The sequence below is a fragment of the Drosophila subobscura genome, chromosome A (genome assembly GCF_008121235.1).
Source record: "Drosophila subobscura isolate 14011-0131.10 chromosome A, UCBerk_Dsub_1.0, whole genome shotgun sequence".
Taxonomy (NCBI): Eukaryota; Metazoa; Arthropoda; class Insecta; order Diptera; family Drosophilidae; genus Drosophila; species Drosophila subobscura.
Genome location: NC_048530.1, coordinates 21,716,738 through 21,960,219, shown reverse-complemented (window position 1 = coordinate 21,960,219; position 243,482 = coordinate 21,716,738). Strand labels below are relative to the sequence as shown.

The following is a 243,482-nucleotide window of genomic DNA, read 5'->3' as shown; positions in this document are numbered from 1 at the left end:
ATCACAGTTGTGATTTTTTTTTATTACCTTCTGTGAAGAATAAAAATTAGCTGGATTTATTTAAATCTACCCAAACCGATACAGTCAACTTGGCGACTACGGTTGGATTCAAAATATATTCCACATTGTCATTAAAGTTATTTGTTAGTCTACTTTGACCATTTTTTGGTTGTGAGTAGAGGCACAGCCTGTCATAACGACAAACAAATTACCTCCATCGGGTCAAAGTAGTAAGACAAATAATAAAAAAATGGCATCATCAAGCATCAATGTTATGCTGGACAGGCAATTGGCCACGGGCGAAGAAATCCAAAACATCGTAAGGAATTACAAAAAGGATGCCTCTGAAAGGAAACAGAAGGCTGAATATTTTCAAACACGACTTGAGAGGTTAATGAATCTCTGGAAAACATTTTCAATTGAAGACACAAACATTCAAGAGATAATTCATGGCTCAAAATATGAGCACAATTATTTCACAAATAAATATTTTGAAAATATAAAAGAATTGGTCAACAAATACAACGACGAGTGGACCAAACAATTGTCTTCCTTGGAAATGCAGATAGATTCTGGATCAATTACCTCTATGGAAATTGAGTCTGAAATAGAACCCATGATCCGAGAGCAGAGGGTGCTGCTTGAAAGTCTACAGCGCATCATGAACAGAATGACAACTGAGACGCGAAAGGATTTCAAACCAATAATAATAAAATATTGGGATGAGATTAGAGCGATTCATGTCAGAATATATTCAAAATGCAATGATCCTGTGAAAATGGGATATAACATTAATAGTTATATTGCAGCTGAAGATGCAGTATTAACAATACAAACAATGACTGAATCAGACCCTGTTCAGCCATCACTCCATGCTCCACATATGCATAATGCATTACCCCTGCCAAAGGTTGCAATCCCCAAATTCGATGGAGACTACCTAAAGTGGCAACAATTTCATGACATTTTTAGGAAAATGATTCATGAAGCATCTGTACCCGTCATTCAAAAGATGTGGTATTTAAAAACCAATGTTACGGGAGAGGCAGAAAATGTAATACGCCACCTTTCGTTAACAGAAGGAAATTACATGACAGCATGGAATATGTTACAAGAGCGCTTTAGCAACAAGAGAGTGCTCAGTAACACATTGATCCAAAAATTATTGGATCAACCAAGCATATCAAGTGATGCCAAATCAATTAAGGCATTACACGATAACGTAAAAGAAACTTTAGCAGCGCTAAAAAACATCGACATAGAAACGGATAAATGGGATCCGTTGCTTCTATGTTTTCTGACGAAGAAATTAGATCGTCAAACTCATACGTTGTATGAGCAATCGATACAGAATACGAAGGAACTACAGCCTTTGAGCGAATTCATGAAATTCCTCGAGCAAAGGTTTCTTACGTTGGAAGCCATTGGATGGGAAAAACCAAAGAAACCCATCACATGTGCCTCAGCAGGAGCTGAAAATCAGTATGTCTGCCATTTTTGTGAAAAACCAAATCACGCGATCTATAAATGCACACAGTTTTTAAAGAAAACATCTGCAGATAGATTAAATTGGGTTCAAAAGAACCAACTGTGCGTTAAATGCTTCAAACGCGATCACACAGCAAAAAATTGCCAAAGAAGAGATTGTTTCAAATGCAACAAAGGGCACAACACTCTTCTTCATTTGGAAACTAAGTCCGAAGCCAAAATTGCAGCATCAGCAAATTGTGTACAAAATAATTATGTACTATTGGCTACCGCTCGAGTTCATATACAAGGCAACAATGGACAAATTGCTGAGTTCAGAGCATTGCTTGACTCAGGCTCACAAGTCAATGTAATCTCAGAAAGAGCATTGAAAATATTAGATCTGAAAGTGGAAAAATCAGATCTACAAATAAATGGAATTGGCGGACGAACACAAACTTCAAAAGCAAGAGTCAATGTTATGCTCAAATCAAGACATAACAAATTCAGTTCAAGACTAGAAGCAATTGTACTGCCACACATAGTCTCAGATCAGCCAGCACAGTCAATTAATACGACTCGTTGGAAGCTACCGGAAAACATAACGTTAGCTGATCCCAATTTCGACAAAGTTGGAAAAATAGACATTCTGTTGGGAGCAGAACACTACTTTGATATCATGCAAGACAAGCAGGTATCGATTGGAAGAGGATTGCCTAAACTACAAAAAACCAAATTGGGATGGATTGTGGCTGGAAAGCTAAAAGACGCTTCAAAAAATCCGAGCACATGTGCAGTATTGACGGAAGAAGAAAAAGTCGATCAACAGATCGCAAAATTTTGGGAACTGGACTCATTTCCAAATAACAGAACATATTTTTCTCCACTAGAAAAACGATGTGAGCAGAATTTCTTACAAAATGTTCAGATGGCATCAGACAATAAACTCATCGTCCGATTGCCTTTTTTGGAAGACCCTTCATCCCTGGGGCAGAGTCGTGATCTAGCGACACGACGATTTTTTTGCCTAGAAAAGCGACTCGCTCGAGATCCGGAAACCAAGGCAAGCTACGTCTCATTTATGAAAGAATATGAGGCTCTTGGTCATATGAAGGAAATGCAGACAAAAGAAATAGCAAGATCACGCTATTTCATCCCACACCATTGTGTCGTAAAACCTGACAGCTCTACAACGAAATTGAGAGTGGTTTTTGATGCGTCTGCAGTTACCGCGTCCGGAAAATCGCTCAACGACCTGATGCATAAAGGTCCAACTGTGCAAAACTCAATATTTTCAATATTGCTTCGGTTCAGGATGCACAGATATGTGTTTACTGCAGACATCGAAAAAATGTATCGTCAGATCTGGATCAATCCCGAGGACCAGTACTATCAGACAATAGTATGGCGCAATGATCCATCAGAAGATCTACGATACTATAGACTAAAACAGTGACTTATGGAACAAAAGCGGCTCCATATTTAGCCACAAAAGGTCTACAATATCTCGCCCAAAGAGACAGAAAGGAATACCCGTTTGGAGCTGCTGCGTTGGAAAATGATTTTTATGTGGATGATTGCTTAACAGGAGCAGATTCCATACCAGAGGCCCTCCAGAGACAACAAGAGCTGAACAAACTACTGCATAATTCAGGGTTCAACTTAAGAAAATGGTGCACGAACAACGCTCACGTACTTCAAGGAATTCCAACGGAAGACATCACTTCAAGGTACGTACAATTGGATGATACTGCTTATGAAGAGTACAGCATAAAAACCCTGGGAATCACTTGGATGCCCAAATCTGACCAGTTCTGTGGAAGAACAGAAATTGCCACCAAGGATGTAATATCTAGAAGAGATGTCGTATCAGAGATCTTTAGGATTTTCGATCCACTTGGACTCTTCTCACCGGTGGTAATGAAGGCAAAGATCTTCATGCAACATCTCACAAAGGAAGGATTTGACTACAAAGAGGCGCTTCCAGTTCATCTCCAGGAGGAATGGAAAAGGTACAGGGAGGAGTTAAAAATATTAAACACCATAAAAGTACCACGTCACATATACCAAGGAAAATTTCCGATAGCATCAGAAATACACACGTTTGTTGACGCATCAGAGAAAGCCTTTGGAGCTGCCGTATATATCCGAGCACTGCACAAGGATAAACGAGTAACAATTCAATTGTTATGTGCCAAATCACATTTAGCTCCTATAAATGCTTTAACATTACCTCGTCTGGAACTAAAGGCGGCTGTATTGGGTGCACAACTGACAGCTAAGGTAAAAGAAGATTTATCCATGGAGAACGCCACAACCTTTTTGTGGTCTGATTCAAGGATTGTTTTGTCATGGATTAATTGTACAACATCCATTCGAGACAAATTCGTAGCTACAAGAATAGCTACAATTCATGAACTAACGATTCAAAGGCATTGGAGGCATGTTTCATCTGAAAATAATGCAGCGGATGCATTGTCTAGAGGAATGACGGCGATTAAATTCGCGGAAAATAGTATGTGGTTTTATGGCCCACTATTTCTTCATGGCCCACCATCTACATGGCCACCAGCATTTGTGGCGACAAAAGACGAAAGTATTAGTGCAAATCCCCAAAAAATGAGTCAGTCATCAATTATGACCATCACTCAGGAGGATGACATTATATACAAAATAAAGCACAACAACTCATACAACAAACTATTAAGAATAATTGCTTACATGATGCGTTTCCGAGGAAGGAAAACGTACACAAGCAATACCATTCAATTCAATGAGATGAAAGAAGCTCAGAAAATTGTCATTCGTAACATACAACAGAATGACTTCAAAGAGGACATACGTTACTTAACAAGACATAAGGAAACGCAAAGGGAAGTTCGATTAACTCGCTTACCCCGTTTATGGATCAGGAAGGAATCTTACGAGTAGGTGGTCGACTGGAAGCAGCAAATATTTCATTTGACGCCAAACACCCAATGCTCCTACCTTACAACGATCCAATTGTCAAGTTGATCCTTGCTAAAATACACAAGGACAACATGCATTGTGGCCCCCAGGCATTGCTGACAGCATCACGACAACAATTCTGGATACTAAAAGGAAAAAACATGGCCAGAAGCATTGTGCAGAACTGTGTGAAATGCACAAGAGCCAAGCCCAAACTGCTAGAGCAGATTATGGGAAATCTGCCACCTCTTCGAGTCACCCAAGCAAGGCCATTCCTCAATTCTGGAGTTGATTACTGTGGACCATTTAAAATCCACTATAAAATACGAGGAAAGAAGCCAAATATAGCTTACATAGCCATATTCTGTTGTTTCGCGACTAAAGCAGTACATTTAGAGCTAGTCAGCGATCTCACCACAGAAGCATTTTTAGCGGCACTCCGACGGTTCACTTCTCGTCGAGGAAAATGTCAAGTGCTCCATTGCGACAATGCTACGAATTTCGTAGGAGCCAGGAACAAACTTCAAGAATTAGAAGAGGCCATATTCTCAGAAAAGGCAAAGGAACAAATTGTACAGGAGTGCAACAATAAAGGAGTACAGTTCAAATTTATACCTCCTCGTGCACCACACTTCGGCGGTTTATGGGAAGCCGCAGTAAAATCTGCAAAACATCTGCTGTTAAAAAATGTGACGACGGCAAATTTAACATATGAGGAATTAGAAACGGTTATAGTCGAAATAGAAGCCATATTAAATTCTCGACCACTGACACCGTTATCTGACAACCCAAACGACATAACAGCGTTAACACCAGGGCACTTTCTGATAGGAGAGCCGTTAACCGCACAAGCTGACAGTGAGCCATCCCAGCAACCGAAGACGCTAGGTAATCGATGGCAAGCAGTGTCCAAATTAAAACACTCATTCTGGACGCAATGGTCCAACGAATACCTCCAACAACTACAGCAGCGTCAAAAGTGGAGGAAATCGTCAGCAAACATTAAAGAAGGAACATTGGTAATACTAAAGGAGGACAATACACCGGTATTACAATGGCCACTTGGAAGAATCACTCAATTGTTTCATGGCAAGGACAATTTCGTACGAGTGGTTGAAGTAAAAACATCCAAGGGAATCTACAAACGTGAGATTCAACATGTTGCTCCACTGTTCAATGAAGAGGAACCCACACATAAACATCCGATAGATGATCCATCTGAAAATGAAGAGTCATCTGAAGATAGACAGCCTAGAAAAAGGACACAGCCGAATAGACTGTCGCTAACCATGACAATGTTAGTCATATTGTTACTTTTACCGTTGGCAATGGCGCAGTCAATCAACATAACCCAGTTTGGTTCAAACCCGGGTATATACTTCGAAAAGGTAGGAACCAGCCAACTTGCGACAACTGACTGGACCATAATTGTCTATTACAACCTAAAGCCCTATTGGAAAGACATGAACACATTCACCATGGGTACTTCAAAAATTGGACATCTATGCAAGCAACTTCAACAAGTAGACGCATGCACCAGTATGTATCAACATTTCAAACACATAGAAGAGGACCTGCAAGCTGAAAATGCGCTAATAGCAAGGACACGGAAACAAAGAGCTCCGCTGGACATCATTGGAAACATCGCAAGCAGTCTGTTTGGCGTATTAGACTCAACATATGCCCGTGAAATGTCGGAAACGATAGCAAAGGTTAAGGATAACGAGAACCACTTATTAACCCTGCTCAAAAATCAGACATCATTGATTGACTCTACAATTAATGTAATTAAAAGGGATGAAATCTCAAACTCCAAAAGACTAAGTCGAGTTGAGGACTTTATCACCGAATCAAAGGGAAGAGCTGATCACTTCATCGCTTTTCAATGGTATATAACATTGTCAACTCAATTGACGCTATTATCTGCAAATCTACAACGAATGCAAACGGAAATTATCAACGTCTTGACAGATATCCGACACAACACAATAAGCCCTGTGTTAATTTCACCACGACAACTAAAGGAACAACTTGAGCAGATACGAGATCACTTAAAGCCAGGACAAGTGCTCCCAGTAACTCCCGAAAATATGCTAATGGTGTATCAGATGATGAAAGCTGAAGGCACGATTATAGATGATCATGCAATCATCAGAGTTACGTTTCCATTAGTTTCAGCATACGAACTGGAAATCTACAAGCTGACACCTATCCCATCACTAACTGAAAATGGGATAAGTATGTTCGAAGTCAAGACACCATACATCGCAATCAACAGTCACCGAGACGAATTCGTTGAACTGTCAGAGAGTGATCTAAACAATTGCCATCCAAGAGCAAACAACGATTTTGTATGCTATAATAAACAAACAATGTTCTCAGTTGAAACAAGTTGTGAATTACAAATGTTCCATAACAAAACGGATCCATCATGCAACTTAATCAAAACAAAAAAATCATTTATATGGTTGAGTATGCATGGTAAAATCAAGGGATATTTTCAACAAAATCATCATTGAAATTATCAGCAGTATGTGCAGATGGAATATCGGATATCAAACTACAAAATTCAGGATTATTGATCGCAAAACCTGGATGCATCATTCGAAATTCCTTGATGACCGTAACAAGTCAAAGCACAATGGAGACGACATGGCATTCGTCATACGCTCGGTTCGGAGAAAATGACATCAACAAAACATCAACTGAACGTCCGACAGATACAGTTTCAACAAAAGAAGAAAATTTAAATTACAAGGAGCTGTATCAAATGAAAACAAGGCTGTTACCACCGGATAGTTTCAAGTTACCCCACAACCTTGAAAATATCAGTCATCACCATATTGCCATATACATTGCAATGATCTTCATAATGATTATTGTAATAATTCATTTGGTCAAGAAATGGCACAAAGCCAAGAAAACCTCGCAGCGAATGCAACAGCCTAGCACATCAGCGAATGGAGACAACACATCAAGTCAGCCGTTTACAATCAACATTAATGATGGTTGAACATACCATGGTCAACGGCCGGGAGGATGTACGATTTAGATTTAAACATCAAACCGTATGGTTAGACCTAAATTTTATCTTTGTTATTAGGTATTAAGAATTCTTAGCAACCTAAATAAATATTCTCAGACTAACACAAGAAATATGAGATATGCACCGCTGACCCAAATAAATATTCAAGTGCATGCACATGCATGCACATAATCATGTTACACAGTCATAAATTACATACAAGATGATCTGCAGTTGGAAAAAGGTCACACCATCTGCAGGAGATTAGTTTTACGACAGTGATAAAAATATCTTAGACCTGACCCACGGACCTTTGCACCCGGACCCATGCAGTGAAGGTCATAAATAAATATTTCCATACCCACTTATTATTAGATCTAATTACACAAGCCTATGATCCTAAGTAAACAAGTGTACTACCAGAAATTGTATATAAACCTCACAGTTTACCAAATAAAATCAGTACGAAAGAAAACTCTGACGTATTCACATCTCCGAAGCCCAATTTGTTCAAGTACCGATTGCGGCGACCTTTTGTTACTGGTACATGAACCGGTGGCATACACATTTCTATTTCAGCATACGATTGTCATATTGACAATCACCAGAACCAAGTGAATCTACATCAACAGATTCATTTGTTTCGTACAGGCCGAAAAGTACAAGAACATTTTAGGCAATGGAAGAGGAGGAGACAAAGCATAAATCTAGACAAGAAAGATTTTGAATGAACAAAAAGAGGTTCACTAAACAGAAAAACTTACAGGGGAAACTTGAATGAAATGAGAAAATCGTGGCCTTTGGCAGTTGCAAAAATGTTTGAAAAAGAGTTAAATCGGAATGGTAATCATGGGTGGAGTCGCTGGGCGTCTGATGATGTCAACATTCTGGGGCCATGGACCCATGGATAAAGATACAAAACTTGATTGTTTGTTGATGGGCGGCAAGTCATCGTGGCAGCGGCTCTCTCTCTCTCTCTCTCTCTGTAGTGGCTAGACGAGAACGGATGCCGCTAATGTGGGCAATAAATCAAAACGAGAACGAATCATCGGCGACCTTCATCAATCAGATCAATCAGGAGCAATCAGCGTTTGCTCATAACATAACAGGTTGACAGGACATCGAATCAGCGGCAGGCAGTCAACATTAAGCGGACACTTTTCCAGCTGATGGCCACACAGAGAGGAGCAAAAGCAAGAGCAGAGCAAAGCGGTGACTGATGGCGATGGTCTGCAGGATGTGTGTGTGTGTGTGTGTGTGTGTGTGTGGGAGGAGCAGTACTGTACTCAAGTCTAATTAAGTTTTCATGGCCCCTGCTTACGTTGTTCAGATGCGAGTCTGTTGGCCGGTGGCTCTGAATGAATGAATGGTCAACTTGATTAATTTGCGGCAGCTAGACAAGCATTAATAATCCGGTTAAAGTGTGTGCCACACACACAAAGGCACGGACACACAACTGCAAACACACTTAAGCACCGCTTGTGGCAACACACCAGCAAATAAATATAACGAGCGCAGCAGTAAACACAAACTTAGTATAAAAGTCAAAACAAAGCCACAAACTGTTGCCACACACACAGCGGGAGAGAGAGAGAGAGAGCAGCAGAGACTCTTGCGACTGTTGCGACTCCTGCGATACCCTCAGATACCTTTAGCTAAGCCAGTTTTGGCTGGCAGCAACCCATGCAACCCTACAGAAACACGACATGCCCGTTAAACCGGGCGTCGCTTCCATCTGGAGTCGGGTGCAGGGCCACTGAAGATGGAGACATCTTATGCGTTATCGCCTCCGCAGCGCCACAAAGTGTGCCCCACTCGACGTGGCCTAGGGAAACAAAATCATAGGAACAGGGTTGGTCTGGCTATGAAAACGCAATTGGTTTTTGGTCTTCTACGTATCTCGAGCGCCATTTGCGTGGTGTCCGCGTGATGTACGAGCGATAAACGGCGGCGGCACACCGCCCACTGCTTGTCTAGGACCAATCCACTGCTTGGGTGGCTGTGCAGAGCAAACGATGAGGCAGAGCAGTGTGTGAGGTCGGGTTCATAAGTAAGTCAATAAGTCACTTGGTTAATGACAACGCCAGCAGCAGCCGGCAGCCGCAGCGCCCAAAAGCATCCACAAGCAGTGCCATGGGGAAATTATCTCTTCTGCGCTCTCCTCTCTCACATGTCAGCATCTCGCTCACTGCTTGCTTAAAAACATGCTGCAGCATGTTTCGGATGCTTGCAACATGCTGCGGAGAACATTGAGTCTGGGCAGCGTGCTGCGTATTACAAAACCAAATTTGGACATAATTTCGTTGGCGGATTTTTAATGGTTTAAGGCAGGGCTCGGCACCCATACAATCAACGAGCCGTTTTTGCGTTTGTGTGTGAAGACAGCACGCAAAACGGAACATTTCACTATATTGGTATTGGTACGAATCACTGTTGTACGCGTGTACGTGAGGGCAGCGCAGCAGAAGCGCATTTTTCCGCACCCCAGGGATAGTGCCGTGCCGAGCCCTGGTTTAAGGCTACCATATGGGATAGTGTCAATGCCATTGCATGGTGGCTGGAGCTCCATTAAAAAATATATATTTTGATGTTACTTACCACACAACAGCCCGCAAGCCACCTTTTAACAAATGTAAGGTAGATCCTCAACGTGAACGCCATCAGCCACGCTGTTCTCCTCTCCCTGCGTTCGTAGTCACTTCAAATTGGAACATTTCTTACATAACAACGAAGTATTAAGCGCCATTTAGGATTTCTTATAACAATTTGTCTTTGTTTACGTTCTTCGTCTTCGGCGTGCTCTTGTCGATATATCAGCTATCGATATGCACTAAAAGAAATTAATCGGGCACGAGCTCAATGGATCGAACGGAGGCTGGGTGCTGCAAAACAACTCTTTTTGCATGCAGCCCTGGTATATTGTATAGATTTTTTCTACATATATTTGTAATTGTAATATATATTCTGTAGATTGCCACACGGAAATGCACTGAAAGGACAACAGAACAGATCACCATTGGAGGCTTCAACAGTCGCCAGACACAGATCCGGCAGAGATTCAAGTTGCCGGAGCTGTAGGCACGCGCGAACTTCCCTGGCAGGCACCACGTTCTGGACGAAGATCCAACGGCCGCTGCAACATTGTATGGGAGAGATTGCACGCTTTTTCATCAGACACACATGGCACAGATCCCTATCTTTCTGCTTCCCAGCCAACAAATGTGCAGTGATGTTGTTCTCGGTGAGCCTACGCGTGCAACAAGGCGGAATCAACGCCGCTGCTCTCCAAGATTGTATAGTTTTACACTTGAACATCAGATTATGTTGTAATCACTTGCGACTTGTTGCTTTAAACATTATGTCTTCAAAATAAAAATACAAACTTCAGTATATTGGGGCGTGGACCATGCGACAGGTGGTCACGAGTAACGGATGATCTTCACCATTTGACCAGGATGAAGGCCGTAGTATCTCGCCACTGGATTGCTGGTCAGCAAGCGCGGCATCATTTCTGGCTTTAGCCTGTATCGAGTGATCAGCTTAAGTTTCTCCCCCAGTTGGCCATCAGCTCAAACTCCAGAAACTGTTCCACAGTGTGACTGCTGTCCATGGGTTGAAACCGTCCAATACCACAAGAAGAGTTCGATGAGTTTCCATCTCCATCTTCGGCCCGTCGGAGAAGATCAGCAATATTGTATCCGGAGCGTTCCGGCTTCTGCGGGCTTGGCGTATAGCCGAAGATCTCTATGAATTGCTCCATCGTCTGGTCCAGCTCATGCTCCAACACCAAAAAGCCACAGTCGTGCCGCACTTTTCGGCACATCTTCTCCAGCCACTAGCACTTGAATTGAATATGACGGAATTCGTTAGAAAGTTTGATTTATTGATTTATCCAGCTCGATCCAGCTTGAAGATCTGAGAGATTTCTATCTGCCGCCTGTTCATCATCCGTTTGCCAATTCCTATGCCGATCTGTCCTGGCGCCCTTTTAACGCGTTACCCTGTGGAAATGTTCATAAAAGTAGCAACTACCAATTACAAATGTAATTAAGAAGCAAAACAGAAAACCAGGGCTGCATGCAAACAGTGTTGTTCTTCAACACCAACGTCCCTGGTGCGAATATTCCTTAGATTGGTAAACTGAATTTATCTAAATTGTCTGCTTGGCCTCGCGGAATTTTAGCCTATTCAGACTTTTTATTGATTTGGATACTTTCAAAGCATTTTACGTGGTACACATGTATTCTACTTGAATAACATGCTAGATACATAGAGTCTCGAGCCCTGGCTTGAACCGATAACCCGATAGTCTGCAGTCTGGATCAAGTGAACCGCATGGTGCAAAGTTTGTAATTGCTGATTTGTTTAATTTAGTTCAATTAAGTAAGCGAGCACGGAGGTGTTGAGTTTTATTAGAGATCCACTAGCACAAGGTTTGTTTTATACATTTTCATCTATGGTTCAATTTTTAATTCATTCTTTGGACCATTTCAAATAGAAAAATGGATAAAACACGAGAAGGCTTCTACATAATGCGTGACTGCGAATTGGAAAATATTCAGAACAGTTCCATTGAAATCGACCACGTGACACGTAGAATGTTAATGGACCTTTCGCGTTTTGGGAGACCAGAGGGCCAAGAACACCCAAATGTCCAAGCAGAACCCAACAGCCACGAAGAACCAATTGTCCAAGAAGAGCCCAACAGCCACGAAGAACCAAATGGTACAGGAAAACCAAGTGGCAAAGATGAACAAAAATAATGGATACCAAACAATAATTTAATTAAAGCTGGTATTCAAACCTAGTTGCAAGCAATGTTACTTCAATTTAACCAAGTTAATTTAAAAGAGGGTTCGGGTTCCTAATCTTCGTTTTCTATTGCACTCAATTGTTCGAGTGGGCTGTGATTTTGCCTAGATCCTGCTGTATAAATAGTGAGACACTGTGGATATCGTCGAGGATACCAGCGTGGATGTGGACAACATATTGCTTATTTAGCACCTGGGACCATACACCGAAATGGAAGTACGGGAGTCCATCACCGGCACGTGCTGGAGTGTGGAAAGATCACCAGATTCGGCTGCCTGCGGTATTTCCAGGCACCATTTATACCCACACTGCCCTTAAAGCCACTACTGTGACGGCAGCGTTTGTCAGCGCGTTTTGCAGAGAATGGCAACAGGTTTTTGGTTGTTGTATTCACATTGCTTTACCAAGTATTTATGTAAATGCGCATCAATAGGAGTTCTTTAACCAGGGTATGGCTCAACCATGGATGCTACAATAGATTTTGGGAAACCAAATATTCCATACAAATCGAGTGTGTTGTCAAATCTATTTGGCTTACATTTCAGTCCTTCCTCAACGTTCATATTTCATGGGAAATTCAGCTGCCGGGAATTTCTCTCTTCAAGCTGAATCTGCTTTTGGGTGCGATGGGAAATTATCCCTGAAATGTAACTAGCAGTCTAGAGTTGAGTTGGAGGTGAGGAAAAAATGTACGTGTGATTCATGAGAGTTTGAATGGGAGTTATTAAGAGTAGTCTTGAATATTTCGTTTTGTATTTTTTCGTGTCACTGCCTCGACCCGTGGAAGATATGTACATCAGATTGTAGATCAGAAAATTGTATTCCTTTTCCTTGTTTGTATCAGTTCAAAGCATTCACTTTCCCCCACGCTTTTCAGTCAGCTTTCCAATGGGCAATGCGCCGTGCAGTCAATTTGATGAATTTTTCACAAATTCCATCTTAACGTCAAATTGGGCGACATTTTCTTTATGTTTTTTTCTTCTGCTTTTCTATTCTTTCTTTTGGAGTAAGGCAGCGGTAGCTGCGGCAAAAAGCGCAGTTGACTCTGCCACTGCCCCAAAGTGTCTGCCATTCTCGCACATCCCCGTTGCTCGCCCTTTCTGTCCTGTCCCTAGCCCTCTCCCTCCCGTGATTGATGCATTGCGCTTGTAAATTTGATGGCGGCTTGTGGGCAACAGAAGAGGCTGCCTGCACCAGGGGGGGCTGGGGATGGGACCGCGCCACCCTTCCTTTGCCATTATGGAAACTCAAACAGCCTGTCAGAGTGGGAGGGGTGGTGGTGGTGGTGGTGGTGGCGTGCGGCATGGGGCATGGGGCATGGGGCATGCAAAGTGCGCGAAATTGACTTTGCTTCTGCGGGGGCCGCTGACAGTGGCATTGGGGCTGCTGGAAAGGGAGGGGGACGGGGTGCGTGGGGGATGATGAATGGAAAATGTGTGGAAAATTGTTAAGGCAAAACACCAAAAGGGGATGGGGCGTTAGGTAGTGTTTGGGGCCGGGCAAGAAAATTGTGGAAATCTTAGTTGAAATTATTATAAATTAATGGGTATCCTTGTGACCCACATTTCCACGAATATTTCGGCAAAAGGGGGAATCACAGGGGGCGACAAAATGGTAGAGAGAGCGTGGGTGGGGTTGGGCCAGGCGACTGACCAGAGAGCGAGGAGGGGAATGGATGATGCAACGGATGCAGCAGTCTGTGGTCTTCTCTCTGCCGTTCAGCAGCCATTGTGCGAATGAGAATAATGAAAGTTTTTCCAAAGGCTTCACACACACGCACACACACACAAAGGACATCCCCTAAGCAGGGATGATCTTGGGAGCGTCCCCGCACCGTTCGCCGGTTTGACAGTTGCATTTTTAATGCTGGACATAATTAAGTTTGGTTTGGACTGGTGCCAGGACACACTCCCCCCACCCTGCCTGCACCAGGTGTATGCTTACCACAAGGATCTATGCTGTATACGTATCTATCCACCAGGGGGAGGAGTAGGGGGACAACTCTTGGCCAACTCAAACAAAGAACAATGTCGCGTGTCCTTGATTGCCTACTTATCAATGCGCAGCTTCATTACCACACAACGCCCCATATTGATTTGAGTGCCTACTATTCAAATTATCTAAAATGAACTCAAATATCTGTGCAAAAGTAAAACCATTTATTTGGTTGTGAGAATTTGCGAAATTTTCGGAGTCGAACTTTGGTTAAGTTGGAAATTACTTTATTTACAAGAGTCGCGCACTGTCGCTGCAATGGGAAGGGAATAGAGGAGAGAAAGAAGAGACAGAAGAATGATCGAGGCCGAAACCGCCTACGCAAACCCACCCCGACCCGCACGCCATTGAACCGTTACTACTTCGCCTTCTAGTCAGCAGAAATGCATGAAGAAACACCATAGGGAGGTCTCGTCGGCGGCAACGTTCCTCGTCTTATTTCCTAAAATTTGCTTGTCGACGCGGAAGGTTGGGCGCTCACTCCATTGTCGTTTCACTCACTCTTACAGCGAGAGCTCTTTCACTCGCACTTATTGACAGCATTGTTCCGCTCCCTTATTTTTGCCGACTAGACCTCCTTATATAATTTCTTCATGCAGAAATGCATGTACACATAAATGCATACACATATGTATGTATGTACATATGTACATACAGATCGCAGCCAGAGAAAAATACATATGTACATACATATCTGAATGGAATGCAGCAAGTGAAGTTTAAAAGAACAAATACACAAAAAACATTTCCATTTAAAAATAAGTTTAAGTGTTTCCAGACGGTGTTCCGTTATGCGTTTAGTTACTTTCAAAGTTACCTTACATTCCGCGCCACAGCTGCAGTGGGAGTGCCAAACAAGAGAGCCGCCTCCACGATCATTGTGCGTGCAAAAACGTAACGGTAAACGATTGAGAGAGAGAGAGAGATGCAGAATTAAGTGCATGGCGCAATGCATGCAAGTAGGTACTTCCATAGGAGGAAAGAGCGAGGGTTAGTAGTGGGACCTGCAAAAATACTTTGTTGGAGAGACAGAGAGAGAGAGAGTGAAATGGAGCAATGGTAGCTGGACCTTCCGCACGTTGCACGGCATAGATCTAGACACTGTGCCACACGCTAGGCGCTAGTCAAAGCAACACAAGGCGAAGCGTCACTGACCTAACGCACACGTGAGGCAGGCACAGGCAGCAGCAGTAGCAGCAGCAGCGGCGTCACTAAAATAGCACGAAAAGGAGCCCCCGCAGCGGAAATTTCCCTCTCGGCAGAAACGCCGCCAAGAGTGAGACGATGACAGTGGCGGCGACGACGACGACGACAACAACGAAGACATGGAAGACGAAGGCGCGCCGCTGGAGCCGACCGACCGAATGGATGATGTTGCGGCAACAAGCACCCAGCCAGCCAGCCAGCCAGCCAGCCAGCCAGCCATTCGTGGCCCGAGCGGAGGCTCTAACCGTGTGGCGCTCGTATGGCCTCGTGCCGGGCGGCCTCCTCGTGCTCCACGAGCCCGAATGCTTGGCTGCAGTGGCGTCCCAGTGCCGACTGTCTCGGCGGGCACCCAGCTTCCAGCGACAGCGACAGCTCATCTGCTTCTGCTGCTGTTTCTGGTTCAGTCTTTGCGCGACTTTCATCTGCTGCGGTCTACAGGCGAAAGCGAGGCGACGGCCGAACGCAACGCGCTAAAAGGGCGAGAACTTTTGTCGAGAATTTTTCGCGGAGAGAGAGTGCCATAAATAATATTTCCAAAAAAATCACATCCATTTATTGTTTGTTTTTTTTTTTGCGTAAAATAATCGTGCAATCGAGTGTGTACCAAACCACCCGCGTGGTTTTGTTTTCTTATGCGGTCTTTTTTTTGGGTTTGTCTCGAGATCCGCGTGTGAAAATCAGTGGAAAACTTGCAGTGCTTAAGCCTAGGAAACTGGGAAGTTGTGGAAAAATTAGTTGCGAGTTCTAGGAGAAAACGGAGAAGAAAATCCAAAGAAAAAAGACAAAAATAAAGAAAAACTAAACCACAGAAATGCAGAAACCCCAGAGCTTAGAGCAGTGAAAACGTATGCATAGATCAGAACCCAGCAAAAAAAAAGAGTGAAGCAGTAGATCAAAACATAGAGAAAGCAGTGCATAGCGCAGATCAAAATCAAAGCTGTAAGCAGTGTAAATCGTAGATAAAAACATATAAGAAAGCAGTGAAAATCACAGCAGAAACTCCAGAGAGAGAGAGAGTAAGCACACACATTATAAAACAGTGAAAATCCGAAGAAAATCGTCTGAAACGTAGAGGGCAGAAGCCGCTAGGCAGAAGGCAGTGTAAAATCAGTGCTGCTGCTGCAATATCACGCGAGACAACGGCAGCCCCCAAAACACGTGCCACGCACGCCGCCTGCCACGTTCTTCTTCTCGGGTGAGTGTGCCACTGAAACCGCAGGAATACGGAGTCCCAGTCCCAGTCCCGGTCCCAAAAAGAAGAAAACCCCTTCTCGATTAGGAGATCCCATCTCCCGGGTGACCCTACCCAGGAACCTTCTCAAGCCTCTAAAAACTTTTGTGCCGACGAATAGTTCGTTACGACAGCCGCACAATTGATTGATTGATTGATTGATGATGACCTTTCGCAAAGTAAAACTTTAAACATAAACAAACAGAAACACACACAGAAATTTTGAAATTGAAATTATAAAAAGAAAACAAAAAATGTATGGGAATTGGCGCTGGCCCGGGGATGCCTTCCTTCTATTCGAATGAGTGGTGCCCTTTGCTTCAGGGCATTCAATGATCCTTCATTGCCTTAAGGTCAGATCTTTCACCAAGAGCCTGAACATGTTCTCTTGCGTTCCTGAGCGTTTTTTGTTGCCTCCATCCTGTTGCTGTACCCGTGCTCCGGGGGAAAAGGATCTGCCATCAATTCTATGTATGGGTCGCAGGCCAGGTTTTCCACTGTTCATTGCGTTCTGTTTTGTTTGCGTGTAAAAACTAATATTTATAATATTTACAATCGAAAATTCAGTGCATCTGTGCCACTGGACCAAGGGTTGTCTGTGTGTTTTTGCAGTGTGCTCCGTGGTTCTGTGGACTCTGTTTGCTGATAGCTTTCAATAAAAATGCGTTTAATTATAGATAAATATTAAAGAAACAAAAATAAGGGAAAGGGTGTCTGTTTACACGCCTTTTTTTCTGGCAGTGATGTTCGGACACCATTTTCCGGGGATTTTTCTGGTAAATTAGATGCATTTTTGGAGCCGGTTTTGGTTTTCGCTTTTTTTGGCACTGCGCTTAAGTATTTTAGTGGAAAATATCTGTGGATTATGGCACTTTGATTATGAGTGAACGGAAGCTACTGCTGCAGAGAGTATGTTCCGTGCCCCAAAATGTTGCGGCAAACATGTGTTTGTTGAGCAAAACGGAATTGATTTCGGGGCTTCCTTTGGCGCATCCACGAGAAGGTGTAGCCTGCGTCATGCAAGAAGTGAGGAAAATTCTGTGAATATTCTGGGGTGGGAAAATTCAGGCAAACAAAGCTGTAAGCTGAAGCTCTGCCTGAATAAATAAGCACACTCCGACACTCCGACACTCGACTCCTGCTACCCAAAAAAAAAGAGAGAAATGAGAATGACTTCAAATACAAATGGAAATGGTGCAGCCCCTGCACCCTGCCTCACTGCCTCTCTCGGCAAATGCATTTGCCAACACAGAATCCTCTCCTGTGTGGCCCGGTGTGGTACTGTACTCCTCCTACCCTTCCCTTCCCTTTCCTTTCCTTCCCTTCTCACCACCGTCAAAAGCCAAAGCGGAAATGGACAGTAAATAAGTGTTTACAATTTTTTGTTGTTGCTGCCGCTGCCGCCTTCTGTTGCATCTTCTCTCGCTGCTGTTGCTGCTGTTGCTGCTGCTGCTTTTGGGGCACATAAATTTGGCGGAAATTGCGCTGTGCCTGAAGCATGCCACAGCCCCCAAAGCGCCCTACTCCCACTCCTCACTTTTCTAAAGAAATCTCAGTGCGAGACAGTGGCAGGCAGGGGCGCCAAAAAGGGTTCATGGTACAGGGTATCTGATGGAGCTTACAAATGGAGCTCATTCTGTGTGGGAAAGTGGGGGAGAGATCCAGGGAATAAAATCCCCATAACCCTTGCACATGTCTGTAAGTGAAATGGCCCCCTCCGCACCCCTCTATGGCAGGGGTTCCCCTCCCTGTTGCAAGTTGCAAAAAATGAAGAAAATAATAATAAATTGTGATAAGAACATGTTGTAAACATCACAATATTTGAGTTTAATTCTTACTCGCTTTTTCTTCCTGCCCCTCCCACTCACTCCCTCCCTGCCTCCTCTTCCCGTGATAGAAAGGGTTATGGCGTGGGGTTCGGGGCGTGCGGGAGGGATTGTCTTAAAGCCACTTCCGAAGAATGTAGAATGCTGAGGGAGGGAAGGACCTGCTGCTGCTGCTGCATTCTTAAATATATTTTTGTGCTTTTCATTAGCGAAAAAAAAACAACAAGTAAACAGAATGCGGCACTTGAAGGAGAGGCAGCGGTGGCACAGTGGCAGCAGGACAAGTACTGCAATTACTGCATAAAGTACTTTCCACTGCCACTGCCAGTGCCACTGCCACTGATGTGGATGTTGCAACGTCTCTCTGCGCTAATTTAAGGCAATTATTCGTGCCACCCATGCCTCATTGCACAGTGGGGCATATCCTGGAGGCAAAAGGAAGCCAAAGCAGGGAGAAGTCGACGCCTGCTGCGATTAGATTAAAGTGGCAGGCAGTTCCATCGTTTGTATGGCAATCCGCAGCTTAGAGCGGTAGTATCTCAGGGGATAGACAGGAATCGGCTCTTGCTGGAGTAACAAATAACTGAAAGATTTACCATGCAAGCCGGATTCATTTGATCATTGATCGCTGCCATTGTACGGCGGGTGGCTGCCATGTCCCCGCCAGCCAGGTCTCTGGCTGCTTCTCTTTTTCCTCGTCCACCGTCCGCCCGCCGCTCCTCTATGGCTCTTTCCCCTACGCCACTCTACTCTTCATATTCCTCTTCTAGAACTACTTCAATATCTTCATCATGGGGCGCTTCTCTTCCATTCATTCATTCCTTGTTTGGTTTTTGGCCTGGCGTTGGCATTGCCTCTCCTGCCCCTTCTCCCGCTCTCCCCTCTTGAGTCTTGCTGCCTCTCCCATATTTCTCCCACTACCACATTCCTCTCATATTTTTAAAGCATTTATTTGTACACTCTACTAACAATTTCTAATTTATCTGTAGCTGTATCTGTAACTGGCACTACAAAAGGGAATCGTTCCATCAAATATTTCAGTGGAAGGTGAAGAAGTTTTGTTCTCTCAGGGAGTGCAAAAGGAAATCTCAGGCAAAATCAAAAGAAAATCTTTGGATCTTTCTTTTGCCTATCCATGAATGAATGAATCGGTGAGTGAATGCTCAAGGCTTAGTCATTCATTCATTCAGTCATTCGCTATATCCGTTTCCGGGAGCCTTCTCAGGTTCCCTACTACCGCCCCCATGTACACCATCCCTCGTGGCCATTTAATGCACTTATTCATTAAAATAAAGAAGAGAAGCGAAAAAAAATAACACACAGAAGAGCGGGAGGAAAGAGACAGGAGAGAGCGAGAGGAGGAGGAGGAGGAGCAGGATGAAGCAGTGGCAAGCACAAGAATGGGCTGGGAATGAATGGAATAAAAAATGTAAACATGCACAAGTGCAATGCAAATTAAAGCAGACAGCAAAGTGGCTGCCTGCCGCATGCAACAGCAGCAGCAGCAGCAGCAGCAGCAGCAGCAGAAGCAAAGTTAGATGATGCCACCATAAGGGACGGGGGCATGAAGGCAAGAGACTCCACTCATGCCACAGCCGCCACTGGGCGAAGAGAGGCAATTCATTAGCTTTAATTTAGGTAAATGTCCTTGGTCCTTGTGGCATTGCCTCTTGTGGTTTGAACGTCGCAAATGCAACTAAAATGTTGCGGTTACCATCGTTTTCCATTCCACATGCCCCCCCACACACACACACACACACACACGCATCTGTGGCTCCTCTCTGTGTGTCTGTCTGTTTGTGTGTGTGTGCGTGGAAGGGGCATACCTCCCCTTCGCTTAATATTTAAGGCTCTTCTGTGTACTCTTGCTGCTGCTGCTGCTGCTGGGAAGGGGACGGAGACCCTTGCCTTTACAGCTGTCTCACAAAATTTGCTTCTGCGGTGGAATTTTGATGAGTGTGTGTCCTGTGCCCTGTGTCTTGGGCATAACCGATTCACCTCCTGCCATACTGCCATACTCTTTGTGGGAGAGCTTAGCCAAACGCTCAACGAAAACTAATGTAAAATCGTGTGTGTGTTAATTGCATTCAAAGCGATTCAATTACGATGTGTGGCATTTGGAATAGGGCTTTCCACTTATTCATGAGTGATAAAGGAATGGATTTTGGTTTCCATGTGATGAATGATCGAAAGAACCCAATTTTAGACGTTCTTCCAAATATCGGTAAATTTTGTAAATTTTTGTAGTCGATGATGGTTGAAAAATCCTTGAAATCCCTTCCTTATTGGATGCAAAGGATGCAAATCGTGTGCCATTTTCTTAACAGATTGGGCTTGAGGCAAAATTGAGGCATGCATTTTTTGGATTTCAAGCAATTTTCATAGGAAGAAACAATAAACTTTTCACTCAAGATAAGTTGGGCAGAGTGGAGAGGAAGGAGCGACACACACACAGACTGGTTGCAACATCCGCAATGGGGCAACACGTCCACTCTCTCGCCCTGACATTGGCATTCGGTTCTGTCATCAACGGTGGGCAGCAGTTGCTGGCTGCTGCTGAAAGGATGGGGGGGAAATAAATCATTTCGAGTGCAACAACAGAGCAGAGCAAAAGAGCCTCTGTCCATCTGCTGCTGGGCCGCCTGCCTATGCCTAATTAGATAATGTCAGATGCATGAGGCATATGTATGTACATGCACATACAAACAGACCACGCAAGGGGGTAGTGGGAGGGATGGCGGGGGCACTCTTGACCCCAATTAAATTTAAATTATTTGAGTGCTGCTTAAGTAAAACTAATTGTATTGGCCGCCGGGCAGGAAGCGCCGGAGGCAGAGGCACAACAGGACGAGGAGGCACTTGGCTTCATTCGCAGATCCGCACCCCTTTACGTACATAAGTGATTCGTATTGTCTCAAGTGTGATACAAGCAAACACGCACCATGAATATTTATATATGTACATACATATGTATGTACATTGTACAACCATGCATACATATGGATGTAGGTAAATGTGTAAGCACAACTTTTGCATACCCTCTCCGTTAAGAAATGAATTGCTTACGATATGTTTAGGTGCTGCAAAAACAAAGGGTACGAATGTGCAGGTAGAAATTACTTGACCTACGAAAGCGCGAGGAAGGCAGTGTGTAGTTGTTGTTGTCGTTGGGGTTGCTGAGATGGAGAGTGGAGTGGACGGAGAGAATGAGCAAGAGAGCGCGTAATGGAGAGAGCGGGTTGGGGGAGCGGGAGTGCAGATCAGCAGATAAGACAATTGCGCTGAAGCACTGCGACGCTCTCGAGACGAAATGCAAAACAAAACTAGCAACAGCAAATGCAAGAACAGTTATAGCCGTCAGCCATCTCTTTCACACGCACTTACGGTTTACTCGTCTGGACATGAAATCATTCCATTTGCTTTTGTTTCGCTGTTTGTTTCGTTTGAGTTGAGTTGAGTCTTAATTCAATTTGTCAAATAGACAGCTTCGTTTTGGTCTCCCTTTATGTTTTTGTTCTTTGTCTGGTCTGGGCTATTAATGCGTCTCTGGATGCTCATTAATGCATTGTACAATGGACAGACACACACAAGAGAAAGGGGGAAGAGCGACAGAGACGTGTTCGTGCATGCATTTTGAAAATGAAATGAACCCCAAGAACCGAGGCCGCCCCCCTAAATGCCTGTTGTCGATTCCCAAAACGATTTCAATGCCAGCAATTGACGGAAGTGAAGGCAGCAGCAGCAGCAGCAGCAATTTGGAGCATTTTGTTGGACTTCTCACTGGGAAATGTTTCGGACAGCAGCAGTTGATGGAGGGTGTGGCAGCAGGAATGGGAGTGAGTGAATCGGAAAAGTAGCTTACAAAAATACACAGATAGAACTCTATTTTTGGGGAATTAGAAATCTTTTCGCACTGAAATATCCATTGATAAATTTAAAGATTAAATATTGAACAGTGGCTCTGGTACTTTGATAAGCTCTGAAAACTAAAATTAAAACTCATTTAAGCGTATATTTTGGAATATTTATTATTTAGGATTCATTTCCATAGGACCAGCATCAGAATCAAAGAAATTATAAAAATGTTAGACCTGTTTTCCACATTCTCGAGTTTTCCTTTTTCCTTTCTCCATTTTCTCTCTCTCTCTCTCTCTCTCTTGAAAATCCCATTGTGTGCGCTTATGGCCAAAAAACGAGTCGGCAACAAATCTGAATGGCTCTGACCTTGGCCTAGGCATTTGAATGCTGCCCCATCCCAGGCACAATCCCTGCCTTATGCCCCATGCCCCATGCCCATGGCAGCCCGTCCTACTCTGGGGGGAGTTGCAGAAACAAATTGCGGCAACTGTTGTGGCCATTCAAGGCCATCAAATTAGTGCTGCTAATTAATTATAAATGCCGTTCGAGTAACATATTTGTGTGGGCCCAGGCCCAGGCCCAGGCCCAGGCCCGTGCCCAGAGTCACGGCCAGTCGTCCCTTGTCCCTTTTCTAGAGTGTCTTTAATAAATTTATAGTGGATGATGCCCCAGCAATTAGTGGCACGATGCTCGAAAGATGGCGATGCATGGAAACGAAACGAAACGAAAGGAAAGGAAAGTTTGTGCCTTGAGCCGCCGCCTGGGGCAGGGTGGGCAAAGTAGGGTAATCCTGGTGCCTGGCAAACATTTGTTGCTTGATTACTTTTAAATTATTTTGTGGCATAATTTCAGACTCCGTTTGGGAACAGGGAAAACCATAGAAAGCCCCTGTGTGTGGACACGTGCCCCACCATGCCCCTAAAAAAGGATATAAATACATATATGCATGCGGCCTTATCCTTCCCTTTGAGACGTGGGGCATGTCGCATTATGATATGCTTAAACAGCACAAAACTGTTTCATAATTTATGGCCAAGACACACTGCCAAAGGAGGGAGGAAGGCAAGAGGAGCATATGCCACTAATGGATAATGGGAGGGCAGCGTCCATCAGATCAAAAGATACTCGAGTATACTCGCATTTGAATGAAATGAATACAAATATGAAATGCCAAAGACAGCAACTTTCTTTTCCTTTTTCCAAGAGAGATCAATCTTTGCAGCAAAAACAACACACAGCACAGGACACACACTCATGCCACATATTGCACACAGCAGATGAAAGATGTTTCCTTACATTTTGTACTTCATTTAGATACATGTGTATCCCCATCCGCACCATTCGCCCATTCCGCCATTCCACCATGTGTCCTCTGTGTGCTGTGTGTCCTGTTTATGTGTGCAAATTAATGAGCTCTTTGTGGGGCTTAAAATAATATAATAGCTACAAATATAACAAACAACAAACTTCACATGGAAAAAATACACACAGGAAAAAAAGGGAAAGCAAAAGAGGAAACAGGGAAAGGGAGAACGGAAAAACAACGGACAGACGGCCCCAAAAAAAGGGTTTTTCATTTGGCCAACAGAATAAGGGACACAAGACAAAGCAGCACAAAGACAGAGACTGAGCTCAGTGAGAGGACATGTGGCCGGGGCAGGGGCAGGGGTCCTACACAAAAAAAGGGACACGGACACATGTCGTATACGTCATATGCGCTAATCAGCGACCCGGACCCCAGGAACCCGGATCTCAGACGCAAACCTGGAAACAGAATTCTCGCATCCTTCATTGATGTTGACCCCTCCCGTCCCGTCCCGTCTCGTCCCTCCCTCCACACTCTACCGCTGGCTGCTGCTGCAACGTCCTTTTGGATGCTAACTAAAGCCTTCCTTTTCGGCTAGTTTTCCATATCACCCGTGGGACAGTGGGCCTCGTCAACTAAGGGGCCACAAAAAATGCAAAAGGAATTCTTGTGATTTTCATCTATAAAGCACTACGTTTGGTATTCGAGTTGCCGGTTGGGCATAATTTACATCAACAACATTATATTTATTATTAAATTTATTCTTTTATTCAGCGATAAGGTTTTGAGTTGTTGTTGATATTTAATCGATTTGTTATCATCTCCAATTTGTATTGCATTCTTAGCTCTCATTTACTCTAGATGCCACCCACTGTAGCCCCTGTGTGTAGGGGAGTGTAGTCCATGCTAAGGGCCAATCCCGATTCGGGATTCTCATCTCAACCCGTTCACGCGCTGAGCCGTTCGTCGCTCCTCTGTCATGCCAGTCGCCGTTGAGGCTGGGCCTGTTCTCTCTCTCTCCTCGTGTGTGTGTCCTTTTTTTCTTGTTCTATTTTATGGGAAACCCACATAAGAAGGATGTCAACATAATTTAAACATCAAAAAAGTTTCTTTTTGTTTTGCTCCCATTTTATAAATTTTTTTTTATGTTTTGCTGCGTTTACGTCTTTTGGGTTACGTGGACTTCATCATGTACCTTTCTCTCTCGGTCTCTCGCTCTCTCTGTGTGTCTGCTTGCCACAAAATTTGGTGCTTTCCCCCCGTATGCCCTGCCCTGCCCTGCCGTGTACGTGTGTGTGTGTGTGTGTCTGGAAGATTGCGTCCCAGACACGTAAGCCCCGAAGGCCATGCCGAAGATGGGAGTCTCCTCTTTTCCATCGAAATGATGTATGACCGGAAGCGGAAGTGCGCGCACACGGCCACACCCGCCTACTTTCACGCCCACTTACGCAATTTCACAGTTGGCATACACGCATTTGCATGTGTGTGTGTGCGAGTGAGTGTCTTTCTCTCTCACTCTCACTCTGTGTGTGATGAGATTATTTACTTTTTGATAATGCGCCAGCCGCTGCCTCCTGAATGTGGGGGAGTGGGAGTGGCGGCATCGTCCGAGAGGTCGAACGACGCACAAAGCGGAGAACGTGGACCCTGAGGGACAGAGAGATTTTATTATTTTTAATTTTATTACATTGCTCTATTATTTCATTATTATACGACTGTAATTATGTGTGCAATCTGGCTTTGTCCATGGCCCAGCGCCCAGGACCCAGAACACCCTTTCGCCCACTCGTGTGTGGACCCTAGGATCCGGAACTCAGGGGCTCTGGGGAGAATTGAATGCAATTTAATCGCGCGGTTTCACATTTAATTTTATGGTAGCGTCTATCTCTGTGTGGATTGTGCAAGCCACATGCTACGATTGGTGGCCGATAAGCAGCAGGCGGTAACCGATGGCAAGCCGATAAGTGAAAGTCCTTAAAGTTCCATTCGGTAAATAGATTTTTTGTGAAAATATTGACAGACTTTTATAGTTTATGCATTACCGGATTATTTGCCTAACCATAATGATTCTTTTGGATTATGTAACGATTAAATTTCGATAGAATTTCTATGAAAGATGCAAAAAACTCAAATAGTGCAGCGATAAAATTCTATCCCCCACTTTTCCATTTATGTTTTTTATTTTTTTATAATTGTTGCTTTAAAAATAATCGCTGTAGATTATAACTTTAATAATCGCTTAGCCTCCAAAAATTAAATGTTAATTTTTGTGGTAACCGGACAATGGCAATCGCAAACCCCAAAGCCCTCGAACCGCTTCCACCCATTTACATACATACATAAGCCCATACATATTGTCATACATACATATGTGGAGGGGGTGCAAACTGTAAATAATTAGCCGATAACGGTTTATAAACAAACAATGGCACAATTCAACAATAATAGCAGCAGCAGCAGATAGAGAAACACAGAGAGAGAGAGAGAGAGAGAAGGAGAGAGCGGGAACGAGAGAAAGCAAGTGAGAACGCGGAACATGTCTATTACGAGTGTGTGTTATCGAAATGCAGCACTGCCCCAGGCCATGGGAGAAGCTGTGCCGTCCGTGGGCGGGCGGGGCTGCTCATCAACATTGACAAAGCGGCTTTAATTCGAGAGCTCTGCCCTGTCCTGCCCCGAAGAGTGTGCAATATGTTGGTTTGCATTTGTTCTGCAAATAATTGCAAAATTGATTCACGAATGCGAAGGGGAGTGCATTCTCGATGTCGCCCCAAAAATGTCAGAGTTATTACACACGAAAAATGCTACATGGCATTTACTTCCCATATAAATAGATATTTAAACATCGTTCAGCGCAATGTCGATGGGCCCTTAAACGGCAATGGAATTCAGGTCAGAAATGTTGCGACTGTGCGAGGCCCATTACCTCAGAGAATTTACTTTTTTCAATAACTATTTCACCGATAAGTTGTGAGCGGAAGTGCTTCGAAAGACTGTTGGTAGTCGTCATAAAATTTGGGGATAATTGATCGATAAAGCGTCCTCGAATTCATACACATATGGACAATAATTGTATGAAGTCCAGACATTTTTCCATCGAGCCCAGTATACCCCCTTAATGGTAGCGGAGTACTTATACAAATCGAAGGAGGGTGGTGGGGGGCGTTTGCAGAAGTCCCACAATCGCAGCCAAATTATAAAATATTTATTGCGCACAGCAAAGAGAAAAACCCTGGTAAATCGGTGGACGATAATGCCATATAATTGACAGGCGATTTATGGGGACATTTGTAAATAAGCAAAGGCAACATTTGTTTATTGCTTATTTTCATATTGTTTCAATTATTAATTTTCCATTTTCCAGCTATTTGCATGGCACTTGCTTTGATTTCTAGGACCGCTTATTTTTCTGTGGGTAGATTCACAAGTAATTACTTCATTTACGAGTCTTTTCATTTGCTGTGAATGGGAGTGAATGAATACGAAATTTAATGCACGGCAACATTGATTCTTTGCGAGTCTTTTGAATGCATTCGTTTGTGTATTCATTTGTGTTGCACTAACCAAAACATTCTGCAAGTGCAAGAAAATGTAATCACCGAATGGCAGGCAGCATCCGGAACGCAACGCAGCGGCACACAAATCAAATCAAATCAAAGTTTTAGCACTCCACTCCTGATGGAGGTATGGGGCAAACACTCAGCCCAAGAGTGCCTCCGCTTCTGGCACTTTCTTAGATTATTTTTTCGTTAAAAGTGAAGGCTTAGACTACAGAGACGAAGCCATTGATACCCTAAGAAATCGATCGTTTTGTGGAATTTGTTGAAGGAGGACTTTTAGGTATGGGAAAGCATTTCCTTCTCTCCAAAGGGGCGGGGCATTCGAGCAGCAGCATCAGCAGCAGTGGAAGACAAATTCCCCTGCAATCAAAGTGATTAAATTATTGAATGGCCTAAGCAGAGAGTTTGCAGAATTCCCGCCGCTTCTGCCATTTTGCTTGAATGGGTGAGTGTCTGGATGAGTGTCCTCTGAATGTGTATCGATGATGCAACAACATTTCCGTCACAAAACGCTGAAATGACACGTCGAAATGAGCTTAAGAGGAGGGATGCCTGATGCCTGATGCCTGACGCCTGTCATGCCTGTCCCCAGACGACCTGCCAGGAGGTGGTTGGCTGCTTGGGATGAATGGTTTGCTGTGTCATTGACTCGCATGCCGCCTCGTGGCATGCAACGGCAAATATGTGTGTCAACTGGGAGTCGTCGATGCACTTTCCTTTTGCCTTTTGCCTTTGTCTTCCCCACAGACACCACACGATGCATGTGTATGTACATACATGTATCTATGTATATGTATCTTGTACTCGGATATATTGTTTTTTGTGTGTGAAATTCCTTGCATAATTTCACAGAGAGTGGCATGAGGCATTGCCCATCCAAGCACCCATCGAATAAGCAACTTGAAAATGTGTATTTCGCAGTTTAAAGGCGCAAACGAGACGGCAACGAGAGAGAGACTCACAGCCACAGCCACAGCCACGCAGACAGGAAGCAACGTCGGTCCACGTTGGTGCCACTTTGCGACTGACTTCGAGTGGTGCTCTCTGCCACAACAATTTTCACCAATAAGTATGCCACAAACACACATGCACACAAGAGGCAGATGCATGCACACAGACAAGAGGAGCTTTGACTTTTTTCCTCTTCCGTATTTCTATACACTATTCAATGACCAGCAGCAGGGAAATTTTAAACCAAACTATTGATACACATCAATTGGAATGATCGTTCGGATATACATAAGCGCATGAAATGGCATTACATACAATACATACAAGTACATGCAAAGTACATGAATCTTGCTGAGACTCGTCACGCGCATTAATGTTCAAAACAAAAATAGCAAGCTGTCCATTTAGTAAATTCAATTAAAGCTCAACTCAAAAGAAAGAAACAACGAAAACAAAAGCAAGTCAATAACAGAGGAGTGAGCCGTAAGTGATTGCGAGTGCGTGTGAAAGAGATGGCTGACGGCTATAACTGTTCTTGCATTTGTTGTTTTGCATTTCGTCTCGAGAGCGTCGCAGTGCTTCAGCGCAATTGTCTTATCTGCTGATCTGCACTCCCGCTCCCCCAACCCGCTCTCTCCATTACGCGCTCTCTTGCTCATTCTCTCCGTCCACTCCACTCTCCAGCTCAGCAGCCCCAACGACAACAACAACTACACACACGCTTTCGCAGGGCCGACGAGATATAATTTTGGACTTTGATGTTCTCTTTCAGCTTCTCTTTCACTTGCATTCCTTTTGGAAGCTCATTGGAAAGGGTATACAAAAGTTGCTTGATTCTTGAAATGAAATTTGTAGAGCTTTTTTGTTGTTGTTCATATTTGTTTGTGGTTATTGCCGCTGCTGCTGTTGCGTCTCTTTGGCGCCTTGGCAAATGACAGTAAGTGCTTCCAAATGTCTTTTTGGGCCCGAAAATTTCTAACAAGAAAACTATTATGCCCTCCCGTTCTGCCGCACACACCCACACACATGTCAACGCCCTGCTCTGCCACTTGCCCCATCTTGCTTCGGTTGCTGAAGTGATTTTTGCAGGCCCTTTGCATGTTTCGCAGATTTTTAGATTTGGGAATTTAAAATGTTTCTCACTCTTTTGGGGGCTTTCTCTCTGCTCTTCTTCTGCGGCTTTCTTCGTTTTGTTTTCCCTGGCTTTTCTGGTGTTATTTCTTGTCGATTGTTTTATTTGTGTGTGCCTCCGTTAGCATCTTTTGCTCCTTAATGATGGTTCGTTCCAGAGCCATGGCGCCTGTTCTTTGCAGCTGTCGCTGCCACTTTTCAATGCATTTTCATTTATTATGCAAATTGACGTTTCCCGTTACCTCTCTCTCTCACTCTCTCTGATGGGAAAATGAAAATATTTGCCCAAGCAGTTTGTATTTCGCCTCCGCTCTCCTCTCCCCCCAGTCTTCTCTTCACTCTACTTTTTTTGGCAAACTATGTAATTTGACATTGAAATTATGTGTAAAGTATATTTTCTTTCGCCTCTGTTTCTCTCCTTTCAAGACAGCAAATTATGATAAAAAGATCCATTCCCGCGATAAAAAAAAAACACAGGAGAAAAGAAAAAGCAAAATGTAGGAAAAGTTGAGAGAAAAGCAAAAGAAAATTCAGCGCATTGCGCGAATCTGTCAATGGCCAGGCGGCGACTAAGATGAATTGCTGGATGATGGTCATGGTTTGGTTTTAGATACCCCCAAACGCCAGGATAAGGGGCGGGGCAGGGAGATGCACCTATAAGTTGTTGGCTGATGAAGGACTTTGGCAGGCAAGCAAGAGAGAAAGAATGGCAAAATGAAAGGCTTCTCTTGTGGGATGATTGAAGCTGATTGAAACTGATTTGAATTTGAATTTCCAGATTTTTCTAGCATGAGGAACTAGCTGAAAACCAGAAATAAATTAGTTTATTTCTAAGAAAATGTTGCGGAAAACCATTCGATTATATTTCATAATTTTATAAACAAAAAACATCATTGCGAATCGCATATACATAAAACTTTTATCCACCTAGTCTAATTCTAAAAGCGAAAATAGACAAAAAGCTAGGAGTGCACAACCACAGCTGTTCCTTTTTCTGCTTTAAGCCCTGAAAAAAATTGAGCAAACTGTTGAACAAATGACAGCATGAATATCAGTATGGATATATGTATGTACATATGTACATACTTATGTACATATAAATGTACATACGTACTCGTCTGTGTGTTCCCTTTAATCGAATGATAAATGATTGCCATTTCCTCTAGTAATATTCGCAATTAACTCACACTTTCATCCACGAATAAACACACCCACGAAGTGCGTACACTGAAATGAATATCAATTCGGAATCCAGATTTTTCCACTTCAAAGAAGGGTTTAATGACTATAAAACGATTCCGGCTTAGTAACCCCAAAATCAGAATAAAAACATAATAATTGTTTTTTAATTTAAATTAAATTTAGGCGTATCTTCCTTGACAATAGAATGCCTCTCTAAGGGTATTCAAAGCTTTGCTGTTGAGCCCATAATTTTTGTTTCTATTTTTCCCTGTTTTACATTCGAAATTTTCCCAGTGAAAGCCTCACCAACATATGTGCTTGCCCCTTCCAAAAAAATCGACATTATGTCAAACAATATTTTGATTTATGGCCTCTCCCTTTCCCCACACCACCAAAGTTTTGGAAATTCCCCGCCATTGCCTTGCGTTTTCCACCGTGTGGAAAAATCAAATTTTCAATGATTTGCCTCCAGGTCACGTGAAACGGGGCTGGGCCCATGTTTATGATCCGCCATCAATTTAATGGCTCGCGAATCAATAAAAATAATAAAAATCAACGACCAAAGCTGCACGGACCTGTGTGGTAGGCGGTAGAGGGGTTCGGGAACAAGTGCACATTGGCTGCACAGAAATAGAATATTTGCTGGAGAAAATTAAATCATTTTCCTTGGAGCCGGCTGCAGACAGACAGACACTGAAACGGTCACAGAAATAGGCGACATGGAGGGGATCTTGCCACAATACATATTCCATTTTTAGAAGCATCACAGAGTGCGACGAGTGCGACGAGTGGGAGAGTTACAGTGAATGCAATTTGGATTGATCCGTGAGTTAAATCCGTGCTTAAATCTAATTTGCATATAATATGGTTAGCTCTTCCACTGACATACATGTGTCTGTACATCTCAAGGATTACCCAATCAGTCGATGCAAATAACTATCTATCCATCCATCGATGACGAGCCAATGCCCCCGCACCACACTCTCAGGCACTCATCGAAACGAATAAGACAATTCATTCGTCTGAGATAATCGAATGGCGGCAATCTGTGTGTCTGTCGGTGTATGTGTGTGTGTGTGTGTGTGTGCCTGCCCTCAAAGTTATTTACAGTTGTCTATCCCCGCAGACAGACGGAGCAAACAGGCTGATTTCTATGCCAAAAACTTTCTAGAATAATGAACCCCATCGCCGTGGAGTGGAAAAAGGGGAACGATGCTACTCCGAGGAGATGGCTACTTGGGTCTCTCTCCTCGGATTGACTCTCGTGCGAAAGGGGGACCAAAGGCGCACATTTTCCACTGGGGTACTTATTTTGTTTTGGATTGAAATAAAGAAAAGTAAAGATGGAATGGGAATGGAAATGGAAATGGGAGGAAGAAAAAGATACTTTTGCGTTTGTATTTCTAAGAGAAAGTTAGCTAAAAATTAAAGCTGAGATTTAAATGTTTATTAATACAGGAAAAAAAACGGCTTTGAAACGGTTATCAGTACAATAATTATAACTATGTTTAAGTAATTGAAATGGCATCAAAGAAAGTGCAAAATGCATTCAGCTTGCGCCGGTAATGAATTGAAGAGAAGCCAAACAAATGCCCGTGGAAAACTTAGACATGAATCTCCGGATAAAACAGAGTTTTATTAAAGCCAAGAAGAAGTTCTGTCACGAAGGAATCGTAGCAGCTGTGCCTCCTCATCTTTTGAGGAGACATACAAACAGATGTACATAGATTATCCTCGAACTCGTAGATATTCTTGCAGTGATGATGCTCTGTCCCCTGTCCCCTGGCCCTGTGTTACATTTACATTATGAATATGTTCATTACCATTTCATTGCCGTCTGCTGACTCGCATTTCCATGGCAGCATCAGCACCAGAACCAGCACCAGCACCAGCATCACCATTTCCATTTCCATTCCATGGATGGCCCCGGGGAGGCCACTCGCACTCACTCAGTCACTCACCCGATTCACCTTTTTGAGGCCGCCCCTCCGCTTCGTTTCGCACTTGGTGGCAGTGTGCCGTGCCCCACGTTGCCATTAAATGCAAATCTTGAAATTACATGTGTATTTATTTGCCACACGAGGGAGCTACCGCACGGAGATAGAGCGGTGGTGGTGGAGCAGAATCGCAACCAAATGCAAGTTGCAGTTGCAGTTGCATTTGCCACGCAGAAAGCGCAGACAGTCGTCGACATTTTGGAATGTAATTTTAGCCCCGGGAATAAACTGCAAAACTTTTCATATGCGACAAGTGTAAAAACGCAAAAAGAACGAACAAAATGAAGGCAACGGAGAAGCGAAATGCGAAAGAAAACCTGACATCAGGTAACGACATCTGAATGCCCTTTCAATGCAGTAACTGAAGGGTGCTGCTGCTGCAGGAAAATATATTCTCTAATTAATATTTGCTTTTAAAACATTTTGCTTAACTTTTTGATTGTATTTCGAGAGGAAAATAGTTCCAAGCAGAACGATGTGCACCTTGGAAGAACGAGTGAATTGATGTCACTTTTATCAGCTGAAAACCATCGGCACATATACCCTCTGCTTGAAGGGTATTGAAAGAAAAGAAAGAAACTTTTCGCATGGCAGACGTTTCTTATGGAAACACACATGGAATACATATCCAGAGAGAGGCAATGCAATGCAATGCAACAGTTTGCGGCGCATATGCCAAAAAGCACCCACATGCCGTCCGTCCGCCCGCTCACCCACTGCCACTTCTCTCATTCCGCATGCATGGGGACGCATGGAGCGAGACGCATGGCCAAACAGGGGGCAGGGGCAGGGGCAGGAGCAGGAGCGTATCACTGGAATTCTAATTTGCAGGCGAAATTGAACGGAAATGGCAATTTTCAAAGTGAAATGGCAAACGATGTTGCAACTGAAATTGCGACTTGTTGACAGTAAAGCTAAAAACAGCGAACGCTGTCGCATGTGTGTGTGTGTGTGTGTGTGTGTGCTGCATTGGGGGTACATCTAGGGGGCGTGTCTAATAATCTGGAAGATCTGAAGGCAGGTAGGGATTAGAGCGACAAATGCACCCAAAGAATAATTACATTCCACAAGCCGAAAAAACAAAAACCAACAACTCAATAAACAAGAAAACACAAACCCGAAATACAGTAACTAAAGTTGCCACAGAGTGTGGCATGGCATGGAGTAACCGGAGTAGCTGTGGCACAGTACTCTCTGCCGAGTGGCCATCAGGCATTTTTACAACTCATTTAACAAGGCGTTGGCCCCTCAAAGCATTAACCACAAGGACGATGATGATGATGACAATGAGCGAGCGGCGAGCGGCGAGCGGCATTCCGACAGCAGCTTGTCGTCCGGCGTCTGTGTACCCTGGAAACATTGCCTCCAAGTGTGTGCTGAAAGGTTGAATGAGTTGAGTGAAAATAATAATTGGATTGAATGGGGAAAATACTCATTGTGGCCATCTGTGGATGATAAATATATATGAATTGTATCCAAAACTTTGTTCGTACTTTTCTGACTTTTTTGTATGCAATTTCAATAGTTTTTAATGGATATTATTTAGTGGATTAAAAGTTGCATCCAACAATAGCTGAAACCAAAATACTCTCTGCAAAAGGTATTCGTTTGTTTCGTTTTATTTGACTTTGATTTTTCAAGTCCCTGTGGACTCCATGGATAACCACGAAGAAGCAGTCCGACTCCCACCATCCACTATCCATTGCGATTATCCCATGGAGTCGTTTGCCCTTGAAAAGTTTCCATCCCCCAATGAAAAAATAATCCATTTCACATCCCAGCGAGGGTATCGGCCGGCCCAGGACACCCTCCCATTGCCCGTCCAGCCGCTAAGAGAGTCATCTTGTCTCAAACAATTTGCATATTCGACTTCATTAAGCTTTCGCTTTCGCATTCGCCCAGTACCAGTCCCTTATCATACTCCCTCAGCCACTGCCCCCCAACCCCTCGTTCCACTTATTCTCATTTTTTCGGTTGCGTATCTTCTTGGCCACTTCATCGTGTTGGTCAGTGGCGGCGGCCATTTATCACGCCGGAGATGGAGACAGCGAGACGCCCCCAACCGTAAAGCCAAACCCCAAAATGAACCGCAAGCCGCTGTCGTGGGGGAATGCGGCGCGTGGGGGAGGGTCCTTGGATCTCCAGGCGTTCTAATCTGCGTCTTGTTGGCAACAGATTGAAATTTATTACGCATAAATCTAGGCATTCATTTGCACCTGCTCCAGCCCCGCAGCCGCTTGGGCTGCTCCTGGGGAACGCCTTGAAATGCAAACTATTTCCACCGCTGCGTCCTTGGAGGAGAAGCAACAGTTTGAGAGGGGGGGGAAAGGCGAAGGCGTCGGTGCGTGCTGCTACGCACAGGTGACAATTGGAGGACCCCAAGGACGTGCCACAATGCGGCAATGTGATTGCCCCGACTGCCCTGCCCCACACAGCACCACGTTGTCCACTTGAATGGCTTTCCCTGTGCGTGTGCCTTTCCACTCCGCCTTTTCTTTGCCTTCTTTACGCCTTCCTCTATTGATTACTTCCACAAGAAAGGGCGGGTGGGGGCGAATGGATTTTCATTAAATTTCGCTTAGGTCGAAGGTTGCTTTAAGGAACGAGACGAGACGCTGCTGCTGCCTTTGATATCGGAGAACGTGCTGCAACTGCCTAAACACTCCCTGCCCCTGCCACACACAGAACAATTCGGAATTTTCAAGTTCTTTTGCCCGCCCTGGCAATATGAGCAGCGAGAAAGCAGCGGGAAAGCGGGAAAGCGGGAAAGGCATCGTCTCTTCTGATAAACACAATCGATGGATGATAGGACTAGGGCACACACATCCTTTAGACATTCCACAGCGTCGGCTCTGAGTCAGCATTAAGGAGCAGAGAGAGGGACAATCAGACAGACAGTCAGACAAAATGGATTCCCAAAGGACTCCTCGCATATTATAGCAACATAAAAATACAAATACAAGAAAAAAAAAGAAAGAAATCGAAAAGTAAAATCATCAGAAAATCACATAAACACTTCGATTTGTATGCGAACACGAGCATGAGAGGTGCCAGAAGCGGCACACAGTCTGCGCCACAAGTTGATGGACTGAAAAGAAGACGGTAATTGTTAGCAGATGAATTATTATTATTGTTTGTAAAGGGTAAACCCATACAGGATTGCACTTTCAGCTGCCAAAAACGGATTGTTGGGGCATTTGGAGGAATATTTGTAAAGATAATATACAAAAATTAAGTAAAAATAATTATTTTCAGCAATTGTGAAGAGATCTTCATTTTGGAAAGTTGGTCTAAGACCAAATCCAAGTGCAATGCTCAAACAAATTAAAACACAATTTGTTGTATTGTTTATCCTAACGAAAGGGTTTCCACGATGTGCTCTCAATATTTCTTCATGTTTCTATCTCCGGAGACTACGACAAATCATTGCTATTTGCCATCACTTTATATGTAGTTCCCTTACTCGCACTTTCCCCTCTTTCTTTGTCTATCAGTCACTATTTTTTATTTTTCTTTGCGGAGTCCTTTGTTTCTTGTCTCCTTTGCACTTTGTTTTTTGTTGCATCTTTTGTCTGTTGTCTGCTGCCCGTTTTTGCTTCACTCTGACTCTTTGCCTTTGCATGAATGACTGATGACACTGGATGAATGACTAATGACAAAGGTGGTAGGCGACCTTAACAGATAGAGTAGTGCTGGTAGCCGTCCAACAGCTGTGCCACTAAATATTTCTGGCTAAATGAGACGTTTACCCAAACCATGGAGCAAAACCTCAGGAGTAAGCTGAATATCGTCGGGTCGGAGCAGGAGTTCAGGATTTACGACTCAAAAGTTTTCTGTTAAGGAATCCACAGAGGAGCAGGATCTCTTGGATCAGAGTTTTAGTGGCTCTTAATATTTTCATATCTTGAATGTTCTGCGTTAGCATGGTCCACGCTCTACCCACATGAGTGTACCCATTCGTATACCCTGCCTGTCTCTTGATCCATGAACAATACTCGTATGCTGTGGAGACCCTGCTTGAGTGACATCCATTTTCTCTCAGTGTGCGGCCTTTAAAGGCGCTGGAAGTGTGCGAGTGTTTTATTTTGGGTTAAGAATTGGTGTTGTTTCTGTGTTATTATGTTTTATTTCACTCTGCTCTCCGCTCCCCGCTCTCTGTTCTCCTCGTCTCCTGCTTGTTGTGCATCCTCCTTCTAGTTTCGCTGCTTCGCTTCTGTTGCTCCTCTGCTGCTCCTCTGCTCTGGGAATTTGCCAGTTTCCCTTTGTTTCTGTTCTCCCCTCCCTCGCTCTTTGTTTTCTGTTTTGCGCGTTCTCCTAACGGATTTTTCGAGTACCCTGCACTTGAGGGCGAACAGCCGCTAAGGGTGTATTGGCACAGCCAATCGTTTGGGAATGTTTGAGAGTTCCAAATATTTTGGATTACAAAATCATTCCATAACTATTGTAACCACTTTTGCGGTTTCTGGAATTTTGAAGAGATGCATGAGACTTCCACTCAATGTTTGGGTACCCATCGGAGGGTATAGGGAGTAGGTTATCTTGTAGTCGCGTGCCTGTGGCCTTTATCCTTTTTGCTTGTTTCTGCTCTAATGGTGCTCAAGCATGTGCGGAGCATGTTGGCTGCTGCTGTTGTTGCAGGGGCACTGCCACTGGCTGCTGTGTGACCTTCGTTACGTGTTTGGCAAGTTCATTTTTAGCGGGCGCAAAGCTAACACACAGCCACACAGACAGACAAACTGACTGACTGAGATCCTGAGAGCCAGCAGAGACAGCAGTATGTGTTTGCTGAAGTAGTAGTTGCAAGTGATGTGCCACACCCACACTGTTGGCGCCGCCACTGCCACTGCCACAGTGGCCCCCATTCACGGGGTGCTCTGAAGACCCGTGAGCGTGTGCGTGTTCGTGTTCGTTTGGCTGTGGCACACGCGTTCGTTGTTGCCCCATTATATGCTTTAGAATATGAACTTGGCTTACTCTTGGCTCTTGTTTCCTCCTCCTCATCTCCTCCTCTCCTCATCTTGTTCCTTTTGTGCTAGCGAGTCCTCTTTACCACTTTTCCACTTCGACACGAAACGGCATGTCCCTGTCTGCCTCAGTGGAAAAGTTGCTCCAAACAACATACAGAACACATCCTTCTCCGCTCCTCCACATCGCCCCCTCTGGCCTATTCTCCACGCTGGCTGTGTGTATACTTATCTGTCCGACTGTCTTCTGTCTTCCACGGAACAACCTAATTTGGGGCAGTGTCTTGCGCCGTTTCTTCATTTTTCATGCATGCTAATGTGTAATATTTTGACAGGCAGCAGTCCCCGCATTCGCCGTGCCCCGGAATACCCCTAACTCTTAACCCCACTGCGCGCTCAGCCCCTACCCCTGATGTCAGACAGGCTGTCTAGGCTGTCTAACAGCTGCGCATTATGTCCCTCTGTTGTGGCATTTCCCTTTGCCCTTTCCCTCATCCTCCAACGTTTCTGTTTATGCAAATATATTGGGGGCTTATGCTCCATACTTAAGTCAAATTTATGGAGGATAACTTTTTGGACTTCTATTCGAGGCGTAGTTGACCAACAGAACATCAAAACATCCGAACAGGCACGACAAATGTTTATTGATTCGGTCAGTCGGTCACGCGCCGCTGGTTGGGCCGGGGGCACAGGATGGCACAGGGGGATTGTGTTTCGATTAGAGCAGAGATTTTACGCTCAGCGGTTAACCCTAAGCTCCTAAGCCTGGAAACCCAACCCACAGGAGCAACAGTGCGTTTCATGATGGTAAAAACATTTAGGCTAACAGAATGAGTAACGAAGATGCCGCATGGAGGATCATTTTCGCTCTCATTCGAGTTACTTTCGTTACTCGCAAACTGCATTCAATTTTGCCTTCAATTTCTGAACTTTTTAATGTCCCAGCAAGCATCCGTCGAGCAGTGAATTCGCAAGTGCTTATTCTGCCACAATTGGCACATAATTCATTAATTAGCGAATGGGTGGAAAGTACTCTTTAATTTGAGAAAATAAATCACTTTAAGGTGGAGCACCCGGAGCAGCCAGATAGCGATATGTGCCCCACTTTTCCTTTAGTTTTCAGTGCGTAAAGTTTCGCGCAAGCTGCTGCTGTTGCTGCAGCAGGAAATTTCCATAGTTTTACAGTGAAATTTGCTTAATCCGGAGAGAGAGAGACAGAGATCCCCGCAGGCGGCTGCAGGCAAAGTCTTCAGACACCAGCCGGAATGCACTGCAGGAGTGTGACTGACTGACTGACTGACTGGCTGACTGACAGAAATATGTCGCGTTGGATTGTGTAAGTCTTTCGGCTTAAACCACCGCCACAGCGCTCCACACTCTCTCTCTGGCATTCGTCTCCAGCGATTTGTCATCGAGGGTTCGACAAGGCCGCAGCACAGAGACAGATAGATGGAGCGAAAGAGAGACCCAAATTCAATCGTATTGCCTGGATGTCTCCTCTTGTGTATGCACGGCACTCCAGGCTTCTGTTTTTCCCTTTACGTATTCCCGTTTTCCATTTTCATTTTCATTTGCAGCCGCCGAACGAACCTCCAAAGGCAACCGCAATGCCACAATGGAAGGGTGAGCGGCGGGAAGGGGCAGCACTGACTGTGGCAGCACCTTTTGTGCAACGTCTGAAGTCGTATTTGCCCCTATGAAAATTCAAATAAAAGTCAAATTTATTTGATAATCCAGTCTTAGACCCATCGATTTATTGCTAGAATTGTTTGATAAGTCTGTGGCACAGATTATTAGTTGATAGACTTCTCGGTTCTCTGGTTCTCGACTTCTTATATTTCTCGATAGTTTAGGAATGTCAAAGGACTTTTTCCTTATTCCAGGGAAGTTTGATTTACTTTGATTAATCGAATCGAATCGATTCGATTCGCGCCTCCACCTTCTTCGAAACAAAAAAAAAAAGGAGTGAAGAAAAAAAAACATTAAGCCGAGATTATGCAAATCAAAGACGGCCTTGCGGTTGGTGCCTCCCACAAGCGGCAAATGCATGCACCACCACCACTGACTGACTGACTGACTGACTGACTGACTGACTGACACCCTTCCACGCCCCCAATGGGAGCCGTCGTCAACAACGACATTGACTTGCTCTGCTCATGCATATGCATGCGTGGGTCCTCGTATTCGTATTTGTTTATGCGTCGCTCTCCCGCCATCTTGTTTGATCAAACGCAAACACATTTGTATATTTATGAGTAGTACCCCGCACCCCGCGCCCCTTACCCCTTACCCCATACCACGAGCCAGTTGGATTAACCGCAGGATCCCTGCCAATGGATGCAGCAGCAGCACTCTGCAACGACTCCATGCAGAATGCATCCATATGCATGGAATGGAAGTGGAAGCCATCAGCAAAAGACCTTCACGCACACACAACCATATAACTAAAGTTGCATAAATATGCATGCGATGCACTGAGAGAATAAATGTGGCTCCCAATGACATGGAGAAAATCGATTTGCAGAGGAGAAAACGAATGGAGGCACCGGTGTATCGATACTAGGATTACGAGTACAAAAAGCCAGCATTGCAGACAGTCTCCGTTCATCAGCCTAAAGTTATACTTCGGTCAACTGACAGTTGCATAAACTTTTCACAGTGCATTCCATTTTTGCAGCCCAAATTTATGCGCAAGTGGAATACGAATGCAATTTTATTGAATTTGATTAGAAACGCATCAAAGGTGCTGCTGCTGGTGCTGCTTCTGTGGCTTTAGCTGCAATTTCCACTGCCAGACGATGCCAGAAGGATCATGTGAAGGTCGCGAAGGCAGTTCCTTCAGTATGTCGCTGCTGCTGACTGCAAGGCCTCGCCTTCGAGTAGCCTTCGGAGTCGCCTTTGAATATGCATTGAGGTTAAGCTATTGCGGCTTTGTTTGTCGCATTTCCACAAATCTTCGGCTGTCAAAAGTGTTGAGTGATTGAATGCAAATTGCATTTTCCCGAAAACTGTCAAACTGTTTTCCTGTCTCCATTTTCACTTTGGAGGCATTTGAGGGCTGGCTTTAATGTAACTTTTTCGATCAGTTACATTTATTCGAGCTATTTTAACGAGTACCACAAAGCAGTCTCAATAAACTAATGAAAGTTGAAAGTTATTTGATGAGTCAAAAGTTTACCAAAAAGATTTACCCAACTTTTGATGCGTTGCCATAAACATCGATGGCCACTTAATGTTTAATTTCGATACAATTAGATCAAACTTTATGGGTTTATTTCATGGATATTTTATTGTCAGACCTTGACGAAAGTCCGAATACATTTCGATGACTTCTGCTGCTAAATGGTCCGCTCAGATCTTTCTAGATGAATGAATAACTACTCACTCGCAAAGGATCGCAATGGCTCGATTGATTCGAGTGGAATTCCATTGAATTCCTGAAAAGCACACACCATGGACGTGTTTACACATACGACAGGGGTGTGTCCAACAAATTGTTGCAACATCTATTCAAATGAGACGCAGCGCCCAGCACTGCCATGCCCTGCCCTGTCCTGCCCTAATGAGACTTTAATTGAGTATCGCCCCCTTTCTGTGAACTCTTGATCTACTTTGTTGGTTTTCGACTTTCGCTTCGTTCTTCTGTTGATGTTGCGGCGGTGGCGGCTGTTGCAACAAACTTATCTGCATGTTGCCGCATTCACAGGAGGAGGCGCCACAACTGCCACTCGTCCTGCTGCTTCCTGTCCTGCCTCTGCTGTTGCTGCCGTGTGTTTATGCAGAGCATATTGTTGCTCATTATCTGCGCAAGGATTAACATGTTATCCTTGGCACGCGCGCGAGCCGCTTCCCATTACCGCCACTGCCTCTCCCTCTCCCTCTCTCTCTCTCTTGCATTGTGCTTTCACCTCTGTCTTTATTTTTACTCATTTCTTTTTTTAGCTTTTCTTTCGTGCTGCTGATGGCTTTTTTTTGCATACCCTATTAATCCAAGATGGCATTACGGATGTAATCGCATCTTTGCACATTTGAGAAAGCATTTCTTATATTTCTGATCATTCGTGGGATCTCGTCTTTCAATACAAATTGAATCTGTTGAGAGATTCGACAGCATTAATTAAGTTAAATTAAAGTTAAAGTGCAGGAATGAGCCAGTCACTTGAGTGATACAAAATGAATGAATGACACACAAAATTAATGCTTTCCCTTCCTTTCAATCATACCCATCGTATGCATCTTTCAAAGATTTTTGAAATGCAAATTTTTAAGGGGAATCTTTACATGCGACTCCTAGTCCTTAGGGTTCCGCTTCTACTTTTTCTTCGCTTTTGTTCCTGTTGATTTTTGCATGTTGTTTGCTTTGGTTATTCTCTGTTTTTCCTCTGTTCTTTTCTGTTGTGTTGTTTTTTTTTTGGTGGATTTTTGTGTGTGCTAAGTACTCGGGGCATTCCATTTCATTCCATGCCCATTCCAGTCCCATCGTGGCCATTCCGAGCGGCTCTTTTGGCGGCTTTCGGGCGCCTTTGCAGCAGGACTCGCGCCCCACCAAATGCGTAAGAATTATTATCGCATTTTGACTCTCTCTCTCTGTCTGTCTGTCTGTGTGTCTCCGTCGCTTTTGGCGGATTTGCAAAGTTGCCTCGTGCCCTGCGCCCTATGGCGGGGCTCCGCTTTCATCCTTCATCCTGGGACACCGGTATCCTGTCTGTTCTGGCGTATTGCTTACAAATTGTGCGTCGCCTTGTTTTGTGATGCAATTTTTACCGTTTGAAGCAGCGCTCATACGCCACGTTGCACACGGATAAATGCGGCATCCTCTTTGATGGCGTCTCTGCCGTTTCTAATGTGTTTATTTCATTGAAAAAGTCAACCGCCGAAAGAACCCCCAAAGAAGTTGCCTGGAAAAACTCATTATGTTTCATTTCGGTTCTTTTTCCAGGAAAAGACTCTCTCCATCTTTTTTTCTCTGTGTGTTCTGTGTATATTTTCTTTCAATTTCATACACAATATCGTCTAAAATGATTCGTTGTACACAGGAATCGTAAGAGTAATAATTTTTATATATATGAAATAAATATTATTATCCGATTTTTTATGGTACAAAAATGATTCTTACATTTTCGTAGACTTTTTAATAGTAAAATACAATTGATAATATTTCTGTTTTCAATTTATTTTGATGAATTTTTATTTGTTTTTAGATTCTGACAACAAATTGAACCTTAAGTCAGAGATTTCATCAGAGACACTAACATCGCTCAAATGCACGTCTCTGGTCTACCTTTTGCACAATCTTCCATAATTTTATTTTATTCCCTTGAAAGATTTCAGGAAGTTAGAATCAACACCTTTCCATGCCACAAATGACTCGAGATAAAGGGTGTCCTTTGTGTCTAGACCATCCCCAGAGAATATTATTCCCTGCTTTAAATTCTCTTTTTTTGTTGTTGTTCTTTGTTTGTTGCTGGGTTAAGCGGCCCTTGGCTCTTGGGCTCAATGTATTTACCTTTTGCAGGTGCCAGAGGCACCACTCCAACCCCCTTGCGCGGCGTGGCTTTGTTTTTTGACTTGAAATTTCGTGTGGTTTTTCGCTGGTATTTTATTTTTTGCTCTGTGTGAAGCTTGACAAAGAAAGGCAACGAAATAATAAAACAGAGAGCCGCTGAGCAAAGGGGGGAGAGCCCCACAAAGCGTTCGGGGATTGATTGAATTGCGAATTTTTAAGCATTTTCGCCGCAGTCCAAAAACCTGCAGAGGCAGAAGGAAAAACCCATGGAAAACCCCATGAAATATTAGAAACGGCAGAGCACTATAAATATTTCACGGAAAATATTTCTGAGGAATGTCTTTTAAAGAATAGTTGCTTCCATTGAGAAGAACTTTTCCTATTCCCCACTGAAGGAGAATCTTCAACAAATTTCCTCAAGAAGGAACTTTAAAGATGGAGTTTAAAATTTTGGTAGATGTTCATGTTGCAAGGCTACGTTGGTGACTTATTGGTGACTCTGAGATGTTTGGTGGTGGCTCTGACGGCGAGTGCCAGCAGCCGTGTCAACCGAACAAACACAAGGGAAAAGAAAATAGCTTCAACTTGTGGAGGAAACTCCTTGGGAAAATGATTCATCCTTTGATGGGCAATCGAGTGGTCCTTACATGAACAGTTCGGAGTTGGCTGGTCTAACTTTTCTAACCTCATGTTCGTGTTGAAGATGTTCTTCATTTTCTTATTGTTCCTCTTTTCTGTTATTTTTTCAGTGTGTCCGAACCAGAGGAGCCCAAAGGGAGGAGCGTGAGTGCCCGAACGGAGTGTCTGAGGTAATTGAATAAACGATCCACAATCATGAGTCAATGTGTGAGTGTAGGTGAGTGTACTCGAACACTCGAACCGAGCACTCCCATACTCGCTTTTCGAGTGCAGTGCACTGTCCTCCAGTGTTGCAGGGGCAGGCAGCGGCACCTATCAGTTTTCACAGTAAGAAAATGCCAAAGAAACGCAAAGAAAAGTGTCATCAAAAAGAGAAACAAAAGAGTGTGAAGAGACGGAGAGACGGAGAGAGAGGGAGAGAAGAGGACAGAAAGGACTCTTGTGCATATTGAATTAAGCGACGAAGTGCAAGGAGCAAGGAGCGAAAGTTTTGCGGCTTTTTAAACTGTTTACCGTGTATCCTGTAGTGGAGTGGAGCTACAGCTATTAAAGAATAAGTGAATGAGTGTTTGAATGAATGTGCGAGTGAGTGAATGTGTGTGAGTGTGTGTGTGTGTGAGGGCCATTATTTTGTTATAACAATGGCAAAAGTTTCGTGGCAATGCCCACAACCACAATGGAGCTCCACGGCAGCTTCAAGTGCACCCCAAACCGAACACTTAACACAATCAATACACACGCCCACACGCACACACGCACACCCTATCCCTACCCCCTGCCACTCCCTACAGAGTAGAGGGAAAATGAGTTAATGGAAATTCTTAGCAAGTATTGTGATTTGACAGCTGCGTGTAAACTTGTGCGCACAAAAGGCGACTGGCGACTGGCAACTGGCAACTGGCGACTGCGGAAGACGATGCCAAGGCGATGATGATGATGGCAGGCAGCAGGCAGCAGGACAGCAAGGGGATCGGGGGGAAGTGTTAAAGCATCGACTAACTGCACAAAAGGCCTCGCCCAAGTTCCCCCAGCCAACCAGCACCCTCAAAAACTGACAGTTTAAAGGAGCATTCTGCAGCAGGAGCTCCCTCCGAAAGGAGAAAACTTCAAAACTCAACTTCAAACAGAAGACCAAGACCAAAAAAAGAGGGAAACGAACAAACAACCAACCAAAAATGAAGGAAAACCAAGGGTGCAGATACCCTAATAACGTATGACTCGTTGAAGAGTTCTCCAGTGAGGCAGACACATGTGTTTCCAACTCTTTAGAAGTGCAACTTGATGGGTTACCTGACAAAATACTTTAGATAAAACACTCGTTCAATTACCTTTACCGAAAATACAGCCAACAAATATAAAATAAAATATTAGAAATATTTATTCTTGGATTAATAACCATAAAAACATGAGGAAAAATATTTCGAAAAATTAAATAATATTTTGAACTAAATTCTGAAGGGGAAAGGGTGTAGAAAACGCAACAAAAATGTGTGTGCTTGAGATTTTGCATGTGTGTGTGCGTGCGTGTGGCTGATGCCTCTCTGCTTTCAAAGGAGCTTCTTTCAAAGGTCCTCTCTGTTTGTCAGGGGATGCGTGTGATATGCGTGTGTGGGCGTGTGGGTGTCTAAGCAAAAGAAAAATAAAAGAAAATCGCCAGAAATGTTGCGAGTAATCCCCAATGCCCAAGCGAATCATTATCCATTTGCCATTTTCCATTTGTGGTTGCTGCTACTGCCACCACTGGGGATTCGTTCATTCATTCATTCGATCAGTCAGTTATTCGGTTGTTCCTGCACTTAAATCTTCCTTAACCTTCCTTTACATTTTTCCGCTCCTTCTATTTACTTTCGGGCTTGTGGCATGTGCTGGAAATGTGTTGAATTGCATGAAAAGCAGCCAAGAATCCATGCAAACATTCCTCCAGACCACAAGCATCAGCCACAACTGTTGAATGCTTGCACCTGGAGTGAGTGCATTCACTTTTACTGCTGCAATACCCAACACTTACACTCACTCGAGCGAGTGCATTCATTATGGATTCTAATTCGGATTCGGATTCAGATGCACTTCACCCTCGTTCCCCGCAGAAGGAAAGACTATTCCGCGAGTGACCCCAAATGATTTCCAGGATCATTGGGGGACTGTTGCACCCCGCACACAGCGGGGACTATTTGCAACGCAGCTGCCTCTTGCCTCTTGCCTCTTGCCACTTGCCACTTGAGGCGGAGTCTAGCTTCCATCTTGCCGACTGTCTCTATGACATTCCTCCTACTCCTTCGACTTCTTTGAGATGACGATGACAATGAAGTGCCGCCACCACTGTCTTTGCTGGCACACAGCGGGTGGGGGTCGTGTCAGTCGCGTGAGGTGAACCGACAGCAGCAGTGAAGAGGAGAAGAGAGGAGAGGAGTGGAGAGGAGTGGAGAGGAGAGGAGGGGAGAGCGTCTTTCATATTTAAACTGACAGTTTATTGTGCTTTTCATTACAATTTTTGTTTGTTTGTTAGTTTTATTTTTGCAAACACAGAACTCCATCGCCAAGAGCCAGGGCCAGAGCCAGAGCCAGATCCAGAGCTAGAGACATCCAAACAATGCAGCACCCGCCCCTCTCCCTCGTCCGTCCCTCTCTCCCATCTGGCGGGGGCAGTGGGCGGCTTGAGCGCACTCAAGCATGGAGTCAAGCTGCAGCAGCAGTCGCGTCTCCCGTGCCACAGTCCATGGCCCCGTTGCGGCATTTTAGCCAAACGGAAGTCATAAAAGACGCGCCAGCGTCCGTCCTGCTCATCCTGAAGCTCCTTCTGTTGCTGCTGCTTGTCCTTGCCTCTGCTCTTCTGGTGACAAGGGCAACACCAACACCAATAGCAAAAGCAATAGCAATAGCAATAACAATAAGTATAAGTATAACAACAACCATAACAATCTACAACAATGCGACGGACGATAATTTCTCGTTAAAAAGCAAATGCCCAAAACGGAAGCCAAGGCAAAAAGCGTGCGGATTGAGGGACGGCACGGGACAGAGCACAACAGGACAGCGTTTTAATAACGCTCCAATAATTTAGATAAATTCATTTCGCACGCGTCTAATTGAGTGGCAGTTGGAGATGGGGCGGCGACTCTTGGAACACTCTCAAAGCTGAGCTGAGCGGAGCTCTCCTCTCTGTGTGTGTCTTTGGGGACACAGCTGCAGTCTGCTTTGGTCTGCCATTCGCCATTCGGTCCGAACTATAATTTAGTTTCATTTCAAGTATTTCGTTTTCGTTTTGGTTGACTTTTATGGCACATGGCGGACCATCCGAGTGGCCATCCAGCGAATCCGAACTCCAACTCGAACTCGAATCATTAATCAAAAGTCAAAAGCCTATAAAAGACACGCTGCCGCTCAAAGGATGAATCGAATGAAATGAATGCCGAACAGAGAATGAGTGGAGGCTCCAGCGGATGGGGATGGCGATGGCGATGGTCTGGTCTTTAATCAGGAAAAGTGCACTGCAAATTGCAAGCGAATAAATATGGGAAAGAGTCTGATTCAGATTAAAAATTCAGCGAATGCTAAAAGCTTATACATTTGCATCAGGAAACTCTCTTCGATCTGAAATATATTCTAAAATGATTCCCATTGAGCTATCTGTAATTTATAGACCCGTCTGGATAACTTCTTTTGTTATGCGATCTCGTACTTGTTCAAACTTCATTGCCATAATCCGCATTGGCCGGATTCACATTCCATAAAACTAAAGGAGTTGGAATTCCTTAGCCAGTGGGAAGAGATTTCAAATGAATAAACCCAATTACCAGCCATTTGCTGTGTGTGGCACACAACCCACAAAAATGTAACTCATTTTAAGTGCCACGAAGTGGCAAGTGGCAAGTGGCAAGTGGCAAGAGTTCTCCTTCGTGCTCTCGTTAGGGGAATAGGGATTGGGATTGGGAATGGGAATACCTGTGTGCGCAGCAGCAGTATCGAATGGATTCAACGCTGAACTCATTTGCAACGTTGTCGTTCCACTGACACTCCTGCCACATCTCCTGTGCTGGCTTGTTAGCAGATCCTGGTCGGTCTTGGGCCTTGGGGGGTGGCGGTGGCGGTGGCGGTGGCGCCTCCCGGTTGCATAGTTTGTAGTCATCAACGGACCGCTGCGGACCGGACAGTCTGTCGCACAGCGTTGCCCATAAAAGTAAAATAAAGTGCAATATAATAACAATAACTGTAACAATAACAGTAATAACAAGGCACCACCAGGATGTGGGGTGGTGCCGGGAAAGAGCGCGGCAGGGAGGCTAGAACGTGGCTGAGTCGAAATAATTAAATGGCATCCACAAACAACGGCAACACAATGGTGTGGCGCATGCAACGCAAAATAGAACAACGAAATGGCAGAAAATAAAAGAAAACGAATGAAATTGCTAAACAGTAGCTATTATATGGGCATGTGACTATAGGACAGTGTTAGGCATACACACAGACAAAAGAAATGATAACGAAAGTAAACGAACAGTCTAGGGTCTAGGATGTCCTTTTACAGAGAAAAAAAACCATAAAAAACGAAAAGAGATAAACGTCCCATAAATTAAATAGTGCCGCAGATTCATTTGAAAGGGACGGGATGAAACACTTGCTTGAGGGATGTTTGACCAGATTCATTTGAAAGGGGCTGGATGAAACACTTGCTTGAGGGATGTTTGAATCGTTGTAGGGACCCAAATCACATAAGCAGGGAGAGAGGGATAGTTGTTTGATGCTTGTAGGTAACCAATCATATAAGCAGAGAGAGATGGATAGTTGTTTGATGGTTGCTGTCCAGGATTATTGATCATGGATTTTTGACAAAGTTAGTTCACATTTTGTCCGCTAGGGGCGCCACAAAAGTAGTAGGGATTTAGGGGTTGGTACCCAAGGTAAAATTCTCACCAGGGGCGCCACATCGGAAAAGTGGTTCATGAACGCGATATTCGAGTAAATTGACACAAGGGGCTCCACATCGGTGAAAGTGGTTTATGATCTCGATATTCGAGTGCATTCTCACTACTTGGCGCTAGTGTTGCCTGCTATGGGATATTCTGCTTAGCAAGGATCGTTACTACCATTAACATTCCTATTAAGAAATAAATTCTTATAGGATCTGTTACTTACATGATCATGCTAAAATACATACTTTTAGGATATTTATTAACATTACATTGTGAATATATGTAAATGCTTTCTGGATCTAATATTTAGCCAAGCATATGGAAATATTGCATGGTAAGAGCTCACAACAAGGATGGAGTCATAAAGGATGAGAAGACAAAAATTAATTAATTCGACTTATAGTAAATATACTACACTCCTATATCGAATGCTACTTTGTGGCGAGTCTAAACCAATCCCCTAAATCCCTACTACTTTTGTGGCGCCCCTAGCGGACAAAATGTGAACTAACTTTGTCAAAAATCCATGATCAATAATCCTGGACAGCAACCATCAAACAACTATCCATCTCTCTCTGCTTATATGATTGGTTCCCTGCAAGCATCAAACAACTATCCCTCTCTCTCTGCTTATGTGATTTGGTTCCCTACAACGATTCAAACATCCCTCAAGCAAGTGTTTCATCCAGCCCCTTTCAAATGAATCTGGTCAAACATCCCTCAAGCAAGTGTTTCATCCCGTCCCTTTCAAATGAATCTGCGGCACTATTTAATTTATGGGACGTTTATCTCTTTTGGTTTTTATGGTTTTTCTCTGTAAAAGGACCTCCTAGCCCCTAGACTGTTCGTTTACTTTCGTTATCATTTCTTTTGTCTGTGTGTATGCCTAACACTGTCCTATAGTCACATGCCCATATAATAGCTACTCACAGCTACAAGCCTTATCATAAACTATTGGATTCTAAACTGAGATGGACGACCTCGAAATTATTTTTATAAACTCGCAACCTGAGGCAACTATAGATCTGGACACCCAGCCCGACTCCGTGGACCTTTCGCAGATATTCGGAATTAAAACGCAAGAATATGTAATGCAATGGAACGTCTTAAGTGATATTGTATGGGATGATAGTCTCGATGACCTAATGACTGCTGCTCCGATTGACGAAATTCAAACATTCAACTTCCCGGATGATGACAGTATATTCGATTTGGTCGATGATAATGACGAAGGGGCAAAAACGATTCGAGGAACTTCTTCGCGACGAAGATAATGCCGATTTAATAGCTGCGGTAGAAAGAGCCGAAACGAAATTTTAATAATATTCTTATTTATGTTTAATACAATTAATTTATGTATTTTTCTACAAATAATATATAATAAATACAATATAAATTTAAAACAATATTTATTTTCAATGGATAGTTTTTTTTACTTTGATTGGTGCAAATTTCACTCTAACAAAGAGACTCATAGGATTCGTTTCCAACATGGTTTTTCTAATAGAGGATTCCAAAAAAAGAAGAAGTAGATTTTAGGTAGAATGCAGGCACTATTGAATGTATTTATTGGTTGAATTTCACATCATATTAAAACATCGTGAAAAGTCAAGTGAAATGGACATATTTATTTTATTTCTTAATATTTAATTTATTGTGTAATTGTTTTAAATATTCGTTATGCTTTAATAAAACATGCATATTGAGGTCAAATCTCAGCCAAAACTTTATAGCGCCGGGACATAAGTAACATTGGTAAAATGATGATTTTGATTTTTGATAACTGAAGTTATGAACTTTTAATACGTGATGTTTTAGTCCATTGCGGGACCTAAAACTTCTTTTCATATAACACAACTCACAATGAAATTCACTCATTTCGAATAGAAAATGAACTAAAGTATCTTAAGTGTTAGATGTTCTTATATAGGGTTTCGAGTTATGTATGAGCATATGTAAAACCCTAGCACACGGCCCATTTTTATATATATGTATATAATGTTTTCATTTCAATGGTTTATGTACATACGTTTACATGTACATATGTATGTACGTATATAAAGACAGGAAATATAATATTTGAAATCCTATTCTCACATCTGGCTTTTACATGTATGTATGTACAACTATATACCTAGCGCAACAACCAATCAGCATAGATCTCATTTTAGAAAGAAAAGACGAATGAGAGTATATAAGATCATGTATTCATGATTAAATAATTTAGTATAAAACATTGTGTAGTTTGAATAGTTTCATTTTATAATGGTATGTAAGAATTTTGTTTATTTTGATATATAAAAGGATAATCAAATCTTCGTGAAACATGTACATGCATAGGCGTTCCTAGATTCACTTAACGAGATAAAACCTGCGATTGGATACACCAAGGTTGAAGATCTATGCATAGGATTTGTGTACAAGATCAATGGATGTAAACTTAAAAAAAACATCATTTGGAACAAAGGTAGTCCTCTATTTAAGTAATAAGGACAATGAACCGCTTTGGATATTTTTACCTAAAAGTTATGTAACCAAATTTTCTACAAAAACACCCTTTAAGATGCTAAAGGAGCATGGAATTTCACATCTTATATATAAAGGAAAAGAGATGACTAGATATAGCACTCCTCATTTCCAATTTTTATGTAAAGAATAAATAAAGAATTAAGGGATTGCCTCTCTTATGCATAAGAGAAAAGAGACAACTAGATATTCATGTAAATAAAAAAATTAGACAACAGGTTAAAACATAAATACATTTGCGAGTTAGAAAGAGATAAATGGAGTAAAGGCATGGATATAAAAGAACCGCGCTCCTTGAACGATCATCAGTATCAGTTACAAGAAGCCAGCTGAATCATGCACGCCCATCAAATAAAACTTTTTCTTATTCAATTCGAAGAGATGATTTTCGATGAGCATTTAAAAATCCTGGAAAACCTCATGCTTATTTTGGAGGATCTGGAGGAAAAGGAGCTCCAATACTCCAAGTTCGGGTTTCACTATAAGCTGTGCCCCTGGAGCGACGACGATGCTACCGATGGACCTGATACATGCCTTTGTCATACGTTACCGGCAAAGAAAGCCCAAGCTATAGACCTTATGCTTAAATATTATAGATTAAATAACAGAATGAATCCCACTCCAAAAAAATAAAATATTTACTTGAAAATATAATGCGTTGTTTTTTTTTTTTTACTTTTAAGCTAATTTTTAAACATTTTCATTATTAGCTTATCATTATAATTTAAATCATTTTTCTTAAAAAAAAAATTTAAGGTTTTCTTTTTGCTTTTAAAAATTCCATATAGGATACAGTAATGACCACATGTACTTGAAAAATATCCTTGAAGTAGTTGTTTATTGAATGTAAACTTTAATGAATTATTCCTTAATAATTTTAAAAATTCTTTCTTCTGAGGATATTGACCATAGGAGTCAAAAAATTCAGCTGAATGCTTACTATCAAAGTAAAATGCAACCCAATGCGTTCCTGGACGGTTTGAAGAATCTGTGTTAGCTATTATTAAAGCAGGATATTTAGAAATTACTTTTGGGAGCCTATCAGAGGGATAAACGCCTTTAAAAATTGTTTTTGTTTTTGAATGCTTGGAGAGCAAATTATCGATTTGCAATGTATTCATTTTTACAGAAGAACACGTATATTTCGATGTTTATCAATATCAATCATTGAGTCATATTCACAGTACACCAGACAAGTAACTGCTTCTGTAAGAGGCTCAGAAAAACGTCCTTCAATTCGGATGGATCCTTGAGAAATCAAATTTGAGCATACAGTTGAATTATGATGATCTGCAGTTAAGTCAAATGCTAATATAAAACTGTTTTTATCAAACATTTCCTTTGTGATTTGCAAGCCTCGATCATAATGTCTTATGCCACTTGATCTGAATAACATATTATATCCTCTAGAGCTTTGAGCATTTTTCGAATTCGAGAAATCAAATTCAAGTGCCTGCGATGGTACTTGCACACCATTTACCATTAGATTAAAGCGTTGAATTTTAAAATGATCAAAGTTGAATGGATTTAATGTCCGATTTCCTGAATATGATTTGTTTTTTACCATGCAAAAAGCTAAGAAATTAGGAAGCTGTCCAATAACTGCGTTGTCAATTGATAGCGTATTATTTCCTGGATATATTGTAAATGATTTTACTTGAACTTTGCTGTATGGATAAATGGCATTTTTAGTTTGTAAAACATGATGATGGGCCAATAAAATGCTTGGATTAATAGTTATGTGGTTCATGAAAAGTTGCGCTTCCAATATCTTAAGACTTGACTCAGTATCAGTTTCCATCAAATAAAATGCTGTTTTTTCAATGTTAAAAGTTATCCTCAAATCAACATTATTTATGAGTAATTTTGGCTGATTAAATATATCTCCATGAACTTTTCCGAACAGTTCAACCTTATTACTGTTTTGAAATATATTTTTGAGCAGAATGTTCCCATCGGTGTTAACATATTGACCAGATATTAATTTTCCATAATTAGGATAATACCCTTGAGTAGCTAAGTGACTTTCACTGGCATCACTGCCATAGTTTAAAATCGTTTGCAAATACGATCTATAATGATAGTTATTATCGCTCTGAGAAACCAATATATTATTTAAGTAGACTGATGAACTTCTGAACATTGAATGCAAAATATTATTAACTACTCCAACATTGTTTCCTTCAATGACACCATTATCATTTTTTTTTTTCTGTACAACAAGTCTTAAGTAAACACTTGACAGGTCTCTATATGTTTCACCATTTCCTAAGCACACGAATTCAATTGAAGAAGCACTGTCCAACGATGCTATGGGGTTGTATGAAACTTCTTCAGTTCTCAGAATAGAACTTTGTGTGGGATGTGGTTCAAACAGATCCAATTCGCTTTTCATACATTCTATATGGGTGGTCATTTTGATTTCGAAAAAATATCTTTTATGTTTAATTTCTTGGATGATTTTTTCTTTATTGATCTCGACTGCGTATGTTTGCGTCCTTGTTTAGATGATAAATGAGCTCGTTTTTTCCTAGACCTTCCCTTTTTATTCTTTTTACCTTCACCATTTTGGAATCGTGTAAATTTATTTATTGCTTTATTTGATAGATTTTGCAGTGCAATTTTGCTTTGTTCTTGGATAATGTTTCTTAAAGGTTTTCGACCAAACTCATTTATTACAGCCTTTCCAGTTTCAGAGGCTTGATTTTTAATAGCGTTTATCCCAGAAAGGAATAGTGGTTTTATATAATTAAAAAGACCACTAAAGAAATTTCCAATTCCTCTACCTTGTTGGATAACTCTGGGTGTCACATATAGACTTCCTATATGATTTAACCCACCACCGCATTGATTTAAATAATATTGTTGATAAGATCTCGTCATGATGACTATTTCTACTCTGAACTAATTAAGATTTGTACTGTTTTATTTATAGCATTTCGATTCGTTTTCTGAAGTGTAGAGTAATAAATATTGGAACTGTTGAAGATTCAAATGGTACTTTATATCCTTTGGAATCAGTAATTAATATTGAAATTTCCTTTGGTGACCATATTTCAATAGGATAATATTCAATATTTTTGAATTGTATGAGTTGCTCTTTTCCATTGAAATATAATACTCGAAGACATCGGGGTCTCTTGTTTCCAACACATCTTGGCTTAATAATGTCAGTGTAAACAAAAAATTAATCCATTTTCAAAAACTTCAGACTCAATTGATTCATTTTCATATCTAAATGTTTCCCCATTTACTAAGCTAATAACGAATTCTGTTGTTTCTGCAGACATAATCGATGAATTATTATGATTGTCTGGTGCACATTTATTAAGATATAAGTCTGTGATTCCAACTTCCCATTCGTCATTCATGTTTTCAGGAATATTTACAATGTTTGTAAATGCACACTTAACGTTATCATTAAAGACATTTAATGAATCATTACTGAGTAATGTAACGAAAAACTGTGTTGTAAATGTCATTTTGGTTTTATGTTCTTCTCCGTTTATTAATTGTAGGAAACCCAATTAATTTTTTTTTTTCCAATTTGCAAAGGTTCTCTGTTTCTAACAGATCTACTCAACTTTTCCCGTCCGCTTACGTATTTCAAGTCTTGTAATGGTTTTTGTTCACTTTTATCCCTCTTAAGTTTTGCTCTTAGTTTTTGCTGCTTATCGGTAAGCTTTACTTTAGACACTGCTTGTATTTTTGATACTTGAGTGTCTACAAAATGGGAGTATCTAAAAATGATGTGTCCTTTACTTTACGTTTATTATGCGTTGACTTAAAAGTTTTTTTTCAGGCATTAAATCTTCATCGTCGCTGAGATTAGGTAAATCATGGGACTCATTATCTATTGAGAGTTCCTTTTTTGGATTAACATTATTTTTATTGTAAAGAATATCAGTTGTTGGCATTACATCAAACCCGACTGAGTCGTCTTGTGTTTGTGTTCCAGTGGTTTTAGATGATGGATGTGATGTTTTTAGACTAGGTCGTACATCCATTGTCTTATTTCTTTTTTTATTTTGATAGTAACACAATTCTTGACGTATTTTGATCCATTTATTATAGTCACTAGTTTTCTTATCATTTAAAATAGGTAAAAATGTTATATTTATTAAATCGTTTTCATTTCCACCTTTTATTAGTTTTTTTGATAAGCATTCGGACGCATTAAAATTACTTTGCTTAATTGATGCGTATTTCTAAGCATTGTTTAATATTTTTCCAAAAATCCCCGAGAGCAATGAACTGATTAGAATTGGTAAAAATCCTCCCTTTTGGATTAGAACTTTTCTCTTGGAATTGATTGAACGTTTTGGACATGAAATATAACGTAATGCATTTTTATACTTTTGAGAGCATATAGTTGAGATTTTGATATCTTATGATTTCCTTGTAATGTGTTCAACACTATTTCCACTAATGCTTTCACCAACTCAATATCACAATTACCTATAATTGCATTTCGAAGTTTGTGGTTGGCCCTTTTGAGCACATACAATAAATGTTTGTTCGCTTTCAATCGATTTAGATTCTTTTTGTAAACCATTTTCATCAGCAAAGCAAATGGTGTACACAGAATTAAAAATATCTGTTCGAAATCTCAGGAGATCATTTATTCCCTGAGTAAGGTCAATAAGTAAATAACCATGTGGCTCATCTGTGACCTCCTTATATATTCTAAATAGCTCCTGAGAGTTCTCAGGATAAATTTGTCTTGCCAAGCATTGAAATTGCAGTTTATCTCTGGGGTTTTGAATGCAACGATGTATTTTGTGTTTAGAGAAATATCTCGCGTATGTGATGATTTATGAAAGATGTTTTGTGTAACTACTATTACAGATAAGTTCCTGTGGTGAGATCCTCTCGTGAAAAGCTCGCATACATTTTTATTAAATGCCCCCATCATCAAGTCATCTAATATTAAAAGAATGGGTTCATTCGCTTCATTTTCAATTTGTTCAGGAATTCCTTTATAGTATTCGATGTTATTGAAATTTGGCTTAGCGTGTTCCTCACCATAACACCACAGTATTCGATCAATTGAAATACTTAGCATTTCATTCCTATTGTTTATTAAATTTTCTAAAAACGTTGTCTTTCCAGACCCTGAAGGACCACAAATTAGCATTGTAAAAGGATGTATAAATTGTTTAAACATAGCTGATGTTTTTTTAATAAGTTTTATTTATTGAAAATTTATATAATATTTTCTATCCTTTAAAACAATTTATTTAGGTTTCTCCTGATCGTTTTTTTTGTGACAGTTCTTTTCGTAATGAGTATCAGAACCGCAATAATTGCAGTAAACAAGTTCTGTGTATCCTCTGTTGCGTTGATCACTTCCAAACATACGCTTAAAGAAGTCCATTTTAAACAACTACTTTATGCAAGCGCTTATTCCATACTGGGATTTTATATTCTATACATATGTTTCACCATTACAGTATACATCATAGTTTGAATTTTCCAAGAAAACAAAAAGCTTGAATACATTATTTAGTGCACATCTAAGAGGAACTTTTTGTGAATTCTACAGTTGGTATAATAATTTGGAAATAAGGTCAGACTTTTTCCTATATCAATATCAATAATGGTATTTGTTAAATACTTAGACAAGAACTTCTTCTTAATTCCACCACGTACTATTACGGTGCTAAATCTGTTAAGTGGTGATAGTATTTCACCTAAACTTAAATACGATATTTCACCATCTGACCAGTCCAATCCATTTATGGTCTGACGGTGCATGTTCTGCTGTTTAATCATTTCATGATCCAATTCATTTAGATGATATGGTGGTTTGAAATGAAAGAAGTTTGGCGTTACTGATCCGGTTTGCATAAACGCCAATTCTTTAATAAAAAGTTGTTTATTATTCCCAAAGAGATATTGAAAATCAACTATCACGCTTGAATTCCTGTCGATCGAGTTCATGTCGGCTTAAGATTTTTAAGAAACTGAATGAATCAGTGATATCTTTCCCCTTTATATACCACCCAATTCCGCAAGAGTTCTTAGTTTAAAAAAAATCATTCAACCCTAATGGACACGCTGCAATCAAAAAGAATTAGGTCCACCAGAAAGAAGCAAGACCACGAAGTCATTTTCGGGCTCGAATATTATGTAGTACATAATTTAAAACTAAAATGCGGCTTTTCAACTACACGAAAATTCACACCAATGATCTGGATGCAACAAAGCAAAAACAATTTCATTGGACTGGACAAAGATGAATGGATGCAGTTGATTACCTACAAGGAGTATATTCAATTAAAACTTGATCAGTATGATTTCTTGATGCCTGATACAATTATAGATCATCCCCTATTGACCACTATTAAATGTAATTTTAGATTCAGAAAATCCGATAAGCAGTATGTTTTTATAATAAATCAGTTTGGAAATAAGATTGAATTTGATAGCGAGTCCTGGAGATCATTTTTTTAAGATTAGGTATATTTTTACAACATTTTTATGTTGGAATACGATACTTAAACAACAAATTACATTCCTGTACTATAATAATATTATTCCTAAATGTGCTGCTTTTACAAAAATTTGATATTCAACTCTCTGACTTGGATGGTACTTATGATAAAAATGTTCAAATAGATTTAACGCGTTTATGCTTAAAAAAAAAAAAAAAAATGTATATTCAAATAAAACGCGATGTTCTTGAGTATAATCAATCACTTTTGAATACGCAATCATCCAGAAACAATAATAAAAAATAAAATAAAAATGAGTAAACAACAAGTTGTGAATGAAATACATAAGCCTGCCAGAAAAAAACTTTATCCGACGTAAATTCGTTCAGATGGGCATTAATGCTACTTGGCAAATCGACTTAATTGAAATGATACCCTATTGTAAGGAAAACAAAGGATTTAGATATTTGCTAACCGTGATTGATACATTCTCAAAGTATGCATATGCAGCTCCCGTTAAGTCGAAAACAGCATTAGATGTGCTATCAGCAATGAAAAAAAAAAAATATTAAAACTATCTAACCATAAACCTAAAAAATATTCAATCTGATCAAGGAAAGGAGTTTTTAATGCTTCCTTCACTGAGCTTATGAAAACAAATAACATAAACCATTACCATACATATACACACCTAAAAGCATCTATTTGCGAGCGTTTTAATAGAACATTAAAAAAAATCGTATGTGGAAAAATGTTTAGTATGCAGGGAAATCATACCTGGATTCATAACTTGAAAGATCTAGTAAATGATTACAATAATTCATATCATCGAACCATAATGAATGCTGTAGATGTCAACAAGCAAAATGAGGAGTTTATATTGAAAACAGCTTTATAATATTTGCAAGGTTTTCCCTAAACACAAGTTTTCTATTGGTGATCCTCTTAGAATAAGTAAATATAAGGGTATTTTTACAAAGGGATATAAACCTAACTGGACAACCGAGGTTTTAAAATTTCAAATGTAAAGTCTACCAGTCCAGCAACATATGAACTGGAAGACTATATGGGGGAAATGATTAAAGGATCATTTTATGAACAATAACTTCAAAAAGTGAAAGATGAAAATGCTTCCTTAGTGGAAAAAATAATCCGACGAAAGAAGGATCAAGTTTTTGTTAAATGGTTAGGGTTTGATGAAACACATAATTCCTGGATAGATAAAAAAGTATATTAAAATAATTGAATAGAAAGAAAACATTTTCTTATCTCGTTTTATTTATTTTTTTTTAATATTCAAAATAGTTTACATAATATTTATAAATATTTATAATTTCAATTTTTCTATAATATATGCTCATTATTACTAGGATCTATAATATTTACAATTTCAAAGTGATTATGTGCTAACGTTGAAATATTATCGGATAATATAAATCTTTTGTCATCCTTATAATTTAGACTTATCTTATTTACAATTTCAGTGTAAATTTTATGACCTCTACTTCTGATTACTCTCTGCTGTCCATAATATGTTTTTATGTTTAATGCATTCAATATACTGAGCATGTGATAATCTTTTAACTACCGACTTTTTTACTCCTTTAATCTTTTTGACGTTATGGTCAGTGCTATTATCTTTAGCAACTAAATAAGAGTATGCTTTCGCTTTTAACCCTGCAAATGAGGTCATTATTCGACCCGCATTTTCGTCTTTCATTAATCCTAGTTCTTTGTTATTGGCCCGATTTATCCCGAAAATGTTTGACTCTTGGTAATTTGAGGTATCAAAGCGACTAGGATTGTCTTTAATTAATTGATAAAAAATCTTCTTTGATGATATAATAAATGAATCTGTATCCATGTAGAGTATTTTTGATGATGGGCATTTTATAGAATGAAAATTATAGAAATAGTCATACATTAACCATTTTGAAAGTTCTAGTACACAAACTCCAATGTATATGGGTTTATCATAGAAAATTCTTGATTTAGTGGACTCAATGGCAGCTAAATTTTCACCAAAGATTTCAACACTGTGAAAATTATGTCTAGCTATGCGTTGTCTAAACCCTGCGGAATTTTGTCTTGAATTATAATGTTTAATTAATGCGACCTCACGTCGCTTTTCTACATTCTCCATCGTTTTACCGTAGACAGCATTAACCATTAATTTATAAAAGTTTATCTCAAACTCATTCTTAGCTACTTTTCTATGGGATGTATTTAGATCAATATAGGGTTTAAGCCAACATGATTGCTTAAAAGATAATACTCGCGATATTTTTTCTAAAAATCATCCCTTGTTCTATGCATAACTGTAACTGTTTTATATGTAATATATAATTCTTTTTATCAGATAAGTCCGCTATCAATTTTGATTGTTTTCCGCCTGGAGGAATCTTGTTTTCGGGGCAGAATGGTAAACTATTATGTTTATTGTGTATAGAATCAGGATATTTCAGATCTACTTCTAAGATGTATCCTACATCCCCGCAAGCAGATATACTTAGAGCGTTGAAAGATTGAATTTCATCGTTACTTAGAAATTTGAAATTGGAATACGGAAGTGGCTGACTCATTGCCCAACCATATAAATTGTTAGCATCAATGTACGCTAGATAGTTTATAGGTTCACTAGCCCTGAATCTTTCATTTAAATATTTATTATTTGCCGTAGCTAACCGTTGAGTGCATTGAGTTAACCCTCCGCGTACTGAAGTTTTCAAAAAGTTATATATATCAGGATCACTAACTAGCTCCAATTCTATCTTTGTATATTTAAGCATTGCATCCCATGAAACAGAAGGAGCAGTAACATAATTTATTGGGTCTAACTTATATATTCGTGAGCAAATACTCCTAAAGTTTTCAAACACATCAGCAAGAATTAAAACATCGCTTTCTAAAGTATAATTTCAAATAATCTCGAATACTGCAGCAATTAAATGTTCTCCAAACCTTCTGAGCAAAATTATAGTCTTCTAAACTACACTCCCTCATCACTCAGTGAAAAAAAAAAAATTCTCTCGAAGGTAGTTGGGGTTCATCAAATTTGTTAAAGCTATCTAAATATTCATATGGAAATACTCCTTTTCGCCTTAGCATATCAAATTTTTCCCCTTGATACTTGTTTTTAAAATTTTAAAATTTGATGGATCCATATAACTAGCAAGTTTTTCTAAGCTCGAATTTAAAAATCTATTTGAATCTATGTATCTTATTTTATAATGTTGATGATTTGAAAAATCAATCTCAACAATTTGAGTTAGCGCAATGTATAACTCTTTGTTACACGGTATGGGCTTAAGTTCATCTTTTATTGATGTTACAAATAAATGAATATCATAACGAGACAAGTTATGAAAAACTACCGGAAAAAAAAGGATCGCTTAGTTTAAATGTTTGCTTACAAACCTTATGAATAGGACCTACATATTGGCCTGTGAATTGGTTAAAAAACTTCTCCCGGTCGTCAGTCGAAATGGGCTCATCACAGGCATAGCACTCTCCATGTTCCTGATAGTCCTCATCCCAAATGTTGAACTCGTAGATTGGTTTTTTAGCGGATAACCAGTACTTCTCATAAAGTCCCATGGTTTTCGATCGAAGCACTTGGCAGAATTGATCGATACAATCTGGTCCTGAAATAGCGTAAATCTTAATGTTTTAACTGTTTTACTACCTTTTAGATTATGATAATATTTACCTTCATATGTCCACATCTCATTTAAATGATGATTATAGTTATGTACAACATAAAATGACACTGCACATGCCGTATGCTTCTGAGCCATAGTGGTAGATGATTTTAAGGGATCATTCAGATTCCTATGAAAACTTTCCAATACAGCTTCGATATCAGCATAAATGACCACAGGGGGAGATAGTTTTTGATGAAACTTTTTAAAAACCGTTTTGGTATTTGGAGTAGGATATTGTGCAGCAACTTTTCCGCACTCTTTATTGTCATGGGTGGTATTTGTGGTAGTATAAAATTGTAAACAATTTTCAAAAAATATGCAGAGCAATGGGATTTATTATGTTGAGAATAGCATAATTTTTCATGCACGTTATATAGGCATAATGCATCATTTGCAAAGAGTCATTATTAATTCCTAATAGGTTGATGTGATGTCCTCGAATTCCTTTAGTCCTCACTGTTGGTCCTACTACGTTCTTTCCATTGTCATCGATTTCATACACATTTATGCTAATATTAGGATTGGATAATTCAAATCTCTTTATTCCTTTGTTTGTGATTGGAAACTCAATCCCAGAAAAATCCAGTCTCAATTCCGTCATAGCAAATGATGTCTTGTCTGATGTCTATCATTCGATAATATGAAGGGTTTGTTAACTTATCTCGCGCTTTTTTTTTTGGTTTGCAGTTGAGAATGTAGTGCTCAAGTGCCGCCTATATGCAAATGATGCTAAAATTGACCACTTGAAGCAATAATCATCTTCATTTTTAACATTTATTAATGCATTTCGAGATTTTATTTTATTGGGAGCTGGTATAAATCTATTTACAGCGATATGCTCCAATTTAATTATTGTCAGCTCAAAATATTCAAATTTTTTATTGCCCAACCTGAATCCTTCTCCTGGAATTCACTACTTAGAGTGATTAAAAGGTCAACGGCCTCATTTAGATGTTCATCAATCTCATCATTTGCATATATAGACTTATATGATGTCACGAAATGCTTCATCGTTTCCGATAAGGTTTCATCATCTGTTTGTTTGACATACAGTCCATATACTTTTAGATTGAACTTAGCCGACCCGTACTCACTCATACAGTAACGCACTAATTTGGTTAAGTCCGCTTTGCAATCATTATAAAAATTCTTTTAAATCGAGCCGGTCACTTTTATCAGAGCGAACACGATATGATTTTAACGGAAATCGTGACTCTGTTGAAATTACGATAACATTTTCATTATCTTCGAGTTGCGCTGCTGTTGCATTCTTATGTTTCTCTGACATTATATGACGCATTTCCCTGGACGTTGGGTAACTTTCACCGCAAGTTGTACAGGTGATAGTGGGTTTTTCAATAGAAGTCTCCAATCTACGACGTTTTGATGCGCCTGACGTTGATGCTTCTTGATCGCTTGACCCTTTGGTCATAAGTACTTCAAAAAGCATTTAAACGGTTCGAGCATTCCTCATAATGAGCATACCATTCTTTTAATTTAAAGGACTTAGAGCATTGATCACACACAATTTTAGATTCCATTTTAGTTTTTTTTATTTTATTTTTTTGTATCACTAACCACTTGCAACCACTTTCACTATTAGAATAGGACTAAGGGATTTGTGCATCCATGAGGTTCTATTTATCTGGCACTCACTTGACCGTTGAATGAACAAAGGTTCTGTTATCTTTTCCAAACCTGTTTCAAAAACCTCCCCGGCATTCTACCTAAAATCTACTTCTTCTTTTTGTGGAATCCCTATTAGAAAAACCATGTTGGAAACGAATCCTATGAGTCTCTTTGTTAGAGTGAAATTTGCACCAATCAAAGTAAAAAAAAAAAACTATCCATTGAAAATAAATATTGTTTTAAATTTATATTGTATTTATTATATATTATTTGTAGAAAAATACATAAATTAATTGTATTAAACATAAATAAGAATATTATTAAAATTTCGTTTCGGTCTTTCTACCGCAGCTATTAAACGGCATTATCTTCGTCGCGAAGAAGTTCCTCGAATTTTTTGCCCCCTTCGTCATTATCATCGACCAAATCGAATATACTGTCATCATCCGGGAAGTTGAATGTTTGAATTTCGTCAATCAGAGCAGCAGTCATTAGGTCATCGAGACTATCATCCCATACAATATCACTTAAGACGTTCCCTTGCATTATATATTCTTGCGTTTTAATTTCGAATATCTATAATAATGGTCCAACGGATCCGGGCTTGGTGATCTGATAGATATGGTCATTCCTCAGGGAATGAGTTTTAAAAAAATAATTTCTTCGTCCATCTCAGTTTTGGGAATCCAGGTTTTTATGATTTGCGGAGGCGGAAGGGGAGTAGCTATTTATGGGCATGTGACTATGTAACAGTGTTAGGCATACACACAGAAGAAATGATGCAAAAAACGAACAGTCTAGGGTCTAGGATGTCTGAGTTTTTACAGAAAAAAAAACCATAAAAACGAAAACAGATAAACGTCGGATAAATTAAATAGTGCGGACAGATTCAGAAGAGGGACAGGATGAAACTCGGCTATTGATGAGGGATGTTTGAATATATTCATTTGAAATGGGCTGGATGAAACGTTTCTTGTTTTAAATTTATATTGTATTTATTATATATTATTTGTAGAAAAATACATAAATTAATTGTATTAAACATAAATAAGAATATTATTAAAATTTCGTTTCGGCTCTTTCTACCGCAGCTATTAAATCGGCATTATCTTCGTCGCGAAGAAGTTCCTCGAATCGTTTTTGCCCCCTTCGTCATTATCATCGACCAAATCGAATATACTGTCATCATCCGGGAAGTTGAATGTTTGAATTTCGTCAATCGGAGCAGCAGTCATTAGGTCATCGAGACTATCATCCCATACAATATCACTTAAGACGTTCCCTTGCATTATATATTCGAATATGCGTTCATTTAATTCCGAATATCTGCGAAAGGTCCACGGAGTCGGGCTGGGTGTCCAGATCTATAGCTGCCTCAGGTTGCGAGTTTATAAAAATAATTTCGAGGTCGTCCATCTCAGTTTAGAATCCAATAGTTTATGATAAGGCTTGTAGCTGTGAGTAGCTATTATATGGGCATGTGACTATAGGACAGTGTTAGGCATACACACAGACAAAAGAAATGATAACGAAAGTAAACGAACAGTCTAGGGTCTAGGATGTCCTTTTACAGAAAAAAACCATAAAAAACGAAAAGAGATAAACGTCCCATAAATTAAATAGTGCCGCAGATTCATTTGAAAGGGACGGGATGAAACACTTGCTTGAGGGATGTTTGACCAGATTCATTTGAAAGGGGCTGGATGAAACACTTGCTTGAGGGATGTTTGAATCGTTGTAGGGACCCAAATCACATAAGCAGGGAGAGAGGGATAGTTGTTTGATGCTTGTAGGTAACCAATCATATAAGCAGAGAGAGATGGATAGTTGTTTGATGGTTGCTGTCCAGGATTATTGATCATGGATTTTTGACAAAGTTAGTTCACATTTTGTCCGCTAGGGGCGCCACAAAAGTAGTAGGGATTTAGGGGATTGGTTTAGACTCGCCACAAAGTAGCATTCGATATAGGAGTGTAGTATATTTACTATAAGTCGAATTAATTAATTTTTGTCTTCTCATCCTTTATGACTCCATCCTTGTTGTGAGCTCTTACCATGCAATATTTCCATATGCTTGGCTAAATATTAGATCCAGAAAGCATTTACATATATTCACAATGTAATGTTAATAAATATCCTAAAAGTATGTATTTTAGCATGATCATGTAAGTAACAGATCCTATAAGAATTTATTTCTTAATAGGAATGTTAATGGTAGTAACGATCCTTGCTAAGCAGAATCCCATAGCAGGCAACACTAGCGCCAAGTAGTGAGAATGCACTCGAATATCGAGATCATAAACCACTTTCACCGATGTGGAGCCCCCTTGTGTCAATTTACTCGAATATCGCGTTCATGAACCACTTTTCCGATGTGGCGCCCCCCTGGTGAGAATTTTTACCTTGGGTACCAACCCCTAAATCCCTACTACTTTTGTGGCGCCCCTAGCGGACAAAATGTGAACTAACTTTGTCAAAAATCCATGATCAATAATCCTGGACAGCAACCATCAAACAACTATCCATCTCTCTCTGCTTATATGATTGGTTACCTACAAGCATCAAACAACTATCCCTCTCTCCCTGCTTATGTGATTTGGGTCCCTACAACGATTCAAACATCCCTCAAGCAAGTGTTTCATCCAGCCCCTTTCAAATGAATCTGGTCAAACATCCCTCAAGCAAGTGTTTCATCCCGTCCCTTTCAAATGAATCTGCGGCACTATTTAATTTATGGGACGTTTATCTCTTTTCGTTTTTTATGGTTTTTTTTCTCTGTAAAAGGACATCCTAGACCCTAGACTGTTCGTTTACTTTCGTTATCATTTCTTTTGTCTGTGTGTATGCCTAACACTGTCCTATAGTCACATGCCCATATAATAGCTACTCTAAACAACATTCAGAAATGAAAAGTTATGAAGTTACGGACACAGCCGGCGACAATGTTACACAGAGAGCGAGCGGCCGAGAGAGAGTTCCGGAAACGGCAACCCAAATCCGGACATGGGACACGAAGACGAGCCCGTCGCACTCTGCAATTAGAGTCATTCCAATGATGGCCCATTGTCGACGAATACATAAGGGCTAAAAGTGTGACTTCAATGCGTTTAACAGGTTAAAGATCAATGCAATAGCTGCTGGTAGAACTTGATAATAATAGCTATGGAATGGGGGTAGAAAATCTTTGAATATCCAAGGGTTAAGCGAAGCGTATAACAGCTAAAGGAATGTAAATCGAGGGCAGCTACTAGAATGATTTAAGTGGAATAAAATATTTATTTGTAGCAAAAAGAATTACTATTAAATAATAGAAAATACTTCCAGGAATTATATATGTAAAATTGGTCTAGAAACTGTATGTCAAAAAATCTATGAAAAGATCTAGGAAAATCTCTCGAACTTCTTCCAATTTTTAAATGCCTTTAGAATTTCGTTGTATTAAAAGTGTAGCCTGCAAGGAAAGGCATTCATAAATTCATTCATTCATTCGATGATTGCTTTTCACTCAAGTCAAGATCCCATTCAGCCCCACTGTACGCTGTGTGGTGTGCCACAGGAAATGCGACACTGCGCTGTGCAACACTCGTCGCCTCGTCTCGTCTCGTCTCTTCTCGTCCCGGCTCGCGTTGAGTGTTTTGGGTTTTAATGTCCTGCCATTTCTTTTCACTTCACTCTGCCGCCCACACCGCACTGCCGCTTTAAGTGTCCAAATTGAAATGTATTAGTGTACTCGTATTCGTTTTCGTATTCGTATTCGTATTCGCATTCCAAAATGAGAGTGTGAATGCGAGTGTCGTTGAGGACATTGTTGCCTGCAGAAAACTACTGCAAAATACATCAATGGAGAATGGAGAGGGCGGAGTGTACGTGTCGTGTGTGTGTGCTCGTGGGAGAGCCATAAATCTCAACCAACGCCTTCGCTCATTTGAAGCAGTAAATGTTCGAAAAGCGACAGCAATTAAAAATGGCAAACACCGAAGTGGAGTGGCATAAAAAATGGCACTCACTCCCTGCAGAGTCTTCTAAGACCACTTAACAGTTCCTTAAGGAACTGGCTCCTGCAACTGGCTGCTGCTCCTGTCGCCTGCAACTCTGTTGCCCCGAAATGCCAGTCGTAAAAGGAGATTTACGTGGCCCCTAGACTTAGGAGATGACATAATGTCTGGCTGTCTGGCTGTCTAGCTGTCGGGCTGGAGTGTGGCATGTGGAGTGCTCGTTGCATTCAAAGTGCAACAGGAGGAGCCGTGCCGTATGGCCAAATGAAAATGTCATCCGATAAACGAAGAATATCTCCCCCAAGCTCTGTAATAAACTTAAAGGCTAAAGCTGTGCGTCTCATTAGTGGAAAATTGTTTGGCTTTCACTGCGGAAATGTGAGAGATTACCGCGGACGCATAAGTATTTCCCACAGATTAATCATCGCATTCGCAAATGAGGAAAAAAACTAGTATCTAGAATGGAAAATTGCATTTGTTGGGCATAGTTTAAGTACCTTGGAAAAGCGGGTGAAATCAGAGCCATCCCCTGACCATCTGACCCTCACAGCCCTCGGACCCAACAACCTCTCAACTCAACCGCAGGAAAAGCGATTAAAATTCAGCACAACAATTTACTCAATTTATGGGGCAACATAACTTTGCGAGAAGACTCAATAAAAAATGAGTGAGGGCTGAGCGAGTGGCAGGGTGGGCTGATGCTGGTACTTGGGAGGTCAGAGGTCGCCTAAGCAAGGGCTTTCTGTGTGTCTGTGTGTGTGTGTATAAAATCCCTCGAAATGATTCTATTAAAATGAGATTTGTGCCATTCCAAGCGTAAATCAATCTGCTTTTCATATCGAGAACAGCATCAGCCATCAGCTGAGCTATCTACTGCCCTCTCGCTCTCCCTGGAAGTGCCACCCACCGGATAGGTATCCAAAGACAACAATAAAATATTCATTGCTTGTTTATTGAATGTAATTTAACAACAGTTAGCCCTCGTCTCGTCTCTCTTTCACCACGGAAGAGTGCCGGCCAATCACAGCAAAAACCCCCCCAAAGGAGAACACTAAGCCCTTGTGCCACCCCCCAAGAGAGTGGAGTGTGGGGAAAGTAGTCCCTGGCCGACATCAATGGGGGATCTATTACGTGGTATTTAATCAGATTTTTTACGACCGGACCGGAACAATAAAAATGTAAATGGACACGAAAGGATTGGCCTAGGAGGCAGTGAGGTCCTTGGTGCTTGCTCCTTGCTTGGTCCTTTGCCCACCACTAAACTTTTCCGCCACGTTTAACGTCTGTTCTCCTTGTGGCCCTTAAGCCCCAAGTCCTTCATTTGTCGGCCAAAACATTGACTTTTATGGCCATACAAAAATATTGTTTTCTGCATATCAGGCGGAAAAGCGACGGCAAAACCGAAGGGGAAACTGTATCTGTCCCTCCCTCTCTCTCTCTCTCTCTCTCTCTCTCGCTTTCTGTTTCCATCGATTGGCAATCTCTGGCTCTTGCCAGCAATTATGTCGAAAGATTTCATTATGCAAAAGGAGAGAACAGTGCCCGCCATCAGTCATCTGACAGGCAGACAGCCACTGGACGTTGGACGGCTGCGGCTGACAATATTTCCCAGAAAAAGGTAAATTAATTTCACAGGGAAAAAATAAATGTGGAAAATCGTGGGGGGGAAAACTTTTATTAGCTTGTTGCGTTATTTGAAGCCTGTCATCCGGCCTGGACGGAAGAGTCTTCTAGGCATCCTCCGCCTCCGCCCCTGCCCATGGCCAGGCAGGCCTCTCCCTCCCATCATATTCCATGGAATAATTAATTAATTTTCGCGAAACAGCTGAGCAGAGTATTTGACTGGCGAAAATTTTGCAATTAATGTAATTGTATTTGCCCAGCAGCAGCAGCAGCAGCAGCATCGGCAGGAGGAGCAAAAATATTCCGTGTACTGCAGCACAGCGAAAGTTGAGCTGTCGAAATTTTAATTACATTGTCAGTCGGTCGTTTGGGCGCTTCCACGGCTAATTTGCGCTTTCTTCAATCACTGATCTATTGTCTATGGTGTCCAACGGGTCTTAATGGCCTTTAATGCTCGGCTTAATGCTGATTTTATGACTGCAAAATGAAAGTTTGTCCCTGATTTTAAAAGATTCTCTTAGAAGAGTGTCGCACAAAAAAGTAGTTGCAAAAAAAAGCCCTTAAATTGCAACACTCGTAATTAAGTTTGGGTTTACATTTCGCCATACAATAGTGCTTGAATACCTGGGTAAATGTATTCCACTTCCTGATTAAATTCACCTTCAGCAGGGGCTTGTATTCCATGCCAATTCAAGATAGGATCTATCCCACTTCTGCAACAATTTCTCTCTGCTTTTGGTATCAGTTCTTCAGCGAAAGTAAAATCCATAAATATATCTGCCAACGTGAAATGGCATAAAATGGGCATGGGAGTGGGTCTGGTTTGCCTTGTTGTTGCCTTGTTTTCACTTTGATTGTTACGTGTTGCCGTTGCCTGCCTCTGCATGCAGGCAAATTGGATTTTCATGCATACTTGGTCACACGCGCCCTCCCCCCAAAAAAGCCAGCAAAAGCAGAAGCAGAAGCAGGAAAAGCCTCTGCCTCCCCTCCGAGTAGATGGCGGAGATTGACGCCGGCGATGGCGATGAAGATGAAGACATAAGCTCAAGCCACGCCCACAGACGCCTCTGCCTCCTCTCTCAATGGAAACTCTTCTCGCCTTCTGCTAAACGTTGTTATCCGCCTCATTCTCTGTCGCCTTGTCGTCTCCCAGCTCCCCGGCTCCCTTTGCCATCTCTTCTGTCTTTCTGTGTCTGTTTCGTCCTTTGTCGCATTGTCCTTTTTATTCGGCTTGTGTTTTATATCCTCGTTCCGTGCTCGTTTGTGCGTTCGATTCTCCCATTCCCGTTCCCATTTTCATTCTCATTCTTGTTCCCTGTTCCCCCTTTCCGTTTCCTGTCGCTTTCGGCATAAATTTATTATAAAATAATTTGCATAATTCGTTATTACTCAGCATAAACAAAGTGAAATTAAGACGATTTCTTTTCATGCCTCTCCACTCGACTCCTCGACTCGACTTGACTCGTTTCGAATCCAATCCAAACGAATCCTTGTCCTCCTCGTGTCCTTTGGTGCTCTTTTCTGCTTCGGTCTCTGTTCTATGTTCTGCCTCCTTTTAGTCGGTGTCTATTTTGTCAATGTCATTTGTTCAGTCCATGCCCAAGCATCTAGGGGGCAGATCCCCACCCATCTTGCCTTTTGTGGCACACCTTTGGCCCCTCCTGCCGCCACTCAGGGCCGCAGCACAGCTGCACCTAAGCCCTGAGCCTTGAGCTGGCTTTATATTTATGATTATTGTAAATCTATTTACATGATTTCCCAAAAACCATCCAAAGACCATGTACCAATCCTCCTCAATGTAGGGACAAGACCCACTCTCCCTCTCTCTCTTTTTGTGTGTGTGTGTGTGTGTGTGTGTGAGTTTTTCAATGTTGAATAAATAATGAGGAAAATACATTGTATCCTCTATGCCTTCCATTGATTCGAATCTTTTCTGCTTAAGACTCTCGACTGCTCTAATTAGAAATAAGTTTCTTCCTTAGCGATCCTTTCGATCACTTTTCAAGATATGTATTGCTCATCTGCTAGCAAGTGGCAAAATATTTGATATATCAACGAGTCCGGGACTAACTGGATGCTCACTTTGCCAACAGTTCTCACACAGAAAGACAGACGGACAGACGGACAGACGGACAGACAAACCGGATAGACGGACAGTTGTTGCCTCGGTGTCTCGGTGCCGGCCGTTGCCAAGAACTTGACCCATTCGGTCGCCATTTTGTGAACATTCACTACTATGCATACACACACAGACACACACACACACACATTTTAGAGAAGGAGCAGGAGATACCCTTAGGGTGGAGGGAGGATGTGGAGGAATACATTTTGTAGCTTTTGAATGCTAACTGAGTTTACTTTTCAATTTGATTTGGTTGTCTAAGCAAATAACGTGAGCCAGCTCTCAAGTACAAACAAATGGGTGTACTTACAGTACAAGGAGGGACTGTACGAGTGTGTGTGTGTGTGGGAGGGAGATGGACAAAGAATGAGGCAGCGGATGGATGATACTTTAGATTTTGATGGCCTGTGCCGGTGTCTGTGTCTGTGTCTGTTTCTGTTTCTGGGGCATCCTGCGTCGTTCGTTCTCTCTCGGTTGCGTCCAATCTCCATACAAAAGCACTATTTATTATGCCAGTAAGTAAATATTATTCACGTTAACTTCTACAAATAGTTGCCGCACTCACTCGGCCCGGGAGCAGGAGCAGGAGCCAGGCCAGGCCAGGCCAGCCCAGGCCAGCCGAAAGGAACACTCACCATGGATACGGGGCATGGGCATCCAAGGTACGGACTCTTTGCTCTTGTTGATGCCGGGTCCCGAATCTTGTTGTTCTTCCTGTTATATTCCATCCTCCGGTGTCCGCTCTTGTCCTTTCCTAGCTTACGAACACACACACACACACACACACACTGCCTTATTTATTGCCCTCGAAGCTTACTTTTGATGGAGGGGCACGGGGCCAAAAGGCATAGTATACCATTTCAAGTTCTTTTCAAGTAGCTTGAAGAGAGAATAAAAGCCCATTTCAAGAATTCCGAGAACCGAATCAATGCAGCAACTTGGCCCAAAAAAGTCGTTTCACTTCGATATCAATCATTCGATTAAAGGTCACTGAAAAAGGGATCTAGGAGAGTTCACTGTACTGTTGAGAAGGACACACGAGTGTCCAATATCGAGTGTCCAATTAGTGGATAATGATTCTCAATGATTTCCTTTCAAATGTATCGAGCAACTAGAGTGCAGATTCGGAGTTATAGATTCATCTTTGAGATATATTTACAATCAGTAGACAGAAAAGTTTCAACAAGTTGTTCCTATAAATTCGATAATGCGAAAGGTTTACGCTTGATTTTAGTTCCTAATTTAGACTTGCATCTGTCAGTATTATCTTTCACTTCCCCAGCCATTTCAATTGCCAAATTTCTAAACCGAATAAGACCAATTTCTCTCTCTTGCGTCTCTTAATTCGTTTTGTGGGGAAAATCTTTCTGAAAAGCTTCTCTTTGGGAGAGAATGAAAAAAAAACGCAGAAGAAGGTCACGGATTTGGTTTGGTCTTTGGTCAAGTTGATTTTGGGCCGCGGCGATGGTGGCCACTTCATGGAATTCATAACGCAAATATGCTAAAAATGTTCAAACAAAAAGTTCCGAAATTCGTTTTGTACATAAAGCAAAGCAAAGACCTCGCCTGGCCAAAGGAGGAAAAAAATGTTAAAGCGGCTAATAAAATTGTGCTCATTAAAGGAAAGCCAACTTGCCCCTTGGCCAAAACGTAATAAAGGTTAAAGCACAGAGCGGAGCGCACGAAAAGAGGGAGAAACCAGGGGCGGGGAGAGAGAGCACCATCCTCCTCCTCCAGCCACGGATTGGTAGCCGTCGGCGGTGGGTACCACACACAGCACAGAGAAAAGGAAAAGCAAGCGTGAGAGGATGCATGGGTCGGGGGGGATGGATGGATGGATGGATGGAAAAAAAGAGGGAAAATCAAAGACAAGTGGAGACCGCAGCCGGGCCACAGAAGAAGAATCAAGAGTTCAAAAGTGGATACAATGTGACCGAGTGCCAGAGTGCGAGTGCGAGTGCCAGAGCAGAGTGTGTGCACTGCCCTGAAAGGCGAATGTGGATGAGGAGGAGCCACTGGTGAATGTCCTTGCCATGGTTGTGGCAGTGGCTACTGCTGCTCCTGCTGCTCCTGCTGCTGCTGCACACATGCTGCCATGAATACGAATTGCATTTTCCGTGGACGACTAGGCCTCCTGCAAGTTACATCCACCAGCAGAACAGAACAGAACAGAACAGAAAGTCAAGTTGAAAGACGAGGCCCCTGGTCTGAGTCTGGTTCCCCTTTTGAGGGTCAACTGTTGGTCAACATCCACCCACAGACCCACTCTAGTGTGGGTTGGGGTTTCAGAACAAGATTATTTAACCAGCGGCAACATCCACAGTGAGTCACACAGAAGGAGAGAGAAGAAGAGAGAGCGAGGGAGTCAGAGGCAGAGCCAAAGCCAGGGACAGTGGCAGGGCAAACAAGTGCGAGAAAAAGCCAAAGAAAATGTTAATGGTTAGACTTCCGTCTCTTTCCAGCTGTCTCTCTATCTCTCTCTTACTTACTTTCGCTGCATGTTTACTGCTGGAGGCAAAGTTTTAATAAAGACAAGGACAAGAGCGTTCAACAATTTAGGCGCAAAACACAGCAACAGAACAAACATTTTACAGTCTGAAAATACAAAACCCGGGAAGATTGGGGAAATGATTCGGAAAGTCGAGGTTTTAAATACCCTTTAAATGTGAATTATTTAAATGAAAGATGCAAATAGATTTCTACATTCTTACCTCGCTTTTATTTTGTATCAATAAGATTCTTAATGTTATTTTTTTCTTTATAATTTCTTTGCAATAGTTTTGCACATTTTTGGATTACTTCGAATAAATTCTCATAGTTTTACATTATATTTTCTGATATTGTTACGATCTGCTTCGGCTTATCGAATGCCTTCAATAAAAGGAAGGCGCTGCCTAAAGATATGTAAATGTATGTACCACAATAAAAGCAAAACAAACTGACAGCAGATAGACCGAAACACACACAAATATATGTAAATATGTGTGCAGAATTTTGGAGTGGAAAGTGCAAGTCGAAACGCGCGCGGAGAAGGGCTAACAACAAAAAAAGTCAAGTGAAAACCAGAACCAAGGACCATGAAAGTAACGAATCTTCTGTCTAATGAGACCATCCAAGCGAATCTCTGTGTGCGGTACCCCCAAACCCCAAACCCCTCACCAGCCACCCACACACGACCCATAGGCGAGGAGAGAGGGAGAGATATGTAAATACATATGAGTGGGAGGGTGGGGGTTGTGGTGGTTTTCAAATGAATTCACTCACAAAATTCTCAGAACCAACAAAGCCAACAATGCATCTTCTTTTCCATTTCCCATTTCCCATTCAATTATCTCATAATTGAGGTGGTCCTCCATCCCCTGGCATGCCTCTAGCACACACGAACACAAACACACACACACACACACACACACGCACACAAGAAAGGAAATTCTGTTTAATTTAATAATAAAAAAACAAACAAGCAAAAATTGTAGCCCAAAAGTGGGAGGTGAGCCCTTTTTGATGTACTTAAAGGACAGAATTTTGCAGATTACAGATAAAAGGCTTAAAAAGAGTTGATTTCGGCTAATTATCGCAGGGCGTGACAAGAAAGAATCGCAGATTTAATCATCATTTACACACTGGAAGCTCATACTTGAGGAAAAGAAGCGTGAGACATAAAGGTTACAACTTTTATAAAGCATAAATAGAATGCAAATCAAATGATTCCAGAAATGATTAGCATTCAGAAAGATACACACAAATTTACATAAAAGCTATACATAAATACATATTTATGTATCTTACTAAATACACATGATAATTAGAAACATTCGATGCTCTTTTGGGGGAAACTACCTGCAAGAAATTAAAGAAAGATAATTCAGAGATCGAGCTGGCTGTCTTCTGTTTATGGTGCAATTTTCGTACTGTTAACCGAAAAGTACTTTAAAGAAATATAAGAAAATAATGTGCATACCATTCCATACACAAAACGAGCCCCAATTTAATCCAATTCACGATTCACTTTGATTCGAATGTGTGCGAGCATCAGTCGCTAATGATAATGAATGTGTTCAGTGTGCCATGTAGGAGTTTTGTCATTCGCTTGTTGTTTGCTTTGTGGCAGAAGATTAGCCGCCTTTCAAATTATTCAAATCGATTCCTTGTTGTGGTCAAACCCCACCAAACAATGGGCGGATGGGCAATTGGAGGCGTGGCTGTGTGGGTGACAAATTTAGTTGAAACATTTATGAGCGGCAGCGGAGCAGAGCAAAGAGCGTGATGTCGAGAGGCTGAGAGAGAGAGAGAGTGCGGGGGGATATGGTAATGCATCAACTCTCATTTATAAATCATACAAATCGCACACACACACACACACATACATACACACATATGTACATACATATATCAAATGCCTGTCGAAGGGATAGATAGACATATAGATAGATACTCCTGTGAAAAGGAAGTAGGCACCACGCGCGAATGAATTTTCTGCTGGCGTATGAAATTTTTACGCAAACAAACACATGGATAGGCACACAGAGACGTGACTGTATAGGTGGATGGGTTTATCTGCTGGTGTGTGTGTGTCTGCGTCTGTGTTTGCGGCGGGATTGTGTCTACGTCAGCAACTGACCAGCAGCCAAGGAAAACTAGAGGCAGCGCAAAGAGAAACAGAGGGAGAACTCAGAGGCCTCAAAGTCAAAGTCAAAGGCAAACAGTACAAAGAAAAAGAAGCTGTCCTCCGCAGGACCTAAGACAGTACCTAATTGCTATGAGACTCGCGTCTTTGCTCCGCTAGCAGGCCATGGCCGAAAAGATGGATACGGAGAGATGGTGGCACTAAAAGAAAGATGTTGAAGCGACAGCGAAAAGGTTTTGAATAAAACGAACGAAATTAAAACGGAAATTAAGCGCAAAATGAGCAACAGCCGAAGAAAAAGAGGAAACAGAAGCAGGAGCAGCAGAAGCAGGAGGAGCAGCCAGCAGTCCCCTTCATGAAGTTGTCCCAAAACCAAAACCAAAACCAATTCAACGACCAGGCGGTGGTCCAAGATGCGGGAGCGAGTTTCCAAGTCGAAGTTGGTGGAGTTCCTCCATGGAACTGGTTGGTGGACTACGTTTTCTGCCTGGGATCCAAGCGCTGCTCGGTGTTGCTTGAACAAAGCCTCACCCTTTTCAAATGGTCCTGCCATCTTCAATTGAAAAATTGTATAGAAAAAAGCTGGCTGTCATAACCATAAGTTCAAGAACTAAACAGCGCCTAAGCGCCCATCAAGGTCGGAGCCACAGACGACAGGTGTCTGTCTAAGAAAACTAAACTTCCACTTAGAAATTGTTGAACCTCTCGCTGAAAGGGTACAATACAAAGCAAGAGTGCGAGCAGGCAACTGAAGGAAAAGAGCGAGAAAGACATAAGAGGGAGATGGAGAGGGAGAGGGAGAGAGGGGAAGAGCGAGGGAGTGAAAGAAAATTAAAATGCCACGACAAAAAGGTGCAAAAGTAGGAGTCGAGAAACGGAACCGCAGAACTGTCTGCGGGCAGCTCTAAGGAAGGAAAGTTTTGCCCCCTGCAACCACCTACCGCTGCTGCTTGCTGAGGGGGCGGAGGGGAACATCGTGAAAGTTTCGTGGAAAAGGTGGAAAAGCAGAGGCGACAGCGAGTCGCGCTTCGCAACTAATTCAAGAGCGTGTTAAAGACGAAAGCTCATTAATATGCGAGAGACGAAACTGCCGCCGCAAGGAGCGTGTGGGTCATGGGGCATGAGGCAGGTTAAGCAGTGACAAAGTAGGCAAAGAAAAAGAGCCAACAAACACACACAAAAAAGGGACACACAAGGGTTATGCGGTGGGCAACGGAAAAAAAGGTGCCAAAGCAGACGGTAATGCGTGCGGAAAAAAGTCCATCCAGAATGTAGAATAATGCAGAAAATTAAAAACAAATTTGAAATCCAGTGTCCCCCCCGCAGTACAAGCTCCTTGAACAAGTCCGAGTCCTTTTGCGCGTCCTTCTGCCTTGTGTCCTGTTCTGCTCTCATGAGCCGCATGTCCGCAAATGAGGCTAATAAGCGGAATGGCTTGTGGTCGTGGCACCCAGGGACTGCACTCCCGACCCCGACCCCGACCCCGACCACGGCCCTCCGGGGTGCCACTTTCTAGATGAAGATGAGAATGAACTTTTATGCAATTTGGGGGCTAATTCGCTAAGGACTGAAGGAGCAGAAGGAGCAGCCGGAAGGAAGACCCACTGCTGACAAAGTGCAAACGTTTAAATTACTTTAAGGAGGGAATTTGTAGTGCATGTAGGTTGAGGCTCAGGAATGGTTACCCTGTAGATTCCCTCATCGATTGTCTCTTCCGCTAAATATAATATTTTACTCTTGAATGCCTTTACTTTTGTACTCTTGGAACTGCCATGGAAATCTTTTCTATCGACTGCAATTATGTCATTCCACTCTCTAAAAGAGCGTCCAGTGGAGCGTCTTCCAGTATGTCTCAGACCACCATTCTGTAAATCATTTTCTGGACATTCCCCTACCAGATTTCACCACCATAAAAATATATTTTCTTTTGCTGTGGCTTCAAGGAAAATGCAAGTTTCATTCTTGCATTCTCTGCTGCCTCGAAAATCCTTTTGGGGCTTTCGATTTTCGATTGAATAACTTATGATTGCAATTGAAAGCTAATTAGTGCTAGCTCTTGGGGCAAGCGGCCTTTGATTAACTATTCAAAATGCTGTGCGACCTCTGACCTTTACTTTTGTATTGAGATTTTCTGTCGGTTGTCAGCGTTTTCTGTGGCGACTGATATGATTGCCTTCTTCTTTTCGCAAACTAATCAGAAAATGTTGTAGGGGCCATTGTTGTAGGCTGTTCGTTGTTGTCATTTACCATAAAGACGCACATAGAGAGAGAGAGGGGGAGGGAGATGGAGATGGAGATATACCCACACATTGACATTGATTTTTGTATGCATATGTAATTTAGTTTTTGTTATGTTTTCGTCTCTTGGATTCTTGGATTCGATTCTCGTTTTCATTTCTTTTCAATTCAATTCCATTTGGGGTTCCATTCAGCTGCTGGCTGTCGCCGCTTTCTGCCCCTTTCTGTCTTTTGTCCGCTCTCTGGGAAAATATTGACTGACATTGATTATACACACTCAGTCCGTGCCCCGTGCCCCATGCCCCTAGCTGCCAACTGCTACTGCCACTGGCTAGCCGGCCCCTGCAGACAGACGCATGGACATGAGGCTTATGGCCCCAAGATGATGATGATGCCTGGCATAGACAGACAGACAGATAGACACACACACACAGTTTCTTCTTTCTTTTCTATTATGCTGTGTTATGGCATTTGGCTCCTCCTTTGCTGCGTGTCCTGCTGTCCGGTTAACTTTAACAGTCAAGGACTTTGTTGTCGAAATGTTGATTTTTGTTGATTTGGCTTAGTGGCTGCCACTCACATCACATCACATCACATGGCCCATGGGGCAGGACACAGGCAGAGCAGCATACACAGGACTGAAAGGACATGCACAAGGCATCGATTACTCCTAGCCGCAGCAGCAGGTCCTATGTCTACCCGAAAATGTTCTAAAAGCAACTAAACTGCTGATGAAATGGATTGTCATGTGCGTTTCAATTTCCGCCAATGACATTCCTCCACACACACACAGAGAGAGGCTTTCCTTTGGCTCTGCGAAAAGTTTGCACAAAGTTTTCCTTTCCCCATGCTTTCTGTGTGTGTCTCTGGCAGCAGCAGCAGCAGCAGCAGCAGCAGCAGCGGCGGCGGCGGCGGCCATTAAGTGCCATTTCCATGGCCGCTAGAGCAGAGTGCGTCTGTGTCTGTGTCTGTGTGCGTATGGGGGGTGTGTACCCCTAACGGGGGTGGGCGTGGCCCGAGGCGCACTCTAATGAAAAGGATAATCAACGGCTGGTGGTCTGCTCTGTCTTTCGATGATGATTGAATACTACTGAGAGCTGACTGATGCTGCTGATTGATGAATATGAGAACTACTGATTGGCACAGAGACAAGGAATCTGCCAGGAAGGCCATGCGAGGCATGTCAGTGCTTGGCCCCCATCAGACATTCACTGCATCGACTTCCCACAGCGCAAACTATCAACAACAACGAACAAGTAAAGAAAACATTGAATTCGACTAGACAAAATGTCGACTATTCAGAATTTAAATACCACTCAAGAGCAATCTGGGGACAACGACACTCAAGAGGAGGGTCTGGTGCACATTCGCCTGCAGCAGCGTAGCAGCCGAAGGATGATCACCATCGTGCAGGGCCTGTCCGAGATCTTTGACCTCAAGAAGATTGTGCGCGCATGCCGGAAGGAGTTCTTGTGCGACGGCACCGTCACCGATGAACCGCAGCAGGGGCAGCTCATAAAGCTGAAGGGGGATCAGCGCGAGAACATTTGCCAGTGGCTGATCGACACGGAGATCTGCAAGCCCGAGCAGCTGAAGCTGCACTGAAGATGGGACCCGCCTTTACACTCTGCTCTCTTCCACGATTGTTCCCGGTTTTATCACTCTTCACATTAGTTTACTCTCTGGAAAGAAGTTTACTCTCTCTCTCACAACGAAGTCAGAAACAATTTTGTAGGGAGGGAGGGAGAACAATTAAAATTAAATGTTAAAATGCGAATAAAATCAAATAAAAAGTGTAGAAAAAATATACAAAAATCAAAGGAAAAAGACAAACCAAAGAATGTAGAAATAGGAAGACGAGTGGCAAAATTTTTAAAGCCACAAGCATTTGGGGGCATTAAATTTGGCATTTAAATTATTACAACACTCCGCATAAAAAATAATCCATATCTCTCTCTCCACATAGATCTCTTTTCTCTTTCACAACGTTTCTCTGGGTCTGTTCGTCTCCCATTACAAGTCCTGTTTCCATCTGCATTTAAAGCAGGAGGAGCAGGAATAGAGAACGCGACCAAAAACTTTTCGTGTACTTTTGCACTTGAAATGACCGTGGTGGTGGTGGGGGAGGGGAGGCACACGATGATGATGATGATGATGATGATGGGAATGGCTACAAGGACCACAAGGACGACCATTAGACAGTGTTACAGTGGGATGTTTAACTGTTTTGTTTATGAAAATTACACGCATTCGGGAGACGTCACTCGGTTCGCATCCCTTGCTGCTTTCTGCTTCTCGAGATGACCTCAACTTTAACTTCAACTTTGACTCCAAGAGGAGGGCACCAACCATGCCCACTGCCACTGCCACTCCCACTCGGAACTCCCACTGCCACTCGGAACTCCCATTCGAAGGCCCATTCGGGGCATCGCATCGACTTCTGCAGCGACTTCGACGACTTCCGGATGTGTGCGGATCGGGGATGGGCAATGGAAATGGGAATAGCGGTGCTCCACTTGACTAACGGCAGTTTCAGTTTCAAAAAAAAAAAAAACGAAGAAGTAGGTGGAAAAAGCAGTAGCAGGAGGGGGAGGGGGAGGGGGAGGAGCAGCAGGAACAAGAAAGCAGCAGAAGAAACCAGACAAAGAGTATCAAAAAAAAGCAAAAGAAAGCAAAAGGAATCGCGGGTGCACTCCCTCCTCTTGCTGGATTCATTTTCCATTCGGCAACTTTTGCCACACACACATCCGCGCCATGCCCCCCCTCCCGCCCTTCCTGTGTGGGTGGGTGTGTGGCTGTGTGTGTTTGTGTGTGTTTTCACTGTTAGAAAAGCGCGCAAAAGTAAAGTTTTTGCTTTGCAAACAACAACCAATAAAACTTTAAGCAATCTTCCACAGCTTCGTAGTCGGAGTGGCAGTGGCAGTGGCGTCGGCATAAAGAGGGGGGCACAACTTTTGGCGGTGGGAGGGGAGGAGCGCGTAAATGCCTTGCATACGCTACGCTATGGCTTTTTCCTTGGAGCGGCAGCGGTTTCCTTTTGCTCCATTTTTGCTTTCATTTCCAGTTTCCTTTTCGTTTTTCCTTTTTTTTTTCTTTAATTTTTTATTTTTTAATTTATTTTCACTGCAGTTTCAATTCTTTTTCCGTTGTCTCTCGCTCCTTTGCCCTCCTTCCTCTTCAGGTATGAGCCCACATGTGAGTGGGAATGATGCAAGAAGCCGTTTGGTGGGCGAACAAGTTGTAGTAGCGGCATTTTCCAGTTTCCTGCTTCCCCGTCCAACGTTTTGTGGGGGTGGTGGGTTATTATGAGTTCCTCAAACAGATGTTTGCAGAGAGACAGCGTCTTAGCCCTCTGCTAGAGTTCCTTCACACAAAATGATGATCAAACTTAACATGAATCAGCATTCAATTCTCCATTCCATTGCCTTCAAGTTTCTCTTGCAGGAAGATGCAAAAAACACACAAAAATCAGGCTTAAGGGTATCCAAATGAGCTTCTAGGGTATCAATGTCGTCGCTTCTCCCACGCAAAACTTCTTTCATGTCTCTCTGTTTTCTTTCTTTCTCTGTACTTTTTTTTTGGGGTTCGTTCTGTGGCCATAGGCAGTCAGTGGACGCATCGCCATCGGCTCTGGCAATCTGCATGCCAAGAGGCGCCTGTTACCACACCATACCCCCCGTGGCGCCCGTCCACCCACCATCCGCTGCTGCAATTCGATAAGAGCAACAACAACACTTTGAATTTATTTTTTAAATTTTTGTAACAACTTTTGGCAGAATGTTTGCCCAATGTTTTCCATATAAGTGTGCGGGTGAGTGCATATGGCTGTGGGTTAGTGTGTGTGTGGGCGATATGCCTGTGCCTCTGTGTGTGTGTGCTTGTCTGTGTGTACTGCAGTTTGGGTTTGTAGCAGCCTGGCACTGCTTTCAACCTTTCAAAGGAGTGGACTACCAAAGAGCACTTACCAGTGGCCGCACACACGCAGAACACACACACTCTCACCAGTCGGAGGAGCAGATGGAACGTAACCCAACGTAACATCAAAGAAAAGCAGTGCCAGACAGTGCGCCCCATAAGCATAAGGATAGAACAAACGAGCTCCAGATTGAATTTGAGTTCCCTTCTCAAGATATCCTTCAGCAGCTTCTCATCGATGATTGTTGTAATTTATTGGCAAAGCTTAAAAGATTTAAGTCATTTAATTTATCTATTAATTATTATATTTATCCATACGAAGCTCTACAGTTTCGAAGCACACTGTTTTGGTCTCCCAAAATTAGCTAATCGGACAACCTGGTTTTGTTTTCTGTGTCGGTTTTTGGTGACCAGGAATGGGGACATTTTTGGTCGGTGGCTTCAGTTCTTTGGGAAATACAATACAATACGTAAATGCATGGAAAAATACAATCCGGGCTTATCCCCCTGTCTTTCGATCGGTTAAACCACAACCACACCATCTTTATGCATAGACACAAATTTTCTAATTCATGTTATGGCCTTGCCTTAGGACTCTGTTGACCCACTGCTGACCCTTTCATAGATACTCCTTCGCAGCCAGTGCACTGCCTACACAAATGTATCTGCAAAAAGGCATTATCCCAGAGCTCAATTCAAATATATGAAAATACTCGTGTATTTGTAAGATCCAAATACGAAATGGATAGACATATTTTTGTGAGGGGGATAAAGTTTTGGTCTTTGGTTGGCTCTTTTCTACGGCTTTGGCTTGTTTAGTTTTATTTGAATTCCATTTTTTTATTTTTATTTTTATTGGCCAGGCCGACAACGACTACAACGACAGCGACTGAGAAGAGAAGTTTCTGTTCAAGCGGCACTTGAACAACGCGCCAACACAAACACCGTCACACGAACACAGGACACACACACAAGCACACACAAGCACACACATATGCAGTTGTCATAAAGGAAAAGTTGTATTACATTTATGACACTTTTTGAATATATATTTTTGCACATTTCTTTTTTCGTACCCCTTGGCGTTCGATGGCTGCTTGGGGTAAGCTGTGTAGTTTGGCGTGGTGGCATTTGTTCATTGGAAAATATTTCAGTGTTGCTCTGACCCGGAAGCTGCATTGTATGACAAGTTGATACCTAAAGCAATTAAATCTACAGAATTAGCAACAAAACTTTGGATCAAGCAGTTGTGTCCATTCCAGCCGAAGATCTGCAAGTACGAATCTTCGGCATAACAAGTCTTGATCCCTCGGCATGTTTGCCCCCTGACACTTGATATTGGAATTGTAACAGTTCCAGCGAATGATTATCCCTCACTTCATCCATGGGTATCACATAGTCTCTTCAGTTACTTTGATCAATTTCGGATGTGCGAGTGTTTGCATATTTTTGTGTGCGCCTCCTGTGTCCGCATCCCTGTCCCTGGCCCTGCCCCTGTCCCCCTTCCTGGCCCACACAGCACGTTCGCTGTTTTATTTAACTCCCCATTACGTTTTTACAACCCTTTTCGTTTACTTTTTCGCTCTACGCCCCCCCTGGCAGCCATGGCGCTTCCTTGCTTTGCGTTTTCCCCGCGTGTTGACACAGCGGCAAAGGCAAACAAAGCAGAAGGCAAACAACGCGATAAACTTGGCCCAAAACGAGGCCATTGGGCGGACACCATGGCGGACGAGGGGGGGGGGCAGGGGATCATAGGCAGCCTTGAGTGGGCCCGGAAAGGCGGCAAAGCATTTTAGTTGGCGACATTCCATCAAAAATGGGCAAATGAGTCAATCTCCCGTCGGCGAATGTCGTTTGGAGCCACGCACTTAATCAAAGTGTATGTATATTGCCTCCCCCCTGCCACTGCACCTCGCCCAGGGGAAGGGGTTATGGAAAAATAAAAATCACAGCAAAACATGCGGACAATTCTCAGGCCGTCGCAGAACAAATAAACCCCAATGGCACATATGGTTTTTCCGTTCAACTCGTTTTTCCGTTTAGCAAATACAAAATAAATAAATTAAATACACAAAAGAATAAACAGAAGGGTGACAGAGAAACATCGGAACATCCCTGAAGATAAATCCAAACACTTCAATTTGTACCTCAAAGATGGCTCCATTTATGGTTTAATCTGCGTAAGTGAATGTCCCCTCTGGAGAGGGTAAGCGATTGCAACCCATCCGTGAATGTTTCACTAAATGGTTTGAAAAACACAGCACATGGTTTGATTATTATTTAATTGACGGAGTGATTAACATTGAAACAGATTTAATCCGAATGTTAATTGCTTCGTTAATTGATCGACTCTACGGCGAACAAAAAAACTAATTCCGAAAATGCAGTGGGAATTATTTGCCATATGTGGACTTGGATGTGCATTTACTTGATGCTTGCACTGAAGGGGAATTGGAAAGGAGATTGTTCAACTGCAAATGGGGCTAATAGTTTGAAAATGTATTCCTTCAGTTCCATCAGAAGGCAACAGCCTCATAGTCGGTAGGCAATTTATTGCTTATTGCTTATTGGTTCATCTTAAGCAGCTTCACTCTGAGAGAGGCTTAAGTCGAAGATGCATTCAATGGCAAACGAGTGGCATGGCTGCTTATTAAAATCATTATTGAGGTTCCATCTGAGTCTCTCTCTCTATGCTTCTGAAAATATCTCGACGGAAATCGAGTATGAAAATCGGATGAGAATTCTTAAATTAAATTCTGACACACAGATGGGGACATGATAACATGAGTGTGTATGCGTGTGTGTGTGTGTCTGTCTGTGGGTGATAACGATGCCACATCCACCGCCCAGACCAAGCCACGGCGGGCGCCTCCTTCTTGGCTGCTGTTGGCGCCTCCATTCATTCGTTTTGTGGCGCTGATGGTTCCCCGTACATTCGCGCAATTTATTTAACTTGATTTGCTGCAATTTATTTCAAGTGTTGTCGTTTATTTAAACACTTCACACACACACACACACACCGTAGAGGGCGTAAAAGAGAATGAGAGAGAGAGAGAGAGAGAGAAGTGACGGCACGTGGAAAATGCACCGCAAGAAAAATACACTTGAAAAGGCAGCTGGCAGCATAATTGTGTGCCACTTACGGTAACCAGCAAACGGACCCAAGTTGCAGCACACACACATGCACACACACACGTGCATTCGTGCACACACACACAGACACATGGCTGTGTGCAATTAACCCTTTGATGCAATAATAAATTGTATGTCATGACGGTTTCACCCGCTCCCACGTTTTCCCTCTCGGTTTACTCTTTCACTCTTTGCGCTTCACTCTCCCCCGCACCATCCCTCTACTCTCTCCTGCTTTATCTGCCTCCTTCCCTCTCCTCTCCTCTCCTCTTCCTTCTCCTGCTCCTCCTCCACCATTCGCTTTAACAGTTTGTCTACCATTCATAAAATTATTCAAGCAAATTTTATTTGCACAAATATATACGCGACTTGTTTGCCTTCGGCTTTGTGACCCACACAACTGCGAACATACCATCCGCCCAGCACACCACACCACACCACACCACAGCCACAGTCCCCGTCCCCACCTCCGTCTCGCACTTGCGTCATGGGGCGAAGGACGGAGGGAAGTAGTTACAGGCCACCCTCAAGCCCCCAGACACATGTCTCGCTGAATATCTTGCGATCTAGTCGACTGGCAAAGTCCAGACGATGCGATGTGTTGCGATGCGGCACAGTGGATGGAATAGATGCAAAAAGGCTGGCATTTCATAATGCAGACACACATCGATAAATGTGAAAAGAAAATAAATCATTTACATTCATCGATATGATTAGGGATTGATGTGAGAAGTGTGGGATTATTCCAGTGAATTACGGCGACATATACCATAGATCTTAAAGTAGGTTTGGAGATTCCAACACCGATCCAGTCAATGTCTAATCTTTCGATTATTTCGTTTACTTATTTATATCCCATTGATTTCCCTCTATGGCACCTCCACCTCCGATGGAATTATACATATACCTAACTTATCAGGCTGTAGCTCTTGCACTTATTACTAATTTCCTCACTAAAATGCCATTCATTGTCCATTGCCCGATATCATTCCGCACCATTTCGATTGCCAATGTTTTGCATTGTCTGTTCCTTCTTCGTTTCCCTCTATCTCTAGCTCTATTTGCTTTTTGCTTTGCTCCCAGAAATGGGCGTAGTCACTTGGGGGCGTGGCAGTGGCAGTGGCCGGTGGGCCGGGCCGGGGCCGGGGCCGGGGCTTAGTGTCTGGTTCGATGCTTGCCGGGCGAAACACTTTCAAGTGTTCATCATTTTCCGCTGCTAATGGCGCTCATTTATTTTATTGACAGCCGTTTCCGTACATTTTCCTCACTTTTTTTGGCCCTCTCTTTCGCTCTTCTTCTGCTTCCTTTGGCTATCTCTCGTTTTTTGTGGCATCCAAATGGTTGCCGGAGCAAAGGACTTTTTCCATGGCGTAAAGTGTGCAAATTAGTTGATTTTTATGAGTGAAGGAATGCCTCGTTTGATCAGCGACCGACCGACCGACCGACCGACCGACCGAGCTCCAGCGACACCTGAAATGAATGCGAAAGCGAATGGCAGAGAGACGAATGCGCTGATGCGAATACATACCGTACCGTGCCATGGCATGCCATGAAAATACTACCGATGCGATGCCGTCCAATAAATACGAAGCAATTTGCATGCGGTGGTTGCTTACTGGGCCATAATTAATTTTCCTTAATTTCTTTCCCTTTTTATTTTGCAGACTCGAAGGCGGGACCGGGCTGCCCCGGTGACTGAGTAATTGATAATATTGAATGCTGCAGGACGAACAGCCGCCGCCTGTACACTGAAATCCATTAGTGAGTATAAATTAATCCTTGTATAAATCATTAACAACAACAACAAAAGCCGGCAGTGGGGGGGCAAAAGAAATGAGAACTGAAATCTGGGGCATGAGGCGAGCAATGCACTGGGCACTGCACAGCAAAGGGATCTCCCTGCATCTCTGTATCTGTTGTATCTGCATGAGCACTGGGACTCGTATCTGGGTGTGTTTATTCAGGGATCCTGCGCCACATAACCGGCACATCCTGTTTGTATGCGTAAGTTTTAATTGAAGGCTTTTACATTTGGCTTTGCGGTGATAATAATTAATAATTGAAGGCGTTATCGTTGCCACTCTGTTGAAATACCGTGTTGCTCCTACTGCCACTCTGCCACACTGCCACTGTGTTTGTCTTTGTCCCACTCCCACGGCTACACTCTCACACACTCGACTCTCAAGCACGCACTCGGAGGGGGCGGGGCCAACAAAGTTTTGCGGCCTAACCACAAAAGCTCCTACTTCTACTCCTACTCGTACTCCCACCCCCAACAATGTTTTCATCTCGCTTACGACTTAACCGCAAGCAAAATTGAATGGTATCCACCCCCCGCTATCTTTCACACGCTCGTCTCACGGTTTTTATTGGGGATTTTCCTCATCTTCGAGCAGGAGTACGGGCACGGGTACGGGTACCCTTTCTATGGGCATTTACATATTCAAAGATAAATGGAACGGCAGCAAAGAGGGAAAACAATTGCCTTAAATGAGGATATTTCGTTGATTATAAATAATGCCACGATAGGACTGCATTACAAATAGAAATTCCATAGTGGAATAGTGGCAAATATTTCAACCCTAATTTGGGGAATTTCCCTTCAAAGATTTCCTCATTTTTCACCCACTAAAATCTATCTTCCAAACTGCTTGACGCCTTCCATCCCATAGCCAATGGAGCAATGTGTGTTTTCAAAGTGTATGCCAGTGCGAATCCCAAAAGTTAACAAGTTTTTGCCCCCTTTGTTTGGTTCAGGATTTTCCTTTGTGTCTCTCCGATTCTCTGATTCTTGGATTCTGCGGCTTTCGGTTTTGTAATATTATAATTTACGACTTTTTGACAAATTATCGGCATAAAGGAACATAAATAATATGTATTTGGAAAACGTCGACAATAAGCGTAAATTTCAATAAATTAATCATTTCGAGACAGCCACAAATTGTTGAGGGGGCGTGGGCCCAGGGGCTTATAGGGATGTGGCACGGCTCGGGGCAAGCAACAGGCGGCCGCACGCAAACAGACCAAAAGGGGGTGGAGAGCTGTGTTAAAGCGATTCAATTACGGAACCGAAGGCGAAATTTCATCAATTCATAATGCAGTGATGGACACCCGGTACCCGGTACCGCTCCCCAAATTGATGCCTGCCACAAATCCTTATCAATTTCCATTCCATTTGACATTAGGGAAATATTCAGAGGCGCGTTCTGCTGCTAATTATGTGCCATTTTATTATGCTGCGATTTTTATGGGGTTCTAATGGCCATGTCCTGCGAGCTGATGGAGGATGGGTGCATTTACTGGTGCAGTCTCCAACTAATCTTTGACCGCATCCAACGATGCCAGAAATGCGAGCATCAAAACAGTTTTCCTCCTCGTTTTTCGCAGTCTTTTTCGACTCGTTTTTGTTGGCAACCGAAAAGTGCAACCAAATTGAAAGCAAAGCCAAGTCATCAGGCGAAATGTAATTGCTGCCAGAGGAAGGACACGAAGTGGGACGAGCGCTAGGATGTGTTAGGTAAACCTCATTTCTGGGGCTGTGTTTTCAAACAAAAACTGTGCCATATATTATGTCAGAGGCGTCAGATAAGCGCCTCCCAGACGATGGGGCACGGAAGATTCGCTGGCGAATTTAAATCTGTTGCAAAATTGGTTTCCTTCTATGTGGAAAAGCGATTACAACTTGATGAGCCAGCAGCCAGTCATGTGCCATGTGGCAGCCACACACAAATAAGCCAAATGGTGTCGCCCGACTGGGCTATACCCATTACACTTGATATCTTCACTCTCCTAACGAAAACTTCCATCTATTATCTCTTATTTGATTGCATTCATGGCACTCGTTTTCGGTCTTTAAGAATATTTCACTCATGGCAATCCATTAGTTGCAATTAAATCGTTTCTTCTTAACTTATAACACTCATTTGATGCGTATTCCCCATTTCATTTCATTTTATCAGCTTCACAATTTCGTACACTTCGTTCAATCATTTTCCTTTCTGCAGAAGCGGCAGCAACAGCAGACGCCACTCGTTGTTCAAATATTCATTGCACTCGAAGGAGTGTGGCCGTGTCCTGTGCTGTGCTCCGCACTTGAAAAGTATTCAATGTTTGGCATGCCATGCCCCTTCTCTTACCCTTCATCCACAGTCTCGTGTTCTCTAAAGATCTCTTTCTCAGTCTCAGACTCAGTTTCTCTCTTTGCCTCTTTTGATACCGTTTTCAGGGAGTTTTTTTATTCTGATTCTGTAACGATTTGTGTAATGCAGCGACGGACGCACTATGGAGGGTAGAGTTAAAAGACTTTGAAAAGAAGATAACCCAAAAATGAACAGAAAATGGGTATAAAAATGCAAGGAAAATACCATTACAGTTTTGTTTAAAATTCCCGATCACTGCATAAAGTCATTCTTGGAGTGTTCCTTCCAGTTACTCTGTAGCGTAGCTTGTGGGACCATGGATGAGTGGGTTCGCCTAGCAATCAGTTCATGAATTGAAAGCCCATTCCACAAGTGTTGTTCAGAATCTAATGAAAATACTGGATATGATGTGATTACAGGGTATCCTTATGTTCGCGTTCCTTTTCCTTTCTTTGGCTTTTGTTTGGCGAACGTTTTTGCCAATGTTTTGCTTTTTGTTTTCGGCTTCATTACATTGAAGTTTTGTTTTTTATTTTGTTTTGTTTTCGGCATTCCATTTCCTTCAGTTGGTTTTTATTGTCTGTGTCTCTCTGACTCTGTTCGTGTCTCAGTCTCAGTCTCCCGTTTCCCCCCTGCCTTTGTGTTTGTTCTTTTTGCTTGTTTGTGGAAATTAAGCTTTGAAAAATGACTAGCTTGCTGGCTCGCAGATACACTGGGACTGGGGCTGGGACATACACAGATGCAGTGTTGCACACATAAGTATTTGGAAAATTACTTTCATTTGTGTGTGCGCTTCGTTTGGCTCGTTACTGTCGAAGGAGTTGCTCTGCTCCTGCCGCTCTTTGCTCTCTTCTGTGTCCTGTGTCGTGTGTCCTGTCGCCTGTCTCCAGCTTCCTGTCTTGTTTTTGTGGCTTTCAGAGAAAGCATTTTCATTTATATTTAGTTCTTTCGCCCGCTGCCAGCCACTTCCTTGGGGCCATTATCAAGAACCCTCCTCCTGCCGCTCTCGCTGTGTGTTGCATTTGTAAATTACAAAAATGAAATTAAGTTCACACTTTGTCATGTGGGGACATTTACGGTTTTTAATTGTTTGTGCGGACTGTACTGTACCGTACTCTACAGTACTGTGTGGCGGAATGTTGCCTACTTTTTCGGGCTGCCTGCTCCTTAAATGAGTAATGAACGCTGCTTGCTCGTGTCCTTGCTTGTGCTTGTGCTTGTGCTCGTGTGCCCATCATCTCTCTCGTCCTGTCTAGCGTTTTGTTATGTACATTAATAATTTCGTTAAATATTTGCCCTCTTCCCCTACATACTTGCATATGTGTGTGTGTTTGTGTGTGTGTGTGCTTTTCTAATTATAAATTATTCTTGGTATTATCTGAAGAAGAAAGCAAGGATACCGACATCCCTTTCAACTTGAAACTCTTTTGCACTGGTACTGCACACACGCATCCCTTGTGTCCTGGGTGTCCTTTAAAGCACAATGGCTGGCATGCAAATTATCTGATTACCGTCTGGCCATCGCATTTTCTCTCTCTCTCTCGCTCTCTGCTCGGGTCTGCTCTGCTCTGCTTAGCTTATAATTTATGGCGAGTCCGAGTAGTAGTTATATAAAATGGATTATGGTGCGGTGTTCCCTCTCTAATAAGTTCCATGGTGATTTTTTGTTTGTATAGTTGAACGGGAATCCAATGGGAGAGAGAGAATAGTTCTAGCAGGAATCTTGATTCACTTCAATCCAATTTCTTTGCTGCCATGAACCCTTATTGAATGATTCAATCCAATCATTGCTCAAATTCACTTTGGTCGTATTCAAATAATTGCTCAAATCTTGGGATTTCATTCGAATGCAAACTTGAAGCGCTTCCTGGCTGCAGCACACACTTTAGCTGATCCTGGGGATCTGGCGGAGTAATTCATTCAAAACAAAAGGATAACAACAAATGCTGAAACAGAACAGCCATTGCCAGCCAGTGCTAGTGGCACAAGAGTTTGCTACAAATTACCAAAGCACTCGACTTCCGCTCAACTAAACGCATCCCCAAGTCGCAAAGTTGCATTCATATGCAACCCCATGCCATGCCCTACTTGCCCTCGACTTGCTTCAGAGCAGGATTACGCATATGCGCCGCGTGGATGCTGATGCTGATGTTGATGCTGCCACTGGCACTTGTGGCATCTTTGGTGTGGCACAAATGAAGTTAGGGCGCGCTGCTTGGCTTGGCGTTCCAGGAACAGGAAGTGCATGAAACATTCATTAGGGCCTGCCCCCGCCCTTACTGCTGTAGATGCTGCAGCTGCTGCAGCTGCTGCTCCTACTGCCTTCTTTTTCGATACTTTTTGCCACAAGTTGCATTTAAATGCGTTGGACTGACTGACTGATGATGATGAAAAACCCTTCTTCCACATGGAAATCTCTTGAGAAAGAGAGAGAGAAAGAGTTTTCCCCCAGCCAGCAAGCCACAGGGGGGCGTATGAGCAATATTCAAAGTTACGAAAACTTTGGCCATGAGCGCACTCACTTAATGCCAGAAGAGCGGAAAGGAAACTTGTGGGCTATCTGTGGCAATAAAAGCGAACCGAACTGCTTGCAACAGAACGAAGAACTGCTTGCAACTTTCTTATCAAAAGTTCAAATAATGAAACGAACTTGCAATGTCAGCCAAAATAATTAGAGACTCTCCACTGACTCTCCCACTCGCTCTCCCGCTCTCTCGACTATCTCTTGACCATTTGGTCAGCGCGACATGATGACTGTGTCAGCAGCAGTGGCTGCCCAGTGGGGGTTTTATAGGTAAGAATGGGGTCCCTGCTCTGGACATAAGCAAAACTTTTGGAACGGGCGACAAACGGCAGCGAATGGAGAAACATGGAAACTTGGGGGACAACTAGAAAACAGAAATGAAATTGTTGCTTTTTTTATTTGGAGGGGAGGGGAGGGATAGGATCATCAACTTGCCACACACTCCACTCGCATACAAAGTACAAAGTTTGTGCTCCCCTACAACTCCCCTGATGTCCGTGCGGTTTCCTCTGTGGCACATTCACAGCGTGGTGGCGGTGTCAGGGGGGGTTGCAAGCATTACAGCGACGAGTGTGGCAACAACAGCGAGTCGAAGTAATTTCATTGTTGTTCCAAAATTGTTCCTCCTTCTTTTGCCACTTTTGTCGTGCACTTATTTATTATTTGGCTAATTCGCGCATTGCCAAAGTGGCAGCATCTACGACGGGAAACCCCTGCTCAAGCTTCAGCAAAAAAAAAACAGAAGAAAAGTAATGAAAGTGCAAGGGAAAAGTTTTCCCTGGTAGCCAAGTGGCGCTCTGCGCTCCTGCTGCTCCTGACTGCCTTTTTGCGTTGTCGTTGTCCAATTCTATTTCACATTTGCACAAAACTTTAAACAATGCCCACAGAACCGATAGACAGGGACAGGGATGGCAATGCAGAGACAGAGGGGCGAGAGAGAGAGAGAGAGAGAGATAGAGAGGCAGAGGTAGAACTTTGGCAGCGCCTAAGAAAAGTTTTTCAGCTTCGTTTTGCCACAAAACTCTAAAGAAACAGTGCTCCCGTCCCTGCCGCTTGCAACTTGCAACTAATTTGTCCTAGCCCGCTCTTCCTCTCCGTTTCTTAAGATCCATCTTAACCCCTTTTTAGAGAGCCGCCTCTGTCAGGCGAGGCTTTTGTTTACAGCTGATTGTATTTAGCTTTTGTTTTCGGCCATTCGGCAAAAGTTCTGTCACATCGTTCGTTACGGCTCTGTTCTGTGACTGTGTGGCCTAATGAATTGAAAGTTAAGCCCCAGACCGAAAGCGTAACCCCAACCGGAAACCCCATTCCCCCCAGCTCCTTACCCTCTGTATTCTCTAAGGTCGGCTAATGTAGCTGAAAATTTCGATTGACTTGAATTTTCAACAGATTTTTCCTCAAGGCCTTAAAGCACTTAACAACGACAGGGCACAGAGCAACGGGGATGCAAATATGATTGTAATTACAGAAAGGAGAAATATCTTAAGCCATCATAAGCCCAGAAATACGAGCACGAGTAAGAACAAGCAGCAGAACGAATAAACGAAGAAATATTTAATGAAATTGTATTTATAAATTAGATCGAGTTCTGTGCATTTGTTAGCTTTCATTTCCGTCGAGAAGATCGTCTCAAGGAACAAAGTATCCAAAGAACAATCCACCAAATTGAATTGCAATCTCAAATGTAACAATCCCATTGAACATTGAGGTGGATCCAGATACATATCTTTGCCTGCGGAAAATAGCTTGGTAGTAATTGAAGTAAGCAATAGCCTGACGACTCCCCTCCGCCACCAACGACAGCAGTTACCCCAAGAAGGGATTTCATTCGTTTTCGTTGTGCCTTTCAACAGCATTCATTACGGTGTTAAGCTCTGCCATACAATAAATTTGACAATTTGTAGGGACTCTCTTAACACCCCACACCGCTCCACTTCTATGGGTAGCAATCGAGTCGTTTCCACGCCACTCGCTTCTCCCCACATCGCAGTCCTGTGGTTGGACTCCTGTTGAAGTCGTAAGCAAATGCATGAATCAGTGCAGAAGCCGGAGCAGGAGCAGGAGCAGGAGCAGCAGGACTCAACGGAGCGTGTGGAGCGTATGCCACTGTACTGCTCAGTTGTTCCACTTGTTCCCCTGTTCCTGCTCGTTGTTCCATGCTTAACATAAATTGAAACAGTGGCCAGGCAACAATCTCCATCTCCACAAATATCCGAGCATTCCCAGCCACATTCTCCCTTCTCCAATGCCCCATCATCGTCGGCATCGATGAGGAAAGCTCATCGATAACTGGATTTGCAGCAAACAAATCGGTGTATTCCACCCCATCCAAACGGCATCCACAGAATCCCCCACAGTGGCTTCGCATCCGCCTCCCAGCCAGCTCGTTCCATTCCATCTAACTTATGACACTGGCGCGTGTGTTTTTCGGCAACTTCATTATCGATTGCTGATCCCTGGGATTAGATGCGAACAGGAAGACAATGGGCGGCGGCATTCCCAACACCCACCATCCACCACCCACCATCCAGCACCCATCTTCGTCCATTCTCAGCTCCCTTCCTGCCCTACATCCGTTGCGGCGCACAAATTTGTCCACAAATTAACACAAAGCGTGTGGAGAGCGGCAGAACGGACAGACGGACCCCTGCCTATCGCCCATCGGCCATCGCCTACTCCCTCCCCCCCCGAATGAGTAGTATGGAGAATGGAGAGCACCTAAATTGTACCAGTTAGCATTTACCAGTCCCGTCCCAACCACTTGCCACTACTCCTACACCACCACCGCCCCAAATAGGCGGCTGACCAGTTTTGGTAGGCACTCGCACATTTGCTGGTAACATTTATCGCCGGATTTCCACTGTCATGCCGAAATGTTCAACAGAACATACACAAACAGACAGGGTGCCCCCAGCTCACACACTGAGAGGAATCTAAGCAGAGAGAGAGCAGAGAGGTTGTTCTTTCTACTTGTGAATTGAGTTTTGATTCATCTCACATCTTTTATTTGTGAAGGGATCGTAATGAAAAACAGCACTTTGTCGAGATAAGGGTAATTTTATTGTATTTTTTTGACATGGTTCAATATGTTAGACAGATTTCTTGTAAGAATTTGTTTCAAGAATAATTCCCATAAATGTTTTTTGATATCTAATATTTTTTTAATTATTCCTGTCTGTGTGACAGCCCAATAATTTTCAAATAATATTATTTCTTACGTTTATTTTTGTTAGTGCACAAATTTTCTCAGTGCACATACAGTGGGCAGCGATGGGTTTTCGGAAGGGCGGCAGGCAGCAGGCGGCCGGCGGCAGGCGGTGAGCATCGCTTGTTTTGCGGCCCATCGTTTTGTCTCGTATGTTGAATAGAAATAAATTTGCGACTTAAGTCCTTGCGCGCATTAATTCGGCCTAATGTCGTGTAGTCGCATCCGCTCTACCCCACACACCCGCACAGCACCGCACAGTCGACAGTCCCCTCCTTCGTACCATGAGTTGCTTACACTGTTTTCGGACTAACATTTTATTTATGACCGAAACACACACAAACCCACACATGTGACAGTGTGGCAGTGTGGCAGTGAGAGGGTCCTTTGTCCGTTCGTGTGACCGCAGTCAGTGGCAAAAGCTAAAAGGCGAGGGTGAGCAGGGGGGTGGAGTCCGAGGTAACAAATCTCTGGCCCCAATACCAATGCATGGTCCAGTCCTCCGGTCAACAAAGCCGATTTATGGATTGCATGTGTATGTGTATCTCCCTCTGTGTGTGTGTGTGGGTGTGGGTGCTGCTTGGGGGGCGGCATACATATGCGAAATGTGTGACGTGCGTGCGTTGGGGCTATTAAATTATTTGTAAACAATTTTTGATATCTGATTTTATGCACACACACAAACACCCACAGCACACACACATGAAACAGCCGGCCTCTTGCTGACATAACTGTGAGGCGCTCTACTCCGAAAAAGAAACGAAGCCCCAACTCAAAATGCGAATTATATATGAATACGAACATAGACACATACACACATATGCATGTATATTCTTTTATGTTAATTCAAAGTCGTTTGCCCCCGAGGACAACAGGCAGGCAAAATCCCAAGGGCATCAAATGGTATGGCACCGAACTCTTTTTGCACTGCAAAACAAATACAAGAGTAGCGAACCGCTGGGAACCTTACGAATGAACGTATCATGGGAGGATCTATGATCATCAATCAATCATTTTTAAATAACATTTTAGTGGAAAATTTATGTTGCGTGATTTTCTGTGTGTTCCAACTGCTGCATATAGTCTCGTTATGCCCCATTGTTAGGGTATCCTCAAATTTCAACGCGTTGGCAGTTTCTGTCTCATTGTTTATTTGGTGGCTTAGCGGCGAATGGACAGGACGCATTCCCTTTGCCGGCCAAATGGCATAAGTAGATAATAGCTCATATTGTGAATGTGGATGGGGATGGGGACCGGGGCCTAATCGGGAATTATAGATGTTTCTATTAACTAAAAGAAAACCTAATTTGCGACGTGAGACTAGAGCTGGTGTTTGCGGTTTGAGTAGAGCCATGATTAAAGTGAAATGTGATGGCAGCGGCAGAAGGATGAGGCTTTTGGGGGATAATTCAAGCGGCAGTCGCTTTTAAATAAAGTTACTTTTGAATTCAATCGCTTGACACTCTTTATGCTTCTTTCTGTTTATGTTTTGTTTGTAAATCCTTTGATCATTGATGCATTTTTCCAATTTCCAATTTCAAACCAAAAACCCAACATCAAATCCCACAAAATCTCCAAAAACTATTCGCTAATTCCGGCCGCACCTTCACCACTAAATTCCACTCGCATTAGCTCTAACCAATAGTTTTGGCCATAGCCTTTAATCCCCGACAAAATGCAGGCAGAAAGAAAAAAAATAAAGGCTCTCTCTCCCTTTCACTCTCTGCCTTTTTTTTTTGCTGTGGGTAAAGCGGGTTTAATCGAATATCGCGCACACGCAGCGTTGCCTGACTGCCTGCCCTCGTGCCTGCCCGCTGGCCACTGGCAGCCGCTAATGCAGCAAAAATTATATTTCTGGCATAAAATCTGCATATTTTATGGCCCGAGTCCTGGAAAAGCTGGCCCAAAATTGCATACGAAATCAAATTTCAAAGAGCCAAATGAGCCTCGCCAAATGGTAGCCGCAACGAAGAATAACCTGCCGCCGTGCAGCGTGTGGCACCAGGAAGACGCAAAGTAAAGTGGTGGATGGTTGGATGGATGGAGAGGCGTCCCAAACAGGCAGACAGGCAAAGGAGCAGACTGGATCCCCAATTCAGGTGTCGGTCGTGTGCGGCGGCATCACGAAATAGCATAATATTGACTAGGAAAAACTATTAAACTGTCAATCGTCGGAGCTACCTGCAGCCAACATATTGCCAGGCTTACGGCTCTGACACTGCCACTGCTTCCACCTGGTTGCACGCACTGCAGATAGTCCTTAGCTAGGAACTGCTTTGCGGCCTGATAAGCCGCTGTTGGAAGGATATTTCACAAATTGTAAGAAGTTCAGGGTTCGATATTTGATGCCTGAAAAATATAAAATACTTAATCATTTAATGATCAATTAAATTGGCATGGCATTTTTCCTACAAATTAATTTCTCAATGCTAAAGTACCATTATCCGCTCTATCCACTCAGTCTCTCCAGACAATGGAATATTCACACATATTATGGATGGTCTAGTGCATATAATGGGAGGGATGTACCAGCCTTGCACAACAGATATCACAGTCGGTTTGGAATCAATAAAAGATTACTTTTGCGTGCTGATTTCAGGTAAGCGCCTGAGGCCACACAGCAAAAAAAAAAAAATGTTAAAAAAAAGCCGGCGCAAACCTCTCAAGGTAACCAGACGCATCCATCCAGCCATCCATTCATCGATTCATATGGCTAACCCGCATCCGCACCCATGTGCACTCACACTTTTCAGCGAAATGTATTCATAAACATTTTGCCAGACGGAACATAAGGGCCGCCCGTAGCCCGTAGCCGTAGCCGGTAGCTGGGTGCCTCACCAAGTCTCGGGAACCAACAAGCGAGTGACAGAAGCACGTGCAACTGTCTCTCTGTCTCTCTGTCTGTCTGTTTGTCAGACAGTGCTTGCCTGTGTGTGCTCTGGCGAGAGCGAGAGAGATGGAGAGGCGTTTTGTCCCTGTTTAGGGATTTCCGCTCGAATGCGAATTTGATATGCGCAATAAAATATTAAAAAAACGAAAAGAACACACACAACACACAGCAGAATACAGTGCGGGGCAAAAAAAGCAAGAGCGCAAATCGACAAAATTGTTTTTAAAGCGCGTAATTCCGCAGACAAGGATTCTGGCAGTCAGTCAGTCAGTCAGTCGGTCGCACATCTGCATGCAAATGCGAGTGTGTGTGTGTGTCTGTGTGTTGTGGTAAAAGCAATATGGAAAACCCGTAACGGGAACACGGAACGCGTTTTCCCCAAACGCTTTTCGCGCATTCCAGACGCGTGGCGTGAATGAAAATGAACTCTTTAAATGTGATTCAGAGACAAAAGTCGCCTGCGAAATCCATGTGTGTGAGTGTAAGACAAATGGAAAGAGGCAAGTGAATCTGAGCAGCCGAGACAGAGAGCGAGAGATAGTTCTAGGAGAAAGGTAATTTATCATAATTATGGAATGCCTTTTTGTGGAAATCATTAAAGAATGCACAGGCCAAGCGGCCAGTTGTTTTTTATGTCAATCTGGAGATATCCCAGAACCAATAATCGATTTACTTTATGGGTTCGAAAACGCTTCTTTTATCTGTTATCTTGAGTTATCTTTGAGTGCCGAAAGAATCTTCTGTTCAAAAGTTGTTAAATATCAAAAAATTAATTCAAATTTCGCGGAATAAATATGAGATTCGATCTACATGCCGATAAAACAGTCGATTAAATGGTAATCAACAGACACGCACACAAGTCCTTGGCCAAGTGGAAATTAATGACTGTGGCTCCAACACACACACACACTTCTAAGAGTGTAGGGGTGTTTGTGTTGGGGTGCTTGGACGGACGCTAACTCGATTGGATCCTTAACCAAATCACTTGAAATTCTCTGGGTCAAAGTTGGCCAAACACCAAGTTTCAGTTCATTTCATTTGGGGCCAAAGTTCTCTCGGACTCTGCAGCTAAAGCTAAAGCTGAGGGTGAAGCCGAGGATGCTTATGATGATGATGATGATGATTTGGTTTGATGGGTATATTTCGTAACGGAAAACCCTTTCATAAGCTGACCGCAGACCCACAATCTCCGGCCAGGAATAATAAAAATGATTTAAATCAAATCAGCAGCAGCAACAACAGCAGCAGCAGCAGCAGAAACAACAGCCAGCGGCAATGGACTGTGAAATGCGGTGGAAAAACTTGCCCCAAAGTGACCAGCAAATGGCAGAGAGAGAGAGAGCGGCAGAGGGAGTGCCAAAGTTTGAGGGCAAATGCAAATCAGTTTTCTGTGGGGCTGGGAGTCCAGGCATAATTGTCATTCAAGTTAGTTTTAAATGCGCCGCCACTTGGCCACACTTTTGTGACGAGTGCAAATTGATATTTGTTGGATGCAGCAGCGTCCCTGCCTCCTTCCATATCGATTTGCAATGGTAGACACCTCCTCGACGCTGCTCCTTTCTTGCTTTCTTGCGACGATGATGATGATGATGTCATTGCAATGCTCGGCTCTCACACAAAAAAGAAAAAAGAGGAAAACTTTGCACAAATTGCGGTGCAAATTTGCAACTTTCGCATAAAGTTTGACTCAAATTACCTAAGCGATGAGGCTGTCGGGGAGTGTGGGTGTGCGACTGCGGGTGCTGCCCCAAGTGCTGCAAAGTGCTGGCAGGAAGTGGGCGGAAAAGTGAAGACGGGGCTCATGGAAAGTGAAAATCGCAAAATTAGTTTACCCAAAAGTTCCACAGATTGTGTGTGTGGCGACAAACAACAGAAGGAAAAGACAGACGCTGGATACACTTATAAAGATCTATGTTTGGAGGCCAGGCATCAAGGGTAAAACTCTCCGAGTGCTGCAAATATTGATATTCTTGAATGAAACTGAATTTACATATAATGCGGGTGCCATATGCCTTCTAGTAATTCGGGAATAAATCATTTGGCATGCCAGAATTCATTCAAATCCCTCGAATGAGTTCCCAGTCCCAGTTTCATTTGAATTCTTCCACTTTTGCACATTGATTCACTCATTCATTCGTTCATTTATTTATTCATGAAACTAAAGCAAAAGCCCTGATGGAGACATGGACTCTGCCACTCATTAGTTTTTATGCCCATAACCTAATTTGGTCTCTAATCCGACACAGGAAAGTACGTTACGCGAGTGTAAGTCTTATTTAAGAGCAGGGCAGTGGCAGAATAATTTTTTGATCTTTACATATACTTTCGCAACGCACTGTACACTGTTCAGACAATTATTGTTTACGGCAGCCTGAGCAAATCGCGGCAAATCAGAGCCGAAAAGCCGAAATGGCACACAGAGACATCATCCCATATGCTAATGCGGGGGGTGGAGCACACCAGCGTAGCAGAGCATATAAAATTATGCCGGCGATAAAGCCCAGAAAAACCTCCAATACGGGGGGGTGTAACCAACCAACCAACCAACGAACCAACCCCTTGGTCGGGGCGGGGAGTGCTTGGGCGCCCACACAAAAACAAAGCCGAAAAAATATTGAGGAGAAAATTCTGTGGCGAGCAGCGCCGCCTTGGACGCCAGGGAGCAGAGCAGAGTAGAGCCTGTGATATGGCTAATGTCGTTGTTGTGGGCAAAATTCAATTTACTGCATGACTCCATAAACACGAACACATACAAAGATACGCACAAATACAAACACACACACACACGAACACATTGAAACATCTCGTGATGGGAAAATTTCGAAGAGAAGGCGCGCCGACAGTGCCGTGCCCTGCCCTGCCCTGCCCTGCCCCTCAGCCGCAGTGAAGCGTGCGAAAACTGCGTGTGTTGGCAGCTCTGTGAAGCAAATAATCGACAAAAACTCACACACTCGCACTTATGGAGAGCGAGAGAGAGAGAGAGAGGAGCCTGCCTGGCCATATTGCGTATACGCAATCCATACAACAATAGGAGGCAGCCATCCATCCCATCAGCAGCCCAACATCCCAGCATGCCAGTATTCCAAATTCTACACATCCAACGTCAAACCGCTTAAAGCTAACGAAAATTGCCAGCGACAACATCATAAACTCAATATTCAATCCATTTGACTTTTTGCCTGTGCAGCCACCACACACCCCACACCCCACGCCCAATACCGCTTACACCTCCCCGCACCCGCACATTCCACTTCCATCGCTGCTTCAGCGACAATGATGCTGGGGCAGAGGGTGGCAATGGTAACAGACTTCCCTTCTATTTGATTTTCTTTATTTTTTGGTACCATTACCCTTAGCACATTTTTCCAAGAGAAACGGATCGAATGGCACTCAGCGAAGGCTCTATCTCTCCCTCGCTCTCGTTTCTGTGACTTTTGCTTACCTCTATAGAATGTTTTCTGTTTAATTTAATTGGTAAAACTCTCTTCTGGAAAGAAGGAATATGCCATCTTCCATTATTTCTTTCTCATATCTGTGCTCCATCTTCTATGATCCTCTTGAGAACATTGCCCCACAGCAACTGAGCCAAAAAAGATCTCTGTTTTCTCCTATTTTCCTTCCCTCTTGAACTCTTCCCTTTAATGCAGAGTATCTTTTATTTGCTACTGAAACTTACCCCTATGAGCCGCTGTCATTGATTTACAGACACTGATTGTGTGTGTTTCGTCCAGCATCAGCAGCAGATTGATATGTGTCCAGAAGTGTGTGCGGGGCAAATGTGGGGGCAACGAATTCGATAGAGACATTCGATGGAAACGGGAGACGAGACCAGAAACCAGAGACGGCCAGAGGCGCTTGTCAATAGATCAACAAACCCATGAACAACCGGCGGCACTGACTGTACGATTGAATGAATGAATGAATGACTGACTGCATGACTATCCCATTGAATGACTGACTGTCTGACTGACCGACCGACCGACCAAACTGATTGACAGTGCATCGCTCTTGGTGCATCGCATTTTATGCAAATGCCAGACCAATCCAGAAATCAACTTTTTAGTTGTGGACCGAAGACTGGGGCGGGCAGGCACTCTTGCACTCGCCCTCGCATTTGCATTTGCATTTGCATTTGATGCCATTTGTCCGAATTTCTGGTATTTCTGGCATTTCTGGTATTTCTGGTATTTGTGATTTTTGACATTTGCATTGGCCGGGCCAGCGGGCAGCATAATAAGCCCCCAAAAATGCATTTCCAAGTGCAATCGAGTACGCGGCGACAATGATCTCCATGTGTCAGGGGCCGAATGACCCATGCCCCCATAATTGATGCTGACTTTCGGTTGTGATTTCCGTTTGTATGGTTAGTTTTTCGGTGTGGGTCAGGGCCACCCCTCATGCATCTGACAGTTTGCTAAATTACAAGAACAAAAAAAAAGAACATGACATGGACATGCCCATTGGCCAACAATTGATTATAAAGCCTCAGGCTCATGGCCTCTCGCACTGCTGCAAGGCCTGCCAGCGGGCCTATCATTGCAGTTGTGAAGTTAAATGAAAATGGAGATAATCAGGTGGATAGAATCTTTCAACCAAAAGGGAATAAATCCAGGGGTTCAAATGGAAAGTGGGAGCTGCAAGTACCCAATGCAATGCCACTCGAAGAAGCTTCCACAACTCGTTGATTTTACATCCATTCATTTGTTAAATTTCTTTTCATTTCAATGCATTTTGATGTTTTGTTGATCGATTAACAGGCGCCTGAGTCTCTTGATGAATCCTCCCATGAAGCGTAACGTTTTCCAGCAGAAAACACTCACACAATCATGGAGTCGACCCATTGCCACTGATTCATGTATCAATTATCGATAAGTTAATCAATTAATCGTTTATTTTGAGCAGCAGAACGCGCCGGAGCGGGTTCATCAACGTCATACCATGGCCTGGAAATTTCATTTTCATAGTGGGTCAAAGGCCCTGCCCAGCCCATGGAATGCGCTTAACGATTGGGCTTTTTATTTGTTGTTTCTTCGGTTGTGTTCACTTATATACCACTTTTATTTTTTATTTATTTTTTGGATTGCATCCATGTCCAGGGCAAAGTGCATTCAGTGGTCGAGAGTCCAGGGTCCACGCTCCGTTTAGCGTAAAAATATTTTTAAATTTATTGAAACTCAAAAACGAGTGTCTACAGCAGCCATTTAAGTGGGGAATTCTCTGCGCTGAAGGAAGTCTTTTGCAGGGTATTAATTTGTGGCACAATAATCACGAAGAGGAAGACTTTATCGGAAGCGAAGGACATGTGCCGCCGCTGATAAGCAAATCCAAATTTAACTCTCGAGTGAAAACTATTTCTGTATTCGTAGAAAACGAAACAGAGTTCTCGCATGGTGTATATTGATTGAGTTGATTCGATTCCTCAACCGATTTTCATAGAACTCGGATTTCTCTCGTGCAATTCGGGGGAAGAGGGAGATGGAGAGGGTATCTGCCCTTGGCACTCGCACTGGCAGTGGGAAACAGGAGACAGGAGATGCTACTGCTACTGGGACTTCCACTGAGAGTTCTCTCTAGTGCACCGTTCTCAAAAGCGGGTTTTGTTGGCCCAAATACTGTCTCCTCCATCTGCATGGGAAATATCTACCATTTCTCGCTCTCTTTGGACTCTCGAAGGACACTCTGTCTGTCTGTCTGGCTCTAGCTCTGCCTGAGAGTGCCTCTTTAGCGTGACTCAAGTGGCCCCGGGGGACATTTCCACACACACACACACACACACACACACATATGAGTCCTGGAGATGTGGGGTCTGTGACTGATTCTCTGATTCTCGTTTCGGGCTGTCAGCATCGTCGCCCATTGAGTGACTGCTCAAATCTGACTGGCGTCTGCGTTGCAAAACTCTTTGCCATTGATTTGTGGCACGGCCCCACAGAGATAGATCCCCAGCTCCCTGTCTCCTTGCGTGCCACATTTCGGTTGATTGCCCATTTCGGTGTGCCACGCCCCGCAACCCCCCTTCCAGCCATAGGCGGAGGCATTAAAAATCGCACAGAGTGTGGGGCCAGAAATTACGACTATCTGCTGAGTTTTTTGATTTGTTTTTTTTGCTGTTGTATGTGCGAAGTCAATACTCTCTCTCTCTGGCGAACAGTGGGGGGAGGTGGCAATCAGGGGGCAAATGTGGCACGCAGACATATGCAGATACTCCGTGGCAATGGGGTGTTCCGTGTCTCCTTTATATCATTATCGGCATAGCAGAGTAGTCATCACCATTGCCATATCCCCATCACCCCATCCACATCATCATCATTATCATCATACAGCAGCATCATCATCATCATCATCCTAGTCGTCGTCGTCGTCGTCTCTGAGTCATAAAACGCGAAGCGGCATAAAGTTTGCCCTTTCTTCAAACAGTTTTCAACGTACTCCCAGGAACTTCCTTGAAAACGGAGAAACTGGAGGAGCTTCAAGCTAATAAAAACATTAACCCACACACACATGAGTGTGGGTAGGGCGACCTAACTTCCAGTCATAAATAAATATTTCTTTGGCTAACATTTTAAGCAGATACTGAGATCCCAGAGTCCTTTAAGTCGACGCCTAAAACACACGACGCGTGCCAATTTGTTAATAGACAAAAACGCGTTGGCTTTTGTTGTAATTTGAAACTGTTTGCATTTGGGGATCCCTGGGGCCCCTGGGGGAGTGTGAGTGGGTCCATTTCTGTGTAACTTTTGAAATGTTCGCAAGATAACAAGGATGAAGGAAGTGCCACACAGTGGCAGGGAGAGGGAAAGAGCGCGAGAGAGAGAGCCACAGAGGCAGCCAAGGCAAAAGTTTTCTGGCCCAAGGAGCAGCTCATGTAAGAATGGCGTCTCCATCTTATCGAGCTAACACAACAAACCCCCACTCCCCCCCTTCTCAACCAACCCCTTCCACCACAGTGCCCCCCCTTCATTTTGAGTGGGTCATGGCTGATTGGCTGATTGACTTGCCAACGACCCGCGACCTGCGGCCTGTGACCCACTTAATTGTTGAGTACTCGTATAACTATTGGTCTCCCCAGCCCCTCCCAGCACACCCAAGGCTCCCCCTAGCGACCATCAAAGGTCCGCCAAGTTTCCCCTGGTTGCTGCTAGTTTCTGTTTCTCTCAGGCTGCAGCGGTAGAGATAACCGCAACAGTAGAAGCAGCAGCAGCAGCAGAGGCGCCAGAGTGGCCAGAGTGGCCAGAGCGCCCAAAGGGGACTGTAAATGGCTGCTCTCAGTGTAATGTGTACCATTTATTGATTGCATTTCGCATTGGAAATCTGTAGAATGTAAGTTGGTTTTTTTCTTAACCGATTCATCGCAGATCAGTGCACCAAGCTCCTCCCTGTGTGTGAGTGCTTCCACTTGCTTAGGTCTCTTGGGGACACTTCCACCAGATCAACTCCATCGGACATGGAGTAAACACTTCCAAAGTGTAACTCTTGCTATTGAGCTGTAAGTTTTTCCTGTATTAATAGATGTCAGAAGTACCCAAAGATCTGCAGGGATTTCATTTATCCATAGGTATTTCCCTTTCTCGTATACCATACCTACATCAAACATCTCCTGATGCTGCTTGGAGGCATACCATTCCCCTTCCTTCCACTGCAATTTATCCATCGTTTATCGAGGGATAAACTTGTTTATGCAACTTTAAATGTGCCCAAGAAATTAAGGACCCTTAAGCAAATTGTATCTGCATAAGTGCAGATTCCCCATCCCCCATCCCCCATCCTTCTTCCCCTGTAGCCAATATCCTCTCACCTTCATGGCTGGGGTGCTCTGGGGTCCTCTCGGTTAGCATGTTGCATGCCTCGGTGAGCAATAAGTTCGACAAACTCATTTCATTAAGCTCAGCGCTGCATGAAAAAATCCAGCTAATGCGCTTCCCGTCTACCCATCCGACCCGGCGCTCATCTCACCCTTTTGCCAGCACCGGCACCGGCTCCTCCTTTCTGCAGGAGCTGCTCCGTCGATGTCTCATCATTTATTGGCAAGCGCTTTTCAACGGATTGGCATCAGTTCTCGCTCGCATACACTGCCATGCATGGCAGGCAGAGCAGGCGGCGGGAGTCAGGCGGAAGCACTTGCTTAAGAGACACGCAGGACCAAGATGGAGGAGCCAGATTCAGGGCCATAGACGGAGCCATAGACAGAGGGAGAGCCGGAGCTAGACACATGGCGAAAAGTGTCTGTTGCTATTTATTGCCAGATCGCAGCGTCGCACTCTAAAGCCATCAATTTTTTATTAGATTATATAAAATTTACCAACGATTTATCTATGCCCAGGGCCAGGGCTGCCCCGCCTGCCTGCCTGCCAGTCTGCCACCGCCCCACACCACGCCCCACTGTTTATCCGATTGCAGCAATCGGATATCTGACGACAACCGACAACGACAACCGACAACAGGATGTATTGGTTGCATTTAATGCAACTAATTTAATGAACCCACAGATGCGGCAAGGACACACGACACAGCGCACAGGACACAGCACATGGGCTATCGCATCGCATCGCATCGCATATCCCTGGCTATCTATCGTCGCGCCATATCGTTATAATCGAATTCTCCATTCGCCATGCACTTTATATCGCGCCATGCCGCAACTCTCGTCCAATGCGAATTCAATAGAAAATAACTTTCATTTCATGTTCATAAAAACACAATTAATATTCAACGAATACTAGATTAAGTGCGCAAAGCCATGCGCCATCGGTATAAACTCCTTTTCCTGCACTGGACTGCTACTCGTACTGTCAGAGCAAAGCAGAAAATTAAAGCATTAACAGTTGGATATTATAGATGATAGGATTATTATAGATAGATGGCTGGAGACTGAAATATCTACTTATGAGCACACATTCGTTTGTCTATTGTGTGAGGAGCATAATAAATATTTGAATGTACATTTGTACTGCGTATTTATGTAGCTAGCAGAGGAGCACTGTATCCGATAGATAATGTTGATTCTTTTGATCGAAATACATTTTTTTCTAACAAGAAGAGGTAGAAATTCATTTTTTCGCATAACTTAAGTATCTTAGATTTGGTTGTAGAGATCATTGCCAATTTGAACAGCTAACTGATGCAGCTATAAATTGAAGCCAAACACTCTGAGGTTTCAGTTAACCGTTTGCGAAACATAAAGAATTCTAATACACAAATTATTTTTTGATGCGAAATTTTGTACGAAATCTTGACTCTTAAAACTCAGGAAAAGACGAAATAAAATTATATTATATATTTGGGTCGTGCCGGGTAGTGTTATCGATTGGCGTAGGTCTTTCTCTCACCATCCCTCCTTCCCATCGAGGAACTCATTACATTTGCAATTGTATTGAACAGCGACCCCATAGCAGTCTCCATCTACGTCTTCGACTTGGAGTTCGGTGCATGGCCGTAATGGGAATATTCTCAAGCGCTCCTTGATGTTTCGCTTGGTGTTTCTCATAGATTGTTGTTGCTGCTGCTGCCACGCCCATTGCCAGAGCTGCCGATACTGTAAGGTGAGCGAGAGACAGAGCGTAGGAGCTGCTGGTACCTTAAAATTCGTCAGTTGGCAGGGCTACGGCACGCCCTTGCCCTCCTCTCCTGCCCCGTGGCGGGCATTCATCAGCGTTCATCCTGTCTCGTTATCCTGCCGCTTTACTCGTACATGCAATATCTGCACAGTGGCATGCCACTTTGCATTTTGCTCCTGCCCCGCCTCGCACTCCATGCAGCCACGGCATTCACGAAACGAAGAATTAACATTAGTCGGACGGCGACGGCGACGGGAAGGATATTTTCCCTTTTCCTCTGATGTAATTGATTTGCTTTTCTTTTGCAGGATACCAGGGGATACACGGCCCTGATCTGATTGCGATTGCTCCATCCTGCCGACAAGCGAGAACCGTGAACCGAGAACCGACTGCCACTGCAGGTAAGTGCCCTGTAAATTACAGGAATTTACATATCTTTAAGGAAATGGATTCCATTGTGTGCAGTCTGGGGTCTGCACTCTGTTCCATATCTACATATAAATGGGGCTATTGTAGATCATTCACTCCTGTGGTTATCGCCACTAAAGAGATTTAATTAATCATCAAAATTGTAGATGTCTTTGCATGTTGTGGCATTCCGACATTAATCAGCTTAATTCTGTCAATTATTCTGCTTTTTAATGAATGATATCCGCTATATCTGAGATTCGCATCCAGAATGATGAGAAAATGCTGAATGGCAAGACAATTAAACCTTTAATTAAACTATAAATTGTATTGAAAATCATTAAAACCTGAGCTCCACTAGCAGTTTAAATATTTAGCACGCAAGGTGGTGGAGTTCTTTCATCAGTTTTTGTGTGTGTGTTGTGTGACTGTGTGATGTAATTGAAAACCTGGCAATGCTGGCACCCCCTGGCACCCCCTGGCAGCCCCAACCCGGAAAAGACTTGCAGCTAAATGGAACGACATTAGTTGTGTATGTGGCACACAGCCTTTTGCTGCTTTGCCGCTCCTGCTGCTCCGCTCCTGGGATTCACTTCACTCCTTTTGCCAGCAGCTGCTGCTGCTGGGCGGGCATCCAGCCCTTGTGGTTCTGGCTTAATGCGATGGCTGCTTGTCGTTAAAAGCGCAAAAACGGTTCGAAAAGAAATTGCCACTAAATGTTATTGAAATCGAATACGTTTTCACTCTCTCTGTCGCTCGCTCTCTGTGGCAGTGGCAGTGGCAGGGGCCACGCCCACTTGTCACTTGCCATTGGCTATGGCTGTAGCTGTGGTGCTGCGGTTGCTTTTAATATCCTTAATGTCCCAGTGTTTGTGCTTGCCTCAGAGTCAGGGCGCAGAACACAGAGCACAGGAGCAGCGCAACAGAAAGGATGAGCAGGAGATTGTGTATTTTCATCATCATCATCATCCTGCTGCTGCTGCTGCTCCTGGAGGATGCTGCTCCGTGAAATGTTTATCCTTTTTAATCAGAAATTGATGCGCTGCCTTTTCGCTGTCATCGGACGGTGAACAAAAGACGGACGACGGAGGACAGGACATGACAGCGATACGAGCGTGTGTCCATGTCATCGACTGTCGCTCCATCTGACTTATTGCCCGCAACTAATTCCTAATTACAATTTCAATTAAATATTTATTTTAATTAAAAAGCCAACTTCAAAAACACATCCCATATACCTTCTCTCTTCAGCTTCCACATCCACATCCACATCATCTCTCCGCAGAGGACACTGGGCGAATGCTTGCAGCATCTTGTCACAGTTCTCCCTGCTCCTTTGCCCGCTCTCTCACTGGCAGATTTCTCTCAGTGCAGTGCCGCGAGTGCCTGAGCAACCCATGCGAATCTCTCATACTCAGTGCCGCTGCCGCTGCCGCCCCGCTTCATTAAATTTCATGAATCGCCCGCAGCGCTTCAGCCATATCCTGTATATCCTGTGCATGTTGTTGATGGCTCTGCTCCACAGCAGTAGGGCAGGACGGGGGCAGGACAGGAGCAGCGCTGAAACAACAGAGACAGGGTGCCGGCAGGGCTGGGGAATCATCATGAGGCATTGTGCTGTGTGTCTCTGGCCACGCCCGTATCTGTATCTTGACCATCGTATCCCTCAGCATCTGCCTGCCACACACTCTGCTCTCACTCTCTCTCTCTGTGTTTGTGTGTGTGTGTGTGCCCCAATCTGTGGAATGCCGGGGATCTGTTGTTTCAGCGCAAAAGCCACAAAAACTGTTGGCGCTTTTATTTATTTGCTATTGATTTCCCAGTGTCCCAGGACGCAATTTGTTTGCAATAAACTTCATAACAATAATTCATGTCCCCGCACAAATAAATAATTCATGGGTGGACGTGGAAGACAACCCCAACCCACACCCCCTTTCCCTATGAAGGATGCCCCACCCCGAGCCAAATTCAATGGGGAGTTCGAGTCGTCTTGCGGCTGAGATTTCCTAGCGCTCTGATGGATAATCTCTGTTTGGCTTCAAGGACATAAAAGTCCATGAGCCACACACATAAAAACTTAACGTTAAATTAAAAGGTGTTCGTATCGGGGTAAAAGCATTCAAGCATGTGAATCCAGGAATCAGGAAAGGAAAGTGCGCAAATGAATGTCCAACTAATGAATCATTCGCTCAGAAACCCACAAATAAAAGTAATCATCGAAAAGAGTCACTTAAAGATCGATTGTTTTATGATAGATTTGACCTATTTATATGGGATTTAATACCCAAGTGCTTTCGTTTTAGATAGAGTTTCATTCTGGTAAGTGTGTCAAGGAATTACTTTCTGATCATATCTTCTTGCTGGTCTTTTGGCGGTTTGAACACCTGACCTTCGAACACAATTAATGCTGGAGGCACGCTCTTTTGATTAGCAGGTTTACTTTCTGTGGAATGAATGCTTTGAGAATGGTTCCCAAGTGGCATTCCATTCAATCGATTGCACTATGTGAAAATGGAAATCATAAAGAAAAGGAAAAAGGATTTATTAACAATCAGGAATCAGGATTAAGCGGTGGCTCAAGTGGAACGCTCTTGTATAACCAATCATCCGGAAGAGAGAGTGAAAGAGAGAGAGAGAGAGAGCGGAAGATGCGATGGAAATGCGAATGATTCAGTGGATTATAATTAAAAGCTCTATGGGGCAATAGTGGGAGACTCCGGAGAACTCTCATACAGTGGTCGCCATTCATTATGAATGCCTTGATTCCAATAGAAAAATACAAAAATGGGCAGAGAAATTAATTCCTCTTTTACCACAAATGTACCTTTAGCTTTTCCTTGGACCTTTTGGAAGAGAAAGCTTAAATTTGTGGTGCACTTTTGCTTCGTTTCCGTTCCACTGTTCTGTTTATGCATTAGAGAATGGTTGAGTGCCTTTGAGTGCTTCCATATGATATCGCCTAAGTAATCGAAAGCGAAAAACGATAAACGGGTAAGCAGAGCACAAAAATGCCCCCCTTCCCGCACTCACCCACACTCCCGCTACAACGGAGTGACATTCGCATTCGCATTCGCATTCACATTCCTCCCTCCCCCCCGTTCGCATTCACAAATATGGCGAGGGGGGTATGGATTACCAATTAGCATTTCCATTCAGCATTCGGCATTGGCATGCGCCCATTACCTCGTTTTTTGTCTGTGTGTGTGTGCGTGTGTGTGCAGGATTGTGGTGGATGCCAGAAGTGGTGTGTGGTTTGTCCCTCTCCCCCTTTCCCTCTCCCATGCCTCTCCCTTTTTGCTTTTTCCATGGGAAATTGAATTCCCCATTATCGGTGTACCAATGAAAATTCATGCGAGATTTTTGGGTGCAAGCTTTTACTTTGTGTTGTCGCCTCTTAGCTGATTAAATGCATTCGGCCGGCACAGTCACAGGCCATACATTACTCATACGCCACGTGCAACACTTTGGTTTCTCTCTCTTCTCGCTCCCTGTCATAAAACACGAGATTGTCGTCAGTCCCTTTCGATCTCCAGGACACGCTCTCGACTACCTCCGAGTGGCCACAGTGGCTGGTGGGGTCAGCGTATCGGGGAATTGAGTTTCCGTGTGACCGAACAGGACGAGGCCCCCGAACAGGAGGCCTCTACCTCTCCCTCTCTCCCTGTGTGTGCGTTCCCTCAGACAAATATAATAAAAATCAAGGGAAAATAAAATATTTACACATGCATACAAACGAATAAATACAAATAAAATATGGGGCCAACGACAGAGACAGAGAGAAGGAGAGACGGCGACAAGCGGAGCGACAGGGACATCGACATTGGCGAGAGGCAATTGAGAAAATGAATTTACTGTGTACGAAATGGTTAAGTAAAAGTCTGTGTATCGAAGCCAGAAGCAGCAGCAGTAGCAGCATCAGCATCAGCAGACAAAGTGGCCCAAGCCCAAGCCGCACAGTGCTACAGTGGGGCAAAGATTCTTTTCTCACGGTAGAAGTTTATCCACATACAAAAATTGTGAAAAATTTATTCGATTTCGATTGCCTAAAACTCTCTCTGACTTGTGCTTACTTTCCTTGCTCAGCGACACTGGAGGAGATTCTATCATGTAACCGCTTTATGTGTGGCCTCGTTCCACTGTGTGGAACAGGAGTCACTGCCAATTTCTGGTGCTGGGCTGCCGCTTCTACTGCTGCTCTGCTGCTTGGTCTTTGGGTTTTTGTGTCCCTTTGGTAGGGGAGAGACGAGCGTGACGCTTGTTTAACTGTTTGCTGTGTTGCTGGACTTTAGTTGAAGTCTGCTGCCGGGAAGGCTGACGAGGCTGATTGAGGAAATGCGCATCAGGCTGGGGCACTGAGCCACTGCCAATAAACTATGGGCTCCTGTATATCCACTGTGAGTATGTGTGTGTGTGTGTGTGTGTGTGTGTGTGTGTGCATTGATCTCGAGCAAGCAAGCGAAATCCTATAAATATGCCATTTGAAAGATAATGCAGCAATAACAAAGTGGCGACAGCAGGAGCGGAGTGGCAGGAGTGTAAGCCAAATGCAGGACGAAGAAAAGATAAATAGGCAGCAGAAGCAGCAGCAGCAGCAGGAGCAGCGGCAGTAGTAGGCAAACAAGATGAGCAAACAAGAACCTCAGATGCAGGACAGGCCAGGACACCAACTGAAGGATGCCAGGAAGAGGCTGCCAGGAGGAGGATTGGAATGGAATGGATTCCCAGCGCCAAAGGCGGCAAAACGCATTTGGAAAACGCAATGAGAAAAGGAAAGGGAAAGAGACATCGGGGGCATAAAAATGCCAACTGTCCTGTCCGCTCCTGTGAGCTGAGCCTGTCGGCAAGGACACGAGAGAAATAAATTCGAAATCGGACTACAAATGTGGGATATGGGATGGGGCACAAAATTACTCGCAGAAACACCGCTTGAGAAGTTGTTACGTATTTTATAGGTACTCCTCAGTCGGAAGAGAAGGGATGCAGAGGGGGCATGCCACACATGCCACACACGCACACACAGACAGAGAGAAGACGACACAGAGTTGTTTGCTAGATTAAATTTACTACAATTTGAAATTGAATAACTAAAGCTCCCGAAGGATCATCTTCATTTTGTATTTATCCCGGAATGAATGGTAAACGACAGTTGGAATAACATACACACACACGCACAGAGAGAGGAACACATGCTCTTGGAGAGGGATAAAAGAGAAAGAGAGAGAAAAGACAGACACTGTCTGTGGGATTGATGATGGAACTAAGGCAACAGCAACAGCAACAGCAAAATATTGCACAAATACAACTCGAAAGCCAACGAAAACAGCAACAGCGGCGGAAAGGGGGAGAGAAAGGAGTGCCAGGACTTACACACATACACACATATACGAAAACAATCAGTAATGTAATAGAGACGGAGGACAACGCCTGGACACGCCTGAATCTGGGAGCTGGGACCCAGAACCCGGGATCCGGAATCCGGAATCCGGGAAAAGCCAGCAAAACGAAACGAAACGAAACCGATAGAAACGAAGCCATTACAGTTGCCAACGGCATTTTGCAGGAAACAGCTTGACAAGCCGTTGAAATTTATATTGAAAGATGTTTCGTTTGGGGCTGCCCCCAAAGCCCCTGTCGTTCTCCTTCTCTTTCTTTCGCTTTCGGTCAGGATTAAGTAAGTCTGCAGCTGCACTCTTCCTGCTGCTCCTCCTGCCACTGGCACACATCTTTCTGGGTTGCATTATTCATCTAGGGGGAATGAAAATCAGGGCCATAACTCTGTTTTAAACTGGTGATTAGGGCAACACTCGAGAAATTTTCAGCCTGAAGGGAGAAGGAGGAGGAGGAGATACTCGAAGGAGCCACAGAAGCTTCATGGCTAAATGCGACACGAATGCACTTAAAAAAGGAGCCGATGGAGTGTGAGTACAATGAGGAACTCACTCATTTCATTCATGAAATTCTTCTCAGCAGTTCCTTTGATATAGAAATTTGAAACAAAGGAATCCCTACAGAAATATCAAGAAATGATAGGCTGAATGTGAAGAGTAGGCTTTCCTCAAACCACAGTCAATCTTCAATCCGAAACTCAAATAATATTTAGTCTCACCAACGAACACAACAAAAATGTTAAGCGACAAAGTTTATTTTACTCTCGTGTACATCGGCCTGACCTTCGGCATCTGGAGCATCCTGCTCAGCCCGCACTTGGTCCTGGTGGACGAAAAAGACGCAAAGATGGAGCCGCAGCTGCAGCCGCTGCCCAAGACGGAGTCGAAGCTGCAGCCGCTGCCCCAACCGGAGGCACAGACCCCGATCAAAGTGGCCAAGCTCGTTACGAAATTACCACGTAAAACACTGGTGGAGGCCGGATGTTTAGCGGCCGTGATGCTGTTGGACTTCCATCTGCCGATATTACCGTTCGTAAACGAGTTTCCCGACCAGTTTTGGACCTATGTGCCGTCCACCCTAAACAATCTTGCCCTCTTCCCGGGGCTGATATTCAAGTGTTTATGCTGTGGCCGCAAGGTCCTTGGCAACCTGTGGATGCTGAAATCAATTGAAAATACCGACACAGTGTGGCAGATGGCCCTACTGTGCATCGTCCATTTCTTCATGTTAAGTGAGATTTACGTGGTGGTGCAGTACACCACAAATGTGCGCAACTGGCTTCTTGGGCGCAACTTGGCGGCAGGCAATGCCGCTCATTAGAGCCCATGTTTGAATTCGATTAATAATAAACGATTGTAGAAACACCCAGAGAATGGGAAGCAACGGAAAGTAGATTGTATCTTTAGGTGCAGCGACGCCCATCGGTTGCAGGTCTCAACAAAAGGAAACCGAGAGGCAGCGTATCCCCTTCCACTTTGCCATTGAATTAGCCACAAAATGCAGATAAGAAAGGGTGTGCCACAATACATACGAGTGTGTGTGGCAGGACACAGGCACACACAGAGCGGAAAAGGGTAATGTGGCAAGGACTGTGCCAAGGGGTAGCCTAGTGGCAGGTACATGAAAGCATTTCTTTGGGTCTCTTGCGCTTTCTCTCTCTCTGTCGTTTCTTATCGCATAAACGCATCGAAAAATTCAATTGTATTTAACGCACAATCGATTTAGCCGAGCACAAAGGATGCCAAAGGCTGCCAAACGATACCAAAGGATACCAAAGGATGTGCCTTCTCATAAAAGTGGAATATTACGCATACGCCCCATGAGCATGAAGCAAAAGTCAAAGCCAAAGCAAAAGCCAATTTGATTAACAAAAGAAAAGAAAATAAGGAAGCAGATCCCTAGGAGGAACCTGTGACGACCGAGTGGCCCATTACCCTGTAGTGTACCCTGTAGAAGGGATACCCAAAGTATTCTGGTTCGTGGCATCTGTATCTGGGGAATGCAAATCACTTTCAAGTGTTGAATGCCAACACTTTCCTAGCAATGCCAGCTTAAAGTCTTACCCAACAAATCCCCATCAGAAATCACAGTTTTTCAGCACCTACAGATTTTGTGGTAACTGGGCGGGCCGGGGCGGGGAGGGGCGGGACCAAGAATGAAATTGCATTTGAATATAAATCAAAAAGCAAATATACGTATGGTATTGCTGCTGCCAGGCCGAGAAACCTCAGAAACCAAATCTCAATTAATAAAGCGAGTGGCCTCCGCCTCCTGCAGTGGCAAATATTTTTGTGCATCTCATGATGATTTTTCTCGTTGCACATTTTGCTGCATTTTGCAGCTTTCTGTTGTTTGTTTTATTTTCCGAGGATATTTCTGATGTTTGTGCAGTGAATATTGTGTGGCCAGAAATGGACACCGACCGAGAAAACTCTTGTGTGCCGTTCTCAGACAATGCATTCGATAAGCATATTTTATCCAATGAATTAGGCAATGGTTTTTGAGTACTTCTCTTGCCTCTGACTCCTGCCAATGGCACTGCCACTACCCCTGCTTCTGCTCTATTTCCTTCTCGGTCTCTGGTTGTTGTCTCGGCCAAAAACATATGTACATTTCCCTCTTCGAGTTGTTGGTGTGGAAGCAATGTAAATACACTTGCAGAAGTTATTCCGATTTCGAAGTGTAAAACAAATAAAAAAGAACTGAAATTCGCTCTCAAACTATAGCTAAATATTATGCCTATGCCATACAAAATTTCCCTGCAAAGGGTCTCATTGTCTTCGACCTCAAAAGCGCTTTCTTCCATTCGAGTTTTTCTCTTTATTTTCTTTTTTTTTTTTTTTGCCTCCTTTACGCATCGTCGACTGCCGGATGCCGTCTGCCGTGGCTCTACACGTGTTAAGTGTTCACCTGGCCGCAGTCCCATCGCTGCTCCCAGCCCCCCTTTAAACCACTTCCTCCCTCTGTGAGCCCTGGTCAAGCGACCTACGTTAAGTGTCAAACACATTTTACTTGGCAATTTCTTGGGTCGTTTCGCTGCGGCCTCAACCTCAACCTCTCTCGCTCTCCATCCCCGCGGGAGTGCCGCGGTAGCGGGTCTGTCCTCTCCCCCTAATGCTCTCTTGTGTCTCATGTCGTAGGCGTTGCCAACTCCTAATGAAATGATTCATTTCCGCTTTCCTGTTCTTTCTCTCTGCATGTGTGAGTGTGTTTGTGTGTCTCTGTGTATCTGTGCGAGTGTGACACTTTCTTTCCGCTTTGGTTTTTCCGTGTACGTGTCCGCCTGGCTTTGGCTTTGGCTTCGTTTTCGTTTCGTTTGACTTTGGACCACGTTGATAAATTTGTGTAAATTCGTTTTAGCCAATTTCCACGCCCGCACACACACACACACACACACACATGGGGCAACACATCCTGCTAATGTCCTTTGGGGAATGCTGCCGCCTTTGCACCTTTTTTATGTGTGTGCTTGCGGCTTGTGTGTGTGTGTGTGCGCTGCTTTTCGACTTTCTCCTTTCTCTTTTGTGCCCACCGCATGCCGCTTGCCGCATGTCGCATTTCGCAAGACAAACGATCAGTGATAAATTTTTCAAGATAATTTCCATGGTGTGTATGCACAATGTGTTTATGGCATTCTTTCACTTTGAATATCACGCAAAATGGAAGCTGTTTAAATGATAATGAGGAAATTCTTTCAGTTTGCTTATAATCTGTTTTTGTGATACATTTTTGTGGCCATTATCCTCTTTGTAGTTGACTTTGCAGCAAAATGTGTTCTCTTTCGATAGTTGTCATTGTCTGCTGGCAAAATTTACACTCAAGTAGGATGCCAGGCACTGACAGGCCATTCATCAACTGCACCGACTTCTAATTCCCGAAATTTGCCAACAAAAAATCAAGAGAAAACGGTTGAAAATTACCAAAAAAAAAAGTGCGTGAATGCCAATGAGTGTTTTTATGGGTTCCGAGTTATTGGACTATTACTGAAAATACTCCTGAGTTCGCTGCTCCTGATACCTGTTTTCTTCCTCTGCTTTGGAATTAAATCCTTTTTTGCAATTCTTTCCAGTTTCTCTCTTCTCGTGTACTTTCTGGTGCAATCTCCGTAACTATGAATCCCTTCTGTTTGTATCCTTCCATATTTTGCTTCCTTCTGCTATTGATATCCCTTGCGGTCGCTGCCTGCAAGCGTTACCAAAAAGCCGAAATTGTCTCGTGTTTGAAATAATTTCCAATGCCGCCGCCACACTCTTTTTTTCCGCACCCCTCCCTAAACGCTCGCGTGTGCCACACGCCGCTCCCACACCATCCCAGCTTCCACGAGTCTCCGCTCCATCGCTTTGCTGTGGCGCTCGATCTTCTTTTTTTGTTTGCCGGGCCGCTCGGTCTGCGGTTTCATCTGCAGTCGACAGGGGGCGTGTGGGCATCGTTGGGGGCTCTCTGGCTCTCTGGTCAGGCGCTGTGCCGTACCGTACCGTGCCGGGTCCTTGCTTCGGTCACATGTTTCATGCCAGTTACAGGGCAACAGAGATTGGTTGGGGTGCGGCTGGGCACGGGTACTGCGGGGCACATAACTTATGCCTGAGGCGCGCCCCCTACCACCCCTCGATGGTCCTCTGCCTCTTCGTTACACCCAAAAAATGATGGCAAATGGTTGGGCATGGGCAGGCACAATGGCAGGGTCAGAAGCATTTGTTACCACGGCCATGTTGTCGTACACATATGACCAGGGGGCTGGCTGCATGCCTACCCTCCGACACCCCCACATTCGGCACTCTGCAGCCACCAACTCTGCATCCTGGGGCCTCTGGCTGGCGTCAGCTTTTGAAACATTTACTTTATGTTGTTCACAGGAAATTAGATCTTTTTTTTTGCTTTTGTTTTTTTGTTTTTGCTTGCCACGCCTCCTCGCAGGCCAGTGTGTCCAGTGTTGGGCAGCGCATTTAGTTTTTATAGCCAACTTGTCAGTGGCAGGCAGCGACGAGCATCCTTCCCCCCGCCAGCCATCGAACAGGAGCCAGGAACCATGTCCTTGCGGACAGGAAACAAGCTCATTGCGGAAACAGCTTTTTAGCCATAACAAGCCGCACACACACACACACAGACGGAACGAGCAGAGCTGCCAACTTGTTTGCGATGCTAATTTATTTATAGACAGCAGTCGAAGGGGTTGAGGGGGGGGAGAGGCGCTACAGGAAGCAAAAGAAAGAAAGATAGAGAGAGAGAGAGAAAGAGAGAGAGAGGGATTAAGGGAAAGCTCTCACTTCTTGTCTGCTTTTTACCTTTTTCTACTCTTCGGTTACGGGTTCCGTGGAAATTTCCGCCGCAGACGACAAATTGCATACGTGCCACGCCCACCATTACCATCCTCAAATTCTCCATTCCCATCCTCAACGCAGCCTTCCTTGTCTGAGGTCTGATGCTCTTCCTGCTGCTTTTGCCAGCTTCTTTAATTCGATTTCGAGCTGTGCAAACAAATCATTTAATGCCCCGCAAACTCATTTGTGCAAACATATTTGGGTCACTGCTGCTGCCACCTCCAAGCCCCACCCCAAGCACTGGCTGCCACTCTCCGGCATGCTGCCTGCCGCCTGCCCCACCTTCCGAAACTTGGACCACGGAAAAACCGTGAAAAAATGTAACCGCGAATGCTTCGCTGCCCGCGTTGCGGACACAGGCACTGGCACTCGCAATGGCACTGGAACTGGCCAGCGAGAACTCTTCTGTTCTTCTTCTGTTTGCTTTTTGTATACCCTGCAAACGGCATGGAGAGAGCAGCAAAGGGTATGCTGTGGCAGAAGAAGGGCGGGAGAACTTTTGCTACTTTCCGCCGGAGAATCATCCTTAGAGTACGAGGAACTCCGTAGTCGTGTCGACAAGTTTGAACTCGTTTTTTTTCCATATCCCACTCCGTGGACTGATGGACAGCACGTGCCTCACACCGCGCAATGCCTCTCCCTCGCTCTTTTTTTGTGTGTGGCATGCCCCTGCCCCTGCAGCAGCTCGTTGTAGGACATGATAAGTAGCATAACCATTAAAATCAAAAGCAGTAGCAGCAGCAGCAGCATCGCCACCGAATGGCAGGCGCAAATGGAACGCGGGCCACTTTGCTTAATGTTCGCCCCGGCAACGGTAAAAGCATACCCCTAACCACCCATTGCCCTGCCCTACCTACCCCTCCATTCATGCCATCCCCATTGATGGCCATCCCGTGAGCCCCGCAGATTCATTCGGTTGCCACATTGCCACATCGCAGGCGGCATGGACATGCATTCATTTTGAATGAATTCGCCGGCCGACTACTCCGCTGTTGTGCCACCGCTGTGGATCAGGTGGTGCCAGCAGGCCCTGAATGGAGCTAAAGGTAAAGTCAAGCGAGTGACTGAACGACTGAATGTGAGAGCTGAGGTGTGGTGAGGCGAGTGCGTGAGTGAATGATGAGTGAGTGGGTGAAAGCGAACCGCTTGCAGCCATTCTGATGCCATTCACTTATGGGAAGTTTGTACGGAAAATAAATGTCATGTTTTTGGTGATCTTCAGCCAGCGTTAGGGAATCTCTGTCTCTCTTGTAAGGTATGATTATAGCTGCCCATTCAACCAGCGATTCCTCTCGCCATTCACTCACCCATTCACTTATCCCCAACACCACTCCACGCTCTCGGATTCTCTCTGCACTCACTCAGTTGTCCTGCCAGCAGTCAGCAGTGCTTTCCCTTCATTTCTGCGGGTTTTTTTTCCCAGCATTTCACTTCCATCATTTTCTTCCTCCACTTTGCGGTGCCCCAAAGGGAGGTCCAGGGAGGCAGAGAGAATGAGAGGAAATTTCGTTTCAATTTGTAAAACGTTCTTCTTTGTCGTCTCCGTCTCCATCTACGTCTCCATGTACGTCTCCGTTGGAGGAGTCGTTGGATTCCGTCGGCTGTGGTTAAATTTCATATTTTTTAAGGGCAGTCGAAACTGTTGCGGCATGACAGCTGTTGCCGGACCCTGCCCCTTTGCCACTGCCCCAATATGAACAAATGAAAAGCAATTTACGCCGCAGAAGGTGCGCCAGAGCGGAGCACTCCGCCGGAATGCTATCCGTGCGCAACACGGAAGAAGGAAAGCTGGCAAGGGAAAGGGCAGGGCAGTGGAAGGCCAAAGTGAATCAAGGTACAGCAATCGCTCAAAAGCATTCACCGACCGCCATTCATGCGAATGACCAACGCCCCACAGATGCCCCTTCCCCCCACCCACGGTGACCCACTCCGGAAAACTTTGGCGAGTACGAGAAACTTCCCCCCCCCCCCCCCACAGTCACAAGAGGGTAACGGAACCCTTCTTTCGAGTGCTCCCGCACTTTGGTGGCATTCCAAGTTGCTTTAATGGCCAGAATTTTTGAATATTAAAATTGTGCGCCCTTCCAAATAAGGTGTGGTGGGGGGGTGGGCGGCTGTCAATGGGCGTGGCCATGGCTCAGCCATAAATAAGAACATTTTCTTAAGCGAAAGGGAAAAACTTTGCCGCCACATTCGCTGAGGCGAGTCCTCGTCTTCCTCGTGGTTTGTGAAATGGCAAGAAGTGGGCGGAAAAACTGGGACTAAAAAGTAGGCAGAGTGAAGGGTTTTACCGTGCGGTCGCGCACCTTTTGTTGTGCCAAAGCACTGGAATTTATATTTTATTTTATTTTTATTTTTATTTCATTTTATTTCACATTTCGCTGCTGCCATTTTAATATACATTATTTTGTTTTGCTTTTCCTTTGGCTTTCCTTTGAGAGGGAAGAAAAACAACAGCAACGACACGTTTCCAAATTATCGCTTTGAAAATTTATGTAAATTAAAGAAAAGTTTCTTCGTGGGGCATGTGAAATTCCAAATTTCTGAATAATCGAATAAAGTATGCAAATGCTCTCAAATCAAACTGGCAGCAGGAGACGTCCACAATGCGTGGTTCAGCGATAAAATAACAGCTAAATCCATCATCCAACACTCTGGAAATATCGATATTATTAATAAACAAACGGAAGGGAATCGGTTTAATCTGGGTAAAACATCAGTAAAGCGATTTTCCCAACATATTCAATTAATTTTTTTACATTTTCAATCCACATTTGTGGACGGTGTAAGTAGTTCGGAGCATGGGGGGGCAAGGGCCCGGCATTCTTGACCATTTCCTTGGACAACTATTGATTTTCATTGGAATCCCAGTTGTATGTCTCCAGTGTCCTACTTTCATCATGTCACCCTTCCTCCTGCTGCTCCTCCTGCTGCTGCTGCTGTTGTTGTTGCTCATTTTCTACTCCTGCCACAACTCTAGAACGAATCCCTATCAACCGTGCCTGCCATGCTACTTATGCTGCTTGGCCAGCTCTTCTAGATGTTCTGCTTTTCTGTCATATTCCCGCAAAATATTCCCTTCGCAACTTATTCCGCTTGGTCATGCGGCAGTTAAAGCCGTGAGCCGAGTGCCAGCAGCCGGAGCAGATAGCCAGAGACAGAGCCAGAGCCGTGCCGTACCTCCTCCTGCGAGAGTCCTGTCATCTTTTACGCATTCATTTGCAACGCCTTTTAGTTGGTCCAGTGCGTGTCCTCAAGAGCCTGGCCATACAATGCTGCTATGGACTGTGGTCCAAAGGCACAGCAAAACGTGCTCCTCCTTGGCTGCGCCCTTCAAATGGCAGTCGTGCCACTGTGCGCGAAGAGGCTTTCGGTTACCAGAATCCAGAATCCAGAATCCCGGTAGGCTAGGACGACTCCAACTCAAGAGCCGCTGGACAGCCACGCCGCCCCCCCACCAGTCGGGACACCCTTCCTTCGTTCGTTGGGTTCGTGCTGCGTCTCATTTCATTTCGTTTCATTTTGTTTTAATAAATTAAAATGTCAACTTGATAAATGAAGGTTTCGTGGCGGCGTTTTTGAAGGAGCAAAAAGTTGATGTTGTAGGCGCACACACACACACACTCACACACTCGCACACACACACAGTGCCATATTAGTGTCCTTTGGTCAGCCACACAAAATGAAGATTGTCCTTTTGCTTGGGGAGGAAGAGTAGGAGCTGGAGCCCTCTGCCACTAAATTATGTTGCTGTTAGTTTCACTTCATCTGCAGTATGGGAAATGCGAAAGAGATGGAGAATGGATTCCCCACTGGGGGAGGAGTGGCGGGAGAGTAGTCCTGCGGCTGTCCACTACCCTGCGGTTCCTTCTGTGTGGCTCGGTTTGGCGCTCTCTCTCTCCGCTCAGCGAAGTCCAACTTAAGTGGTTATGAGTTAATTTTATTTATTTATTTATATTTTATTGTCATCATTTATTTCACTTTCCGCAGGACATCCCCTTTGCCTCTCCCACTGTAAGTGCGCCGAGGACCATAGTCCGGCACATGTACGACGACGTACGCGTACGGCCGTGCTGTAATTTTTATGGTAGGATGCTGCCATTGCCTCTGGGGCTTAAAGATGAGGGAAGGTCGTGTCCAGTGTTCGGTGTCCTGTACCAAGGACGAGGCCCATAAATTTGAAGCTAGAAACCGAAAACGAAAAGACATTTCCGTCTCTCATTAAATTTGTCTACGCATTCATTTGTCAGCAAGTCGTAAAAAAAGGCGAACGGACACGATTTTTATTTTTAGAGGCCTTGTGTCCTTTTTTTTATTGTTTCTCTGTGTGCCATCCTTTCCCTTGCCCCTCTCTGGCCTCTCTCCCTCGCTCTCGGTCCTTTCTGGTATGCGGACACCTGTTTCGGTTGGTGTTGCTGTTTCTGCCTAAGGACTTATCAGTCAGTCAATGCCAGGCATCAATTCATCCATCCATCTGGGGCCTCGTTTGGAGCAGCATCTAGCAGGAGCAGCAGCAGGAGCCGGAGCAGGCGCTGAGGGACACACCGTAATGTGGATTGATAGATACAAAGAGAATGACAAATTACAGGCGGAAGGGACACGGGATAATACAGGACAGGGATACACGATATGTATACGTGTACGTGCAGCATCCATTTCTAATCAGGCAACCAATGAGCCGCGCAGTCTCTAAGTCAGCGACTGATTCCTTGCCACTCCCTTGGGCAAATCGATTTAAGTTTTGAGGCAATGATACAAAGCTGTCCTGTCCTCCTTTTAATGATTTTCGCCTTGGATGTCAAGTATTCCAATGGCAGGGACTGTCCTGTCATTGAACTCTGTCTTGGCTGGAGCAGAAACTCTTATGGATTTTGTCCTAGATTTTTAGATCTCTACTAATTAAAGTTATAGAGAATATTGATTCTCCCGCTGCCTGCATGGAACCACCCATCATTTAAATAAAATTTAGTTACTTTAACTTAAACTAAATTAAACACATAAGCTAAAGGTTTCGGTGGTTCACAGTCTCTCTCCCTCTTTGTGTCTCCGTCTAGAGTTCTTTCGCATGGAAAACAAAACCAAAACCCGCATTAAATTTTTGATTTTTTACCAATTGCCTGCGCTTCTTTGTGTGTGTTTTTTTATGGGCAGAAGGAACGAGCATCAATGAATGCTGGGAGTATCAGTGTCATGCCCCTGTGGAGCTGCAGAGCAGTCCTTTGGCAGGACTTTGACTTGGACACAAAAGCAGCTCCCCAAAGGGATAGACGGAGGATGGGATACGAAGAGGATGAGGCTCAGACAAGGAGTCACCTGAGTGACGACCCCAGGGGAGCTGTCAGGAAACATTTCCTCTTTCTTTTTCTGGCATTAATTGTTATAAAAAGGCAGCAAAAAAGGCACACAAAAGCCAAGATAGAGAGACAGAGAGAGGGAGAGAGAAAAAAAGAGAGACAAACGATCGCTGGGGAATGGGGAAATGGGGAAATGAGTTTTCCGTGAGCGAGCGACAAATCAACGAAAAACTTGACTTTAAATAAATGCACCACCGATCCACTTGGATGAGCCTCAAATTGCAGGAAGGACTGCCACTGCCAGTGCTCCACCAGGGCCCCTTACCCGTGCCATCCCGCCTCCCGCAGAAGTTTGTGTATTAAATTAAAACGCTCAGCAGAGGGAAAACTTTGGCTCCTAGCCGTACAACCTGGCGTATGCGCAATTTCCAAAGCGATACCAGAAACCAGAGCACACAGGAGGAGGAAGGACGCGCAGGACCACCTCCTGGGAAGGGGAGCGGCAACTTTTGCGCCTTTGTTGGCACTTTCAGCGTAAATCGGTTTCGGCGGAGGGCAGAAAGGGCAGACGAGGGAGTGGCTGCTTGCTGCTGCTGCTCATTGAAGTCCTTTTCGCATTGCAACTGTTATTAGCCCCAGCCAGGAGCAAGGACGAAGGAGCAGCTGCTCCTTTGGTGCTTGTGCGGCGTCTCTGAAGTGCAACTGCAGCAGGAGAAGGAGCAGGAGAAGGAGCAGCAGCGGGGGCAAAAGCAGAAGCTGTAAGGAGCTGTAAGGAGCCTACAACCGAAATCCCAAAACAAAACTTTTTCTTGCCACGCGGTTAGCGGATGGCGGAGCCACAGGAGCAGGAGCCACACGGAGGTGGAGCCCGAAATTCGAAACCAAAGAAAAACACAGCCAACGGAAAAAAAAAAAGGCAGAGTAGAAGAGTGGAAGATTGTCTGCAGCCAGCGAGGATAGTGGAGGATAGCGGAGGGGTTGTGCAGGGTTAAGGGTTTCCCCCAAAGTGGGACATGGACATGGCTTTCCCCTCCTCCCTTCCTCCTGTCACTCCCACAGCAGAAGGAGCAGCTGAGGCATTTCCCATTTATTTATTTCCGTTTAAATTGTTCGATTAATGGAAAAGTTCAGGACTTCGATGGAACAAAATATGACAGAATATTCGAATCGTTGCGGGAGGGTTGGTCGTGCGGCAGTGGGAATAAAGCAATTCTGAAACTATTTAATGCATTTCACATGAACTTTCGATGCATTTCGATTGAATGGATTGAGCCCCGAACAAAAGTGGTTGTGATTACACGATGCAAAAGTGATTAAAGCCAACCGTAGGGCCACTGTTGAAGTCACAATTAAGTGGAGGAGCCTTTTGGCCAATTGAATTCTTACATGTTTGAAGGAAGGCAATGATGTGGCCAGCGCCAGGCTCTCTCCCTTGCTTGATAGGCAGGAGAGCTCGATGGCGAGACATCTTGTAATAAATATAATTTTCTGCCTTTTATTCTACGAAAAGTCAAACAAAAGTGGAACTCCAATTGCTTGCCTGTTTCAGATCATTCTTTTCTTGAATGGAATCGTTCTGCTTTTTATTAAATACATTTTGAGACCCTAAAATTCTGTAATATTGCGAGAAAAGGTTGCCGATGCCCATTGGAAAATCCTTAAAGTTATATGGGAAAATGTACTTAAATTTCTTTCTCCACTTTGAAGAATTGAAGCGCCTCTACTGAATTGAAGCGCCTCTACTGACCATCCCATTGAGGTGGATTGTGCCTTACGACATGGATATATATTTATGCCACTAAGAATTGTAACTCTCTTGTGGATTGAAGCTGCCCACAAATAAATCTTCTTTCATAACCAAATTAACTTTGCTTTGCAACCAAACGGAAAAAGGGCTAAAAATTGCTTTGCTCTTATAAACAAATGCGAATTAAATAAATTATTTGTGTATGCCCCACCCCTTTCTGTGGCTCTATGTTCCCCTTCCATATGTAAAGTGTGGAAAAACCAACAGCAAGAACAAAACCAAAAGGCTGACTCGCCCTGGAACCGGAATTGGCCAACAAATATCAATTTTATGAAAATCAAACACACAAAAATAACGCAATTAGCGGCTTCGGCGGCAATCATAAATTGTTACCACTGTAGCCCCCGCCCCTACCACTCCAACTACCCCTTCCCCCTGGTGTGTGTGTGTGCATATGGGTGCGTCCATGTGTGCGGGGGTTGTGGATGTTGTTTTATGAGTTTTTCGTTTTAATTTCCTCTTGTTAATAGGAAAAAGCTCGCTCTCTCACTCACATAATAAATATATGAATTTGATGCGAGAAATGCAATTAAAATGTATGGACAGAAAGAGCGAAACAGAGGGGTGGGTGGCGAGGGGGTGTGCGAGAGTGGCAGCCAAGACGTACAGTCGGAGACGAGCAGGAGGCAGAGAGGAAGGGGGGAAGGGGCGAAACGCGAGAAGCCATTCATTCATGCAAAAACATCAAAAGCTTTTTTCTTGTTTGCGCATTTTGCAATTTTTTTTGTACTCATTGCAAGGAGAGGCCTAAGAAAATGCTGAAAGAATTTTTCAATCGAAATACAAATGAAATTATAATGTAAATATATGTAAGTGTGTGTGTGTGTGTGTGTGTGGGTGTGTGGGTGTCCCGCCTTAAGTGAGTTTTCGTTCATTAGCAGCAGAGTCAAAGCCAAACAAATAACAAGAACAGCAGCAGCGGCGGAAAAACAAGAAGGAAAAGGGGAAAAAGGAGCAACAACAAAAAAGAATGAAACGAAGTGCAAAGAAAAGAAAAGCCGTTGCCACTTCAAAAGCAAATGCAAAGGAAAAACTGCCGTAGGGCGAGAGATGGGCGGAAGATTACAGTAGAGGAAGATCCACCCAGCCACCCAACCACCCACCCACTCAGCAGCCACCCAACAAAGACAGCAGGCAACAAAGAGAGGGAAATGAGAAGGAGAAGGCGCCCCCAGGGAGGAGGAGTAGGAGTAGGTGGAGGCAGAATCAGAATCAGAATCTGCGCTTGACTTTGACTTCAACTTCAACGCCTTCGAAATTGCCAAGCCACAGGACCAGGGACCAGGACTGACTGCCAAAGGAGTTCAACATGCTGCAGGGGCAGGAGGCGGAGACTGGCGGGGACTGCATTGTTATGTAAGCTGGCGAAACTTATACGCGACTTACTGTTCCATAAACATTTGTGACGACAAGGACAAGGACGAGAACGAAGCAACAGCCAGCAGGAGCCTGGGCTCTGCGGCCCGCGGCCCGCGGCCTTTTTCACATGCGATTTCCTTATTGTTGCCATTATGTGATTTTCTGTGGGGTGTGGCGCAGGGTGAGGGCGGGGCCGGATTTAGGGTAAATGGAGAAACTGCATTCACGACCACTCCCCCAGCCCCCCTATGGCAAAAACCCATCCAAGAGGTCCCTCGTGAACTTCCGCCAGGAAGGCATCGAAGAAAGCCACTTCCGACTGCCTCTCTCTCTCTCTTTGTGCCTCTCTGCCATTGTGCCCTCAAAAGTGCAAACGGAAACGGGAGTGGGGAAAGGGCATTGTTGGGTGCCCGTGCCCCCTGCTGCAACTTTAAAGAGTGCCCCAACCGGTGGCATTGTTGTTGCTGCTGCCGCTGCCATTTTTATTAGCCACAATCAATCCGCTTAAGCAGAGCGAGGGAGAGCGTGAGAGGGAGGGAGAGACAAAGCTAAAGAGTGGGAAACACGAAAGAGAAAGGATAACGGGGAAGGATAACAGCAGCCTGTTGATTACACTGATGTCATCGTCGGCCTCGGGCACAATGACATCTCCCGCAACCCAACAATGGGACGGAGGAAAGCTCTCTCTATCTCTCTCTCGCCTCAATCGCTGTGAAAATGAATGGAAAAAATCTGATACTACAATAATCGAAAGTTGTAGGCCGTAATCTATAATCTGGGTAGCGGTGCAGCCGCTTCTTGCCGTCAAAACGAGTCAAAGGGCATCCTGCCCGGAACCGTGAAAAGTATGCAGTGGGTACAATATTCTGGGACGACAGTGTCAATGTGGGATCCCGTCTCTGGCTTGAAACACATGCGACGATCAATCCCCTTTTGAGGGGACATCAGTGTGGATTTTTGTATTCTCTCTTCTCTCTCTCTCTTTCTCCCTCCTGCTGTCATGACCATTAATTTAACACCTTTCTCTGCTCCCTTTTGCTCATCTCCACCTTCTGCTCTCTCCACACACTCGCCACTCGCTCTCCCCTCCTCTCCTGTTGCGTGCTAAGCGGATGGGCATTGGCGCATTGAACACCAAATGGCCATTATGTTCCACAGCCGGCGAGGAGCCACTTGATTTGTATTGAAGCTTGGGGCGTTGCTTAGGGGTGTGGGGTTGGAGGTGATTCGTGATTTACATGTGTTAAGCCACTTGCCACGCCCCAAAGCGAGAACCCACGCACACATCGGGCAGACAGACGCGTAAACATTGAAACTGAAATGAGAGTGAATGGTGCCCCTTGGATCAAGATTAATTGAGTGGTGAATAGACTGCGCGGGGAGTGGTAGAGTGGCACAGGGTGAGGGATTTATTTGTACAGTGGGAAGGGGCTGCGAGGCAGCACAATTAGCGGAGGGAAAATCCTTTTTTTTCGGTGGCTTATATCGCATATATTTGCAAGTGCTTCAGAAAGCCCCCGCCCAGCCCACACTCTATGTGGAGGTGCATTTATCTATATATCAAAATGCCCCCTTACCCGCCCACCCCTTACCGGACACCCTTTCAGTTGCGTTTCGTTTCCAGCATTTATGTTTGCTGTTTGCATGCATTTAGCTTCGTTAGCCTGAGCCGCTTTTCCGTACGAGCCCGCTTTTCCGTACGCTTTTCCACTTGCCATTTGCCAGTTGGCAGACTTTTCCTTATCCATGAGAGTGTGTGTGTGTGTGTGTGTGGGTGTGGGTGTGGGTGGGGCGCTGTCTGTGTGTTTAATTGTCGCATTGCGACCAAACGGCAGGACAGACTCTCTCGCAGCCCCTCCCAACGTGCCCCTGCAACCGCGTTGCAGGCCATTTTTCAAAGTGTATGCCCCTGTGTGTGTGTGTGTGTGTGTGTGTGTGTGTGCGTGTGTGTGTGCAAAACGTAAATCGCCAAAAATTGTCCCAACAACCCATCGTTCTGTGTGTCGTCGGCTTTCAATGAAAATTTCAGCGAACATTTTTGCTCCCCTTTCGAAAGGAAGATTCGCGAATCTCCCACTGATGACACTGTGCGGCTACCCTGTAATAATTGGGTTGGGAAACAATGGGAAGCAGCCCACCCTGCCCCAGCGGATACCCTCGGGGCATGGCAGAGGCAGCCACGGCGGTTATTAAAAGTTGGCCCACAAAACAAATACAAGAACAAAAAACCAAAATGCAACCAAAAAGGATGAGGACAAATGTTTTGCCCGTTGCTTGCGCGCTGATAAAAATTGCATCCCTTTTATGCATGGGTGTGCATGTCTGTGTGTGTGTGAGTGTGTGTATCCTGGCGCTGCTGCTCGAGAAAATATGGCGCAATAAAGTTTTGCTCTCGCGACATGAGCGCATTTTTGAAGGCTCCTGTTGAGTATCCTGTGTGTGTGTGTGTGTGTGTGTGCCGCTCCATATGCAGATTCCTAGAGCGAAAGGCGGAGAAAGCAAGAGAAACACGAAGGAGAAAGCCAGGGCACGGCACACATTGCGCTGCCTGTCGCTGCCAAAATTTTTAATTTCAAAATGCGCCCGAAGGCCTCGCTCCTCCATCGATGCGCCGCCTCTCGCCCTCCCCCCGCCAACCTTCCTCCCCGTATGGCTGCTGAAAAGTTTCCTCTGCCTGGCAAACACTTGCCACACTTTATGCATGTGGAACTGTGGATTTCCACACTTCATAAACCTATCGATGCCTGCCAGTGGAGAAATAATTTCCCTTCCAGAGAAAAGTGCAAAAATGGCCGTAGGCTTTGTGCTTTGCTTACCATGAATTTTCCAAGGCATTCCCAAGTCGAAGACAAATCAAGGAAAGTTGCAGGATAAAGATGTTTTCTTATAAATGTTCGCTAGCCTATTGGTGGATATGTGGAGCATCCATTGACTATGCACCAATCCTATACCGATTGGCGACGCTGGTGGACAAGATTCTGGTCACTTTCCTCCTCCTGTTCCTGTTCTTTCTTCCATTAAAATGTCAATAAAATACTTGAAATTTTTCAATAATTAAATGCTGAAAAGATTTATGTCTGAGTTCACAGAACCTTCCCTAAAGGCGTGACAGCGGGGGCAAAAGCAATCAGCTAGCTCCTCTGGAGAGGTAGATGCAGATGTAGTTGGGGGAAAGCGATTACCCGGGTAGACCTGGTTACCGGTATAATTCTTTTTGTATCAACAATGATGCCTCCACGTCTGCGTCTTCCGCTTGACACGAAAACAAAGCTCAAGTGCGCCAAGGACTTGGAAGAGGATTACCTCAATGCCCTGCCGCTGCCTCCATCTGCCACCTGCTGTTGTCTGTCTACATCTTGGGCGCTGTCTCTCTCTGCTTGTTTCAGGCATTAGACACAGGGGCTTATTCTCCCTCCCCTCTGGCAGCTTTGTGGCTAATAAAAGCCACAAATAATCACGCATTTATTACTTGTATGCTCCACATATGGGTAAGCCTCTGCATTCGCCACCGGATCCGCAGGATTCTTCACCATTTTGTCCTGAATTTGATCATCCCTAATATTATTATTACAACAACTATTATCCCAAAGCTTTCCCCCTCTCCCCACTGTCGCTGTCCGTCTGTCCCTTCCGGCTTAGGGTCTCGCCTTCGATTTTTTGTTTGGCGTCCCAGAGGCTGGCTTGCGGTCTGGTCGGCCGCCTAACAAGGTAATAGCCAGGTAATGCCCTTAAGTCGATAATTAGGGGCTGTTCGTTGGAGCGCAAGGATCTGCGGTCGACCACCAAAGGGTTCCACAATTGGGGCGGATGCTGCAGCAGGGGAAAGCAACCGAAGTGTGAGATATTCCCAATGAAGCACTGAACATCGACAAGCCACAGATTGATTTGTGATTCCTTTACTTCTAGTCGAGATTTCGATGAGTATCTGTATCATGGACACTTGATTGACACTCGAATTTGTGCAGACAGACACACTCGTGTAACCCACTAACCCTATTCGAATAATCAAGTCTTTAATCCCTGAAGTTCTTCCAAGAAATAATTCCTCTTTGTGGTCTACAGAATGTACCCGAGATGGGAAATGTGCAAAGGTATTCGTATGGGAAAAGAATGAGGAACGGAAAAAGGGCAACGAAAAGAAAAGGAAAGAAAACTCTTCCCGCTTAAAAGCCAATTCCTAAACCGATAAACTTGTCGATAGCTCCGGCAATCGAAGGCAATTTAAATTTGATTAATACCAGACCCGTATCCCGTATCCCGTAAGCCGTAAGCCTTATGCCGCATACCGTGTTCCGTGTCCGGCTCTCTGCAGCAGATTAAGTATCTCCCTAGTATTATTATTATTATTTTTATTATTCACCCCCGCCTGTCTCTCATTTTGTTATTCTCTCTGCCTTGCAGGACACTCGGCATCGCAGCACGGTCCGGTGGATTCCACGTGGGCCACTGCCTCAGCCACTGGAGACTGGCCACTGGCAAAGGTGAGTTGAAGACATTTTAAATATGCTGCCGCTGCCGGCCCCCAAAGGGGGATACAGATACGGCTACACAGATGCCGGCAGATACTCATCTGAGACAGCTGTCTTGGCATTTTAAGTAAGCAGACCAGACCAGACCAGACCGGACCAAGGCTCTGCTGCTGCTGCCACATCCTCCCTAGCATAACATAAGCAATCGACCCAAAAAGTTGGTCAATTGGCAATAAAATCAAAAGCGAAAAAAAGTTCAAGAGCAACGTCAGAGTCTGGGGGTTGGCGGTTGGGGCAAAGTTCTTCGACAAAGTCCAAGCGTGACTGGCATTGGAAAATCGAGAAAGAGGAGAGGCGGCGGTTCGCTACGGTCCGGTCCGGTCCGGGCGGTCTGTGTCCGTGTCCCGTCAGAAGAAGTCTGTGGAGTTGGTTCATAAAACGCTTTGTACGCTCAAACAGACACAGTAATTGGCGATACACGAAGCCCTCCGCCCTCTCTCCACACACACACACACACACACACACAACCATATGCTGTGGTATCCCTAGCAGAGTGGTGAACGTCCGTGTCCGAGGCTCGGGTCCTGTGATACACTTTGTTTTACGTGGGGCAGTACAACAAAAATATTGCGATAATATTTAGGCACACCGAATTATGTCTATGCTTTGATACATGACAGATGCCAGGATAGCCATGGGCTACAGGTATTTGAAGAATTTTCTGGGGCTAGAAAGTGCTGAAAAGGTGCGGAAGATGTTCCCTAGCAGAAGTGCAATTTATGGGAAATCTTTTGTTCGCTTTTATGTACTTTTTATGACGCTAGCTGGGGAATCTTTATATTTATTTTAGTTAAATATTGAACTCTGTTTTCGTGATCAGTCCCCAAGGAAAGATTATAAGATTATGGAAACAAAACATACAAATAAATAAGGAATTAGGCAATGTTCGTGGTAGCACCTAAAAGTATTCCTCGCTACCTGAAAATTATAATTTAAAGACCGATGCCAGCGCGTTTTGTGTGTCCAATTTGATGGGAAAGTCGTGTATACTCCACTTGGGCTAAGGGTGCGTAGAAAACTTTTGGCGGCGACGACCGACGACCGACGACGCGCCTTTCATAAACTTTGAGTGTTTCTGTTTCTGGCATGCACTTATTCTCCCAATACTCTCGCCTTAGTCTTGCTTGTATATTTTTTTCTCGTTTTTTTTCTGCTTGCTTTTTCCTGCCCCATATTTATTTGTATTTCGGCTTTCGTCCCGCTTTGTTCGTCCTTTTGCCTGTCGAGTGCGCTTCTCTTTTCTGTATTTTCTGCTGTGTTGTGCTTCTTTCTGTTTCTTTATTGAGTGGCCAGCCCCAGCCCCAGCTCCACACTCCACCCCCCCTCCGCAACAGTGGCCTCCAGTGTCTGTCTGACTGTGTTCTCTGTGTGTTGGAATTTTAGTGAAAAATTATTTATTATAAAATCTACCAACGAAATTATGAGCAAAATTTCCGTTTCTTTTTTTTTTTTGGCTTCTGTGCGAAATTTATTTTCCTGCCCCAAAAACAGCAACGGCAAAAGCGGCAGCAGCAGCAGGATAAAGGATAAAAGGAGTGCAAGTGCAAGTGCAAGTCGGAATTGCATTTCAATGCAATAAGCAAGTTTATTCCTTTGCCAGAGACCAGACACGAGCTTCAGCTTCTTTCTGCCAGCTCGGCATCTGCAGAGGAAATATTCTCGTACTTGAAATTCTGGCTTCGTTAGAAGAGCCTGGGAGCATCCTCTTTGAGAGTCCGCTTGTCCTGCCATCCGAATTGCATTTTACAGCCATAATCCAATGCAAGCCTAGAAAAGTGCCACTTCCTCTGCTGTGCACTTTGGAATCTGGGAAATACAGCAACAGCCTTTGCATCTGGCAGCCATGGAAGTTGCTGGGCCACCTGTTGTTGGGCAAAGGAATTGAGGTTAAAAAATCGAAAATCGACTTGCTATGGAAAAAGAGAGGAGCAGCAACAGGGATAGGCACGTATGTGTTCCCAGTTTTGAAAGGCTTCGGAAGGCTTCCTCATTAAACTCTCATTCATTGAGCATCTGTAGGGGCATCACATATGAATACCATCGATTCCATAAATGAATCTGTGATATCAGAGCTCGCTCCTTCTGCACCATTTAAAGAATTTTTGTGGCATTAATACCCAACATCATTCTGGTGTTCATGGCCGTGTACGACTTATGCATGGACATGGTACGCCACACAGTCAGCTACAAATGTTTTCCGACACGTGTGACTCTGCGAAATCAAATTTAATTTCGATTTATTGCAAGAGAAAACAAATTAACGCTCGGGCATTCGGGCGGAATAAAAAATAACAAAAAGGGATTAAATGTAATTGTAAATGCTCGTGTGCGGGCAAGGGTCCAACCACCAGCATATTGATTAATTATGGTATGCTTACGCAATTCACCATGCCACAAAGTGTGGCAGGGGGGAGGATGTTGTGTGTTGTGTGGCGGAGGTGGCAGAGTGAGAGAGTGCATCAGGCTTAATGAATGTGCACTTCATCGAGCGGCACAAAGAAGTAATTACCTAATGCAAAAAGGGGGCAGAGCTGCAAAGAGGCTGAGAGGCTGAGCGCCTGGGAGGCACCTCCCCCAAAACGAGTAACCGCAAAATCAAAGTTCCTTTAACGTTGCCTCTCCTCTTCCTCTTTTGCGGCCTTGCTTCGTTCCCTGAATGACAGACGGGGAGACAGCCAGAGACACAAACAGAAATCAGAAGGCCAACAGATGAGATGAGATGAGAGAAGATGAGAGAGCTGGATGCTGGATGCTGGCAGAACGCTGACTGCGATGACTGACTGACTGACGACTGGGCAGCACTTGTAGCAATTTCAGTGCTGCTAAGCAGAGGAGAGGCCGACACCAAAGCCAAATGAGTTCAGCGCCCGCAGGCAGCAACGGCAAGAACGGGCAACGGGTGAGAAGACTGCATTCTGGGCTATCTCTCTCTCGCTCTGAGCAATGCCTCATGCCACAGCATCTGCTAACGAGTGGCGAGTCGTGCAATGATTGCGGTTACTTGCTGGTTTTCATTTCATTTTTCATGCCACTTCTTTGGCAGAGTTGGCAGGAGCAGCAGCAGGAGCAGCACCAGTCCCTGGTAAGGTGTTGGCTTGAGCTGACTGCGGTCTCCACTGCCTCTCCTGCCACAATGCCCCTCTTGTGTTGCTTGTTAAGCACTTTAAACAATGTGGCCTCCACCCCATCCTCCTGCCCAGCCAGCTCCTCGTTCTCCTCTTCCACTGCTGGGTGATGGTCGTCTTGTTAAATTTAATTTTGCCACTTGTTTGACCAATGACAGAGCACAAAACGAATCCGGACAGCTAGCCCAAGAATGGAATGATGCACCCTCTGGAACGGACAATTTGTCAAATGAATTCCGAGTCATTTTGGAAAATTGCATAAGCAGAACGACGCCTCAACGCTGGGACGGGGGGCAGAATAGAGGACTCGACACTTGACATGGCACTTGACCCGACCCTGTCGCACCCCTTCCACCCTGCTCCCCGGAATGCAGCAAATATTTTAAATGCATTTTTTACTTTAGATATTACCTGAATGGGAGCAGGAGCAGTAGCAGGAGCAGGAGCAGGGCTGGTGGCCTGACAGGACGGGGGGTGGGCTGATGGGAACTACTCCCACGCGTTGATTGCACTGCAAATTGCTCTGCCCCCCTGCCACCTATTCCCCCCTTTCATTGTTCAACGTTGCAGCCAGCGGAAAATTTAATTTTCCAATTAAATGGCGAAAGTTTTTTGCGTTGTTTGTTTGCCGCGCGTTTCGCTCAAAAGTTTTCGTAGTATTTTTTGGCCATCAAACTGACATTCGGGAATATTACGAAACCCCCAAAACGCAGCAGCAGAAGCAGCAGCAGCATCAGCGGCGGGCGAGATAAAACACTCTGTATCCCCCTCCCTCCCTCACTCTCTGTCGAACCACCACGTTACGCCCCTCTGGCCACTAGTGGCGATTGCATTTGTTTTCCGTATATCGGATACACAAACATTTCCAACAAAAAATTCGTACCCGCACATGTGTATATAAACCAAGGCCCCCCACAAAAAAAAGGGAAATGGCAAAAAAAAGTGTTTAAACAAGTGGCAGAGTGTACACAGAGAAGGCAACACGACTGAGCGGATACCCTTGGAAGGTAGTTCTAGGAGCAGAGAACGATCCAGCGAAATAAAGGAATGGATAGATGACAGATAGATCCATTTATCACTGCTACCAAACAGAGATCTTTCAGGGCAAAGAATGTAGCATTGGTTACTATAATATTATTATTATATTGCCTTTAATCTGGATTCCTTTACGGGACACATTGCAAAGTATTTTTGGTTATTGCTCAAAAGACAGGGCGCTCCAAGTAATAACTTCTTTTTGTTGCTCTTTTAGATGAGGTTTCGCAGCTGAGATCAGATTGGATATGTCGAGTGTTAAGCCTTAAAAATTACAGGGTACTCAATGGCCAATTGCAAGCAACCGAAAAACACGGGCGCGAAAAGTTGGTGGTAGCTCATATCCTGATTGCCCCCAGGGAGGCTGCGGACACGGATACCCATGCGGGATAGGGGTACGTGCCAGGAGTGGAGTGGCGCCCCTCTTCACTCTGCATTCACTCTGGTATATGAAGATATATTTATGTACGAAAGAGATATAAGTACAGACCATCGATTAATTAACCATCGAGAGGCAGCTCAAATGGAACTTGAAAGGATTGTGGCGGAAAATGTTATTTGTTTATGGGAAAGAAATTTCCAACTGCCCGAAAGTGCTGCTACCATTTCCATGCAGCATTTTCCATCAATAATGCAGCCAGGTGATTCTGAGTGGAGGTGGAAGTGAAAGCGGAAGGCCCTGTCTGTCTTCCTGTCTGTCAGCCATGTGACAGGGCGTCCGTTCGAGTAACCGTGAAAAGTTTTCGACACTTTCCGCGTCGCATCCTAACCGTGAAATTTGTATAAATTGCACTTGACATTTTCTCCGCGCGAATTTTTCAGCTCAACTTTTGCTATAAACTACGCGACTCCCCAGTCTCCGTCTGCGTCCCCTACCGACGGTGCGGAGGGGGTTTTTGTGTCTCACATTAGCCGAGAGCAATTGAAATTAGTGTGGCAGGACGCAGTTAGAGTTAGTTTTGGGTTTCCGTCCTTCAGTCCTTCAGTTGAGGCAAGGAGAATGGGGCATGGGACATGGGGCATGGGACATGGTGCCCTCTCCGTTGGGATGGATGGCAAAGTTTCAAGTTTTTCGCGAATAACTTTGGCTGCAATGTGGCGGCAAATTGGACGCTTGGAAAAGACCGAAAATTAAGCGGCCAGCCGCAAGGAGGCGACCACCAACCGAACGAGTCGCCGCCACTCCCCACTGGTTGGGGTGCGTGTGGGTTGCTGTGGTTTGCCGTGGAGTGGGGGTGTGTGGGATTCAACATGTCCAACTAAATAAAAGTCGAAAGCAAACAATTTTCCATTTTATTTGCTTGCCACAAACTCAAACTCATCAGCGATTCCAGCAGGGAGGCAGCACTGCTTGCACCCTGGATGAAATCCCTCAAGTGTTGCCCATAAGGGATATAATTTTCCATAAGCGAATAGACACAAAGAAGCTTCAAGCAGGACCCTCTTTAAATGCAGTTTCCACCCCGTGTAGGATTGAAACTTGAGTAAAAAATCCATCCAAGAATCACAGTTCTTGTTATGTGTTGTTCCTGCTCAAATTTCCATATGAAATATCATTCCAAGTGAGTGGAAACGAACCCCTTGAACACTCCAAGACCTCTGCCAACAGCTGTGAACCATTTACCCCTCTAGCCCCTGCCCTGCTCCTATAAAGAAAGTTCCTTGGGGTTCGTTACGTTCCGTTTGGCCTGGCCCCCAGCCCCCGAGCCGCCAGCCGCTGTCCTGACAAATAATTAATTATGCAGCGCCGCACCGAAAACTATGCAACAGTTATCAGGAAAAGTGGGAAAGCGGCAATTGAACCCAACCCCCCCACCCGTTCACGAAAAAACCAACCTGCCAAGAGAGAAGTTTTGCTTATTACACGCCAGGCCACTGCCACTGCCACGGCCACGAGTCGGGCATTTGACGGTTTGCTGGCCAAAAAAGTTAAATGAGTTTTTATGCTTCCAGCTCCGCCCAACACCCCTCGCCATGGACCCCCTTCCCCCCCCCCAATGACCATCTCTAATTGGAAAAGGCGAACGCGAGCGCGAGCTCTGAGCTTTCGGCTCTCAATGACAATACAAAACTTTGTGCAGCTTTTCCCGAAATTGAAATAAATTGCCGGGGAAATAGCAACAACAAACAGAACAGCAACAACAACACACAATAAATAACAATGAACGAGTTGGCAGCACCTTGGAGGAGGCTGCCGCTGCAGCCCCCAATGGACGATTGGGAGGTCTGCTGGGGCATGGGGGCTGCGGCCATTTAAAACTTGATTAAGGCTCTGAACGATCTGACGTTAGTTGATGAGAAGAGAGTGAACGGGGAGCCCCATTAAGGGGGAGGCCGAATTCTTATGTTTGTGTTGCTTCAACTTTTACTTGGGCCCTCGCCGCCCCCACGTCTCTGGCATGCATATGGCGTGGGTATAGAGAGGAGGGGAGCGGCTGTTAAATCGCTTTAATTGCCAATTTCCGGTTAAGTAATTAAAAGCGTTTTGCGCCCCATCTCCCGCCCACTCCGCGCTGTGGCAGTGCCTGTCGTGGCTCTATGCCGCTGCGGAAATTGGTAAGAGAGCAATTAAATGGCAAAAATATTTTACCGTTCAAGCAATTCCCCGCTAAAATGAATAAATTAATGTGTGCATGAATGAATGTCTGATTGATTGATTGACGTAGCCGTAGCCATAGCCATTGCCGTAGCCGTAGCCATCGTGTGGTCTGTTGGCGAAATTGGAAAAGTTTTGCTCTGTTCTGTGTGTGCCTGTGTGTGTCTGTGGCTGTGGCAGCAGCAAACAATTCATGTTTGATATCAATTTTTGTGTGTGAGTCCGTCCCTCTGTCCGCTGGGTGGCCTCACAATAACGCGGGTTAAACAAGTTAATTCGAGGTTAATGATGGTTCTGGTTTTTGGCTTTAAGCCACGGGCTTTTGTTTCAATTTAAGATTGGGATTGATTTCTCGTTCTCATTTTCAATGACTGCAGCGACTCGTATGTTGGTTTTCCCCAGCTTTGTGGCTTCGTCACCAGATAGTAAATGTAGCGATCATTATCCTTGAGCACAGCCACATCACCGCTGGCCGCCTTCTGGGCACGCAGCTCATCGACCTTGCCGTAGACCTCCTTGAACTTCACAGCTATGCCTGAGCCCATGGCCAAGTCAGCGCCCACGCAATGGGCCAGCGAGTGCGAGACTCTGTCTACAGTATGTAGATGTATGTAAATTATTAAGAGAGACATGTTTATTAAGTGATAACATTAAGTGATATTAAGTGATCCAATCGGATCCCAATTTGGTGATCTGATAGATATGGTCATTCCCTACGGAATTTTTAGTTTTCTGTTATCTTCAAAATTGTAGATTTGGGAGGTTTTCGCCCTTTTGCGGAGGCGGAAGGCGGCGTGGCTCATTTTTGAAATACACTTGTAACAGTGTGAGCATACAGAAGTCTGGATGCAAAATTTGGTGGCTCTAGCTCTTATGGTCTCTGAGATCCAGGCGCTCATAAGGACGGATGGACGGACGGACGGACGGACAGACAGACATGGCTCAATCGACTCGGCTATTGATGCTGATCAAGAATATATATACTTTATGGGGTCGGAAACGTGTCCTTCTGAATCAATCAATCAGAAGATCGCAAGGCAGACACAAAATGCAGAGAGTCCCAAAAGAATGCAAGCCAAAAGCTTTGGGAGGAGCCTCAGCGGTGCCTATGAGGCAGAGAGAGACAGAGAGTGAAGCTTGAAGACAGTCACACAAAGAACAAGCCAGACGAAACGAAAGCACAACCAAAAACTGTAAACTTCGTTCTGGCAATAGCAAGAAGAGCTTTCAGAGAGAGAGAGAGCACTTGCAGCGAAAGCTCTGGCGATGCGATCGCATTTGCCTTCCAGCATTAACCGCCTACGATTCTTCCTCTCCTCTTTCTCTCCTCTTTTTCTCTCTCTCTCTCTCTGGGGGTAACACGTGTTCCTGCCCGTTGCATACCGCCCGCAGCATTCCCCTTCGCAGCATTAGCATGTCCCTGTCCACCCATTAGACCCTTCGCTAATTGAGTTTTCCCTAAAGGAAAGGAAAAATGCCACTGGACAGACACCCGAAAAATTCTAATGGGTTTTGTGTGCCGTTTCGTGGCTCCCTGCTGCTCCCCCCTCTTGCCACCACCAGCCTCCTCCACTCCCCTACCGTGCTTAACGTTTAATTGCGCATATTTTCACGTTTGCTGCTCATTCGCATACTCGTACAATATTTTGGCATTGCAATAAATACAAAAAATAATTAACTCATTAAATAAGCATTTGGCGTTGCAATTTGTTGGTCCTTTCAGGGGAGTGCTGGGTAGGTGCTGCGGCTGGGGACTGTCATAAATATTGCTTAATGTTTGGCATCAACAAAATGGCTGCGGCGGCGGCGGTACCAGGGACCATATTTTGGACCAGAAAGCATTTCTGCTTGTGGCTAGAGAGTGGAGAGGAGCAGGTAATTTTTGGCTGCTAGGCCGCAATTAATGCCAAATGCCGGAGGCAGGAGCCAGTAGCCAGTAGCCAGTAGCCAGAATATGTGTGTAGCTCTCTCCCTCTCTTTCTCTCTTGGTGTTTGGAAACAGCACATGGCCGGACATCATCATTATCGTTGGCCAACAACTTGCAGCAGCAATAATAAAAGCATAATTTACAATATTCATTTAGCAGAGACCACTAGTCGTCGCTCCTTTGCCTTTTGTCGGCCACTTAATAATTTAGTTAATTAATTTTTGCACACACACACACACGCACACGGCAAGAGCAGGAGACAGAGAGTGGCAGAGGGAAATATATGTAGATAGACCATAAACTTTTGTCTCTGCCTCAAAACTCTTACACTCAATTAACATTTGGAATTATTTATCTAAATTATCACAAACACAAATGCACATGCAGGTGGAGTTGTATGTGTGTGTGTGCGTGTGCGTGTGTGTGTGTCCATCGTTTGTTATATCAAATGTGGAATTTGCAGTCGGAAACAACAAGAAATTAGGAATGTGCTTCAAAGTGCTCTGCGGCAGAGAGAGAGAGAGAGAGTCGAAGAAGTGGATACCCTTTGCAAACGCTGGAGGATGAAGTAGCCTGCGGCCGAGGGGCTCTGCTGCATGACGTGTGATATGAGTAAATTCGATTTATGAAGTAGTTTCCCCCGGAAAAAAACTACTGAAGCTCTAGAGCACATTAAACCCTCTGCACAGCCGTTTCTAGCTAACAAAATAAACTTTGACAGAAAGAGTATCCTAAGGTGGGGGAAACAGGGACAACAGCAACAGGGACAAGGACAACGACAAATGTACCCCATTGTTGGCATTTGCAATTATTCATATGCCACATAGACAAATGTGCTGACAGGACGCACACTCACACACACTCATGTGCAGGCAGGGGACAGGCAGGAGCGGCAGGACATTCCAGCTTAGATTTGTTGTCTGCTTGTAATTGTCGCAGATAATTAAGTTGGCCCACACTCGTAAGTCAGTTCTCGGGTCAATTCAGGATGTGGCCATTAGCAGAGGGGAAGGACTCTACCTCCCTCCCTCCCGCTCTCGCCTTGAAGAGGCATATATTTTTACATCCTTCCTGTGCACAGGTGTGTATGGGTGCAGAAGGTGTCTTAATTGTCCATTTCCAGGTGCTTAGCCATCGACAATCGAGGCAAACAGAGTCCAAGATGGAGAGAGAGAGGGAAATTCTCATAGTTGATGCGGAATCTTCACGGCAATTACCAAAATCTGGGAATAGGATTCTGGGATTCAAGGGCTTTAGGATCCGCTGCTCCTTTTGCATCATCATCCGTTCATCCTTTGCTCAAATTAAATGTTGCAACATGAATTTCTTCATGATTTGCAGCTCGTTTGCCGCTTTGTCCGCTCTGTAGTTATTTATGTTTACGGGCCTGTTCCTGTTTCTGTTTTTCCTTCGGAGAACTTAAGGCTTACTGCCCCCCCAAAGGGAAGCATTGAGACAGAGGGGGGAGCGGGAAGTGCGGGCATAAGAATAGTATAAACAAAGTGCTCAGTTTTTGAGTCTTTGTAAAATATTAAAACACATAATTTACGAAGGAGAAACAGCTGAAGAAGCGCCAGCCCCAGCCCCAGTGGAGTGGGAGTGGGAGTGGGAGTAAGGAGGAGGACGGGAGCCAACTGAGAGCCAACAGACGAGTCCTGGACAAGGAACAATGGCAAGATTAAAACGCATCCCAAAGACAAAGCCAGTGCAATTTGTTGCCAAAAGAGAAGTTCGCCCCCAAGTTGCAAGTTCACACACAAAAACAGAGAGAGAGAGAGGGAGAGACGAAAGTGGAGAGGGAACGAAGAAGGGGGCCCTGTGGAAAGGCAAATAGAAGTTACAGGCTTTATTGAAGTCCTGCTAAAAGCTACAGCAAAACCCTATCCCTAACTAATATTCTGGTGCGGAATATATCAGAGACTGCCCCGACTCGAAGAGTTTTGCTGGAGAGAGACTGGGAGAAAAGTGTCCGGCAGCATGGTGCATCATTTATGGCCTTTTCTGGAAGACTTTTCCATCGAAGATGCAATTGAAAACCCCACAGAGGAGAGAAAAGAGAAAAGAAAGGGAAACCACACAATGGAACCTCAGCACTGGCGACAGGCGATAGGACGAGTGCGGACCACAAATATGAAATGAGAGATGAGGAAAGTGAATCGATTGGCCATTCCATGTTGCAGCAGAGATTGTAGCTGAGCACAGGAAACTGGATACACAGGCTATAATGGATATGTGCATTCGCTGGGTTCATAAATAATGGCCCACTAAGCATGTGCTAGGTAATCCCGCACCATGGGCCAACAACAGCCACTCGACTACAATGCCACTTGACTGCAGTGTGCGCTGTGCACTCTCCATTCTCCACTCACCATTCACCATTCTGGTGGGGCACACTGAGGACTTTGGACTGACCAAAGGTGCAACTGTTTAAGGCAAAGACGGTAGAAGTTGCCCCTGGCCCTGGCCCTGGCCATGGTCCTGGCTCTGTGGCCCCTACCCTTCTGATTCCGCTGGGACACAAGCACCCACAAAAGGATCAAAGTTTTACTCCTTGCTCTTGCGCCCCATTTAATATTAAATATTTTGTTGTCCCCGCTTACTCTCTGGGTTTTCTTTCTGCAAAGTTTTCTGCTTTTCCAACGTGGAGGCAGGCGAAGGGCAGGGCTTCCCTTTGTTCCGGAAGCAGCCGTAGAAAGTTGTAGAGTGAAGTGGCTGGAGCTGGAGCCGGAGCTGTAGCTGGAGGGGTGATAAATAAAACTATAAATAATTATGCTAAATAATGAGAAGCCCCCGGAGAACGAATGCCAACGCGGTGACGTCCCTGAAAAAATCTTTGAAGTGCATAAAATGGGAAAATAGCGAGAAACAGGAAGAGGAAAATGTGAATAGACGGAAGGTACGTTAGGAACGAGCTCCCCAACGAGTTGTAGATAATTGAGATGTGCAAAAAGATGGCAATTGGTAGATATTTAATGTTGTACAAATTCTCTGCATATCGATACTCCGATAATGCCGTGTCCAATTTCCCCCTGAAGCCTTGAAAGCATCTTCATCCACTCATCATAAAACATCATCATAAACCTGCGCCTCGCACATCCATTAACGAAGGCTCTGGGCTCTGGGATCTGGGATCTGGGCCGTGAGTGTGAGTGGCCTCATCCATCATAAAATTATACGGGCTAGGCCAAGACCAAGGCACTTGACGCGACCAGCGGGCGGTCTTTGCGTTTCTGGGTCTCTGTGTCTCTGGGTCGCTTTCTCTCTTCTCGTTTCTCTCTGCTCGATGGCCGAACAAATGTGGCCTCGTTAGCGGCATGCCTCTGCCCATGCCTCCCATCTGCCATCTCTCTGTGCTGCGAAAGGAGAGTTAATCGACAGGGCAGGCTCGAAGCAGCAAAGCAGCAGGAGGAGGAGAATGAGGACCTGGACAAGGGCGCTAATTGCGTGGACATGCCAAATTTCGCACCTGGCCAATGCAAACAGCAAACAGCAAAACGGCAACAGGGGAGAGGAGCGGAAGGACAGCACACGGACACGGACACGACACGACGAGAGGACAACAATTGTCGAAGTGCGACCTGCGACGACCTCTGCCCCGTTCAAATGGCAAATAAACATTAGAGGAAAGAAAACAACAGCAGGAGCCAGTGCCAGGGCCAGTGGCATGAGCGGAGCGAGGGGCAATCACATATGTGGTTCGGTTCGTATCCCCTTTTCGCACTTCCTGCCACACCGCCACACCGCCGCACCACCTCAATGCCCGCCAGCCTGTCTTTCTGTGCCTGTGTGTGTGGCCTGGCCAAAGGGATCAGGATGCATACCAAACAGGTTGCCCCAGAGAGAATGAGAACAAACGACCTGACCACAATAAAAGCGCAACACGTAATTGCTCCTGCCCCCTAATGGCTGCACACAGAGGGGGGTCAGCAGGGGGTCGTATGCAGAAAGGGTTAATAGTCCTAGTAACAAAAGGCAAAACGGAGAATGAAAGGAAATCCAAAAGAAAACTCCTGCAAATGCAAAATCACAAAACAATCAATGCCTGGCCTGGGCATTGCCGGCAAATCATGAATAATGCCCGAGTATTCATCAGGAAGAACTTTAAATGCATTGCAGCTGCGTTTGCCCTCTTAACGCACTTTAGGGCATCCGTTTTGGAACTCTTAAAACTAATCTCAGTGCCAAAAGGAAAGCAAAACCTGCTGGATTTCTCTGCCTCAATATCCTCCATTTCGTCACACTAGAAATTTAATTTATTTTCTAGTTGGCAATGCCTTATTTTTGCTCTTCTGTGGCACATATTTTGGTGAGTTGCAGGAACTCTTATCCTTCCTGCCAAAGTGCAGGACTCGTGTCAAAACAGCAACATGTCCGCTCCAACATCCTGCTGCTGCTGCTGCTGCTGCTCTGCTCTTCTGCTGATGATGATGAAGAGGATACTGATAATGATGGACACTGCGACAGATGCGCTTTTTATCCTGTTTGCAGGCGACTGCGGATGCAGCCCCATTCTATCCCCTATTCCTGGTGGGGCGGACGACGCGTTTGTTTGCATCCGCTGCGGTGCGTTGGTGGCGGCTCTTTTGGAAGCTCGCTCGCGTGGGACGACCGCCGCCTGTTTGCCGCATAATCGAAACAGCTCCGAAAAGCAGCAAAGCCCGTGGGAAAACAAAAACGAAAAGTCCCGTAGGAGGAGCAGCAGCAGCAGGAGCGAGAGGAGGGACAGCCAAAATGTCAACAATCTGCAACATCCATGAAATATTATGAGGCTTGCGAGTGGGTGGGACTAGCGGATCCCATTCCCATCCCGGGGGCCGGCTGGCGTTTTGGCAGTAATAATGCACACAGCGGAAAAGTCGCACGAAAAACGCGTGAGAAACGCAATAAAATGTAAAAAACAGCAGAATAAAACATACACACACAGAAAACTGTGAAAACAACGACGTCCCTGTCTCATATGAGGCATTGCAATTGCATGCTTCCCATTCCACGGATACCCTCTGTGTGCGTGTCTCTTTCTCTCCATGAGGCTGATGTTTCGGTGTGGAAGCCACTGAACGATGGCTAAGCCACACTGAAAGAGAGGCGAACGATCACCGAATAGTAGATTGATTTAAGACCTAATATTCTCTCCTTATTGTAGATATTTTTAGGATTGTATTTTCTGTGGGAGTAATCTATGATTCTGTCCAGACCGCAGATAACTCTCACGGAAAATACAATTCCAGGACGATTATGTGCTGGAAAATCTACAAGTGAAACCTTTCAATTGTGTTCTGTTTAAGCAGTTAGAAATGAAAAAAACAGTTATAACGATTATTCCATTCAGCAGCTCTTCCTTTTGTATGCCTTTCCCACCGTATAAATACTGGAATTTAAAGGATTCCCCTTTAAATTTTCTTCTTGTTTCCCCTTAGGGTATCCAGCGCTTCGCAACTCACGCGATTGGCTTTGCGTTTCCTGTTTTTTCATGTGTGTGTGTGTGTGTGTGTGTGTGTTTGCGGCCAGTGAATTCCTCGGTGTCCATTATCCAGCGGCGCTTTTTCAATTTTTTTGTTCTGTTGGTTTTTTCTCGCCCCCGCCTACGTTTTTTTGTTGTTTGTCCTTCTGTCCGTCTTTTTATACCCACGCGTTTTCCATCTGCCATTTTGCAACTGCAATTGTGTGTGTGTGTTGTGGGAGTGTGTGTGGGTGTGTGTGTGTATGTCCTGCCGAGAGATCAAGCGTCAAAATTACATTGTTGGCATACGCTGGCCAAGGTTTCGTTTTCTCTCACTCTCTCGCCCCACGCTCTCTCTTGGTTTTTTTGTTCGTTTCCACCTCCTTGTGGCGCCTCCCCCCGAGCCATCGCGCCAGTGTTGCTATTGCGGCTCCTGTTGCACGAAATCCTTGCCAGGCCATTGTCTGGACGTTTGTTTTCCAGAACCTCTGCTTTTTTTTGTCTCTGTCCGCAAAATGTGTGGACACAAGAGGCGCAGTGGCAGTGGCAGTTTCGGTGGAAGTGGCAGGAGCAGGAGCAGGAGCAGCGATGATTGTTGCAATTTCTCGTTAAATTGAATTCACTCGTTCAATGCGAGAGCCCTGGGATTGGGTGTGGGATGTGGCAGCGGCAGAGAGAGAGAGAGAGAGAGAGATAGAGAGAGCGAGGAAGAGTGGGGCAAGCGGCTGCACTGCTTATTTATGACAAGTGACCAGAGCCAGAGAAGGATGAGGACAGCGACGACAGCGACGAATACGACCAGAGGCAGACGACGACGCATTATGCGATTGCTGGGGCTTTGGTTTTTACCCCAAATTACACAAAACAGCAGCGGACATGCAGCCCCAACACGCTTGTTAACCCCATCCTTTCCATCCTGCCTCTACCCGGCCGACCAGCCGACCAGCCGACCATCCGGCCAGCCTTTATCCCCCAATTAAAAAGAGACTGAAAGTGGCCAACCCCCCACTCCAAAACCGAGCACAATGGACACATGGAGGGGCCACACAACGACACATTGCGGTTGATGGGACAGGGCGGAGGCTTCAGCTTGATCTTGTGGTTTGGTGCGCGGGGTGTGGGGTGCGGGGGGAGGTGCCTGAAATGATTCATGACTCATCACAGTTGAGGGCCCTTTGAGTGCGTGTTTAACTGTTGACATAATGGGTTAATTGAGGCTTCGACTCCCACCGCAGCAATCCGCTTTGAAGCTCGGCCCGCCTGTCACTCTGTCTGTCAGAGCAGATCCCCCCACACACACACGCACCCACAGGTCGAGCAGGAGTCGAGCTGGCTAATGGAATCGGAAACATAACATGCGGAAATGGAGAGCAGAGCAAAGGAGATCCTCTGGCATAAAGGTTTTACTTCTTTGAGCACTGAAACGATCCTAGATCAAGGGTTCAATCATCCAATTTTAGAACATTTTCCCGAATTGATGAGTCTTGGATGCGTCTGCGCTGCAGTCACGAATACCAGAACAAACTTTGGCACTAAATTGAAATTGAAATCCTATTCAATCCATCTTTGGAAATGTGTCTCTGAGCTACGGCAAATGTCTGCTAATTCAAAGTTTAATTTGGGATGCAGCAAATGCATTTCCACAGGAAAGACACACACGAAGGGGAGAGGGTGGGCACAAAAAGTGGAATGCAAGGAGACAGCAGGCGGGAGGGGGGCAACCAAATGCAAAATTATGCTTCGCATTTAAATGGAATTTGCATTTATTGACGTTAATTGAGTTGCAGTCGGGGTGAGTGGGAGTGCGAATGCATTCAGATGATCATTTGAATGCCTATTCACTGGAGGAGCTCTGGCAGCTAATGAACTGAGTGCGAGAGAGGGCCCTCCACTCTGGTAGGATCAAGCATATCATTAGGCAAATCGCAAGGAGTGGATTCGAGTGGAAGAAGCTGAATTAAAGGCAGAAAGGCAGTACAGTCAGGCGCCCAACAATCTGCCCAAAACATCACAGGCCTAACCATTCCAATTACTTAACACGAATGTTTGAGCATGCGGCAGGGGGCAGTGCTGCTGAGTGGCAGAGTGGCAAATAAATAAGGTGCAAACACACGTGGGGCATGGGCGAAACGGGCCATTCGGAGAGGCAGCAATCGCCCAACGTTATCCTTATCATTGTTATACTTAAGTTAACAGCAGCTTAGGCAATCACACCCTCACACCGGCTTACAGCAGTAATCAAGCAGCAGCCTCTCACTCTCTCACACACACTCTCGAAACACACACACGAACACACACACTCTGAACCTGTGGATATCTTGCGTTTTATGGATGCCAATACAGTGCCGTACAGTGGGCCAAAACGGCTAAATGAATGACCGGAAATGTTCTCTTTATCGTCTTTACGGGGTCCTTAAAGCCCACCGCGGAATGGCAACCTACATTTGAATATTCAATTTTCAATTAAGAATATTGCATGCGGAAGGAGGAGGATGGGGATTGGAAAAAGTCTTCTCCTCGTTTCGATGGAGGAGTGTTCTCCTGTTCCTTGTTATTACCTGATGATATACGGGATTTTTTAACATATTTATTGGGTATTAAAGTACCAAAGTATTCATGTAATGATTACCTTTAAGCAACAGAATATTCTGAAAATAATTCTTGTAAATATTCTGACCGAAAAAGCAGTCCTCATTCACGCTGGGACGTTTTCAATGCCCCTAATGGTTGTGAAGGGCCTCTGATTAATTCATCGATCTTCACCCATAGCATTTTCCATTTAAAAGATTCGATTTAAAACTAGATTTTACATTAAATTATAGGCTAATGATTTGTCTAACTATCTCTACTTTGAAAAGTTTGTATCGGCTGTAGTTTTGCATCCAATCTTCCTGTCGAGTGCCCACTGTGCCGCAAGACTGCATTTTGGGGCAATGGCGCCTCCACCTGCCGCCTTCCTCGAGCCTCTAGCCTCAAGCAGGGGCTTTGGGTTGCGCTCATTTTGCGGCTGCCACAAATCCCCATAATCAGAAAGCTTTCGCAGTGTTATTTGTGTTAGTTTCAATTATATAAACAGCGGCGCAAGAAACAAGAGAGCGGCACATTGGCAATCGCAGTGGCAGTGGCAGTGGCAGTGGCAGTGGTGATGGTGGAAGAAGAACCAATTACCGCTTGATTTAGCACACGCACACGAATGCAAACAGAGGCACAAGCACATATGTACACGCACTCACACACACTAATGCTGAGGAGGCAGTGCACTATGGGGCATTTGACCACTTTTTGTGGCATTAATTAATAACTTCCAAACGAAACATTATTTTTTGATTTAGTTTTTTGATATGAGTTTATAATAGTGAAAGGAAGGTATGTTGATAAAATGGGCGTGGCACCGCCTTTTCTTCAGGGTAAAATCGAATTTTTATTTTATTTTTAAATTGAATTAAACAAATAATGATGGGAATATGTAAAGCAATGCCATATTAAACTAAAAAAGTTGTGCCCGGATTTTTAAAAATTTTAAAGTAGAAGATAATCGGATTTTTACATTGACTTCCTTGTATACGGCAAGCAGCTTCTTTTCCTTAATTTGTTGAATGTTGGACACAATAGCACTGCACGTCAGTGCAGATATACTGGAAATGTCTCAACGTTATTATAATTGCACGATTGAGCACGAATTGATCCAATCTGCACAGTTTTTTACGATTTGTTTCAATTTTTCCGTGGAATTGTTCAATTTAATCGAAAAAAAAAAAAAAAAAGTTCTTCAAAGGGTCTACAAATATCCCTTATCGGTCTCAAAGCTAGTGACAGGTATTACCACTTAAATGCAATGCAAATCGACATCTTCTTCCACAACTTTCTTCTTCACTGAGTTTAACATTGCAAACAACTCCGAATTTCCAAACTTTAGGTTATGTAACGAAAACTTAAATATCTCCGAAGACGCAGAAAAGCGCAAGAAAAAGTAACATAAATTGGATTAAGAAATGAAAACTCTACAACATCTATGCAGTTTATTGCTTCCGGCGGGAACCGAACACTTTGTAAGTCTATTCAAAGACAAATTTTCGTCATAAATATGGACTTGTTAAAAACTAGCCATTAAACATATTATGAGGTTATTTTTTAATTTCAAACTCACAAACAACTTTTTAATACCTGTCTGAATCAAGAATGTTGTAAAAAATTTACTTAAATTGGTAAATTTAGCAATTTTTGCACTTTAAACTTCATAAAAAAAAACAGTTTTCCGATAACTTTATATTGTTCGTAGCAAACAGCTGACTTTAACAGCTGTTATCTTAACAGTGGTGCGCACTGTTAATTTTCTGGGTATGTAACATTACGGACTGATGTTATCCCTATGAATATCCGCTAAAAAAATATTACTTTTTTGACTTTTGACAAATGAGTTTCGGCCAGGAAAAGTGGTCAAATGCCCCATAGTGCAGTGTGGCAGGGACAAACTTATTGAGATTCATTGAGCAGATTGTGCCGCATCAGGCGGCATAGATTGAGGGACTGCTGTGGGGATGGAGTGATGGAGTGATGGAAGGGAGTGGAGCATGATGGCAGACAATGGCTAATGCCTCAACTGTTAAATACAAGCACAAATATGTACGCACACACACACAAATACACTGACAACGAGAGTGGGAGGGGAAGTTGTGTGTTTGTTTTGCATAAAAGCTCAGGCCATTGAAAACTAAAATATTGCACAACACATTCGAGAGAGACTTTTGTATTGCATGGCATTAGGCGTCGTTTCATTTATATTTTATACACACACACACACACACACACACACTCAGATAACGTGAGAGAGATGGAGAGAGACTGTTGCAAGAAGCGTTTAAGTGCGTCGCTCTGTGTCTGTGTGCACTTCTGCTTAATAGTTAAATAAACACTAGTTTCCTTTTGCCATCGGGCAGGCTTACAGCAGCAGCAGCAGCAGCAGCAGCAGAGGGACACACACAAGCTCACATCTGTGGCATTTACAAACCATATATTGTACCTCCTTCACATGTTTCTACTCTGCATAGAGGGCATTACTGATTCGATAACTCGTTTGCAACTTCAGCTGGGAATCACTTGTGAGGAGATACATTTCTCATTCAATGAAAAATCTCTGCCACCTGAATTGGATTAGGGTATTCACACATGTCCTCGATAGCTGAAGCCAGACTCTCTTTCTTATTTTATGAATTTTATTTATCCCTGCCTTGAGCATTCCTGCCCCCTGGCTGGAATTTCTCAATCATTGAGACATTTAATATTCTCTTTTCCATCCCCGGCATCATCGATGGATGATGATACTCCTAAAATCGGAGTATTTATTAGCCCCAAAACAGCTTACGATGCACCACCCTCGATTTGGGGTCAAAACAATGCTTCTTCATCAATAAGAGATGGCTTTTTCCATTGCCCCATTGACGCTAGCTGACATATCGAAATGTGACACTAGAAAAAACACCTTGCTAAAGTCTAAAGACTCTGGTTAAAAATGTCTCGAGTTGCCAGCAGGGAGGCCATTCCGTTTTGCAGCCTCGTTGTGAACACAAAAAATTCTAACTATGCAAAATGACACACTTACTTTCTTATAAAAACAGCATAAATCTAACATCGAAATCTTCGAAAATAAAACACTTTGGCGCTCAATTCAGAATCATACTTGCCTCACATTAAAACTATTTTTTGAACGGATTTTATTAAATAGTTTTTCCAACTTAAATTGCGGTAGTAAATTTGTATTTCCCTATTTCTAAACATGAATAAACCCAAGGCTTTATTTCCACAGAACTAGTAAAGAAGACGAACTGGAAACGAAGTGGATATGCTGCAGATTTATATATATTTACGGTCCTCAGCTATTTTATTGTTTGTGTTTTATGCATCGATTTAAAACCACGATGCCGGGACTCTTGTGGAATTAATGGGTCAGCCTTTGGAATGATTTTTCGAGTGATGGGTGCGGGAATCTACAAAGCTTCATGTGTGAAGTCAAAGTATATGGCAATTCTACATGAGATCTACGCCCCACTGCATGCCAAAAGCTGGAATATATTTACAGCATTTCTACATGAATTTGATATTTATTTTGTAGCTAGAAGTATGCAATGAAAAGAGAAAATATGTTGTATGAAAATAGGGATGGGATGGGATGGGATGGTGAACAGCAGCAATCACAGTATCAGTCACAGCAGCCGTCACAGTGGCAGTCACAGTAACAGTCGGAACAATCTCTGGAGTTGTACCAAGTTTCAGTCCCAGGAGCAGGTGTAAGTGGGCCGGAAACGAGATGCGTATTCACATTCAGATTCAGTTTCTCAGCTGCTGCAATCAGCGACTAATGCAGCTCGTTAGGCAAACACACACAGATACTAAACACACACACACACACACACCATATGTATGGCGAAGAGCCATTCATGATGCTGCTCGCAAGATTTTATTCGCCATGTTAACATCCCGCCTGCATATGTTTACCCAAGGCATTTTCTGGCACAAAAAAAAACGATCCAGGCATAACAGAGATAGCAAACAGACACACAGAATAAAAGAGAGAAAGGGAGAGAGAGAGAGAGAGAGAGAGAGAGCGGGATAGCGGGACAGCGAGAGTGTGTGGGCAGAGGGAAATGCTGAATTTTCCTAATGGCATTTTTCGGGAACATACAGCAGAAGCAGCTCTCACACCTACACACTTGTGACAGGATATTTGGGCACCTAACGAAGGACGATCCATAAGAATATGATATGTGAATGTTTAAAGCAAAGAAAGTGCCAGAACAACCCTCGTTGGAGTGTGTGTGTGTGTGTGTGTGTACAGTCCTTCTCATGCTTGCATGAGCTTCCTGTCGCTGATTTTGTTTCCATACTTCAGTGGCAAATTTGTGGAATGGATTCGTCAGTGGCACAGCGACAGCTGCCACAGCTGCCACATCTGCCTGTTCCTCTCAATTTCCTTTGTGCTCCCACTCTGCTCATGTGTGTGTGTTCGCCCTATCCTTCGACAACTCTTTGGGGCCACTCAAAGAGGCTGTTCGCCCTGTGCCGACTGTCGCCTGTTTGTCTCTCAGTTGGTTGCACGGCAAAAGGCAAACCTGCGAAACATTCTTCAATTTTGTTTATGGTTTGGCTTGCACTGCGACCTTTGTGTCGCCCAGAGAGCGACGTGGGAAGGTTAGGTGTATCTTCATAAAGTTCCGTGCAAGAGGAGCCCTGGGCAGCACGGCCTCTATTACAGTTGAATGAGTTTTCCGTTTTGTCCTGCTGGCTGGCTGGCTGGCTGGCTGGCTCCCCGTTGAAGTTCGCTCTGTTCGCTGCCTACTCTTAATCCCGCATAATCGCAGCCAATTCATACTTGGCAAACTTACCACAAAAGCGACAATTGCCGTGCTATTAAATCACAGACGAGCCCCCACAAAAGAAATAAAAGGCAGCGATTTTTTTGCATTTTTCGTATTTGTTTTTCTTCAGAACTTTGGTTGTTGGTAGAATTTCAATTGACACAAAAAAAGAACACATCTTTCGTTTCGTTTCACACTTTCTTTGCGTGGCCATAGACACAGAGATACACAGATACACAGAGGGATACAGGGACTGTATCCTGTGGGCAAGACGATCGAAACGAACGCAGATCGCTGTTTCCTATGTACATGCACTACGTTTAGTTTGGGTTTTAGTTTAGCTTTTAGTTTGGTTTACAATACGAGTGTGGGTGTGTGTTGGGGGGATATCATAAATAGTACGCTTAAACGCTAGCAAGAAGATACAGATACATCTTTGTGGTGGCATCCTGAAACCATCTTTAAAATTAAATATATATACACAGAGACAGAGCTACAACAAATGCTGGATTATACAATACAATAATAATAATGATAATATTAGTTCATAAAAAAAAAATACAATACATCGATAGATTCCATTCCACTCCGCTGGATTTACAAAATACATTTATATGGTTCTTAGGTCTAGGGGTTCTATTCCGTAAATAATCACAATTAAATATTGCTAAGGTTTCGCGGCGGCAACAACGACAGCAGCGGCAGCGACGGCGGCAGCAGCAGCAGTGCCATATAAAACTATTGTAATAAAAAAAAAACACCTCTGACTAAAATTAAATCAACAACTTAAAACATGCAGCACTTTTAAATATTGTAACACAAAAAAAAGGGATACCTACTATTTAGAGGGGGAAATTAAATATTTTAAGAAAAAACAATGCCAATCAAGAAGTAATCATAAGAATGAAACAAATGTTGTTGTTGCTATTTACAAATTCGGGGGATTTAGGGAATTTTGGCATTGGTAAAAGAGTAAAACGTAAAAGGACTGGTTGGGATATACAAAAGATACAAAAGAATACAAAAAGTAGAAGATCCAAAGGGGATCCGTTGATTGGTTTTGGTGTAAAGGTGAACGAACAACTGGGGACAGACTTCAACACGAATTGAAAACGCTGTTGCTGACACACGACACTACACCCTACGCTGCTCAACCCTGCTCGGCGCTGATCAACACTGTTGCTCCAGGCGACTCTCTTCACGGTTGCAAGAGCCACAGGGAGCACAGATCACTCGCTCTCTCTACTCTCTCAACTGCTGTTGGCTGAAAGCTGTTAGCTGTTGGCTGTTGGCTGTTAGCGTCGCGGTGGCAGCGTGGAGGACATCGCTCCATCGCCCGCTCGAAATGTGCTAAAGAAGCGCAACAACAGCGCCCGATCCTCGCCATTCCTATCGACTTGGCGATCGAGGCGCCAGCCAATATTCGGCAACCACCAGAACGGTGTATATTCATCATCATCATCCTTACTGCTGCTGCTGCTGCTGCTATTGGGTGTTGCTGCTGTGGATGTTGCTTCTGTGGATTTTGCTGTTGGTGTTGCCACTGTCGTTGTTTCATCTGCTACAAGATCATCTTCAGCTTGCGCTACTCTAATTATTTTACTATTTCTATTGCTACGATTTGTATTAATACTTAAATGTGATGTTGCTGCTGTTGTAGATGTGGCTGCTGTAGATGTTGCTGCTGTTGTGGTGCTATCTGCAACATTGCTGGTGCTCTCTGTTGCAGCTCTTGTTATTGCAGCTGTCTCTGTTGATGTTTTAGTTGCTGTTTGTGGCATGAGCTTTGACCAATTTGTAGAACTTTCTGTGGCATAAGTCGTGGATGATGCCTCAGTGCTGCTGCTGCTGCTGGATGTTGGCTGCTGTTGCTGCTGCTGTTGCAAAAATCGCCGCGTTCCCTTTACCAGCTCGTTTATTTTTCGCAATTCCTCATCAACGTTAATCTCACTACCAATGGTATTTGTCATTAAATTGTCACTCTCCTCCTCCGCCAACTCCCCCAGCAAAGGGTGCTCTCCATTGAAGATGTTGCTCCTGATGCTGCTGCTGCTGCTGCTGCTGCTGGAGGTGGTTGTGGTGGGAATCTCTGTGGTTGTTGTGGCAGCCACATCTTTGGGGATCTGCTGATAACGAAACCGGTCGTCTTCGGTGGCGGCAGCGTCTTGGGTTTCAGCTGCAATCGTCGTGGTCGTAGTTGTGGACTGTGTGGACGTTGTGGATGTCGCTGCTGCCGATGCTGCTGCTGTCACCTGAACCGGTTGCACTTTCGATTTTATCAAAAGCAGGCGATTTCCACCTTCATCTATCTCTGGTTCTTCTTTCTGATGCGCTTGCGGATGCTGTGCTGAAGATGGAGATGCTGGAGACGGCGATGGTGATGATGACGACGACGACGATGACGATGACTCCTCCATTGTTGTTTCCGCCTCCACAACGGTGGCGGTGCTGGTGGTTGCGGTGGTCTCTGTTGTGTCAGTAGTGGCCTCGTCCTCAGCATCCACAATGTCTGTGGTGGTTCCCTCATCCATATCCATATCCATATGCGTCTCCTGCTCTGTATCTAGATCATCTTGATCGGCGCTTAATGGCGGCGCCACACGACGATGATTGAAGGGCGGCGGCGGCGGCAGCAGCTCGATGCTGCTGCCCTCGTAGGCCGGCAGAAATGCATCGACCTTGAGCAGCTGAGCCAGATCCGCCTCCGCCTCCGCATTGCCATTCACCTTAAACTTTCCCATTCCACTGCCGTTCGTATTCGCATTCGCATTCGCATTCGTTTTTTCACTCTCATTTGCATCCGCATTCGAGGCGGCAGTCGTCAGGGAGCTTGTCACCAGCAGAACGGATGATGAGGAGGCATCTTGGGGCATCGGCTGACCCCCCGCTGGCACCACAATTGCCGCAATGTTGCCAATGTCAATGTTGCTGCTGGTGGACGATGTCGTGGACAGCGCATTGCTGGAAGCAGCCTGGAGATCTCCTACTCCTCCTCCTCCTGCTCCTTCAGGAATGCGATTGCTGGGAGCTGGCTTTGGATTTGGATGCGAATGCGGATGCGGAGTCGCTGTGGCCGTGGGTCTCGGCGTGGTGGTGGTGGTGCTAGTGGTTGATGTGGACACATCTATTGGTGGCACTCTGGCTGTCTCCTCCTCGGGCGAATCCTCTGGTGAGAACTCCCCACCGGTGGCCGGGCCCGTGGGGAACTTCTTTTCGAATATGTTAAACTTCAGTGGGGCATCGGCACTGGGCAGGGCCTGGTCCTCGCCCTCTCCTGTTGATTGCTGCGACTGCGGCTCCAGGTCGTAGAGCAGCTCATCGCCGGTTATCTCCTCGCTGCCGTCCTCGCTGTAGTCGTAGTCCGTGATGATGGCCGTGGGACTGCCAGAGCCGGGAGGACCCGCATTTGCGTAGATCAGCTCCTGCTTGAGGAGATCGGCGGGATCGATGTTGATCTGCGGTATGCAGTGCTCGTTGTAGAGCGTATGCCCCGGCGGACAGTGGCGGAAGGGGAGCGTGAATATCGACTTGGCCGTCACCTTCTTCTCCTTCTCGAGGCTCTTCTGCTCCAGCGGCAGGCTCAGCCACTCGTCCCAGGCCATCCGCTGGGCATTGCCCTCGATGGGACGCGATGTGATGGGCAAGGCATGGGCTCCACCTCCTGCGCCCAGATGTAGGGCGGCCACTGCCAGCAGGAAGTTTATCAGCCAGCGGCTGGAACCAGCTCTATTTCTAGTTCCACTTCCACTTGCAGTTCTCGATGATGCCATCGTGAATCCAATCCAATGGCCAATCCTCCAGTTCCTGGATTGCTTTCTTCTATCAATCGCTGCAATCAGAAGACAGAAAGAGATGGAGAGAACGTTTAGTACTTGCCACCCAATGTGTCTTACCCCTTCCCCATTCCTCATTCCCATTCCCATCTTCTTTGTTTTTGTGGCAACTTTTGCTGCTTCAGAGAAGCAGCTGTTTCACGATTACCCGTCCCCTTCCCTGCCCATGCACCTTAGATTTCGTGTGGCATGAAACTTATACCGGTTCCCAGAGGCCGCACACAAAGCCCCGAGTCCAGAGCCAGAACCATACTTCTCTCAATGGACTATGGGATAATTTAGGGAATTACTTCTTATATTTTCTATTTGTAGAATATTCTGGAAAAGTATTCCCAATAATAGGGAAACCATACAGTACTTTAGCGACCGAGCGAAACTGCTGCATGCCGCGGTACAACTTTATTGGAATTATATTGAAAAATTGTCAAAAAATAAGCAAAGAATGTTGTCAACTTCCTCAGAAGTGCTTGTGTATTTCGCGTGAAAGAAAAGCCAAAGTGATAATTGCTTGGATTTGTTTTGAAGAGTATACTCGCTTTACTTAATACTCCATCAATTCCCCCTCAAATCAGACTCAAGAGAGATCATCACGCACTGTTTGGTCACACTTAAGCAGCCTGATTGTACTTCTTTAACGATAAAAATATTTACTCTCTGCGCACTGAACGGTCGACAATTTGTTGTCAATGTTTAATGGCTGCCACTGTATTCAGAGATGAGCCCAAAGATGCAGATGGATTTAGAGTCACACACAAAAAGATAGTGGCATCCACACGGCTCCCGCTCCCGCTGCCAAGAGAGTTCTTGTGCACCCAAAGTGAAAGAGAGAGAGAGAGACGAGTTCATATAGTGGCTGCCACACAGATCAGTCAGCGGTGCGGCAATGTGTGTTGTCATAATCAACGGGGCAACTATAATAAAAATAAGCAGCAACTTGTTGCTTGTTGTGGCATGTGGCATGCTGCTGCTGCTGCTGCTGCTGTTGCTGTTGCACTTTGCTTAAGCACATCTCGCAGACAGGGGGCACGCACAAATGTTTACACACAAGGCGTCCAGGCGGGGCCAAGGGAGGAGAAGATGGCGTGGTGTTTATACAGATATATGTAGGTTATCTGCGGGTTCTTAGAATTTATGGGTTCAAGTGTGTGGCACCATCGCCATCACCATAACCACCGCTGCCACCGCGACCGCGACTGCGACCGCGACTCTCGTAACTGTTGCACTCTTCTCATCAAGTTTATGGCTGTTGATGTTGCTGTTGTTGCTCTTGCTGTTGTCGTCATTATTACTTGTTAATAGCCCTTGCCCGGCCCCTTCCCTCAGTCGCGTATCGGTCATAAAAACCGTTCACGACGACACGACCCGTTGTCCGTCCGTCTGTCCGTCCGTTTGTCCGTCCCTTTGCTTTTCTTGCAGCGGAACTCTGCTCTACTCGAAATCTCATTGAATCTCTGGCCCTACGAGTGCGTGAATGCGAGTGCGTGTGTGAGTTCGTGTGTGAATGTCAAGTACCTTCTGGTCGAGTGTCTTCTGCCTGATAAGGTTAATGCCATAACGGTATTTATATGTACTCATCCTACGTATGTGTATGTCTGTATATGTGTATGTATGTATAACAATGACTTTGACACCCGCATTAGAGCCCAAATATGAAGTGCATGTTGCCCGGTGGCAGGGGTCGCTTGGTTGCACTTGCCACTTGATTGCAGCCGATGAGCGATAGGAATAAGTTGTGGGAGGAACAAAGCTTACATGCGTCAGCGATGAGGTTGTACACATATCGAAAAGGTAAACAGAATTTGGAGCATAGAGGAGGATGCCTGAATAAATCAGCAATTCGAATCACATTCAATACAATTCGCATCTTGAATAACGAACAAAATCCCGCTTTAAAGTACAAAAATCCGCAGTCTTTCCACTGATCTATAGAGTCTGAAATCGATACTCGAATTGACACTGACATCCTTCGAAATGCATTTGCCAATTTCTCTGCACCCAATCCTCCAACCCGCTTAATGTGCTGTTCCATTTCCTGTTTCGATTTGCTAATCTATATTTATGAAGCCGCCCGCCATTTTGGGGGCGGTGCTCCATTCAAGAGATTGGTGACAGGGGGACGGGAGGACGGGAGGACGAAGAACTCATGGAATGCGATGACTGCTGCTGTTCCGGGGGCGGCGGCTGTCACCAGGAATCAAATGTTATTTCAGCCACGCGAGGACCATCAACTCCGCCTCCGCCTCCACGTCTGCATCCGCTGGTCAGTCACGAACATCGTCAGAGGGTCAGAAGAAGGATGGAATAGTAGAGGAGAGGATAGAATGGGCGAGGACCATTCCATGTCCATGTGGCATGTCATGGCTCTAGCTCTTCCATTCTGTGTAGCCAGCCTCAGTTCCTATATCAGTTCATCTGTCAGCTTCGTGGAGCCCAAATTGAAATCAACTTCACACGTCGCAAATTTTTAATTAAAAATCAGCAACTGATGTCGATTTGGGGGCAGCAGATGAAAGGAAGAGGACAGATGTGAATGCGAATGCGAATGCGAATGGTTGTGGGCATTGGCATAGGACATCAGCAAAGCCGCAGGTTTTCTTCCTTTTTTTGTAGATTTTGTTTGCCTGTTCCCGGTTCTGTTTGTTTGTTTGTTTGTTTGTTTGTTTGTCAGAATTGGACAGCATTTGATGCCTTTAACGCGGGCATGGAATGGCCACGGACACACTTCTTTTTTGGATACGTTCCCTGTGTGTGTGTGCATATCGGAGGAGGAGAAGCCTCTACATAATTCCTTGCAAACATACATTGACATCTTGCTAATACATAACAACACGAAGCAGAAGCCACACAGGACACACAGCATCCATACAGGACACAGGACACGTAGCGATTGCGCGTTGGGTTGGGTTGGCTCTGCTGCTGCTGCTGCTGCTTCGTGCTCGCACGTATTCAATTCGATTCAATGATTCAATCCCGTATCCCGTATTCCGCATCCCGTAGCCTGGATTCTGGATTCTGGATTCAGGATTCCGCATCCTGACAAACACGCACAGAGGACCCCCGGACGACTCGTAACCAAACCAGTGCGTGCACATGAGTCGTGTCCGTCGCTCTAGCTCTCCATTTCCCTCTCTGTCTCTCTCTCTCTTGCTAGCTGTCTTGTCCTGTTATTCATTTTCGCTGTTTTTTGCGGCCTTCCTGCAACGTCTCGTTGCTGCTTCAGCATATCCCATATCTTCTGGCCATGTTCTTGCTTATCAGCATTCGGCATTCAGCATCCAGCGATGTGCATGTGTGCAGCTCCCCAGTTCCTCCCCATACATTCCATATATACTTAGTAACCCTCCAACATATTTACACTATTTCATATTCCGTTGCCTGCTTTCTATTTACAGAATCTTCCAATCGATTTGGTTTCAGAATTGCACCACAAAGTGAGTACAAACAGAACCCAAACAATTATGCAAAGTAAAATATTTGGATAACTAATAATGTAAATCAATTATTATCGAATTCTTCTGAATATCCCAAGACATCTTAATTGCTGGGAAACTCCACAGTTGAAGCCCCAATCCCCTGAACAAGTGCCGAGAATTGTCATGGCATCATAGGTGATCTCATTGGATATCCATCAGCGAACTGCATCGCATGTCACGGCCTTCCCTCCCTCCCTTTCTTCCGCATTTTCCATTCCCCATACATACATATATCTATGTGGCTAAATCTATTATAAAATCCAGTGGGGCGGCCATTTGGTTTGCGGGAGGCACTGAAAAATAACATCTGGACATTCATTTTCGAATTGCCATTACCACGTAGAGGCTCAAAGTAGTTCAATTAGCTGCAAGTGTGTGTTGCAGGGGGAAGGCAGAGAGGTACAGTTGTGTACAAAATGTGTGCCATTAGAATGGCGGGTTCATTATGCAGTCGACTATGTCAATGTCTCTCTCTGTCTCTCTCTCTGTCTCTATGTGGCCGAGAATTATTCAATCAGAAGCCTCGCATGCTTCCAACCGATTCCAATTCCGATTCCGATTCCGAATTGTATCTTTGTATCTGTTGGGTCTTGTTTGAATGTTGTTACGGTTGTTGTGGCTCTGGCTGTCGGCCTATTGCCCCCACGCACGTGGATTGCCGCTGACGCTGCTGTTGCTGCTGCTGATTTGTCAACGATTTTATGGCCACTCGCTTACAGTGTCAACCAGTTTGCTGGCTTTGCATCTCTTTTACAAAATTATGCATCGTGGTGTACCCTTTCATTTGGAGAGGGTATTGCCATTTACAATCGATTTTCGGCAAACAAAATGTGCGACCAATTCCATTTTGCTATGATAAATTCGAACCCAAACACTGAGAGCGTATTTCGGTAAGAATTTATACTTTTTCTTTTGTTGTACTATCGAAATGTAGTTCTTTCCCATTTTTAAAGATTTTTCCATGAACACTACATCCATTTCCCATCAAAATATTCCATTGAAAGTCCCATTAGTTGATCCTCTTTTTAGCTGTGCATCTTTTGCATTATCTACATTAAGGTACCCATATTTCAAGGTATGTCCGCAAGGGTATCTACTACTTTACCATCCGATCGCTTAGCCTTCAGTTCTTGTTTTGATTTCGTGGGGCCTGAGGAAAATGCAAAACTGAAACGAACCGAAATGCTCGTAAAAACAGAAGTTACAGCAGCAACAGCAACAGCAGCCACATGCAAAGCAAAAGCTGGACTTGGAGGCAGCCCAAGTGGTGGCTCTGTGATGGCTCTCAGCCGCTTAACAATCACTCAAGACAGAGGCAGCGTCGGAGACAGAGAGCGATAGAGAGACACTTGGCGGGGCTGCCAAAAGACGGCCTGCCCGAAACCGGCTGCTGCCTGGCCGCCTGGCCGCCTGGCTGCTGGCGACACTCGAACGGGTGCCCGTTACCACCGTTAACGTCTCCGACTGTCTGCCGTCTGGGCCCTCGTTCGATGATATCTAATTTATAATTGATATATTTCCCCCTTGCTCGCATATGTATCTTGCAAATCAGCCACTGACATCATCCATGGAAAAAGAGAGACAATCGATGCGCTTTGTACCCTGTAATACCCGCTGCAAGAGAAGGCAGGGCAATGCAAGGCCATAATGGAATAGCAAAACTCGTGTGCAAAATAGCCAACAGAATTATCTAGAATCGGCATTTCCCTCTCACTCTTTCTCTGCCCCTCTCTGGCTGTGGTGAGTCTACGTGCCCCATCGAAGGCACTTCACACGCCAATTTACAGCCCAAAACGCTCACGCTTCTTCATCTTTCCATCTGGGATGCCTCCTCGATTCGCTTTCCCGTCTCCCAAGAGTCCAAGAGTTTATGGATGGATCATAAATTGTGTATTCAAATTGTAAATTGATTTCCAAACAAACTGAAACCGAAATGCGTGTGAAAAATGTTCATATTGGGAAAATCAGGCGTGAGAAAACGCAATTAGTTTTCAATTACGAACGGAGTAGGCGGATAAATGGATGGAAAATGTTGACTGCGGCGATCGCAGCAGGTGCTGGAATCATTTCACAGTTGCAAAATCCACTCGGAAAGCGAAAACATATCTGAAAATCGAATGGGACTGGGGATCTGCAAAATGCACTTCTCTCTCCCCACACCCCCAAGCCAATTTGGGGCACACACGATCAACAATCACAGAACGGATCAATGTGTATGCCACACTGTTGCTGTTGCTGTTGCTGTTGCCGTTGACTGCCACCGACACCGACACTGCCACAGACTGCTGACTGCTGACTGCTGTTGTTGGCACAGGCCATGGACACGCAGCAGAAGACCTGAAACTCGCGTCTGAGAAATGCGCACGCAGACGCGTGCCGAATTCATAAAAAAGGCATTCATTCGATTCGATTCGATTTACATTCGCTGGCACTTAGGCCCCCAAAGTCCCCAAGCCCACAGAAAAGCCACAATGCCCACAGAACCCCAAGCCGGGCACGAAATTTGAGCCCCCCATAAAAATGAAAATCAGCCAAAAGACAAAAAAGCTGAAAAATTGGGCGAATCAGATGGAGGGAAGAGTGACAGAGAGAGGGGGGGTAGAGAGTCACAGAACAAGAATCGGCTTGATAGTTACCATGTGGTACCCTGCAATGTTTTTCGTAAGAGTTGTTTGATTGATTTGGGATGGAAGTGGGAGTTGTATTCCCTTTAAAATAAGTATTTATATTTTCAGGAATAGCAAAACATTCTTCAGAAAATATGTGCAGCTTTTGTAGCCAGAGTTTATTAATTCTCTTTGGGGATTTGGAATTTGGAATTCCGATTCATGTGTAATCTGCCACCCGAACCAGTGGGTGCACTCATGAGTCATGCGTGCCCATAAGCCCTCCCACTCCTACACTCCTACTGTGCTGCTCTTCTCCTTTTGATGCCCCTGTGATTTGCATAATCAGTGCTTAGGCGGGAGGGCCTACTCGTGACTAAGTCTGATATATGAATGCGATTATGAATAGCGCAATGGATGGAAGGGCTTCGATTGACATTCAGCCTTCCTCTGGCTTCTGTTTTCAGTGTCTTAAGCCTCTCACGTGTTGCATGCACCCATTTGCCCCGGCAAGCCATGAGGTAGGGTAATGTTTGGATAATTTTGTTGCTTTTAATTTCTTTTCTGACCACTTCGTGAAGTTCATGCCCCATCTGCGCCACCCACATGCCCCACACCCACACCATGAGGTGGGGGAATCTTCTGGCCATTTTTCTCTCTGTTTTGGCAGTGTTGATGTTATGATTGTTATTGTTGCTGTTATTGCCATTCTGTTCGCACGAACACGAGCCCGAAGCGCTGAAGAAAAATAAACCCCAGCCCCCACGAAACAATGGAAAAGTTAAAGAAAACAAATTCGCAATTTGTTATTGCTGTTCTTCTTCCTTCCCTGCCGTTCATTCACAAGTTATTGGATTGATTGAATGTAAGATGAAAGCAAGGAAGGGGTGCCGAGGGGGAGAGCGATTGAAGGCGCAGGAGCTGGAGCACAGGATGGATATGGATTGATCCTCTGGCTGATCTTTTGGCCGAGGAATGTTTCTTTTTGCGCATTTAACTCACTTTTTTATTGGGGTACTTTTTGTTCTTTTAAAATGTATATTTTATGACACTTGCAGAAAAAAAACAAAACAAAACACAGACACACTGAGAAGTTCTTGATTTACGCGAGTTTTCTTTTGGATTTTGGTTTTGTGTGGCAGTCGCATGTGGCAGCGACTTGAATGCCTGAAGATCTGAATACAGACTGAGCGGAAAATACACGAAAATATTCGTATCAACTAATAGACAGAGAGACGGGGCAGGGAGATCGCATCCAAAACATTGCCCGAGAGCACAGCACAGGCAGACACACACGAAGATACAGATACGAGATACGAGATGCGAGAGATACGGGAGAGAGCGGCGCATGGAGAAGATACTCGCACATACAGACACACAAACACACACTTCCATACACACAACTTACGCAATGCCCAGAACTGTGGCAGACAGACACCAGCAGAATTGGCGGTAGATCTTTTGCCACACTTGCTGTCATTGTTGCGCGCTGATCCTGCCACACACAAGAGCACGAGAGAGTGAGGAGAGAGCGACAACGAGGTGAGAGGCAGGGCGATCAGGTAGCAGAGCCGTAGAGCCTACATGTCTACCTGCCGCAGCCTTGAGCCACAACCGCAGCAGCAGCAGCAGCACCACCACCACCACTGGCAGCAAGGTATCTGTCAGATACGCTTGTTACAGTTACACACAGAGAGAATGAGGGACGTCCTTGCGTCCAGTAGGATCCGCAAGGTGAACGCCAAAAGTGAGAAAAGTATCCGAGCATCTGCATCTCTGTTCGTACTGATAGCGGACCAGAGAGAGAGAGAGAGAGAGAGAGAGAGTGAGAGCTGGCAAAGATACACAAACTTGGCCATGAAATGCATTCGCTCTCCCACTCTTCATCTCCCTCTCTCTCGCTCGCTCAGAGGGCCAAGGCGAAGCCTCTGATAACGGACGTCAATGGTGTGATGCAACGGATCCACGGACACACCGACAGCAGCTCTGAAGGTGTGGGAAAACGCTGATAAGATGATTCTGGAATGCACTGCCAGCAGCTCCCATAGATACACCATGATGAAGTACATTAAATATCCGATCAAATGAGCGAATAATTCAATTCCAAAACAAAGCAAAAAACAACTTAAATTGCAAATGCGAATCGACCCATTAATCAATCCAACCATCCATTAATCCATCCATGCATTTTGATAAACATTCGATAAGCAATTTTCTGAATAAAAACCGCCAAAAAGCAAACCAAAAGTCAGACACAACAAAACAGCAGACCAATCACCAATTACGGGGCTAAAAATTAATTAAAAAACACTAAAAACTCATTTATAATCGACAAAAAGCTGAGAAATTAATTTTCAAAAATGCAATTCCTGAGATTAAATTTGAGAACAAAAAACAATAACAAATGGACTGTCATTCGATTAGGAATTGCAGAGTGCATGGAATGTTTATTTTCGGGATTCCAGCCTGCTATCGAATACTTTTAAGCTTGATTTCGATCGATAAGATCATGTTAGTGCTATTAAAATCTTAAAACACACTTCAAATATTAGTAAATAATCGATCTAGCGTCAATAAAAGAAGCAAAAGATGTTCAGCAACAAACGAAAAGTCGAAAAGAAATCACAAAGCAAACATCGTCATGGGTGGGGCGAAATTTGAGCCGCCAAGAAAGAGAGACCCAAACAGAACCTAGGTCAACACCTGCACCCACTCCCAACACTCTCTGTCGATTCCTCACTCTTCACTCTGTGGTCGGTGAAGTGGAAGGGGTATGGCGATGGCGAGTAATCACTCCGATTCCAATTTCGATTCCCCCTCGGGGAAGCTTTCGCTTCGGCTTCGGCTACGACTTCGACGTCGAGTGTTGTTTGCAATTCAATTAACGCTGTCAATGTCGACACATCATCGAACGGGGGGGAGGCGGAGACCTAGAGGTTGGGGATACGAGGTAAAATATAAAGATACAATTACAAGATCAGCGGCGAACGGCGAACGGCGACCAAGAAACCCAGCGACCGTGTTTGATTTGGACAAAGTATCTCTATCTTTACAATACGTACGAGATATGTTTTGTGTATCTGTATCTCTGCATTCATGATCGGATCGCACTTTGTGTGGCTCTCTCTCTGGCAGCTCTGGCTCTGACCGACTCTCTGTTGACGCTGGCCGCCGTCTGCGGTTTATCAAACTCCGACTCCGACTGCGGCCATTGTCTGGCCAAATTCTATGGATAGACAAATAGATAGTCAGACAACAGACAACACAGACACACAGAATGCACTGCACAAACAGCCGCCAACAGACAAGAGAAAACAGACCAGACACCAAAGACCAGAGACCAGAGACCAGAGACAAGCAGCAGCAAACAGAAGCAGCAACAAGTGGATGTGAAACAAACTTTACACAAATGCACCCGCACACTGAGAGAAAACAGGAAGCTATCTAAAGAAACAAGCTACAGAGCAAAGAGGGATAGATCAAATGATCGCAGGATGTTCCGGCATTCGTTCGATAAGGAAAAAACAATTTGAAACCCTCCCTCGGTGGGTTCTAAGATATTTTTCATTCATTTAAGTTTTGGTATCCATCTGAATGCCATTTTCTTCCCTTAACTCCCAGTGTAGCCACAAGTACGCGCATAATTCATCTTTCAGTGGGAGAACGGAGCGATATGCATCGTTTTGGATCGAAGCAACTTCTAATTGCAGGGGCCAGCGGCGGCTGCTGAGTCAGCAGAGGCCCCATTCGGAACGGTATGGTACGGAACGTAGTGGCATTTCCAACCGATAAGCATCGATAGGGTCCGCTGGCGACAACGACCAAAAAAGAAGGTTGTCGTCGCACTTGAACCCCGACGGGGGCGCCTGTCATTGACATTGCATGTTGCAACTGGAACGTGAGGCAGACAATGGGCTTCCTTGTTTGTTTTCCGACCTCCCCCAAGCCCCCAACCCCAACCAAGAGTTGAACTCTCAATGAAACATGGTGTCCGAGTGCCTCTCTTGCTGTCCCCACCCAATGGCTTGACGAATGGCCATAGAGCGACCATAAAATGTCAGGCCAATTAGTAGATTTAATAATCATAAAAAGCTCTGAAGCCAACACACACACAACACACAACACACACACAAATCACACATCGGACATCGACTGGAAATATTACGATTAGTTGTACAGTTTTTGGCAACACATGCACGGACATGCACTGCCGCCCTTCCGTACCCCCAGCCCAACCACATTTAGACATAACTGGAACCAAGTGTGGGGGTGGAGCAGTGGACTTTGGGGATTACAGCTGGGGGGTTCAGGGTAAGTGCCAGTGGCGCTCTCTCACGGGGCACAGCCTGGGATATTACTTATCATCAGAAAAGAAGTCACTAATCAACATTTGGCAGAAGCTCATTCAGTATCTGAATAATACAAATTCTCAGAAATATTTATCGGGGCAAAGCGATTGCCTATTCCATGCTAATCTAATGCTGACCCTTCTGCTAACTACGCTCCGAAACTGTGCACTCGCTTTAGATGCGAGTATTCATAAACCATTTGCACATCTCCTCCCATCCCCTGCTGTGCCGCATTTGAACATTAGGCAACCCCTTGGCCGGTAAATGGGCCGACCGTTTGTTGTAGTGGTAGAGAGGGGGGCAGGGCAGGGCAGGGCAGTGCAGTGCAGGGCAGGGGCCATAAAAGGGGACAAAATTAGCTAATTGAAATAGCCTTCAATTGGTATTATGAAATATGCATACGATTTGGGCCAACAACGAATGGAATGGCCAATAAGTGCGGATGTGAATGGGAGGCGGGGCCTGGGGTCGGCCCCACCACACACTCGTCGTATATGCTAATCGATTGGGGGGAGGGAGGTGGGGAGCGTGCCAGAAATCCCATTGCAAATTGAATGGAATACAATTTCATGTTTTATGATACTGTTGCCACATGCAACAGCAACAGCAGCGGCAGCGGCAGCAACAACACAACATCATGTGTCGCTTGTCGCTTGTCGCTTGTCTGCGAATGTTGCTGCCATTTGCATTTTTATTTTATCAATTGTGCGCGCATTTTATTTCCATTTTATTTATTTATTAATTTTTTGTATTTATTCGGTGAGCTTTTTGTGGGCGAAACTATGAGGATTTTCAACACTCGAAAGAAAGAGAGAGAGAAAACAATTGTTTATTATTTATTAAAGTATTTGTTGCTGCCGCTCTGCCGCTGCCTCTGCCACTTCCACACATTCATTCGGTGTTTCGTATTTCGGTGTGTTTTGGCGCTGAATTCAAGGCCAGAAGAGACCTCTTTATTTGTTCCACATTCGAAAACGGGCACGGGCACGGGTACCAGTACGGGTACGAGTACGAGTACGAGTATGGGGGGCACTCGTTCGAATACTATTCATTCGTACAACATTTCATTGTTTAATTTGTTTGGCTTTTTCCCTGCTTTGGCGTTTTCGGGCGTCAAACGCAAACGGAATTGGAAAACAGATTTTGAAATGCTCGTTGGATATTTTTCGTACTGCGAATTGGTGTCTGTAAGTGTGAAAGTTCGTGGGACACCCCATGGGGGGATTCTCAACTGAATGCAAATGAATCCAAATGAATATGAATATGAATGCATGCACCCGAAGATCGCATCGCATCATCCATCTTTTATTGTGTGATAATTTCAAGTGCTTATGGACTCGAACGGGTTCGCAGCGCGTACATGGATCGTTTCTCAATACAAATTCTTCGAAATTGATTGGATTTCAAAGTAAAGTGCAACGGGAGAAATCACGAAACAGGTTCGGATACGAATCAATCTGAATGATGAAGAAGGAGATGCTACAAAAGCTTAACAACAATTTCAAAGGGCATGGCATAAGATTATAATTTTAAATCGAGATTCTACCCCTTGGATCTTCAATTATAAATTCTCTATACGAAAAGGGTTTCCAAGTGAATGATTGAGTCAACCTCTCAATGAATTTGTGGTGAAATGGGTGAGGAAGGAAGGCAATAAGCGGCTACAAATGTCAAACATTATCATCCTCGCCAATTGTGGATCTGGGGATCTACCTTTTCATGTTGTAGTCGGTTTTCCCAAACAATTTCCACCAATTGGTGTCTGGTTTGAATCGGTTTTGTGTCTCTTCTGCTGCGGCTGCTGCTCTGCTGCCCTGTTGCTGTTTGCTGCAGCTTTTGCGGCTTATGCAATGCATTTTCAAATGAATTGTTCGGCAAATCAATTTGCATATTGCGCGGCGCATTTGCGGTAACTGCAACAGAAACAGCAGGCGGAACCGGCCTCTTGGGACGGAGAGGAGGCTGTGCATGTTTGTGTGTGTGTGTGTGTGTCTGTGGCACCGCCCCACCACTGCAACAGCAACAATTTACAAAAATATTTTTGTGTTTCACACTCAATTAATGCCAATTGACTGCGAAAATTGCCAACACCTTTGACACGTTTTCCCATTTGAACGCGGCAGACAGAGAGAGAGGCAGGCAGGCAGATGGAAGTGGCAATGTGAAAGCAATCTCTCTCGCTCCCACAGAGTGTTTTAGTGTTTCTGTTTCTGTATCTGTATCTGTGTCTGTGTCTGTTTTTGTGTCTGTGACACACAATGCCCAAGCCAATTTGCTAGATATTCAATTGAACAGGACAGCAGAAGAGCAAGAGCAGAAGTCGCCTCGCGGTTTTACGTTTTCGTTTCGTAGTTCCAATAAATAAATAAATTGTCACATGCAAAATTCATGAGACAAAATACATTCCACTCCGCAACAGCCTCAAATTATTGACATTTTGAACGCAATTGAACTTTTCGCATAAATTTCCACTGAAACCCATCCACCCAGGGGGGGTGGTGGGGAGGGATATGCGTGTGGAATGTGGAAGGTTATTTCACATTGAAATCGAATCGAATCGAATCGAGAATTGAATTGAATGAAATGTAATAGCTTAATTGATAAATAATTGTTATTGCTATTGCATTAAGTGGACAAGAAGGCAGACCAAATGATGGTATTAATCAAAGTGATTCCCTCCCCACCGCCCTTCTCCATCATCCTCAACAGCTCGGGAATGGGAATTGGCAGGATATCGCAATGCATGAATGGGTGTATATGCTGCACAGATTCACAGACATGTGACTCCTGCAATTATAAAGCAATCAAGAAAAGGCTAACCTTTTGTGCGTGAGTCTCTCTGGAGGAGAGGATTGTAGAGGATTTTGGTTGCCTTTTTGCAGGAGGAATCATTGTGGAGCTAGGCATTGCCCAACTGATGGAGCTCTTTAAGCACAGAGAAGATAATTTTATTAAATTATATAATATATCCATCCATCCATGCAGCTGTGTGTCTGTCATCTCTGTGCATATACAGGAAGGGAATGGCACAATATATCTAGATCTCTGGACATTTCTCTGCAGCAACTGGGCTCTCTACGGTATCATAGCATATGCTCAATTATCTTTTATCTTTCAATAAAGGAATGTCACTGAGTGCAGTTCAATTCTGTGTATGCAGGGGTTTTATCTCAGACTCTGAAAGTATCTTAAAACTCTTTCCAAAATGAAATTTAACCAAAATAATGTTCCCCCAAAGGCAATTATTCCGACCTACCACAGCCATTTCTGCGTTCAGCAACATAATTTACAGTGCAATTATTTCTTGGTGCATTGCTCACCTTTGCTGCAATTGAATCTGTGCGAAAACTGACCTATCTACATATTTATATGTTTTCCATGTGGAAAAGCTTTTTCCATTAATTAATTTGCACTCAAATGTAATCTTTATATGAACCAAAACTACTTGTTTTATATCAAGAAATGGAACTTTTTAAATTTTACTCGTTTAAAGATCTTTCGCCGCTTTCTTTTACCCTCCAGAGATCACTGAAGATCCACAAGATATTCGTATGCCGAACATTGATCTTAAACATTGCGACATTCCCATTGCTTTTTCCATTTGTAGTCTTTCTTCTCTCATAGTTTACGGAGGCATTTTCCTGGTGCGTTAATCAGCAACGTTAATCTGTGCATATTCCGTATAGCACACTTAGTATATGGTACTATACTTAGTATATATACTATAATTTATGACCGCATACACATGCGAGCATGAGCAATGATTTCACGCTGCGATTTTGTGGAAAATGTGTGCAAATGTGGAAACACAATGCACCAGCACCCACAATCTACGTTCTCAGGGGCATGAATGGGGTGCATGGGGCAGGGACAGAAGAAAGAGATATATGCACATGCCACATAAAGAGATTCGCAGAGAGAGGGAGACCGATCATCAATGCTCGCTCTTATTTTTAATTACATATTTTATTTTATTTAAATTGTAATTTTTATGGTTTTTTGGGTGCATGGTCATGGGGGAGTTATCTTCCGCCGATTGGAGGCTGTCCGTCAGCTGTGTTATCGCTTCCGGGTTGGCACGCAGATATGAAGAGAGAGAGAGAGAGAGAGAGAGAGAAAGAGAGACAGAGAGAGAGGGAGAGGCTCTGTCACAGTGAGAGGCCAGACAGATAGACTCTTCTTGATGGTTCTGATTGATAGTTCCCATTGAAGCTGCGTTTTTACTGTGGATTCTGGGGGAATTGTCAAGGATCTGCGAGGTGTATTGAAATTGTGGAGTCGCTAAGCGCTCCTTGGGATACAAAATGACTAAAGATGAACATTTTAACGATTGTGCACGACTGCAGATCTGAAGGCAAATGCAAATCTCGCGACTCCCCGGGGGGTTTTTATAGCTCCTTTTCCCCGCTTTTTAGTTGGTTAACCCCGTTAGCAAGTCGCACGCGGGCTTTTTAGCATTCATTCGTGTTTGGTTGTTGTTTTTTTATATTGTTATTTATATTCCCTCTTGAAACTCATTGTGTGTTTGCTGCTTCTGCTGTTGCTGTTGTTTTCGATTTTAATTTAATTAAAATTATGTCAACGCAATTGAAATGTTATTGAACCACGAAAGCACGAAGCAGCAGCAGCAGTCGTCGCCTGCCTTCTGCCACCTGCCCCCACCCTGTCCCCCCCCCCCCCTGCCGTTGCCAAATCGACGAGTTCATTAATTTTGGATTTTGTAACTTTTATTCAATGTGCGGTAACACACACACACACACACACGCTGTACTAGTAGCACTCTCAGTCAGGCAGTTGTATATTTTATGCACATCGAATCGAATCGAACTTTACTGGGAGTTCCCATTATTTATGGGCATTTAGATAAAGAAACGGTCGGCAACCACATCGGCAATCGGCAACAGAAGCAGAATGCCAGCAGCAGCAGCAGCAGCAACTAAGAGTCGCAGGACATGATCGAACAAAGGAATACCCTTCATCCGGAAAGGGAAATGCTTCCATTGAGCATGGCTTGTTTCACTCATGTTAATGGATCTTGTAATGGTAGATCTACCATGGAAGTAGCTCTTTTGGATCTCTCGGAGATTTGGCTTCTCTTTTGGATAAAGTACTTGAGAGGTTCCCCACTCTTTCCCAGCGTCGTCTTTTTATTTACCTCTTAATGATGTCTAATCCGACTGAAACAATACCCATTCCAGATCTACCGTTTTTGTATGCATTTTCAGCAGAAACGGCCAGCAACTGGGCAATAAGCAAGAGCGTAAACAGTTGTTGTGTTAAATCAACTAAAACGGAACATAAAAAGCGAAAGGAAATGCGAAAAAAGGGAAAAGAGGAGGGGGGGGCAGCGAGAGCGTGAAAAAACTTGTCAACGCCCCCGCGAACTTGTTCCCCTTTCTTCTTATTATTATTATTTGTGTTTGGGTTGAATTTATGGCATGCACAATTATCAGCGGAAAAATATGCACAAGTGGGGAGAATTACAGCAGAAGTCAGAGGTCGATTCATGGGATACCCTTTTAGAACCGTATTTAACTAGAGAATATTGGTGGCCAGCAATCAAATAAATATTTAATAAACATTTTGCATTATGTGACACAGATCCGCTTTGCCCAAACGCTTTTTTCGATCTAAATACACCTCAACCCACTCCCGAATGATCCTCAATGAACCAATTTATGGCCATAAGTTGTAGATCTACCAATTTGTTTGTGTATTTATATGGATGTACTCACCCCAAATCAGGCGGCCACATGAAAGCCAAATAATGTGTGAATTCCAGAGAGGAAAAACCTTTCTCTATCTCCAAATATATATCTTCGGGAGCGGTGCACAGGATGCACAGTCCCCGTCCTTCCTGTCCTTTACGTGGGATACGGTGGGGCGATACCGATGGATACTGAAAATTAAAGGGAGAATAACAGAAACCGAAATTAAAGCCACGAAATGTTGAATCAACATTAAATTTGAGTCAAACGAAACTTTTGCGCTGATAAACCGGGCGGAGGAAGAGGTGAGGGAGGGAAGCCAAACGAAATGAGAGAAAAATGGGAGTGGAAATGAATAGAACGAATGAAGCGAATGGGTGAGTGGTTGAGTGGTTGAGTGGGTGAGTGGGGCATGTGCCATATCCCGTATCCAAGAGGAAGTACAACGAAGGGGCCTATCATCGAGCGGACGGGCAAATGGCGCACTTAACCAAATTGCGACCTTGAGAGACCGAAAACATCGAAGAAACATCCAAATTCCAAGAAGAATTTCACATTTTCACAGCGAAAACAAAAAGCTCATGACATCCGGGGGGGTCTGCTGCCACGATAAGGAATAAACGATAAATGTATCGTTGGGCTCTATATTCTCTGGTACTCTGGTACGTCTTAGATTTTCTGTTGTTTCCGTGTCGGAGAAGCAATTGAGGGAATTCTTATTCCAGAATTCGGATCGAAATCTACCTAAATTTCAGACATTTTAGTGGCTAGCTAAAGCAGCATTAGTTATCTTTCCTGTTGGGATAACTGCATGAAACAACCCACCGAAGGAGCACTCAAAGCATCATTTAAGCTTCAAGGTTTGGTTTAGTTTTCGGTTTTCCCGTCTCTCATTTCCCATTTGCTGTATTTCTGTATTTCGAACATTTCAGTGTAACAAATCCAGTTATTTGTTGAATTTGACAGTTTAATTCTACGCCTCGATGAGCGGACGAGAGAACATGAACATGAAACCCCCTTTGAAGCTCCCTCCCACCGTTCGAAGCCCCAATCACAGAGGCACTCTGCCGCCTCTCCCGCTCCCGCTCCCACTCCCCCTCCCGCTCCCGCTATCACGCAATGTCTATTTCAATCCAGCAGATACATCTACAATAGATGGGGAGATGTATCTGATGGGTTGCTTTGGCTGCTGCTGATTTGAGAATCAAACAAGTTTGACATTTCCAACGAGAGCAGAGTTCTGTGTATTCCACAGATATGTACACTGCTCCAAGGGCAGAAGACACACAGATTCAAACACTTACTCCAAGGGCACATGCAGATACAGATACAGATACAGATACAGATACTCTAGAGTTTCAGTACAGAATCGAAAAGGTGTTTATAGGAATACCAATTTGCATCCATCTGCCAGAGTGATTCGTTTCCAGTTCCAGCTCGTTTTATGGGTGTCGAGGGGGAATAGGGCTCTTTCGCTTTAGATGTATCTGTATCTGTATCTGTGGCTTTAACTGTGGCTGTGGCTGTGTTGGCTGAGTGAAAACTTGTCCCGCAATCAACTTGCGAATCAACGAAAGATCATTAAAATACAAATAAAAATGTGAGCCGCCGCCAAAAACAAGTTTAAAATGTCAAAAAAAAAGATGTGAAAAAACCACCACAAAAAAAAAAACAAAACGGCAACAATTGCTGCCGCCGTCTCCGGTGCCGCTGCCGCTGCCGCTGCTGCTGCTGCAATATTGCATGTTGTTCCGTGGCGCCGCAAAGGCAACAAAAATCAAATTAGCGCCCAAAAAGATCTTCCCCCCACCACCACTGACACTGCCCTCGTGCCACTGCCGCCTGCCGCCTGCCTCTGCCTCTGCCTCTTTGACTGTTGCAATCGACATTAATTCATTCATTCATTCCTTCCATTTGTCTCGCTTTGAATACCCTTTCAACGGGAAGAGCGCATATTTGCGCTTCCTTTGACTCTCCAAAGACATTGACTAATAAATTCTCGAAATCGAATCGTTTGAGGATTCTGATTTTTCCTCTCTAACTTTCATATTCTCACACATATTTATTTATACATTTTTGAGATGTTCCTCTCTTTAGGAACATCTTTACGATACCTTACAGTCTGTGCCCAATTTTATATTTTGCAGTTCCTTTGAGCTAACATGAAATGGAGAGTATATTTTGTAGGGTATGTTCTAAATGGTCTTTCGTGAGCGTTCACTTTTCTTTCTCTTCTCCCATTTTTTGTGCTGTACTTTTTTATTGCTGTTCATAATTCGCGCTTATGCAAAAATGTTTAATTTAAACGCAAGATTTCTTACTTGTTTTCTGCTTTTGGCAATAAAACGGAGCCGAGGGGCGGGGGCAGCCAACTGCAGCCAGACAAAAAAGCGCGACAGGGAGACAGCAATACTTGAAAGGCAGAAAGACAGCCAGACATATAAATGATAATCATTATAAGTCCGTTAAAATTTATGAACAATGAAAACTTCAACGACCACAAAAATGCCAAACGGGTGGAACGAGGGGGAACGCCTTCGGCACTGGCTGGGGTAAGCGGGAGAAAGGGAAAGGGGAGGAGAGGGAGAGGGAGAGGATGTGCGACTAAAAATGTATATTAAGACGACAACAATCACAAAATGTACATTAATTTGCTACTAAACAAAGAAACCATCGATGTTCGAGCGTGTGCTAACAGCAAGGGGACATCAGGGCTTGGAGTCGATGCACATGGTTCCAATATCTTTAAGGAATTTCCATGACCAAATGATAAGAATTGATTTTGATTTATTCGGACTGCAATAAAACACTCGAAGTGAGTAAAACGAATCTTTGGAGGCCAACAGCGGAGAGAGAGAGAAAGAAACTGTTGGCTGATTCACGTTTGAACTCTGGCAATTGCAAAGAAGATCCAAGAGATCCGCGAGAGACGGAACCCGCGACCAAGACATGATTAAAGCACAATTAATTGCCTTGCAACGACAATGAGACAAGGAGACAAGTGCCAGCAGAGGCCTCAAAGTCTCATCATCGAATGCAGCATTGCTGTCATCAGCCATCCATCCATGCCACATTCACATCCACATCCACATCATCGCCGGCATCCAAAGACCAGGCCCCAGATGTCAGGGACAGCAGCCCAAAAACCCCAATGGAATATTCACACAGAGAGAACTTTGATCTGTCATAAAAGGGGGGAATTTCAGTGGTGGAGGAGCGGGTGACTGGGCAGCATCGGCTTAAGTCATTCAATCATTATCAACAATACACGACAGACACGACATATAGAAGCCGACCCCCGACTGTAGTCTGTAGCTTTATTTTATGGCAAAATGCAATCTGCTTTTCTTCGCTCTCTACCTCTCTCTCGCGCTCATTACCAAACTGCTGCACAGAGAGAAAAGTGGGTTCCATAGATCGTCAAATCTAGCTAAAGAATTCACATTTTCATCAACGAAATGGACATCAAAAGCTTCGCTTTTCGTACAAAATAAAGAAAGTCTTCTAAAAAATATTTCTTCAAGAAAAATCGTTTATGGAAACCTGAAAATCGGATGCATTTTTCATATGTATCCTCTGTTAAGGTAGTCTAAAGTTTTCCCAGTGTAGATTTGTTTCTGTTTTGCGATTCTGATCGGTTCAATCGGAGGTCAATGTTCGCGCGGCTTTCGGAATGTTTTTCGCACAATTTTTCAACAAATTTTTCTATTCATTTTTGTTTTGCATTTGCATTTGCATTTTGTTTACTCTCGCGCGCTCTCTCTCACTCTCACTCTCTCTCTATGTCTCATGCTGTGGCATACTGTCTCTCTGCTTCACTCTTTGCAGAGTCATTAAACTTGCCATGGATTTTTTCTTATCAATGTTGGTGCCTGCCGCCTGCTGCCTGCCACGGTTCTGGCTGCGGCATGTTGCAGCTGCATCGCATCATTAGTTGGATGATTTTGAATGTGGAGCATCTATTGGATGCTGGATCGCATCTCACGTTCCATGAAGGAACAGCACAGGGGCAGACCCTACACTGGGGCTCTGTTTTTCTGGATTCGTGATCCAACGGCCCGGGCTGGCCCTGCCCTGCCCTGCCCTGCCCCGTCCAGCGGTTGCTGCCAGCCGTGTGTGTGGTGTGTGTCTTGTGCCTTGTGTTTAGTCAGCAGTCATCATCAATTCAATTGCTTGGACCACAAAATCATTGACAGCGCAAAAGCTAACAACTAGCAACACAATGCCCCTGCCGCTGTCTCTGCCTCTGTCTCTGCCTCTGTCCCTGCCTCTGCCCCACTGGTGGTTGGTTGCAGCATCAGCATCTGCAACAGCAGCATCAGCAGCATGTCAGCGCATTCGTGGTCACACGACCCCCCGCCACCGCCTTCGGGGCGCCATCATTGGGGGGTTCATGGGAATCCGCTCCAGAAGATGCCACACACAGCAGTAGCAGTCGCTGTAGCCGAAGCAGAAGCAGCAACAACTGTTGCAGCTGCAGCAAACTTTGGCCCCGCTTTGGACGCTGGCATTGGCGTGGGTGCCATGCAACACACAGACAGGGGGCAATGGGGGCATGGGGGGTGTTGCTGCTGCTGCTTTTGCTGCTTGCATTTCGCTGTCGCAACAAATTTTAATACATTTCTCACATGATTTCAACGAATTGTTTGCTGCTGCTGCTGCCGCTGCTGTTGCAAGTGTTTCGTGTCCCATTGTTTGGCGTCTCATGGGGGCCCTTCGGCGGTTGGATCTGGTTCTGGCTCTGGCTATGGCTCTGCATTCAGTCGGTCATGTAGCATGCCATTATGCCACTATAACATGTGCGTTGCCTGCCTCCCCCGCGACAGAAAATGCAAATAATCATGCATCACATGCGATGAGGCAGGGCCAGAGACCCCCACAATAAACAAACAAAAGTATAATCATGCCATATGCGAGGGCTGAAAAGTTCTACGAATCGAATCTAACCTGCATAGATCTGTGGATTAAGGGGCAGAGAATGCAGGCACAAATTCAATCGAGTTCATGCAGTTCAATTTTAAAAACTTTCCATGAAATTAACCCAAAATATTTCGAACTTTCAATCCACGCATGCATATCTGGCGGTATTCACTTTCTGGTCTAAGATCTGCTTCGAATATCTTCTTTTAGGGAAATTTTGTGTGCGTTAAACCTTCCAAAATGTGTCAAAAATTTATGGCTGATTATTTTCCACTATTTTTGGTGTTTTCCATCCATTTTCGTGCCTGTGTTTTGGTAATTTTTTGCCGGTCGCTTGTAATAAGCTCATCATTGGCTTATGTCGCTATTTGTTTGTTTGTCGTGGCGTGTTGCATTGTTGTTGCTGCTGCTGCTGCTGCTGCTGTGGCAGTCTCGCTGTTATGTTCTGCTCGCCCTCGAGGGCACGCGAATGCTCCCTGTGCACCCAACCGCCCCTCGCCAGCTGGCTGTTGTCGCTGTCATAAAATGAAAAACCCCAAAACGTGCAACATACTGCATAATAAACAACTGCAACAACGGAACAGAAGCAGCAATGGCAACATTGGCTCTGGCAGGCGGCAACCCTGGGCTACATCAGCAACAACAACAACAAATATGGCAACACTGGCAATAACAACGCGCTTAACAACACTGCGGCGACCATACGAGGCATAAACAAGCAACAAATATCAGAGAACAACGGAAAAAACGAGAGCGATAGAAAGGGAAGCAACAGACAGAAAATAGAGAAAGGAAGAGTGGGAAGAGCCGAGAAAGAGAAAGAGGATAAAGAGTGGGTGGGAGTGTACCAGTGGTCCATCCACATATCATATGAAAATATGCCAAAAAGCCACCGAAAAAGCTAGAGAATTGTCAAGCCCCACAAACATGGCACGGGATACCGCAAAACAGCTGTAACCCCCAAAACCCAAAACCCCATTGCACCATTGCCCCATTACCCGAACTGAAACAACAACAATAATAGTTACACCAACAACTACAACAGCAACAACAGCAACAACAGTCAGAGGAAAAGCACACACACCACACGCATTTCTCCCGCGAAACGTTGCCATGTAAATGGTAATGCTCGAGGGACGGAGCGGAGGAGCAGTGGTAGGAGTGGGCGCAGCAGGCCTCTGGCAGGAGGAGGATCTGTGGAGGAGCACAAAGAACGTGTCAGTGGTAAAAGAGAATGGACACGGGCACTGGCACTGGCACTGGCAATGGGACGACTGGTTCGTCTGAGGGCGCAGCGATAGCATTGTCAAAACATGTGCTTTCACACTATGCCACATGCAACACATGCAACATGCAACATGCACCATGCACCATGGCACCCAAACTTGAACAAACATGTGGAAAAGCGATGAAAAGCTTTGCATTTGGAAAAACAAACCCCACAAAATTGTCAAAGTTCTGCCGCGAATCGGATTTTAAATTCAAGAGAAAAGAGGAAAATATACAGGAAAAAGGCCTTTCCTTTTGGTAGTTGATCCAGTGAATCATTATGGGTTTCGTAAAGCTGTGAAATGAATGAATGAATGAGTGAGAAATATGCTGGGAATTCAGTGAGTGAGGAATATGCACAAAGAGTTGAAGCGCAAATGTTGGCAGCGCTTATTCTTTTTGAAAGAATAAATCTTTGTAACGGACATGTGAATGAAGAATTAAACTCTTACATGAAGTTAATGAACCAAAAATAAGTAGAAGAATAAATGTTACGATTCTTGTCGCCTGGACATGGCCCTGGTCCTGGGACTCTGCCACACTGTGTGCTCCCCGCTCTCAGCTGCTGCTGCATTTTGGCTCTCATTTTCCACAAACAGGAAAATTAAGTGCTTGTCACATTTGCGGTTGCGGACAACGTTTAATTTTCTGTCTATTTTTATGCACCCCGTGGCACCTTTCTGACCCACCTCCCCTCTGCGGCATCTCCCTCTCTCTCTCTCTCTCTCTGCTGCTGCTACAACACATGAAAAAAATAATTAAATCATTTATCCAAAAAAGAAAGAGCGAAAGAAGCGACAGAGAAGAGCGAAAAGAGAGAAGGCACAGGGGAAAATAGAAATGAAAACGGAAAAGCGGAATATACATAAAATGTGTAATAAAGTGTAATAAAAAAGAATTGTAAGCGGAAGCAGCAACATCAGCAGCAGCGGCAGCGGCAGCGACACCAGCGGCAGCGACGCATTCAACTGGAACGCGACTGCTGAACGGAAGAAGGTGGCGGCGACTCCCCTTTGCCCCTCATGCACCCGTACCCGACTGCCATCGTTCTCTCTGGGGGAGGCGGAGGCTCCAACCAGAGCTGAAGGCAGGAACAGGAATAATCATCATCGCAAGGAAACCAGAAAAAAAGAAAGACTAATCCTCACTCTCCCACTGCAAGTCGAAGTTTTAGATACACTTGAAGATCCATTGGGATCCGCTATACGATTTCTATATAGCCATTAATTATTCATACTCTCTTACCACGAAAAGGTTCATTCTTTCAAAGAAGTTGCTACCCAAAAGAATGAGGGAGCTAAGTCTATCATAAGTCCCAGCCAAAATGCATTCATTCATTCATTCCTTCATTCATTTTTTATTTATTAATTTACATATTTGAGTATGGAGTCCCCCACTCTATTAAGGGCATGAATCTTCCATAAATAATTTGCAAAAATGCATTCGAAGCGTTCATATCAACTGATGCCAAATGATAATCATTTGAGATGCGAATGGAGAAAAAACGAAATGATAAAATCGTTTCAAAAAACATATGAGTAAAAAAAAAGTATTTTCTCTGATTTCTGGCCACTTTTTTTATTCTGTAGAATCATTCAAGATGCATAGAATGGGAGGTCTATCTTTCCTCTAGGTTATTCTTATGGTTTGTTACCCTTGAAAGGGTGTAACATGAATATCTTTTGAAAGATCTCGGAGCCCATCGATTTGTATATTTTCTATAGCCACTACGATCGCTTTTTAGCGATCCCAAGTACTTCCTCCTAGCTGCAATACTCTCTTTAGGAAAAGGTATACCTGGCCATGGGACGTACTGGAAATTGCGACTGGAGTCGTTATATCCAAGGGGTAATGGGGGGAACTCTGGAGTGGTGGCAAACAAACAAGAACAATAAAAAATCGCATTGTAATAGTGGCAGGTGGGTGGGCTGGGGGAGGAGGGGTAGGCGGTGGGTGAGTACAGTGCACCTGTGTGTAGGGCAGGTAGAATCCAGAGAGGCAAAGGCCCCTCGATGATGCGGCAAGCGGCGGGGAAGCGATTAGACAGCGGCCAAAAACTGTTTACTGCTTCCGCTTGCCCCTCCAAAACAACAGCCGTGTGGCAGTGGCAACAACAGCAATAACCACAAAAGCGTAACATGCGCTCTGCCACAATCAGAGTCACTGTCTGTCTCCCTGTCTTCCCCCCTCACACATACTCTCTCCCCTTCTCCCCCCTTCTCTCTCTTTCTCTCCATTTCCCTCCTGCTACCTGGAGGCACCACCTGTTTCGTCGACACTTTGACGCTTCGCTTGTTTTAGGCGGTCGGTCCCGTGCTACGCGTTTGACTTCGACGATGACTCAGCCGCAGTTCCCCAAACCCTTGGCCCCACACCACACATGTCCCTCATCTTGCTTCATGGTTAAATAACCCAGAGGCGTGGTGGTGGGGGGAGGACGGGAGGCGAGAGGAAGAGCAGACCTGTGAAACGCTACGTTGCACATGAGATTGAAGAGCGAGGGGCGGACAGGGAGGAGCTCGGCTCGGGGAGGAATCAGCCATGTCTAACGGCAACACGAAAAGCCCGCCTTATTAGCCAAAACACACAAAAAAGAAAAAGAAAAACCAACAACCAAAACAAAAAACGTGCTCAACAAGTGAATAAATGAATGAGTTCTTTGAATAATCTCCAGTATCCCGGCTGCATGCGCCTTCAATCGATATTCATTTTAACTCTGGGTTTTTTTTCACTCGAATCTTTCTTTGCCGTTTCTGGGAACAACTCATCTGAGGGCGATCTCCATTTTCGCGGAGAATTAGGCGGAAAATGAAGGAAAATTCCAGTGCAAATACAGAATTTTCGGGGTCCCAGGCACGTACCACCGCATTCATACTTTCCTCAAGGGATATTCATTCGAGAGGGGATATTCATCCCCTTCATTCATTGCTCTGTTGACCATTTGAATGCCGAATGCCCAAATGCCGGACAGCCGGACAGCCGCCGGCAAATAGAATTTCGTGATGTATTCGTTTTATTTTTCGACATTTGTCGGATTTCATTTCACGTGGGTGTGGGTGTGGGTGGGGGTGTGGGTGTGGGCCGCGTGGTGCGTGGTGTGTGGTGCGGGCGCCCCTCCAGCCATTCAATTATCGTGTGCCCCATCACCCATCCATCGCATCCATTTGCGTGCGCCCCTCGTGCCACCGTTTGCAACACTTTCTAATGCCTTTAATGACTTTTGAAGTTCAAATTTTGGTGTGGATTTTGTGGCACTTCGGATGTCAACAATTTTCGAGGGTTGCCGCTTGGTTAAACGTAATTATTTTCTGCTTTTATGCGGGAATGGAATCTGTTTTACTGTTTAGTGGGACTCTGAAATTCTGATATTTCACTCTTCTCCAACGGAAGTAATCGTTTGATCGGAGAGCTACTGGCGGCCGTACTGATAGAGATGTATACTAGATGTGTCTGCGAGTGACATCATCCATAGAACTCATACACCATTGATCAGCATGGAACCCATCATCATAGAACCCATCCGACGATGGTCATGTGATCGTTTTGTTGTTTTCGCAAATGCTCAAAAAATGTCAGGGCTGATAAGCCAACGCGCAAAACGGGGTCGAGTGGGTTCAATCATCATCAACAGAATTCGGCAACTCTTATTTTGATTGGGAATATGATTTGATTTGATTCCCATCTGGATTCTGAATGGAACTATTTCAATGTTCAAGGAAATGTGAAATTAAACTTAACAAAATATTGATCACAGATTATTCGGCTGTTGCGTGGATTCTTTGTAGAAAATTGCGGGGTGACCTTTTGTGGATGTGGATTGTGGCTGCTGAAGGAAATATTGTGTCAGATCTATTAGATCTATGGATGATTCTGGATTTTGGATACTGAGTGTCTTCGTAGTTTGCGAATTCCACGAAGTTTCGATGCAAAAAGCAAGAGATTAAGCAACAAGTTATTTTTATGCATGATTTTTTCTTGATTAATTATTTTAATTTAGATACCCCACAGATGCCTCTTTAAACGATGTGTTACCCTCTGAACTTTGACCTTTTCCAATAGCCACGATCGGCAAAGAATCAGGCTATCAATAGTAAGACTCAAACCCAAGATCCAATTCCCGTAGATCCCAGCAAAAACCTCGCATTTTCCCACACAATTAGGCCATATCCACCCATGCAGCAGCCACAGTCACAGCCGTCAGAAGGTCAGCATCGGGAAAGCAGCGGGAAAACCATCGTTGCGGATAAGCCCACCATCAGCCCTCCAAATGATATGGAATACGAGGCGGCACGGCGACAGCGGCACACGCAAAACCCAGAAAATGACGAAAAAAAAACATTTCATTTAAGACTCGCCCAAAACCCGACTTCGACTTCGGATTCGCATTCGAAACGTAAAGAAATTTCGCCAGCCTTTGGATTCAATTGAATTTGCATTAAAAACATGTTTCATCCAGCAAAAAATAAACCAAGAAAAAGAGAAGAGAATTATAAAACACGCATAATGACAGTGAAATAAAATATAAAACAAGGGAGAAAGATTTGGCATCTTGTGAGTATCGACTCTGGAAATACCCTATGAATTCCATTATATTAGATGGGACATTTTGAGAGATGAACTGTTGGATTATCTGGGGAAAAGAAAAGGGGTAGAGCATTGCAGCGAGGGACTTCCATAAATATGGACAGTGAAAGTTTTCCCCATCCATCCAAAAGTAGGGGATATGCTTCTGTTAGAATATCTTTATAGGGTATTATTGTGCGTATAAAGCCACTTACTTTTGCTGTGTTTTTATATCCCGCGCGCGAAACGAGAAAGATCTCCCTCCAGTGCGCGTGCTTTTGCTTTTTCGTCGCTCTTCTGCCGTTCCTCTCTCCCCGCTGTTTCGTTGTTGTTGTTATCTTTCACTCTTTTGTCGTTTGTTTTTGTTGTGTGTTGGTTTTAGTGGGTTAATACCAAATTATTGTAAAAATAAATTAGCATATAGATAAATATTAAACACAAATTTTGATATTGGGTTCGATTTTTGTTCTTTTTGTTCTCGCTCTAAAAAAACACACACCACTCTTTCGTTGTTTCTTTTGTTGTTGTTGTTTTTTATGGGAACTATCTGGTTTTATCTGGATTCAAAATCCGTATTTGAATATTGATTTAAAATATGTTTAATTATTTCAGTGGGGCTCCTCCTCTGGGGGCTGCCTTTGCTTTCATTTTATGGCCGATGCTGCGGCGGCGGCTTTTGTTGCCTTTGTGGCTGTCATTATGACACGCACTGTCTCAGGCAGCAGACAATAACTGTAACACTGTAACAGGTGCCTCTCCCGCTGCACTCCACTCACATGGCGCACGCACACTGTCGCACAAAAGTACACTCACACCTCGATGAAGGGGTATTCAAGTGGTATTCACACGGTATTCATTCACAGAGAACTAAACACACACTCACAAAAAAATGCGAAATTAAATGGATTCGTGTTGAGAGACGGTTGCACGGTGCACAGTGGGACAAGAATAACGATTAACAAATAACTGTGGGAGAAAAAAAGTAAGAAAAACAAAACAAAAATTGTATTAGAATTATTTTTCATTAGAATCACTTCAGCGAAATTCTGAATGTATGAAAAAAACACTTTATGGATTCTTTAACGTTTCTTAATTTAAGAAAAAAACCAAATTTATGCATGAATATTTAGTTATGTGGGTTTGGTTATAATTTATTGTTTAAAATTATATTCGTATATTTATTTATGCTTTATCGGTCTTAAGAGCCACAGCAGCCACAACAATATTTCACAACATCCCGTACATCCCATACATACATCGTATGTACATACATACATATGTATTTACATACATATATCAGTTTATATTTTATGCTTTTCTTGTTGTTTCCCTTCACACAGATATCGGGAGTAGAGCCTCTACTTCTTCTACTTTGTTTTAGCTTCTCTCTTTTGAGTCTACTTATTCTTTGGTCACAATTTGTTGAATAAGGGAATCGGGTCAAACATGCATAGTTCTGTTTCTCTGCACAAAACCGTATCGTATCGAACGAAATTCAAATCCACGACAAAAGAGAAATGCACACGAAAAAGCGTATTATTTGAAACGAAGAAATTTACTCGGAATCTGAATCGTTTTTTGTCTTTTTGGCGCGCCGCACGAACTCGAACTCCTCTCCGCCGCAAAAGAAGAGATCATGAATTATTGAAGAATGGATGATATTAATGTTTTATTTGAAAAGTGCACGTTCTGACCGATTGCACATGTCGCTCTCTGTCTTTTTCTCTCTCTGTCCATCCCTCTTTTCTTGCTCCGAAAAAGAAACAGAAACAGAAATAGAAATGGATCGTGGACTGTGGATCTCATCCTCCTCTCCTCTTTCTACGGTAAGCACTTGTTGTTGTTGTGGTTGTGGTTGTTATTGTTTTGTGGTTGCTGGCTGCGGCTGCTCTCCTCCACCACTCTCGGGCAGAAGAGGGGCCCCCCACCGATTGCACGCCTGCGCACGCACCGTTACCGTTAAACGTTCACAGTTGTTGTTTATGGTTGTTGATTAGCAGCACAAATTCGACAATACATGCAATTGCTGTTGTTTCATTTTTCGCGGCCCGAGAAAGATTGAGGCGGGCAAGGCCGTGCGTTTCCCATACGATCGGTCGCTGCTCGCGCCCCTACGTCACAAAGTCAGTAAATGTTGCGCATGCAAGAAAAATGTTGCTAACCGTCCGTACTCATGTTGCACTGGTAAACCTGTTGCAGGGCCAGCGCATTTGTTGATTGTGAACTTTGTGATACCCTCTTTTCCAAACCATGTCGACAAAATCGAATTGCTTCTCAATGAATAAAATTGCCAACAAATTTACTAATTTCATGAGCGTATGGGGACCAGTTTGACAAATATCTTAAGAATTTTGTATTAAAACATTCCTCCTCTTTCTTGGAAGGGTATTTTAAATGTTGCTCATACGGTGATCTTTTACATGTTGCTGAAATACTCACAGCGCAAGGGGTGCCAGCAGAGCGAGATGGTGCTTGCGTGCTGCTGGTATGTTGCCAAGCGCCACCCTGTTGCGCTAATACACCACTGATCACACAAAGAGTGTTGCGCAGTATTTCAGCCTTGTTTAGTAGCACTTGAACGCAAGGCATAATTAAAATAGGTAAGGTCGGTTCCCCTCTGCTCGAAGATGGGTGCACTGAGAAGAATTGAAACAAAATTGATAAATAAGAACTGGAAAACTCATCAAGTTTTAGATGATTTTGAGTTTTCTTTGTGTAGAGAAATGGAACCAAAAACTAAATCCGAAAACTGGACACTTGCCGAGTTCTCTTCGGACCTGCCCGTGCGACTTTGGAATGAATGGGAGGTGCGGATGATTAATGACCGACGACCCTATGAGAAATGCATTTTCGACTGCTTTGTCTTTGTCTCTTTTTTGTTTTAGGGAATTTACATAGAGACACGAATACGAGCACGATTTCCATGGTTTATCTTTGGTATTTGGGTAGTTCTCTTGGTAAATTTCCATTGACATTCGGTTTTACTTTAAAGAAAATTTCTATTTTCAATTTTGTGTGTGTGGTTTTTGTGTCTGAGGTCAGGGGACGGACCGACCGCCTGGTGGGAATATTTCACTCTTGGGTGACAAGTGTACGATACGACCCCCCGATATCCAGTAAGCAAAAAAGAACAGAAAACAGAAGGGAAGTTCTCGTACTAGAGAAAGGAATATCCGAAATCCATTATATACGTTTGGGTTCTGCACTTTTCTGTTCTCTTCTGGCAAATTATATTTCACGCTACTTTTAATTAGCCGCCCCACTCGAGGCGCCCATCGTAGCGCGTTGTTTGGGCCCACATAATGACCAATTAGGCCTCCACTTGGCCGGAACGGCACCCAAATGTGGATTGAGTATGGGATGCGCTCATGGGGCATGCGGCTCGGCTCATCTTTCGCGCGCTCATCTGGCTCTCTGTTGACTTTTGAGTGGTCAAGTGCGTGTCTCTGGAACTGGAATGGTACTGGGGGACATGGTGCTGCTGCTGCTGCTGCTGGCCTTTCCCTTTCCCCCAACAAACACACAAAAACTCCAAACAAATTAAAAATACAATCCAAAGAGAGCCAAAAACAAAAAAAAACCAACAGTTTTTGGTACTTTTCCTTCTTTTTCGGCATCTTCATTGGCATCAGCATCAGCCATCGGCCATCGGCTTGGAGTTGGACTTCTTGCTGCTGTTGTTTTTGTGTGTTGTTGTTGTTTTTTTTGTGCTTTAAGTGAAATCAATTAAAAAATTTCTTTGTCTTTCGAATGTTTGCCTTCTGCTTCTGGCCCTGCCTACGTCTCCCAACCTCCTCCTTGCAGCCCCTTCGAGTGGCATTTGGAATTTTCAATGGAAATTAATTTCTTTTTACATTTCTTTACTGTCTTCTGCTGTTCCTTCTCCGCCCCTGCACCACTTCCCCTTCCACATCGTCTTCTACTCTTCATCTTGCTAATCATTTTCACTTTTACTTCTCTCCAGCTCTCCCTCTCTCCCTCGCTCCCTCTCTCTGTCTCTTAATGTTCTCGTTTTCACTTTCTGAACAAGTTTTTTTCTTGGCCCGCAGATTTATTGTGTGTACTTTACTGGAAAAAGTGAATCCAAAATCAATTAAAACAAAGTTCGAGTACGAAAAGTCATACAAAATGATGTTGAAAATGGAATGGGAAAATTTTGAAATATTAAGAGAGGCGAAGGGAGTCTGTTTTGGCTATAAGAAACCCCTTGGGAAATTATCTTGGGAGCACTCACAAGTATTCATGTTTGCCCGTTTACTTCAATTTGTGCTTAAGTTCTTCTGCTGCGATGCACGTTCGCACATGTTCCTTTAATTGTTTTTAAACAATAGAAATTAACGACAAGAAAGTAATTCCCTTTGTTCTGAGACAGAGAGAACGAGAAGGTGGTGGCTGGGCGAAGGTGAAGACGGGAGCTCCACAAAGGAGCAATCAATCGACAGCCACAACAAAAAGAACATTTCACAATCTACAAGATGAGATGAGTCCTGTTCATTTGGACGGCAGGCTACACTAAAGAAAATATGGCAAAGAAAGTTAAAGGAAAGGTTAATGGATCCATTCCAAGGATAATTAAATATTTATTGAGCTTATAGTCTTCCAGACAAATGAAAATATGATTTATCTCGATGATACCAAGCCACCCCAAGTTCTACTCTTTTTATGCTAAAAGAGTTCCTCAATGGTTTCTTGGAAAGAATGTCAACGACATCTCCTTCGCACTTCCTTCGCTCTCAGTTTTTTTCTCTGTGTGTGGACTGTAGGCGCCTGTCGCTGTCGCCTCCGATTTATGTCTTTGGTAAGTCAAAACGCAAATTGACAACTTAATGCCATCAAAGTTCAAAGTGCGCGCACAATGGGAGCGGAGTGTAAGCCCCCTGAACATCGCTCCCTTGAGACCCACTCCGCTCTCTCTTTCTCTCTCTCCGCTGTGAAGTTTGAAATGAATGTGGATGCTGATGCCGATGCCGATGCCGATTTCCTATTCGGATTCCGATTCGATCCCATTCGACATTGACATTCAAATCTAAACATAAATAATAACATTGATAAACATATCAACACGCCAACGGGTAAGCCCCCCAAAATGCACATGAATAGCCCCCCGAGATACAGAGCGGGAACACAAAAAATATTCGATATGGGGCGCCCCCAGCCGTCCGTCATGAATCAAGTTTAAAGCAGAAGCCGACACAAAAAAGGGCCAGGCCCAGGCCAGACATTTTTAGGATTCATTCGCAGCGAGCCTACAAAAGAAAACATCAGCACAGAGCGTGGAGTGGAGAGTGGATAAGAGTAAGGGATGGAGTGAAACTGGCGATGCCAAAAGAGTTCGAGCAAAGCCGAAAATGCCAGACAGATGTTGGATGTGGCAGCTCTTCTGTGGGGGATCCGCATGGCATGGGAAAACATGAAAAGTGGACAACAATTTGCAAGTTTTCCCTAAAACCTTTCACCCTTTCACTCGCTTCCTGTGGCCTCCACTGCTGATCCACGGCTGCACCGTGGAAATAGGTTACAAAAATGGTCTAAAACGTTGATATTTATTCAGGGAAAGACGCCCATCGATCGGTTTGGTGTTCCTTGATTAAAGATCTATTCCGATTTTATACCCTAAAATATTATTTTATTAGCTATTATGTACCCCTTTCGAATAGTTTTATTTATAGATTATTTCCACTGTATCGCGTAGTGGGCTGGGTCATCAATTGAATATAGAGCAGGGCATCCAGTGGCAGATTTTCTTCGTCTATTTTTTATCATCTAACGGCAGCAGCCTCTTCATGCCATTGCCTGTCGCTAAGAGTACAAGTACGAGAATTTTCCACGCTCTGATGTGACCACAACCCAATGAAATATTTCCAGAAAACAAAAAAAAACACATAGAAATAGAGGGGCAGAAGTCGTGTACCAAAGATATCTTTGGAGAGCAGCCGGACAATGTTTTTTCGGGTACGATAAGAGGCGGCCCAGACACAGCCACAGCCACAGCCACGGCCACGGCTTACCACGAACCGAATGCCGTGGCGACTCCGTCGTGACATTCGAACTTGGCCGTGAGTCATCAGAAACCCCGATCCATGTTGACACAGTGCACACGATACGATACGATACGATATGCGGATGGATGGATGGATGGGATGTGATGGGATGCGATGGGATGGTTGTTGTCTCTCATTTCTGGTTCTCGTTCCGTCCGTGGGACTGGGAGACTGACCTTCCAGGAAGGGAAAACGATGTTGTCTTCTTCTGGATGGTAAGTCATGAGGCATGAGGCATGTCTGATGTGTGTGCACACACATCTGTGGTCCATTAATAAGTCAGCACTTAAGATCTCCTCCTCCCACTGCTCTCTCTCTCTTGTTATTAACCATTTGCTGCTGCATTTTCTGATCGAAAAGGTTGGAAAAGGGTGCCCCAAGAACTTCATTCCATCCATTGCATCACTGAATGCTCCCATTTTTCCCCCTTTCTTTCTTTTTTTGGCAATTTTGAATGATTTTGAGTGGCCCTGAAGTGGATTTGTGTCAGTGGATGGTCCTACGAAAGTATTTCCATCATGTAGGGGATAAATACCCATTTAGCGGCAGATGAATAGTGCATCATCGAAACGTTGATCCATTCGCTTGAAACATAACTCAATCTATGCTTAAAAGTAAGTCAAATAATGGATGAAATGTAGCACTAATTGATAGAGAATTTGTTTACTTTTTCCCAGCTCTGAGCAGCTGCCTTTACACAGATTTCCCCTCAGTAAAAGTAATGATAATAATAATTTGCGGGTAAAAATAACTACATGCGAGTACGAGTATATTTTGCAGCAGGCGAAGAGCTACGGCAGTGGCTCTTGCTGGGGCTTTGGCTGTTGCTCTCCACTAATTATAATCAATTCTAATCGCCTGGAAATTGCTTCTTTGACTTGTTGCCTTTTCTGGGCCGCTTCTGTAAAAGGTGTTTGCTGCGTGCGCTTCTGGGCTTCCTGCTTCGGAGACCAAGCAAACAGAAGAGCCCCGCCAGAGGCTCGGTGGCTCCTCGGTGCTCTTCTCTCTCGTTGACCATTTCCAGTTGGTAGTATTTAGTATGTGCATGTACATAATTCCCCGCCCCTAGCAACACCCTCACTGGCAGGGTAGCCCTACTCTTGGAAGCACTCCTCTTATCTTATGCATTTCTTTGGTGTATCAAACTCTGTGCCAAAGAGTGTCCAATGTTCGTTGTTTTGATCTGTTTTGATAGAAACCATTTTTGTTACAATTTTCAATAGAAACTCCTCAACCTGCAGTTAGCTGAACACGAATCGCCAATCGCCAGTGGATTGGATTGGATTGCTGCTGCTGCTGCTGCTGCACTGCGAATTCGAGTGTTGACCGCAGTCGTTGTGTCGTCAGTTCAACACGACAATCTACTTAAAGGAAGGAGTACACCAGGAATGAGTGTAGCTGTCGCTGTGGCAGGAGCTGAAATTGCAGACAGAGGGGAGTCGGAGGGTTGTTGCTGGTTTTGGTGTGCTGCTGCCCCCACCACGCATTGTGTTGTGTTTCCTGTCAAATTGACATTTTTCATGTTCTCTTTTTTTTTCGCTTAAAAACCACAAAAACCGCCAGATTGTTTGTCTTAACAGCGGCAGCGGTCTCTGCTCTGCTGTCAATCACAGGCCACAGGCACCGATGTGGGTCCCAGCCGCCACATCCCATCCCGATGATGTTTCCCATTTGAACCTCATTTGACGTGGTATTTATACCCAACTCCCGCATGCCCCATGCCACCACCATACTCCTCGCATCAACGGCGGGCGGGGCGCTAATATCTGCTGTCACAGAAGGCAGACTTCGCTCCAGAGCCAATTACTCGCATCCCAGAAAACATCCATTGGCATTCACGCACTTTCCAGCGTATTTTCAACTTTTTCATCTCATTCTCTTTTCTTTTTTGGCAAAATCCGGGAAGCAAAAGTCGGCCCATTTGATGAATGGCCTGTCACTCGCTGAGCCTGCCGCTGCAGCTTCCTACTTGAATGTCCATTTTGCCAGAAGAAAGCAAAGTCAAGTGTCGAAAAATGAAACATTTCCCCACTCCAAAGTGGGGAACTCTTGGACCAAATCTTTAATTGTGGTTACCACACGAAGAGCTCTGCCAAACGCTAAATACTTTCTGTTGTATTTTCTATAGAGTTTTATAGTTTGAATTTGTGGGAGAACTTTTTGCCAAGAATCGTTATTCTTATGGGAGATAGTTATAAAGGGAAAATATCGCTAAAATTAATTTCGCTGCAGATCCACTAATATTTTTGTTGGATTATTTTGGAATTGTCCATCCACCCATCAGCAGCATTCGCGATTTTGCATTTGTTTCCCTGGACGGCTTTGCGGCTCCCTTCAGAATGTTCCATTTGCTGATGAGAAGCTAATTAACTGCATTTTTGATTATACTGTCTGGCCATCGGCTGTAGCCAGAGCCCCACCATGGTCCATGGTCCACCGTCCACGGTCCGTGGTGCATTCAGTGCAAACCAAAGAACTTGTGCGCTGCTCAAATTAAGTAAGAACCCATCTCATGTCTGACGGGGATTTCATGCAACGTGCATACATATTTACATATATACTTATGTGTGTACATATCTCCATTTCCATCTGGCTCTGTGGCACGGGGCGTGCATGTATGTATCGCTGGGCGTGACTACCCTCGGCATCCCCCGCCCCTGAAGGGAGTCGCTCTCTTTGTGTTCTTTGTCTGTTATGTAATGGCATGTTAGGTGTATAACTTTTATTATTATGATTATACTTTTGCACCGGCTCCAACTTCAACTGCCATGGACAATGTCGGGTGTTGTTGTTCCTCCTCCATCGCCTCCTCCTGATGCTGCTGTTGCCCTGTTCTGGATCTGTTCTGTGCGGGTGCTCGCTCTCTCTCTCTTTGGCTCTCGAGAGATATGTACGTGAAAGTCACGTGAGTCATTAAAATGAAATAGCAGTCGAGACTAAGTAGAGGAGCATGACGAAGGGTGCACCCAGCAGCCAGCAGCCAGCACCCAGCACATGGCAGGCGGAATGCTGCACTGGCGCACAGGAAGCAAAAGGCAGAGCCAAACACACAGGTGCATCGTTCTGCAACGAGTCTGTCTGTCTATCCGTCTATCTGTCAGTCTGTGTGTGTGTGTGTGTGTGTTTGTGACTGATGTGATGCTTACTGCCATAAACAAAGTTCTTCCCTGTGTCTCCCCGCGTGTGTGTGTTCTTTGTTGTGCTCTCTCTCTCTCTCGCTGTCAACGCTAATGTCATCCAAGCTGAGGTTTCTCTCTGTCCATGCAGTCCGATCTGTACCACCTCGCAACCCACTCCCCCTCCCTAGTAGATTCATTGGCCATCGTCATCGTCGACTCTGTCATCATGATTGTTCCCCATCATTGTTTTCAGGTTGTTCGTGCCGCTGCTGTTGTCGTGTCGCTTTTCCCAGGGGAACTAGGGTTTTTAATTGCAATTAATTTTCGACATTCCCTGCCGGGGCACCCCCACCCCACCCCCTGTAGGTACCCGTTTGGATGTCGCTGCCTTAAGTGCCAGTTCATGATGACTCTTTTGAGGTACTCTCGATTGCATATCGATTATCCGAGAGTGCGAGCAGAGAGTGATAATGAAGCACTATCGTCATCCATCGCGGGGGCTATGCCAACTACTTAATGGATCCTAATGTATACTTTTCACCCATGGCATTTATCAAGAAATAAATCTCCAGAGTAGGTTTGGCAATTATCTGGAATATCTTTGATGGAAACTTCCCATTTTATGGATGCTTTTTCATATTGCGATAAATATTTCTCATTTCTAAAACAACTTTTGAAGATTTTAAAAACATTTTCTCAGAATAATTTGCATTTCTAGCACTTCCTTAGTTATTGATTCTTAAGGAAATGTAAATGTATAACTCGCAGATCCTCTCGGCCATTATCCTATTCTTTTCGCATCGCCTGTACCCACATGGCCCTCTCACGCTCTCTTCCGCTGTTCTGGCTCCCACATTAATTGGTTAATGCCTGGCCACACACTCGCACTTGAATAACTGTTCGGGACATTATTCATATGGCGATTTATTGATTTGACCACGACACTCGTGAATAAATTACCACTGCATATTTGATGCAGTTTTGTTTTCAATTTCCAATCGAATTACGCGCTTTGTTGTTACTCAATTAACTTTTAATTATCCGCAAATGCGATTGCAGCTTACTGAGTGACTGATTGACTGCCTGATTGATTCACTGGCGCACTGAACGAATGACTAAATGAATGAATGAATGAGTGACTTGCTAACAAAATGAACGCCACAGCAGCGAGTGGTCAAACTCAACTCCAAACTCAAACAGCGAGAGCGACAGCGACAGCGACAATTGGGAAACGGAGTAAACCCAAAACGGAAAAACGGGAAAACTGAATGCTAAAACCAGAAAACACACAGAAACACAGACACAAACACACTCACAATAAAAAACAAACACGATAGGAACCAAACCAAACCGAACCACACAAAAATAATGGGAAAAGTGAAATAAAAAGCGAAGCGCGGTAAAAACTTCAGTTGTCATGGCCACTAATTGAAAACACGGACATAGACCGAGGGGGTTGGAAAAGCGTGGAAATTTGCCACCAAACTCCCAGCGGGATATGCCAGCAAAAGCGAAAGCGAAAGCCAAAAGGGATGTGCCCCGCAAATGAGTGGCAGCGTTGGCACAGGTGTCCCATCGAAGGCGGAAGATGGTAACTTTCTCAAATTATGGCCAATAGTACAGCCCCCTCAAATGGAGGTCATTGTCAGGGGGCAGAGGGAAGTCCCAGCAGGAAGTTGGAGGGGTTTCAGTGTTACTTGCTCTAGAATTTCGATTGAGGGCATTATGAGTTCGTTGGAGGTATCATCGGTTCGTATTTATGGTTAAATTTATATGTAGATAGTATTTTAAGTATTTACATTTGAACGGAAAACAATTAAACTAATTATTCCCAAGATGCCGCGATGCATTGCGGCCAAATCCGTGCATAGAAATAATGGAAAGCCCCACCCCGAAGCCGTAATTAACTAACAAATTGATAAATCTCTGGTCCCCCGTGCGTGTGCCCCACACTCTTAACCCATTTTCGGTGGCATACTCGTATATGTATGCGCTCCCTGGCCAGCAATTTCGTTTGTCTATCCCTTGGGCTTGGGGTCTTTTCGGGATCCCATTTGGTGGACATTTTTTGCGCTGACAACATTATGGCAGTCTCTCTCGGCATGTTTTTTTTGTGTGTTGTGCCCGGACTGGCATCGTTTGTATTATGAATTATTTTCTTGCATGCCTGGGCAGCACTTTTTCCGCTTTTCCCGCTGCCACAGAGGGCCTCTTGTTGGAGTGCTCCCCTCCACTCCTGCCACCTCTCCTCTCCTCTCGAGCTGCTGCTCGCTTCGTTTTGTTTTTATTTTCAATTTCAATGCTCGCCCGCCGCCCGCACAAGGAATTTGTGTCAAGTGCGTGAATTTTTGTGGGGCTGGCACTGGGACTGGTACTCTGGTTGGGGATCTTTTTCCTTTTCCGAAAGGCGAGCGCCTAATTTAGTGCCTCTATAGTGCGGAGGGGGAGTGGCATTGGAGGAGTCTCTGGAGTGGGCAAGGGGAGAGGGACTTTGGGACTTTGCTGCGCGGCGGTCACGTTGGCATGCGCCTTATTATTATTATTTTATTACTAAGTCGTTGTTCGCTCGTTTTCTAATTAATGCGTTTTTTTTCGTCGTCCCTCTTTTGCGGGTTTTAGCCGCATTCAATTCCATTCCTGGGCCATTAAACGCCATTAAAATTATGGCAGCTAATGCGTCGAATGACTGCTCCCTGCCGCTGACTGTCGCCTTAACCGGAAATTTCGTCCGTTTTGGCCAAAACAGGAAGAGCTAAGAGCAAAAAACAGCCCAGAACAGCACCGAAGCAACAGATACCCTTGCAGAAAGGATTTAATCCCAGAAATAAATGTTCGAATGGCACCCACTGATGTCTGCATAATCTGTGGGAAATACAGTCTGCAGTCTGCTGTACCCCTTCGAAAAGGGTATTCAATTGCCAGCGACAGCAGCCAAATATTAATTATTCCAAATTTCCGGCTGTCGCGTTGTCCGGCAGCAAAACGGACAGCGACACAGAGAGGAGTAGAACACGGAATGTGGACTAGAACGGAAAGAGCAGCCAGCAGCATAAGCTGTGGAAATATTTTATAGATATTCCCATAGCTCCACATGCCATGGGGGTGGATACGTACACATTTCGTTATACCTTTCATTAAACATAATTATGGCATTAGGAGAAGTGATTCATTCTGGTGGAAGAACTTGGGCATAAGGGAATCAGTGTCGAAGATAAATGTTCCATTAGAAATGTGATTTGTTTCTGATGTGCAAGATATTGTACAGCTGGTGGAGTGGAATGGTGATGGGAATGCACGCGTCATGCGGCAGCACACCTCGGTCGCTTGGGCGTGCTCATCGGCTGGCTGCTCGTTTAATTTAATTTACAAACATGTGGGCAAGTGGAGTCCTGCCTCCACTGCATTCCACTTTAATGAATCACTTTCGATTGAGATTACACATGGAAAAAAAACTACTTTTAAACGGTTTCAATGCCATTTGTTTCCTTTTAAGCGACTGACATTTAGAATTAATTACGTTTCCGTTCCTGTTTCGCTTCTCTTTCACAGATTGCATCTTCTGCTGCGATATGGCAACAGGGACACATCAATTCGAATGCTCCACACTGATTGAGACAGGCTGAGAGTGAGAGAGAGAAGCGAAGGAAGAGTCAGAGACAGATTTAGCCCCATAGAAAGAGCGAAAAAGAGAAGAAAAATGTGCAGAGACAGCGATTCAGCAGCAGAAGCAGCAGAAGCAGCAGCACTGGCAAACTTATTAGCGAAATGCACGAAGTCAACAAACGGACACGGCTGCAGACCCATAACCACACCTACACCCAGACTCACATCCACACCCACACCCACATCCCTGCCTAGACCCACAGCCAGGACTCTCGGCAGCGGCAACAGCAACATCAGCACTAACAATTGTCAACAGGCTGGGAGTGCGGCAGGAGGCGTCAGCCAGGAGCCGAAAAAACAAGCAGCCAACCGTCAAAACATGCACCACGAGGAGGAGCAGGAGCAGGAGCAGAAGGAGGAGCGGGAGCAGCTCCCACTCCAGCATAATCAGCGTCAGCAGCAAGGACATCAAATAGAGAAAATGGCAGTGGCAGAGGGACTGCCACGAGACGCTGCCAAGGAACACGAACACAAACAGCAGGCAGAGAGCCAGAGCCAGAGCCAGAACAGACCTAGAAAATGCAGAAGCAAACACCAGCAAGAGAGGCAGCAGGAGCAGCCTCTCCTTCGACAAGACCAGAGACAATGTCGTCGAAATTGCAATAATGTTGCCGGAGTGCAGCGGCAATGGAGGAAGCATGTCCTGTGGCTGCTGCTGCTGTTGCTGGCGATGATTCTGTCCGGAACCGCAGCAGGAGCGATGACACCTTCGGCCAGGATAGCCCGCTCCCCGGCTGCCGTCGCCAGTGGCCTCCTCATCGCCAGTGCCAAAGGCAGTGCACGTGAGCTGCTCTACGCCGATCTGGGTGTGCCCAGTGGTGGCTCCACGGGGGCTGGCTCATCCTCGTCAGGCGGTGCAGGCGGTGGCGGTGGAGCTGCTGGCATCGAGTGCCCCAGCTTCGACGACAACTCCGCCTGCCCCTGCTACAAGTTCGAGGATGGTAAGTGCGAATGGTCGACCGAACTAATTAAACGCATCAAGCCGGGACAGTCCTCCAGGACAGGCTCCCTGTTTGGCTCCCAGTTTGGCTCCGAGTTGCCAGAGTAAAGTTTATTGCGCCCCGAACGTGTGGACGAGCCCGATAGCAAATCAGAGATCCTTGGGGGCCAGCAGCAGCACATTTAATGTGTATTCCAGGCAGGATTTGTTTGCTTTGACACCCGAGCATCATCATTTCATCAGCAGTCAGTAGTCAGCAGTCAGCAGCCAGCAGTCATGTGGGAGGTGGTCTGTCCTGGTCCCGAGGTTGTGGCATTAAAGCTGCTGCCGTTGTGCATGTTGCACATCCATCAACGACGCTTATTCCCCGCCGATCAATTGTGGAAGTGTTAAACCGATGGATGGATGCAACAGGAGCTGTGTTGGTTCATTCAAACGAATACTCACTCAGATATTAATAGTGCCCTGTCATGCTCCTTTGTCTGTCCCAATTCCATCAAGAGTATTGACTGGCAGGCGTGGCAAGCCGCACACACAGAGGCCGAGGGGTGGACGAATATGTCAAGAATAATAATATACATTACATTGCATAATGAGGACAGGAGACTTACACAGAGATTCAGACAGAGACGGAGACGGACACGAACAGCACTGGACAGATGCCTTGGAGGGACACTTTAAGGGACACGTGACGGGGGCACAAATGTCTACCCATTATGGCATTAGCACGTGAATATTTATATTTTCGCTTTTGTTTCTGCAGGACTCTTCCTGGAGTGCCCCGGAACGACGGCGCTGTCGCTGCGCTCGACCCTAGAGCGGATCTCGGCGCCGATCCACTCGCTGTCCATTTACGACTTTGATCGCTCCGTCACGTCACTGTCGCAGGACGTCTTCCAGCCGGGCGTTCACATTCGCCACTTGCAGTTCTCCCACTCCCACCTGGAGGCCCTCAAGGACAACAGCCTGCGGAACGTGCGCTCCAGCCTCGAGTCTCTCAGCATCGTGAATGGCAAATTGACGCAGGTGAGTGCCCAAACAGACCTATACTTGAGTTATTCAATCATTTTTGTTGTCTAAATCGGTAAACAAATATTTGTTGAAGCTCAAATTAACGGGTTTTGAGTGCTGATTACGAATTGCCCTTCAATAGGCGCTGAGTGTATATTTTTTATATAATTTCTACATGTGCTTTACATGCACTTACATTGCATACTTTCGGGCGGTGAATATCAGAGTGAGAGAGAGAGAGTTCGGCAGCGTTGCCAGACCACAGAGTCGCGGCCACAGCGTTGCCAGCCCAGCTAATTAGTTCGCTTCAACGGCACCGCAGGAGCGGTGGCAACATACGGCGCCAAATACTTACCAACAAAGTTGGGAAAACCAAAAAAAATAAGAGAAGGAAAAATGCAAATGGCTTTCTAAGCCATTAAATTTGGAAAAACAGCCGCCACAACGGCATGCCCAGGCGCTGCGAGTCTAGGCCCATCCAGCATTCAACAGGGGCAAGTGGCATGTGGCAGCGGGGCAGCGGCAGCGGCAGCGCCCGCCGCCAGCCATAAAAAGTAATTTGCCGCCGCGCAAAATAACAAACGAGCCAAAGCCAGAAACAATTGCGTTCAATAAAATAATTTGCAGGCGAAAGGCGGCCAGCCGGAAACCCGGAAAATCCAGAAAGAAAAGCACGGCACAGAGGGAGTGACGAGTGCTCCAAAAAAGCTGCTAAGGTAGCTCCGAAATAAAAGGCAAGCCAAGGCACAACATACATATGAAACCGAAGATAAGAGATATTAAACAAGGAATAAGCTCAGGGAATGCCCCGCATATTTATGGAACAGTCAAGGCCACAGGCTAGCCACAGCCCCTGCCACAAGAGTCTTCATGACAAGAGTTGAAAGCTGTTTAAATTAAAGGTAAAGCTGTCCGAAAACTAAAGAATACTTTATAATTTATACTCTATAAAGAACCGATATCAGCATCACTTATTCTGCTCCTCATCCTCTGCCTGTTCGTGGGTAACAGCTTTTGGTGCTTCGCGTATGGGCAGGCAGGGCCTGGGGCTATCGCTGACCCTGGCCGCACCACAGCGACGTTTGTCCGTGCGATGCCAGTCTGCAAAGAGTTTGTTGGTTAGAGATTAGATGGAGCAGATCCTGCCAATCGGATCACTCACTGTGTCGCGGCGTGTCCTGGCAGTTCTGGTGGCGCAGCTGGCAGACATTGGCCAGCAGCTGGCACTCCTTTTGGTTGTTGGTGCGCACGCAAATCTCCGCCGTGTGGGGCGTGCGCTTGCAGTTGACGCGCCGGCCGGGACAGCCGTCGTTGCAGGGGCGTCTGTACAAGTGCCCCACGCCGGCGACAAAGCGGCACTCCCGCACAGGCACGTGCCGCACAGCGGCAGGCTTCCCATTGTGATGCGCCTCCAGCAGGTGGCAGATGTTGTTGAAGCGCTGGCACTTGCCATCGGGAAACCTGCCGCAGACACGCGGACTGTTGTGCATGCACACGGGTGGCAGCAAGCAGATGGACGTCCTAACAGTGGTGCTGCTGCTGGTGGTTGTGGTGCTGTTGCTGCTCTCGGAGCTGTTGGCGGTGCTGCTGCTGCTGCTGCTGCTTACCAGCAGGAACAGTGCTGTGGGGAAAGTTATTGCTTGGTTAATTTGTGCACCCCTTTGGTGGGGCCACTCACCGAAGGCCGTGACCATGAGACACTGCCACTGGCTATGCATCTTGAAGCTGTGCGTGAACTCCTCGCGCTCCTCTGTTCATTTATATCGATTACAGCAAATGCAACTTTTTTGTCTGGCTTTCAGTTTCGTGTCGTGGCTGATACTTCCTCCCGTGTGATTTCAGAAATTGTTTACACTTTGGGAATTTTATTAAACTGATTCTCTACATTGTCAATTGTGACACTTGAGTGCGTGTAGATCTGTCGCATATTACCGCTGGATACGCCCTTTGTTCTGCGTATTGTTTACCGAAAACAACAGAACAGATGCCGCGCATTGAATATCCATTTTTGGGGGTTTATTCTGTGGACTCCATAAATAGGCGGCTCGGCGTGCAAACAGGCATCACTCCTCTGCAGTCCGTTGAGAAGAGAATTGCATCCAATCGCAGCCATGTCCAAGTTTTGCGTTCTTCTGGTGCTCGTTGTCCTCGTGGCGGCCATTGAGGCCGATGGCGGCCGCCGTCGTCCGCCCTGCGCCGGCCGCTGCAACCAGAAGGATCTGCTGAGCCGCCAGACAGTCTGCATACGTGACAGCCGCACCAACACGTGCACCAAGCTGCTGGCCTGCCGGCTGCGCGAGAAGAACTGCGCGCGGCGCGACAATGGCCTGGAGCCGGTGAAGCAGACTTGTGTCACGCGGTGCCGCAACATCCTCGGAGGCAGCGGCACCTCGGGCCGATGTGCTCCCCGTCTGCGCACACCGTCGCCGGTCAGCCACGATGGCAAGCGCGTGAGGGAGTGCCGCCAGCGAAGGTGCCTGGAGGACAAGGTGGCCGGCTGCTGGACGGACCGACAGGGTGGCTGCAGCGTCCAGAGCCGCTGCGAGGCCAGGCGCAGGAACTGCTCCAGGAAGCCCACCAACCAATGGATCCGCACCGAGCAGTGGCGCTGCAGCGGCATCATCCAGGGCGAGGGTGGCCGCAGATGCCGCACCCGTACCATCATCGACAAGGATTAGACTCCAGACTCCTCCTCCTCCCACTCCCACTCCCCAATCTGTGGCTGAAACCCCGAGAATCCGTAACCTACTTTTTTTTTCTGTTGTATTCGCTGTTCACTGTCTTTCAAATTCAAAATGTCCATAAATATTTCATAATGTGCCAACAATAAAAATAAATATCATTTTATGGCAGACCATTTTCTCCTCTTTTTCGCACATTTTTCCGCTCTACGGCTCCTCCACGGCAGCCTCTTGTGCACTTCTGGCCAGTCGGGCAATGACTTGGCCATAAATTTCGGCTGAATCGTGGAAGGGCCGGGACGGTACGCGCTTCCAAGGCGCCAAACGGCGCCACGTCGCAGAGGTTCAATAAATTAAAATCGACTGCCATAAATTTCCGTGTCAGTACATTAATTAAAAGGCCGTAATTCGCTTCGGCCCCACTGTCAGGTGACACTGCCGCCTGCCCCCAGCACCGCCCCTGAAATTTTCCCATTTCCCTTCTGTAATTTCCCACCCACAAGCGCCACACAGCGGACATTAAGTGAAACCAAAGGAATCAAAATCACATCACAGAAAGCACAGAAAATGAAACCACACTAATAAGTTTTGCCATTCTCTTGCAACACAAAAAAATACCAAGGAATTATCTGCCACATATGGCAACCACAGAACTCATTTTTCGACTATAAAAAGCGTAGAGCTGGGAGCACATTGTCATTGTGTCAGCATAATTCAGAGAGTGAAGTGAAAAAAAAATTAAATATGTCTAAAGAATACAGTCGTAAAATTTTGTCGTCCGACGAGGATGAGGATCAAACTCAAGACACCAAACCACAAAAGTGCGAACATGTTGGGTTTGTTGACTCGGAAAATGTCCACCTTCACGCATGCCGGCGTAAGACGTGCTCAACGTAAGTAGAACGAGTTTATTCACTCCCAATGAACGCCATTCCTAAACGGCAATCACCACTCAGCAAAAACTTCGAAGCTATCTCAGGCACGCTGTGCAGTGTAGAGACGCAAACCGAGACAGAATCAGACAGTTCAACAATTAAAATAAAGCAAAAGCTAGTTGGGAATATTGATGAATTGGTAAGTAGCTACTAGCCATTTAGTTGTGCTTTTGTGTACACATTTGGATATACGCAGGACATCCCGAAGACGAATGCCGCAGGCTGGCAGTGGCCAAAGTTGATCAAATATCCAGAGGTAAAGAAGGAAGCACCGGAAGCAACCAGAGCCGTAGATCCGCTGCGCATAGTCAATCAGATGGGGTTTAAATTCCACTGGGCCACTCTCGAACGTCAACGGTGCCGGTCCCCCTGTGTCCACACGGCTAACGTATCCTCGGTTCCATTGGAGTCGGTGAAGATCTACATTGGCAACCTGAGCCCACTTGTCAAGAAGGAGGACATCGGCCAGATCTTTGGGCATTTCGGGAAGATCAGAACGGTCGATTTTCCCTCCGACCGACACCCCATCAAACCCCAGGGACGTGGCTTTGCCTTTGTGCACTACGTCTGCCCAAGCGACTGCGCACGGGCCGTCAAGCACATGAGCGGTTGCAAATTCGGTGACACGTTTATTGTGGTGTCGCCGCTCCGTAAGAAACCGAGCCAGGATAGGCATAGTCGCTACGCTCCGCGTTCACCGCGTGCACATCGTTCTAATCGTGATGACAGCCGCAGGCAACGTTTCCGATCGTCCCACCGCAGTTCAAGCCGGAATAGACGTGAGCGTTCCCGATCGCCCATGCGTCGGCGTGGTGTATCGCCTTCGTCCCACCACAGTTCAAGCCGGAATAGACGTGAACGTTCCCGATCGCCCATGCGTCGCCGTGGTGTATCGCCTTCGAGTATGAGTGTTCGCCAGTCTCGACATAGGGCCGCCTATTCGCCTATCACACCACCAAAGCGCAGTCGACGCACTAACCCAGTCACTACGGGCGGACCCTCCTCCACGCACTTGCCGGTGATGGGACCCAACCCGCAGAACCCGCAGCCTCTCTTGGTGCCCAAACTGGAGAACACTGACAATGCGGCGATGTATCCCCAGTCTCCAGGCACAGCAACTCCTCAGAATCTGCAGCCTCTCTCGGCCCCTTTGAAAAGTGTTCTCTGGAGACCACCTGGGCCGGTCTATTCGCCTATCACTTCAGAAAATCTGCCGGTGATGGGACTGGGCGAGCCCAACCCGCAGAATCTGCAGCCTGTCTTGGCGCCTTCGACAAGTGTTCTCTGGAGACCACCTGGGCCGGTCTATTCGCCTATCACTTCAGCAAATCTGCCGGTGATGGGACTGGATATCAAGAATCGCAGTGACAATGGTGAGCGTTTCTCCACTCATCCCTGTAACCATGAAACTAGCGGATCCTTGTCTCCTCGCATCCTTATCCCGTCCAGAAAGCCTTGTGTCGCCTTCGAGCAGTGATCTGCGGACCCCACCTAGACCCGTCTATTCGCCTATCACACCATCAAATCCCAGTCCACGCACTAACCCAGTCACTACGGATAGTCCCTCCTCCGCGCACTTGCCGGTGATGGGACTGGGCGAGCCCAACCCGCAGAATCTGCAGCCGCTCTTGGTGCCCAAACTGGAGAACACTGACAATGCGGCGATGTATCCCCAGTCTCCAGGCACAGCAACTCCTCAGAATCTGAAGCCTCTCTTGGCCCCTTTGAAAAGTGTTCTCTGGAGACCACCTGGGCCGGTCTATTCGCCTATCACTTCAGAAAATCTGCCGGTGATGGGACTGGGCGAGCCCAACCCGCAGAATCTGCAGCCTGTCTTGGCGCCTTCGACAAGTGTTCTCTGGAGACCACCTGGGCCGGTCTATTCGCCTATCACTTCAGCAAATCTGCCGGTGATGGGACTGGATATCAAGAATCGCAGTGACAATGGTGAGCGTTTCTCCACTCATCCCTGTAACCATGAAACTAGCGGATCCTTGTCTCCTCGCATCCTTATCCCGTCCAGAAAGCCTTGTGTCGCCTTCGAGCAGTGATCTGCGGACCCCACCTAGACCCGTCTATTCGCCTATCACACCATCAAATCCCAGTCCACGCACTAACCCAGTCACTACGGATAGTCCCTCCTCCGCGCACTTGCCGGTGACGGGTCTGGGCGAGCCCAACCCGCAGAATCAGCAGCCTCTCTTAGTGCCCATGCTGGAGAACACTGACAATGCGGTGATGTATCCCCAGTCTGTACACAGAGCAAGTGTCGAGAGTTTCATGAATCACTGTAACAATGGTGAGCGTTTTTCCACTCCAATCTGTAACCATGCAACTAGCGGATCCTTGTCTCCTCGCATCCTTATCCTGTCCAGCAATAAATAAAGAAGCAATCGCCGATTACCTGGACGCTAGCAAGATTTTAAGAGTAACAGGTAAAAGGCTGCAAGAGCTTTTTCCACACTCCTCCATCTCCGGTAATGCCAATCAAGACACCCAATAGGAATCGCTGTCATTCCATTCCAACCATACTCCGAATCGATATCAGATACCCGGAAGCAAGCAATTCCCCAGCCAGTCACCCATTCGTCATACATCCATTGCAGATCCATGGCTCGTAGTTATGATCTTGACATTTGCTGTGACCCCGAAAAATTGACACAAGCCCTTCAATGTAAATGACTCTGTAAATGATGTTACATTCAATAAACAAAAACACACATCTGGGAAATAGTTCTGCTTAACTTTCGAAGGCGTTCCGTGTTCCATGGAAGTGCTACCTCTTTGACTCTTGTGCCTCGATTCGTTCCATAATTGTGGAGTGAGTTCCGGCAGTCTGCAAGTGAATGTGAATGGGGGAAGTATTAATAATAGCCGAAAACCATATTCAAATTCAATAACTGCATCGGCAGCTCGGGAATTAAATTGGAGTATATATTCTTGGTTGACTTGGAATCACTTGTGGACTTCGGACAAATATGCAGGCAACGCGCAGGCAGAAGTAGCACCGCTTGCCACCGCTGCCACTCTGCTCTGGCCAGATGTGCAACCTGTGCATAGTTTTCGGTGATTGGCATCAAAAGCAATTTCGCGGCATTGGCAAACAGGCGAAACGGTCAAAACAGGTGAACAAACACGCGCCACAAACCAAGGGCGGATGCACCCACTGCTCGGGAGCTTCGGGTGCGGTGCCTGTGAGGGAGGTTGGGACTGATTTTTAACTGGCATGCTGCATGGATTGCCCATGGGACTGCTGCACAATGGCGGTGTGTTTTAATTACAGATTTAGCGGGCAACAAAAGGCACAATCCAGTCGCACCAGCACAAAGGCAGCGCCCAGCGAAAGCAGAGCAAGGAAACAAATGGCACAGCTGCTGCCAGGTGTTGGGTGGCATACGTAATACCACTTAAAGTCAGGCGGCGACAGCGACAGCCACAGATGTATCCGTTCAGTCCATGTGGCACAGATCAGGCATGCGGTGTTCCACCTGTAGAATAATCACTCAGTTATGGCAATGGAGGAGATGGTCGCCCCGGCTGCAAGGAACACGACACGTGACTTCAAGCGCTCATTTCGGTTTATTTTTGCTTTGTTTGTTTGTTTTCAATTGTTTGTGGTTCACCGAGCACAATCAGCTGTTCTTAAAGTCGACCATCGATTATCGATAATGGAAAGCGTTCGGCTCCATGTGAATGTCCAATGCGCAGTCGTGTGACTGGCGACTGGAAAGCTACCAATGGACGCCATGGACAACGAAAACAAATCTGCGCGCGCCGGTCGCCCGCTGAGGCAATTGTTAATTGTTTATTATAATATTTGTGTGTATCATAATTATGTGTACATGTCGAAGGCAGTTGCAGTTGCATTTCGTTTAACTAAATCAAAGTACAGTTTTCGTGGCAGTCTTCCATCCATCCATGCGGTCATTTCCATAACATTTCCGTTGTTGTTTTTTTTTGTATTGCAGATGCCGTCGCGGGCGCTGAGCTCGATGCAGAAGCTGACGGCGCTGGACTTTGATTACAACGAGATCGTGCGGATCGAGGACTACAGCTTCTATGGGCTGCGCATATCGAAGCTTAATCTGAAGGGCAACCGGCTGCAGGGCATGCCGGAGCACGCGTTCGCCGGCCTCGAGGAGTGCCTGCAGGAGATCGACGTGTCCGAGAACGGGCTGCGCACGTTCCCGATGATGGCGCTGCGCAAGCTGGACCACCTGCGTGTCCTGCGGCTGTCGAGCAACCGCATCGCGAGCTTCTACGGCGACATTCAGCTGGCGACGAACAATGCCTCGGCGGCTGCATCGGCGGCGGCCGCCCTGCAGCTGCCATCGCTGATCTTTCTGGACCTCAGCTCGAACCAGTTCGGGGAAATCGTGCACGACTGCTTCCGGGCCTTTCCGCAGCTGAAGACGCTCTCCTTCTACGCGAACCAGATCGAGCTCGTGCAGCCGGAGGCCTTCAAGAGCCTCAAGGAGCTGATGTCGCTGGACATGTCGCACAACCGCATCATCGCCCTCGACCCGAAGGTGTTTGACCGCAACAAGCGGCTGCAGACGGTGGACCTCAGCCACAACCACATCCATGCCATCAGTGGGGTCTTCTCGAACCTGCCGCAGCTGCGCGAGGTCTTCCTGTCGGAGAACAACATCCTGGAGCTGCCGGCAGATGCGTTCACCAACTCGACCAATGTGGACGTGATCTACCTGGAGGCGAACGCCATCGCGCACATCGATCCGAATGTATTCAGCACGCTCTCCAACCTGGACCATCTGTATCTGCGCTCCAACTTCATTCCGCTGGTGCCCGTGACGCTGTTCGACAAGTGCGTGCGCCTGTCCTCGCTCTCGCTGGACAACAACGAGATCCAGGACCTGGAGATCGGCATGTTCCGCAAGCTGGAGCAGCTGCGCGAGGTGCGGCTGCACAACAATCGGATACGGCGCGTGCGCAAGGGCGTCTTTGAGCCGCTGCCGTCGCTCCAGGAGCTGCACATCCAAAAGAACAACATCGAGGACATCGAGCCGGGTGCGTTCCACACGCTGACCAGCATGCAGCACATCAATCTGCAGGACAATCAGCTGACGGTGCTCGAGGACATCTTCCCCGAGCAGAACTCCTCGCTGCTCTCCATCCAGCTGGAGGCGAACTATCTGCACAAGGTGCACCAGCGCACCTTCCGCCAGCAGCAGCGCATCCAGATCATGTGGCTGCGCGACAACCAGCTGACCAAGGTGGAGCGCTCCTTCTTCGTGGACACGCCGCTGCTGGGGCGGCTCTACCTGAGCGACAATCGCATTCGGGACATCGAGAAGGACACCTTCGCCAGCCTCACGCAGCTGAAGTTCCTCGACCTGAGCGGCAATCATCTGAAGCAGCTGCGCCGCGACTACTTTGCCCCGCTGCAGAGCCTGGAGGAGCTCTCGCTGGCCCACAACTGGATCGAGGCCATCGAGGGGTACGCCTTCAACCGACTGAAGCAGCTCAAGTCGCTGGACCTCTCGCACAATCCGCTGGTGCAGCTGACGCGCGACGTCTTCCTCGACGAGCTGCCGCTGGCCACACTCCAGCTGGCCAACACTTCGCTGCGCAAGCTGGAGCAGCACACCTTCAAGTCGCTGCAGAACCTCAACGAGCTGAATCTGGAGCGCAACCAGCTGAGCCCCGCCGACATCCAGCGGCTGGACGTGCCCGGCCTGCGGCGCCTTCACTTGTCGCACAACAACTTCAGCCACGTGGGCATTGGCACAGCATCGGGCGGCATCATGGCTGGCATGTTCGACAAGCTGCGCTCCCTGCAGCACCTGTCGATGGCCAACTGCAGCCTGGGACACATACCCGATCAGCTCTTCTCGCGCAACACCAATCTGGTGCGGATCGATCTGTGCGACAACCGACTGACGCAGATGAACCGCAACATTTTCAGCGGCCTGAACGTGTTCAAGGAGCTGCGGCTGTGCCGCAACCAGCTGGTGGAGTTCCCCCACATCGCCCTGTACAACCTGAGCACCCTGGAGACGCTGGATCTGGCGCGCAACCTCCTCACGTCCATCGACTTCTTCAAGCTGCGGGGCACGCTCAATCTGCGGCAGCTCGTGCTGCGGGACAACAGAATCAACTCGCTGAGCGGCTTCAATGCGGTGAACCTCACGCAGCTGGACAACGTGGATCTGAGCGGCAACCTGCTGCTCTCGCTGCCCGCCAACTTCCTGCGCCACTCGATCAATCTGCAGCGCGTGGATCTGTCCAGCAATCGCTTCCTGCAGATACCCAGCTCCGCGCTGTCGGATGTGTCCATACCGCGCCTGTCCTGGCTCAATCTGACCGGCAATCCCATCAACAAGATCTACACGGTGAAGGAGGAGCGGTATCCGTACCTCAAGGAGCTCTACATTTGCCAGACGAACCTCTCCATACTCACGTCCAAGGACTTTGAGGCCTTCCAGGGCCTGCAGCACCTGCATCTGGTCAACAATCGCATCACCCGCATCTCGCCCGGTGCCTTCCGCTCCCTCACCAACCTGCTGACCCTCGACATTGGCATCAATGAGCTGGAAATGCTGCCCAAGGAGCGGCTGCAGGGCCTGCGCCTGCTCCGGCTCCTCAACATCTCGCACAACACCCTCAAGGACCTCGAGGAGTTCAGCCCCGATCTCGCCCAAATGCAAACGCTCGATCTCAGCTTCAACCAGCTGGATCGCGTCTCCAAGAAAACCTTCCGCAACCTGCACGGCCTCGTTGAGCTGCTCCTCATGGGCAACCGCATGACCGTTCTATCCAACGACGCCTTTCGCTTTCTGCGCAAACTTCACCTCTTGGATCTGCGCAAGAACTACTTTGAGTTGGTGCCCCTCGATCCGCTGCGTCCGCTGGAGACCAATCTGAAGACACTAAGGCTGGAGGGTGAGTAAAAGGGAGTGAATATATTTCCACTACAAATTCATAACGAAGAAAATTAGCTCTGCATATCAGGTGTTCCATTTACCATTCAAGGCACTTGTGGCCTCAAAACCCAAGCACTTTTCCATACTCCCTCCCGTTGGAACTAAGAGCAGAACTCCTTCTTGCAGCAGCGCAAAATCTTCTTGAAGGCCAGCAAAACTTTTTGCTTCATGTTAAGAATAGAAATATCTCTCGGTTACTGAATGATTTCATGGCACATGCTAAGAAACTTCCCCTTGGAATTTAGACTTTGAAATCTCATGGAATTTGCTGTCTACTGTCTGCTGTCCGATGTCTGGCCTGTTATTTGGACTCATTCGTTTTTAATGACCACCGGCTGGCCGGCTGTCATGGCCAATTTGTTTCGTTACAGAAAATCCACTGCATTGCAGCTGCGATGCCCAAAAGCTCTGGGAATGGCTGCGGGATCATCGCAAATGGTCCCTGTCGACGGCGAATGGTGGCAGCGGCACAGGCGGCGGCAGCCTCATCGGCATCGGCGGTGGCGATGCCATCAATTATCTGAGGTGCGAACACCCCACGGAGCTGCGAGGCAAGGTGTTTGGCCGCATGGAGCCGCAGCAGTTCTGCGATGCGCCGCTAATACCCAAAATGGCTATACAGGATATCCAGCCCTATTCGGTGGTCGTCTCCTGGCAGAGTCGCGACCATTTGGGCCTCAATGGGTTCGAAATTGTTTACCATGCCACCGGTGATGGCCTCGTTCCCGGGCCAACGGACCGTGACCGCGACCGCGAACGGGATGGCGATGCCAATGGCAATGGTGACAGGGAGCTGGACCCTGACCGGGACATGGACTTCGACCGGGAGCGACATCAAGAGCAGCAGCAGAGGGCAAGGGACCGTGATGAGCATGGACGGGACAGGGACAGAGACAGGGACAGGGACAGGGAGCGTTTCCCCCTGGCCACGGATGAGGTGAGTTCTACCCATCGCCCCCCCCCGTCGACTGGCAAATTTCAAAGCAATTTCATGGCCGTAACTGTGGGCCTGTGCGTCCTGATATCCTCGTAATTTTCTTTTAATAAACGCTTAATCAACGGGCAGGACAGGGCAAAGGACAGCAGAGCTGTGGGGCCTTCGATTGGCCGATAAAGTGCACAACTTTCTGCACACAAAATTTAATTTGGGCTTTCGGCAGAGTACAGCCATACAGTGGGCACTGTGGACACAAAGGATGAACATTTTGATGGCACTCATAATTAAGTTACACGGACAGCTGGCCCATAAGTTTTCATTCCTGGCGCACTACTGTTTTGAGGTTAATGCAATTGATTAGCCTTTCATCGGGCTAGGGATTAGGGCACACAGCAACCAGCCGAAAAGTTCCATTGCCTTTGACAATAAAGTATCCACACTTAATCCAATTAGGGGAAACATTCTAACACAGCAAGAACTAAATTGTAGTAATTTAAACTTTGATGCAAATATTCTGTAAGCGAAGAGTCAAAGTCAGTTGGGAGTCATTAAAGTGTGGGACTTAAGGTTCAGTCAAGATTCATTCTTAGTTTGAAGCATCAGCAGCGAGCGGAAGCATTGCGTACCACTGTACTCCAGGGGGAATGGCTAACGCCAGCCGCAGGGAAAACATTTTTAATAAAGCGACACGGGCATCGACGGCACTGATGACGATGATGGGGCATGGACATGGCATGGGGGCATGGGGCTGATGCGAATGACAATAACAATCTTGAAACTTGCTCAATTTATTCCATAGATACACGGAAAGCGGCTGAACGGCACGGCCAGCTCCACAAAGCTGACACGACTGAGCCCCAACACGCGCTATCACATCTGCGTCATCGGCAGCGGTAATTGGCTCTCGGAGCCGCTGGCCAATGCGCTGCAGAGACTCCACGCGAACGAGTCGTCGCGGGACGAGGAGCTGCCCTTGGGCGCCGTGTCCGTGCCCCTGCCCGAGTCGTACTCGCCGTACGGACACGAGCAGCAGCAGTTGCAGCAACTGCAGCAGGAGTCGCTGATGGAGAACAGCATTGTGACGGATCATGTGCTGCACGAGGTGCTCAAGAACTCCCACATCTCGGCCTGCACCGATGTGCAGACCCTCGACTCCACACCCAGCCTGATCACCGACGAGAACGGGCTGTCCAGCAACGGGTTCATCCACTCGATTCTTACGCGGCGCCTGGGCCTGATTGTGGGCTGCTGCCTGGGCATCATCGTCTTCATCGTGATGATCTCCGTGCTGAGCTACGTGAAGCTGAAGAAGCAGCGCATCGAGAACGCCAAGCGGCAGGCGGCTCTGCCGCCCGAGTACATCTCCTACCGCCACTTCTCCATCCCGAACGAGGAGCTCACCCGCACGGCAGCCGGTGGCAGCGGTGGTGCGGCTGCCGGCACCGGCTCCGGCTCCGTCTCGGCTGCCGTTTCGGGGGCAACGTCCAGTGCCACGCACATGTCCAGTGTGCCCAGCGGCATCAGCGCCCACATCAGCGGCACCAGCCTGAGCACTGGCACCGGCACCGGAACGACAACGACCACGGCCACCACACCCATTGGCGGCGTGCCCCTGCCCCTGCCCATGGCCAAGGCGGGCAGCCCCATTGCGGCCCTCGGGGGCGCACAACTCGTTGTGGAGCCGCAAGTGGTAGCAGCAGGCGGACACCACAGCCATCATGGACACCATGGACACCAGCAGCAGCAGGCGGCGCAACAGCAACGCCAGAACAATGGCGGCATTGCGGGATACATGGCAGCCGGAGTGGTGCTCAACACGAACCACTTGAGTGTGTGTTAGGTGGCTCAAAGAAGTCCTTAAAGGGTAGCCAAACTCCCTCTGGAAACTAACGAAAGGAGTGCAAGAATTTAGATATATGAATCGAGAATGTTTTACGTACAACCATTGTTCTTCCTTCCTTTCATTGATGTCCATTAAGTATGCCCCTGGATGATCTTCACGAGAGATCTGCACACATAAAATGCTTAGGATACAACATAGGATCCAGAAATCATACAAATAAGAAGGCTTAGCATAAGAGAGAGAGAATGGAGAAGGTTCTCAAGCAAAGGGAAAACCAAATGAAAGCCCAAACCAGCAGAGAGTAGAAGGCGGAGGTGGAGGAGGAGAATCTAGGTTAGTGATAATCATGAAGATGCGTTCAACGTTCGGTTAGTTATGACAATTGGAGGTAGAGCAATCGAAGGTAAAATGCAGTGGAAAGGTGGAGAGCAGCCGCAAACAGTTTTCAATGTAAATAAATGTGGGGATGCAGAGCGAGCGAACAACCTCCACAGGGATGCGAAATTGTATGTGTAATCGGAAATACCATTTACAGATGGCAAGAATCAAACAAAATCCCATAACTATCTATAAGAATATACACCCTACACAAACACACACACACACATATATATAAACATATATATATATAAATGTAGTGGAAAACACACACACCTTTTTTTTGAGCTAGATTTAGTGTATGAGAAAAATGTGGAAAAATGTGCGTGTGGTGTGCGAGTTCTTTTTTTTCTCAACTGTGTTTTTTTTGTCTAGCATCGCAATAAGTGGAAAAGTTCTGGAGAGAAGGAAATCAGTGTGTGGAGGAGCTGGAATAAACAAAAATATTAACTAATTAACTATTAAATAAACTAATTATAAGTGCAGGCGCCCACCCCCCTGCCAGCCCGCACAGCCCACACTTTGTGCTCGTGTCTGCGTATGATTGTGTGGCCCGAACTCAAAGAGTTGCAGGCACACACGATTATTACTACTACTCTATGCTGTTGAGTTTCTTCAGTTTATGGATTGTTTTCCAGTTTACTAACAAATTAAGCTTTAGTCGGGAACGGAGGTCGTGCAGGGGGTGGCACTTGGCCAAGTTAAGCGAAATGAACAGCTTGATGCAATAACAAGACAAGAAGAAGGTAAGGTAAATGCTCAAGAATTTCTAGTAAATTAAGTGAAATTAAATCAAAAGCCCAAGAAAATGCCAGAAATGTTGCTCTCCCCCCCCCCAAACACACACCGAGAGAGAGACTGCACTCTACCCCAGAGATGGACAGGAGGAGGCAGTTCTGTGGCTGTGGCTATGGCAGTTACAGAATAATGCTTTCGGGATGCTGTTGCATTTCTTGACCTTCTCCGCCCAGCTGTGTAATCTGTATGCTCAGTGTTCGGTGTTGGGTGCGTGGTGCGGGGTGCGGGGTGCGGGGTGTTCTTGTGCTTTTGAAACATTTTAATATTGTTATATGCAAAACGCAAGAGCAACAACGAGGGGCAAGCAAATACAATAGCAACTATAGGTACTACTAGGTATGCATGCATGAACAACTTAAGAGCAAACACTAACAACAGCAAATACTCCTCGTAAAATGCAAATCAGAATCAAAAAGTCGAACTTAAGAAAACAGCAAACAGCAGAAAGGAAAATAAAAACCAAGCAAACAACAAATAAATCATACTATTACAAGAAAGCTTTCCCTATGCTCTACGACAAAACACACACACACAAACACACACACACACACACACACACACACACCAGGAGTAGCGGGAGCTGCAAATTTGTCTCCTCTCCAGTTCAATTGTAGGGCAGAATTCAAGGCAGAGTCGAAGTCGAAGGCACACGTGGAGGTAAAAGTAAAAGTAAAGTTTAAACAAGCATACAACAAATACAATAAATGTAATTAATTGAGAAACCAAATGAAACCAATATTGTACGGCAGCAACACACAAAGTAAAATATTAATAAATGACAAGAAAACTTCATTTAGTTATTTATTTGTATTTATTGGCTGCGACAACATTTCGCTTTTCGGATGAACATCATGTTAGGGGCTTACGAGAACTCCTTTGGGGTGCAGTAGAAGAATGACTGAATGTTACGGTACATTGGAAAGGTAGGACAGTATCCCACCAAAGCCACAAGCGAGGGGCCATCGCATTCCAGGTATAGCTGTGCTTTATGGTCCATTTGGATGTCCAGAGTCGCCATTGGTTCAGACTCACACAAAACGGCCAGCAGCTTCTTCTCGCCGTTGGTCTTCATCCACAGCTTGACGAACACTCCCTGCTCGAGCTTAATGGTCGAGAGGTGGGACGGGGTCATCGCTAAATATTTGTAAACGTTGTTATCCTCCATGTACATTGGGATCGGCTTGGGGACTTCAGGCTGTGAGTTCTCCATTTTGAGCACTTTCTGCAATTTATCATCGCATTATAACAATATTCCACACCAAAGTAACCTTCACTTACCTATAGTTTAGCGTTAAGATCAAAGTAAGTAACAACTCAGCCGATTTCAACTTAGAATGATTTGCAAATTTTGCCGGAGAGAACTCACACAAAGCGACACTAACACAAATGGAAATGTTTGCCAGAGACAGCTACGAGCTACAAAAAAAAGCTACTTATCGATATATAAAGCTGCTCGTATCGATAGGTTCAAGTAAATATCGAATAGTCTTTTAGTCTTTTGGACCACGCACTGAATCCCATTTGACTCGTATTTATTATTAAATGATTTAAATGTATTTAAATAATTAATTATGATGGGAGATTCTTTAAAGCCATTTTTTCGTGGATCAAGTGCGATAGTATCGGTATCTATCTGTTAAGATCGATATGTTCGACTCGATAGTTTGAACACGTGAAGTGCACATGCCAGATTGAAGGTACGGTTGATATCCAGCAGCAGGAGTATTAGATTGCCCAGGGAACATTTATATTTGCCTCTCAGGGAAGACATCGGCGCGAGGAGCAGTACCCTCTGCGGATGGTGCAGTGTTGCGAATCGGATTTAGGTCTAGTACTCAGCTCCGAAAGCAAGTTTGCTAGCGAACTGTGAAATATGTTTTGCTAGCGACCGAGTGTGACCAGAGGCGAAAACCGCATTCCGTACGGTTACACTGCGCAGCAAGCCGATTTGTTTTGTTTACTTTTTGAGAATATGTGAAATGTGAATAAGAGGCTATTAAAACAATGAAAGCGAAATGGATCCATGCAGGAGACGGATTGGCGGCTCTTGCATTAGCGGAGGAGGAGAACAATCAACGAGATAAACGCCGACAACATTGGGTGACCCGATTTCTGCAGAAAAGAAACCAGCAGGGTCGCTTGTGAGTATTATAAGTATGGAGTATGAGTATGGAAACCCATCTAAGAATACCATTTGCACATTCCGCAGCCTGGGAATAGTATTCGCAGCCATCTCTGATTGCTGGAGCAGCAAGGCCGTGCCAAGGAATATTTGCGCCCGTGGCGAAGCACCGATTGAATGTTCAAAGTGACCAACCCTTGGGCTTTGCACTTTTCAAGTAAATAATTTAGATTAAAGTTAAGAAATGGAAATGGCCACCGTTTGATACAAATATTCTGGCATATGTTCTATTCCTTACCTCTGTGCCACAAACAAATGTCCGAGGGGGCCTTCAAAATGAAATTTATGACATAAATTTGTGCACGGAACGTATGTTTTGTCATGTGGCCATTTATTGTCCTCGCGTCGCCATTTTCAGCGCACTCGTACACCCATATGTACACCCATATGCCCTGGGAGCCCCTGCGGCTCCACGCGACCAACCGAAATTGGCTTTTTGTTCTATTTTTTTGTTCGCTGACCCCCGAGGAGGGAGTTTTTTGTTTTGCAACTTTTGTGCATTTTCTGTTTGGCACGGTCCAAACAAAAAAAAAGTGCCAAAACTCTGCAAAAAATTGAGCTGTCATCAGGCATAAAAATATGTGTGTATAACAAACGGAATGACACTTGAAATGCGGCTTGATGCAGAGGTGATGCGTTGTCCAACGTCCAATTTCGGATGGTAGATGGGACTCTCCGCTGATACCTTATCTCTGCGAGTATCCATGCGACTCGAGTCCTGCTCTTAAATGATCTTTTAAGGCACATTCCCTTGTTGCCATCTCGGGCCAGTTGCCGCGGGCAGTCCTTGCAAATCAAAAGTTGGCCAATTTTCGACTCCTTTTCGTCGCCTCTGCCTTGGTGCGAATATTTTGTGCGCTTCATTGATTTAATGGAAAAACTTTTTTCGCTCAGATTTTTCTCTTTCGCCGTTGTTGTTTGACTTTTTTGTTCGTTTTGTGTGCTGTGTTGCCAGCAACCAGAAGAATATATATTCGGGCGTGTGTGCACATATTGTGTGAGAATACATATGTACATAAAGAACTGCCCACAAATCGACGCCCATAAATCGAATCGAATCGAATCGAATCGTGTTGTGCGGTAGTTTCAGTGGTACGCGTATTGGTATTGGTCAGCAGACTGCCGCGGATACTCGCTTTATATATGTTGATATGTTTGTGCATGGTGTTCATATCATAACAAATATTTTGTGTTGGCTTTGGTTATGTTTCATGCCATGGCCATGGTCTGTCCATACGTTTTTGGGCAATGCTGTTTATAGTAATTTTCAATAGTTTTGCGGTGTTCATGTGAGAAATATGTTTTGCGTTTTTCGGCCCCACCATTTTGCTGTGGCGCATAGCTTTCCATATGGCAAGAGTTATGCGGCTCTGGCTTCCATGGCTATTTGTTATTTGGTTTGTTTTCGCTGAGGTATTTAATGAAGAGATATGTGCGGTGTCCATCCAAACAAATATCCAATACGAGAGTGCAGCATCCATCTGTGCTTTCCATCGATTGCTGGCTTGCCTCTTTCCGCTTTTTTTGGCACCTTAAACCCTTTCGAAATGTATATCCATTGAAGGAATTTTTGGCCACGACTGCTTGTCTTTTGCAGCGACTTTATCTGGCTGACTGTCAGCCAATTAACTGAGCTGAGCTGCTGAGCATCCATTTGATTATTTTCAATTAGTGCGACATATTTACAACTGTTGGACACTTGGACTCTCGCAGTTTGAGGGAAAGGTACTGGCGACTGGACATCAAGTGATGTGTCATGTTCATGTTCTGCAATTAAGCCAGAGTCCCACCCAAGACAGACACTTTTGACATCGTTCGTTGATGTTGATGATGATGATGATGATGACGGAGACGGAGACGGAGACTCCACTTGTGGTCGCAGCAGCAGCACCACCATTTACCCAATTGAGAGGCACTATTCTGGCAGCAGGATAGCAGGATAGCTGGATGATGATATTGTCTTGAGCAGAGCACACACTCCACTCCAATCCACTCCACACTCCACACTCTACACTCTGCAAGGCAAGAGGAAATTTTGCCAATTAAACTTTGTTTTAATTAAACAACTTACTTACCGTACTTACCCAACTACTTATTGTTGCAACTGGCACTGTGAGTGGCACAAGTAAGCTAGATTCGACAGCGTCGAATCCGACGGTTGTCTTCTTGGGCAAATAGACAGACAGACAGACGGACAGACGGACAGAAGGAGAGTCGCGTCAGCTTAGTGGCCTACTTTAAATTTTGGACTCGAAAGGCAAGAGTCAACCTCAAATTCGTTGGTGATGGTGGTACGGCATATGGCGGCTCCTACCAAGCGCTCACTCTCTCGTATCATTATTTAACATTTTGCATTCGGTAGTGTAAACAGGGCTTAATCCTCCGCTGCATAGAGCAGGAGGCACGGGACACGGGACACGCTCCACATGCAGCAAGCCAAATCTCAAAGTGTCTGCTTGTATGTGAGGCTGCAACTCCTACTCCTACTCTTACTCCTACTCCTTCCGTCCTAAGTTGCAATCGTGCTACAAATCCTGTTGCATATACACTGGTCTGGCCTCCCTGTGTGTGGGTGTGTGCTGCGGGCCTAATTAAAATTCTGCATAGCATTTAATGCCGTTGATGAGAAAACGTGCTCAAGACAGCGGAAATTTCCATTTAATTAAAATGTGAGACAAAAAACAAAACTAGAAAACGGCAAAAGGCCATATAAATAAATGCAACAAAACAAAATGCAATACAAGGCAGCCAGGCGGCAGGCGGCAGGCGGCGGGTTCCTCCAATGTAAGCGACAATCAAATTCTCACCTGAATATCCGACACTATTCCATGGAACATGAAATGCCTTCGAAATTCGAACAGCCAGCTGTGTTCCTGTTTATTTAATTTAACAATATTGAAGGGCCTTCAAGTAAGGGTACATAAGGGGTACGGTTTTATGGCTGTTTTTTGTGTGTTTTCGCATTCTTCGAGTACATTTTGAGGGGTCACTATGCAATGGTGACTGGCTGGGAAATTGCTGGATATCGATTCGGAGTATGGTTGGAGTGGAATGACAGCGATTCCTACTGGGTGTCTTGATTGGCATTGCCGGAGGAGGAGAAGGAGGGTCGGCCTGCACGCTGGCTTGAACTGCGATGGGATTGCTGGCGACCAGTCAGAGGGGAACGTGAACGGTGCCTATTCTTTTTCGGTTCGATCGGCTTCACCACAAGCTTGCCGCCACCGAATGATCTTCCGTTCATTTCCTCGATGGCCAGTGTGCAGTCCATCGGGCAGACGTACTGCACAAAGGCGTAGCCACGTCCCTGGGGTTTGCTGGGGTGTCGGTTGGTCGGAAATTCGATCGATTTAATATTCCCAAACCAGCCAAAGGCCTGGCCGACTATCTCCAGTGTGACAATTGGAGTTAGGCCCGTAATGTGGATCTTGACCGACGATTTTGGCACTTTTTCCAAATTGGCCGCGTGAATACACGGTGCGTGGGCCACTTGACCATCGAGACTGGGCCACATGACTTCACTTTTCACCCGTTTGCCGCTGCGCAGCAGCATGCCAAGTGAAGCCATGGACTTGTCCGGCGACTGACTGGCTCCGTCACCGACCGGCTCAACGCTGGCTTCGGCTGCATTTTTCTTCACCACTGGCGGTTCCTCCGGCTTTGGCCATAGTCCACAAGCGACATAGTGTGTCTCCGGCTTTGGGATGTTGAGTAAGTGGAGCCAAAATGTATGCAAAAATGCGACTACGTACCTCCTTATTTCGCTTTGTTTTTCGTAGGACACCCTCGGTTTGCGTCCCTACACTTATGAGCTTGGCCGAGATTCCGTCGTAGTTTTTGCTGAGTGGTGATTGCCTCTTAGGATTGGCGTTCATGGAGAGTAACTGAACTCGTTATACTTACGTATTGCAGTCCTCTCTCTTGCAGAAATGATAATGGAGTGGCACAGCGGTACTCTCCTCCTCGGTGGACTCAGTTTTTATTTTTACCTTCCACATTTTTTCTCACACGTAAACTGAACTTCACGCTCTGACTTCTGCTGCCACAATGAAAATTTGTCAGTTTGAATGACAAGATGTGTGAGGCAGAGGCAAGGCACACTTTGGTCGTTCACAAAATTCGTAGCCAAATTTGATGTCCAGATATGGCCCCATCGAAAATTGTTTACTTTTTTGGTATATTTTTGGGTGCCGTATTTGGTAAAGTCGATCCCTTAAGGCGGTCACACGTAATTACTAACGGGTGGTGACACTTTTCCAGGCTTGCATTAAGCCCACATTTCGATAGTGCAGCTTTTTGTCTCTAGAGTCTAGAGCCAAATGTTACAGCGTTACAGTTTCCAGCGTCATTCGATTTCATTTCATTAGAACTTTTCCTACATTTGTTCGCTACTCTAAAGGTAAATACATTTTAATTTGTTGTTTAACATGGTCCTAGAACGATGGTTAATTGCAGCAACCGATTAACATGGAGACCGCTCAGTCTAACGTTGCATCGTTAGCCTCGCCATTGATAATGACTGAAAAATCCATCCACGTTGTTTTCATACGGCAGCCAATCCGCCTCACGAGAGTCGAACTCCTTCAGGGAACTTCCGCTAGGCTCCTACTGACTACCCCAACCAATGAGCAGCGGATGCTGGGCAATGTGTCTGAGCGTTTGCCGAAAATGGCTCTGCACTTGGATATCAGCTTCGGCGACCAGCTGTGCCTGGAAGGCGATCGCCCCGCGCTTGTGGCCTTGCATGGACTCTTGCCGGAGTTCAACGAGACCAGCGGTCCCCTTTGCATGCCGCATTGCTTCCTAATTGTCTCGAAGGGGCTTCGTGTTGAAGTCCGCACAAATTATGTTTAATCTAGCAAATCATTGCCCAAAGCACTGACACACACACACGCATACACACGACACCACACACATTACTAAAAAGAAAATGGAATGCATAGAAAGTGAAAGTATTACGACGGATGCAGTTGTTCCTGGAACACAGCTGCGAGTGTGTGTGGGTGTGTGCTTTTCATTTTTCCATTGAATTTGATAGAAAATTCGTGGCACTCGCTCACCGGACACACAAAACATAGGGAAATAATTTATTATGGTTTTAGGGGCTCGCTTAAATTGATATAAAGGTCAAGAGTGTGCACGTGTGGCCAACGTGGGCTCTGGCCAACGGTCGGGTAAGCCAGACTGATGGAGCCACACATGCAGCAGCAGCAGCAGCAGCAGCACTTACCTGCCCCTGTGTGGGGCACTATGCCGATGCTGATGAGCATAATGGCAGCAGTGGCAGCGAGGTCTGAAACGAGGCCACTTCGTAGCCCCAGCTGCCAGCCGAGCTGCCACCCCGCGGCCTACCACGAATAGACATTCATTTTGGGGCACGCCACCCCACCCAACCCAGCCCCAGCCCCAGACCAAGTGCAGGACGCAGGACGCAGGGCACGTGCAGCATTTGCAACTGGCGCTAGTCAAAAGTTTGCTCGGCCAAATTAAGTGTTCCAGCAGTTTGAGTGGCTTCTGGATTATGGGTCACATATCCTCGCCGAGCAGAGGCAGGAGCAGCTCTGCCACGCCAGCTCTGCTCTTAAATTATTTTTGACTTTAAATTTTGCTGCTCTCTCACCTGAAGGTGCGGCCTCAAAAATATATGTATGTACATATGTACATATCTATGTATACATAGGATTGTATGTTTGTGTGCAAATACCACACAGAAGGTTGAGTTTTGGGCTAGTTTTGTCTTGGCTAGTTCGGATTTAAGCTGATTTTGCGGTAGTTGCCCCTCATTAAACACACATTTGCCACACCCACACCCACACCCACAGCTACAGCTACAGGCATACCCAGGCAAACACCGACCCACACAGGCATGGGGCTTGCATAATCACATCATAATCAGGAATAATAAGTGTGGTTTTTCATATATTTCCGTTCTATGCAAAGTGATTACCGCCGCAAAAGTAAACCTCAAAACGAATGCAATTGCAAAACATTCACAGACAATAATTACAGACATGAATGCATGTTGCCACACCATGCCGATGCCACATTAATAATGACGACTACGATTACGACAACGATTACGATAGAGATTATGATTAGGTTCGGGCTGCACATGCCGAAATCCACTAGATTATCATCATGATGATAAGCTCCTTGGCCAATGTGTACGGGCGGTGTACAAAGGCCATCATTATGGGTTTGCCGAAACCCAAAATGTTGGGTCTACTAACCAACTGCAAACTGCAGTCCAGGTCCAGACCCAGGCCCAGGTCCAGGCCCAGGCACAGTAATTGTAAACGGTGGAGTGTGGCTCTCCGTTCCTTTTTGCAATTAGTTAATTGAGTTCCATGAGGTTTCGATGCGTTTATTTGGGTCTACGGAATACGGCTAATACGGAAAGGAAACAAGGATCGTGCTCCTCTTGCCGTGGAGTTATTTGCCACACCTTCATGCCACCACATGCCCGATGATATGTCAGAAAATCTGCACTTACGCCCCAGCGCATCCCTGTTCATGGGGTCAGCGGAAATTTGATTGAATTTGAAGCCGCTTCTTATGCGGCAACTTGGTCGGAGTGAGTGGGCCACAGTGGCAGAGCAGAAGCATTGGATTGGAGTTGAATGCTGCGGAGGAAGCATCCGATTTGGGTTAATCTCAATGCGAATCTGAGGCGAGGTTGTAAAAGTCATTCAGTCAGGAAGCAATAAAATCATTTTACGCCAGTGCCATGAAAATGCTGAATTTGAATAAAGGTTTTTTGCGTTAGGCAACCACCACCACCAGCAGCAGCATCATCATCATTGCCATCTCAGTGATCATCCCCATCATCATCATCGGCATTGGCAGAGCTTTATTAGGAGGGTAAGCATTGGGAATGGTCATGGCATCGATGGCGTCTTGCCTCAGGAAATTTTCTGCTGATGCAGCGTCCGATGCGGCACAGCTGGCGACAGCCTCCAGGAGGATATCCAACCGGGTTGGATATCCCCATGTGTCCATGGGGATGCGTGTGGATGTAGAGGGGGAGTGGCGTGCAGTTGGAAAATCGCGCACTTACGCAAAACGACTTCGGCTAATGCACAACGCATATTGAAGCAATTTTCTCCGGGAATGGTTATCCGTTCGAATGCACCAAGCGGGATCGCATCGGATGGGTGGCTGTCCCTTCCACACACACACACACACACACACACACACACACATCCTGCCGTTTACAGCGTCAACTTTCGGCTTTCAAGCTAAGAAATAGTCCAGCAGCCATTTTCAACATCTTTGCTGGATAAATGCTCACACATCCCAATGCGGGTGAGTGTGTGTGCCTGTGTGTGTGTCCTGTTCCGCATTTCCGGTCGGCATTTTGCATTGCCCCACTCTCCAATCTCCAGTCTCCACTCTAAGCCCTTCGCTGCCATTGTTGTCAATTGCATTGCAATGGGCATTACCAAATCCACCCACACATGCACATCCGCATCCACATCCACATCCACCTCGTGGCCACGTCCATTCCGCACCCCATGCCACCGCCGCTACAGTCACAGTCAGAGTCACCCTCCAGCCACCTTCCAGCCACCGCATAATGTCTTCGTCATATCCTAGCAACATTTCAAGCATCCTTCGCCTCAATGTTCCTCCGTGGAATGTTTGGCTTGGCCAAATGCATTCATTAGGTGGGTTTGGGTATGGGTATTGTGATTGGAGCTGTGCAGTGGGACGCAGTAGGAGGCAGAATTTGAGAGACTCTGGCGAGGAGGAGGAGTAGCAGGAGCAGAAACAGGAGCTGAGTTACGGCAGACAGATTGCATAACTGTCATCTGGTCAGATTATTCGATAAGCCGCATATATCAGACATGCATAACCCAAATGCCAACTCAAACAATCCAATACAGGGGCCAGGTAGATGGTCCATGGTCCATGGCCTATAATTGAGGCTGTCCTCTGGGCTGCCGTCCGTTTGGAGCCTTAGCTGTCGTCGCCCACTCTTCAACCTCATTGTTTCTTGGTCAATTGCTGCCAAGAAGTGAGTGCGAGCTGCTAATAAGTGTCCCCCTTTGTCGTGCTGCGTATGAGTAATTTTTGCCACGCCAATAGACACACAGAGTATGAGTAATATTTGTGTGGGCGATAGAGAGCGCCTTTTGCCAGACTCATTTGCATTTAATATTATTTCAGTGATAGATTCATGGTAATCGAAGCATTTTCCACACAGCTGTGATTAAAAGATATTATCTGCCCAAAATTGAAGCGGAAAAACGAAGACAGAATGCACTATCCCTCGGACATACATCGACAGCTTCTGACTTTCTTCTTTAAGGTAAATTATTCGTACAATGTAGGAAAGAGCATTATATAATTTGGGGATTACTGCATTAAATTTAACTTAATCACTCCATTTGAATACTTTTTGTAAGCTCTGCAAGTAGCTTTATTCGATAAGCACCTGCACACCCGCTGCAGTGGCATTGATAGCCCCCTTTGGTGGAGCAGATATTGATCGTATGAGTTTTACGAGTGAAACAGTGAGCGGGAAAGAGAGGTTGTGGCAAAAGTCTGGCCGGATTTGTAGTGGCCTTTTGGTGAGGGTACGAATATTATGCATTTTAGCATTCATTCCTGGGTTTATTTTAAACATTTCCACTTTGTCTCACTCTCAGTTCTTTTGTGGCTTTTTATGGCCACAATTTACATGGCTCTCTGCTTTCATTTACAATATTTTCATATCCTCACACACAGAGGCACACACACCCAGACACGTGCACGGAAAGGGACACACACACACACACAGCAGACAACACACAAAAACAGACACAGAGTCCAATGTAATTTGCCTTTTACTTCGTTTTGCAGTTTCCGTTTCCGGGTTTGCATTTCGTTGTAACCCAAAACTTTATTGAAATTGTTTCATTTCATTTATCGTTTATACGTATTCTGGCTTACGACATAGCCAAAGCCAAAGCCAAAGCCAGAACCAGAGCCACAGCTCAGAAAAGACCAGAGCCAGAGCCAGAGTCAGAGCAATGCAGAGGAGCAGATGCAAAGCAGAATGTGGGGCTGGATATACTCGTATCCTGTATCCTGCCTCTGCTGTGCTGTATCCCATCGATGGCAACCGATCCAATATTTCTGCACTGCTACTTTGACCTTTCCACATCTGCTTGCACATTTCTTATTAACTATCGCAAAAATACAGCAGGCAGAGGGAGAGGCGGTAGGGTGCGAGGTGGGGGAGGGTCTCTTCTCTTTGATTAGTGTTGCCGAAATTTATGCATTTCCATTTGTGGACTCTGTCGGGAATAATTGGCACATAAATAAATGTGGACTTTCGGATATCCAAGATTGATTGGATTTTTACATCAAATTTATTTGGATCTTTGCCGCAAAATAAATGACTCTGTGGCTCATTTTATAGTTTCAGATTTCTACACGATGCGTTTGGATTTTCATAGATTTAATGTCATTTCAGATGTAACCTTTGAGGATGCAAATTACAATTATTTAATGAGTGGTTATTTAACCTAATTAAAGTGTGAATTTGTTTCCCAATATAAAAGTCTGCAGATTCCATCCCGTCCCATGGCATTGAAATATTCCTTTAGCAGCTTGAAATGCTGCAAAAAATTCTGGAAATAATTGTGAAACAACAGGGAGAAACTCACTTCTTTTCGGTTGTTTTGTTGAAGCTGAAATTGAATTCGCTTTCAATGCTCGAAAGGGTTTTTGCAACTCCCGAACCCATCCTGGCACATCCGCTGGAGTTCGCCCCTGTTCCTGCCCCTGAGCCACCATGCCCCCGTCAGCCCCTTGCTTGATGATTATGGCCCCGGCAATAATTCCATTGCCATTTCCTTTGAGGGAACGTCCAAATGCAATAATTTACATGCAAATGCGTTTGGCAATAAATGTGCCAGCGGCAGTGAGACATTGGGGAGCCCGGTGGGTATGGGGGCGTGCCATGGCCCGAAAATCGAACTAAAAATACACTCGCACACACACAAACACACTCGCGCGCACAAAGAAAAGCGCTCTAAAATCGAAGTGAGGCATATACTACCCATGCCCACATCCACACCCATTCCCATTCCCAGCAGGGTATGGATGGGTAGGGGACAGGATTCCTTCCTTGAGTTAAGCTGAAGTTAAAGGCAGGCGGCCACATCTGTTCTGGCATTCGAGAATTTCGCGTCAAGTTAACGGCCCACATACAGGGTGGCTGCACCCCACGAGGAACTGCAACTGCCCCTACTCGAGGCACAACTAATTCGGGGCAAAGTTGTCATCTATTTAAGAGTAATTATATCGTACGTAATGAGCTGAGAGCGAACCCATAAAATGCCTACAAAATGGGAGACCCTGTACGGTGGCAAATCGACAAATGAAAAGATGACAGGAGCCACTTGCTCACTCCAGCTCCGGCTGGAGCTCCACTCTGCTGCTGCTCGACGTCTGGCCAGCCCATTCAGACAGGGGATTCGTTTTTTGCTCCTTCGGCTCTCGTCTCGAAAATCCTTTTGACATTTTATTTACAAAACGCATTTGTCGGCAGCGGAAATTGGCACAGAACACAATAATAAAGCCGCACGGGGGAAAACAAGCGCAAATAAACGATAGACAGAGACGAAGTACAGAAGCAGATGCAAAAAGCAGTAGGAGAAGGCGAAAAGTAGAAGGAGCAGAGGTAGGAGCGGGAGCAGGAGCCGGAGCACGAGTAGGGTAAACCTGAAACTGGCAAGTGGCAACTGGAAACTGGTGACTGGAAACTGGAGCCTCCTTCATAAGCACTCATCTTAACCTGAGTCTCTGTCCCGGAGCGGGTCGCTAATGAAGTGGCATCATCATCATGGCATCGACAAGGAACAAGGCACAAGGCGCCAGGCACTAGGAACAAGAAACAAGGAACAAGAAACAAGGAACAAGAAACAAGGCACAAGTAGCAGGAACAAGCTGGAGTAATGCCACGGCGAGTGGCAGCTAGCCACGGCTCGGCATTATGCCGCAAAAAGGCATCCATCCAATCACAAACTAATAAGTGAGAGAGCACCAGAGAGGGAGAGGGAGAGCACCAGCTGGCCGGCACCGCCACCCATTCATCCATTCACCCATTCCCATCAGCCATGCAAAGCCGCTGACATTGCCTGGCCGGAATGAGGCCATGGGGATGTCAAGTGCAAGTGCAATGGCAGCAAAGGCAGCAATGGGAGTGGGAGTGGGAGTGGGAGTGGGCTGCCTTGCCCTGCCCTGTGACACGAAACTGAAGTCAGGCTGAAAATTTGCAAATCAATGCGGATGCCGGATGGCAGGTCACGGTTACAGGCTGCAGTAGAAGTCACAATCCTCGCGAGATGACAGCAGTCAAGAGTTCAGTTCCAAGCTGGCTCGCAGCCATCAAATATTCAGAGATTGAGAGTGAACAATGCTGGCTGGCACTTTCTCTCAGTGTAGAATAAACCATATTCGGATTAGCGCATTTTGCATTTAAGATGAATGTAAAATCAGAACTAAACAGAGTCGAGATGGCAGATACCGGCACTGAGCTGAGCAGAGCAGTTGATGGAATCCCCTGAATATTTAAGCTGCCATTGAAATGGAAAGTGCCAGCGAATGTCTGGCAAACGATGATGCGATCAATCAAGGCGACAATTTGTCAGACGAGCAGGCACTCAGTCAGTCCGTGAGTCCTGGCACACCAGCAGCAGCAGCGGCAGCAGCAGCAGCACAACCGTCAATCAATCAATCAATAATGGCGGCGAGGAACCACGACTCGAATCTGGGCCAATGTTTGTTTAGATCGGAACGCATTTGGGCAACAATCAATAATGGAAGCAGCCAAGCGGATGACTTTACCCAAAACTATCGTATCTTCATTCCCACCCACCGCACAGCCATCACCCCGCCATCATCCTCGCGAGTGCAGGAACTGTTTAAGCTTATTGGGAATCTTGGGGCGCCTCCACTTAAAGTTTCCCTGTATGCACATAGTTTTTGGCATGTAATGCGGTAAATCCAAGCAGCTTGCCACGGCCTGCGGCTTGCTGCCACCTCTCAAGACTCAGGACTCAGCTCTCGGCTCTCGGCTCTCAAGGCTCTTGCTCGTGGAAGGCAGGCAGACAAAGTATTAAAAAAGTTTTCAAATTTTCGTGAGCCCGGGCTAGTGCAGGTTGCTCTTTATTGCGTTAAAAATTTTCGCTTTCACAAGGCCTTATCCTTATCTAGGGAGCATTAAGAGTACGAGCGGCACACACACCATCGACAGTTGTAGGATGCTGCCACGCCCCGTGGCGGTGGCGGTGGCGGTGGCAGTGGCAGTGGCGGCTTTTTCCATGAGCTCTGTAATTGATTTATGGGCGCAGACGTGCGTTGAACGTCTGCTTACAATTTACCGCCTGGCCCCGGCTCCAATCACGTCCTGGAAATAACAGAGAGAAACGAAAAATAAAAGAAAGCCGCACGCCGCAGAAGAAAAGCGAAACGAAACGAAAGGAAAGGAAATGGAAAAGCAGGACATGGCAGGACATATCGGGGCAGTGGGGAAGGAAGACACCGCTGGCCGGACGACAACATGAGGAGTCACCCAGAAGACTACAAATGAGTCAAAACTTCTATGGCAACACCGATTTAAACTGAGATCGAGAGTGGCTGAAGCTGCTGCATAATGCATGAAGCGAGGAGAGCAGAAAGTATGACGGAGCTCGGTCAAGGGTGTGGCAGATTCACAACAAGATAATATGATAAACTACTCTCGAATTTCAGATATGTGGTACAAAGATAGAAGGAGGGACCGAGCGAGCGCCAGAGAGTGCCTTAAAAACACAGCAACAAAGCGAATTAACTGAAGAATACAGTTAAACGAGTAGGGGGAATGGACACTTCAGCAATACAGTGGGCGGGAGGGACTCGTTGGGATGCTCCACCTTCATCATAGGACAACATAATTGATTGTAAGAGTATTTGAACCAAACATTTATTATTTACTCTAAGAAAGAAACACACACACGTGTCTCAAGCACAGATTATAGTCAGTGGTGTAGCAGCAAAGTTAATTATATTACACATCATTTTTCAAGTGCACTGCCCACTGTAGGCCACTGTATGTATGTTCGTGTTCGTTCCCGCACAGCAGCAGCCGTTACAGTTACGTTGCAGTCACAGCTACGTTGTCGCGTCTTCCCTTTGGCTACTCTCTTTCTTTGCGTTGCTTTCGTTATCGCTCGCTCGATCTAGAATCGCTCTCGCGCGGCAGTGGAAGCTTCGCTTAGGCCACGCGCAATTCCCTCTACCTGCCCTTGACTGGCACACACACTCGCCTCTCGCAATCTTGAACCCACCACGCGTCATCAATCGAACGCGTTTCAATTTAAAATCATACAACTTATTACGGAACACCTTTGTTATACTTTGCAGCATTTGGGATGTCCGAACGTCTTCAAGTTTGTCTTTTGTTTACATCTTGTTCGTTATGTAAATCGATGCTTATGGCAGGACTATAAACACTTCAACGACTGTGGCAGGGCCATCCCGGAAGACAACAAAAATGCCAATGAGCATGTCAATGGCCAGTACTTTCATTTATTTGGTTTCCGCTCTTTCCCCTCCCACCGTGCACTGCAATCAATTTGCATGCATTCTTCGCCTGCGGGGTGCTCATACTTGTGGATGCTTGCACACAATCTCGTACTGCTCTATCGGACAGGACAGACAATTTTGCGATACTTTGAAAAACAACTTGGCTGCGGAAAAGGGCTCCATAAAACTGACCGCCGACAAGAAGGAAGAAAGGGAGATGGAAACGGAGCCAAGTGCGGTGCCACGGCGACGCAGTCCGCTCGAGAGATTGGGCAGAAGATTGAGATTGAGCAGAAATAAAAATTTATGGAGTGGTCATTTATCACAAAGACAACACAGTCCTGTGGGGTGGGTTGGGGGTTGGGAGGACCAAAAAAGGCTGCCACATTACGTGCCCCTCCCCCAACTGTGGCCGCGTCCAGCTGTAAGTTTGGCTGTAAAAACCAGCAGTAATATTAACGGGCAGACTGTTGCTTTTGCTATTGCTTTATCCGTGACTGTGGCTGCGACTGCGACTGTGGCTGTGCCTGTGGCTGTGGCTGTCGGTGATTCAGTTCAGTTATTTCGTTGTTTGTTTGCTCATTCAGCGCCGGAATATTCAAAAGTTGCATTTTTAATGGAGTTTCCTTGTCAAACATGACTTTGATTCCCTCGTTGGGAATCCAGCCGTCAGCTGAGTGCGCGGCTCCCTGTGATCCATCCACTAATGTAATTTGTACTCGGATTGCCATACATAAACACCCACAGACAGAGGAAATGCGAGCACACACCACAATGATACACAGATATATTCAAATGTTTGAACATTTTTACGCAGCTCGCACGTCAGATTCCCCGCGGACCTCCCATCCACATCCTGCCAAGCGAAGCACTCACAGATACACCTGATGTACATACATACATCCATATATATGTACCTACGCTTTCGGGTGGATGGTGCTTGGCGTGCTTCTGTGGCCGAGGGCCACCAAAATGCCCTTCAATAGGAAACCCAGGAAAATGGCCAGCGAGCAGAGGTAATGGCAGCACTAAACGGCACCAACTGCAGCAAACCAACACAACAGCACTCCACGGAATGTTCCCTGATTATAAGTATTCCAAGTGGACAGAGCGACTCAGCCAGCTGAAAATTATTGCAAGTTCATAAAAGCATATGAACGGGCAGCTATCGATCTGATGGGTTGCTTTAGAAAATTGTTATCTAACATTAATATAAGGCTACAATTCGTAGAACTACATGAAGAATATTGCCAAAGGAAGAGATTCCACCAAATACTGCACCAAGAACATATACATCCGATGGTGACACATTCACTGGGTCTTGGAACGCTAGTAACTCCTTTTAGCTTCCAGCGATCGAGAACCTGCCACTTACCCACCCAAAGACATCACTTTGCAAGCAGCCGACGAAAGCGATTATTTAGACGTGATTGCGATGTACCCTGAATGTCCGAACTAAGCCGAATAATACAATAAATACAACATGGACTGATGCCGTTCAACTGCTTGTGGAGTCAAAAACTCCATTTCACAAGGAGGCTTTAAAATTGTGCTTTAATTATTTTTGTGAGGGATTCCCCTTAAGGGAATCGACTTTTACGACATGCGGCACCCAAACAAATACCAAGAAAATAATTTTCGATGGACATATCTGGACATCAAATTTGGCTACGAATTTTCTGAACGACCAAAGTGTGCCTTGCCTCTGCATCAACACAAATTGTCAGCTTCCTTGTCAACTTTAAACATTTTCATTCTGGCATCAGAAGTCAGTGCGTAAAGTTCAGTTTTGTTTAAAAAAAATGTCGGAGGGAAATAAAAAATTTGAGTCCTTCGGGGAGAACAGTACCACAGTCCAACCGGAAATCGACTGGGCCACTGTCGAAGGTCAACGGTGCAAGCGCCCCTGTGTACACATGGCTAACGCAGGTTGGATTCCATTGTCGTCGTTGAAGATCTACATTGGCAACCTGGGTCCACTTGTCAAACAGGAGAACATCGGCCAGATCTTTGGGCACTTCGGGGAGATGCGAACGGTCGAGTTTCCTACCGACCGACACCCCATCAATCCCCAGGGACGTGGCTTTGCCTTTGTGCACTACGTCTGCCCAAGCGACTGCACACGGGCCATCGAGCACATGAACGGAAGAAAAGTCGGCGACACGAATATTGTGGTGTTGCCGTTCCAAAAACGAGATGCCGGTTCCGGCTCCCGGTCGAGGGGATCTCGTCGTCGTTTTGACAGCCGCAAGCAACGTTCCCCATCGTCCCACTACAATTCAAGCCGGTATAGACGTGAACGTTCCCGATCGCCTAGGTCGGAGAGCCGTCGCCGATCCGTTTCTCGATCGTTCACGCGTCAGCGTAGTGATTCGCCTACGGGCGGACCCTCCTCCCCGCACTTGCCAGTGCAATATCTGGGTGAACCAAAGCCGCCCAATCTGCAGCCTCTGTTCCCAAGTGCGCTGGAGACCAATACCAACGAGATGGAGGTTTTCCACTTCCCAGGCTCAACAGCTCTACAGGATGCCAAGAAACGCCATGACAAAGGTAAGCGTTCTTCGACCCCATACCGTAACCATATTACATCCGTACCCTCATCCTATCCAGAAATGTCAGATTTATATATTTACTTGGACACTATCAAGGCCACAATCACTAAGCCTAATCAAGGCACCAAATAGAAATTACTGGCAATCGATATCGGATACCTCGAAGCAAACAGTCCCCCAGACAGTCACCCATTCGTCATTCGTCAGCTTCACGCTGATGATGTTTGAAGATCAAACAAGATAAATCATTAAACATATCATTATTTGAAAGCCGTTCAATGGGAGGAATCTGTAAATATTGTACAATTTAATAAACAAGAACTATTCTTGGACTTAACTTTAGATGGCATTCAATAGTTCAAGTTTCATTTCTGCATCCAGTAATCTTGGCACAATTGCTGGTCCCAGACACAGCCAATGGCAGACAGCTTTAGGCAGCTGTGCAAGGAGGGCTGTCCACCCATAGATTCGTACTCTCGAAAGGTTTCACGTATTCAAATGTGTGTATTTGAGAATTTGTGTTGATCGATTGATATGATGCTGATTTTTTGTGTCTTGGTACAAGTGCGTGGAAAGTGTGTGCAATTCGAGAATTTATGCGAATGGGTTTTCAGTGGGGAGTTCACATTTCACCCACTTTGTGGTGTTTATGAAGCAATCATCCATGCGAAAGGGTCCCTTGGAGTGGTCGAAGTCGCGCATGCTTCCCGTCAGAGTTACAATCACTTGACCATTGGATTCCAGATAAAGCTTGTCGCCCGTGTGAATTTCGCTGTCCAGGGAAACTTTCGGAGTGCGCTCCGACATATCGGCCAGCACTCTCTCCTGGCTCTTGCTCTTTAGCCAGAGTTGGGCCGACTTTCCCTGCTCCAAGCTGATGCTGGATAGATGTATCGGCTTCTTCACAAAGTGTGAGTACGTGTAGCCATCCTTCATGTACAATGCATTGAAGCGCGGTTTGTGCGGAAGAGCGTTGGCCGATTTATGCATTTTTCTTTTTAGAGCTGCAAATTATCGTATCAAAACAATATTCGTCTCAGCGTAGAGCTATGCTTCACTTACTTACATCTAGAGAAGCGCAGCTTAAGAATGTCGAAATTACAAAGCACTCAATAAAACTTTTAGCTTTTTTGTCAAAAAAAAAAACCCAAACTCATGAAATTAGAGTCAGCGATAGTCAGAGAAGCAATATCGATATTTTAGATGCAAGCCTGGTGGCATCGAAATTTCAGGGGATATATTAACCAAGGTAGGGCGCTATTTGATTTTCAAATAAAATGCATTAGGCAAAGGTACACCTTCGACCAAGGGCCGTTCTTTTGATCAACATTTTGAATCAGTTAAAGTGCCTTAGATCTAAATAATATATGGCAATACCATATTGGGATAATTTTTATATTTAAATGCTTCCAGGAGCGATGTTTGGGCTCATCATTGATGTCCCCTCTCCAGCCCACTGATGCGCCCTAGCCGAAGCAGCGAGGAATCAAAGGGAGAAAACTTCTAAGTACCAAAAAGTGAAACACGTAGCCCAAAAAAGTTGTGTGTCCAAATCGCAAACGTGCAGAGCGGCAGACAGGGCCGTGGCCGGAAAGTGGGTCTGCTCTTGGACTACACTCCCTTTCAGTGTTTAAAAACAAAAGGCACAAAAAGTCTGCCCTTGTCGTGTGTCATTGTACATTGCTCCTGCATGCATAATGACAAAAATAAAGAGAAGTCACGGACAGACAGACGACAGGGACAGAGAGAGAGAGCGACAGAGCGAGTGTGATCCTGGAGTGCACTTGGGCGACAATTAGAGGAGTTTTCTTTATTCTTTATTTTATTCTGTGGCATGACTGTCGGCTGACTGAGCAAAAAGCGACGACTAATGAGTGTAATTGTGTGTGTGACACTTTCGTTTTCCACACACACACTCCGAAAAGTGATGCTGGAGACACTTTAAGGTGTGGTTTAACGGTAAAATAAGGATCTACATGTAGAAGGATCAAAAGCGAACCACACTGAGGCTTTGTGCTGCAAACATCAACCATTATGCAGGCAGCAGCAGCCACTCAATGGCCACCAAAATTGAATAAAGTAACAAGCGACGGGGAAGGCTGAAAACTAACCAAATTGCAATCCGATTCGCATATTTTGTGCTGCTGGAAAACAACAGCCTAAACAATTAACAGAGGATCAGGCAATAAAATAAAACAGAACGAATGGCAGACAAGCATCAAATCGAAATTGGGACGTTGAACTGGTTTGCAAAATATGCAATTGAGTGAACAGACCTGCCACCGCGGACGCGATTCTATCGCATGGCCTGGTCCTGGTATTTCTCTGGCGCATCGCCCAAAATCGATGGCATATGGCCGTGTTTGTGGGCCACACGCCTCACTACCACCTCCACCGCCAACTCCACACCGAGGAATTGCCATGGGATTGCCAGAGCCAGGAGTAGTCCCAGTGGCAGTGCCATCACCTCTCTCCTTAGTGCTGCCGCTGCAAGTGCATTCGTTGCAGTTTGAAATTTGAGTAAAATAAATGAAGTTGAGTGTGTGGCACCGCCTCGGATGCCGGTTGCCGGTTGCCAGTTGCCGTCTTCCGTCTGCTGTCTGCTGTCGTCCCAATTGATGAGCACGGCAGAGCACGACAGAGCGTGCGGCAGCTGCGGCATCTAGGAATGCCCCACCGCTGACTCTGCCCCAGTGCCACAGCCAGAGCCAGAGCCACTTCCACTCGCAAGTAATTCAAGTGAAACCACATTAAGCTTACTTTGCTAATTGCGTGCGACACGTCGCCAATGTCGAGCGCTTCCCGAGCATGTGAACATTCCACACGGCGTCCATCTCCGCCAGCTGCAACACACCCGCTTATCTACATAACTGTGGCACGTGTGCGCGTATGGGTGCAACTCCAGGGAACTGCCAGCAAAGCGAAGAAGAGAAGCGCAGTGTCGCGGTGGGGTGGGGCTGTCCTGTCCCAGGCGGAGCCGAGCATTCGCCGGAGCGGGCCAATCATTTTAATTAATTTGTGAGAGTGTTGGTTGTCGGTGGCACACACAAATTTATTATACTCCAACGACTCGCACTCGGCGCCACCTACAAATCCTCCCCCTCTCAGCACGCTGCAGCAAAATTAAGCTGTGTGTGGGGGAATCCGTGTAAACCGAACTTTTGATTACGAAAACCAAGGAAATCAATGGGTAATACCACCAAAGCCGCGTCTCCACAGTACCCCGCCACACCACAAGCCGATTCCAACAAGTTTCGGCCTCAATCAACTCAACGTCGGGTGGCATTTTCCAACACTGCCATGCTTGGCAGCTGAAGAGCGTTGCGGAACACTACCAAACACTGTTGCATTCAAATTGTGAAAACTGAGCAAGAAAAGTGAAAATTGGCGTATTAAAGGTAAAAACTGCGTAAATATAAACGATTACCCAACTCTCGCGACACTTGCACGTGCTTATATGAGTATATTTCAAGACAAGTCTCAAGTCTCCTGAATTCTCAGCCTGCGGCTGAAAATTGTGCAAAAACAAAGGGCAAACGTTTGAGGGTGGCTTCCATTTTAGTAAGCTTAGCAAGTGTGGTAGATTGAAGATTATCTTTCCGCAGATTGAAGCAAGACAAAAGCAACGAACAGGCAATGGAGTCTTACAAGGAAATCGAAGAATCAGTGCAGAGCCATAGCCAGCAAGGGCCGATGGCATTTGCTGTCTCGGCTGGTCCCTCTGAAACGTTTTTAGGCCCACAATCAAGATTCAATTGGATTCCAAATATCTATGTCGAGATCAGAGTTCCACTTGAGCGCTCCACACCGCCAAGATTTCTGCTTGAAGATCAACTTTCGCAGAGTGGCCAAGAATGGTCGGAAAGCTCGCTTAGTCCCACAATGCTGACATTTTCAGATGATGACACTGATAGCGTTGAGGAAATGACTTACCACGAATTGCAGTGTGAGGAAGTCATCATGCAAAACACACAGCAGGAAAACCACGAAGAAATGGATGTGGAAGATAACACATTGAATGAACCCTCACGAGCACATGGCGAAAGTAGTTTAATAGACGCACGCATTGCTCTCATCGTAGAGCAACTCCAGAATTCCCGCTTCTTCAAATATAATCTTGGAAGAACAATTATTGAAATCAAATTATACACCGAGATCGCTTCACTTTCGATTTTTGTTATGTGAGGAGTTGCAACATCTAATTTCTATCAGATTTTTGACTAAATGGTTCTCGTCTGAACCAAATGGTGGGTAGTAAGTGCTCGAGATGGCGGAACAAGTCAGGTGTTCGTTAGTGAATTTCCACAACAATTGGGGCGGGGGGGATGAGGAAATCCTTGAGCACTCTCAAGTGAAATTCTTGGGCTCACACATCTTCATGCTGCCTTCTCTGCAGTTTCGGGAGTGGCCAAAAGGGCGGAGTGCGGCTGTCACGGCTGCTGCACTTTGAGGATTTGCTGTTGTGCCACATCCATTGGCTCCGTCCGGGCCGAAAATGAAATGAAATGAAATGAATTGCCCCGAGTGCTAGCGGGTGTTTCATTTAAGTGTTCGCCCACCTGCATCTGGCCGGGATTGCACGCCATTAGCAGGAGTAATAGGCGAGGCGACCCGAGAGTGCACTCCAGCTACTTTCTTATTGCAACATTTAATGTTGGGGCAACTTGAATTCAACCCAGTCCCTGTCCCTTGCCCCACGGGCCCCTCATGAGTAATTGCACAACACATAATACACACTTGTCGTGGTGCACGGCAGCGCTAATCCCTGGTGGATATCCTGTAATGCGACGTGTGCCCAACGCTCTGATTCACTCTGGTCCCGGAATCCGACTTGAGCTCGTGTGACTTGCTTAAGCCCTGCGGCGGCGCCTATCAATGCAAATCGTGCTTTATAGCCAATTGAACTTATGGCCTGTTAATTGCCGCTGCATTAGCACTCATTGATGGGGATTATCATCCGGCAAAAATGAGAATATACGACTAAGAGGGCTTTGCTGGACTCAAAGCGATCAACTGAAGCGACTGTCGAAAGCGGAATTGAATGTGTCTTCACAGGTGCCTGTTGCAGCTGTAGTTTATTTAAAAGTTATTCATTTACCAAGCGGAAAAGGCCGAATGCCGCACTGTGCGTCCGCTTATACTTTGACGAACAAATCAGTTTAACAGATTTCAGATTAAATTTCAGATTTCAGAAGATAAAGAATATTGCTGATGGGTTCAACAAACAATTGTTTTCATGGTATATATTATTCTATGGCTAAAGATTGTGATCCAGGCCTACCAAAACTCATTTTTAGTCTCTTTCGGTTTGAAGGCAGGGCAAGACTCCAACGTGTAGAAGTGCGCACCAAAAGCAGAGATAATTTCATTATAGTACATTTTTCTGTCATCCTTTCCCAACCCATTAAACAAACGACTTCAATATATTTTTTAATCTCAACATTTTGCTTTCAGCCCACCCACCCCACACAGATTCAGCTGCAGCAACACGGCAGCAGCCATGCCGGCAACATGCTGCGCTGCACAACAGATTCAGCAACATGGGAATTTGTTGCCAAGAGACGATGTGGCGGTGATTTAATTTTTTTGCCGCTTCCTCAAAGAATGCAAACAAAAAGCGCGAAGACAATTCTGCTACTGGATCTTCGTGTGTGTGTGTGTGGTGGGTGTGGGGTGGGTGTGGGGTGGGTGTGGGGTGTGTGTGCGTATGAATTGCGAATGCAAATGAAAATGCCTGAAAATTATATATCATTTTCACGAAACTCTCCATGGGCGTGGCAGTATAATGGGGCAATGAGGAATGCCTGGGTGTGTGGAGCGTCGAGTGGGTGGGTGGCACATGCGTGCCTTTGCAAATCACGTCCTAATATTTACAAATGGTTTCTTGTAATTAAATTAACACAAAACGTGACATTGTCACTGTAGCAGATTTTTAAGCGACATCCACACACACACACGGACACACACACAGAAACCCAAGCAGATACACATATACATTTACACACACACACAGACACACACAGACACACACAGACACAAATCATGGCAAGGACAAAAGCCAGAATACAAAGTCCCCAAAGCATTAAGCACAACGACATCTGAAGTTGGGCGTCTAAATTGTAACTTTGCCTGGCTTTCCTCTCGGCTTTTCCTCTGCCTGTTCACTCCCTGGTCGCACATGCCCCTACTCGAGCCCCGTCTTGCCATTGTCTGGAAATGAAATTTAAAACATAAATGAGCAAAAGTGCGTGCCGCCCGCCCCACAAGTCTATTTGTGCCTCATTTGGGAGCTGCCAGCAGGATGGAATGGTGGCACACACTCGCCTAAAGTGTAGTTAGTGCGGCACCCGGCACCCGGCAGCCGGCACTCGCCCTTCCTTCCCTCCCTCACCAGATTAGGAATGTAATTTACAATTTACAACATGCTCGCAAATAAATGTCGACTTCTTTTATACAGGCACTTATGCCTACCCCCTTAACCAGCCTGCCCTGGCATCCCATTGCCTGCTATCCCCACCCAGCCCACCCACCTACTCCCTCTGCCACACCTGGAGAGCCAGTGTACACGTACGCACACATGGACCTCGCTCGAGAGTTGACTGCGGCGCCACAAAACGATACAATATGTGTATCAAAACACACGACCACATGGGCGGCATTGCAATCCTCGTTGGAGGCTTCATCAGACGCTGCCGAGGAGTGGCACAAAGATTGACAGTTCTTGCCACTGAAATGCGCACACAAACAGCACAAAAGCGACAAAAAATCAACACCAACAACAACAGGAACAGCAACAACAGCAAACAAAAGTTGCCACTGAATAAAGGAAGCGAAAATAAAAACCGAGAGGCATTCAAATGAATAAAGGGTGCTCCAAGTCAAAGGATCTAAGCTGAAAGGATAACTCTAACAGGCAGCGCATACCCTGAAACAATTGCGGGAAGCTCTGAGCAAAAAAAGTAGAGTAATAAACCAATAGGTGAGTGAAGCCGTTTCATATATTTATAAACGAACTAAATTATGATTCAAATACGTATTTATGCATAGAAATCTTCCAATAATCTTCTGCCCAAGAAATCTGCAACCTGCAGAGCCAAGCACCCTGTATCGGACATGCGAGTGTGTATCACTCGCATATGTACGAAAGAAATCTAGAAATTCCTTATCGCACCTCAGTGTGCAGCATTAAGTGGGCCTGTGGCACGGGCACGTTCGGGCTTCACCTGGCAACGCCACGCCACAGCCACAGCCACAGCAACGGCCACAGCCACAGCCACCACTCTACTCCGCGTGGGACAAGGAAGAAGTCAGTCAGGACGGGGCTGGGCGTTGCAAGCAAACCGATTAACTACCCGCCAGCGTCAGTGTCAACACGAAAGTATTTGCCACATGCCACGGATGAGAGGCGATATATGGATGCGCGGGCCGGAGGTGGAGGCCAAGGGGCAACGTGTTGAGTGAGGCAAATGTATCTTGGACGTGCTGTGCCACCGAGGCTGTGCGGTGCGACTCAGAGGCTCTGTAAGGCTGTGAGACATTCTGTAATCCGCTCAGCAGCCACCAAACTACAATGTTCGCGAGGCATTGGCAGTGGCAGTGGCAGTCTTCGAAATCCGAAATCGAAGCGGAAGCTGAGGGCAAAATCAGCTGCAGGAGCTGATGCTGATGCTGTCACAGTCTGAGGCTGAGACTGAAGCTCACTTCACTGGCAACTGGCAATTGGGTTTGCCCCCAACAACTTGGCAAAATCGAATCGCATCGCATGGCATCGAATCAAATTGAATGGCATTACAGTTGAACACAGTCGCCAATGGGAGAACCGTAACGGGTATGGGAATGGAAATGGAAATGGCGGTTATAGCCACATTTATGGGTTTGATTTGGATTTTGGATTCAAGGATGTTTCTCTTTTAGCGAGTTATTCATGGAATGCGTTTGGAGAGCAGGAACAGAGGTGAAACTTTTGCCCCGTTTTTGAGATTTGCAGCGGTCTCAGCAAACCGATTCGCATCCAGCTGAAGCCGAGGCTTAGGCGAAAGGATTTACTTTCTCTTCTCGTGGAATTTTGAAGAGAATATTCAACAAGTTCCCAGGGAATGTGCAGAGGAGCACTCCTTTTTTCCTGCCTGCCAGTCGCTTGTGGACAACTTTCCCCATTGAGAAGTTCAAGAGCCTTGTTAAAAACTCTCTTTCTCGCACTCTCTCTCTCTCCTCTCTTACACACAATCCCTTCTGTGAGGATGAGGATGAGGCGAGGCCATGGGTCAGTGAAAAGGAATTAACAAAGCAATGGCCAAAATGAAAGTGAAGTGCATAAATTTTACACCTAATTAAAAAGTAAATGTTCGCTTTATGCAAATCAAGTTGTAACTAAATAAATTACCCCAACACCCCCCACACCACCACCTACCCTGGCAAGAGTCAGGAAGCTTCCCGTTGAATCGAGCGAAAGATGGAGAGATGCAAGATACGCGACTGGGGAGACCCGGGACTGGGAACTCAGAGCCCAGAAGCTGGGAGGAGAGATGGTGCTGGGCGATGTTGTTGACGCTGTGGGGCAGAAGATGGAGATGCCAAGCGGCCTTTTGTTTTATTCTATATCTGTCTTTGCTTCGTTTTGCTTCTTCCACGCTTTTCCGCATTTCCTTTTTGCGCGTTGTGAAAGCGAAAATAATGCATAATGCTGCTAATACTGGACTACACCCCACGCTCGCACACGCACACACAGGCAGAGGGAAAGGCCGCCGAAATATTGCTTTGTGCAGCGAAGACTCGGATACCCTGGAATATTGGAAGACCGAATGCCATTGAAAAGAATTGCTAACTTACTGGAGAACCAGTGGAAATGCCAAAAAAATATAAGAATATTCGTCCACTTCGTGAGTCAATCTTCTTGCTGTAAGTCTTTAATTTAATTTTAGGACTTTTCCATCTGAATGGCAAACATACACTCGAAGTAGTTGTACCCTTTGGCAGTGTATTCAATATGGGAAGACGGCGTCTAAGCTCGGCAGCGTGTTAATCACACTTAATCTCATTTTTATTTCTGGGTCAGCATCTTTATTTATATTTTTTTTTGCTTCCTTCTTCACTCTCTCGTGCCGCCGCCGCTTTCTATTCCTCTGTTGCTGTTGTCCTTTGTGGCATGCAAAGCGCCCTAGACGCGATGCCACGCCCATAACGACCCCGGCCGCCGCCGGCTGCCGTAAATATCCTTGACAAATCTTTTTGCCCTTTCGGCGCGCCAAGCGCAAATAAAAAGACATTAATTCGTTGTCCTTGTCGCTGCGTTGCTTTCCTTGTCGTTGTCGTTGTTGCTTTTGGTTTTGGTTTTCCTCCTTGCCTCTGCCTCTGCCTCTGCCACACCCACACTTGCCAACAAGCCCATCGCCTCAAGTCTGCCCCTGCCAAAGCCTCCCCCCTCGTTTTACGGCCAGGTAATTTACGTAACGAACCTGACACTTTCTAATTTATAGCATCTGGCAACGTCGCTGAATTTTTCGCTGTCTAGGCTCTGAGGCACACACACAGAACCACCCATGGCTCTGCCCTGAGATGATTATGGGGATGATAATGACGTTGGCAGTGGCGCTGCATACTGGACGGGGTCTGGGGACTGCCTCAAGAACTTAACAGGTGCCTGAACGCCGCACAGGAGGGGCTAAACTGAGAGGTGAGCCGAGAACGAGAACGAGAACGAGAATGAGTATGAGAGCGAGAGCTAAGGATTAGTGCTGGATCAGAGGTTATGTAGGTGTCGGAGGTGGTAACCAAGGCATGGGGGCTGTGGCTCGGATTGGAATTTGAATTGTTGTTGGTGTTGTGGCGTGGCTGCTGATCTCCCGATTGCCAGGGGGATAATCAGCCACAATCATTACAGCATTTAGCATTATAATGGCTACAAATTCATCCAACATATACGAGTGCCACCATTTATGTGGATATCCAATCCACTGCTGTTTGAGTAGCTCCCAAAGGATAGTTCCTTATACTTAGAAAAGCTGACATAAAGTCCTAGAATCTAGACATCTGCTAACACTTCGAGCGAGTGGCATACAAGTCCAGAAAATGCATTTAATTTCCATATTTTGTTCGTGAAAAGTGCAACATGTTTGAAAGGGAGCGTTGGGTGCCGCAGAATTAGTTCCTTTCAGCGGCAACAATTTCAAAAATGTGCAAGTACATAAGCGCATACATGTGTACATAAGTGAATACATACAATGTGTGTGCACAAAATGTCGACTTTGCCATTTTATGTAAAGCGGCTCAAACGTTTTTGCTCTGCCGCGTGCCATAGCTCTACTGCCACTTCCTTTCCAGTGCTCCCTTCCCGCCACACCAAACACTCAACACTTTATGCTGTCCATTAGCAAACCGGAGGGACATCGACGCAGTTTGCCCATTAAGCTGATTCCCATTATTCTCATTCAATCCCATTCAACGGTCTGTGTGTGTTTCGCTTCTCTTTTTTTTTTGTTGCCTGCCATACCGTTGCGGTCCTCCTGGCCAAGGGCAACAGTTATCGGTTAAGCTGGAAAAAGTCAAGTTGGTAAAAAATAGGAAACCTGTGGAAATATGTACATTCATATGTATGTGCTTGTGTGTGTCTGTTTGTTGGGCCAAAAGAGAAGCAACGACCGCACCAGCCCGTGCCAGCAGAGTTAAAAAATTGCGGTAAATGTAACCAAATCCGCACCTAATATGCAAATTTAATGAAGTAATTCAAAGGGTCGTCACCTCAGCACCCCAGCACACAGAGACCCACACTGAGCAAAAACTCTAACACAAAATCTGATTTCTGTATCTGTCTTAGAAATCTGTTTACGCCGTGGGACCGATCTCCCAGTCGCACGAGCGGTAACAGTGCGCTGTTAACAGACTGTTATCCGTTTGTGTTAACAGCGCTAGAGCTGCAGCACTGTTGCACAGAATCCACTGCTTAGATATGTAAGCTTTTAATGAAGAAAGGGGAAACGCTTCATTTAATGTCTTCTATGAAAACAATCTACTGGAGTATAAACAGCTACATAGAAGTGAAGGTATTCTTCATCTCTAACGAATATTTTCTCAGTGCACGACCGAGCGTTTGGGTTCAATTTAGAAGAGAGACCTGTTTGGCCGACACCTTCGCTCGCTCCTGCATATCCGCTCCACCCACCCACCGACACAGAGTAGATGAAATAATTCACGCAATTTGCCGCACATTTTAGTCAACCTTTTAGAGTCGTCTGGGGAGCCTGGAGAGGGGGGCAGCTGAGGCCTGAGGTGCGGGACTTGGGACTCGAGACCGGGCACTTGGGTCCGAGACAGAACAAACGCAAGTTTGCCTTTTGGTTAATTAATAAAATGACCTCTGTCGCTATTGTACTCCCCACGAACCAGGGGGCCATGTTGTGTTTGGTTTTTTTGCTGTTTTTTGTGTGTGGAGTGTGCTGGAGAACTAAAATATTTGCCGCTTAGTGGCTCGACACACGTCCGCAGAGCAGCAAGACAATGGGGTCAGCAGGTTGCAAACGGGCGAGGCAAACACTCCAGCGAAAGCGATGGCAAAAAATAGAAATTAAGAGTTAATTGCGCTGCTATTAAATTTAATTGTCGCGCTGCGTTCAAAAGGGCACACATCCCAGCAGAAACCCTCCGCCAGACAGGCACATTTAAAGATACAGATACAAAAAAAAGAATTGAAATGAAAGTGAGTGCAGAAAAAAGGACTCGAACATTAAGATGAATCTGTGTCGAGTGCAAATGAAATGGAAAGTATTTTCGAAGGCTGAATGGCAAATCATTTATCAAAGCTCCGACTCTAAGACTTTAAAGACTCACAGAAAATAAACTTCACATTGTAGTTTTGATCCGTTCCGCGAATAGAAGTAAAAGAAATTGCTCCTTGCCTTGCCAATATATTTCGTGCAAATTGAGAACCATGTCAACAGGCGGCTATAAAATATTTTCCAGCTCATAAAAATGTAAAAAACTTGCAATAAACAATCGCTGATGGTTTATGTTTGGGAAATACATCAACCAGCCGGAGTATTAATTAAATTACAGCTCGCAACATTTAATTAAATTACATATCCACAGGCACTACGAATTTCCACATGATTTCCCCTTGATGTGCACTTTTTGTCTTGGTTTTTATTTTCGCTTATGACACTCGTGCCTGCCAGCAGAAAAAGCACGTACATATACCTAAATACTATTATTGACTGGCACTCTCATTTATACTTACTTGTTTATGCTCCATTTTATCCTTCATTTATGCTTGCTAATTTCCACAAAAACTCTTTTTGTGCCACGCACTTCGGTGAAGTGAATTTAATTAAGCGTACAATTAGCACAAATCAAAGTATTTGTTTGCTTTTGTTTGCTTTGCTGTTTCAATTTCAATTTCAATGCAGTGCTGGGACATCGCTCAAACAACTGGCTGGCACTTGAAGTCCATAACTTACAACAGGATACAAAATACCCGCAAAAAGTGTACTGTGCCCCCTCTTACACCCTTAACGAGGCCATGTCCGCAGTAGATTCAATATCAATTAATGTCGATCGTTAATACGATTGTATTCTTTAATATAACTCTGCGAATATGCGTGCAATGTGTGCACTTCATTTGTACAATAAAAATCAAAGTTTTTGTGCAATTTCTTTTGTCCTGCCCGAGAGTCCATTGGTTTGACATTTAAAAACGCTTTTAGCCGTAAATCATTGATTCGATTCTGCAAATATCATACAAATCCATTACCAAGTTGCCGCTGGCATTTATTTAAAACAAAATGGGAACAAAGGCAAGGCTGGCCGTTGATGCCCATGGGCCATTGCAGATGCA

At 45.1% G+C, this 243,482-nt stretch overlaps 10 protein-coding genes across 18 annotated transcripts; 5 read left to right on the top strand and 5 right to left on the bottom strand.

Annotated features, from left to right (window-relative positions):
- Positions 1–60,501: 60,501 nt before the first annotated feature.
- LOC117903777 lies at positions 60,502–61,491 on the bottom strand. The gene is made up of 2 exons (XM_034816201.1): positions 61,188–61,491; positions 60,502–61,122 (listed from the first exon to the last, which is right to left on the bottom strand). The coding sequence occupies exons 1-2, from the start codon at positions 61,273–61,275 to the stop codon at positions 60,839–60,841; spliced, it is 372 nt and encodes a 123-aa protein (XP_034672092.1). The 5' UTR covers positions 61,276–61,491; the 3' UTR covers positions 60,502–60,838.
- A 17,212-nt stretch (positions 61,492–78,703) lies between these two features.
- LOC117903266 (eukaryotic translation initiation factor eIF1-like) lies at positions 78,704–79,024 on the top strand. The gene has a single exon (XM_034815168.1). It carries the CDS (start codon positions 78,704–78,706, stop codon positions 79,019–79,021), a length of 318 nt encoding a protein of 105 aa, XP_034671059.1. The 3' UTR covers positions 79,022–79,024.
- A 5,926-nt stretch (positions 79,025–84,950) lies between these two features.
- LOC117903265 lies at positions 84,951–195,920 on the top strand. The gene is made up of 6 exons (XM_034815167.1): positions 84,951–84,972; positions 86,189–86,224; positions 107,084–107,176; positions 130,751–130,830; positions 159,580–159,618; positions 195,785–195,920. The coding sequence occupies exons 1-6, from the start codon at positions 84,951–84,953 to the stop codon at positions 195,842–195,844; spliced, it is 330 nt and encodes a 109-aa protein (XP_034671058.1). The 3' UTR covers positions 195,845–195,920.
- On the bottom strand, positions 152,451–185,180 carry LOC117903773 (protein folded gastrulation). Of its 6 annotated transcripts, XM_034816196.1 has the most exons (5): positions 185,027–185,180; positions 183,291–184,041; positions 172,351–172,514; positions 154,393–156,183; positions 153,874–154,045 (listed from the first exon to the last, which is right to left on the bottom strand). In XM_034816196.1, exons 4-5 carry the CDS (start codon positions 156,122–156,124, stop codon positions 153,981–153,983), a joined length of 1,797 nt encoding a protein of 598 aa, XP_034672087.1. In that variant the 5' UTR covers positions 156,125–156,183; positions 172,351–172,514; positions 183,291–184,041; positions 185,027–185,180; the 3' UTR covers positions 153,874–153,980. The 6 variants fall into 6 exon arrangements, with proteins under 6 accessions (XP_034672081.1, XP_034672082.1, XP_034672083.1 ...); XM_034816190.1 differs by having other exon boundaries at positions 152,451–156,183; XM_034816191.1 differs by having other exon boundaries at positions 152,451–156,183; positions 185,033–185,153.
- LOC117903772 (chaoptin) lies at positions 195,900–228,380 on the top strand. Of its 3 annotated transcripts, XM_034816188.1 has the most exons (7): positions 195,900–196,839; positions 197,602–197,864; positions 205,434–208,368; positions 208,781–209,346; positions 210,146–211,204; positions 218,369–218,374; positions 228,370–228,380. In XM_034816188.1, exons 1-5 carry the CDS (start codon positions 195,933–195,935, stop codon positions 211,184–211,186), a joined length of 5,712 nt encoding a protein of 1,903 aa, XP_034672079.1. In that variant the 5' UTR covers positions 195,900–195,932; the 3' UTR covers positions 211,187–211,204; positions 218,369–218,374; positions 228,370–228,380. The 3 variants fall into 3 exon arrangements, with proteins under 3 accessions (XP_034672079.1, XP_034672080.1, XP_034672078.1); XM_034816189.1 differs by lacking the exons at positions 218,369–218,374; positions 228,370–228,380 and adding an exon at positions 212,671–212,913 and having other exon boundaries at positions 210,146–210,828; XM_034816187.1 differs by lacking the exons at positions 218,369–218,374; positions 228,370–228,380 and having other exon boundaries at positions 210,146–212,913.
- On the bottom strand, positions 198,791–199,705 carry LOC117903775. Of its 2 annotated transcripts, XM_034816199.1 has the most exons (3): positions 199,528–199,704; positions 199,012–199,470; positions 198,792–198,950 (listed from the first exon to the last, which is right to left on the bottom strand). In XM_034816199.1, exons 1-3 carry the CDS (start codon positions 199,565–199,567, stop codon positions 198,817–198,819), a joined length of 633 nt encoding a protein of 210 aa, XP_034672090.1. In that variant the 5' UTR covers positions 199,568–199,704; the 3' UTR covers positions 198,792–198,816. The 2 variants fall into 2 exon arrangements, with proteins under 2 accessions (XP_034672089.1, XP_034672090.1); XM_034816198.1 differs by having other exon boundaries at positions 198,791–198,950; positions 199,012–199,705.
- LOC117903776 lies at positions 199,900–200,645 on the top strand. The gene has a single exon (XM_034816200.1). The coding sequence runs from the start codon at positions 199,961–199,963 to the stop codon at positions 200,525–200,527; it is 567 nt and encodes a 188-aa protein (XP_034672091.1). The 5' UTR covers positions 199,900–199,960; the 3' UTR covers positions 200,528–200,645.
- On the bottom strand, positions 213,211–213,740 carry LOC117903778. The gene is made up of 2 exons (XM_034816202.1): positions 213,644–213,740; positions 213,211–213,583 (listed from the first exon to the last, which is right to left on the bottom strand). Exon 2 carries the CDS (start codon positions 213,573–213,575, stop codon positions 213,228–213,230), a length of 348 nt encoding a protein of 115 aa, XP_034672093.1. The 5' UTR covers positions 213,576–213,583; positions 213,644–213,740; the 3' UTR covers positions 213,211–213,227.
- LOC117903774 lies at positions 217,448–218,643 on the bottom strand. Its single transcript, XM_034816197.1, has 3 exons — positions 218,451–218,643; positions 218,300–218,387; positions 217,448–218,244 (listed from the first exon to the last, which is right to left on the bottom strand). Exons 1-3 carry the CDS (start codon positions 218,543–218,545, stop codon positions 217,612–217,614), a joined length of 816 nt encoding a protein of 271 aa, XP_034672088.1. The 5' UTR covers positions 218,546–218,643; the 3' UTR covers positions 217,448–217,611.
- Positions 228,381–229,885: 1,505 nt separating the features above from the next.
- Positions 229,886–230,897, top strand: LOC117897814 (RNA-binding protein with serine-rich domain 1-like). Its single transcript, XM_034806869.1, has 2 exons — positions 229,886–230,654; positions 230,715–230,897. The coding sequence occupies exons 1-2, from the start codon at positions 229,907–229,909 to the stop codon at positions 230,786–230,788; spliced, it is 822 nt and encodes a 273-aa protein (XP_034662760.1). The 5' UTR covers positions 229,886–229,906; the 3' UTR covers positions 230,789–230,897.
- Positions 230,898–243,482: the final 12,585 nt, after the last annotated feature.

Coding starts and splice junctions, on each gene's coding strand:
- LOC117903776 (XM_034816200.1), top strand. CDS start 199,961: ATGTCCAAGTTTTGCGTTCTTCTGGTGCTCGTTGTCCTCGTGGCGGCC.
- LOC117903774 (XM_034816197.1), bottom strand. CDS start 218,545: ATGTGGAAGGTAAAAATAAAAACTGAGTCCACCGAGGAGGAGAGTACC. Junction 218,388..218,450: donor AAGAGAGAGGACTGCAATAC/GTAAGTATAACG, acceptor ATCACCACTCAG/CAAAAACTACGACGGAATCT. Junction 218,245..218,299: donor AAACAAAGCGAAATAAGGAG/GTACGTAGTCGC, acceptor AACATCCCAAAG/CCGGAGACACACTATGTCGC.
- LOC117903773 (XM_034816190.1), bottom strand. CDS start 156,124: ATGGCATCATCGAGAACTGCAAGTGGAAGTGGAACTAGAAATAGAGCT.
- LOC117903265 (XM_034815167.1), top strand. CDS start 84,951: ATGGGGCGAAGGACGGAGGGAA. Junction 84,973..86,188: donor GGGGCGAAGGACGGAGGGAA/GTAGTTACAGGC, acceptor TGAATGCTGCAG/GACGAACAGCCGCCGCCTGT. Junction 86,225..107,083: donor CTGTACACTGAAATCCATTA/GTGAGTATAAAT, acceptor TTTCTTTTGCAG/GATACCAGGGGATACACGGC.
- LOC117903778 (XM_034816202.1), bottom strand. CDS start 213,575: ATGGAGAACTCACAGCCTGAAGTCCCCAAGCCGATCCCAATGTACATG.
- LOC117903772 (XM_034816188.1), top strand. CDS start 195,933: ATGTGCAGAGACAGCGATTCAGCAGCAGAAGCAGCAGAAGCAGCAGCA. Junction 197,865..205,433: donor TGAATGGCAAATTGACGCAG/GTGAGTGCCCAA, acceptor TTTGTATTGCAG/ATGCCGTCGCGGGCGCTGAG. Junction 209,347..210,145: donor TCCCCCTGGCCACGGATGAG/GTGAGTTCTACC, acceptor TTTATTCCATAG/ATACACGGAAAGCGGCTGAA.
- LOC117903777 (XM_034816201.1), bottom strand. CDS start 61,275: ATGGCTCAGAAGCATACGGCATGTGCAGTGTCATTTTATGTTGTACAT. Junction 61,123..61,187: donor TGAGATGTGGACATATGAAG/GTAAATATTATC, acceptor ACGCTATTTCAG/GACCAGATTGTATCGATCAA.
- LOC117897814 (XM_034806869.1), top strand. CDS start 229,907: ATGTCGGAGGGAAATAAAAAATTTGAGTCCTTCGGGGAGAACAGTACC. Junction 230,655..230,714: donor CAAGAAACGCCATGACAAAG/GTAAGCGTTCTT, acceptor CATCCTATCCAG/AAATGTCAGATTTATATATT.
- LOC117903775 (XM_034816198.1), bottom strand. CDS start 199,567: ATGCATAGCCAGTGGCAGTGTCTCATGGTCACGGCCTTCGGTGAGTGG. Junction 198,951..199,011: donor CCAGGACACGCCGCGACACA/GTGAGTGATCCG, acceptor AACTCTTTGCAG/ACTGGCATCGCACGGACAAA.
- LOC117903266 (XM_034815168.1), top strand. CDS start 78,704: ATGTCGACTATTCAGAATTTAAATACCACTCAAGAGCAATCTGGGGAC.